At 36.7% G+C, this 288358-nt stretch overlaps 5 protein-coding genes and 1 non-coding gene across 17 annotated transcripts; 2 read left to right on the top strand and 4 right to left on the bottom strand.

Annotated features, from left to right (window-relative positions):
• Positions 1–17341: 17341 nt before the first annotated feature.
• LOC127795959 (peroxisomal membrane protein PEX14) lies at positions 17342–42446 on the top strand. 4 transcript variants are annotated; one of them, XM_052327951.1, is made up of 13 exons: positions 17342–17578; positions 18032–18276; positions 18396–18444; positions 18554–18741; positions 27246–27435; positions 27597–27686; positions 38356–38426; positions 38548–38584; positions 38683–38750; positions 40098–40142; positions 40227–40295; positions 40874–41446; positions 42283–42443. In XM_052327951.1, exons 1-12 carry the CDS (start codon positions 17521–17523, stop codon positions 41414–41416), a joined length of 1653 nt encoding a protein of 550 aa, XP_052183911.1. In that variant the 5' UTR covers positions 17342–17520; the 3' UTR covers positions 41417–41446; positions 42283–42443. The 4 variants fall into 4 exon arrangements, with proteins under 4 accessions (XP_052183911.1, XP_052183912.1, XP_052183910.1 ...); XM_052327950.1 differs by having other exon boundaries at positions 17343–17578; positions 42280–42446; XM_052327952.1 differs by lacking the exon at positions 42283–42443 and having other exon boundaries at positions 18038–18276; positions 40874–41630.
• A 1696-nt stretch (positions 42447–44142) lies between these two features.
• Positions 44143–52235, top strand: LOC127795957 (1-deoxy-D-xylulose 5-phosphate reductoisomerase, chloroplastic). Its single transcript, XM_052327947.1, has 12 exons — positions 44143–44460; positions 45180–45358; positions 47113–47199; positions 47858–47983; positions 48068–48130; positions 49210–49359; positions 49581–49648; positions 50340–50451; positions 50702–50806; positions 50934–51055; positions 51639–51785; positions 51890–52235. Exons 1-12 carry the CDS (start codon positions 44370–44372, stop codon positions 52071–52073), a joined length of 1434 nt encoding a protein of 477 aa, XP_052183907.1. The 5' UTR covers positions 44143–44369; the 3' UTR covers positions 52074–52235.
• A 509-nt stretch (positions 52236–52744) lies between these two features.
• Positions 52745–56109, bottom strand: LOC127795958 (uncharacterized). Its single transcript, XM_052327948.1, has one exon. The coding sequence runs from the start codon at positions 55735–55737 to the stop codon at positions 54799–54801; it is 939 nt and encodes a 312-aa protein (XP_052183908.1). The 5' UTR covers positions 55738–56109; the 3' UTR covers positions 52745–54798.
• A 19522-nt stretch (positions 56110–75631) lies between these two features.
• On the bottom strand, positions 75632–78011 carry LOC127793993 (probable inactive poly [ADP-ribose] polymerase SRO5). Of its 4 annotated transcripts, none has more exons than XM_052324847.1 (6): positions 77726–78011; positions 76784–77415; positions 76431–76675; positions 76200–76339; positions 75992–76091; positions 75632–75857 (listed from the first exon to the last, which is right to left on the bottom strand). In XM_052324847.1, exons 2-5 carry the CDS (start codon positions 77377–77379, stop codon positions 75993–75995), a joined length of 1080 nt encoding a protein of 359 aa, XP_052180807.1. In that variant the 5' UTR covers positions 77380–77415; positions 77726–78011; the 3' UTR covers positions 75632–75857; position 75992. The 4 variants fall into 4 exon arrangements, with proteins under 4 accessions (XP_052180807.1, XP_052180805.1, XP_052180806.1 ...); XM_052324845.1 differs by having other exon boundaries at positions 76784–77412; positions 77726–78010; XM_052324846.1 differs by having other exon boundaries at positions 75632–75854; positions 76784–78011.
• Positions 78012–86486: 8475 nt separating this feature from the next.
• Positions 86487–242756, bottom strand: LOC127794269 (serine/threonine-protein kinase ATM). 6 transcript variants are annotated; one of them, XM_052325239.1, is made up of 79 exons: positions 242466–242756; positions 241571–241679; positions 241312–241455; positions 232807–232965; positions 232411–232606; positions 232115–232271; positions 231903–232042; positions 231732–231819; positions 231250–231353; positions 225387–225485; positions 223517–223573; positions 223178–223262; positions 220628–220702; positions 217587–217628; positions 217373–217443; positions 213087–213135; positions 201188–201259; positions 200310–200468; positions 200131–200223; positions 199861–200048; positions 198756–199359; positions 198560–198631; positions 198197–198361; positions 194530–194655; positions 194144–194271; positions 193349–193505; positions 187422–187468; positions 187278–187341; positions 186989–187063; positions 186765–186884; positions 185105–185290; positions 180947–181068; positions 180755–180824; positions 180476–180603; positions 179334–179475; positions 179104–179241; positions 178806–178904; positions 178647–178693; positions 178014–178206; positions 177713–177934; positions 176140–176211; positions 175522–175591; positions 165611–165728; positions 165360–165483; positions 164996–165136; positions 145502–145615; positions 133866–133913; positions 133670–133774; positions 133294–133380; positions 116972–117289; positions 116678–116793; positions 116019–116085; positions 115859–115933; positions 115219–115341; positions 108945–109109; positions 108766–108864; positions 107542–107693; positions 107235–107436; positions 107077–107124; positions 106870–106953; positions 106526–106609; positions 106174–106254; positions 105961–106047; positions 105823–105885; positions 105428–105568; positions 105244–105300; positions 105020–105079; positions 102946–103040; positions 102742–102850; positions 102154–102243; positions 97862–97941; positions 97710–97788; positions 94838–94884; positions 94658–94757; positions 94309–94524; positions 94082–94216; positions 93928–93993; positions 87713–87853; positions 86487–87380 (listed from the first exon to the last, which is right to left on the bottom strand). In XM_052325239.1, the coding sequence occupies exons 1-79, from the start codon at positions 242532–242534 to the stop codon at positions 87303–87305; spliced, it is 9198 nt and encodes a 3065-aa protein (XP_052181199.1). In that variant the 5' UTR covers positions 242535–242756; the 3' UTR covers positions 86487–87302. The 6 variants fall into 6 exon arrangements, with proteins under 6 accessions (XP_052181199.1, XP_052181200.1, XP_052181201.1 ...); XM_052325240.1 differs by having other exon boundaries at positions 86488–87380; positions 200134–200223; XM_052325241.1 differs by having other exon boundaries at positions 86698–87380; positions 94309–94440.
• On the bottom strand, positions 155139–155243 carry LOC127796122 (small nucleolar RNA R71). Its single transcript, XR_008021951.1, has one exon. It is a non-coding gene; the product is annotated as a small nucleolar RNA R71 (small nucleolar RNA).
• Positions 242757–288358: the final 45602 nt, after the last annotated feature.

Raw genomic sequence — 288358 nt, 5'->3', positions numbered from 1 at the left:
GATTTAACTTATACAAAATATCTAGATTCTTAATTAACAAACAAGAAAGATATTTGTTATTATTCTCCATCAAATTCCCTTCGCTTGGCAGAACTTGTCTTTGACGAGTGAAAAGTTTGGTATGTGTTGTAGAGCTCTAGACTATGCTGTTGAAAATCAAATGCAGTATCCACCAAGTACTTTCTAAAACTTCCATTTGAAAAGAAATTTCTTATGTCCCATGCCTTAAAAGACAAATTGCTCATCAAGGATATGGTTAAGAACTCCACTTGGTTTTGACACCTTAGGAAGTCTAGGAGCACCTTGCTCTTCATTTAGTATCTTTATTGGCTCCATAGTATTAGCTAAGATCCTTCACATTAAATATAGGACTTATGCTAAGCTGTTTTGGTAGTTCCAACAAATAGGCATTGCTTCCAAGTGGTCTCAACACCTTGTATGACCTTGCTTTTCTAGCTTTTAAAATGCACCTTTTGGAAAACATTTGAACCTTGGCCTTATCATAATTTGGTCTCCTTCCAAAAATTCAATTCTTCTTCCATGCAAATAGGCATTGGATTTGTATTGTTTGTTGCTCACAACAATCTTCTTTCTAAAATTTTTCTTGAAGATTATGAATGCCTCTAGCAAACTCCTTAGCTTCTTAGATAGATTTGGTATCAACAAGTAGTAAGATACAAATGGGGAGTAACATATGCTTTTGTTAAGGGAATTAGTGTGGGTATGGTCAGGTCCCATGACTAGATATTGTCTTTGATTAAGTAGCTTAACAGGTCGCCCAAACTCTAATTAATAATCTATGTTTGTCTATCAGTCTGTGGATGATATGCACTAAAAAACTTCAGTGTGGTTCTCATGAGTCTCAATAGAATATCCCAAAAGTAAGATATAAATTTTACATCATGATAATAAACTATCGGTCATTAGGAGACCATGCAACCTCACTATTTCAGGAAAAAAGAGTTGAGTAGTTAAGTAGTCTTAGAGGCATTTGATGTCTCCTTACATAAAATGAAATGGACCATTTTGGAAAATATGTTTACAACAACAAAGATTGAGTCCAACTTTTGTGTTGTCTTTGGGAGTCCTAAAACAAAATCCATGGATAAGTCCTCCTAAGGTGCCTTAGAGACTAGGAGTGGCATATACAATCCAAAATTTTGTTTCTTTCCTTTAGAAATCTGACAAATGCGACATTATTGTATAATTTTTTCAACATTATGCCATAATCGAGGCCAATAAAAGTAGTCTTCCACCAAATTAGAGTCTTGTCTCTTCCAAAATGTGCAACAAGCCTTCCCAATTGGTTTGCTTGTAAATCTATGTAGATTGACCCAAAATATTCATCTTTTTATTCTTCAAAATGTGCATTATCTACTCAAGTACAAACTATATTTAGTTGAGTATAATTTATGCTTACTCGAATATACTATAATATTTTGTAAACATCTTTAGCTTACTCGATTGCAAATAAGATTCACTCGATTAAAATGATATACCTTATTTGATTTGACTTTAAGGCTTATTTAAAGAAATCATTACTCGAGTATATAATATTTTTATTCAAATAAAAGATTTAATTCTGAAAGATACTCGATTATATAGAACTTTATACTCAATTACAAGAACAAACTTTCTGACTTAATATGATTAACCGCTACATTACTCGAGTAATATAGATTTGTACTCGATTAAGAAACCTTATTTATTCAATTGATTATAGGCATTACTCAATTATTTTTACTAACATATGCTATCACTAGCACACTATTTTGATCATCATCATTAACTAATATTATCCTATTTCCTCATCAATTCAAAACTTAACAAATTACTTAAACATGTTTCAAAGTAAATTCTAGGAGAACTCACTCATGGGGTAAGAACTCGATCATCTTTTAGAAATCAATGTGATTTTATTGTTTTTTTTTTTTCATATTTTGAATTCGAAAACCTAGAAGAAGCCTTAAGCGATCCAAATTGGGTATTAGCTATGCAAGAGGAGCTAAGCCAACTTGGGCACAATAAGGAGTGGGCTCTAGTAGCTAGACCTAAAGATAAACTAGCAATTGACAACTAAATATCTTTTTAGAAATAAGATGAATCAAGATGGAATTGTCATTAATAATAAAACTAGACTTGTAAGAGGGGATAAACAATGATGGAACATATGACCTTGTAGCTAGATTAAGGCTATAAGGTTATTCTTAGCTTTTGCATGTCATAAAAATTTTAAAGTTGTTTAAATGAATGTAAAAAGTGTAAAATTTAAATGGTTTTTTAAATGAAGAGATTTATGTAGAACAACCACTTAATTTTTTAGATACTATACGTCTTGACCGTGTTTATAAACTCTCAAAAGTTTTATATGGTCTTAAATAAACCTCAACAAATTGGTATGATAGGTTAAACAATTTTTTTTTAAAGAATGGGTTCAAAAGGGTAAAAGTAGATACCACATTGTTCATTAAGAATGATTGCAATGATATATTAATTGTTCAAATATATGTTGATATTATTTTTGGATCTATTAACTATGCTAGGATTTTTCTAAATCTATGCAAGAAGAATTTGAAATGAGCATGGTTGATGAGATTATTTCTTTCTAAGATTACAAGTCAAACAACTCAAGGAAGGAATTTTCATTAACCAATCCAAATATGTGAAAGGCTTACTGAAATACAAAATGGATGATGCAAAAGCAACTGACACTGCAATGAGCACATCTTTAAAGTTAGACCAAGATGGAGGTTCAATAGGCTAAAAGCTATATAGAGATATGATCAAATCTCTACTCTATTTGATTACCTCTAGGGTAGACATTATTTTTAGTGTAAGACTATGTGCTCAGTTCCAAAGTGATCTAAGAGAATCACATTTAACAACAGTAAAATGAATATTAAGATATTTAAAAAGCACTCTAACTTTAGGATTATGGTACTCTAGAAACTCACCTTTGGTGCTTCATGCATATTCAAATGTTGATTTTACTGGTTGTAAAGTTGATAGAAAAAGTAATAGTGGTACTTGTCAATTTTTAGGAATGTAAAATTTTGTTAACTCAAGAGGAGGTGAATTATGCTTTCACCCTTAAAAAAAAATAAGTAACTTAAAGTTGAAAATAAAAACAAACTAAAAGATAGCAACATACCAGGATATATAGTGGTTCGATTATGCCTTGACTCCTCACCAAAAATTTAGTCAAACAAACTTACTTGGAAAGCTTTTGAAACAGACTCAACTACTAATCTTTACAACCAATGGCTTTTAAATAAGATCAACCACAATCAATGCCTTTTACTATGGTTAAGCTTGACTTTTACAATATCACAAAAGAAATGTGAATAAAGAATACAAGAGAAGGTATAAGATGATACAAGATTACAGACTCTTTTCTTGGGTTTACAAAGAAATAGAAAAGTGGAAAGATATAAGCTCAATCTCTCTTCTCTTTTGATGGATGTAAATAGTAAATACTCTAGAAAGCTTTTGAAATATTGAGAGGTTCTTTTTCTTTTCAAGTTCATAGCATTGTATTCTTCTTCAAAAATCTAGCTCCTTACATAGTATTTTGTTCTTTAATGCTTCTATTGAACTATCTTAAAAGAGAGAATGTTCTTTGTATCTTAACTGTCATTTTTTTTGTCTCTACATCTCAAAAATCAATTAGAACATCAAATTTCATGTATAATTTGTCTAAAAAGATTTTATTAGCATTTAATGTTTTGAAAAGTGTTGGAATACATGTATGGCAGTGTAGGTAAATTTAAATTTTTTTTGCATATCAGGCATGCATAACGGAAGTCATAAATACACACACCATACACAACTTGGGTATTTAAAATGACATGATATTTCATCACATAAAATGCAAAAAAAACATACATGTAGCTTAATGTCAGGTGGGTGTAGAAAATGTTTCTACATTGAGACTGAATCCTTCTTACCGTGTGGATGGCTTAGTTCATCCACACCTAGTGTAATACCCCAAAATTTAATGTAGAGCTTGGATGTTGTAATAAAGTGAAAGGTATTTTGATTCAAAGGAAGGAGATAAATCTTTAATTCTATTAAATTGCAAATATGAAAAGGAGGTCAGAAGTACCTAGGAAAAGAATTAACAAGATAAGATCTTATGATTAAAGTGTTTCAAATAGAAGTTTAGAGCTAAAGTGAAAACAAGAATGGTTTTAGGGCATTAAACCGGACCTAAGTGCAAATATCACAACTTGTAAAAGGGTTAGCTTGTTTCCAACTAAAGGGAATAATTACAATGATGATTCCTTATCTTATAAGACATGAGTTGGAGAGATAGGATTTGATTTTGAAATTTTACCCTAAAGTCTCAAGGAATAATGGTTGTAATGATTAATTTCACCCTAAAAAGTCTAAGATGACATAACTTGGAAGACTAGGATTGGCTTGCAAAATAAGAAGATAATAGTGCTTATCCTAAAAGCCACATGGGGGTGTATTTGGAGGCTTGGGATTGGAATGAATGGAGACTTGCTTTGAAAGATAAAATCAAGGGAGGAAAATTTCAAAGATTGTAATAATGACTAGGGTAGAAAAAAAGGTTAACTTAAGGGCTAAGAGAAATCTTGAAGATTTGGGATTTGAGAGGCTATATAAAGGGGAGGAGGAAAGGCCACGTGAAGCTAAAGTATGAGAAAGAAAACAAGTGCAAGAAATCCAAAGAAAAAGCAAAGAGAAGGAAAGATAGAGACACCTCGTCGGAAAGCCACAAAAACATAAAGGAATTCAAAAAGGTAAGTCGATTTTCTTTCCGTAGGGTCATAGAGCAAGAAAATGGGAGTCTGTAGGATCAAACGAAAGATGAATCGGGATTAAAATGAGCAAGATATAGCAGTTTTAATTTCTAGGTGCAGAATCTGTAACAAGGAGGAGGACAGCGCGTGACCACCTGTAATACCCGAGAAATTCTAAAATGACTCAAGGGTAAATTATCTTGGGGCAAAAATAGAATTTAAGGATAAATTGAGGGTATAAGGGTAATTTATTACTATATGAATGACCGAATCGACTGTAGGGAGTGCCTTGGAGCCGAGATGCCAAAGGAAAATGATATGGCCGTGATGAGTATTTTGAGGCATAATTTATGGCATCGAAAGAAATGAGATTGGGAACGATTTTCGGTACAGCTAAAATGCAGCTGCCAATTAGGCTGCAATATCGAATTATGATAGACGACTTTCGGGAAGTCAACGGAAGTTTGAGGGGGCTTTGATTTTTCATAAGAAACAACCCTTCGGTGGTTTCAGGAAAAAAATGAAGAGGTTTAGGGCCAAAACGAAGATTCGGGCCTAAGTACAATTTCTTAAATTTACCGGAGGGAGCTCGAAATGATATTTTTTTCGGAATCTTCAGGGTTGCAATGAAAATTATAGAACTTATAGGTCGCAATGGCAGTATTGAGAAGCTCAGGGGCTTCAAGGAAAGGACCAAAAGTTCAAAATGAGAAAAGATAGGGGTCAAAGTGCAATTTTCAAAAGTTGAAGATGGAGCAAATCTGCCATGGCTGACCAAGATTTCTCTACCACCTCCCATCACCGAATTCGGTGGTGAGAGATTCGAGGAAAGTGGCCTAGGATGCTCTTGGGTCGAGCTTAGGCCGACATTAGCCAAGATGATGACCAATTTTGCATGATTTTCGGTCGTTTTGTGGCCGAAATTCCAATACGTTGAATCCGTGTTTGGTGGCATTTTTGGACTAATCTGGGGCAGGTAGAAGCCTTAGGGAGGTTGGATCGACCAACCATGGGCATTTAGAGGCTCGGGGTTGCCTATAAATAAAGATTTTTGAATTAACTGAATGAAGTGAAAAATTAAACTCTCAGATTCGAGAGTTTGGGAAAACATTGAGAGCAACGGATAAGGGGCTTTTGTTCCCCATGTCCAGAGGATCATTCCTGTGAATTTTGAGCAATTTTCGTTGAGAGATGAAGGAGATATGGAGCTTCGTCGGAAAAATGAGCTTTTCCAGAAAATAGCTTCGAGCAGTCTGAAAATGGCTTTGTTTGTGGGATTTTTTGGTATCATCTTGTAAAAGATGAAAAGAAGAAGCCATAGTTTCAAACAGGGGGTCAATCGGAGGTCAGATGAAGGAGATATGGCCATTAAACCGAAGGCAGCGCACCAATCCGGTGAGCTGAAGGTTGAAGAAGACCGGCATGTGGGGCACACGCGCCAGCTGGCCCCACGAGTGGGGGCGCGTGAGGGTGTGTCCGAGCTCCAAAAATTATGAAAAAAATGATAAATTCCTCTAAAATCGAGATCTAGGTCCTATAAAAAATGATTTTGATTTGGAGTTCTCGATGTCTCGATTCTAGCACTAAAGAGCCTCGTTTTGTGTGAAAACACACCATCCGGGTAAGTCCAGTATTTTTTCTTTGAAATTCATAGTATATTATGAATTGTTGTGGAGTTGGATTTGAGAAAATAGTCTCAATGGTATTTATTGGGATTTTTAGAAGGAAAAATGGAAGAAAATGAAGGAAAAATGAAATAAATGGAGTTTTCAGATATTTAGTGATAAAATGTCACTTTTATGATTGAGATGATCAAGATGATATGATTGGTGCAACTTTTGAGAGTGGGCACGAGAATCGAGGTTGGGCACGCATATCGAGGCGATGCACGCTTTTCAAGAAATGCAAGTTTATCTCAAAAAGGTGAGTTTTTCCTATCCTACATGATATGATTGTTTATTATGCATGATATTTATGAAAGATATGATTGCTTATATATGCATAATATTTCCGAAAGATATGTTTTGTTTTGCTATATTACATGGAAAGTCGTGATAATTGCATGGCACGATATTATTATCACATTGATATTTGTGCATGGGAACAGGATGTTGCCCCAGAGTGTAGCCGTAATTCTCCTAGGGCAATGATGGAATAACGTTAAGCTTGTCCTGTAGAGGTTCGGGATTTGCCTAGGATTCCATGCCGGGCTAGGCCTGGGAAGTTACACTAGGGCAAATGTTTGTTCATGTATTTGCATCCTGCATTCACGTATCATGTTTTTAAACCCTCACTAGAAGTTTCATCTTCTAATGGGTTATGCCCCTAGAACATTCCACGTTCCAATTAAGACTTGCAGATATGGCAGGGAGATGATTGAGACGTACCGGCACGTGATGACGTGGTTGATGAGTTTGGCGAGTTGTCCTTGTATTTACTTCTTCATGAGGAGTCAGGATATATTATTATATTGATGATCATGTATAATTGTTATGGTTTAATGTATTTTTGAGGTATCTTTAGATTGTATCAATTGAGGTACTTAGTTGTTATCTCTTGATGATGAGTCTCCATGTAATTAAGTATTTAAAGATGTAATGGTACGAATTTTTATTTTATGATTAAAGTGGATTACGATTCTGTACCATATCAGGTTTTGATTTTAAACTTCCGCATTTATGATGATTACCTGTCTTAACATATTGATTCTTATTTAGTGTGTTGAGAAGGTAAAACGGGATTGTCGGGAGATGGTTTAAAAAAAAAATATTCTCGAAATTCCTAAGTTATTTAACGCTCAGAAAAATGGGACATTGCACCACCCTTCTAGGGGCACGTGCGGGCATGTGAAGGCCTTTTTCCCTGAAATTTTTATGCAATACTCCTCTTTTAATTCCCTAGAACCCTGTATAAAAATATTTTGATTTTGTGATATGAAACTTCTGTAACTACAGCAAAACCAAGGCCAATACCCTGTAAACAGTAACTCCGAAAGGTAAACTAACAAGGTGAGTGGTTCTTGCATCTAATAAACTTCATATTGATCATATGTTGGTTCATTTGTGTGATGAGTGTGATGATTGTGGCTTACACTTCATGCTTCTCTTTGTTAAAGCATATTTCTTCATTCCTACATGCATCTTCGGTGTTATGGATGGTTAATGAGACGGGTGTGGTGATTTGGGGAAGGAATCCAGTGCCCTCGGTGGGGCTGAGGAGTCCGGTTCCCTCGGAGGGGCTAAGGACATCTAACTCCAATCACGTGCCTCAGTGGACTAAGGTGTTTGAGGAGACTTCATTCTCACGTTGCATTTTACATCTGCACGCATTATTACTTTTTGAACCATCTCACTTAGATGTCAATATCTAACTTGGGTGTTTGATACCCCTAGAATATTTCACGTTCCAAGTATGGTACATGTGCCAGGTACTGGGGAGTCAAGCAGAAGAACCGGAAAGAAGGTGGTCGAGGCTTAATTTCCATCGTATCTAACTTAAAGTACTGTAAACATATGTCTCAAGTGATGTACTATTAAACCCTATAAGAGTGTGGGAGTTATATGTTGCACTTATTTCTTTGAGCTTGAGTAGGTTATGCTGTGGTTGGGGAATAACTGTTGTTTGGATGGGTATGTCTTAAAATTGAAGGGTTGTGTTTGGTGATACTTCTACTTATGTGTGGGTATACATGTGTTCGTGATATCGCAATTATGTCGTAGTCATCTATTGTGAACAGTTAAGATACTTGGAAGTCACCTAAGCATATGTATGCATCCTTAATAACTCATGGAAATCCTAACTATTTAAGCTCTCAGGTTCAGTCCTTGCTTCCGTTAATAAAGGATTTCCAATAACGCCCAGGTGTTATAAACATTAAACATAGCCACCTTATGGATTAAAAATATGGGGTGTTACACCTAGCAAGCTCGGTACCACGTTGCAGTTCTAATCTCATGCTAGCCTAAGGATGTTGATTCACCAGCACCCATGTGTCTCACTGGACTCTCTAGAATTTTTCACACGTAACAATAACACAACTATAATTTTATCAAAAACAGAAGCAGAAAGAGACAACAGAGCAAAAGCCAAGTTGTAAACCCTCTCTTTCAATCCCTCTCACCCATTTACTCTACCTCCCAAATCGCCCCCATCCCCTCCAATTTTGTGCCACATGTTAGGCACTAATCTTGGCTAAGGCGGCACTGGGAATCAACTACCAATCTTAGAGAGTCGATTGTTGAGTCAACTAGTAGCCTCAGGGAGTCAACTACCATGTTAGTCAACTATCAGATTGAAACAGTCAACTCTGTAGTGCACTGTTTCATTAACTTTTAACAAACCATTGTCATTAACACTTAATGACATATATAAAATGTAAGCACCCCCGCCCGAATATCCCAACCGCTCGGTCTATCCGAACGAGAGCGCGTACATAAGAGCAAAGAAACAAACACAAGACAAAAATACCCTAGCATGCATACATACGAAAAATACAACAGCGGAAGCAAAACAATATACATGCACGCCTACAAGTACCCTGCTGGAACAGCAGTCAAGGAGTATATAAAAATATACAGACACCTGTGCCAATGATAAAAGATATAAGGAACAACCGGGCACAGTCAAAAATGAGAGTCAGAACTCTTAACAAAACATCAGAGAAAACGGGAGCAGCTAACTGTACACCCTACCGACACGGCTGGCTGCTAGGTAGCACGGTCCTCGCCCTCGACTTTTGCTTTACCCTTACCTGGAATGATGGAAAGCAAGGTGAGTCGCAAGACTCAGCAAGTTTATATGAAAAGGAAGGCTGTAAACGAAATAGAAGAGGAGATCATCCCAAATATAAACCCACATGTACACACAAGCCATGTGACGCAACAACGTAACAGTGCCGCATAATAAAACATATACCGGTCCTTGGGGCCCACATGAAACACCTGGCACCCAAGTCCCATACCAACCTGCCGCTGCCCTGAAAGGCAACATGAATCACCATAAACCTGTGCGCACTGTCCCGGGTCGATACTCCCGTCACCCGTATCCCTGCCGGTACTCCCGACAGCCGAGCCAAAGGCTCCCTTGGAACGGTACTCCCGTCCGAGAACTAATAACTACCAGTAACCATGCAATGCATATAAAATGCAAGGCGTAATGAGCACCAACGTGATACAAGGCGCCCATACATCCAGGCATCAGGCTATGCTCCGCCCACGTAGTAAATCACACGCGATGCATATGCCCGTGCTGGATGCAACCTGACCAATCTAAAATATCCGTGATCAAGCATAACCAAATCATGATGATCCCATCATGCAGCCCGAACCCATGTGCATATCAAACCATGCAACAAAAATAAAATAATCAGGCATGCTATAATCACATAACGGTAGAGTAGGTCAGCAGTGCCTGACACCGGTTAGTGGTCAATGACCAGGAGAGACCATCTAACAGCCTAAAATAGACCGTATAACAGTCACACCGTCACCGTACAGCTAACCCTTGCCCCCACTGCCTAACCACTCTAGCCAACAAATAACCAAAAATCTAATAATAATACCCGACAGCTAAGAACCTAGCCCCGGGTAAGTACGACATCATTCCCATAGGCTTGGGGGTGATACAAACCCCCATAGGCAATCAACGAATAATACCCTCGAAACCAGGTTAATAAATTAAATTATTAATCACACCGTTTAAATTCCATAATTTATTAACAGCCAAATCCAATGAAGGGAGGTCAAATAAATTGACATCGAAAGAATCGACAATGAGGGTATAAAGAACTTGCCTTTCCGGAGATAGCCTTAAGTTCAATTTGACCAATCGCGGTCAAAATTATACAAACTGCAATATTCCAATTATTGACAAAATTAATAAAATTGGGCTCCAAATAAAATTTCAACCGCAGAGATTATTAATTACTAAATTAATTACATACCTGGATAATTAAATCAGGGATTAAACGGAGTTTAATCCGATTTTTGAAGCCTCAAAATTCTCAGATTTCTCCCGCGAACGCACTGCTATTTTTGTAAAAAAATTTACTGCTCACAGCACCAAAATTCGGCCACCGACGTCGTTTCAGGGTGAAGGCGGTGGCCGCCCCAGCGCTGCCACTTGGCCGCGCGCTGGCCACTCATTTTGGCCAATTTAAGGCCTATTTACGGGCGTTACATAAAAATCACAATTAACAATTAATGAAGTTCGAAACACAATAGGTGCACAGTATCAATACCAAATGCCACGCTATATGATGTGTGACTTTCTAGGTTTACTACTTGTTAGTAAATAGATAATGCCAAAACCCTTTTTGACGCTAGGCGAAACACCTTGATCTGTCACGAGAATCTCTCTATATTCTAGTGACGATTTGAAAGGTCTTAAGAAGCTCCTAACAACGGTCCAGCACAATATAGAAGGCAATGAGGTCAAATTTCAAGTTAGCCTATTACAGTTGTCGATTACTGTGTAATATAATCCTTCCGTCATCTAACATTCTAATCGAGCGAGAGTCATGGAATGACAAACTCACAATTGTTATATGTGTTCGATCTTATCAGCGTGACTAGATGACACCTCAAGAAATACTTTTCAAATTAATCATATTGTCTTGGTCAAGGACTTTCCTATCACACTAACAGTAGACCACATATGAGGTTCACCTCATCAGTGATGACGAGGGTGACAGATCCTATCCTTGAACACCTGTCTCTATGCACCAACAATATGGAATCACATAGATAAACGTCCCCACCTCGCAATTGGATGATTCGAAACATTAGCAAATCCTACACATCAATACACAAGACAACTGCGTTAGTTCAAGTTTAAGGATCAATTACACAATTGCAACTCAATGACCAGATCATTATCCATAATGCTATGTGATCAGTTATCAGTGTCACATTCGGTGCATTGTTCTCTAACAACCACCCACGAGTTTACTAAAGACATCTCCAAATCATATGGCATGTGACTCACCACCCCTAACCATTAGTATCTCATACTAATCAATGTAGTAAACTCTATGTTAGTCCATTATTGACTAATCAGAGTCCCCATCCGACTAATCTAAAGACCAAGAATATCTAAGAAATTCCATAATCAAAGAATCTCGTCACATATTCTTAACATCTTAAGAATAAGACTCTTAAACAAGAAATCTAGGGACTCATTCATATAACAAACTAAAAACTTTAGTGAATGATGATAAACTTGCCTTTTATTAATAGACATACAAAGATAAATTAAATGTATTTATTAATATACATGCCATATGTCATTTAAATCTAGCATTAGAGCACATCACTAAAAATCTCTCACTTGCACTAATGCTAATTTATATCAAATGTACAACTAGTGCTTGAGTATATAAACATCAAAGTAGTATCCAATGGGTAAAACCTAAAAGATAATCAAGATATTCCATTATATTTTATCTCAATGGTTAAATATTTAATTTATGCTCAAATGATGTTTTGAAAGTCTTTTGCAACAGTTAGAATCAAAACTGTGCATTTTTTGGAAGTCTGTAACGGTTATAATTTTAAGTTTCAACACATTGTTACTCGAGTACAAAGAGGTTTGCAATTGAATATTTTTTATCTTTACTCAAGTAAACAAAGTTTGTAATTGACTAAGTTTTGCCTATACTCGAATACAAACAGTTTATAATCAACTAATTTTGAAGTTTACTCAATTACAAAATTTTTGTAATCAATTACAAATCTGGTTCAGAGACATAAATAAATTACTTGATTACAAATTAAATTTAATTGATTATATATCTATTTTTACTCGATTATAAAAGAAAAATACTCAATTATTTTTAGTGCTTACTCAAGTGGATTAAAATTGAAATCAATTAAACTTAAATTTTTACTCAATTACAAAACATTTGTAATCGATTACACCTCTTTAGCAAAAACTTGAAATAAATACTCAATTACAACTAAGATTTTAATCGATTAAACTCGTTTACAAATTCATATAATGGATTACAAACAAATCTAGAGACATGACAAAATACTAGACAGTGTTTACTCGATTACTTTTGCTCTACTAGAGACTTGCATAATCTACTCGAGTACAAAAATATATTTAGTTGAGTACAAACTCTTACATACTCGAATACAAATTACTTCCAATCGATTATATACTATGCAAACAAAAACTTACTTGAGTACATTAAGATTTTTACTTGATTAAGATGATGAAAGCAAGGACTCACTTACTTAGAACAATGCTTTACTTGAGTAACATAGAATATTTACTCGATTAATACTTTGATATACTCACTTGGATCACACTTATCAGCTTTCATTTTTAATATATTATTTTGAATATCATCAAAACAATTTTCTTATTAATAATAACATCTAAATAAATAACATAAGCATTAAGCCCAATTATTTAAGATACTTAAAACGCAAGTATTGTTTGTGAAAGTTGGTTAAAAGTAATTTTTCAATTACACTCACTTGATTACAAAAAAAAAGCTTTAATGGACCAAGATAATGAGATATTCTCATATCATGGAATTTCACTAGATTTTCAAAGAATAATAAGTTGAGTACATTGAATGAAATATCCCAAGAGACAAAAAATTGTAGTATATATCGAGGATAAGTAAGGAAGGAAACAACACCAGCTGGATACCTTTTGGGCTGAATGTAGGCAAAAAACTCCCGGATTAAGCGTGCTTGAGTTGGAGAAGCTCAGGGATGGGTGACCCCCTAGGAAGTTTGCGCAGGCCCATCAGGGTAAGTTGTTTTGGTCCTTCCTATCGCTCGATACAGGATGTTACAGGATGTAATACCCCAAGAGTCCAGAGAAGGGTAGTATATATCGAGGATAAGTAAGGAAGGAAACAACACCAGTTGGATACCTTTTGGGTTGAATGTAGGCAAAGAACTCCCAGGTTAAGCGTGCTTTAGCTGGGGAAGTTCAAGAATTGGTGACCCCTTAGGAAGTTCGCATAGGCCCATCAGGGTAAATTGTTTTGGTCCTTCTTATTACTTGATGTAGGATGTTATAGGTGGTATCAGAACCGATCCTTAGTGAAGACGGTCCGACAAGGGCAGGGAATGGCGTTGGGGCTCGAGGACCTGTACAATGAGCGGCTTCTGGCAAATTTCTAGGATGACAGCCCTCAAAGGGGAGAAGATCTGGGACCAGTTGTAAGGTAGCATGACGAAGACGTCATGTACTCAAAAGGGGAGAATGTAATACCCCAAGAGCTCAGAGAAGGGTAGTATATATTGAGAATAAGTAAGGAATGAAATAACACCAGTTGGATACCTTTCGGGCTGAATGTAAGTAAAGAACTCTTGGGTTAAACGTGCTTGAGGTGGGGAAGTTTAAGGACGGGTGACTCCCTGGGAAGTTCGCGTAGACCCATCAGGATAAGTTGTTCCGGTCCTTCCTATCGCTCGATGCTAGAGATTACATTGAATGTTACTCAATTAAAAATATTCTTTTCTACATCAAGTAAATATTATTCTACTAAACACGCAACATGACACATTCTATAAAAATACAACCACCCAAATAACTATTCATTCACATATACTTTATCAAATACACACAAGTGAAACACACATAAGTTAAATAGCTTACTTACTACTTAATTAAAACAGAACATATAGAAAATTACAAATATGTTGAGCACAATATATTTTACTCAACAACAAAACACAACACAAAGATGCATTAGTTTGAGCATCATGATTTCTCATTTATATTTTACAAGAACACATGTAAATTGAACAAAGCATAAATGATTTATATTCTATAAGTTCTAAAGCATCCTATTTTGCAATATTGTATACTTAGAGAAATACTTGTATGATTTTGCTTTCTAAGCAACCAACATTCAAACAATGAGTTCTTCAAGTGTTCTTTCCTAAAAATTTTAGAACATTGAGAACTTTAGGAATTTAACACTTACATATCAAATAGACATTTTAACCTCTATGAACTAGAACTTATGATCACTGCTGAGTATATAAACATTTACTCAAGAACTTTGATGCTGACACTTTAACCATCAAATAAAGCACATTGCTCTTAAATTTGAGTAACACATATTTTGAACAATTAATATATTTTTCAACCTTAAGCTTACTCTAAGCATCATGAGTTCCACATGATACTCATGCATTATGGATATTTAGAATATCTCTTGAAATACTAGAACAACACATTAACATAGATAAGACATAAAAACAATCTTATTATCAAATAGATAAAATATAATAACATATTAAGGTTATTAACATAACCTTAACATCTCCTTAACAAATATGAAAATTTAACATATCGTAAAAGAGGATAAAATAATTTTCACATATATAAAACATATTAACAGATAACCATATCAAGATTTCTTGAGCTTATTCTCAAAACATTCTTAACATAGAACATGCATTACATTAAAATATTGTATAAACTAATCATTATCAAAAACTTCAAGAGCAAACTCAAAAGAACTCTTCAAATATTGTATAAACTAATCATTATCAAAAACTTCAAGAGCAAACTCAAAAGAACTCTTCAGAGATATATCACTTTTGGAGTTTTTTTCTTTAACAATTTGAAATTTAATAAGACATTGAATTTTTCAAACAACTGCTTGATCAATTTCGCAGAGAAAATCAACAATAAAGTTCTCTAGATACAAGACAATGCACTCATTAAACAGAAATCACCAAGAAATGTATTATGTAAAAGTGGTTCTCAAAATAAAATAAATTTGAGCCCTTATTTTTGAGCAAATTAAGTTGTAAAATCAAATAAAATATGATATGTGATCTCATATTTCGGTTCTCTATCTAAAACCACCAAGAAAAGTTGTGGCTTAAAGATATGAAAATAATATTATCAAATAAATAGAGAAGCAATGGGTACAAAAATAATTAAAGTAATCAAATAAATGAGACTTTTTTAGATATTTGAATTTCACATCTTAAATTTTCAGAGTTACCTTTTTAAATAATACCTTGTTATATGCCTAATCAAAAAGAGAAAGATACCTTTGACTTTTCTTGATCAAGAATAGGTATATATTATAAAGATATAACTCAATATGATATGTTGCATAAGTCTTATCTAGAAAATTTGATTATTTGATACAAGATAAAATTTCAATTCGAATGAGAGAACACACTTCAGTTGACTTAACATGTAGCTTTGGTTAATTGAAGTTGACGGTCCAATTGATTTAAAAACTTTTATAAAAGACTTCAGTTACCAAAAGACTTAAGTTGCTTAAAGACTCAACTTTAATTAATTGAAATGGTCCAATGAATATACCTAACTTTATATCTCACTTATGTTAACTGAAGTGGAGTTAATGAAAGTTGGTGAGATAGTAACTCGAGCAATCTATAAAATTTAGATCAATTGAAATGGAAACTTAGGTTGACCAAAGTATCTCAAAGTGATTTGAGATATTTTTAAATTATGGAAAAAAAATATTAGAACAAAAACGTTTAGAATTTTTATGTAAAGATAAATTACAATATTTGTTATTATCAAAATATATCTTATACGACTGATATTCAAAAACTATAACTGATGGCAATGAAAATAAACTAAATTTAGATTATATTCATTGGGTCCATGTTCAATCCTCATAAAATCTAAGTTATCTTGACTTATAAAAAAAAAAAAAAATAGATCTATGTTATTTTTAGTGTGTTCGTATTCATCTTCATTAAATTTGATTCCTTTGACCCCACCCCAACCCCCAATCACCACACACACACACATATTTTAGTTTATATAAATAAATTATGTCATAAATATAAGTTGATTGGTACAAACTATTAAGCAAATAGTCAGACTAGCATTTTATGGTTTTCACTAGTAGAAAATGAATGTTGGTGCAAAATTAAAAGAAAATTAAATTTAAATATTAAAAAGACTAAAAATTTAATCAAATTAAAATTAAATACTATATTAAAAATAAAAATTAAATCCAAAATTATTGTTATTTCTTTTTACAATTTGCATTTTGAAGTATTGGGGACGGAGGCCGTGAATTAAAAGATTTAGAAATTAAATAGAAAATTTGAAAAATCCCCCCTCTTGTTGTGTGTATATATATTTACATATATATATATATTTAGGAAAATGTTATTATTTAGGCTATACAATACATGTAAAATGATAAAAATACTCTTCATCTAAAATAGTAAGATACACGATTAAACTATCCATCACCTGAGATGGTGAGCGAGATGATGAAACACAAAGGGTATTTTTATTAGGGTCATACTATTTATACATTATTCATATATATTTTGGGCTACAAAATACACACAGATAATATAAATACCCCTCGCGCGTCATCACCTCACCTTGCCTTCTTGGATTTGGGATATTTTAGTTATGCACTTCACCGCTTCACCTCACCGCATTAGGTGAGGGGTATTTTAAATATTGATACATCATTATGTAGTTTAAAGTGTACATAATAATAATAATGTATTAATAATATTTTCTTTTTTATTATTTATGCACGTGTGTAATTCAAGCCGCGGCCCATTATGTAGCATGGACCATATGTTTATCTCCAGAAATTCTACGGATTATTGCATTGAGTCCCGCTGCCACCGCTTAGCGATGAGCAAAAACCTTCTCTGACCTCACCCTATTCGCTACGCCCTATCAATCTTCCTCATTTTTTCATTCAGATTCTTTCTATGTAAACTTCCCGGTATCTGTAGAGGTAGATCAACTCCCCATGGCGTCCCAGTCCGCTTCTCCTCCCAATCCGACTGATGATAAGCCCCAAAATTCAGGTGGATTTTCGCCTTACTTTATTTGATCAGTTTGATATTTAAGTCCGTGTTCTTTTGTTTGGTTTTTGAGAAAATATTAGGAGTAGAAGGAGGGACTTAATTGAGTGCTGTCCGGGAAAAAAAGGGATCTCGTCTCGTGTGTCAAATGGGGCAGACATATCTTCATAGGGCTAGCTCCAATAGGTTTTGTTCTGCCACTGTGCAGACGTCGAAATTGGATTTTGATTTCTTTAATTTCTCTACTTTTCATGCTTTTTTCTCAGCAGTGCAACTGAACTAAGCAATTAAATAAACTGGATTCCCTGAGAGCAATATGATGAGTTATTACAAGTTCATTATTTTGCCCTGGATTGTGTACTTGACATGGATAGTTAGACAATTTTGTATTCAGCATTCTACTTGATTCTTTAAATGCTTCAACCTTGAATAACTAGCTCTTTATCTCTGCTATAGCTACAGAGATTGTCCAGCCAGCTGTTGAGGACAAGCAAAATACCAAGGCAGAGACTAGTGGAGGAATCTCTTCCCCATCCGTGTTCGTGAATTCAGAACCAATGCGGGAAGAACAAGTGCAAAATGCTGTAAAGTTCCTTTCACACCCAAAAGTGAAAGGATCACCGGTCATCTATAGGCGATCTTTTCTTGAGAGAAAGGGCCTCACAAAGGAGGAGATAGATGAAGCTTTCCGTCGTGTGCCTGTGAGCAAATTGTTCTTTTATGGTTCACTATTTTCTGACTTAAAAGAAAAGTGTTATTTTCCAATGTTGTAAGCCTACGTTGTTGGGATTGGGTCATTGACAATTGCTGTCAATTACAGGATCCACCCCAGACTATTTCAAGTGCACAACCAGCTGGTGCTAATCAAGGTAAGAAAATGTTTGTTTCTATGTGTGATTTTCTGCTGGTGGTAATGAATCAATGTCTTTTTAGATCTGACAAATGTTTTCTGTAGTAATTTTTCTATATTGGTTACAGATGGCCAGATTAAATCATTGCCAAATGCACAACCACAAGTTTCAACTCAAGCTCTGCAGCCTTCGGGAGCTGTTCCTGCTGGTGTTGTTTCTAAGACTGTTTCATATTACCAATTTCGCTGGTCCCATGCTCTTTTTGCTGTAGGAGGACTTGCTCTTTCAGGTGCCGGAACAGCTGTTCTGTTCAAGGTATAAGAAAACCTTCCATACCATCATAACATGTAATGCAATAAGCCTGGCCACAAGTCACTTGCGACAATATTATAATTCTATGGCATCTGCATAGTTGTTCTGTACAAATGACTAAATGCTCTAATTTCTGTATGGGTAGATGTCAACAATCGTTGCCTCACTAGGCAGAGTAAGTTTTCCTAAAAGATCTAGGGGTGTGCATGGTCCAATTTGAAAGGCTATAGAAACTAAACCATAAATTACGGTTTGAATTATTCTAAGCCAAACCACAAATTATGATTTGAATATATTCTAACCAAACCAAGCCAAACCATAAGATTATGATTTAGATTATGATTTGGTTATATTCAAGATGTGGTTTGGATAATATAAGAATTGTATACATATGAAGAAATCCGATAGATGAATTAAAGCTATCGTTCTTAACTTTTCCGATAGTAGTTTTGGAAATAAATATACAAGACTCCTAGTTTGATACAACTTATCAAACTTATCTCCTAAACCTTAGCTACTAGATAAACTTCTAAACTTTAGCACAAGATAAAATAATTCTAACTAATCTACAAGTATATATAAGCATGAGAATAACTCAGAAGAGTTATCCTCTTCTTATTCTTCTTATCTCTTCCACGGATCATCTTCTCAATCCTTTAGGATTGGTTGTTGTATCCTTATCTTTCAACAGCCTCCCTCAAGCTGAGGAATATATATCAAATATTCCCAGCTTGCTTCTGATATACTCAAAGCCTTGTTTTCCCATTGCTTTGGTCAGAATGTCTGCATGTTGTTCTTTTGTTGGTACGTAAGTCAGCTTGATATTGCCCTCCTCAAGTTCCTGTTTGACAAAATGGCGATCTATTCGGACGTGCTTCATCCGGTCATGCTACACCGGATTGTTGACAATGTTGATAGCTGATTTGCTATCACTATAAAGAAACTTAGGAGATAATATTGGAATAGACAAATCATTCAATTCTTTCCACCCATATCATTTCACAAATAGCTTGAGCAATTGAGCGATACTCTGCTTCAGCGCTGCTGCGAGCTACCACTTGTTGTTTCTTGCTCCGCCAAGTTACTAAGTTACCCCATAATTTTGTACAATAGCCTGATGTAGATTTGCTATCTTCCACAACTCCTGCCCAATTAGAATCTGCATAGCCTATTATACCTTTGTCTTGGCTTTTTGTGAATAATAGACCCTTGCCTGGTGTTCCTTTAAGATATTTGAGAATGTGATAGGCTGCTTCCAAGTGTCTCCTAGTAGGTGAATGCATGAATTGGCTAACAATACCCACATCATAAGTAATATCCGGTCTGGTGTGAGATAAATAAATGAGTTTGCCTACCAATCGTTGGTACATTCCTTTGTCCACTAGATGCTCTTCTTTTTCTTCTTTGTTCTTCCAGTTAGGTTCTAGCGGTGTGCTTGCTGGTTTACACCCTAATTTGCCAGTCTCTTTTAGCAAATCAATAGTGTATTTTCTTTGGGATACAAAAATACCATTCTTGCTTCTTGCAACTTCCAAACCAAGGAAATATCGCAGTTCCCCCAACTCTTTTACTTCAAAGTCCTGCCTTAGCTGCTCTTTTAGCTTCTCAATTTCTTGGTTATCATCCCCCGTGATAATGATATCATCCACATAGACTATTAGAATTGTTCTCCTACCATCCTCCTTGATCTTTGTAAAGAGAGTATGATCCGCTTGTCCCTGTTTATATCCCAACTTGTATAGAGTATCACTAAATCTTTTAAACCATGCTCTCGGTGATTGCTTTAAGCCATATAGAGATTTTTTCAATTTGCATACCTTATCTCTTGTATTGTCTTTCTCAAACCCCGGTGGTATCCTCATGTAAATCTCCTCCTCTAAATCTCCATTGAGGAAGACGTTTTTGATGTCCAATTGGTGTAGTTTCCAGTCCAGGTTTACGGCTAAGGATAATAGAATCCGAATTGAATTGAGTTTGGCTACGGGAGCAAACGTTTCTTCATAATCCAAGCCTTGAGTTTGAGTAAATCCCTGAGCTACCAGCCTTGCTTTATACCTTTCCAAACTTCCATCTGATTTATACTTTAGAGTGAATACCCACTTGCTGCCAACTGCCTTCTTTCCTTCTGGAAGATCCATAATTTCCCATGTACCATTTTTCTCCAAGGCTGTCATTTCTTCCATAATAGCTGTCTTCCAGTTTTCATCCTGCAATGCTTGATAAGCATTCTTAGGGACAGCTACACTGTCTAAACTGATAGTAAACGCTTTAAATGAGGGAGACAGCTTTGAGTACCCGATGAAATCATTAATAGGATACTTGGTGCACATCCTTCTTCCTTTTCTTAATGCAATCGGGACATTTAAGTCATCAGCAAGTTGTTGTTGTATATTGATATCAGTGTCAACTGTTTTGTTTGGACTTGGACTTACCTCCAGATCGGACAGATTGGTTGGCTGAAGAGTAGTAGCTTTAGGTCTTCTGGAGTAGACCTTTAGAGGTTTGGTCAAGTCTTGATCATCCTGTTGGATTTCAATCTCCTCTTTCTCCTCCCGTTGATGTGTTTTAGTAGAAGAACGACTAGGAAAGGGATTGAGGGGTACAGAAATGACTGTACTCCAATTTTGGACTGGATTTTCATTTTGAGTTGTGCTGTGGAAGAAAGGTTGTTTTTCAAGGAAGGTGACATCACAAGAAATAATGAACTTGCGGGTTGTTGGGTTATAGCACTTATAGCCTTGTTGGGTAGGAGAATATCCAACAAACACACATTTAAGTGCTTTCGGGTCAAGCTTGGATGGATTTAACTGGTTTTGATGTACGAAGGAAATACATCCAAAGACCTTAGGAACAAGAGTGTTTAGGGCCCTAGAATAATGAGGGAAAGGTTCAAGGAAGACATTTAAGGGAGTCTTATAGTTCAAGGTCTTTGAAGGAAGACGATTTATAAGGTAGGATGCTGTAAGAACTGCCTCTCCCAATAAGAATGTGGAACTGATTGAGTGAACATAAGAGCCCTAGCCGTCTCAAGTAAGTGCCGGTTCTTCCTCTCGGCTACCCCATTTTGTTGAGGGTTGTATGGGCAAGAGCTTTGGTGAACAATACCATGCTCATTTAGGTAATGGTTAAAGTCATTTGAGAAGTATTCTCTACCATTGTCACTTCTTAAAATATGAATGGAAGTTTGAAAAATATTCTTAACCATGAGATGAAACCGTTTGAAAACCATATAGGTTTCTGATTTATCTTTCATGAGGAAGACCCAACAAACTCGTGTGTGATCATCAATGAAGGTGATGAACCATCGAGTGTTTGTTAGGTTTGAAAGCCTAGCTGGTCCCCAAATGTTACTATGTATTAAATGAAATGGCTAAGACGGTTTGTAGGAATGCTTTGGATGAGTGCTCTTAGTTTGTTTTGTAAGAATGCAATGTTCACAATAGAGATTCTGGATTTTATTGATAGAAATTGAAGGGTACAAGACTCTAAGATACTCGAAGCTAGGGTGTCCTAATCTTTGATGCCATAACATTAAATCAGAATCTGAAACTGCAGCTAAAGAGGATTGAACAAATGACCTACACTCCTTTTGATAATCAAGACTGACTAGTTGATATAAACCTCCCTTCTCTTCAGCTTTGCCAATCATCCTCCCCGGAGATTTGTCCTGAAATACACAATGAGAAGAAGAGAATATCACTGAACAGTCTTTATCTTGAGTAATCTTGCTTACTGACAGCAAATTACATCTCAAATTTGGCACATAAAGAACTGACTCTAATCTTAGCCCTGCTGCATAAGTTGTTCCCCTTCCTTGGACTAAAGTATTAGTTCCATTAGCCATAAATACAGTAATATTCTGATCACATGATTTAAAATTGGATAGAATTTCAAGATCACCTGTCATGTGATCTGATGCACCGGTGTCTATAATCCAAATACCTGTGGTCAGCCTTTTTGAGAACAAAGAATGACTGATCTTACTTTGTTTAGCTAAGGATACAACCTAGTTGCTGTTGTTGTCCATACTTTCGGTTGTTTTCTGCATCTTGGTTTGATTAAGCAATTGCTGATTCAACAATTGTTGAAGGGCTTCTAGTTGATCTGGTGTGAAAGAGATCGGTGCTGGTGCTGAATTCCCTTTTTCAGATTCCACCACATAGGCAGACTGCACACCTTTTCGCTGACTTCTTGGTTTCCAATTAGCTAGTTTCCCATGTAGTTTCCAGCATGTGTCCCTAGTATGATAGGGCTTGTTACAATGATCACACAATTGCTTATCTCGCTGTATCTCTCCCTTAGTTGTAATAGATGGCCGACCACGGGATATATTTAAAGCTGAGTTCTGTAACATTCCTTCATTTGTTGAACCACTGGGCAGCATTACTTTCTTCATACTTTCCTCCCTTCTTACTTCGGCAAATACTTCTCTCATAGAGGGAAAGGGCTTAGTCCCAAGCAATCTGCCTCCTACCTCATCTAAATCTGAATTTAGACCATGTAAGAAGTCAAATATCCTCTCTTTCTCCACCATCTTGTTATACTTCCTTCCATCTGCCGAGCATTCCCATGTGATCTCGTGAAAGAGATCAACCTCTTGCCATAACTCAGTCAAGGTATTGTAATATTCAGTTACCGTATTGTTACCTTGCTTTGTTGATCGAATGGTGGATCGAACTTGGAAGCTTTGGGCAGTATTTTCAAGATCTAAATAGATCTCTCGAACTGCATTCCAGATTTCGCTTGCAGTCTTGTAAAAAAGGTAAGTTCTTCCTACCTTTGGCTCCATTGAGTTTACTAGCCATGCCATGACAATGGCATTCTCAGCTTCCCATACTCCATAGGCTGTTGAATCTTGGCTAGGCTTCATGATTTCTCCGGTTAGATAGCCTACCTTCCCTTTTCCTTTAATCACAAGCATAACTGATTGGGATCACTCTCGGAAGTTGGTTCCATTCAGCTTGTGTAAAGTAATTTGGAGGGAAGATCCATCGAAGGCTGCGGAAGAATATGATGCAGTTGCAAGGACTGGACTGCTCGTTGTAAGAGGGGGAATAGACATTCCCGTACTGGCTGTTTGATCATTAGCCATGGCGCAAGTTGAGAGAGTTCTTTTACAATTAGAACTCTAAATAATTGGTGATCACAGAGACTCGAAATTGGTCTCTGATACCATGAAGAAATCCGATAGATGAATTAAAGCTATCGTTCTTAACTTTTCCGATAGTAGTTTTGGAAATAAATATACAAGACTCCTAGTTTGATACAACTTCTCAAACTTATCTCCTAAACCTTAGCTACTAGATAGACTTCTAAACTTTAGCACAAGATAAAATAATTCTAACTAATCTACAAGTATATATAAGCATGAGAATAACTCGGAAGAGTTATCCTCTTCTTATCTCTTCCACGGATCATCTTCTCAATCCTTTAGGATTGGTTGTTGTATCCTTATCTTTCAACAACATATATATATATATTGATAAACAATGTATTATGTTAATAATAATAATAAGAATCTTTTGAGCAAGGCAGTCAAGAAGGATTACATATTGTGTAAAACAATGAAAGCGTAAGGTTTTCTGGGTTTGTTCGTTATTCATTCCTGCTTTGTGCCATGAAAGGCAAAAACAGTAAAATGAAAATGCAAGTTTAAAAAGGAAAAGGGTGGGTTTGTTTCTAAGTTGGCTTTCTACTCTTTTAGATTAGGTTTGAGTTGCCTAATTTAGGTTTCAATCAATTAAATGCATTAGTTTTTTATATATATATTTTTTATGAAAAGTTAAGATAAAAATTATTTGTATAATTTATTTATATAAAATATGTATTTTTCAGTAAGATATAAAATTTATAAACAAATTTTTAAACCAAAAAAAAGGCTAAGAATTTTATCATTAATATATTTTTGGTTCATGATATATGTTTAAGTAAATATTATGTCTTAGATAAATATTAATATATAAAATGGTTTAAATTAGTCTACAATTTGTTTTTGGTTTCTTTGTGGTACAAGCCAAACCCTAATCGTAAACCATTTTTCTCAAAATTTTCAAACCGAATCATTTTTTGAGAAAACTTGAACCTAACCAAATCAAACCATACTAACTGGCATGTTTTGGTTTAATGGTTTGGACCAAATTATGCACACCCCTAAAAATTGAAGTGTTCAAATTCCTGAAGTGTGGAGGGGTAAATCCAACTGAAGGAGCTAAAAACTGATAGAAGGGTGGTCTGATTTTGTTGCTGTTTCAGTTTCCTATTTCATTAATAACATTTTGGAAACAAAAAAAGAAAATGCTATTTGGTTCTTGTTTTGTTTTAAAAAAAAAGGACATTTGTTCACAGTTTTTGTTCCAAAAACACACACATTGGGATTGATGTGTTCATATATATATATTTTTTCATGTTTCATTTGGTTTCTTCATTTTCTTTTCTCTGCTTGGCATCCAAAACCTCTCAATGAACTTCCTTTTCATGATTCATTGAATTCAGCGTTCTTGCTATGACACATCAAAACCTAATTGTAAACCCTCTTCTCCTCAAAATTTTCAAACCAAATCAATTTTTGAAAAGACTTAAACCGAACCAATTCTAACCAAACTAACCAGCTTGGTTTGGTGTAACATTTTGGACCAATTTATGTACACCCCTAATAAAACATTCAAATCCCTAAGTGTTGAAGGGTCAATCCAATTGAAAGACCTAAAACTAATAGAGGGGTTGTTTGATTTTGTTGCCGTTTCAGTTTCCTATTTCATTTATAAAATTTTGGAAAACAAAAATAGAAAATGCTATTTGGCTCTTGGTTTCAAACCAAGAGCCATTTCATTTTCCCAAAGCAAACACGTTAAATCGGTGTGTTCTTTTTTTTTCTTGATACATTTGGTCTCTTTGTTTTCTTTTCTCTGCTTGGCATCCAAAACCTCTCAATGGAACTTCTTCTTCTTCTTGGTAATTTTGTTGTTGGTGGTGGCTGAGACCGAAATGTTGGTTCTTTGCTAGAGCTTGGGTCTATGCCCGTCTTTTTCTTCGTCTTCTCTGGATCTGTTTTCTTCTTTCTTGCCTTGCTTGGGTTGAGGGCCTTCTCTCACCAGCAGTGAAGAGTGTTGAACCCAGATTTACGTTTGGCAAACCCATATTTGAGTTCACCCCCTTCCAATACCAGTGAGGTGTCTCTTCGATAATGGAGAAAAAAAAAGTGGTTGACGAGCAGGTTTACTGGTTAGAAAAGAAGAAAAAGGTGATCAATGTAGTTAGGAAAAATGCACTTCTGAATTTCTTGTATCTAAAATTTTAAATTATCCTATTTCTAAGATTAGTATTTTGAATTTTGTTTGAATTTAATTGATCTTGTGATTTTATCATTTTGAAAGATTCATACTTGGTTTAAGTTTTTAGTCTATAAATAGAGATTATTAATGAAAACAAAGCATGCTTGAATATTGAGATAATATTGATAAGCTCAGTTTCTCATTAATTTGGTTCTTTCATCTTCTATTTGGTTCCCCTCTCCCCTGCCTCATTTTTTCTTGACTCCTTTTCCTTTCTCCTTCCCTTGATTTCTTCTCCTTGTTCTCTCTCTGGTCTTCTTCTTTGTACAGCATCAAGAATGAAGTCAAAGTTTTTTATAGTACGGTATTTTGACAATATTAAATGAATTAGTACATGTATTTAATAAATAAATGATCTTTTTGTATCAAAAGACATGTTCAATTTTTGTTTTATATTTTTAAAAACACACAGCAGTAACAAATTATAGGTCCACTTTTCCTCGTGCTTCATTTTTTCTTTAAGAAAACATAGGCCATAATTCTTAGCTTGCAGCCCATGAAGTTCTCCAGTCATTGCTATAGCAACTTTTTACTTGCTATTCCAGCTCTCTTTAAATCTTCTGTAGTGTACCTCTATTTTTTTTTCTTGTCTGTAGTGTACCTCTTGTTTGCTTAATCAATTGGCCTCTATGCAATATTTCTTTTTTTTTTTTTTTCTGTAAATACTCTTTGCAATACTTCATGCACATGAAACTGTGTAACTTGAACCTGTTTGCAAGCTTATGAAGCCGTGTAAAAATATATCATCCTTGGACAAGTCTATTCAATATGTTGCTAGATGGTTTTGGCTTCTAATATATAACACAAGTTATTCCTCATTGATGCTTACTACCTTGGTGTCTTATTGAGCTTTCGATGCTAGTCATGAAAAGAAGTAAAGAGGAGGGTCAAGAATGGTGTTAAGTTGGGCCAAAGCATGAAATAGTCAATCTAAAATGACGAATCAATCATGTGTATGCAGAAGTTTAATTACTCTTAACAAATAATCTAAGAGAAAAGAACAGTAAGCTAGCTCCTTCGCATTGTAGAATTATGGTGTGAATTGATGTGTTTGGAAAGTTTGGTGGGTGGAATGTTACATTGTTCGTAGGTGAATTACATCTTTGCCCCATTTTCTCTTATTAGTACAGTGTAGAATTATGCTTACTCTATTTGACATCATATTCCTCTCTTCAGAATGTTATTGTCCCAAGGTTGAAGTCTTGGGTTCGCAAGGTTGTATTTGAGGAAGATGAAGAAACTTGCAAGAAAATCAATTCGAAGGCAAACCTGGAGCAAGAAGCAGCAGCTGCTGCAAAAGCTGCTGCAGCTGCAGCTGCTGATGTGGCACGAGTCAGCCAGGAAATGTTGGTATCAAAAAGTGAAGGTGAGTTCATAACTAATATAGCCTGATTTTTGTAATACAATCTTTGTGCCAAGAACTTGGTTCTTGCTGTTTCCCATGTTTAGTATTTGGTATGCTGTGTTGGATTCTTTAGCAATTACTAATAATCCTTATGATATGTGATTTTATTTTGTCAATTTCAGAGAGGAAATACTTTGAGGAACTTATGAATCTGATAGGGGTGCAAGTTCAGGAAATGAAGTCATTGAGTAATGCTGTAATGAAGTTAGAAGGTAGGAGAACTTAGCTTCCTTGTTGATTATAAGTTCTATATGAAAGATGGTTTCCCTCATTATCATCTGTGAAGTGACTGATTATTTTAGGGACAGTGCCATTGCCTATCTCTGTGCTGCAACTTAAAATGTCTGCATGTTGTTTGCACATTCAGATACTTCCCAGATTTTAGTTTATGCAGGAAATACAGTTCATTATGAACAGATACCAAGATGATTGCTGCGAATAAATTTTATGAATGTTTGTTGGATAGTTAGGAGGAATTATTGGTTGTTTTGCAAGGATCATTATCTTCTAAATTTTCTGATTGAGAATTTCAAAATTTTCCTTCTTCCCTGTTGAAAGAAAAAAGCCTATTTACCAAAAAATGAAAGCAGTGCTAAGATAGTCATCTTGATTTGGTTAAGCAAAGTTGATTATCTGAGTCTAAATTGAATTTGGTAACTGGCCCTCTGACACAACTCAAGCATTTCCACTCTGAAGATTTTTTATTTGTTAACTAGTTTTATGGCTAGTCATTCTAAATTCATGCTAGTCATTTCTAAATATTTCCATTTAGTTCTTTCCCTTTCCCTTGTCCTTTTCTTAGGAGTGGGAACAGGTTTTTTTTGCAGGAGGCTGTTGTTTTGTCAAATTAACATCGAGAGAGGAATGTTTTTGACTTGTATTAAGCTAGGTTGTTGCAGCAAAATGCCAAAGCAGTAACGTCAACAACAAGAACTTACCAAGTCTTAGTCCCACTCGATGTGATTGGCTATATGGATTCTATCTTGTCAATCATTCTTATATATGTGCTTTAAAGCCATTGTAACAGATATCAAGTTTACGAATTTCTCACCAAGTTTTTATTGGTTTTGCCTCCACATCTTTTGCTAAAAACTTCTTTTACTAAAGCATCTGTCGATAATGGATAACCTTGTCATTTCTTGTAGGGCCCCACATCTACCACAACATCCTTTTCTCCAATACGCTCATACTTTGCATATGTGGGTGTTTTATACTCCAATATTTGTGCCATACAATAGAGCTGATCTTATAGCCATTCAATAATTTTGTTCTTTTAGCTTTTATGGGGCTGGGGATCATAGGTTTGTGTACAAAAATGACCCTCCCCTGACTCGCAAACTGGGGGTCCCTTGTGCATTGGGACACCCTTTAGCTTTGGAATTTTATTATTGCATAAATCCCCAAATGCACTTCTTCATTTTAACCATCCTACCTTAATTCTGTGAGTAATATCCTCAATAATCAAAGTAGGAACATCAAGTTAGGGGAAAAAGGACAGAAAAATAAGATAGAGGAAGGGCCATGTTTCAAGTATATGCATATCTGTGTATAATCTTACCATGTTGGTAATGTTCATAATATAAAGCAAGTGTAGTTCACTTGTTCTTGGTTGAAATACTTTAGCTTCAGTTTGCAATTTCAGTTGCAATTTACCAACCAATTACATTTCCACTTTCAAATAGTTGCAAGTTCATTACTTAATATCAATATCTATTGAATGCTTGGAAGAAATCGTCCAGATGAGTTTAGGAAAGTCAAAATTAAGCCAAAATTTGCAATTTGACCAGCTTGAAACCAGAAAACTGAGGAATTCCTCTACAAGGCATAAAACTGCTGATTTAGATGGTGGTCTATGTTCTAATCTTGTGTATTAGTTCACCTTGGATTAATCCATTGTGTAACGTCCCCATTTTATAATTAATATTTATATATTTTTCCCAGGGATGCGACGTCGGCACGGTTACCAAAAACTCATGGCGACCTCTTCCTTGGAAATCCCGGCCGAGGAATTCAAGGGGAAGCGTCAGAATAATTGCCACTTGCCAAAATCTTAATTAAAATACAATAGCTAGCATACTTACTCTTGAAAACAAAGCTTTGCTATTGTCTCAACAATCGTTTAACACATTCTTAAGCATTCGTTAGGGTCAATGACATTAAGCAACACTAAAGCTAACACGTTATCCTATTACAACATCTGCAACAAGAAGACACCACTAGGACCTTAGGGTTAGGACTGCTCTATACACGTCTAAATTCCCGTCTCAAGCACCACCTAGCTTGCCAATATCTGGAGCCTAGCCCTGACACAAGCAAAACGTGAGCCGCAAGGCTCGCAAGCATAACAGTATGAATGTAACAGGTTAAGAATAGAAATTTCCCCATACCACATGCGTTTCATGTCAATGCAGTAACACATCATGTCATATCCAACACGTGCATTAGCCATAAATGCATAAACATAAAGTAAACTGCACATAGAGGGTCCTTGGGGCCCACATAAGGTGCACATATTGGCGCCCAAGTTCCACATACAAACCTGCTAGCAGCCTAATATAGGCTACCATATCATCGTTCCTGACCTGCATTTTCCTAACCTTGGTCGGCTTTTCCTATTATATATAACATATCATCATAACATGTCGCTGCCATGGATCCGTTCCGCGGTCTTACACAGTGGGCCTCACCCACCTCTCATAACCACTCTACCTCACCATGCAATGCAACACATAAGAAATGCAATGGCATCTGCAGCATAAACATGATGTCAAGGGCCTCATAAACCAAGTATCAGGCCATACTACACCCACGTAAGAACACACACATGTGAGATGCCGTAAATGCATATGCTCACCTAAGGTACCCAAGTTGACTCTTAGACCAACCGAGTCATGCCAATGCGCACACATTCCCACACACTCAAAGCATGTTTCCCCCAATGAATGCAATTCAATCCCCATTTATCACACAATATCATGATATGCACAATACAAAGGTGGGTGACTAGAAGTACCAGCTTTCCTAGCTTGTCACAACAGCCGATGGTTGGAGCCCAAACATCCAACGATCGACTGCCACGACTCAACAGTCGATAACCAGTAGCTTTGCACCCCACACTCTTAAACACCCATAACCCACACATAACATTCCCTTCGCAAGTAGACACAATTCCTTGCGTAATCTAAACTTAACATAAAGTGTCATTCTTGAAGAATTTGAGGGCGAATCAAAACCCTTGTTTAGAGTATAGACATGACTCAACCGGAATTTATGTTACAGGCTAAATAAATAAATCGAACTAAACCGTTCATACCGAAGAGAATAATACGAAGAAGACTCGCAATGAGAACTTATATGTAACCGAAAGAGAGAATAACTTAGGACAAGGTTAAGAGCTTGCATAAGGATCAAGAAGCATGAGAGGAGCATTAGGAACTTGCATAAAAGAAGTAAAGGAGTGGGAGCTTGCATAAAGGAAATAAAGGAGTAGAAGCTTGCCTGTTTAATGGCGGATCTAACGGTTTTTCTGCAGAAAATACCAGTTCTTGTGAACCAAACATCAAATATTTTTATATAGGATTGTTCTACATGATCTAATGTACTTGTGTGTAAAATTTCAGGGGAAAAATAGCTGGGGCGCGCCCTCAAGCCCCTCGGGAAGAGGCCACGTGCGGCCAGCAGCGACGCGTGTACTGCACGCGTCAGTGTATTCTCCGACAACAGCGCCCGAGCCCTTTGATTTTTTGGCCATATCTCCTTTATTTTATCTCTGATTCGACTCCCGTTTGAACTTACGAGTCACTCTCTTCCCCCTTTACAGGAATATAACAAAAAAAACAAACTTAACTCACTGTTTTCTGACTGGTTTGGCCCAAATTCCGGCAAAGCTTCGATTTTTCCGACGAAGCCCGTTCTCCCTCATTTCTTCTCTGATTCCGATCATTCTTTTTGCAATATTTCCCTCTTCCTCTCAAGAACACACCCCTAACTCTCAATCCCTCAAAATGGAACTCAAATTGGTCCAAAATTCTTTTGGAATGGCTTAGGTTGAGTTCCATGGCCTATTTATAGAAATCCCGGGCCAATCGCGCGTCACCACTTGTCTTGTCATTATGAGGCTCTCATCTTTATCCCCAAACGACCAATGGATTCTTGCCACTTGTCCCAAAGTTGGATTTAAATAGGATTTGGAATCCAAAGTTATATTGGAATGTTATTCGAAATCCAAAGTCATATTTAATAAGTTTTGAAATCCATTTCATTTAGGTCTCCGAGCTATTCTTGAATTTCACCAATTCCCAGATCTTTTAGTAAATTACACTTGTTCCCGGGTTCTTTTTTTTTAAAAAAAAAATTGCACTTTTACCTGAACTTCAAAATTACGATTTTGCCCTTGACTTCCTATGATTATATTTCCTTGAATATGAAAAATCTCGGGTGTTACACATTGGGCATGTACATACAAAGTTTTTCTTTTCTTTACTTTTTTATTTATAGTGATTAACAATTATTATTATTACAGGTATATAATTTTGCAGTGCGTAGTGCATATATATTTGAATTCCTCTTGTACTTTTCAAGGTCTAATCTATGACCTTATTGACCTTAAAAATAGGATACAATAACATATTTTGCAGTGAATTTGGTTGTTGATTTATGGCTAAAGTTTTTTCAATTTTCATGTGAAGGTGTTTTATGTTCTTAAGTTCCATCACTTGGATAAAGTGTGGTTTTCTTTTGATTGGATGCTCTTTTGTTGACCATTGATGTGTTACCCTTTTGGAGTTCTTAGGGATAGACTACTAATGAAGACGTTTCTGTTTTCTACCCAAAATTTGTTCTTGTCATCGTATATAAGTGGTCTTCTAGCCAGGGAATCATACCTTTATTATACTTCATCTATTCTTTTATATAAGCAAACCCTCCATTTGGTGTTACCAAGTTTGAAGCCCTATCAAACTTGTTTATTCATATTTAAACATTTTTTTATCACTTCATGCATGTTTTGCTAATGTTTTGATCACTTCATATTTCCTATACTCATCATTTTCTCCCTTATACTTGGCTTCCACCACTTGTTGTCTGCCATTAATAAGTAGTTTAGATACAATGGTGAGTTTTCACTTGGTTGTAACTCTTATTATAGAAAATATTTGAAAGAAAAGAAGAACTTAACTTCATTCACTCGGCAAAAGGGTGTATAAATACATGAATACAAAATACCTACTCTCTATAGAAGTTTACTCTATTTACAAGATACTTAAACTATTTAAAATACAAACTAACTATCTCTAATTTTTAGGAATACAATTTTAAACTTAATCATATTCAAATTGACTTATCTTCTTCTCCTTTTATCTCTTTATCCTTCCTAGAATTTCGCCTTCCTTATCTTCAGCAAATCAGCAGCTCCTATATTTCCACACTCCCCCTCAAGCTAGGCTGAATATGTTATCCAGGCCAAGCTTGCAGCTTAATTTATCAAATAGTCTTCTTGGTAGGGCTTTAGTGAGAATGTCAGCTACTTGATTATTTGTAGGAGTGTAGAATAGCTTGAATACTCCTTCTATCTTCTCTTTGATAAAGTGCTTATCAATCTCCACATGTTTTATCCTGTCATGATGGACCGAGGTTTTTGCAATACTGATGGCCGATTGGTTATTACACAATACTTGAACTGGCTCTGTCACATTTACTTGTAATTCATGAAGTAGTCTTCTTAGCCATATTCCTTCACAAAATCCTTGAGCCATGGCTCTAAACTCAGCCTCTACACTGCTTCTAGAGACAACAGATTGTTTCTTGCTGCACCAAGTGACTAAATTTCCCAACACAAAATAACAATATCCAGAGATTGATCTTCTATCTAGGATTGATCTAGCCCAATTAGCATCATTATAGACTTTGATCCCTCGATTTGTTGTTTTCTTGAACATTAATCCCTTGCCTGGAGTTAATTTTAAGTACTTGAGGATGCGATAAACTGCTTCTAGGTGCTCTTCTTTGTGATCATTCATAAATTGACTTACAATACTCATAGAAAAGCCTATATCTGACCTAGAATGTGATAGGTATATAAGTTTTTTCACCAACCTTTGATATCTCCCTTTGTTAACTAATGTGTTTTCTTTGCCAATATCTAATTTTGTCGTAGATTCTATAGGAGTATCTGGTGGTTTGCAACCAAGCATCCCTGTTTCATTTAGGAGATCAAGAACATACTTTCTGTGGAAGACTGAAATCCCTTCTTTTGACCTTGCAACTTCCATATCTAAGAAGTATTGCAGACTTCCTAGATCCTTAATTTCAAATTCCCTTGCAAGGACTTCCTTAAGGATTTTGATTTCAATAATATCATTTCCTGTAACAATGATATCGTCCACATAGACAATAAGAATGGAAATTTTACCTTCCTTGGAGTGCTTGATAAATAAGGTGTGGTCTGCTTGGCATTGATTATATCCATACTTCTTGGCTGCCCTTGGAAATCTCTCAAACCAGGCTCTCGGGGATTGTTTTAAGTCCATAAAGTGATCTCCTTAGCTTGCATATTTTGTTTCTTGTAAGCTTTGTTTCAAATCTATGTGGAATTCCCATGTAGACTTCCTTTTCTAGATCACCATTTAAAAACGCATTTTTTACATCTAACTGATGTAAGGGCCAATCCAAGTTTGTTACTAGGGACAAAAAAACCCTAATGGTATTTAGTTTTGCCACTTGGGCAAATGTTTCTTGGTAGTCAATACCATAGAATTGGATGAATCCCTTTGCTACTAGTCAGGCCTTGTACTTGTCAATCCTTCCATCCTTGTATTTTACTATAAAAACCCATTTGCAGCCTACAAGGTTCTTTCTGGGAGGTAAATCAGTGATATCCCATGTCTTATTCTTCTCCAATGCCTTGATTTCCTCAAGAACAACATTCCTTCACTTAGGGTGTTAAAAGGCCTCTTGAACAGTGTGTGGAACCTGCACTTTATCCATATTTGAAACAAATGCACTGAATTTGGGTGAGAGACCCTTGTATGAAATATAGTTTTGTATAGGATATTGTGTGCATGATCTTACTCCCTTTCTCAAAGCAATAGGCCAATGTAAATCCTCATCATCAAAAGAGGTAGTGTTCGAATTCTCACCAGTTGCAGGATCTGAATTTAGGTCAGCCTTTTGATCAGGCCTAGGGCCTATTTGGTCCTTACTCTCCTCTTGGTTAGACTGTGTTCGAGACTAAACTTGAAATTCCTTGGTGGGAGAGTGGTTGATTGAGGAATTAGAGGCTGGTTGGGCTGGTTCTTGGGGCTGTTAGTTACTGGTAGGTTGCTGATTTTCAGTAGGTGAGGATGGGATATTCCAAAACTGATATTATGAGTTATTTTGAGTGTTCTCCCCCTGAATATCAGGTCTGAGATAATAGGACTGATTTTCAGCAAATGTTACATCCATAGAAGTGAAGAATTTCTGAAGTTCGGGAGAGTAGCATTTGAAATGCACAACAACCAAAGATTTTTAGTGGAAGTTCTGAAAGAACATGAGTGTGAGGAAAGGCAGTTAGGAAAGTTGGCTAGGAGTTTGATGCTTTAGGATGCGTGAGGGCATTCTATTAATAAGATAGGTGGCTGTAAGAATGGCTTCACCCCAAAATTGTTTAGGAACTTTGGTAGAGAACAATAAGGATCTTGCCACTTCTAAAAGGTGTCTGTTCTTCTGTTCAACAATCCCATTTTGTTGGGGGGTATCGGCACATGATCTTTGATGTATGATGCCTTGTTGGGAGAGATAATGACCAAGAATAGAGTTGAAATATTCTTTGCCATTATCAGTCCTTAGGATCTGAATTTTGGCATTAAATTGTCTTTGCACCATTGAATGAAACATTTGGAAGATAGAACCAACTTCAGATTTATCTTTCATGATAAATACTCAAGTAAGACGGGTATGATCATCAACAAAGAAGATGAACCATTGAGCCCCAGTAATATTTTTAACCCTAGAAGATCCCCACACATCACCATGAATTAAGGAAAAAGGGTAAGATGGAGTATAGGATTGTCTAGGATAAGTATTTCGAATATGTTTAGAGAATTGACTAACTTCACATTGCAACATACATGGATTTTGATTCTCAAATAATAAGGGAAATAACATTCGAAAGTAAACAAAATTTGGATGTCCAAGTCTATAGTGTCATAACATAATTGCACTATTATTCCTAGAATGAAAATTAGAGAGATAACCAAAGGGTCTAGAGGAGGAACACTTGCTAATCAGAGCAAGTTTATTGCTAGAAGTAGTCTCTTGAAGGATATATAGTCCTGAACATGCCTTAGCACTGCCAATCGTTTTCCCCGAAATCTGATCCTGAAATTCACACTAATTTTATGAGAATTTAACCGCACAATTATGATTAGCTAACAGTTTACTAACTGATAATGGGTTATAATCTAAATTTGACACCAAAAGTACTAAATGTAAGGTTGGATTTGTAGAAATAGCCACTGAACCTACTCCAGCAAGCTATGATAGTGATCCATCAGCAATTTTTACCACCCAATCTTGTTGGCATGGTTGAAATCCAGTTAGAAGATTGGTATTTTCAGTCATATGATTCGAAACCCCTGAATTAACAACCCAAACAGCAGAAAAATCACCCTTGGCAGTCAAGGCATGGAGGGAGTTACCTTTATGAGCTATAGAACCGGATGCCAAAATAGGAGACTGAGTAATATGAGATCTGTCAAACATATTTTGAAGCCACTGCATTTGTTCTTTGCTGAAAACATTGGTTGATGAAGGTACTGTGGTTTCTTCGATAGAGGCTAAGGTTCCTTTACTCCTTCTTTCATGTGTCGGCTTCCAATCAGGTGGCTTCCCATGAATTTCCCAGCAAGTATCTTTGGTGTGTCCTGTTTTGTGACAATGATCACACCAAGGACGCCCCTTTTTTTGTTTAAATGAAGTTTGATGGCTCCCTTGGGTGATTAAGGCCGATTGCTCCAAGACTGGGTTGGTAGTTTTCAACATGATCTTCATCCGACTTTCCTCCCTTCATACTTCTACAAACACCTCTCTAAGACTAGGCAAGGGCTTTGTGCTAAGAATTCTTTGTCTTACTCCATCTAGGTTTTTATTCAAATCTATAAGAAACTTATATAGTCTCTTCTCTTCAACAATCTGCTTGTATCTTGCTGAATCATCTGAACACTTCCATTGGATAGTATTACACTTATCCAATTGAAGCCAAAACTTGTTTAAAGAGTTAAAGTACTGTGTAACATGAGAATCTTCTTGTTTAATATCATCAAGCATACTCTCTATCTCAATAATTCAAAAGTATTCTCAATATGAGAGTATGCTTCCTTAGCAGCCTCCCAAATTTTTTGTGCAGAGTCATAAAGGAGGAAATTCTCACCTATTTCGGTTGTCATAGAGTTGATGAGCCAAGACATCACCATGTTATTTTCGAACTTCCAAGCCTTGAACCCTGGTTCTGTTTCTCTCGGTTTTGTTGTGCCTCCAGTCAAGTAGTCATCCTTTCCCTTGCCGCATATGAGCATCAACACTAATTGTGACCATTGGAGATAGTTTTGACCATTAAGTTTGTGTCATGTAATGGCGAACATGTTGTTGTTGTCCATGGTTATAGGATTGCTATTTGGTAGGGGTATAATCTCCGGAGGATTGGTTACTGCTTCTGTCGACCATTGTGAGTACCGGCGAGTTTGCAGTTCTGAGTAGAGGGTGGTTGGGTCACGGCTGTTACTCCTTTAGGGTTTGGTAATCAAAAGGAAAAATAATCTTACTTTGATATCATGTAGAAAATATTTGAGAGAAAAGAAAAGACTTAACTTCATTCACTTAGTAAAAGGGTGTATAAACACATGAATATAAGATACCTACTGTCTATAGAAATTTACTCTATTTACAAGATACTTAAACTATTTAAAATACAAACTAACTATCTATAATTTTTAGGAATACAATTTTAAACTTAATCATATTCAAATTGACTTATCTTCTTCTCCTTTTATCTCTTTATCCTTCCTTATCTTCAGCAAATCAGCAGCTCCTATATTTCCACACTTACTATTGTGAATTACTATGTTGTGTTATGATGTGGGACTTTGTGTAGTGTATTGTAAAATCTCTCATATTTGTTGATCAAATACTTTTGCAGTCTTTACAACTTCTCAAAAACTTTACTTGGGACATCTACTTCTTATGTATAGAGGCTTCTTGCTGTGGGAAACCCAGGGAAATCGAGTAAATTGTGTCTACTTATCAGCTCATAGGGGTTTGTAAAGGAGACCTAGCACTTTTAGGCTCAATTATGTTTGGAATTCTAAGGAATGATATTTGCAGGATGTGGCAAATTGGAAAATTTTGGGGGAATTCTGGTTTGAAATCCATTCTTTAGATCACAAAATCCATGGTGGGGCTTCTCCATAAGCTAGTCTTGAGCAGTAAACAGAATTTTTGAATTCATAATGTGGACAGCAATACTATCCTTTGGTTATTTTATTTTATTTTATTTATTTATTTATTTTTTTTTTTTTTGGGGGGGGGGGGGGGGGGGTTAGTTCTTGTTCAACATGCATCTTTGAGGTGATTTTAATGAGAAACAGTGATATTTCCAGAATCTAATTTTTTTTATTATTGGGCACTGCCGCACTGGCCTTAGTCAGAGTCCTTGGCCACAACATTATTGGAATGGTGAAGGAAGCCCACTAAAAACCTTGTATTTGTGATCTTTCAGAAACTTGATGAGATTTTCAGATCTTGTAGTTCTTCCATAATGTCCGCCTTTGAGTATAAGTGCGTTTATAGAATTTTGCAGTGGCTGTCTTGCCTGCACTAGTAATATTTTTCTTGTCCAATTATCAGGGCAAAGTAAGACCTCTGAGAAAATCCCTCCTGCTGAGCAAGATCATCATTTCTCATTCACAAATTTGAGGGTGAGCTGAATATAGGAATAATCTCTTTTCTAGTCTTCCTAGATATTTTGGGGCCAATATTTTCTGGTCTTTTGTTGCTTGACATTTTCAATTTTAAACTTCAAATCTGTTGATTTTGCAGCAATCAAATGCGAACGGGAAGGTGGACTTTTACTCAGGTTTTTCTTCAGCAATAATTGCTGATTCATTATTTTTTTAATTTTTCTGGAGCCTTGAGTATGGATTTTTATAGTTGGACCCTTGAATTTCTTTACAGCAACATCTGCATCACCTCCTGCAACCGCAGAACAGTCTGTTGCCCCTCACCCAAAATCTTATATGGATGTGAGTTTTATTATTTATTTATTTTCTCTTTCTGCTACAGTGTATTTGCATTCTTCAACTGCCCTCAAATGAGCAGTACAAAATAACAAGGAAATTTGGTTCCAGTAACGTGCCATTTGAGCATTATGAATTGAGAAAAATGCAGCTTTCTCATCTAAATGTAGAGTTAGACACATAGTCAGATGACTCAGATGCAGTTATTAAGAAGCTGCATGATTTTCTTTTGAGAGTAGGTGAATCCTTTAAAGCTAATCCGTTATAGGCAAAACCATTGCTGTGCAGACAAGTCTCCTTTTGTACACTTGATACAGTATGGCACAACTGTCAACAGCCAGCTAGGACGACATCTGCTTGTATTTATGCTAAATACATAAGACACGTACATTTTACAATATTACCTTTTATCACCTAACTGCATAAACATCTGTTAGCATTCCCCTCATTCTGAGCATATATGCCATATGTTTCAGGCTTGTTACACATAAACCTCACTGTAACTTGTCCCAAAACTCTAGTAAACAGATTACCAGATTATATGAGTAGTCTTCTTCTTCTTCTTCTTCTTCTTCTTCTTCACTGCTAGATTTGACTACCATCGTTTGCTTCCAACTCTTCTAAGAAACCTGCTAATGTACATCAAAATATCACTGAATTAGTGTATAACCATGATTCTGATATAATAGCCACATCCAAGTGCTATCTTAAGATTATCTCAAAATTTAAACTGCTGCATCCTAACTGGTCTTCGAAAACAACTTTGATTGCCTGATAGCTTATTTTTATACTAAAAGTTTGGTATTTAGATCCACAGGGTTATCAATAAATTTCACTCTCTTCAATTTTGACTTAGATAATAAATTACTTATGTTGAGAAGAGCTATATTGAGACAATATCTAGCAATCCCAATACCATGAAATACTTCTTTTGTCAATTATTATAGATTTTTAGCATGGAACAGCGTAGAAATTTTTTTAACTCAGTTGTCTGTGGAATCATCACTTCTAATCACAGTATCATCACAGCACATTTGTAACTAGTTTTTACCTTCTAAAACATGGGATATAGGACAAAGAAAAGTGAGTAACCTGACAAGGATAAAAAGTCATAGGAAGCGAAGTTAGAGATTAGACTGGAAGTATACGAACATTACATTTTTTGAAGTGTAATAGAAAGGTGTAACATTGGGTAGACATCAATGTCACTGTTTTCTTTCTTTTATCTTGTTGATTGGTCATCATTTGGGGGAATATTATGCAAATATAAATGCAAAATTATGTCTTTCTTATACTATTTTAAGATGTACCCTCGAAAGGATTGACTTTTTGATATTGAGAATTGCCTCACAGATCATGGCTATGGTTCAAAGAGGAGAGAAACCTCCAAACGTGAGGGTAAATTCACTATTCCTGTTGTCTGTGTTGAGTTTGACTTATTGTGTTTTGGTTGTTGATCCCATTGTTTTCTGGTTCTTACAGGAGATAAATGATCAACCACCCAATCCTAATCAACCATTACCAAATCCTCATTCAGCACCGAGAGCTAAGGTTTGTTTTTGAGCATTATAATAGATCAATTTTATGTTTTTGGCTTTGTTTTTGTATTGTTTTCTGTTTTTTTCCGTACCAGTTATCCATAGAGTTAAGCAGGCCATTCAAATTGGGAGGATTCCCCCCCCCCCCCCCCCCCTTTTTTTTTTAAGTATTAGAACTTGAGAATTGAAGTATATTCTGTTGTAATTCTTATCTTCTGAACAAATGTCCTTCACTAAGCCCTGTTATGATAATTCATTGCCCTCAACTCCTCCTGCTATTTCAGGCAATTGCACCTTATAAAAGCTCAAGTAATGAATTATTGCCAAAATCATAGCTGATCTAGACGTTGGTAATAGTTGCTATGTTATATGGTCCAGTAGTTGTGCGGGACAGAAGAAAAATGCAAAATGTCCAGAAGTATTAATTAGTTATGGGAGCACCGGTGATCTTTGTATCACTAAACCTCCCAAAAATGAGTATTGCATCTTTGAATGGCATTTGTTTTACTATAGCTGTATTTGTGTTCATGCAACAACACCAGATGGAGCTGATTACCATGGTTATTTTTGTTCTTTGTTTGCTGTAATTAGCCTTGGGAGTTTGGGCAGAACCAGAACAGCTTTAGGCAGGTTTCTCAGATTCACGAGAGCAGTGATGGGTCAAATTCCAGCTCAATAGATTATGGGGTTGCATATCAGTTGAATGAAGATAGTTCAGTGCCTTGGTGGCAAAGAAAAAATGTCAGGATCGCTGAGATCGAAAATGAAAATGATCCAAAGAGTGGGTCCCTTGACGTGGTAACCAATGAAAGACCAGTTCAGCGTTCGTGGGTTCCTCCGCAGCCACCTCCTGTAGCTTTGCCTGAAGCTGCTGCAGCCATCCGACAACCAAAGAAGCCACAATCTCAGAAACAACCAGGCGACGATCGGGTAGCGGCTAATCCTTCAGATGTAGCTGACGAGTTGCAGAGAATCACAAAAATATCAGAATCCGGTGGTGTGGTGGACGCGAATGGCGAGAACTCAGGCCCGAACGGACAATTACCTGAATTAGGAGTCGTGGTGGATGCAAACGGTGGCAGCTCAGGGCTGAACACAAGTGAGATACAAGAAGAACGAGTGGAGTCTTACTGAAGGGAAATTTAATCCTCTGCTTAATATAAGGTATATTCCATATATAGTTACTAATGTTGAAGATAATAGCTCAAGTACATGTCGCTCATTCTCGTTTCTGGTTTTGTACAACTAGTGAAGGCTCTCGCAATATAGTATATGTGGACCAATGGCATGAATATGATGGTTAAATAAATGAAATAAGGAAACCTAGTTATTGGTGACTTTTTCCCTCCCTCCCTCCCTCCCTCCCTTTCCATGCTCTGATAATTGGCTTTCTGCATGCATATACAGTAATTAGTCCGACCATTGATTAGATATTAACAGCTTTTCTAAAGAGTGTAGTCAGATGGAGAAGGAGGGTACTTGCTGTATCATATACTTAACCTTATTGGTGGAGCTGTGAGTGGAATAGGGTTAGGGTCGACCCGACCTGGGTGTTCCCTGGGAAAAAAGAACGAAAGAAGTGAGTTGCATGTGGGTTGAATGAACACTGAACAGTAAGTAGTTCCGTAGTGCAGTTTGGTTCTTGATTGACGATGACAGGGTGATTTGTTGGTGGTGGTCGTGGTGTAGTAATGTTGGGTGGGTTGACCTAATTGATTAGCGCGGAATGTGGATTACACGTGACATGATTTACACGAGGACGGTGGGCTAATCTTCCATTTCCCAAAACACACGCGTGCGTACGTTAGCATGCATTAATCTGTTTCTTTCTTTCTTTGTCGAGGACGCATTAATTATATTATTATATGAGTCATGTTAGTTGTAGCGAACATATATTACAAAAATATTTATAGAAGAATCAAAATATCTATTTTGTCCCTATAATTAATGACCCAAATGCCCAAAACATCTCTCTCTCCTTCTCACACCATTGGCAGCAGCAGTAGCGACAAGTGGCAAGGCGAGGCGAGGCGGCAAGGCGACCGAGGCGACGCGATGAGGCAGCAGAGGCGACAAGGCGAGGCGGCGAAGGTTGTAGCGGCGAGGCGGTGGCGAGGCGACGGCGAGTGAGGTTGCAGCGGCGAGGTAAGGGGGGAGAGGGAGAAGAGGATGAACAGGGATCAAAATATTGCGATATTTTGATAACAAAATATCGCGATATATCATCTCTATAAGTTTTCTGTATAAAAGTTTATGTACAAATAGCATTTTCCTTATTATATTATTCAATACTTGTCTTTTTCGCTTCCTTGCACACTAACGTAGATCAAACAAACATGATATATATATATATAATAAATATATGGGGGTGCTACAGCAGAAGAGATGAGTGGGCACTTCTTCAGACCGACCCAGTTCTTACATCGAATGATATTGGCACACCTGGCTGGCTGGGCAAATGAATGAATGAACGATGTCTGCTGTGCTATATGTTGTGTATAATTTTGAAAGGACTTGGTGCGGTGCTGTGGTGTGCGAGTGGGAGTGTGAGTGGGTGTGATATGAATGATGAAATGCGCAGCAGAGCAGCAGCAACCAATGAATGAACCAAATGTGTATCACACACACTGACACTGGGCCAGCCAGCCAGCCTAATCCACCCGCCTGAAGGTTGTTAAGCCTTCAACTCCAATTCAAAATGCTTGCTAGCTTTCATGAATAGTGACAGCGGGGGGGTGCCGGCGAGGAAAATGTGATCTTTGTAGGTAACGATTAATGTGCAAGGACTTGTTGGAGAGTAAAACAGACCAGTTGGCGGCTAATCAGCTTTAATCTAATCTAATATATAAATCTAATGCAGTGCAGTGCATTGGTAGTGCAGGCAGCATATTCCTGTCCCCAATTGCAAAGAACCAAAGCCAGGATCTTCACCCGTCTCCATCAATGGGATGCCCCTCTTTTAATTCGATCCTAAAACATTAATCTAATTAAGGGGTGATCAATGTAATATAGCATTTTTAATCAAACTTAAATATTACCAACAATTTAATAATCTATTTGGAAGTAAATTTTGTCAACAGATGAGAATTGTGATTTCCTCTTTTTGATCCTTTTTCTTGATTTTGTTGTCTTTCTTGAGATTCTTTTGGATGGAAACAAGTTTCAAATTGTGCTACCCAAGATATGATTTTTAATTAATTCACCCACCACTAACAACAAAACCCTAAACCACACAATTGCCCATAAAATAAAATTAAAAAAAAAAAAAGGAATAAAGGGCCCTATCATCTTGCCATTTGTTTTGCACGTCACTTGGTATTATAAGATGATGATATGATAGTATCAATATTAAAGCACTGCTGATATGATAATTTTATAGTGTTGATTTGATTTGATAAATTTTACTATCATAATTAATTATCTAACCTAACTCTCTTTTTTTAAAAAAATTCAAATTTGAGACTTATAATAAATTAAGAATCCATATGCAAATCACTGATGATTTTGATATATGAAAGAATAAAAACTTTGAAACCATCATTATTTTTGGGAAAAGCAGCAATTTTGGGGGCACTTTTATTTTATTTAGACCACCGGGGGGGAAGGTACCTCCACACAAACACAAGCAGCTGGTGGAGGGGTGGGCATTATAGACTATAGCTGTATAAAATAAAATAAAATCAAATCAAATGATTTGGGAAAGCTCAAGTGAAGAGGGTATCGAATGGTACAGAGGTGGAGCAGTAAACGACAGCACACATGGGAAATGCCAGCCCTGGATGCAGGTATGTATGTATGTCTGCATGTATGCATGATGGAGTCCACGCCACCCCCCACCTTAACCATAAGAAGCCCTCTTATCCGTGTAATTTTCTCTCGCTTTCTCTCTCTCCATAAGACACCTCTTCCCTTACTCAAACCACCACAAAATAATGTCGCTATAATTTGATTTCCCCAAACTCACTCTCTCCTTCCCTCTGCCACTTCCTTCTTCCTACACACATGCATTCACAATAACAAGACCCATTTGCCGTTTCAATTTTTGAAGTTGAGAATCACTAAAAATTCAGGAGGGGCCTGTGGTAATATGGCTCTGAATTTGCTCTCCCCAACTGAGATCAAGTCCATTTCTTTCTTGGACTCCTCTAAATCCAACCATCATCTTCTCAAGCTTCAAGGTCTCTCTCTCTCTCTCTCTGATGTCTTCTTCTTCTTGTTTTGGGATACGGTGTTCTTTCATGGTTTTGAGTGCCTCTGCTTGTGTAGTAGCTTCAATTTGTCAACTGGGTTTTCATTTTTGTGTTAATTGTGGTTTGGTTTGGAGTTGCCCGTCAATAGGGATGCTTTTATGTTGGATTAGCATTTGTTGCTTTCTGGGTTAGTTCAGGTTGGTTCACTTCAAGCTATAATTTTACATGGCTCCTTGGTTATTCCTAGACTATATGTGCTCGTAAAAAGAAGGGTTTCATGTAATTCAAAGCATAACCCGAAGAAAGAAAGAAAGAAAGAAAGAAACTCAAAATAACTCTTTTCCTTCTTTGATGTTATTCACTTGTGTGTTGAACTCGGGGCTCAAGGATTTACTAAATTCATTCAATGTTAATTCGACATGGCTTCCAATTTATACATAATGATTATATTTGATTCTGCACTTTTCCCTTTGCACAAGATTGAACTGTGAGAGCAATGAAGTGTAACTGGAGTTCTTTCCCGTTTGGGTTTTGTAATTTAAGGTCCAATGAATGTTTGTAAGGGAGAAATCTGCTAATAGTTAATTCTTCTCTAGTGCATATTTTGTAAAGCAAATATGCAGGTAGCCCTTTTTTGTGGATTTTTCTTTTTTACTTCTTTGACCAAGGAAGATTGAGTTCAAGTGCACTGGCTTTGATCATTCTAGGTAGTTTTTCTTTGAAGAAGAAGGATTGTGGAGCAACATTTGGAAAAAGAATTCATTGTTCAGCTCAGCAACCTCCTCCAGCCTGGCCGGGACGGGCTGTTGTGGAGCCAGATCGTAAGACTTGGGATGGCCCAAAGCCTATCTCAATCGTTGGATCCACTGGTTCCATTGGAACTCAGGTGAAACATTTCTCCTCTTAGATATGAGAAAATTGCCATGTGGCTTCTAGACCATGGTGTTAGCTTGATGAGATTATGTGTTGTGGCAAAATCCAAAATACTCTTTCTCTCATTTTGTATTTCTTCAATGTCATCCTAACCTACATGCACATCTCTACACTTATTCACTTTTCTACTTGCATGACCATTTAAGTCACCTCCTATAATGATTGTTTTTCCTCTAAATATTTCTTTTAACAATCCCTTCTTTATCCTCCCACCTTTTTGCTTTTTATTTTTCTCCCAATCCAATGTGTGGTGCATATGTACTAACAATATTTAAAATATCTTTTCCTAGAACAATTTTAACTATGATGATTCTATCTGCCTACCTCTTTATATTTAATATGTCACCCTATAAAGTCTTATCCATAATAATCCTTACTCCGTTGATCTTATAGTTCTTCCCCAAGTATCAAAGTTTATATTCTAAGTCACTCTAACACTTTTAGCCGTTTCAGCAATCTATTGTTTCTTGAAGGGTAATAATATTGATTCTTGTCTTGATTATCACATCAACCACTTATATAGATTTTTCAAATCAAAGTTTCAACATCCCATTTTCCAAGCCATTTAAGCAATCTATTGTTTCTTGAAGGGTAATAATATTGATTCTTCTCTTGATTATCACATCGACCACTTATATAGATTTTTCAAATCAAAGTTTCAACATCCCATTTTCCAATTCTCAACCTATTGTCTTGGACTAACTTATTTACTTGTATTTGTTCATAAAAATACAAGAATCCTTAAAATTTAACCCTATATCTGAGCATCGATACAACAACCTGTTGGAATACCAACAAATTCACTGAACTTCTATTGAATCTACTCAATTCTGATCGGGATTTACACAGCTCAAGAAGGAAAAGAAACAACCAGGGCGCTCGAGAGGCCCCAACTCTCCAGAATTCTCTTACAAAATTCAGCACACCTCTCTCTCTCTCTCTCTCTCTCTCTCTCTTTCTCTTATTTATACCCTGTCCTACTCAGTATAACTGCCTCTGGCAGCACATGCTGGTTTGTTACACACAAACCAGCGATTTCCCCTACTGCCCTTTGCACCTGCTTGGTGTTACACGAGCCCCACGCATTTTACCCCCCTACTCCTTGCCCCTTGGGCCACCTCTAGTAGGTCCAATGGACCGGGGGCCTATCACAACCGTATCTCATTTTTCATTACACTTGGGTGATACCATGAACTGCTAGGAGAGTTATGTCCCAACAAAATAATATTTATGTGGATTTCATGATGAAGGATCTGACGTTTTCTATGTTGGCTGTTAGCTACCTAATATAATCTCGTCCTTTATCCAACTTGGGAACAATTGTGATGAGGAATACCTTGGACACTAGTACTTTTGAGGGGATTACTCAATTTATAGGCAAAGGATCTCTTACGTAATAAATAATGTCTCATTTTTTTTTTTTCCTGTGCTTACTTTTGTACAAGCAATGTGCTGAGTGAACTTGCTTGTAGGAAACTATCTGAACTACTTTGTATGATTCTTCTCCACGTATAATGTTTTACCATAGCACTCATATTCTCTAATAAGTTGATTATCACCTCTGAAAACATATCCTTCTGATTGGGAAAGGCCATATTTCTGTCATGTTTTATATAAAAAGCAATTCTTAAGTTTTCTGGTCAAACAAGTTTTACTGTTGGTGCTTTACAGACTTTAATTGCTGAGTCATAAGTTGGTGCTTTACAGACTTTGGACATAGTTGCAGAGAATCTGGACAAGTTTAGAGTTGTGGCACTGGCTGCGGGTTCAAATGTGACTCTTCTTGCTGATCAGGTGATCATTCTGTTACTTTATGGGATTGGAAGAGTTCTTGCACTTTGAAATTGTAACTCTCTTTTCCTAGAGCTGCTAATATGTTTTTTCTTGTTTGGTTGTTGGAATCAATTGCCAAAAAAGTACTGTCATATAAAATCAAGGCTGCCAAAACTTGACAAAGCTAGTTAACTGGATACATGCCCAACCATTTCCTAAGGCTAGTGCCTTATAATTTGTCAGTAAGGTGCTTCTGGAAATTTGAACTACCTGGGAAAAAACTGACCATAGCCAATACATAGAATTGCATACATGTCTTTGTTATGAATTTTCTGTAATTCATGTGTATAACAAAAGGAAAATGAAAGTGAATCAAATCCAATCTGAGTAGATTATAAAGTTGTAAGAAATTGGCTACAGTCTATTAATAGCCAGTTGTCTGTAGGTAAGGTTTGTGCCCTTCTTTTCTTAGTCTTGAAAAAGTGTTGTTTCATTAATCAGAAAGATTAACTTTCTGATTATCTCAAACTGACAGTGGTCTGTACATGTGCTAATCCCTTTCCTAATGATTTGTGTACCAGGTTCTGTTCTCATATTGTCTGATCAATGCACGCTGTACAATATACGGCTTTTATTTAGTTTGGAAGTTTTGTTGATGGTAACAATTTCTGTCACACAGGTTAAAACATTCAGACCTCAATTAGTTGCTGTTAGGAATGAGTCATTGGTTGATGAACTGAAAGAGGCCTTGTTTGATGTTGAGCACAAACCTGAAATTATTCCTGGAGAGCAGGGTGTCATTGAGGTATGTCGCCTTCACTCCTTGCTTCTTATATCCGGATACTATCTGGCGTAATGTGAAAAAGGATGTTAATGATCTTTTTTCCAGGTTGCTCGCCACCCAGATGCTCTCACTGTAGTTACAGGCATAGTAGGATGTGCAGGTTTGAAGGTAAACTCTTAAATCTCTGCTTCAATGTTGAACCATTTCATCTAGATCATCTTGAGCCTATCCATTATAATCAGAACTTGAGATATTTCAGTTTTATGATTGTTTACATGAAATACATCATCTAGAGTAGGATTACTGTATGGGGAATGGCCTTTATATACAAATGCGTATATTTGGCTATTCTTTCCTGTTACACTTATAAGCGATAAGCGCATGTGTGTGAATGTCTTATGTTCCTTAGAAGTTGACATTTTCTCTTGTTCTTATTATTGAGAGATCCATTAAAATTCTGCAATCCCCTGTTCCAATTACTTGGGGTTGTCTACATGAATGTTTGTCCTCTAGTTTCCAATTAACACTTGTTATTTATGTATGAATCAACAGGAAAAAATACCAAGTTATAGAACATGGGATTTCAAATTCAAATTATTGCTTTGATGTGGAGAGACAAGGAGTAAAGTTACTCAGCTGGATTTTGTTTTTGGTGATTGATATTAATAATTTTCTTTTGATGTGTAGAGACAAGGAGTAAAGTTATGGGGGAAATCTCCTTCCTAGTGGAAACATGATACAACCAATACTTTTTTCGTGTTTGTCTGTTCAAATGAGTATGCCACATCTTATTTTGTCAGGAATCACTTTTTTGGTAATACCGAGAAATTTGTCATTTCCTCATCAGATCTTTCCAAAACAAAGTCATTTATTTCAGTCTATTTTTGAAAAGAAAAACCTATTTAAGTAGGTAAAGGAAAATAGGAAAAGAGAAAATGTAATCACCTTGACTAGAACTAGAAGGCTCTCAAACTTCCTGCCATATATTAGAAATAGTATGTGCCATGATACCAAGGACTGTATTACAGAAGGAGATACAGCTTTAGATGAAGAGGAAAACATGCTAGACTAACATGTGATAGAACTCCAAATACTAAAAAACAGTTGGCTTCTACTTGCTATTCCCAGCCTATTTTGTTTGCCTTAACTTAAAAATCTTCAATGGATATTGCTTTTTTCTTTCTTTGAACAGACTAGTTTCCTCTTCATAATTAAATTCAAACTTTATTCCTGTACTACTTTGATAGCCTACAGTTGCTGCCATTGAAGCGGGCAAAGACATAGCCTTAGCCAATAAAGAGACGCTGATTGCTGGAGGTCCTTTTGTCCTTCCTCTTGCACATAAACATAAAGTAAAGATTCTTCCAGCTGATTCAGAGCATTCTGCTATTTTCCAGGTATGAACAAATACCTTGGTTAATAACTAAGGATGTCACAGACATTTGCATAAAACCAAAGGATTCTTTTTCTTTCTTTAGTTTATTTGACATAATCATGTGAATTGTTATTTGTACCAAGTAAAATTGTGGCCTTTCACAACTATTGTAATTTGTAAAATTATATGCCTCCAAATCCTTCCGTGGCATTACAAGTCTTAAAAGAGATGTTCTTGTTTCAGTGCATTCAAGGCTTGCCAGAGGGTGCTCTTAGGCGCATTATTCTGACAGCATCAGGAGGAGCTTTCAGGTGTGTCAGCTTAATTTCAGACAGGTGTTTGGATTGTATAAGTATATAGTATGAACCCTGTCTTTACAACATACCTAGCATTTATCCCACTATGTGGGGTTGCCAGCATGAATTCTAGCTTTTTGAATCATCTTTACAACAGTCAAAAAAAGGATGCAATAGGAAGAATATTAGAATGTTTTATACTAGTGAAGTTTTATGTATTCAAGCCGTCTTAATTCATTGAGTTCGATTAGTGTAATTTCTTCTTTCCCAAATTGTGCGCCTAATATGTTTCTCCTCCTTGGGCTGCATGAGTGGTTAAGCTTTACAGAGTTTAATTTGTATCATACCATAGTGTTAAATGCTATAGATCTCTAGTTGATTAGTTGATTGGTGATAAAACATAGGCGACCCTCAATAGTGCTGAAATGCATTTTTTGTTTCTTTCACTTTGGCTATGTTTTGACCCCTTTCATAAATTTATTCCAATCAAATTCCTTTTCTCTTCCCCCTGAAAATGGAAATAGAACGTACAAAGAAATGAAGAAGCCGTCATTGACCTGTTCTGAGGAATGGAATTGGATACACCCCTCCCCCTTTTTATGTTTATGCATTAGCGTGGCAAATTTTAAAGAAATGCTGTATGTTTGCTTATAGGTCCATTATTGTGGAATTCAGGTCTAACCATGTATTTTTGTTCAACTGTCAGGGATTGGCCTGTTGAAAGATTGAAAGAAGTTAAAGTGGCTGATGCTTTGAAGCATCCAAACTGGAATATGGGAAAAAAGATTACTGTTGACTCTGCCACCCTCTTCAATAAGGTGATTAACCTTGCAGTCTTTTTTGGATTATAATGTTTTATAATCTTCGATCTCACATCTGAAACTGTGGTCTCAATTATGGACAGCAATTTTTATTTTTAGTTTTTGAGTTCACAATGTGATACTCCATCATCTTTTTACATTATTATTTTTTAATTTGTTTGATCAAATGTCTCAAACTGTGGTCATAGTTATAGATGGCAAAATTTTTTTTTTTTTTTTTGACTGTGATAATGCTTCATCTTGGCAGGGTCTGGAAGTTATTGAAGCTCACTATCTATTTGGAGCTGAATACGATCATATTGAGATTGTTATTCATCCCCAATCTATCATACATTCAATGGTTGAGACACAGGTTTCGCCCATTTCTCATCTTGGTTCTTATGTTCTGGATTGGTGCTTGAGATATTAATTATTTTTTGTCTACTTCATAAATATGTTAAGCTACCAAGTATCCTGCAATGACAGCATATGTTTCTCAGGATTCCTCTGTTCTGGCACAACTGGGGTGGCCTGATATGCGTTTGCCAATTCTGTACACATTATCTTGGCCCGACAGGATTTACTGTTCCGAGATTACTTGGCCCCGTCTTGATCTTTGCAAGTAAGTGTTCTTGGCCAAGAAATATTCATAATCTAGAATTTTCTTTTTTTTTTCTGAAGTTTCCATTGTTTTTTATGCGGCTTCATGAAGATAAAGTTAAACTCAATGAGTCTCAATGTGACCAAACATTTTAAGTAGTTGGGCGTATCACACTCTACGTGGTATTGATTCATGTTGCATAACTACTATGAATAAGTAGTAGTTGGTGTCGGTACATGCAATTATATTTAAATGATAATGGCATTGGCAGGTTTGAATATTTCATTTTCCTGCTAAGGGTTTGGTCTTTCTTTTAATCAGAAGCTAAGGAATTGCAGTCACTCTGTGCTCAGTTACACATCAAATAAACTATACAACTTATACGTATTGCAGTTGAGGAACAGGTTAAATCTGTTCTCATCATGCTTGGAAAGCATCAATATTCATCTCACGTTCAGTGTTGACTTAATTTTCTTTGTGACCATGTAAAAATTATCGGTTTTCTTTTACCATACTGCACTGAATGTAGGGTTAAATTTATGGGGGAAAAAAATTATGGGCGATTTCTTAGTTCAGTTGAAATGATGGAAATGTTTCGACACAGGCTTGGGTCGCTTACATTTAAAGCCCCGGACAATGTGAAATACCCATCCATGCATTTGGCCTACGCGGCTGGACGGGCTGGAGGCACCATGACAGGAGTGCTTAGTGCAGCAAATGAGAAAGCTGTGGAGATGTTCATCGATGAAAAGTATGTAGTTGAAATTAACTTTTCCTTGACGGTAGAAAGTGGATGCGATGCTTAGTTGTGTAAAGCTGAGTTCTTCTTCTCTTTGTTTGGGGGGTTTATTCCAGGATCGGCTACCTCGACATCTTCAAGGTTGTGGAGCAAACATGCGAGGAGCATCAAGCAGAGCTGGTTGCATCGCCGTCGCTGGAGGAGATCATACATTATGACTTGTGGGCAAGAGAATATGCAGGCAGGATACCAACTGCTTCTGGTATGAGTAGTAGTAGTAGTAGTCCTGTTGCTGTATGAGAGTTTAAAGCCTTTTTTGTTTTTTCCTGCATTTGGGCAAATGGGCTTTCGGGGAAATGAAGCTGCAGCCTGCATGTTGTTGGATCATTGTTTTCCTGATGGAAAATGTGAGCAATCCGTAATGTGTTTCTTCATATGTAGACTGGTTTTTGTTTTGTGTTTTGCTTGGTGTTGGATGGTGAGTCAGTCATTTGTTGAATTTCCAAGCTGAAACATGATGGCATGTCTGCAGACAGCAATAGAGGGATCAAGATGAGAGAGAGAGAGAGAGAGAGGCCCTTCTAACCCTAGTAGTACAAATTTATTGGGACATTGGTGGTGAGTGAGGGCCTCTCCTCCTCTTTTATTCATAATCAAAGTTCAGCTCAGAAATTGCCTGAATGCATTTATAAGATGATTTTATTGAATGATAAATTAGTCCTTGAAATTAAAAATAGAAATTGCCTATAGAGTCCAAATAATTTTTCACAATACATAGCCATTGGTTACAAAAAATAGGAAACCCTTGTAAAATCCAAATAATTTATACAAAATTGTAAGATAGAATAACTGTATTAATTGGTTAGTGAACATCCATCCAAATTCTCTATCAACAATAGGCTCCTTTGTTTGTAACGGAGGTGGGGCTATTGTTGAAATTGTGAAGCACGTGTTAGAGCGATAGTGTTAGCTTCTTTTTTTTTTTTTTGGGGGGGGGGGGGGGGGGGGGGTGTCAATGCCTTTAATTTAAATTTTATCAACTTTAGTTAATATTTTACTAAATTGTGAGTGGAATAAAAGTTATCTAAAAAAGAATTAATTGTGAAAATATTCATTCTTAGTGGGGTCCAATCCTTTTGGGAAAGGATTGTTGTCACTTATCTTACAACGTTGCATAGAATTGAGTATATAGAGAGACAGAAATCTTAAGTGTTCATCAATTGGAAGAAAGGTGAAAGTATTAATGGGATGGGAAAGAAAAGGAAGAAGCCAGGTGAGGTGTGGCGCTTGTCCCAGCTTTTTCCTTGCAATTGCAAGCCTCTGAAATGTGGGTTGCTGCCATGTATCTGAATCCCACCAATCTAAATGGTTTGGTACCCATGGAGGCTATATATATATTGGGGTATGTGCGTTGGTAAATGGTGAGTAAAAAGAAATAAGAGATGTAATTTATGCATAGTAATAAGCCAAGCTAAAGATAAAAGAAAAATGAGAGCAGATGAGGTAACATTATTCACAATGTTACAGATAGAAATAAGAAGAATTCATTCATCCAGGAGAATCAATCACTGCAGCGGCAAGCAAACGTAAAGTGTAGTAACGTAAGGCCCACTATATGGGCATGCCATGCTGTGCAAGAAAGAAAGAAAGAAAGAACGGAGGTGGTGGTTGATATGATGATCTATCTGGATCTATCTATAGTAGTAACAGTACAGACTTGTGGCCCAGTTAAGTTTTGCAGTTAGTGATTATCAGATGCACAAGTTAAGTTTGATGGGAAAGTTCTTCCATCCCATCAAACTATTAATCAAATAAAAAACTGAGGACAGCAGACTGCAAACAAACCAACACCCCCCCCCCCCAACAACCCATTTGGGAAACTTGGGAGATGGGAATCACAAGTAATCTTTGCTAGATCAATAATAACAAATCTCAATAATTGCATTGCAGTCACTGAAAATAGTTAGTTTGTTTATTGGTATTAAAAGTTAGGGGGCGGGGGTTAAAGTTTAAAAATAATTTAGGGTTACATCAATAAGTATCATTGGGATTGTGAGTTGTACTTGTAACGTGTGTTTAAGAAAGAAAAATGTGATAATGTAAAGCGCAAGCAACCCTGTTGTACTAAATAATGTCAGGCTATGTGTGTGTGTGTGTGTTGTTATTCAGTGTCAAAGAGTAGTCTAAATAATGAGACTACTTGTTCCCCCCTCCCAAGTACAAAATGCTATTTAACTACACACACACAGAGCTCGGCTTGGCCATAATGGAAGGTGGCTAATCAATTACCGTCAATAAAGACAATTACCCAATAATTATTTATTTTCACAAGTATTTTAGATATTAAACAAACAATCAACAAAAGAAAATAAAAAGCCTAAAAATTGGGTGTGTACTTAGACCAGCACAGCACGTAACAGCTAAACTATTGCTGCTGGGTCCTGGCGTAAGGGGTAATAATATATATATATAATTTTAAAACTATTTTTAGTAGTACTTACTTATCTGATGGCGTCTTCCAAATCCACTTTACTGGAATGTTGTACCAACCAACCAACCAAAGAAGTCCTAAAGCAGGCAGCAGAGAGGGGAGCCAAGGGGCTTTTGCTTTACACATTTTCCCATGTTTATTACCAATTATTTAATTTCCAGCTAAACTAAAGAAGAACTATGGATCACAGTTAGCCACCACCCAATACCCACCATGTTTAAGATAATAATTCATCTCATTGCATGTTAATTTCAAAATTCAAAATTATCCAAAGATATATATATATATATATAAGCATTTGCACTGCACATAATAATAATAATAATAAAACAATAATTAATTAATAATGATTAAAGCAAATCCCACACAAATACATTTCTATGTCTACCTCTACACCTCTGCGGCTCTACCTCTTAATTAAATCCACCAATCTCCGATTTTTATTTTATTTGAAAATTAGAGACACGCTAATAGTAATAGGCTTAATAATAATAATCTGGAAAATTTTAATTAATAATAAGCTCACCGTCACCGTCACTGAAATGGGTGGAGATTTCTGCTCATCCCGTTCACGTTAGCAAACATCCCAACCAAGTCTTGCCTGTACGGCAGGGACGTCTGCCGACTATTTCTGCCCTTCCCCCCCGCCCCCGCCTTTTCATGATGACTTTCGCCGGTTAACAACTGTGGCTTCGCTTCTCCGGCGCTCTTCCCTGCCGCCGCGGTTTCTGCTTCCTCCCGGGCCTTGTAGTCGTCCTTCTTCGTGTTGGCGTTGGAAGGGGCGAGAAAGACGAACGGGTCCTTGCCTTCACTGTTGCTGCGGTGCAGAAGGTCGCGAAATTTCCACCGCTTGGACGTTCCCGTGGACCGGCTCTTCTTAGGTCTCCCAGGCGACGACTCAGCCGCGCCGCTCTTCGGCGACCAGACGCAGTACGTTTTGGCCGGCAGTCCGTCGAGCTCGTCTGCCTCGGAAGACGAACAGGACGGAGGATCGCGGTCCTCGCTCATCAGCTTCCTCAGCGAAAGCCTAACCGACGACGACGGCGTCGGCGGATTATTCGGAGACTTAGACGGACTATTCCGTTGAACAGTACCGACGTTGTCATACTGATGAACACCGGTAGAAAACAACAATTCCCTGTCGAAAAGGGGGAAAACAGGCCTGATCTGACCGTTGCAGAAGATCTCGTCTGCCGGTATCGTCCCCGTGGACTCCCTACTCACCGAAGGAAACTCAAAACCGTCATCGTCGTCGTCGTCGTCGCTCTGCCGTGACTGCTGCGTAGGAGGTCTCTGTTCGGACGCGAATTCCAATTCGGCTTGAAGATGGTGGAATCCGAAGAGATCGTCATATTCGGAATCGGATTGTTGACGGAACTCGTCGACAACTCTAGCAGCGATCTCAGCAAGTTTAGCGGAAGAATGGGTAGTGAAGCTTGGAGAAAGAGAGATCACAGGACTGGGCGGCTGCATTTGATAGGCAGGTAAAAGCTTCCTCCGCAAGTCAAAATCAAAATGGGTATGTTTGTTTGTTATCTGATGGATCTTCCGAGAGAGAGAGAGTTGCGGAAGGGTGTTAATTTGTTTGGGATTAGTTGGTGAAGAAGGGGGTCGCGAAGAAAGTGTGTGTCTGTGGAGGGGTCAGTTTGAATTGAGGGTAACACAGATGATCGATGGGGATGGATGGGTTATGGGGATGGCGATGGCGAGTGTTTTAATGTGAAAATCTGGGGGACGCTTCTTCTTCTTTCGTATTGCAAAGGCAAACCACCCATTGAATAGAAGAAATGGGCAAAATGAATGCTTTTTTGCGGCCTTCCTTTCTCTTTTCTTAATTATTATTCATTTTCAATATATATATATATATAGAGAGAGAGAGAGAGAGAGAGAGAGGAAGAGGGGACTCGGGGAGGGGAGTTGTGACTTGGTTTTCTTTCTTGATTCATACGTAACACGTGTTTGAGTTCCCACGTGTAGCGCTGGTACAGTACACACGTATGCAAGGTGAGAAGCGACGACGTCCGCCCCCATTTAATGGGGGTGGGGGAGGGGGGAGTTGGCTAGCACTTGGCACTTGGCACTTGGCACTTGGCACTAGGCTGTCAGTTGTCTGGGCGTAAATAACAGTATCAATCTTTTCCAAATTATGCTAAATACACCTCATATTTGTACATTATAGGCTATATACAGACTAAAATATCTCCAATCTTCATGCATCTCATGGTCTCTATACGTCTCATGAGAGATATTTTTGTCATTGATACACCTTTATATAGCCCAAAATATACATAAAGATGTACTAATAACATTATTAATCTTTTCCTTCACCATAATGCACACTCAATCAATCAATCTCTCCAGTCTGCACTGCACTTGCTTTTCCATGGTATACTTCACCACCACCCTTCCACGCTTCTAATAATAAAAATACGTTTTTCTATGTTTTTATAAATATGTTCAAATTGGGAAATGGCTAAACATTTATTAGAGGCCAATGTCCACTCAACAATCAATTCGGGTCAGAGTTTTTCTTGTGTTTGTGTTCAAATTCACTTTTTTTTTTATATATAAAAATTATTATATTATCCTAATCGAATAATATAAAATTTGTTTAAGGTTAGTAAAATTGAAGAAGGGGTCGTGCACTTCCCTCCCTCTACACCCACCCCTTTATATGTTTGCGGCGTTGTTTGATACGTGCAACAGATCACTCTCTTATATATAGTAATTATTTAATAACATACTTAATTCTTTGTTAGATAAGTAGACACATAGTTTTGATCTCTCGAGTAATGTTATTTAATTTATATTAATTAATGAAATAAATTATTATATGTAAGTTAAATTGCACTCAAATTTCTTTATGATTTGAGTTATTTGCAAAGAGAGAGATATAATGTGAATCAAACTTACTTTTCAAACTTTAATACAAATCAAAGAGACAGTTATTCTTGGGCACCATCATTCATCAAACAATATTCGTTGGAACTAGAAAACATTGTGATCCTCCTACCTACCAAGGAGGCTCACCTTACAAATTATTTAATTGACAAACATTGATAAATTGATCATAATCTCTCTGTAAGCTTTGGAGGTGAAACAATTCAATCAATGCAAGCAAACGAAAGAGGGTTGGATTGGGTTGGGTTGGTTAGAAGAGGGCAAGGAAAGGCAAGACAGGGCAGAGAGGATAAATAAATAAAGATGGAACCAAAATGGAAGAAATTGGTATATATATATATATATATATAAAGGTGGGGGGGGGGGGGGGGGGGGGGATCATCAGGTCACGGCCATGCGTTTGAATGGTTTCATGGGTGGATGAGATGTGGTCCTCCTCCCATTCCCATTCCCATTCCCATATATGTATGTTAATGTTAGTGAATTTTGAACCTCTAAAGAGTCGTAGCATGTCATGTGTCATGTGTGAATGGAAGGGTGGGGGGGCATGGTATTGGCAATGGTAAGGGAGGGAAGATGGATGGCCGGAATGATGCGAAGCATGCGCATCCACTGATGGATTAGCATCCATATACTTCACAAGACAATGAAGACCTCGCAATCCCAGCTGCCCTTTTTGTTTTATAAGGGCAAATTTGTCATTTTAGTCCACCAACCACTCATTTGGCCGTGTTTGTTAATTAATATATGAGTTGAAAAAGTGATATATAAAAAAAAATTCATATAAAAGTATTTTTTATTATATTTGTTAAATTTATCTTATAACTCTTAAAAAAAAAAATTACGTGACTTCTATCTGAAATTATTAAGATACATTTATTATCTCCCTTTAAATAAATTTATCTTAAACTTCACGTATAAAAAAAATAATTCATATGTTTTTCAATACATTCTAAAGAATTTTAAAAAAAATTAATAAAAATTTTAAAATATTTCTTATTTTCATTTTAATCATTCTATATTTTAATTTAAAAAATATTTAAATTTTTATTTTAATAAAAAAATATTTTACTTATTTTAATAAACATTACCTTAATAAATTAAAGAGACACGGCGCGGGCAAAAATGGTCCTATTTGGTAAGTTGACAAGATCTTCTTAAGCAAAGGTTAATGCAAACCAGCTGCAATATACATCTAATTAATAAATTAAATAGGATACTAATAATACCCCTATAAGAAGGCAGTATCATTGATGAGGTCAAATAACGTGTATTAAATAGATATCATTTAAAATTTTGGATAATACTATTTTGTATAGATAGGATTTGACTGGTGGGTTTACAAGTGGCTTAAATAATCATTTTGTCCCATTCTCTCCTCTCTCTCAATAATCACTTTGCCTATTCCCCCTCTAGCAACCTCTCATCTCTCTCTCTTCTTCTTCTTGTTGTCGTTGCCGCCGCAATCGACCATCCGCCGTCAACCCTCTCGCTGCATTTCTTTACATCTATCTCCTTGTCTCTTCTCGTCGCCTTGCCACCTCGCCTTCTCACCGTTACATTCTCTAATAATCAGCTCGTCTCTCGACGACAAGGCGATGGGGTTGCAACGATGAGAGGAGATGAGGCGACGAAGACAGTAGAGGTGAGGTGGTCAGGTTGTAACAACCAGAGAAAGTGAGGCAACGACGAGAATATGTGAGACGACTAAGGCAAAAAATGACTACGGGTGGTCGGTTGCAACGATGAGAAAAAAAGAGAAAGATGGGGAAAAGAGAGAAGGAGGCGAACAAAATTCATCATATATTATAATATATCACCCTGTAAAAAGTTCTGTAAATTTCTTCCTATACAAATAGCATAATTCTAAAATTTTAGGATCGAAAGGCACCATTCTCATGCTATACTCTTCCAAATCATACTCATAAGCTACACTCTTGTCATAAGCTATACTAAGGAAAATTTTCACCGTTAACAAGTTTTCACGAATATTTTTAGCCAAATGATACAATGAAAAACGATCTCACAAGTATCTATGACAACACTAAACCGACTTTACCTTTATCGTACATATGTTATTTGGTCATGATTAAGTCATCCTTATCATATAAAATAACCCGCAAGTAACTTGATACTTATCCGATCATGCCCACTTTAAACAATAAAAGCAACAATATGACCAACGAAAGTAATATCCTATTTCTAAAGACTAATTATTTAGTATTATTATATTATATTATATTATGATTGTTGTGAAATGAGTGTTAATAAAAGCAAACTTGGAGGAGATTTAATTATATTATATGTATTAACCTCTGGTTGTTGTCTCTTACTATAAATTTCGAACATATATAAATTATATTTTAGTGAAAAATAAAAATAAAACAAATTAATTTTTTTAGAATATTTAATTTTTGGGGGGTTGTTTTACTTATTTCTTTTTGGGTCTGTTTGATGGGAAGATTTGTACTTTCTTTTTAAATAAAAAAGAAAGTTTCCAGTTAAAGGCAAATATATATGTTAATAGATACAACGTATAAGGATTCTTGCTATTGTGCTTGATGGTGACGGTGACGGTGTCGGTGTCGGTGGGGCTATTTGCAATATATACTATATAAAAATAAATAATCCTCTAAATAGGACTTTTAGTATTATAATAATAATAATTAATTTTATTGTAAAATGAAATTATTATTATCCATTAAAGTGATTGATAATTCAGAAATATTACCGCCTTATATATAGGTTTGGTTGATTGGGAACAAACGGGCTTAAAAGGTCAACTCCATTTGTCAACGCAATGCAGCAGCCAAATATTAAAAGGATAATAATAAATGCATATTATTTTTTAATAATATATATGTTCTTTATTGACCAAATAGAGTGGTCATAGATGGGATCTCAGCGATAGGGAGTAGGCTCCGACAATGGATCTGTTTACGAGACAGTTAGTACCTGTAAGCACTCCAGCGCTTGAGTGAGTAAAAGAGTAAAGAAATAACTGTGTATTAGTAGGTCAAAAGGTAGAACATATATTAACTCTGAAAAGAGTTGGTTGAAATAGGAGAAGGAGACGTCCTCCTGTATACATGCATCATGCATTTACAAGTAATGGGATTGAGTATCTGGTGACGGTGGAGATTCACAAGCGATAATATGGTGTCGACGGGACCTTTATTAATGTGGATGAGATCCGTCATTAATGAATATGAGATCTGTGGCGGGGCGAATACCCAGTAGAGACTGCAATGATGTTTGTTGCAAACTGACGCCAAGATGAGAGCGAGATTGGGCCATTAGGGATGAGCCAGATTGGCCTGAGACTGAGCTACGAGGGATGGGCCAGACTGGGCTGAGAAGGAGAGGCTAGATTAGGCTTGGACGGTCCAATATGTTTATTGTTTCTCATTTTTAATATTACAATAATTTTATTAAGTGAGGATAAATATATGTGTCGTGAACTATTTAATTAATTAATAAAAAAAATTTAAATATTGAAAATAAAATTTTAAGTTGCAATTATTACTACTTAACTATTGTTTTTACATTATTATTCATATTAAAAATAAACATTAATTGATAAATTTATTGTGTTCACAAATTTAGTTAGTTAAAAATGCTATATTCGCATGTAGCATTTGTTAAAATAAATAAGATAAAATTAGAATATTTTTAGGATTAAGATATGAAATGATCAAGATAAAAATAAAAATATTCTAAAATTTTTATTAGACTATTTGTTAAATTTTTTAGAATATATTGGGGGTATATGAGTCATTTTTTTTATATGTAAGGTTCAAAATAAATTTATTGAAAGATGAAAGATAAATTTAAGTAAAAAAATTCAAATAAGAAGTTACTCGACTTATTTTTCAAAAATTACCAAATAAATTTAACCAACACGATGGAAAACACTTTTGTTTGGAATATTTTTCATATCTTACTTTTTTTTAACTTATATCTTGATTAAAAAATTAACACTACCGCAAACGTATTTGACAAATAATTTTCACAAACTGATAAAATAGGTAAAAATAAATTTAACTATTATAAACTATTATTAATTTAAAATAAAATTATTATAAATTTTATCCGTCACAACAATTATCGTAAGAGTTGTGTGTAAAATTTATTTATAAATATAATATGTAAGTGAGAGATACATGTGAATTTTTTTTATTAGTTTAATAAATAAAAAATATTTAAAAGGGATGACGTAATCATGATGTTGAAGTATTTAGGTGGGAAATATGATTATATTTAGTAGAAGTATTTAGGTGGGTGGGGTGGGAAATTGAAAACATCTTGGCGTTCAAGTAACCAACCAACGCCGCCTCCAATTGGTACCGCTGTCTTGTGAATTGTGAGCGTGCAAATGCATACGCAATTCTACAATTAATGCGTGTCTAGCAAGAAATAAACCTCCTCCTTTCAGCCATTCGGTGCTATACGAAAATATCTCATAGGAATCGTTTCCTTATTTTCAAAACATTTAGAAAACGTTTTTTATTTCCGTTTCGAACCCTATTTATGCTTATTTTTTTTAAAAAATGTCCATTTCTATGTTTTTATTTTCTATCGAAAACGTTTCCCGTTTTCATTTTCGTAGCTATCATTTGACTTCCGCCCTCCTCTATCCTCTCCTCCTCATTTACAATTCGACTCTACTGCTTTACAAATTCTACTTCATACTCAACTATTATATTATATTAGATTATATTATAGTATGTTTATTGTCATATTTTTATATTAATATGTTATATTATATGTTGAATAATATTATTTACACATTTAAGTTGACACTCTCGTTAATTAATTATCAATACACCCATCGTTAAATTATTTAAATAAGATTTATATCAATAGGTCATAGGTTTGATTTTTTGACTTGCGTAATAAAACAAACCCTTCACTTGCGATTTACCTCTTATTCTGAAATTAAGCGCACGAGCGACGAGAGATAACACAAGACCCTTAATTAAATTATTTAAGTGTGGAGTGTATTGATAATTGATTAATAGAGTATTAACGTGATGTGTCAACTCATGTTGACACCTATATACATCCATGTTGATACTTATTAATCAATTATTAATATAATTATCGTTAAATAATTCAAATGTTAGCTATACTGGTAATTTATTCAAGTATATATATTTATTACTGGAATGAATTACTAATATTCCAGTGATTAAATCATTCAAGTGAATGATGTATTGATAATTGATTAATGAAATGTCAATATAAGTGTCAATCTAGACGTAGAAGTGACATTTCTCTTATATATTTGATTAATATAAGTGTAAGATATACTAATATAAAAATAATTTATATCACATGTTACTGTTAAATGCCTAAATAAATTTTAAAATTAGATTACGTGACTGTGACTGTGATTGTGATAGATAGGTATACTAAATTAAATTAAATTAATACACTTAAATTTGTGCTGACTTAATATAATGTATACTTAACTAGCAAGTATTCTTTTTTTTTTTTTAGTTGATGATTCAGGTATTTGGGTTTCGCCCATCTAATTTTAGAGGAGATTGGCTTTCTCTTCTAATCCGACTTTCAGATAAATCAGATGTAGTCGTAAGCTTATACATTTTTAAGTGAACACACGATTAATTCTCATCAAATGAAATATTTTTATCTCTATCAAAAGTTGATCCCGTACCACCCCTAAAGAAATTTGGAAGCTTTACTACTCATGCCATCTCCTGGAGGCTAATGAGTAAGGTTTAGGATTTAAAGTTTGTATTATAATGTAAATGGATTGAATTTAATATAATGTATACTTGAAATTTAATAAAATATATAAAAAAAATATTGCACTTAATGTGAATCTTTTTTGAAGGAAAAAGAAATTATATATTAATTTTTTATTTAGGAAATAATCATGATTCTTTTATGCTTGATGTTCAATATATTTTTAATAAAAAGACAAAAACGTTGTTAAAATATTAGTATAATATAATATTTATATGTTAAAGATTTTACTACAATTACATAAATTAATCTAAAGACATACATATTTAAATGCTATTTTATAATTATATCAAAATTTAATAAGAAAAACTCCACACGGTACCCCACCCTAAGATCTAGAGTAACTACAAAGAGTATCCTTGACTTTTGAAAAAATCCAAAGTAGCCCTTGACATTTAATATCATGTTACAATTTCTTTCTTACCATTAATTAATCACCGTTAGGCTTTATAAAATAAGTAAAATACAATTATATATAAACTAATTTTTCTTTTTTTCTCTTCTCAAATCCTTCTTTTGTTTATCTTTCACACGGCTACCAATGAATGGTGAACAACAATGATTGTGATTGTTCATTTTCTCTCTCTCTCTCTTAATTTATAGTAGTGAAAGTTAGTCATGATGATGACGGCGACACTAAAGATATCTGGTCACAATGATAACACCGAAGATTGTTCATTTTCTCTCCCTTTCTCTTTTGATTTGTAGTGGTGAAGGCTAGTTATGATGATGACGACGACACTAAAGACATCTGGTTACAATGATAACAATAGGGATTGTTCACGATATCAACAACAATAATGCTAGGCATTTGCTTTCTCTCGCTCTCTTTCATTGATTTTTTTTATTATCTTTTTTTCTTTGAACCTACATCTATGTTCATTATTCTTCTTATACCCAAATTTGAGTTTAAAATAAATAGTTTCACTTCCATTATCTTTTTGATTATTTTTTTTTTCTTATTTGTCTTTGAACCCAAATCTAGATTTGTTGTTTATTTCAAATCCAAATTTGAATTAGAGACGAAATGTTTTGCTTTTCTATTTTAGAACTCAAATATGAGTTTGAGATGAAATGTTTCATTTACTCTATCCCTTTATCTTTCTTCGTCTTGATTTCTTTTTTATATTATTTTCCTATCTCTCCCTCGTTCAAATCTATAAGATCGTGATAAACCTAGATTTGGATTCATTGCATTTTGGATCTAGATTGTTTCATCACCAACGAATGGCTTTATTGCTAGTGTTGGCGCAGATCTATGTTTTGATATGTGTTCTCTTTTTATATTTGAATATGAGGAGAGAGGAGAAATAATGAAAGGTAAGTTGGCCATTTTTTTTCTTAATTTAACAATAGAGGTGATTATTGTTATTTTTTAAATGTCATAAAATTTCTGACAATTTGCCAAATGTAAAAATATGGCTATTTCTTATAAGCACCATGGCATGGTTGCTTTACCCCACGAACATGACGTAATGGTAAAGCACTTGAAGTTTCACATGAAATATTAGGGTTTGAATCAGTACAATAAGTTAAAAAATAGAATTATTGTTAAAATACAATATTTAGCTAAAAAAGTAGTATAAGATTGAAAAATAAGTTCCATATAAATTGAGTCGAATATTCAATTCTGAATGTATATAAACAGTGACAGCATCCAGAGTAACTCGGGAGGTTCATATGAGAACAGGTTACTCAAATTTAAAAATTAATCACGTAAAATTTGGATAGTTAAAGATGAATAAAAACAAAATAATAATAATAATTTATACCTTTAAAGTGGCGAATCAAGCTTGTTGGCGTGGACAAATCATTGGATAAATCATTCTCTATAAGAAAAAAAAAGTGACTAATTCTTTTAATTATCCTACGCATCGCTGTCAATCATATTCATCACAAAATGGTTGGTGGCTTAAATCTTCAGGAAGCCTCTCACGTAGAAGAGATTGAAGTTTGAAGGGGACTCTCACCATTTTGGCAGTGCATCCTCCACCACCACTACCACCCTTTTCCTTTTCTATCTTTCATCAAAATCAAAATTAAAATCAAAATCCCCCTTCCAATTAATTCTTAATGGCTGTCGTCACCCTATTCGTTAAGGTGTATTTAATATATATATATATATATTTTAATTTTAAACAATTATATTAACTGATAATAAATATATCATATTTTAAATATTTTACTAATTAATAAATAAAAATATATGAATACTAGAAATCAAACATATTAAATGCACTTAGGGAGCGTATACGATATATATATATATATATAGCTTCATATTATTATTATTTTATTTTATTATAGGTTAGGGGCAACATTTAGTGCCTACATTACTAATGCCTTGTTGGTTAGTGCCTACATTACTAATGCCTTGTTGGTTGGGAATGAGAGGCATTTAGGTTTGATTATTAATGAGCAACACAATATTGACAAGTAACAATTAATTAACCTAACCTAATCCCCTTTACTTAATTCTCTATAATTATCTTAATGCTAATCCTAATTCAATCTAAGTATTATTTGTTAAAATAAATAAGATAAGCTTACATCAAAATAACTTATTTATAAAGTCTAAGATAATTTATCCGAAGAGAGGGAAAGATAAATTTATCTGAAAAATTTAAAATAAGAAATTACATATCTTTTTTTTTAAATAAAATTAACAAATATAATGAAAAACACTTTTATTCGAGATATTTTTCATCTTCTAATTTTTTCGGTCTATATTTTAGTTAATAAATACTATCTTAATATATAGTGGGAGATATTAATTTAATTATTTTTATTATCAAAATAGTAATCTAATATAATAGTAGATGATGATAATAATAATAATCATGAATTTGAGATGGATATTCATTTTAAATTAATGTTATGAACCTTAATTGCTTTTCCCAGTAATTCTGAATAATATAATAATTAAGTTAAAGCTCAGTTATTAAGTAATAGCCAATCTCGTGCCTTCAAAATTATTACTCTTTAGCTGAACTTGAAGCACCGCAATTATGGGCATGATCGATGTAAGCGTGTTTGCTTGCAATGCAAGTAGTCTTACCCATTATTCTTTTCTTCTAATAATAATTAACATCCTTAGTGCATGCACCTCCCTCGTGGTGTAGACCCATCAATTACCTATAGTTTAACCCAATATATATTGATCAATTCACTATTCTATGTATATTATTACTAAAATAATTAATCTCATCCTCTCTTATCACCAATAACCTTCAACTTGGACTATTCGATTCTCTCTAAAATTCACGATCTCTCTTAACCCTACTTCCAATATACAAACAAGTTTGATCGTGAGTCGAAGCTTGAATCCTAACCTTTCGAATATATATAGGCAATTACATGGTGTTACACGAAGATAAAATTAAACTCACGATCTTGTAATATTCTAAATTTCTGAATGCGTGCGACGAATCTTCTATGCTATATCAAAGGGATAGATTAAAAACATTTTTAAGTTTTACTACCCTGTATGTATTTCTCTTTTGTAAAGAATATAATCAAGAATATGGGAATGATGGAACATGGAAAGTTTCATTTAATTAATGAGACAGTCTTAACAAGAATTAAGTTTTGTCCAATGGCGGACATGATTAAAACAGTAATGTTCAATTTGGATTAAAATATATATTGGGGCTAATTAATGTTGAATGAAGCTGGATGTAGCTAATTAGATTGGGTTATCTCAACTGGGTCGCCCTCTTTTGAACGTTTCAAGGGGTGAATATGGCGAAGGAGCTGCCAATTTAATTTGTTCAAGGAGAAGCGAGAGGAAGCCAAACAAGACTTTTCCAAGGACCCATCTCACAAATTGCAGTCACTGTACCTTTTGGGCCGAATTAGTCCATTGGGGCTGGGCTATCTTTGGGCCTAACAAGCTTCTGCCCAAGAGGTGAACCCAATGGACAAAAACCACATTATTATCTTATAAGAGTACAATAAAAAGACTCAGATTTACCTTTCTCGTCGAAATTGTAAGATTGAGCGGTGGGCCCCCCGCAAGGGAGGGCATCCCAAGAATAAATAAATAAAGAAAGAAAGAAATAAGAAGATTTAAGGAAACTCAAATAGGACATATATCCTACTTAAAATCAATAGACCCAAATAAAGCAAATTAATTTGCTTGAATTAGAGATTAGTGTAAGAGGATAATAAGCAAGTACATATCATAACATACATAAGACTTCTAACAATATTTGCATATGACACAATGAACATTTGCTTTTGTTCTTGTGGGTTATTGGCTCAAAGCCTCACCATTTGACACAAGAATATCCACACGCTTGCAACTATTCACACGAAAGATATAATTCTCTTGTGATAGAGTCAAAAGTTTCTTTGAATGATCTCTTTTAATTTTAACTCTCAATATGTAGTCAACTTCACCTATGTCTTTCAAGTCAAAATTTTTGAAAAATCATCTGTTGTTGCTAAAAATACAACAATTAAAATTTGTGATATGGGGTCCACTCGAGCTAGATGTCCAATGAAGTTAGGTTGTTATAAGAGAAGTTGCCTCAAGGGAGTTTGCCGCAAGGATTTCCCTAATAACTCTTTCGCCACAAGGTTTTGTCATAAGGTCTCGCCACTAGCTCTCGTCACAAGATTTTGCTAGCTTCGCCACCAGCTCTTGCCGCAAGGTTTTACTACAAAGTTTCGCCACTAGCTCTTGCAATAAGGTTTTGCCTTCATAGCTAGGTCTCGCCGCATGGCTTTCCCTTCGCCACAAGGTTTTGCCTTCACTGCTAGGGTTGTCTCAAGATTTCGCCACTAGCTCTTGCCGCAAAATTTTACCTTTGTCGCTAGGTTTACCGCAAGGATTTGGCCCTGTTGATGTTCAGAAAATGGGTTAGGAGGCTCGCGGGAATCTTCCCCCGCAAAGACCCTCCGATGTCAAAGTTAATCTCAAATCCCAATAACTATTATGGGCGCCGGACCCGATCCAAATACCAAGAGTTATTAGGGCTCTTGGAGTAAAAGACAGAATGCTTAGCTTAGAAGTTAGGTGACTTGTTGGCAAAAACATCTGTCTCAATATGATGTATACCATTATTTATTACCTGGAAAGGAACCTGCTCGTGAATAGCTTAAATAGATCCCTTCTACATAGTAGTCGGTGCCTCAAAATTCATTTTTGTTAGAGCTTTTCCATCCAGAGTTGCAACCCCACCATCACAACGTGTTGGTACCATGTGCTATTACAGGCTTGTGAAGAAAGCCCAATGGTATGACATTTGTACACCTTACAAGGATCTAACGTCCCCACCATGGACTTAATTAACTAGTAAACTATTAAACAAAGAATTGAAGATCTATATAAGCCACCATTTGTCATGATAGAGATATGTAGGATAATTAAGAATTAATGATTTATTTAATTAAACAATGGCGGTCTTAACTCGTGAAACCCTTTTTCTCAGTAAGTTTTAGCGGTCAGTATCCTCTTCATACGTTGACCTCTACCTCAGCTTACTCTCTATTCAAATTAAAGTACCTTTGTGACATTCATTTTGGTCTAATGGGTTTTCTTTCTGTTTGAATTTTTGGGCTAGTTATATATATATGCGACTCTATTTTCTTGGCATATATATATATATCTTTGTGTATCATCATACCTTATTGACTCTTAAGGGATTTGATGACTGCTGTTAATAACTTGTCTCTTGCCATCTCCCCTTCTCATATCTATTCTTCGTTGTGAGATTTTCCTTCCTCGAAAAGCATATCAAATTCACAAAGTATAATAAAATGAGGTCATGGAGATAGAAAAATAACAGTTACTATGTGAGTACCACCTTGTATTAGTATAATCTTCTTTGTATCCATGACTTGACTTAATTTCCTTGGCCACCATTTGTCATGATAGGGGTACTGTTGTGTTCTCTCTATTGTTGCCCTAGAGGTGTTGTGTTCTCTATTGTTGCCCTAGACATTCGAAAAGAAGGAAAATTAGTTAGAACAAAAAGAATGTTGCCAAGATATTAATTAAGAATGAAACTGATCGATTGAATTAGATATTATATTAGTATATAAAATGAAAAATAAGGAAAGCTAAAGGTGGTTATGTTTAAGCAGGGACATTTGGATGGTTGGCTAAATTAGTTGGAGTGTTTGGGTATAGTTTGTTTATTGGGTAACAAATTCTTTTAAGAAGTTAGATCTTTTCAGGGACGTTTGGTATAAGAGAAATCTTAAGATTCCTATAAATATTAAGTTGAGAATCTATATTTCCATGTTTGGTACATTTTTTTTATAAAAAGAATCATGGGAAATAAAATTCTTAGGAATGATTTTTAAACAACTTTTCCACAAAAAAATTTTCATGGGGGGTTGAAAATCCAAATTTTTCATCGACTTAGAAATGTTTTTAACAAAGAAAAAGAGTCAAATGCCCTTTACCCTTTTACAATCCCATACAAACATATTATATATATACATATATGTATATATATTTATTATAAAATATTATATATATATTAAAGTAGATATTCATATAAATATATATATATTATATATATACACACACATATATACACATAATGTACAAAAAAAAAAAGACATTTTTTTGACTTTCTAAAATGTTATGGTCCCAATATTTTATATAGTAGAAGGAATTTATTATTTTTAAACAAAAAATCAAATAAGGGTAATTTTGAGAAAAAAATATGAATTTTTAAGAATGTTACATTTAAATCAAATATAAAAATATAAGATTTTTTTTTTAAAAAAAAATCAACATTCCTGTTTAAATCTAACAAAACATAAAATTGTATAAATTCTAAAAATCAAAGATTTTCAAGAGTATTTCCAGAAATTATGAATCCTAAGAATTTAAAACTTCTCCAGTACAAAAAACGCCCCCTTAAGGTGAGTAAAATGATTTACTACTTTTTTTTTCAATGTTATTAGTTTTTATTAGTAAAATTTCCTAATTATTAGTTTTTCAATGTTAATTTCTCTCCCCCCTCCCCCCCCCCCCCCCCCAATCTTTATTTTCTTTAATACTCAATAAAATTCAGAGAGATTAATTGTTGTGTCAATGGTGTTACCATACAAAGAGTATTGCAAATAAGTGGAGGTAATAATTAATAGCTTATAATACCTAGCAACAATCATTCTAGTGAGGACAAAAACAATCTAAGAATCAACAAGGAGATGGTGATCAAATGAAGCAGGTCAGAGAACACATGAAAGGGACTTCATGTTTAGGTATCTTACTTTGTGATTTGTTTTTATTTTTCCTCCAATTAAATTAGTTATTTGGTTCCCATGATAACAAAACATTATAATTAGATTACAACTTTTTAGTTTCCAAATCAATGAAAGTTTTAACTTAGATGTGATTAGAAATAGGGGCGAATCCAGGGAGGGCTGGACTTGGCTTCAACCCTTGCCAGTGTCAGCCGCCTAGACATCAATATATATAAGAAAAATGGTGACTGTGCAAAACCTCAATCATTTGCCCATCCCATGCAGCCCACTGTCCACCTATTCTTTGGATCCGTCCCTTGGATCCGTCCCTAATTAAAAATTGGACTCAACACAACCCTTATAAGGGCAATTTTACTAAGCTCAATAACACTAGCCAAATTCATGAAAACTTATACACCATGCATTCTCATAGTGGGAAAAAAGTTATTAGGGTTCTTACTTGGAGTGAAAGACAGGATACATGGCTGGAAAGTTAGGTGACCTATATATTTGCAAATGTTATATACCATCATTTCTTGTATTGGAAGAAACCTGGTCGTGGGTAGAATAAATAGATCCTTTTTATATAACAGTTTCCTAAAAACTCACTTGCATTGAAGTTTTTCAATCCGGAGTTGCAACCCCACCCACCTTCACAACTTGCATTAACACCACATGCTTTTACATGTTTGTGAAGAATACCCAAACGTATGACATTTTTACGGCTTATAAACATCTAATGTCCCCTCTACACAATCAGTTAGCTAGTAAGCTATTAAACAATGATACTCTTAACTCATATAACAAACCTTCCTAATAAGCTCCATGGAACATAACAAGCTTCAATTATCACCATTCTCTTCTTACGTTAACCTCTATCTTAGTTGTTGCCATAGGGAACAACAACTCATTCACTTCTAGGGAATGCCTGATCAGAAATTGAAAAATATATAGGGGTAATCAAGTTAAGTTAGTAATGATTTGGTTCTCCTGCCCACCAGGCTAAGAAAATAATTTAACGAAAAGGTAAAAGTCCTTCCTAGTGAGTACTCCCTTAATTTGCAGATATCATTTAGGCAAAGATGAGCTTTTCATGTTCTGCAATTGCAATTAAGTTGAGATTTTACCCCATGTATGCACATCACAACATTTGAATCGGCTAACTGACCACATCAATTATATTATAGACAAACATAAATAAAACATATTGCTAGCAACTTAAGCTTAGTTTACAAAAATGACCACTAGCCTTCGGATAGAGTTTCACAACCCAAATTTATTAACAAAACCTAGCGTTCATCATGTGAGTAGGTCTTATCTTGCGATTTGCCAAAGCTCAAAAACACCCACAAACTAACCTAGTGGGTTAATCAGCAACCACCTCTTTTCCCTTTGATGTCCCTTCGTTCACTATTAAAGAGAAAGAGCAGACAATAGATTATAAACAAATATGAGTACATTAACTCAATAAGGAATACCACAGGTGGACAGGTACAGAAGACGTTCAACATGAATGCATCAGTGATATTGAAAACATTTTTCGTTCAACCATGGGATCGGCCTAATTTGGAAAGTGCCTTATTTGGAATCGACTATCAAACTTTCCAACCTTTTTCCTCAAACAAGAATCCCAACTAGTTCTTACCGTTCAATACTAGGACTTTTCATGGAAGGATAGTCTCTTAGAGTTCCCAAAATCAAGGTAAGCATAGAGGCGCCTCTAAATCGTCATCTCAAATGTCCATGGACCCATTCTAAATCATAGTTTATATATGCAAATACAACACATGTACATGTCAAAACAGTTCAATAATGCACATGTAATGCACCATATCAATAGCACCTGTCGTAGATAGTCCTTATGTAACGACTCGGTATTTAAAAAAAAAAGAATTAATTTTTGTAATTTTTGAAATTTATTGTAGATCTGTAGTTTTAAGAAATTTAATGAAGAACATTAAATTTATTGTATTTTTGATTGAGGTAGTGATTGGAAATTTGTGAAAGTTTCAAAGTCTAGATTACCATAAAGTGTTAAGCATGGTCAAATATTATTATATTATGTGTGATTGACAAGCAAAGAGAATAAAATAAAATAAACAAAGCAAATGGGGAGAATCTCGAAGTGACCGAATATAGGCATGACTTGAAATTAAAATATATATATGCGTAGCTGGTGGGGATTGGAAATTTGATGAGGCTGCATGCATTGCCTTGTTTGAATATATATATATATATATATAATATTAGAATAATGGAAGGCAATTGAAAAATTAGAAGCAGGGCAGCTAGCCAGCGTACATAGATGTACATATATATGAAAAGTTGGTATTAAGTTAGTATATATTATATTAATAATATATATACCCTATATATGGTGTTAATATATATTAATTAATATATGCAGGAAATGGAAGATCAGAGAAATTGGCAGAATTCTTTAGAGCCATGGGCGCAAGGAGGGCCCCTTCCTCTATTCCTCTTCTATATATCGTCTCCCAAGCATGTGCTGCTCATGAAGAATATAATATATGTGTTATATAAAAAAATAAAATATGTAAAAGAAATACCATAGAATGTGATAAAGCAAGGGAATATAATATTCATGTTATAAGGTGATACGAAAAGAGAAAATGGAAAGCAATTGAGAAACATTAATTTGAGGGGTAGCCGTGCATAAGTATATGAATATATATATATATATAATATGTATTGGGTTTACATAAATTATATTAATAGTATATTATATTAATGGTATATTATATAATATGCTATCAAGGAAAATAAATAAGGCAAAGGGAAATGGAAGATGATAATGTGCAATGGGAAATCGGATGAGCTGCTGTGATATGTTAGGAAATACTATATTAATAATATATGCTATAGGATGTTGGCATATTTATATCATATATTATAATAATAGATGTGTAGCAAGTAATATATATATAATAAAGTAAGAAAAATGAAGGCAATTGGGAATTTAGAGGATGTTGTGTTATACGCATATATATATATATATATTATACAATAAGTAAAGATGGGTGTTCTATTATATTAGATTAAATATTAAGAAGATGTCTAATATTGTATTAGATTATATGTTAAGAAAGAAATTGGAAGCTGTGAGCGTGGGACGAAAGGGTTGGAAATTTAAAGCTACATTCTATTTTAGTTTTCGATGGAATTTCATAACCATCGTTTAATCTCCTTCCTTCTCTCTCTCTCATTCTTTTGTAGGAGCATTTATGTGAATTATGATTTTGTGAAATCCAATCATTTGATCTTGAATCCAACTATATTCTCACTGCAAAAACAGCCCTAATTTACAAGAAGATGACTTTGACGTGACCCAACCAAAAGGCATTTGAAGGGATCTCGAATCTTTCATTACATTATGAATGGGTAAATTATATTATGATAGTAATTATTGCATTTCTTATCTCCATAGTTTGGCATATGCAAGACTCGAGAAGATCTAAGCCAAGTTCTATTATCTCTTTTACTTCATTCAGAAAGCTTGTTCCTTGTAACTTGATGTGTTTCCTTAAAATCATGTTAAATTTTGTTCAAAATCTTAAATAGGGTTTGGTTCTTCCTATGCCTTAAAGGAATGATGCCCAACCCATTCTAAGATAAGTTCATGTAAATATTTGTGGCATTTTATCTATGTTGTGGGTTTGTCATGTATGCCATCTAAGTCGCCAGTTGCAAGAAGAGTTGGGTGCCTCACCCTAGCTATCAACTGTTTGTAATGTCTATGCGAGGTGGAGGTTGTTTGGCCCATTGTGAGTTGTCAATTGCCAGCGTGCAAACACGAGACTATTGATTGTTATGTGGGCGTCAACCGCCAGTGTCCAAGCAAAGGAACTGTCGATTGATGCTTGGATACGGTCAATCAATACTGTCGGTCTATTATCTCAAAATCTATGTTGGATGTTATGTGTGTTTTGGATCTCTTGTGCTTGCCCTTTAGGTTTTTGGGTTCTGAAGGTTGACAGGTCGTGCCATAGTTGCCGACCGTTAGATGTATGGGCGCTAGCAATCGTCCGTTGTGGCAAAACTATTGACTGTTTTGGAAATCAGGTACTTGCAATCGTCCGTTTGATCGAGTCTGTTGACCTGTATTGCATAGTCGAATGTTATTGAACTGTACAAATTGGAAAGGGACATCCATGAGCATATTGTTAAGTATCATGTGGTCATGCATAAATTTATAAATGTATGGTTTTAAATGCTTTACATATACATGATAAATATGTTAGCGCACTTATTATTTTGTGTGACAATTATGTACGCAAGATAGGAAAAAAGGATATCCAAAATTTGTGGATGAGCACTCGACGTAGGTGAGCTACGGCTGAGATCCTTGTAAGTGGGACTTGATCCACAGTGAGAGATGATGAGATGATTTATTTGTAGATATATATGTTGTATGTATTTTTTTTATTATGTTACCTCTATATTTTATTACGTCTATTATTTATTGTCATTATACTTATTGAGTATTATGACTCACATTGTTTTAATATCATTTCAGATAAAGAATAAGCGAAGTTCAAGAATAAGTCCAATGATGATTATTTCTTTTGAGGTAGTTATGCGAGGCAATCCTGATCGAAAGATTTGTAAGAACATGTCTTCCTAGTGCAAAAAAAATATGTCTATTTTGTCTGTATTAAAATAATTCAAAATGTATTTTATTTTCATTGTATATGTATATATATTAAAAAAATTAATTAAAAAAAATTTGAGAATACTTTTATTTAGGTGAAATTCTCTTCAGTTTTAGATTTTGAGTTTTAAATTTATTTTTAATTTTATATTTTAAACGTATGTTTGAAATTTTTAAAAATATGTTTTTTTATATTTTTTAAAATAAAAAATTGAAAAACGTGCTTACTTTCAAATTTAATTTAAAATAAAATATTAAATCAAATTTATTTTATTAATAGCTTGTGCCTTCAAAATTATTAATGCTCACCCTAAATTGAAACATGCACCAATTGTGGCAATGATGTGTTTGGTTGTAAAATATCAGTTTTAAGTTTTGTCAGTTGTTTTTTCAACCTTTCATAGGGAATAATAATAATAATAATAATAATAATAATAATAATTAAGAAGAGATCGAGATGTGGATTATTACTTTTTATTGTTGCGAAATTTGGATTAATATGAATGCATGTTGGGCTAATTAATTAATTAAGTTTGAATTTATCTATCTATCTAAATTTCAAAGCGGCGCACCCCAAATAAGACTCTGACTTCTCATCCAAGGGGACGGGACGACGACCTATTCTCTCACAAGTTGGTTGCTGCTATCAATCAACGAATCTTTTGGGCCAAGAAAACCCAAAGTGGACATGATCATGAATGACGACTCCACACTGGGCCTCTGCCCAAAAAGCCGAAGTAGAAGAAGAACCCAATGGAATCGACAAACGTAAAAATTCACTGATTGATCGATCATAAGAAGAAAGAAGTCAAAAAATTGCTGGCCGAACCGAAATCCTCTTTCTTTACTATAAACCATCTCTGTTAAGTAAAACAGACTTCTTCCTCCATGTCCATGTTAGGTTTGAATACACAAAACACTAAGAAAGCCAAAAAAGAAAAGGTGTGCGTTTCTTCTGCTACCAAGTCCTCCTTTTTGTGCTTTGGAATTAATCTCTCTCTCTCTCACACAGATGATTCCCCCTTCTGATTTTATGATGCTGCTGCAACATCAGACGCATATTCAAACTAATGATCAGGCAATTAAGACTTTATCATATGAAAGATTTGATATAGCATTCTACTATCAATCAAGCAAATGGTATAGCATTCTACTATCAATCAATCAATTTTGTACCTTATTTATCTCTGAAAGATTTGATGACAACAGTTAACAATTTGTCGCCTGCCATCTCCCTTACCCGTCGTATCAATTCATGCCTTGAGATTTTCCTCTCCTGGAAAATACCCAGAGAAAAATTAAATTAAATTAGGCCCATGGAAGGGAAAACATCATCATATACTAATCAATCATACATACAAAAGAGAGGACATTTTCGGCTTACTCTGTGATCTTTGTGACACTTGGAGATCAGCCTCATGGTTTGAGGCGGCAAAAACTTTTCAAGTGCAGAGATCAGAGTAGAAAATGGCATCCATGGTGAACTTGGTTTCCTCGCTGCACCTTCAATCTTATGCTGCTCATCTAATCAAAATCCAAAGCCCAAATATGATTTAAGCACCTCTAGAACAAATGAGCTCTAGTTTTGGCGAGCTAATTATTGCTTGATGATTACCTTGTGGTGACCAGGAAGGAGCTCTGAAACTGACTATGTACTCCGGCGAGATGTGGGTGTTCATGTGGGTACTCCACACTATATACTTCTTAGGAGCCACGAGATCGTCGACGCCGGAATCGAACTGAACGGAGCTCGGACAGAACTGATCCGAACCAGGCCTGACAAGCTCCATCTTCCCAAGAATCACCCGGCAAAGCAACACATGCCTCAACCCATCCTCATCAGCAACCGAGCATTTCACACTGCTTTCATTTACACAAACAAAATACTAATTCTTATTCACGTTAGGCCAACAATAATTGTTATGGAAATTGATGGAAAGAAACCAACTAAAATCGGTTGGTAATTACCTTTCAAGTGAGGAATCGTCAGGGGAAAGATAGATGCCGCGGCCATACAATCCATCCTTCTGGCAGTGACCAAATCCGTGTGAAACGATGTTCTGAATCTCATCCCAGGAAGCGCCAAACCAGGCGTACTTCAAATTGGGACTCCCCGCGAGCTTCTTCTCCGTCGCTCCGGCGAAAATGTGGAAGGATTGGAGGCGGGCTTGTGCGGTGAAGCTGGAACAAGAGTTTCTGTGGATGGCAACTATAGATGCTCGCGACCCCAGAGAGCCCAAACCAGAGACGAACCGGCGTTTGATGATGTCGTGGAGTCTGTCTTCCTCGTCCAGCTTGACCAGGCCATTGTCAAACAGTTGGGGGGTTTCCGTGTTCGTTCCGCAAACCCCGCTTTCGCAATCGGAGATTGAATCTTGATCTTGGTCATGATCGGTGCCGGAGACTGAATCTTCCAGGGAGGAAGGATTAAACTGGGTGCCTGGTCTACGGTTTGTAATGTTATTGTTGTCGTTAAAGGCTAAACCTGGAATGCCATTAATGGCGGTGGGAATTACAGAGAATAACCGACATTGATGGGCAGCGTTGCGAGCAGCAGCTTCCATGACAAATTTCCAAGTGAACAAAGAATCTTCAATCTGCTATATAATATGTTGAAAGGAACGAAAACTTAGCTTTAGTTAAACTGTAGGGAACCGACACTGGAGATAATCTCACAACTGGAGATAATCCCACGATTCTTGCATGAAGAGGACGCGAACCAACCAACCCCAGGGCCCAACAATGAACGAATTCTAAATCCTTGAATTATAATCAAGGGAAAAGGAAAGAAAAGAAGAGAAAAGAAAAGAAGAGAAAAGGATGGGCGCAGGGACGAGAAGAATACGAATATCTTTACAGAATAAAGAAAGAAAGAAAGAAAGAAAGAAAGAAAAAGGATACGAAGCTTACCCGGAAAGCAAGATGAAGATGACAGAGGAGGAGGAGGAGGAGGAGGAAAGCACATTAAGTAACAAGGAAAACCCAGAAAGAAGGAAAAATTAAGGAGCTATGGTCCATGGAGGGAGAGAAGAAGAAGAAGAAGAAGAAGAGAGCCGACTGCTGTAAAACTGGGAACGTGGAGGCGGCGGGTTTAGGTTGATAAATATATAGATTTGGGGTGGGGGGGTGTTGGTTTGGTATTCGGTTGCTTGGCTATTGGTTTTGGTTACTTGGAGAAAGGGATAAACAAAGACGAATTGTATGCTAGTCCTCATAATTAATATATATATAGTAACAGTAGAATAATAGCCGAACGAAGGAAAAGCCAACGGAAACAGAAACACCGCCTCTCGTTTTAATTTAATAACACAACAAGATGGGCGGTTGACGTACTAATCTGAAATTCCAGTGCTGCCCTTTTGGATTGGATGGATTTCCATCTCAACTCCTCCCAATGAAACAGCAAACGCCACGTCTCTCTCTCTCTCTCTCTCGCTCTCTGAGTATGTAGAAAAGGCTGGACAGGCCTCGAAGGTCCCACCCCAGCCATCATTGGTCGTCCAGCCCCCTGAAATCACAAACAGATACCGTCCCTCCAACACCCATTCCGTGTGCCAGCCAACCATGGCCACGCGAGCGGTTTAAAAGCACCAGCTTATCCCCAAATGCCACCAAATTAAACATATTACCGCCCGCCTGATGGCTGGCTGGCTCCCTTTCCCATGCCTGCTGCTGTGCTTCCTACACATACACACAACACACACGTATACTACGTGCGAAGGCCACCCACGGTTTCTACTTCCTAGCCTACTCCTCCTACTACTACTACTATTACTGCCTACCCTTACATGTCAAAACATCATTCATTCATTCATTCATGCACGCCGAATGTCTCTTTTTTTTTTTAACCCACAAATGGATGGGATGGGGCTGTAGCTGTACGTCGGCAGTGACAAAAGGAGTATCAGCAGGGGACCCACCCACCCTCCCTCCCTCCCTCACACCGCCATTCGCCCATTGTTAATTAATTCCCCCTTCTTGCTGCATGCTTGAGATGAGACACCCATTCCAGTTTTGGCAACATCCCATGGACATTTCATATTTGGGCTTCCACCATATTCTTCTCTTCTCTTCTCTTCTCGTCTCTTCGCTTTGCTTTGCCATCGTTATCTCCATCTTCGATTGCGATAGAGAAGTAAAGAAAGAAAGAAAGTTGGGTCAGTGTAACCAATCGTTTGCTATTTTTAAAATTTCAAGGGCATTGTCTTTAAATTTGAGCAAAATTTCAGGGGTATTAAGCTATTTCTCTCTATCTTTTTTCGTTACACTTTTATTAACTTAATTTAATTAACATCATTTGTATTGGAGAGTCATTGTTAGAGCATAAAAGATAAAATCTATTGACCTCCAGAGATATTTTTAAGGGGAAAAATACAAAATAAACTTTAGTCTCAAAGGTTAAATTCATCATTCTATTTTAATAACAACCAAATAAATCACTTCATTTTCATATTTTAGGTCAATCTGAATATTGTATTTTAAAAAGTTTCAAATAAATTGTTATCTAGAAAAATACTAAAAAGGAGATGAATTGGATTTTTCAAAAATTTATGATTTTAATTCTTGTTGAAAACTCTCAAATTGTTACATAGATAAATGGTAATTGCAGCAAGAATAAGAACAATAAAATCAAGTAACTACAAAGAATATGAGAATTTTTATAAAGGTTCGACTCTTTAGAATCCAGTCCTCCATTTTAAGATTGTGCTCGAGATTTCACTAAGAAAGTATAACATTAGTTTTTCATTGAAATTAGAACCAACATACAATTACTTGTCTAAGCAAGAACTAATAATACATTAGTAGAAAATACAAATATCTCACACAGCAAGTGAGTAAAACCATAAACTTACAAATGGAGACAAATTCAAACAAGTCACAAATGTTAAAAATTCTACCATGCAAAACACTTATAACACTTTGAACTTTCTCACTCTTGTTAGAATGCCTTTCCAATCAATTTGTTCTATATTTTTGAGCATCTAAACTTACCTTATAAATATACATCTTCCAATAAAACTAGCTATTACATAGAGGGGCAAAATGAAAATTTGAAATTCAATTAGGCTTTTCAAACTCCAACCAGTATCTATAGGTATCCTTGCTTACAATCACATAAAAAAAAATAATTTGTACAAAAATTTAATCAAAGAAAGCTGAGGAGACAACTTGATATCAAAATTAGCCATAAGCTTTTTGAGACAAAAAGATCATAAGGTTAGAGACAAGAAAATTAGAATCTATAAAAGTGATATCCAACCACATTTTCTTCAAAAAGGGATTTTACTTTTTACATGAGGAAAAGATATAATTGTCAAGATATGATTTTAAAGTATAAGAAGAAAAACATCTATATAAATTTATCTTTGGACGATCAACAAAAATGATGTAGAAAAAAAAAGAGGAACAAAGATGACCATTGGACTTTGGTCGACCGAACCGAAAGCAACACTTTGGTCAACCGAAATGGTCCAGCAACCATTTGCAAAACTTTGGTTGAAATCCCGGTTGACTTAAGATCATAGGCTAACATGGTGCCTTCGGTTGATCGAAGTTGTCCAACAATCATTTAATAGAATTGAACTGTTATGGCACACACCCAATAGGGGAGTGAATTGAGTTATTTTAAAATGAGATTTTAGTGATTTAAAATATAAAACATATAAAATAACAATTTCAAAGCTTAAAGAATATGAAATAAGAAAAATTAAAAACACAAAGTATTTATAGTGGTTCAGCTTACACCAAGCCTGATCCACTATCTTAGCTCCCACTAAGAATTTTAAATCAATTCATTAAAATCTCCTACTTGAATCCAAATAAATCCTTTAGTCCAAGACTAGGTAATTATAAACCTCCTACTTATATCCAAATAGACCCTCTAGCTTTCAAGATAGAAAAAAATACAATATAAATTGAAAGAGAGGATACAACAAAAGCCTTACTAATGAAAATGAGAGAATACAAATTTAAGCACAATAAAAGCTCTTAATCACTTGGTAGTTGAATAATAAATTATTCTAAGAGCTTTAAATGAGTTACTAGTCCTTTATTTATAGTTAATGGAGAGTAGAGACAAAAATCAAACCGTTGGTGGTGGATGGAAGTGCATTTAATGCTCTAGAAACTAACCGTTAAGGTTTTTGCCATATAAAACGGTCAATAGATGCAAAGTATCAGTCAACAGGTTAGTAAATATTTAAAAATCAGTCAACAATTAATTTAAAACTATTAACAGGTTGTTGAGTATGCATTATGTTGGTCGATAAATGCGAGAGCATTGATCAACAAATGAAGTGCAAAAGTTAGAATAAAAAAGGATGGACATAGTGTCGATTGACAGTTCATTGGGGAACGGTCGATAGACGAGCCAACAAATAAAAGATCGCTCGACAGATGAAATCCATTCTCAAGGGCAGGCATTTTGCAGGTCGACACCCTTAGAGCAACCGATCGACAGTTAGAAGCTTAGCAGCAGGACAGTCAACAGGTTATTACGAACGATCAACATGTTATTTTAACCGGTCGACAAATGGCCTTACTTATTTTAAAAAAATGTTTGCCTCATTTGAATCCATTTGACTAATGATTTAAGCAATCTCTTGCATTTAATTTTACAAGACTATATGTATAGAGATTAAATTTACCATGATGGCTAGTTGAACAAAAACATTGTTTATTTAATGAAAAAATATTTTTGATAAAGAATTCAAAGTACCAATTTGTGATTCTCATTATCAAAACTAATGACTCGATTTGAACATCATAATCAATGACTTGATTCAAACATCACTCGATTTGAACATCAAAACTAATTACTTGATTTGAACATCACCATTTGCACAACTTTAAGTAGAAATCCCAGTCAACCTAAAATTAGAGGCCAACATTCTGGTTAATTTTGATCGAGTTAAGTTAAACTTAGGTTAACCTAATTAACTTACACGCAATCAAATATCAACATAGTGTCTTATTTTAGTCAACTTAAGTTAAACCATCAATTGACTTAAGATACAAAACCATGAAAAATATTTTTACTTCACAAAAAAAAAAAAAAAAATGATTTAAATATATAAAAATATTTTTATTATCATTAAAATCTTATTATCCTACCCTTGAACTTAACATAAACTACTTCACTTTTAGATTCAAAGTTATATTAGATTCAAAGTTATATTAAGCATTATGATAGGTGTATTTTTAACGTTATCTAACAACATTTTAATTTTATTAATAATGCCAACTAAATTTCCAATCAAAATAACTTTACACAAACATGTTTCACATAATTACAGTTGGTATATTCTCAAAATACAATAGTCAAATTAATCTAAAGGATTACTTGAGGGGGGTGAATTGGGTGTTTTGACTATTTTTAGAAAAATGAAAATGTCTTGAGAAATATGATACAATAAAGTTATTTGAAGAAAATAATTTTCTTAAATTACAAATAGATATAACAGTAGATGGAATAATCGAATATGCAACATACAAGATCTTTAATGAACATGATTTGAGAAAACTTTTTATAAATGTTATGAAAGCTAAAACAAAGTTGTATTAGAAGACATTCCTTATACGAGCTCAATGTAGGATAAAAGATATGCTTTGTAAAAAGATGAATGTAGTTTAGAGAAGAGTTTATGCAAATGAAAGGAAGCTCTTTATGCATAGATGAAATTTAAGATTGAAACGGTTTTAGGATGATTCCAACCAACAAAAAAAAAAAAAAAAATGTTAATGATAGATATAAAAAAAATGCATTATGCTATATTTAAGAATGAAAAACATATGAATAGCAGATAAAGAGTAATGCTGTTAAAACTAGAGCAATAAGAAGAAAGCAACATGAAAACGACATTTTAGAGTGGTTTGACCAAGATACTTAATCTATTACTTTATCTCTTTACTAAGGATTTAGAAAATATCCACTAAAGATATTAGCTTTTAGGGTTTAGTTATAACCCATACATAGATTTTACAGGTTCAACTAAAATTTGCACTTTTACAATACATAGTTTTATAAGCTCAACTAAAACCTCCACTTTTACAGGCTAAGTAGGAACCCCAACTTTTATAGGTTAAGCAGTAACCTTCACTTTTAATCAGGCTAAGTAGGAACCCCCGTTTTTACATGCTAACCAGTAATATCCATTTTTCATGCGTTAAGTAAGAACGTACATTTATTTTCGAAGAAGTAAGCATAACCTTATATAAGTTTACACAAAACATGTGTAAGGATTTCTTAAGAGAAAAATATAAGATATTACAATAATATCAACTATTCTCTTAAATAAAAGAAAATTCAAAAGATATGAATGAATAAACTACTCAACTCTCTTATAACCTATTAAGTCTAGAAGGATATACAAGTAATCTTACCAAGTATTAGCTTGGAAGTGAAAAAGAATAAGTATGAAGAATGTAACATCTCGCATCGAGCGATAGAAAGGACTGGAACAACTTACCCTGATGGGTCTACGTGAACTTCAAAGGGGGTCACCCATCATTGAGCTTCCCCAACTCAAGCACGCTTAACCCGGGAGTTCCTTGCCTATATTCAGCACAAAAGGTATCCAGCTGGTGTTGTTTCCTTTCTTACACTATCCTCGATATATACTAACTTCTATGGGCTCTCGGGGTATTACATTCTCCCCTCATTGAGCATATGACATCCTCGTCATGCGACCTTGCAACTGGTCCCAGATCTCCCCCATTTGCATGGCCGATGTGGGATTCGCCTAAGGTGCTTACACGCACCTTTCTTAGGGACTTAGCATCCTCATTGAGGTTTGCCCCACCACGTTGCTTAGAGGCTTGGGGGTCGGCTCTGATACCACCTGTAACGTCCCGCATCGAGCGATAGGAAAGACCAGAATAACTTACACTGATGAGCTTACCCGAACTTCCCAGGGGGTCGCCCATTCTTGAGCTTTCCCAACTCAAGCACACTTAACCCGGGAGTTCTTTGCCTACATTTAGCCCAAAAGATATCCAACTGGTGTTGTTTCATTTTTTACACTATTCTCAATATATACTAACTTCTATGGGCTCTCGGGGTATTATAAAGAATGCTTACTTCAAGCATTTGCAATAAGCCCGAAAAGAATATAGCTAGCTGAGTTTGGGACACCAGCAGCTTGCATTAATCTTTGAACAATTGTGGGATATTTTGCAACTTTTGACCTTTTATAGAATCTTGAGATTTGATAAATGGCACAGAAACCTACATATACTCACAGCTTTTTTGATTTAAACATTAATAGCGAAATTAGTTACAAAGCATATGCAAATTATGTATATAAGCATTGAACACATTTGTATAAATATATTCTAATATTCTTTTATAAGAAAATACAGTTAAACACGAAGGAATAAGCAAATAAAAATCTAATTGTCAAAACTGTTATCTTTTAGTTTTCTGAGTAACGACTATAAAATTTGAAATTAGATGTTGACTAAGTTCTAGAGATACTTGACTAATAAGGAGCACACTCAATTGGACAATTCATGTAATCGATTATATAGAAGCATCTCTTAAGTATGAAAAAGTATTACTCGACTCACTCATAAGTCACAAAGACTTTTCATTAAGCACTCAACACCAGGCTAAGTTTACGCGACTAGCAGAAGCATATACTCGAGTACAACTAATTGATACTTGATTAAAATTAAGCACAAAAACTTAGCTAGATTTCATCAAATCTTTACTTGATTAAAACATATAGATAATCGATTATAAAAATACATTAATCGATTGAGAGAAAGATATACTTGATTAAGGAGATACGTGGAGTTTACATAACAAAGAAATACTCGATTGGAAAACATCCTTACTCAATTGATTTTTGAAATACAAAAAAATTGAAAAAATTACTCTAGTAGGAAACTTTAATATATAGTCGATCGAAAAAAAGTTTTACTAAAATACATAATTGACTGATTTGAAACACACACAAAGAAATACTTAACTAAAAATATGCTCAGATTTCACTAGCTACAAAAATACTCAATTATAGATTTGAAGATATAGATTTTGCTTTCAAAAGTTTTAAAAATACATATACTTAGTTTTCAAAAAACTTTTATACTTAAGTCGAATTTTTAAAATATTTTCTCAAACATTTAATATCAAACTCGATTAACATAAAATTGTATTTTACTATATAGAAATATATGAGTATGAAGTTCTTCAATATAAAAAAAAAAATATTATAAGTTTCATACTCCTTTATCAATCAAAATCGGTACTTAAAAGAAATTATGAGGTTTTCAATATACATATATAAAAAGGATTAAAATGTTTTAGAGATCATCAACAAATCAAATATATTTTTTAAGATTATTTTCTTCATAAATCAAAATACAAATTTCTCAACATAAACTCTTATTTGGCTATTTTAAAATACAATAATTAATTTTTAGTTTCTTGTGACTTATTTCGCACTATGTTTTATTTTAAATCATAAAAGGCCAGCAGACAATTTTTTTTAACCTAGTTTGTATGAAATTGACCAAAATTATAAGTTATGTATTTCATTAATTAAAAAAAAAAAATTATGTAAGAAAAAAATGTATGCGAATTCATATATACAAGGCCTACATTTGTAATCTATATGGTTCAATCACAATGTGTAATCAACATTCATCGAGAGAGACTTACATTTTCTCTATAAAGAAACTGAAGCAATAATACAATCGTTGGATCTCTCAACCTAAAAATTCTAAATACACCCAAATTACCCACTCCCTGTCTTGGAAAAAACTATCTAAAGAGGCATTATATACATACCTCTCTCAAAAATTGCATTTAATGCTTTGGAAGGAACTCCTACACGAAATCTAAACACATAGACAAACTAGCCATTACAACAAAGTAGTCGATTATACATGGACAAACTAGCCATTACAGCAAAGTAGTTGACTATTTTAGTTTCCATTCTTTTGAACAATTTGAATTAATAAAGTTGTTCCCCAACTTTATAACAGAAGCAAAGTTGTTTTACCTATTTCATTTGAAGGTAGCTGACTATTGGTTTCCCCTAAAATAGTCAACTATTCCAAAAGTGAAAATAGTCAACTCTTAATCTATATAGAGTTCAGATTTGCATGGTAGATTATTGTTTGGCTACAAGTTTCACATTTTTTGCCTTTATGGGGAGGAGGAGGTCCAGCGAGGGTGAGGTCGTGTTTGGCTTCCTTCGGCTTCATGAGACTAATCCAATATGCGGCTACATTATTTTAGTATCCTTACAAAACCCTTTGGCCACACACACAAACAAAACTTAACTTGTCTTTCAATTACAATTGTACATTTATGGTTATTGTTGACCACTTTTGGATATATTAACAATTATGTCTTGTGGTTATATATATATATATATATTCTGTTTTATCTCTTTTTTTTTGGTGTGGAAAATACACAATTGCTTTTATAGCATCTTTTAGGTTTTTTATTTTTAATTTTTTTTTTTTTGTTAAGTGTGGGTAAAGACTTGTGTCCCCATTGGATTTTCAATTAACCTCGACAATCTATTTACATCCTTAAGTTACTATTTTAAAAAATATTGTAAATATTGCAAAAGAGGGCATTTCTAGTTTCATAATTACGTACAGATCAATTAGAGAATTTATTTACATCCTAATTTTTAAATTATTGCCAATTTAATAAGGTATATTGAAACCAATTGGAACTGACCCAGAACAACGTTAGGGTGTTAATTAGGCTGAAATAGAAGTTGGAACCATAATTACAAATATGCTACTTTTGTAAAAATATCATCCATAAAAAAGGATAAATTTCCCTATGACCATGATTAAGCTAATTTTACACTCACATGGTTTAATTTTTACTAAAAAACTAACTAAATTAGCTTAAATATAAATTTAACTAAAAATAAGAACATTATTGCTAATGACAATAGTACTAGTTGGCCCACTGGCGAATGGGTTCATTGGAACCCATTGTTGGTTGTCCAAAACGAGAAAGGAGGGGGGTTTTGTTGAATGGAAGTGAGTGGGCTGACGCCATAAATGGCCAAGAGGGGTTAGGTTTCTTCTTTTTAAAAATGTTTTAAACCACTTTAAGTGTGTATATAATTTATCCTTATTTGTATTATTTCAAGCCCTATCATTTATTTATTCATTTTTGAACCCATCCATTTTGTTTTGTTAGATAAAACATGTGTTTATCTTGCTAGAGAGTAGAGACAAAATATTAAAAATAAATAAGAAACTAATTAATGGTTACAAGATTAATCAGTCTAACGTTTCTGTCCAGAGGGTAGGTTTGGGATGGGATTGGTATTATATATACAGTGCTACAAAGTAATTTCTTGGCAACCAAGGATTTGGTTTTTTACCTAAACCATGACGCTTTTAGCTCAGTAGAGAAGATCAGATCAGATCAGGAAGAACCCCCCCCCCCCCCCCCAAAAAAAAAAAAAAAAAAGAAACTCAGAATAAGCTTCTGCAGTGAATTTGCACTTCACAACCAAGCTGCCCATCCAGGAAACATTTGACATAAGCGATCAGAATCAATAGCATCTTGTATCAGTTGCTGAACCTACAACAACAAAAAAAAATTCATAAAACCTCTCAAACCATCAAAAGGAATATCACTTAAGGCATGTGACAATATACTTCTGAGTGTTGACATTGTTGTTTGTGCATCTCTTTAATGCATTTGTTATTAATATTCTTCCTTAACTTTTCTGTACAATTAGGATGTGCTTGATCCAATCCAGTGATTCAATTGGAAGAATCCCTTGAATACTAGATAGGATCCCCATTCTGACCATGGTGAATATAGAACACAAAACCATTCAAGGAAAGAAGAGGGCAATGCCAAGACTTAGGTGAATTTGTCATTCAGGTTACTGCAAACTCAAACATTACCTGCCCATGCACACTTCTCATTTCACCTTCTTCATACCCATCAAGCTTTTGCTTAACTCGCATCAGGGCGCGTGCAGCATCCTTGTTCCCTTCATATTCTTCTGAATCATCTAAGCTTGTCTCCAGATCATCATCAGTTTCCTGTTGAGAAGAACAGTTTTAGGGGGGAAGTGATATATGCGCATAAACATCCATTGCACGTTTAATACAGACGAGATGCAAGCTGTGAGGCACAATTATGATCTGAAGTAACTTGGAGGCAAAGCCTACAACACTGATCTAATATCAGGCATACCTGAACACCCATAAACTTGGCCTAACAAATAACTGTAACCAACCATAAACTTGGCCAATTAATTGCTTCACTTTCAAATACTGATTTATTTTCACAATATTCCACATAAAATGATATGGTGATTTGGATTATTTCTGCTTTGCAAGCAATTTATGAGTTGCACGATGAGGTTCCTATGGCACCTATCAAATAGAAACATAACATTCAGATAACTGCCAAGTAATTCCATGAATATGGGCAATTATTTACTTTGTTGAATGCACACTACACACACACACACACACACATATGTATATATATATATTGGAAGGGTGGAAATTGAGATAGCTAGGTTTCTAATGATACAAGTAGAGCTGGATGACAAGGCATGGAAAGGCTATAGGCCGAGGTAAAATTCAAGGGGAAAATTTAAGCTGAGCATGGCAGATAACGATCTCATTGGAGATCAATTGGCAGCAAAGAGAGGTTGGGGGGGACATTGGCTTAAAGAGGTGGAAACTGGAAAGGGACACTGTATTATATGGCAACTGGTAATACCGAAATAGGAGAGCTAATCTTATAGGCAGCCAAACATAGATGGGGAGAAGTTTGTCATAGAGGCGATCATTGATGCAGACATTGTTGGGCTTTATGAAAGGTTGGATATGGAGGCTGCAGGCACACTAGTTTCACTGTGGATGTTAGTGTTATATGTGAGCACGAGGATGAAAGCACAAATGATTTACTCTCTGTGCCACTCAGGCTCACACACTTTGTAATCTCTATTTTCAAGTCACCCAAATGATGCCAGCTGTGATTGGAAACCTTTTGACTGGGCCAGGATATGTTCTAGACAAGGGGGCAGGCAATTGTGCAATGGTTCCTTGGGGATCAAAAATGATTCACCGGCATGAAAAGATCATGCAATCTTCTGATGGAGCAAAGAGTTCTATCCTTAACTGTTGAGTAGAAAGTGTCAGCAGAACAGCGACATTGAAGGAAAGAAGAGTCTCTATTTGTTAGCATGTCATGACTTTATGAGCAATAAAAGGGTATTATTGTAATAGGGTATAATAGTTTGTTAGGGATATTTTAGCAAATGGTTAGAAGCACATGGGAGCATGTGCTAGACTATTAGAAGGCAAATATGCTTATATAAGGTTGCTGTAATGGGTTTGTTTCTTTATCCAAGACTTAATGAATTGAAATCTGATTTCTCCTTCTTCGAATTCTCTCCCTTTCTTGATCTTTGATGCGAATCAGGTTGCTAAAGTCTCACAAAATCCGTTAAGCATCCATGGAGGTCCAATGACAAGGTTAAGAACCAAGAAATTGAAGGAAGCATTAAATGGGCTAATTGAACACACCTCAAATTTAACCTTTGTTCAAGACTATAATTTGCCCAAATTGAGTATTCAAGCGGGTCCATGCTTTGTCAATGTTATCCAAACTTCTTAATGTAATTTGGAGAGATTTTATGAAGAAACAAACAAGGCATTATCAATTTGCCACAATTGATGGCTAATTGAGTGATTGCCCAAATTGGTGGCTAATTAATTGATTGCCACAATTGGTGGCTAATTGATTGATTGCCTAAATTGGTGGTTGATTGATTGATTGCCTAAATTGGTGGATGATTGATTGATTACCACAATTGGTGGTTAATTAATAGATTGCCCAAATTGGTGGATGATTGATTGATTGGGAGAATGTTTGACCACTTCCTTTATCTTGTGTTTTTTTCTACTTTGTTTGTGGCTATATAAGCCAATGTAACCCTATGGGGAATGCACTTTTGATCAATACTAATAGTGAGAGTTTTCTCTTTGGTTCTTCAACGAACTATTCCGAACTTATCAAGATTTCATCTTGTGGCGTTCATTTTTGACTTATCACTCACAATCCTTCTTTTCTATTTTGAGTGTGGCGTCTACCTAACCGTTTTATACCTTTGGTTCTTATCTCTTTATAGATAACGGGTCAAGGTCCTTTTGTTTTGCTTATTACAATCTATTTTAGAACAATCCTTGGCAAATGAACCATTTTGAGTGTCGAGTCTCACCTTCCTTTGTGGGGTTTGCATCAATCTTTATCTCCTTCTTTTCTGTTCTTCTAATCCCCCTAACACTTCTTCTAATTTCCCCCTCATTCTTTCAAATCTCCCCCTAATTTCCTCCTGTTCTTAACCTTAGCTGATCGGATTCTTTCAATTTCCAAACTAATCTTAGGTTAAGCCCTAGGTTCATGACAAATTGGTATAAGAGCCAACATTCCTTGGCTGTAATTCCTGCAATTGGTAGCAGTTGATTTGGATGACTCTCAGCATAATCGATAGAGCAAAGACTTTGGGTGATTATAGCGAATACAAGGACTTTGACGAGTTCCATTGGTTACGGTGTGATAAGCGAGTGCAAGCATTTGAAGGAATCAAGATCGATTCAAGAATTTAGATAACGAGAAGGAAGGGGTGATCGAAGTAGAGCCTCAAGTGATTTTCGACGAGCTAGATTAGCATCGATCAAACGAGGAGATCATTTCAATCATTCTAATCCGACTTGTCTGTACGTTGAAGCAAAGCTAGGTGAATTTAGCTTGCCGTGAGATTGACGGAGGAGAGGCTCTCGGCTTTGAGAATTTCAAAAGTGTGTTCGAGTCTTAAAGATAAAGCCGTTCATTGACGTTTGGCCACAAATTTTAGTGAGTCTTGCTCGAAGTGGAAGGGGACGCAACTTTAGTGGATTTGGAAGCCAAGTCGTAAGCTACTGCAACCATCGAATTCTCAATTCCGCAGAATTTTGTTGGTTGCATCACAATCGCTCAAGGAAGATGAGCAACCCAGACGATTCCAAAGGCAACTCCTAGAGATTTGGCGCAATTCCATCTATTTTGGTGCATTTGGCATTCGAGACAAAGAAGCAACCAAAAGATTTTTGGTTGAATCTCGGAATCGATTCCAATGACTGTGGGATCGATCAAGCAAAGATTCAAGGTGATTTCTGAGAATTCAAAGAACTCACCGGAAGCCACAACAAATCCAATAGATTCTCGGATCCAAATTGATTCTCGGGCCCATTAAAGTGTGAAGTAGGTGTTGGACGGTGATTGGGCAGTAGTTGTTCTTTGGCTGCAGTTTTGATTTGAGTTGAAGGCAGGGAAATCAGTTTCCGTAATTAAGGTCCAGGTTGAGAAGGCTTGAAGGCGACTTGGCTTGGCGGGTTCGATGGTGTTTTCAACAACTTTGGTGAATTGATTGAGCAGTGAATTCCAAAGTTCGGTGAACTCAACGGAACAAGAAGTTCTGACAAAAGTGACCCACAACGATCGACTAGAAACTGTGGATTGACGATTAACAGTAGGTGACAATGCGGAACGGTGATTGCGCGAAAAGGAAGCGCTGGTTGGGGTGATCGTGAATCACTTTGGCTGTGATTTCGACTTTGGCAGATATATACTTCTGTTGATAGTGGAAGCAGAGCAGTGGTTGCAATTTGCCACTTATTGGATCAATTTTAGAAGTGAATGGGTGAGGCAGTTACAGAAGGGAAGTGTGGGGAATTAGGATAGAAAGAGTTGTGGTTTCTTGGCCTATTGCTTTTCCAGCCAGTGAGATTTCAACCAAGAGTAGTACACAAAGGAGACCAATGGAGCCTTAATGGCAGCCAAAGAAGGTTGCATTTTTAGTTGGTAACAACAGGGATAAAGAGCAATGTAGCCAGAAGAATCAAACATGGGGAAGGAAGTTTGAGAATGAGTAGCCGAAGGGACAAAGGAACAAGCAATGGGATTCATGAAGAGTGTGAGGAATTTGGCCGTATGATACACGAGCAATTGCAGGAGTTTGCGATGATACTAATTAAGAAGTATCATTACATTTTTCCCGCAAAATTCTTTGATGATTATAGCAGAAGTTCTAACCAAGAGGAGTCCCTTAAAATGGGGTAGCCTAAGGAGAGGTTTGGAGATTGGGGCTTGTCTAATGTGGAAATCAGGCAAGTAGGGTCAGTGATGGAGTACCAATTGAGGTTTGAAGAGCTGATAGCCTTGATGCTCAATCATAACCCCTATTTGACAGAGTCCTATTTCGTTTCAAGCTTCTTACTTGGCTTGAATGAAGAGTTGAGGCCAATGGTGACGATGCTTCAGCCCAAGACTCTCAAGCATGCTACTGATAGTGCCAAGCTCCAAGAATTAACATTGGAAGCACTGAAGAAGAAACAGAGAGATAGGGATGCTGATGGAACAACATGGGGGCTTGTCTAATGTGGAAATCAGGCAAGTAGGGTCAGTGATGGAGTACCAATTGAGGTTTGAAGAGCTAATAGCCTTGATGCTCAATCATAACCCCTATTTGACAGAGTCCTATTTCGTTTCAAGCTTCTTACTTGGCTTGAATGAAGAGTTGAGGCCAATGGTGACGATACTTCAACCTAAGACTCAAGCATACTGTTGATAGTGCCAGGCTCCAAGAAATAACATTGGAAGCACTGAAGAAGAAACAGAGAGATAGAGATGCTGATGGAACAACATGGGATCGGACAAATTTGATAAGGACCTGAACAATCTTAGATTGGCTCTACGGAAATTGACCCTATGGTTGATGAACTTGGACTAGCAGTAAGGAAGAAGTTGGAGGTTAAGAAAAGACATTCTTTCGATGGGATTTTGGTTCCGAAGCAAGTTGAATTGTCCTTAACTTGGGATATAATAGGCAATGAGAAGATGAAGACAGCACTAACTGGAGGAAAGCTAAGGGATATAGCAGAAGATGCCAAAGGTTTGCCGAAGGGAACAAAACTTCCGATGCTGCGTTGTTTTTTACTTCCATTGGAAAATTCAAGTGGCTGTCTACTACAGGGTGGAATGAACCAATGGAAAGTGGAGGCCAATCTTGGTTGGACAACTATTGTAGAAGGTGAGTGTATTGAATTTAAACTCTATCAGGTTGCTCCTATTGAAGATCTAGGCCAAATTATTATTGAGATTGATCTTGGACACTTAAGAACGAGGAAGAAGAAGAGGTCTAGAAGTAGAAAGAAAGAAAGTAAGGTAAATCAGATAGAGATGGCAGGAATTGGATGAAGCAATGGCTACTTGTTGCAAGTTCTTGGGGACAAGAACTCTCTTAAGGAGGGAGGAATTATCATGACCCTATGAGCAATAAAGGAGAGAGAGAGAATTCTGAGACTTCAATTAAAAATGATTTCAATCTCTAACACAAACAAAAATAAGGCTAGATTATATACTAGCCCTAACCGCTCCTCACACAGTTAATACATCAGCATTTAAGATACAATCATCTACAGCTACAAGCATAACATAGAAATACAACCGACTAATAATCAACATAAGAGATTACACAAAGTGTAAAACAATAACAACTATACTAAGTCAACATTCTCTTTTATAGATAGTGAGTCATGTCAACTTGGGGAACATAGTTTCAATCATTCTTGTCTCTTGCTGCTATGTTCCACTGCCTCTCCATCAGCTGGATATCAAGAATGTTTTCTACATAACAACTAACATAAGGATGTTTATATGGGGCAACCTCTTGGTTTCATTGCTCAGGGATGGTGTGTTGTCTTAGGAAATCACTATATGGCCTAAAACAGTCTCTTTAGGTTTGGTTTGCTAGATCTAGTTCAACTGTCTTGGAGTTTAGATTAACTTGGAGCCGGGGTGATCGTTCTATCTTTTATTGCTCTAAATTTAGTCATCACATTATTTTGGTAGTGTATGTTGATGATATAATTGACATAGGGGACAATGATGTTGGCATCATTGAGTTGAAGGCACGTTTTCATCCACCATTTTAGACTAAGGATTTGGGCCCACAAAAATATTTCCCGATATTGAGGTTGCATGATCGAAGCAAGTTATTTACATCTCAAAGAGGAAGTTTGCTTTGGATATGCTAGAGGAGACGGATACTTTGACATACCTTTTGACGTTGCAAAGCCTTCAAAGGAGACAAAGCCCACTTATATAAAGGATCATGGATAAAAACCTGAAATGAGTTTTGAACATTTTATCATGAAATAGGAAGAATATAACTGTGCCATTCTTCAAAAAACACATTCCCAATTAATCATTACCTCAACAATTGTTAGAAGTGCTTCTTTGTTAGTCCGCATAACAGAGATTGTTTCCTCACAACATCTTCTGAAAACCCCTTCCACACCAGTAACACCCATACCATCTACAATGTCTCTTGTGAGTCTGAAGGGAACCTATAAAAAAATGTACAAAACATTGAGGGTCATATTAGAAAAACTGTCTGCAGGAAAATAAGGGTAACAAGTCAAGGATGAAGTAGGCAAACCCGCTCAGGTGTTTTGAGCATCAATCCTTGTTCAAAAGCAACACCAAGATCTATATGAACAACTTCAGCTGTCGCTTGATCAATTAGAATGTTCATGGAGTGTCGGTCTCCAAGTCCAACAATGTAACCTACCTGAACTTCAAAGTAAACCTTCAGTACTGAAAATCCCATTGACAAGTTGTTAATGCTTGGTGAGTCCTTATGAGGGATTGGGTACTGGTCACAAAAATAAATGTAATTACCAAGAACCAAAGAGGGAAAAAGCTAATTTAGAAACAGGAAATCACATGATATTGCCTTGAAGAAGATGAAGGTCAGCTGGTATATTGAAAGAATAAAACACACCTACCATTGAACTAGCTGCCACACTCCGAGTATAAGCAAGTCTCTTCTCAAACCAGTCAGCAGGATGTAAAAATCTCTCCAAGAAAAAGTAGTGCATGACAGGCCTTCAAAAAATGTCAATTAAATAATTCAAACAAAAACCCAAAATGTTTGGGAATGGGCTACAATTAACAGAAGTACAAACCTAAAATTCTGACAGACTTCCTGGAAAGTCTTTCTCTTGTTGTGTTCCTACAAAAGAGATATATCATTGACGATGAATTAGTCTGTTAGTTCAGGTAACAGGTACTAACTTTTTGTCTAGCTTTACTTGCATACCATGCAATCTAAAGCCTTGATGTTGACTTATGTTACTGTTAATACTGAATAAATAAGAAAATAGATAGAAGTGCTCAAATGTCCTTCATATGCACTAACATGTTCATCCTAAGAAGTACAAGTTTTACCAAACAACAATAAGCTAAATTAAGGTGAAGATATTAATGTGTACATGCTACTATATTTAGTGCTAAGCAGATCAAATTTATGGCACGATCTTCTATGGAACAAAGTTTGACCAAACCAAAAATTAGGCTGTATGCAAATTTTAGGATAAATCAGGAACATACATGGATATTATCTCAAGTAGTAGTAGAGAAGGAATAGGATTAATTAAAGAATTTGAAACAACCCAATTTTGTAACACCCTTGTCACAGTGTATTTTTGAGGATATATTTTGTAACACCCCTCTTAATTGTGTCTTCCTAAAAATTTGGGTGTTATACATGCAGTGTTTCATAAATTGAATCTTTTATTGATAAATATAATTTCATTGGTAATATATGAAAATATTTGAGAATCTTTGAAATTGAAATCTGTTTTATTGTATATATATGAAATCTTTTATTTTTGTTGGGAATCAAGGCAAGAGATAGGATGTAATTAGTCAATATTCCTACAACCTAGTTCACAAATAGAAGGGGGAAAGGTCACTACTGACAATCGATTTTCACAGATTTACTCAAGTAGGACAAAGAGGCTGGACCAATCATTAGACCCAACTCTTGGAAATGAGGTAATATCTCTTAGCTCTCCTTCTAACATTGTATGCTGTTTGAAACTACGTCCATTGTCAAGGACGAGAGCTGGCAACAACTTGCCAATGTCGGTCTATAAAACCACCTTTTAAGTAACAACGCTCTGATATATGACGTTAATTCACATATCGTAGAAGTTGGTTGATATCCAATATGCTCAAAGCTCTAATTTATTTATTTTTTGCTAGGTCTACTTTATTTCTATATTATTGTTATGTTTTTCTTGATTTATTGTCCAGTCATTTTTTTCATTATTTTGGAGATAATCAAATAATGCCAGGACACTTTTAAGACGTACAAAACTATTAATTGAAGCCAAAACTTTCTGCATAGGCCAATGAAAAAATAAAAATAAAGACAGACTCCATGTTGGAACCCTCTTCATTACCTTCTTCCTACAGTATATGTAATTAATAGTGCCAGGACATTCCCAAGAAGTGTAAACTAGATATTTGAAGCCAGGAATAATGTAATATTTTAGGCGAGATTGATGCAGGACAGCAATGAGATTGCAGAAAGTTGAGAAGAAAGAGAAGAGACTAAGAAAAATGAAGGACAAGAGAAAAGCTGAGAGAGAGAAGAATAGAAAAGAGAAAGCTCAAGGAGACTAAATCAATATTATTTAGTCATCAATATTATGTTGCCTATTTATAGGTAATGAAAAGATAACCTATCTAAAAAATAAAAATTTAATTAAAATATGATTTGAATTGCTAAATCAAATATAATTCTTTATCATATCCCTAGATCAAATATAATTCTATCATCTAAATAAATCAAAACTAAACAAGATAAGTAAATCTGAAAACAAGATAAATAAATCCATATCATTATTCGTAACACAGATATTTCCTTATTAGGAAATGAAACTGTTTAAATGGGCATGCAGTCTGTATAATGGTGATAAGATCAGGTAGAGAAGAAAATTGCTGGTAGAAATGTAAGGATAGACTCACAATTATGACTTAATAAGGATATATGGAAAGTAAAAATAATAGGCCACCCTCTGTTGGCAAGTGCTTTTTCTTCATGTAATTGAGTGGGGGCTATCCTCTAGCAACAGAAGATAGATAAAATAGTGCCATGACAACCCATAATAAATAGAAATAAAAATACACAAATGTAGTGAGTTGTCTCTTCCATATTCAAAAGTATCTGCATGACTTCAAACTGTCTAACTGCAAGTAATGGTCGTTTTCAGTTTGACACTGCTTCATAAAGATGTATTAACCTCACTTCTAGACAGAAAAATTTAATAAAGTCTTCAATAATTTGACAGTATTCAGTACCATCTTGGCAGACTACTAAATAGTTTGGACATAGTTAATTAGTTAGTCAAGGAAAGAAAATGCTTTCAGGAATGTAAGCTGGATACCGGTACAGAGGATTTGTTACATATCAATTACGCTTTCCAAGAGGATGCCTACTTCCACCAATTACACAAATTTTATAGTTTCTCATCATTACAGAAATGCTGATGATTGCAGTGAAATGACTTCTGAAGATTAGATAAACTAAGGGGAATCAAGTGCATCGACCTTTGATGTGAGAATGGGATCATTTATCCACAATCAACTTCAGATTTACCACCAAACAAATCCATTTCACAGTATCAATGAGTAATTGAGTTTTCCAAAATTCAACAAAATCCATGGATAGGTTTTCCTGTCAAATTGTGTCCACTACAGTTGAGTTTGCCCTAGAAGAGGAGAATTACACATTCTTGTAGTAGAACACTTAAAATATGCAATTCATAAGTGGATTTCTTTAGCAGTAGTAACCTTCAATGACAAACTTTGCTTGGAGACACAGGAGTAGCACAAGATCTATTAGGAGTAAGTTGATGAAAACAGTCTTCAAGTTAGTGCTGGTTCCACAAGGGTTCCAATTGATGGAATTGGCAAAGCATGTCAAAGACTCAGAAAGATTGATTAACATGTGAATGCAAATTGACAATGCTGCCAGCATATGGTACTCACTTTCATCATGTGCTCCCGGCATTTAAGAAATGTCCAGTCTCCTACTCCATAGCGCCCATGGGCACCTCCATTCCTTGTGCTGCAATATGTTAATATCTCAACCACATTGAAAATGCTGCCACAACAATGCATAAAAATATGACTTCTCTTACCTTCCTATAAGGTATTCACCAAGAGGAAAAGTTCCATTCACCCATTCAAGAACACCAGCACTTGGAGTAAAAGGAACAACCTGTATCATCAACAACAATACATTCTACCAAATTTAGCAAAAAATATTTTTGTTTCAGCTGACTGGGAGGAAATACAATTTAGCATTTCACAAATGTAATAAAGAAAAGCTAGCGCCTATCTCAATAGATGCCATGAGGAATATCAAACTTTAAACCAGATTCACTAGCTGTAAAGACAAAATAGCTAAAGAATTGATCATTCAAGCACTGACACAGACCAGTGAAAATAATTAGCTCAAATAACTGAGTAAATTGTACACTAATACTTGAAACAATAGTACATGGAGTACACATCATTTTGACAACAAAAACAACCCGAGAGTGATATGATTAAGAAATAGGCACCATGTGTTATTTCTCAATCCCTACAACAAAAGAGAGGACTTTAGTTGGAAGCTTATATTTCAGGCCTGATGCTGGGTGGGTTCCCACCAGGTTACTTACCAATTTTAACTACTTGTATACATTGGTTGACAAAAGCCTGTTTTCCAGCCACACGGTCTGAATCTCCTCATAAGCCTTTGTGCGTACCACTGAGCATATTGCCTGAAATATGCGGGTGCTCCCATAGAATTAAGGGGCCTTTTCCTTGCTTACACATGGAATTGTGCAAGGTTGATTTTTCATGTTAATAGGAAACTAAAATAGTTTCTCTTTCTTTCATACATCTACCAGTTTACTTTCCTCACTGTTGAGAATTCATGTTAGACTGAATGTATTAGGTGCTGCATATATTAGTTGTACTATGAGATTTAGCTTATGTCATGACCCATTTAGTATTTGTATATATAGGTGTACAATCTATATGTTTGATGGGGAATGAAATTTCCTCCAACTAGGGTTTTTATTCTCTCAAGTTCTCTAATTCAACATGGTATCAGAGCCACCATCTAAACCCTAGTTGCAGCTGTGGCCTCCCTGCTGCCTCCGCCACGCTGCTGGCAGTCTCCTCCACCAACTTTGACGTGCGTTCCCTGCACCTCTGGCCTTCTCTCCAGCAGCGTCCGCTTCCTCCCCAGCTTGTGACCGCCGTCTGCCTTGCGTGCAATCACCGTTGCTGCCACTATCATTAGCCACTTTGTCCATCGAATCTGTTGCTCTCGCCGGAAGAGATCTCATCGGATATGCACTTGCTGTCGATCATCACCTTGCCATCACATCAGTCGCCTAGATCCAGCTGCTGCCGCCTCCAAATCCACAACCTCCAGTCAGTCTTCTGCGATTCAGATTTGCCGCTGGCCGTCAAATCTGCACCACCCGTTGGCCGACGACCTTCAGATCTGCTGCCATTAGATCTCTTGCTGACTGCTGAACTTCGTGATTGGCTTCTCCAGCCACTGCAGTTCAGATTTGGCTGTCAATCCCCCAGATCCGATCAAATCTGGTAGTCGAACCTCAGATCGGGCCATCGATCTTCAGATCCGGCCATCATTTCTCAAATCTGACCATTAATCTGTCCGTCAATCCCTCAAAACTGGCCATCTTCTTCTTGGCCAACCTAGATCTCGCTCCAACGTTGGTATCTCAAATCTAGTTTCAGATCTAGTCATCTTCTCGCGACCCCTCGCCGTTGATCTGTCCCTCTAATGCTGTTGTCACTCTATTCTTTTTGTTGCTGGGCCGCCTCTTCTCTGTCAGCGTCATCTCCTTGGTGATCGATAGCCTCTCTTCAGCGTCAGAGCATCACCATCGTCAGCGCGACCTTAGATCTCGCGCCTGTTTCTCCTTTCAACGTGACTCAAATCGGTGCGCCCTTCGATCTCTCACCTGTTTCTCCTTCTAGCACGTCTCTCAGATCTCGCGGCCTCTTCTCTAGATCTTGTGCATCGCATAGATCTCGCATCGCCGATATGTCATCGTCACCGTTGCCTCCTTCCTTGCTGTTGTCTTCTACAACAACGCCCCCACATGCCCTCGGATAAACTATATTTGTAACAAGCTTGGTACATACGATACATATGTTCCAACTTGAGGGGGAGTGTGAGATTTAGATTATGTCATGACCCATTTAGTATTTGTATATGTCAAGGAAAAAATGTTGTATATTGTTCATTTATCATGCCAATATATATACATGGATCAGGATGCATTACTTGACTACCACAAAGTATAACAACTAAATGTACCAATATACCTAGTAAACAAAAAACAGAATAAAATCTAATGGCGGGCCTAAATGCAATTTCTGGAACGCTGAATGGAAAGGCCAAAAACGATCGATAGACCTTGGAGATTGTCGACTGATTCAAGGTCCAAAGCCGATTGACAGGTTTAGAACCTATCGATCGTTTGTGCCAATCGGTCGACAGTTTCTTAGAACTGTCGATCGTTTTTGTTGCAAAGGTTTGCGAATCGCACGTCTGATTTGTCGTTTTTGCAACGACTTTTGGATGCGTGGCCTCCGAGGACAAGGGAGGACGATTTGGGGAGGACGGTGTGCGTCCTTTGTGTCTCTCCCTTGTCCCCTTTCTCTCTCCTAGTTGTTTGTCTCGATTTGGGATGCCTAGGGTTTTCTTGGGTGTGCATATTTAAAGGGGAAGAAAACGAGACAGAGCTTTTTGGCTGCCTTGTGTGTGCGATTCTCTCCCGGCCTTGGCTTGTTTTCTCTCTTAATTCCAAAGCCCAAAACCCTCCATTCCTTCTTCCAATTGCTCCTTGTTTCTTCATTGCTAGAGTAGCAATATTCTTTCAATAGTGAGACTACTGTGTGATAGAGAAACCATTTTGTTTGAACCCCATTTCATCCCAATCTCCCTCACTCAATCTAGCTAGCACATAGAGTGAGTTGAGGGATTCAACCACCCTCTGGAGCGTGGACTAACTAGGCCCTTGGCGCATTTGGGGGTCGGTTTGGTCTAACCGAAGTGCTGTTCGGGAGGAGTTCGGAGGAGCAAAGGTTGCTGCCTGGGAGGAGTTCAGTCTCTACAGTGGCCTTCAAACCATCCAAGAGGTACATTTTGTAACCCCCTATGGAATGGTTTGTTTTGTATTGCATTGGTCATGGAAAACTGAGTCTTGCAAGGTGATTCTATGTTTATTTCCGCTGCCTATGTATGTGTTTTCAGAAAATGTTTTTGAAAACAGTAAAAAGCCTTGCATGATACACCAAATGTTGGCGTTCCTCTTCAGGTGTTTGCAAGGCTGCTGTGTAGTACTCGAACATTTTCTGGTCCTGATTCAGCAGCTGAGGGGTCTATTATTGTTTCGCAAGCTGTATCCCCTGCAATCAGTCCAAAAGTAAGCAGCCACAGCATGGTATAGGTATATTATTTGAGGATAAAGGTCAAACACAGGTGACTGGTTATGCAGATACTGATTGGGCAGGCTATCTAGTGCTGCTTCATGTGAAGAGTAAAAAGCAACATGTTGTTGCTAGATCTAGTGCTGAAGCTGAGCATAGAGCCATGACATTAGCTGCATGTGAGCTGATTTGGCTGAAACAACTTCTTAAGGAGCTGAAATTTGGTGATTCAGCTCATATTTTTCACTAAGGACCAAGCATATTGAAATAGAATGCCACTCTGTGCAAGACAAATTGGTTTCTGGTGAGATTTCTATAGCATTTGTTGCCAATATGGATCAGGTGGGTGAGTTTACTAAAGCTCCTTGAGGTCTGAGGATTGAGTACATTTGTTCCATCTTCAAACCTTAGTGCCTGTTTCATAAGTAAATATTTGCCCATGTTTGGCCCTCCCTCTACATTAAAGGCAGATTTAGAAAATAAATTACAAAAATACCAGCTCCGAACAGGTTACGCTTTTAGATGAGTTGATGCTAACAGGAAGCCTGCCATATAAAAGAAAATGTGGTATTTCCTTGATATCTACGCATTAAACAGAATCAAGCACCAGAATAGAAACCCAATATATTCATAGATAAGGTAAGCACAGTATTTATTTTTTTAAAAAAGTGGGTCAATATATTGCAATAATATTCAAAGCAACAAGAACATAAGACACATAAGAACGGAATATGCATGAGCACTTCACATTTACAAGGTTCGAGTACTTTGAATGATCTTGCCAGAGGTTTTGGATGCATACGGTAATTCTTAATGTTAGAAAGAAGCTTATATGAATTTGGATTCTAAAAAGATGCAATAATTTAGAGCAAGCTGTCTATCATTTCCAGGAAAACCATAAAATGATGAAATCAATTCAATTCACCTCCATCTAAAGCTGACATAAAGTTTGTTAAGAGGGAAGGGATACCTTGTAGGTACGTATTCCTAATCTCCTTTTCCAAGCATCTCGATGATTGCGTAAAAAAGTGTTAACTAAACCAAAAAATTGTTCCATTACCTGCATATAATTAGTAATATCTTAAGCATGAAAGAAATACAAAATGGATTTCTAATAGTCTTTGAAAAATATGCTCACAAACACATATCAGAGTTAAAAGAATTTTCCAAGCAAACCAGAACAATCACAAATTTAAGGATCAATCACAAAAACAGAACAAATTTAAGGTTTAATCCCACTGGGTGAGTGAGAAACTCTGATATGTGTTTTTGTAATGAGTCAGCAAAAACATAATTTTTAAGGATCCTTAAATATGTTTTTGTGATGAGTGAGTAAAAACATAATTGATATGTGCTCACTCATTTAAGGATCACAAAAACATATTTAAGGTTTAATCCCACTGGGTGAGTGAGCAACTCTGATATTTAAGGATCGGAGTTGCTACACAATCACAAAAACAATGATGACAATGACAGAAAGGCTTAATCCCACTGGGTGAGTGATACAATCACAAACCAGAACAAATTTAAGGATCACAGAAATAGTTTGAATTCGTACAGCGTCTTGTCTCAGGTCATCATTTCCTGATTTTGCTAATTGCCGATATCTATTACCGTCAGAACCTAGGCATTCAACCACTTTTGGAGCATTTATACCATTCATCACCCTGCATTTTATCAATATGAATAAGAACTTAGAACCTAACATTATTACAAATCATATACTAGGCTTCTAATAAATATGTGCGAGAGAGAGACGCACATTACTGATTCTGCTAAACCTTTGAAGTGTGGAAAGGAGCCTTCAGGATATTGACAACTACGGTCGACTGGAAAAGTAGATGTGACCACAGGTACCTGAAGAACACATGAAAATAAAGGTATGATTTAGTTCCTCAACAGAAAAAACAGCCAGGCTCCAACACCTGGAAAAGAAAAAAGAATGAAAAAAGAAATCAACAAGGGAAAAGGAAAGTAAAAAAAAAAAAAAAAAGACAGGCCCAGCAAGATAAAAAGGACAGTATACAACACCACTAGGACAAGGTATTATAGCTGCAAATATAGCATAGACCAAAAAGTAAGGCACAGTGACCTTATATGCCAAAATTAACCACAGGCGGTCTCGATCAAAATGGTCCAAACAACTTGGGGTCTAAGTGGAATTTATACTATTTTTTATTTATTTTATGGAAGCTCATTTAGAAAATTATATTTCATATAAGTTCCTTAGTTTCAAGTACATTTGCAAATGATAACATCATATATTTAGAGGATTATAAAATACATTAGGTATTTGCTCAGAATACTCACACACCTATCCCAACTTTTTAATTCAGATAACATAAGTTTAAAAGTTAAAAAATCCCATTCATTAGGTACACACCCATCCCTTGACATGAAGCCAAGTTCATGTACGCAAGTAACATAGCTTGTGAAAGACTATTATAACTTAAGGACTGCTGGGGCAAATAGTTGTTTTACTAGCACTGAGAAATGATCACCTCCTAATGAGGGGGTGATCCAGAAAATTAAACATGCATCTCTTTTTATTTCAAACAAAAGAAATTCTGAAGGCTAGTGGGCTTATTTCTCACTGATGTTAATCTTCCATTGCAGTGAATATGACAATCACTTGCCAAACATTTTTCTGTAAAATTTATCTCCAAATAAATCAAGTTATAGTTTACTTGGTGAACAGAAAGACATGATGGAACATGATATTGATTCTTCCATAAAATGAGAAAATGGAGGTGAAAAAAAAATGTGGGAAGTTGTAAATGGAATAATATGGACAAAAACAGGTCCTATAATATCTTGCATGGAAAATTTTACAGTGCACACATTATTCTTGATGTTAATATGTAGGATATCATGGCCAGTAATATATTGCCAGCCAGGTTTTACAAATGTACACAGAGGTCATCCCTGGTATTCACAAATGTACACAGAGGTCATCCCTGGTACACAGAGGTCTCCATATCCACTGGTGGATCTAAGTTTAATACAGTTGCTTGGTGTTCTAAAATTTAGTTGTGTACAGATAATTAAAGTTGTTCTCAGTAAATAAGCTCCTTTCTACCATATTCCCTTGAAGTCTTGTAATCTGCAAAATTGTGGAATCCTATCTTCAGCAACTGGACCCAAAGATATATTTTTAGGAGTGTAAAAGTTGGATACCATGATCAAAGAGTGGTAAAAAAGGCCAGATGCCGGTGAATAAAAAAATTGATAGTATTATGTGAAAGTCTGCAATTTATTCAAGAGGGCCAAGCAGATAAGAGCAACCTCTGTAACCTCATCAGGAGTTCATTCAGTGTCATTTCACAAGTCTAGAAGAAAATGAATGGCAATATTTTCATAGTCCTATATATATTGAGATTTTTGAGGTGTTACATTGAGGATTTTAAATCAGTATTCTCTAAATGTTTGGGTTTGTGATAATAAATAAGTTTGATAAGACATGCAATCATATTTTGTATCAACGAGTACTTGACATGGTTTTCTAGAATATCCTAACAGGGTGATTGTTAAAGAATTAAATGGAGCTTGGTATGATTTTGGCCATATGGCATCATCAAAATAACTGTGCCAACAAATATAAAAGCACAATGAGAATGATCTTAAATGCTACATTGGAACTACAATTTGTGTGAGTAAATTGATTATTCTCATGTACATAACAAATCGTATGTGTGCATAGATATGTTATTTACTTTATTTTCCCTTTCCATAAAAAATTCTTCTTCAGAACATATCGAGAATAAAGAATACAGGTCATTGGATCATAGGAACAAATATGATTAAATCCATTTCTAATACCAAATGGTAATACTTACAAGTTCAAGTTGACGAACACTGCGGATTTCTCTTGGCAGATTAACCTTTTTATTCATATCCTGTTGACTTCATCTTATTAGTAAGAGTATAATAACTCCCGTGGGTTGGTTACTGTAGTGGAAATCAATTACATTGAAACAGATGAGATTCAAATGACAAGAAGAAAACAAGAAAGCAATGAAATGTTAAAATGTGACAAAAGAACTTAAAAATATGACTTGACCTCTTTTCTTGTTTCTAGTTCAGCAAGTTTGATGTAGATCTCCACCATTTGTTTCATCTACACAATCATTCAAAAAAAAACTCAACTTGCTCAAAGAATAGTTGATAAATTTCAAAAGAATAAAACTTTCAGGTGTATCATAAGTCAAATAATGATAATGAAGTCAAATGGTGATCAAATACACCTGTCTTATAATGGCTCCATGATATGAAGACAGTTCTTCTAAAAGGTGTTCTGCTGCAAGCTTTTTATCCATATCCACCACAAATGAGTTTCTACTACGCTGCTTATCCTTGATCCGATCACCATGTGCTAGAGCTAGGAGCTATACATACATGTCAAGAACGGGGGGTGGGGGGAACTTTGTTAAACCTATAAAATGAATCTGGACTGTGAGCCCAAAGTATTTTCATAAGAGAGGAATGCAGAAAATCTAAGCTATTCCTGTCTAGGCATATCAGCGAAGTAGCCTTTATTGATCCGTTCAGTCAAATTGTATAGAATCAACAAGGCATTTCAACCAAGAACTGGTATTCTTCATCAATTCATTAGGTTTGTTTGAATGTTTGACTTAAATACCTGAAGGATTGTATGGTATGGATGGTCAATTGCCATTTTCTTCACAAGAGAAACCAAAGCCAACTGCAGAAAATGAATGTTTGCTATTAAGAAAAAAAAAAGCATGAAATCCAATGAAGTATCAAATAAGTTTTACACCTGGAAGCTATGAGGCCCCTGACAATCTTTAGAGCCCATTCTTGAAGCAATTTGGTAGACTAGTGGTATAAATTTATAAGATTGAACCTGGAAAATTGGATAATGGAAATACCATATTTCAGTCATACATCTTCACTATAACCAAAATCCTATGCTGCAGTGGCATTCTAACATCGGAGTTATTAACCATGGAGCACTGTAACTCTAGTGTACCTCTTCTATTGTGTTAAGCATGCCATTTACAACTATTTGCCTAGACGAGAGACTGAACCACAGGGAAACAAGTCGAAATACCTGAAAGAAAAAAATCAAGGAGATGGATTCATGATAATCAGGCCTTAAATACTGTAGTCAAATATCCTTTTTCCTGATGATTTCCACTTGCTTCACAGGTAACATTATATTTGATAACTTTTTCAATGTAAGGAAAGTTAAATCACATATAACACTTAAAGCATACTGAAACTTAAGTTCTCAAGTTCATTCAGGCCTTTCCAAGCATTCTATCATGCAATAATCTAATTTACAGTGACCTTAGGAAAATGACTAGGTAATAAACATGTACCACTTGAACATCATATGTGTCACCAATGACCAGACAACGTTTATACCCCTCAAGTGCAACACTGAGGAAATTATCCCTGTCACCCTGAAATATTGAAGAAAACGAATCAATTGATTTAAGCCTGAAATTAAAATTAAGACAAGACTACTGACTAAGGTATATGTATGCTATCTGGAATAAATTCCTGTCATACTGAAACCACACATTTTAATGAGAGTCTTGGAAATTTCCTATTTATTCCTGAGCAAAGTTCAAGGCATGGCAAGTAAAAGTAAGTAGTGCCATGAAACTCTTGGTCTGATGCACTTAAAGAGTACAAGTGAATTCTTGTTTTAGCATTGCACCTGCAATTTTTCAGCCTCTTCTTTGTCCATTGCAAGCTGCTTTTGCAACTCTTGTATTTTTATGGAATAGTCAGTCTTCTCCCCCTAAGAACAGAGAAAAAAAAATGTCCTGACAAGGTTAATATACCTGCAGAGGCATTCCTTTTCCTTTTGCAAACCTGGATACATTAATGTTCAAAGCAGAATAGACAAGTTCATGAAACTTACCTTCGACGAACTTTTTAATCGCTTAATTAGTGCTTCCAATTCCTTTGTCTGCAATTTCCATGAAAATATAAAATTATAGTTTAATAATTGTCATTTTTTACATCTTTTTTTTTTCAGATTTTCCCTTTTATTTAAAACATTCTTATAAAAGGAAGCACCTTGTGTTTTCTTAATCTCATTGCCGCTTGCCATTCATTAGAGTTAAGTCTCTCTTCATAACTTCTAAACAGAGCATCAGCATAATGTGCAAGATGGAAATGAGTTTGGCTTTGTCTTTTAATAGATTTTTTGCTTGTATCCTTGCGATCCTCGGCCAGTATAACTGCCTGCTTCAGATACTTCTCCAAAATAGTTCTAGAGCTTCATGATGATAACAAATAAAAAGTGAGGAAAACAGAACAATTTTGTTCACAAAGACAGCAAAGAAATGAGTACTATTGACTCAATTTATGATGAACAACAAACCTGCTAGATCGAGTTTCTGCCAGCCACTTCCCAACTAAGCGATATACATCTGATATGACTTCATTAGATTGGTAATTTTGTGAAATGTACTTTGCAAGGTTGACAGCCATCTCATGCTGACCTTGTGCTCGCAAAAGCTTAGCTTCTTCAAGCTGTAATATGCACTCACAAATGTGCACATGCACACACACAAACGTTGATGGTAGTCTAGGTAAGCCGAACAAAGCTGATGTTAAACATACGAGAAAATATGCAAATGAAACAAATACTTATATGAAAAAGACCAGTGAAGGTTTCAAAAGAAAATGCTACACTAGGAACCATATTTAAATGTGTAGAAACATAAGTCTGAATTTTGAAACGGATTAAAAATCTGCCCATATATGTTTATGACAAAGAGAAATAAGAAATATTCATCTACGTCCTATGCTCTTGCAGAAATGAAGTGATATACTTGCAAAACTTTTATGGCATAATCCAGAGTAGAAGTATTGGATAGAAAAAAAAAAAAAAATGTTCAGTGACGGAAATGATATCTATGAGGAAATTGAAATTTTTCTTGTTCATTCAAGTGCCTGGCAAGCATAATAATGGCTGGGCATCAGGTCCCATTGAAATTCAACACTACTAGTTAAGATGCAGGTAAATAATGCATTTACACTGGGTGATATCAGCCCCAAGAAAGCAAGGGACAATCAACTCTATGACACTTTTATAGTTCAAGAGGAATCAACTTCTCCAATCATAACAAAAGGTTAATGTATGGTCAGCTCTATGACACTTTTAGACTTAAAAGTAAAGAGGAATTTAAGTTCTCCAATCATAACAAAAAGGTTCATGTACGATCAAATCTATGACACTTTTAGACTTCAAGTAATGAGGAGCAACTTCTCCAATCATGAGTGTTGAATTGTTAATTGCCATACCATCTAAAAGCTTAAGTTGTTAGATAGAGATTAACTTTATCTTTTATATTATTAATTTTACTATCAACCCACTCCCTCACATGTGGCCAGACTACACTGCATAACTGGTCCAAGCACATGGAATGATTTAACTATTGGGCAAGAGGTAAGGTTTGAACTTAAGACCTTTGTCTGTTTTGATACCGTGTTGAATTATTAACTGCCATCCCATCTAACAGGTTAAACTCTTAGATAAAGGGTTAAACTTTATTTTTTTTATTATTATTATTCAATGATAACAAAAGTTAAAAGGTCATACCCTTCCAACCCAATATAACTCTGTATTTCTTTCTGCTGCTCCAGCACAAAGGAACTTGAACTCATGCAATGCAGCAGCAGCCTGAGAAAATCTAGAGCCCTATAAATGTAAAAGAACATATCAGACCACATGATGTGTTTATTTTTCTCACACTGAATGTTGAATTCCTGAGATCATACCTTGCGAAGAGTAGAAGCAGAATCTAAAAGATGCTGCACTGTGGAGTCTCTACAACTTAAAATTTGAAGCAGGACTCTTCTGAATGCTATGAATGGTTCTAAGAAATTCATGTGTAGTTGTGCCCGTTTCAATATGCAGCTCCAATCTCTATTTAGCCATGACAACTAGATTGACAGATTTAAAAGCATTTCTCAGAGAAGCAGTAAGAAAGGGAAAGAAAACAAGAAAGAAAGTTAGAAACTGCACATTTCATATTACTTCATTCTTTTCTTCTTTTGTTCCATCTAATTTCTTCATGTTTTTCTTCTTTTCAATAAAAATAAAATGCAAGTACAGTACAGATAAAGACTATGCTCTCCACTAACTCATATGACTTAATAAAGCTAGAAATGTTTAACAGAAGTCCTTCTGCGGCATATAGAAGGCCCCACAAATACCACAATAACCTTGGGCTAGATATTCTAATGAAAATTAAAACTATAATGGAAACAAAAATCAGAGTAGCAGTTAGGCATATGATCTTAGACGACTACGTTAATAATCAACATATCCAAATTAAATTACCATTCTGTTTCTCTCCTGATGAATGTTAATTGACCAAATTAAATTACCATTTGTACATTAAATAAAATTAATTTATTCAAAATTGCACAAGAGATTATCCTTTTGCAATCCTACCGTCCATACCAATCCCATCTTCCCATGATCTAAACACATTTTTATACGAAAAATTTATAAAAGGCAACTTTGACAAATTTGCATGAGAATTTTTATAGATTTTTTATAAGAAAACTTTGATCAGTTTGTACAATGCTGTTGCCAACAAATGGATATTACTGTTGACAAGGTTGCTCTAACCTTTGGGGTTCATACTTGTGGTTCATTATGAAAAGGTTCTACAAAGTGTACTCCCATGTAAATTAATTATTACATTTCATTCTATCAAAAAGGTCTTTCTCATACCAGAAATTTGTTGGAGATATTGCTATATCCTGCTGTTTAAGTGTTTGGTTCTGCTGTTTTAGTAATTATATTGTTGCTGTTTGTAAGCGGTTAGTTTGTTATGTTTGGTTGTTGCGTTTGGCGCGTCTTGTGAGCTGACAGTATATAAGTCAGCTTTCTTCTTATGTCATAATAATATAATTTCAGTTTTCTGTTTTTGATTGAAAGCACCAGAGATATTTTTCCTATCTTTGTTTTCCATTCTTTCCATTGTGAAGCTTTTGCTTCATGGTATCAGAGCCAAAAACTTACGTCAATGGCTTCACACAATTCAGCCTCGTCCAATCCTCCTCAATCTGCTTCAACATTGTCTGTTGCTACTCAGTCGGATTTTACGACAATAACAAAGGCGTTCAGTTTCGTTCCAACGAAACTTGATTCCAGTAATTATCTTTACTGGAAGGCACAGATCATGGCGACTATTCGTGCATTTGATCTAATGCAGTTTGTTGACAAAACTGCTCCACCGTCTAAGTATCAGTACTCCGATCAAGGAGAGCAGGAGGCTGTTAATCTCGATTATCTTAGCTGGATTAGATCTAATCAGCTACTATTAGGTTGGCTATTTTCAACAATTGACAAAGAAGTTCTAGGTCAGGTAATACATTGTGAAAGCTAGTCCGAGGTCTGGTCTTTTCTGGAGAATCTATATTCTCAACAAACTGTTGCTCGCTCCTTTCAGCTAAAGCAGCAACTTAGATCAGTAAAGAAGAATGATCTGTCGGTGAATGATTATCTCTTGAAAATAAAGAGTATAGGCCATTCCTTAGCTGCTATTGGTGATCCGATTAGTGACAAGGACTTGTTAATGGCGATATTGAATGGATTAGGTGATGACTATGACAATGTTATAGGTCTGATCACATATCAGATGAGATCAACATAGATAAGGTGCAGTATCTTTTGTTGATGCATGAGCAGAGATTGTCAACTAAGAATGTTTCTCAAGTATCTAGAGGAAATACTTTTGAGAATACTACAATGTCAGTGAATTTTGCATCGTCTCAAACAACCAGAGGAGGTAGAAATTCCACTGGTTTTCGAGGAGGAGGTAATTACAGAGGAGGAAATAATCGAGGTAGAGGCAGATCATCAGGCAAACGGTTTTATTGCCAATTGTGTGGCAAACCAGGTCATTTTGCTGATTGATGTTATCATAGGTTTGACAGAAATTTTCAGCGCACTTTTAATTCGTTTGGTAAAGAAGGTGGCAGCATGTCTCACTTCGACTCTCAGGCTTTCATAGCTTCTTCTCAAGAGTCTAATCGAGGTTACTTGACTGATTTAGAGTTTCCATCCGGAACTTCATATGGACATGTGTCACAACCTCCTTTTAACGCCAGATCTTCTTTTGACTCTAATTCTCAGTATTCTCAGCATTATCCGCATTCTAATCAATTTGGTGATCAATCTTGGTGTGTAGACTCAGGTGCTACAAACCACATCACTTCCAACTTAAACAATCTGTCTCTACATTCTCCTTACAATGGGACAGATAAGGTAGCTGTTGGTAATGGTAAGACTCTTCCAATATCGAATGTCGGTCTTACTCAAATGCTTACACATTCAACTCCTATTTCTATCCTTTCATTACCAAATGTCTTACATGTGCCAACAATGACTAAAAATCTCATTAGTGTGTCTCAACTTACTAATGAAAATAACGTCATTACTGAGTTTCATTCTACCTTTTGTTTGATCAAGGACAAGGAAACGAGCCAGGTGCTATTCCGAGGAGTGCTTAAAGATGGTCTCTATCAACTTGCTCCAGCACTTACTCGTGCTCAGCCTCGTCGAATTTCTTCTTCTGCAACTCCAGCATTTACTCATGCTCAGCCTCACAGTGTCTCTTCTTCTGCAATCAGCACTTTCTCTACTGTTACCTCTCAAAATTCATCCAATTTTGTTAATTTTTGTAATAGACAAAACTTGTCTTTGTCTCATTCACAGTCTTCTTGTAATAACAATAGAGTTTGTCAGCAGTGGCATGCTAGGCTAGGTCATCCTTCTTTCAATGTATTGAAACAAGTTCTCAATAAAATACATGTTTCATGTCATTCTAACAATCTGTCATTTTGTGATTCTTGCAAATTGGGTAAGCTACATCAATTTCCTTTTGCTTCTTATCAAATTTCCGCAAAGCATCCTCTTGACATTGCATATTCAGATCTGTGGGGCCCATCCCCAGTCTTGTCCACTGAGGGATATCGGTATTATATAGTGTTTGTGGATGGTTTTACTCGTTACACTTGGTTGTATCCTATTAGACAAAAGTCTGACACGTTAAGTGTTTTCTAGACTTTCCATAAATTTGCTGAGTTGCAGTATAGATCTAAAATTCGTGCTCTTCATACAGATAATGGGGGAGAATTTAAAGCCTTACTTCCATATCTTGCCTCTTATGGTATTCAGCCTAGATTTTCTTATCCCTATACACACCAACAAAATGGTGTTGCTGAAAGGAAACATAGGCACATTGCTGAAATGGGTCTCACTCTTTTATCTCATGCTCAAATGCCTCTCAAATTCTAGGTTGAAGCTTTTCAAACAGCTGTCTTTACTATTAATCTATTACCTGCTGCCCCATTACAGTTTCAAAGTCCTTTTGAGAAACTTTATCACAAACTCCCTAACTATCTCTAGCTGCAACCCTTTGGTTGTGCTTGCTTTCCATATCTTCGACCTTATAATAAGCACAAATTTGATTTTTATTCTACCAAATGTGTGCTTCTAGGATACAGTCAGGTGCATGCTGGGTACAGATGCATGGATTCTTTAGGTTGAGTGTATATAACACGTCATGTTGTTTTCAATCCTGATGAGTTTCCATATCCTCAATTGTTTTCCAAATAAGTTTCATCACATTCTTCATCTAAGCAATCTTCCTCTTCAGGTGTGTCCACCGATGTTCTTAATTTCTTCAAAAGTTCTTCTGTTTCTTCTTCGTCAGCTCCTCGAGTAGCATCTCTTCTTTTGTCTAATGCTAGTTCTCATTCATCTCCTGCTTCTAAACAACCGTCTATATTTCAACCTTCTTCAAACTCCTCCAGTTCTGCTTCACCTCCTCTTCAGTCTACAACTGCTCCAGCATTGCCTGTTCATCCCATGATCACTCGTTCTAAAGCCAGACAGTTAAATCTTTCGTATCCACATGTCCTACTGAGTTCTCTAGAACCTAATACTGTTCAAGAAACTCTTTTAGACTCCAATTGGGTTCAAGTTATGAAAGAGGAATATTCTGCCCTTCAACGCAATAATACATGGGACCTTGTTCCTTCTTCCTCTGATATGAATTTGATTACTTGTAAGCAGATTTTCCGGGTTAAGTACAAGCTTGATGGGTCTATTCTTAAGTATAAAGCGAGGCTTGTTGCCAAAGGGTTTCTCCAAACTCCTAGCATCGATTATGCCGAGACATTTAGCCCGATCGTTAAAGCTCCTATCATTAAAGTTTTATTTTCTCTGGCTGTTCAATTTGGTAGGGATGTGCAGTAGGTTGATATTAACAATGCATTTCTCAATGGAGATCTGCAAGAAGCTGTTTATATGGTGCAGCCTGAGGGGTTTATTAGTTCAGAGTTTCCTTCGCATGTGTGCAGATTGAAGAAGTCTCTTTATGGTCTTAAACAAGCTCCACGAGCTTGGTACAACAAGTTACGAACTGCTCTGCAGGATTGGGGTTTTGTGTGTGCTGTTTCGGATGCTTCATTGTTTATAAAAAGGGAGTCTGGGTATGTGCTGTTTGTTCTTGTGTATGTTGATGATATCCTCATCACAGGCTCCGATACAACTGCATTACATGCTTGTATCAAAGATCTAGACACCTATTTTGCACTTAAGACTCTTGGGTCTGTTAACTACTTTCTTGGCTTTGAGGCTTATAGAGATGCTATTGGTCTGTATTTGACTCAGTCCAAATATACATTGGACTTACTTCGGAAGGCTATCATGTCTGGGTGTAAGCCTTGTTCAACTCCTATGAGTTCAGGCTGTTCTTTAACTACAGAGGGTGATGATTTTTCTAACCCAACTCTTTACCGCACTATTATTGGATCTCTTCAGTATCTTCGTTATCTAAAGGGAACAATTGGGTTTGGTTTGAAGTTCACTCCATCTTCTTCTAGTTTAGCTCTCTCTATGTATACTGATGCTGACCATGTTGGTTGTAAAGTCACTAGACGGTCCACCAGTGGTGTTTGTGCTTTTTTGGAGATAATCTCTTGGTTTGGAGTTCAAAGAAGCAAACTGTGGTTGCTCGTTCTGTTGGTGAAGCAGAATATCGCGCTATGGCACAAGGTGTTGCTGAACTATTGTGGTTAAAGTCTTTACTAACTGAATTGGGTTATCCTCTTCCTGCTAAACCTATTCTCTGGTGTGACAACCTAGCTGCTAAGTCTATTGCTAAAAATCCGGTGTTTCACTCTAGAACTAAGCATATCGAGGTTGATGTGCATTTTGTTCGCGAGAAGGTTGAATCAGGAGATGTTGAAATTCGGTACGTTCCTTCTCAGCATCAAGTTGCTGACATTTTTACCAAGAGCTTGCCTACGGATCGCTTCTTGTTTCTATGTGACAAACTTCGACTCCACGTGACACCTGCTGGTCATTCTTCAATTGTTTCTGCTCACAGTTGATTATGGAGTCTCGTTTGAGGGGGCATGTTGGAGATATTGCTATATCCTGCTGTTTAAGTGTTTGGTTCTGCTGTTTTAGTAATTATATTGTTGCTGTTTGTAAGCGGTTAGTTTGTTATGTTTGGTTGTTGCGTTTGGCACGTCTTGTGAGCTGATAGTATATAAGTCAGCTTTCTTCTTATGTCATAATAATATAATTTCAGTTTTCTGTTTTTGATTGAAAGCGCCAGAGATATTTTTCCTATCTTTGTTTTCCATTCTTTCCATTGTGAAGCTTTTGCTTCAAAATTTATATTTGGATAAAATGATTAATTATGAATACTTCTCAAGAAAAAACTTCCCTTGCATAAAAACTCAAGCACTTGCTTGTTTTGATTCCATGAACATGTTTTATCTGGGTCAACAAAATTCCCAGTAGAAAGGAGTGCCCAATACAAATTTCAAAAAGTAAAGCTAGCTTAGTGTAATTCTTGAAATGCGAGTGGTACTAATATTTTACTCAAATGTTTTTATATGAAAAATATTTTTTTATCTTTTATGAAATGTTCTCATGCCCAAACTAGCAGAAACAATAGACAGAAAATTTTGTTCCTAAGGATCCTCGCCAGTTGCAAAAATAATACAGAACTGCAATTACCTGATCAACAGTAGGGATAACAGGTTCAGATAAAAATTTATGCATCTCATTGTAAGATTTCATATTTTCAGAAAAAGAAGTTTTCCAGCGCAAATCCCATGACATGCCAAGGTGATAAAGAATCTGCAACAGAACAGAAAGTTAGAAGAAACTCTACCAACAAGAATTAGGAGACCTGTACATTGATAAATGATAATTAGAACCATATTCATTTACTACTCATGGTAGCTTTTAACTCTTGAATGTTAGCAAAACACCCTGGAGCTCTATTATTTACTACTGAAGGAATTCTATGATATATCAGTGACTGTCAATTGTGTTAAATAATTACCAGTACTAGCAAAAATTAGCTGAGCATCTGAAAACAGCTTTAGTTACCAATTTCTGATCACTTACATTCCATCATTTATTTTCCCTCAGGTCTCCTATTTTTCTATTTTTTGCTCCATGAATACTTTCTTTGCTCGGTAACACAACCAATCTCTAATTTTAACAAGAATAGCAGTTGAGTCCTAAGTCCATGCAGAGTTGGTCTAGAAACCCATTTGCTTCACTAGCAGGAAGAATTCATGCATTAGAAATTAGGACAGCAGGTGACATTTGGAAACTGTGAATTAAGGTAAGCAGGAAACGAGAAAACCTGAAGCTTAATTATAGCTGAGTAAATGTATTCAGTGCTCTCCTTGCTTGCATAATGGATGGACAACACGAGTTCCTGAAGAAAGGACACACCTATCAACAGTCAAGGTATATGCGTGTCACTTCTCATAAACAACAAATAAGCATATATGATATATCACCTGCTTTGAATCCCTCAATCTTGAATAAAATTCAATGAGATCCCCCTCTTGCAATGCTTTCAAACAGCTGAGATTCCAGCATGGAGATTTAGCACTAATGAAGTGATAATAGAGAACAATAGTGAATAAATTCAGAGTTTTTCTTTATTTGTTTCCAGAGCAATGTGCATTACTGTTCTAGCTCAAGCCTGGCAAAAGCCCATGGCTCATCTGAGATTCCAACAAGAAGATTTAGTACTAATCTGAATATAAGCGCATACCTTAACCCATTAAATCATCAAAAGATGAATAAAAGGTTACATTATGTTGCCTATTTATAGGCAATTAAAAGATAACCTATCTAAAGATAATAACTAATCAAAATATGATTATAATCTCTAAAATCAAATACAACTCTATCTAATCTCTAAATCAAATAAAATTCAATTATCTAAACAACTATGATAAATCAAAACAGAACAAGATAAAACCCGATCTAAATTTTATTTATAAAATCAAAATAGAAAAATATCCCAATCACCAATGCTACCATTTTAGTTCACCCTTTTCCTTTCCCCACTGAATTATCTATGACAGATATAGAGGCTCCAATGAGCTCAATCTGAGGTGGCATTTGAATGCCAAACCAAAAATTATTAACTCTGTCTACATGAAACTACCTGTATAAATGTTCATTGAAATGATCACTTCTTGCGTCTTGAGTTAAACAGGGAGAATCATTGCTCATGCATAGCAAAGAAAAATCCCAGTTTCCAGCATGCCAAGCAGCTTCATACTGTGAGAAGGTTAACAATACAGGCAATGTTAATATCAGATACAACATTAAGAAAGGATTAGAATATCAAATAAGGAATAAATAAGTAACCAAGCATGTAGACTGCATAACAGGAAAAATAAACATATTAAAACATTGTACCATGCATGGTATGTATTACATACAGTTTGAGCCTAACCTGGAGTTCAGAGAATTCTAAATCATGTTCAAACTGGCCTTTCCGAGAAGTTAAACCTTGGCAATACAGATCCAACACATGAGTGCAGCCCATTTGCTGCAAGGATCTAATCAGCCCTTTATATGGTTTCCTTTTTTGTCTTATCTCATCTTCCAAGTTGGAAGAGGACAGATTAACTGTTGGTTGTGAACAGCCAGGGAACATTTTTTGCAAGCCATCCATTGGTATCTCTGCTTCAGACCTAACTTGTAAGTCATAATACTCCAAAGCTTTACTCCAATTTCCCTCATGTTCAAGAGTTACAATTTGAGATGTTAACTGTAAATGTCATGCCAAATAAATAAATTAGTTAAAGTAATCAAATTTAGTTTGGACATTTTATATTCATGCATGGTGTGGTATGTATGTGTCTTTAATGTTGTCATACAAATTGAAGAAATGCAGAATAATACAGTGATGTACTATAATGAGTATCATCCTCAATGCAAGATGATGAAACAGGTGACATTATGAACCAGCCAATCATCTTAGATAGTTGGAGGAGAATTCAAGTTTCACAGAAAAACAGCAAAATAGCAATGAATGCTCAGGCCGAAAATATTACAAATTCTTCTTCTTTCCAAGGCAATGGGAAAATATCTACCTGATTAAGGATACATTTTAGCTCTTCTGGAAGGCCATGATTCAACCTTGTGGATTAGGCAAGATATTGGTCACATCCACTCATTTTTTGAAATAGATCTTTAGTTTCCTTGCTAGAGGAGGCTGATACTAGGTTGGCACATGGATTATAAACAGACAGTTGAGATTTTAGCCACAAGGGGTATTTTTCATCACATTAACCAACAACAAGAACAATCACATGCCTTAAACACACTAGTTGGGGTTGCCTACATGGATTCTAGACCTCCACTCATATCTATCCATCATATCAACTAGTTAAACTAAAATAGAGTAACATGATTAGGAAACCAAATAGATCTGTCACGAATTGGGAAGAAAAGTGAATGTTTATTTTATTCATTCTGTCCAGATCTATATATATACAGAAAACTAGCAAATCTACAATAGGGAACTCTTAATTAGAAATTTCCTCTAATGGAGATAATCTCTAAGTGATTTACAGAACCTACCAAATCTGTACACCTAATCTTATATTTATACATTAGGAAATAATTCAAAAACAGCTTGATTGGCATCCCTTAACCTTTCCAAGATAAGTCCCATAAATCTGCTTCAATCAATCTTCTATCAATCTGCTATATGATTTCCGATACTCCCTCTTAAGCTGGTGAATAGATATTATCCATTCTCAGCTTGAAAATTAATGTCTAAAATTGAGGATTGCTGATTCCTTTTGTAAACACATCTGCTAGTTGAGACCCTGAAGGAACATATGGAGTACAAATGAGACTGCTGTCCAGTTTTTCCTTGATAACGTGTCTGTCAACTTCTATGTGTTTTTGTAGAAATGTAGGAAATGGGGGCAATGGATTCATACTTTATGGGATCCCACAAATTAAGGAAACATGTAACCATGTTTTATGGGTTTTCTATCTTTTGATGTGTATATAAGATGTTATATGTAGATTAGATGGAGTGTGTGAAGATATCATTGTATTCCATATTGTTTTGTTTGGTTATATGGTATTAGAGCCACCTGAAGCCACCGTCGATTTGCCCTTATTCTAGCAAACGAACCCGTTGCTGCTGTCAAGCACCAAGCTCTAAGAAGACAGAGTGTCTCTTATCTGTCATTCCAACATCCGTCGTTCCCAGAGGTTGTGTGCATCTCTAGCTTCCATCATCTATAGCCCATTGACCATCATCGGAGTCTCAGATCTAGCCCGCACCTGTTTCAATTGTCAGTTAGTATTCCGCGGTCACTCTATCCCTCACCAAAATCCCGTCCATCTCTGTCGCTACAACCACCAGCCACCACCATCAAATCCGCATCGCCATCACCGATGAACAAGGGGCGGCGTGGAAGTTGCGAATCTGGCCATGGGTGTTGCCGATGGCCGTTGCTAGAGAGAAGGTTGGATCGTTGTTGGATCTTGTCTTCCTCGGCGTCGGTGGTCTTCTCATCGGATCCGTTCATCTCAGTGGCATTTAATCGAGCAAGTAGCAAGAAGACTGCCCAACTCCAAAGCACCGAAGCCTTCTCCGTCGCCTTGCTCGCACCACCACCACTGCCTTCACCATCGCTGGCCTCAGATTGGCCACCTTCTCCGTCGCCTTGCTCGTGCCACCACTGTCTTCACCATCGCTGACCTCAAATCGACCACCTTCTCCGTCGCCTTGCTCGTGCCACCACAACCTTCACCATTGTCAGTCTCAGATCGACCACCCCTCCAGGGCCCAACCACTGTTGCTGGTATCATGCACTACCATGCGCTGCCCATCAAATCTGGGCGTTGATACTGTTTGTGTTCCGATCTCTCTCTTTGGTGCTCCATTCGCAATACCATTACCACCGTTGGACTTGTCTCACTCAGCCCATTCAGATCCCGGTGGTTTTGTCTCTATCCGTCGTCGGCTACTGCTCATCGTTGTCCAACTTGGTTGGTTCTCCAGTGATTGCTGGTGGGATTTCTCCATTGTTACTGGCCACGCTTTAAGTAAATCCATATCATTGCCAGATCTGGGCCAAATTCGACCCACCTAGTTACAACCCGCTTTAGATTTGGTCAACCAGAGTTGACTCATTAGGCTAGATTCAGCAAACCCAGCCAACTCAGATTAAAAGGTGAAGGATAACTGGATCTGCAATGTGCAGTCACTTACTAGTCAACAGATCATCGGTCTCTACCGCTACCATGTCGGACGTTCCCTTCACATCTAGTTCCTTTAACAAAGAGCAGTTCAATCAACTCTTGACATTGTCACTATCCAATTCGTTACTTGGTATACCTAATGGTTCTTTAGTACATTTAAGAAGAACTCCTTTAGCCCTGTTAAGTTCCTTTAAATCTGCTCCATGGATCATTGATTCAAGGGCATCTGATCACATGACCAGGTTGCCCAATCTTTTCAATTCATATACTCCTTGTTTAGGTAGTGAGGAAGTAAGGATAGCAGACAATAGTTTTTCTTCTATTGTTGACAAAGGCCTCATTAAAATCTCTGAAAGTATTGATCTTTAATCAGTACTTCATGTTTCTAAACTTACTTATAATCTTTTGTCTGTTAGTAAATTCTCAAAAGATTCTAACTGCCGCATTACCTTATTTGATTCTTATAGCCTATTTCAAGACCAGAACTCAAGGAAGACAATTGACAGTGCTAGAGAGATAAACGGACTTTACTACTTCAATGAGGATTTCTTTCATAATAAAAAAGCTCACGAATTAAGAGGTAATAATTCAACCTCTGTTTCTGATCCAATAATGCAATGACACCTCAGACTAGGCCATCCTAGTTTTCTTTATTTAAGACACTTAGTTCTCCTAAATTGTTTAAAGGAGTGGATTGTTCTAAGAAATATGAAAGCTATCATTTGTCTAAAGATCATCGGATTAAATTTGTTTCCAAACCTTACCGTTCTTCAAAACCATTCTATTTGATTCATAGTGATGTTTGGGGAGCCTCAAAGATAACCACTTTATCTGGAAACAGATGGTTTGTAACTTTTATCGATGATCATACTAGACTATGTTGCATTTACTTACTTACCAAGAAATTCGAAGTGACATGAGTTTTTAAAGATTTCTTTTGCATGATCAAAGCTCAATTTCAAACAAAATTTTGTATTCTTCGGTCTAATAATAGAATAGAGTACTTCAATGAATGTTTAGGGGATTTTTTGAAAGAAAAAAAGTATTTTCCATCAATCAACATTTCATGAAACTTAGCAAAATGGAATAGCTGAATGAAAAAATAGACATTTACTTGAGGTAACTAGGGTTATTATGTTTTCTATGAATGTCCCAAAATATCTCTGGGGAGATGTTATTTTAATTGTTTGCTATCTAATCAATAGAATGCCTACTCGAGTCTTAAACTTTGAGACACCTTTAAATACCCTAAAAAAGACTTTTCCTATGTGTTAGTTGTACACTGAGCTACCTTTAAATTTTTTTTTGATGTACTTGCTTTGTTTACATTCCACAAAATTTTCAATCCAAATTGGATCAAACAGTTGAAAAATGTGTTTTTGTTGGTTATGCTCCTAGGGAAAAAAGGGTACAAATGCTTTAATCCTTTGACAAAAAAAAACTCACATAAGCATGCATGTGTCTTTCATGGAGAATCAACCCTATTTTACCAAAATTCATATTTAGGGGGAGAATATTGTAGAAGAAGATAATTTTTTTAAAATTTCTAAACCAATAGAAGAAGATAATCTTTTGAAAATTTTTGAACCTCTTCCAAATATGTTTGATATGATTGACACTCCACTCCACTCTGATAAATGATCCAAGGAAACTGGTGCTCAAAATAATAAAGAATATGATGCGTCTAGTTCATAGGTGCCAAGAATAATGGAGTCGGAACCAGGGGGAGAATTACCACAAATGGATCAAAGCAATTTGAAATCTAAGCTTCAGTTTTATATCAGAAGAAAATCTTAGAGAAATGCTATTGATCCGAATATCCTTGCAGTAACTGAGCAGTTGGCATTTTCAAATGATAGTCATTTTTCCACTCAAGATAATTCTAAACTTACTCCTTCAAATTTTTCCTTAGTTGATTTGTTTGATCTTGATGTCTCCATTGCCACTAGAAAAGGAGTAAGATCTTGTACTAAACATCCTATTGCCAAATACTTGTCCTATCAAAAACTGTCCAATAGCCACAAGGCATTTCTTTCAAATATTTCTAACTTGCATGTACCAAGAACAATTCAGGATGCTCTAGGTGATCCGAATTGGAAGCTAGCCATAAAGGAGGAGATAAATGCTCTTTAAAAAGAACTGGACTTGGGAGATTGTGGAGCTACAAAGAGGCAACACAACTGTAGGCTATAAATGGGATCCAATTTAGATCTAATTTGGATCCAAAAATTTGTGGAATGTAAACAAAGCAAGTGCATCCAAAAATTTTTAATGGTAGTTCAGAGTACAACAAGCACATAGAAAAAGTCTTTTTTATGGAATTTAAAGGTGTCTCAAAGTTTAAGATTCGAGTGGGCATTCTATTGATTAGATAGCAAGCAGTTAAAACAACATCTCCCCAGAGGTATTTTGGGACATTCATAGAAAATATAATAGCCCTAGTTACTTCAAAAAAATGTCTATTTTTTCGTTTAACTATGCCATTCTGCTGGGAAGTTTCACGACATGTTGATTGATGTAAAATACCTCTTGTTGGAAAGAGGATAAGAAGCTATGGCCAAGGTCAAGATAGAGATAGGTTGTTTTTATTCTTTTATCTTTTGTATCTATTTTGTGTTTTATCTTCTTATTGTATATTTAAATTGATGTAATCTAGTCCTAGATATAAGGTAAGTAATCTAGTCCTAGAATATAGGAGAATTCTTAGGAACTTCTTGTATAAATTTTATTATTGACATCAATAAAACTATTAAGGAATACCACTTCCTTTTTTCACATGGTATCAGAGCTATAGGCCGAGTATGATACATCATAACCCTAGTGCCTTCATTGCACAGCCTTTGATTTGATCCTCCATTGATCCTACCTTCATTACATTATTCTAGGCCACCCTTATTTACCCCTGACGTGCCTTTATTGCACCTACAAGCCTGCTGTTTCAAGAAATTGATGGTAGCCGAAAGCAGTTCCAGATTATAGCCACTCTCAGATTGCAATGGCGGAACTATCAGATGTCGCAAGTCCAAACCATGCAACCGGTGATACAAATCCAGTAGAAGGATACCATCCAGATCACTCTCGAATGGCTGGTGAAGTCCCTTTGGCCTCAGAACTACCTATAATCCATCCATCTTATAGGTTGGACAAGAAGAATTATCTCCAATGGGCCCAATTAGTGAAGGCTCTTCTGAAAGGCCGTGGGAAGGGTAACCATCTGACTGGAAACCCTCCCATAGAAATAGATTCAACGACATAACTTGGGACATAGATGATTCTCGCATCATGTCTTGGCTATGGGAAACTATGCAACCAGAGATTAGTAGGAACTTTATGTTCCTAAGTACAACCAAAGCCATATGGGAGACAGCGCAACAAACCCACTCCAAACTCCAGGATGCTTCCGTGATTTTTGAAGTCAAGACAAAGATCACAGCCACCAAACAAAGCCAACTCACAGTCACGGATTACTACAACGTGATGAGAGGATTGTGGCTGGACCTTGACCAATAACAGCCCATCAAAATGGTATGCCGATAGGATGCTGCAACACTCAATCGGATAATTGAATGAGACCGGATTGTTGAGTTCCTAGCTAGACTCAATCTTGACTTCGACCAAGTAAGGGTGCAAATTCTCGGTAAGGAGAAACTCTCAAATCTTAATGAGGTTTTTGCAATTGTAAGAAGTGAGGAAAATCGAAGATATGCTATGCTAACTGAACACCACCGAGGGATCTGCCCTTGTGATCAGCAAGCAAGAAGGTAGAGGAAATAAAGCTGGAAAATTAGGGTTCCAGAACCCTGGCAAACCAGGATCAAGTTTCCAGAATCATAGCCCTAATAATAATCGAGACTCACAATGGTGTAGCTTTTGCAAAAAGTCCTGCCACACTAGGGAAACATGCTTTAAACTGCATGGAAATGAGGCAATCTTGAGCAAGATCAGAGGCTTCAAGAACATGAAATCCCAAAGTTTTCATGTAAATAAAGAACAAGAAGAGGAAGCTGAAAAAGGGGAAGCAGAAGCTGATTTTACTCAACTGAATGCCAAGGAGCTAGGTAAGTTAAAAGCTTTTCTCCGGACGTTTCAAGATGGAGGAAACCTGCTCCTTAGCCCATCAAGGTAATTCTCAAGGTAACTTCCCTTCCTATACGGTTTTTTCAGCTTCTAAAATTGATAAGAATAGCAGTTGGGTCCTTGATTCAGGGGCTATCAACCACATGACCCCTAATATTCATTGTTTTGTGACTTATGAAACCCTTAAATCTACCAAACATATCTTGATTGCCAATGGAACCACTATTCCTATCCTAGGTAAAGGCAAAGTATCATTAAACTCTCAGCTTTCCCTTGAACAAGTTCTGTATGTTCCAGCCTTAACTACCAGCTTGATCTCTATACAGAAACTAACCCAAAATCTTGATTGTTTGGCTGTTTTCTCTCCTTCAATGTGTAAGTTTTAGGACAAGAAAACGTGACAGATGATTGGTGTGGCTAAAGTTTGAAATGGGCTCTATATCTTGGATGGGGAGAATGATTGTTCTACAAGGAGACAACAACAACATGTGGCTTATTCTTCATTCTCCCAGTCAGCCTCTAAATTATCTTCTATTTGGTTACATCATTTTAGACTAGATGATCCTCCATTTAGATTGTTAAAACAATTATTTCCAGATTTGTTTAAGTCATTAGACCCTAGGAGTCTTAGGTGTGATGAATGCATTATTGCTAAACATCATCGAGTCTCATTTCCAATCAGTAATATTTTATCTTCAAAACCATTCTACTTGATCCATTCTGATGTTTGGGAGTTGTCTAGAATACCCAATTGTTTTGGGGCAAAGTGGTTTATTACATTTATTGACGATTGCACATGAATATGTTGGGTATTTCTTTTAAAAGATAAGACTACTATTGGGTCCACATTGATCACATTCTGCAAAATGATTCAAACCCAATTTGGGACTACTATAAAAAGGCTTAGAACAGACAATGCAAAGGATTACTTTAACACTCACTTGCAAAATTATTTCCAACAAGAGGGAATCATACATGAGTCATCTTGCATTGATACACCCCCAACAAAATGGGGTGGCAGAGAGAAAGATGCGTCATCTTCTCAATGTCAGTCGAACCTTACTTCATCATCATTATGTGCCAAAAGATTTTTGGGGGGAAGCTGTGTTAACTGCTACTTATGTCATTAATAGGGTACCATCTAGGGTTCTCAATGGTCAAAGTCCTTTTCAATCTTTAAATTCATTTTTTCCAGACTTTAATCTTCATACTTAGCTACCCTTAAGAGTGTTTGGATGTGTATGTTTTGTTTACATACTCAATCCATAGAGACAAGTTGGACCCTAAGGCCCTTAAGTGCATTTTCCTTGGATAATCTCCAACACAAAAAGGGTATAAGTGCTACCACCCAAACACTCGAAAGTTCTATGTTTCAAAAGATGTTACATTTAATGAATCTCAGCCCTATTTTTGTCCCATTCCAGCAAGGCCAGCAGATACAAATTCTATAGATTTGGATTGGGAATTTCTAAATGCAAGTCTCGAGACAAGAGCAGCCGGTCAGGATCCTTCCAAAAATTCCAGCCCTATTATGACACCTCAACCCTTACCAACTAATCATCCTCACTCTAGGTTCGATTCTCCCTATGTGTACAAGAGAAGACAGCCCATTGAAGAACTGCAGCCAGTCCCATCATCAACTCTGAATACTAGCCTGGAAATTATATCAAGTAAAGATCCAGCCACCATCCCCAGTACATCTCAACCCCAATCAGAACCCCTAGACTTGGACCTTCCCATTGCCATTTGAAAAGGTGCTAGAACTTGCACCAAACATCCATTAGCTTCTTATCTATCATACCACCGTACATCCGCTCAATATCAAAGCTTCCTAACATCATTGGATGCAATTGCTATTCCCAAATCAGTAGAAGAAGCTGTAAAAGACCATAATTGGAAGAAGGCAATGTTAGAAGAAATGGATGCCCTAAAGAAAAATCAAACCTGGGAGTTAGTTCCTAGAAAAAAGGATACCAAACTAGTGGGTTGCAAGTGGATTTTTAATGTTAAATACAAAGCCAATGGAACTCTTGACAGGTATAAGGCCCGCTTAGTGGTCAAAGGTTATACTCAATCTTATGGTATTGATTATCTTGAAACCTTTGCACCTGTGGCAAGAATGACTATAGTAAGAATTCTAATAGCATTGGCAGCTAAATTTGGATGAAAATTGCAACAATTCGATGTAAAAAATGCCTTCTTACACAGAGATTTAGAGGAAGAAGTTTTTATGGAAATCCCCCCTGGCTTTACACATGAAGAAGATGGGAAGACTCAGGTTTGTAAACTCAAGAAAGCCCTATATGGACTCAAACAGTCCCCTCGTGCATGGTTTGGAAGATTTTCAAAGGCCATGCTTTCTATGGGATACCACCAAAGCCGAGGTGACCACACTCTATTTATCAAACATACAGGAGAAAAGGTAACAGTTTTGCTCGTCTATGTGGATGATATAGTGGTGACAAGGAATGACACAACTGAACAAGGCTGTCTCAAACAAAACTTAGCTCGTGAATTTGAAATCAAAGATCTCAGTCAATTGCGCTACTTCTTAGGCATAGAAGTGGCACACTCAAAGGAAGGTATTTTCTTATCTCAACGAAAATATATCTTGGATTTGCTTGATGAAATAGGGTTATTAGGGGGAAAAGGAGGAAAGATATCGGTTGATCCCAATACAAAATTGCAAGCCAATAAAGGTCGTCAAGGGGTGGACAAAGGGAGATCTCAATGCTTGGTAGGGCGATTAATATATCTGTTACATACTTAGACCTGACATATCATTTGCTGTCAGCCTAGCCAGCCAATTCATGCATGATCCTAATGAAGAACATATGGCAGCAGTAAGGAAGATTCTATGTTATCTTAAAGCTACACCTGGAAAAGGGGTCTTATTCACTCCAGGGACAGACTTAAAGCTTCGAGGATATACATATGCGAATTATGGTGGCTCACTGGTTGACCGAAGATCTACAACTGGGTACTGTGTATTTCTAGGAGGAAATCTGATCTCCTGGAGGAGTAAAAAGCAAGGGGTGGTGGCTAGATCCAGTGCTGAGGCAGAATTTAGAGTTATAGCTTTAGGTGTATGCGAGCTCTTATGGGTAAAGATTATCCTAGAAGATTTGAAAATTCTGATACAAAGGCCTATTGAACTCTTGGGAGATAATCAATCAGCTATAAGTATAGCCTACAATCCGGTGCAACATGAAAAAACCAAACATATCGAAATTGATAGACATTTCTTAAAGGAAAAATTAGACAGCGGTCTATTGAAGATTTCATATATTCCTTCTAACCATCAAGTGGCTGATGTTCTTACAAAAGGTTTGCCAAATGCCCAATTTGAAGTCTTGATCAACAAGTTGGGCATGATTGATATTTACTCCCCAGCTTGAGGGGGAGTGTTGGAATGAGGATAGGAAGCTATGGCCAAGGTTAAGATAGGGATAGGTTGTTTTTATTCTTTTATCTTTTGTATCTATTTTGTGTTTTATCTTCTTATTGTATATTTAAATTGATGTAATCTAGTCCTAGATATAAGGTAAGTAATCTAGTCCTAAAATATAGGAATGTAATCTAGTCCTAGAATATAGGAGAATTCTTAGGAACTTCTTGTATAAATTCTATTATTGACATCAATAAAACTATTAAGGAATATCGTTTCCTTTTTCCATACCTTTCTCTTTCAAAAAATCACTTAAACATTCACTGAAGTATTCTATTCCATTATTAGACCGAAGAATACAAATATTTGTTTGAAATTAGGCTTCAATCATGTAAAAGAAATCTTTGAAAACACTTGCTACATCGGATTTCTTGTTATGCAAGTAAACCCAACATAGTGTAGTATGATCATCGAAAAAAGTTATAAACCATCTTTTACTAGATAAAGTGGTAACTTTTGAGGGTCCCCAAACATCGCTATGAATCAAATAAAATGGTTTTGAAGGACGGTAAGGTTTGGGAACTAATTTAACATGATTATCTTTAGACAAATGACAACTTTCACATTGAAACATAAAGCAATCGACTCCTTTAAACAATTTTGGAAACAAGTGTCTTAAATAAGGAAAGCTAGAATGGCCTAGCCTAAGATGCCATTGCATTATTGGATCAGAAACATAAATTGAACTCTTACCACTCAATTCGTGAGCTTTTTTATTACCGAAGAAATCCTCATTGAAGTAATAAAGTCTGTTTATCTCTCTAGCATTGCCAATTGTCTTTCCCGAATTCTGGTCCTAAAATAGGCAATAAGATTCGAAGAAGATAATACGAAAATTTGAATCTTTTAAGAGTTTACTAACCGACAAAAGATTATAAGTAAGTTTATGAACATGAAGTATTGATTGAAGATCAATACTTTTAGAGATTTTAATGAGTCCTTTGCCAGCAATACAAGAAAAATTGTTGTCTGCTATTCTTACTTTTTCATTACCTGAATAAGGAGTATATGAATCGAATAGATTAGACAAGCTAGTCATGTGATCAGATGCTCCTGAATCAATGATCCACAGAGAAAATTTTAAGGAACTTGACAAGGCTAAAGGAGTTCTACCTGAATGGGCCAAAGAACAATTAAGTGTACCTAGTAACGGATTAGATTGTAGCAGTTTCAGAATTTGAATGAGCTGTTCTTCTCTGAAGGGTCTTGCTTGTAGCTGATTGATTGAAGAGTCCAACAAAGGAATATTGTACTTCAATGTAGCCATTAAATAACCCTAAACAATATCAAATCATTTAAATGAAAAAACCAATTGAAAAAAGACCGAAACTACCAAATCTGGGCAAACAAATAGATCTGAAATAGGCTGGCAGTCTATAACGGGTCTAGAGCAGCCTAACGGGTTAAACCAAATCTGGATCAAATCTGAGTTGAGATCTAGGTTGGCTTTTCAGCCAACAATGGCAGACTTAAGATCTGGGTTGGTTGAATAGCCAATGATGCAACTCTTGAAGATGTGGCTGGCTAAACAAAACCAAAGGGCCGCGACTACCGTAGAACGAGGCAGCGATGGTGATGATTTGAGGAGGCAACGATGGGCCAGATCTAGACATCAGTGGCCAAAAGGAAGGTGGTGGTAGCCAATGATGGACGACGGCTACGGTGGCTGACGGATTTAGCGAAAACGCGGCCAGCAGTGGCCGACGATGGAGGTTAGTGATGGATGGCAACGGCAACGAAACCTTAGGGATCTGGAAGAACTTAGGAAGACGAGTTCAATGGTGGTGACGACGTCGTAATTGGAGCACCAAAGAGAGAGATCGAGGCAAAAGAAGTTTTTGGGTACTATTCTGATTGGCAGCATGTGGCGGCTGGACTTGGTGGGTTGACCGATTTGAGGTTGGTGAGGATGACTACAGTGGTTACACGAACATATAATGACTGGTGGTGCTACTGAGGCGTGGCACGACAGCATGGCCATTGAAGGCTGCGACGCTTGGTGGTGCTGTTGTTAGTGGACGCGACAGCATGGCTGTTGAAGGCGATGACACTTGGTGGTGCTATTGTCGGTTGTTTTCTGGTGGAGGCCCTTTCCCTTCTTTGCTCCCGGCGTTCGAAGATAGTGGCTGACTCGATTACTAATGCCAGTGACAGATCGGAGGCAACAATTGCAACTCTAGTCTGGTATGGCTGGAAGCACTGGTCACGTGGTTGTGGATGGCTCTAATACCATCTCAACTAAGGGAGATGAGAAAAATATTTCTCTATATTCAATAGTCTCAAAGATACATGGATTCCTCTCTTGTATTTATAAAGGAAGACTACAATATGAAAGGAAATAATAATAGTAAAAAGAAAGAAGAATATGCTTAGCATATTCTCTACCAATAAAATATTTCTGCAAGATTTTTTGTCTGTTACTGAAATTGCATAGTTAGCATCGATATAAGCTTCGAGTGCAATCTTGGTATGCTTCTTGAACAATATTCCTTTCCATGGAGTCCCTTTTAAATAGTGCAATATTATGTAGACCGCCAGCAAATGTATTTCCTTCAAGTTATGACCATGAATGTGAACATAGGAGACACCCAAATATTCCAGGAGCAAGATGGTTAGTGATGTTAAGATGTGAGAAAAAGAGTGACAGTACTCCCATAGGGCTTTGGAGATTCAATACTCGAGTAGGAAGTTGATTGATAATGTGAGTGGCTGTGAGAACTACTTCCCCCCAATAATGTTTTGACACGTTTCTTTGGAATAGTAACGCTCAGGTTGTAGAGAGGAGGTGCCCATTTTTTCTTTCAACTACCCCATTTTGTTGAGGAGCATGGATACAGGAAGATTCATGAATGATCCCTTCCCCCAGAAATAAGTCGAAAGAGTTTGATTAAAGTAATCTCTGGCTTTGTCTGAATGAAATCACTTAACTTGGATGCCAAATTAGTTTTTTTTACCATGAAAAGAAAATTTGGCAGTATATTACTAACTTCACTTTTGGATTTGAGCCAAAAAATCCAAGTAACTCAAGTACAATCATCAATGAATGTCACAAACCAACGAGTACCAAAAATACTAGGAATTGGAGATGGACCCCATATGTTACTATGAATCAACTCAAGGGGAAATAAACTCCTTTTATTGATAATAGGGAAGACTGAACGTTTGTGTTTGGCTAACTCACATACCTCACAAACAAAAGGTTTATTTTCTAATCCTTTGAACAAGAAAGGAAAGATAACTGCAAGACTTTTAAAGGAGGGATGACCCAATCTATAATGGTGGAGCTAGATCAGGCCTTCAGTAGTGGATTGATGGTGTTCGGATTGGAGAGTTAGGGAATGATTTTGCTTGCCGATGCCTGGTGTCTCAAGCACATTAAGATAGTACAATCCATCCCTTTCCTTAGCACGTCCAATCATCATTTCCAAACCTTGGTCCTAAAATAAACAATGAGTTGGGAAAAACATAACTTTGCAATTTATGTCTCGAGAAATCTTGGTGATAGATACTAAGTTTGTGGACAGTTTAGGAACATGAACATTTTTAAGCGTGAATTTTGGAGTGATTCTTATATCTCCTATTCCGACTACTATGGTTGGTGAACCATCTGTAATGGCTATTTTTCTATTACTAGGGCAAGGAGTACAAGTGCTAAAATTATAAGGCATGGCTCATATGATCTGTGGCTCCTAAATCAATAATCCATGAATTTCTAAATGACTTTTTTGAGGCAGTTAAACCATGAGGGATTGAAAACTTACCTGAATGTACCAATGAACAGATACCTGGTGGTTTCTCAAGAGCTGCCAAAAAATTCCTCAACTTCTCAACCTCCTCTTTATTGAGATCCGTTGATTTTGGGCCTTTCTCCTCTCCTTGCTATGCAATCACTTGGTATGCCTGCCCTTTGTGCTGCTTATTCTATCCTCCTTTAGTTCCCCATTCTTTGCTGGGTGGTTTCCCATTCAGTTTCCAGTACTTCTCCCGAGTGTGTCTCAATTTGTTACAATAGGTGTACCTGTACCATAGAGAGCCCTTATCTTCGCCACTTGCTATCCTAGATTCAACCTTCCAATTTTTTTCCAGACCACGGTTTGTAGTTTTTGTCAACATGGCCAAGGCTTCTAGTGATTTCGTCTCCAACATCACTCCTCTTCTACTTTTTTCTGCCAAAATAATTGAAACTACTTCATTAAAAGTGGGTAAATCATCCTTACCTAAGATTTGGATTCTCACAGGATCAAAGTCCTGCAAGAAAATTGTATGCCCAATCCTTCTCAATGAATGCCTTCAGCAATGTAGCATCTTTATTGTCCTCCATCTTTATTACCTAATATTGATCTATTTCCTGCCATAGCCCCTTCAGCAAGTTTACATAATCTGTGACAGTTTTATCTCTTTGTTTTGTCAACATAGTTTTGATTCGCAACTCATAGATCTAGGCTGCATCCTTGACTTTGGAATAAGTTTGTGGAATTGACTCTCAGACGTCTCTTGCAGTTGGTATGGGCATGCAGTGTCACTGATCTCTGGTGATATAGAACTCCAAAGCCAAGCTATAATCATTGAATCCTGCTCATCCCGTGAGATGAAACTGGGATCTCCTTAGGTCCAGTTCCAATGATGTGGTTGAGCTTGCCTTTTCCCTTTAAAATGGTCTTAATCAACAGTGACCATTTTAGATGGTTCTTCCCATTGAGCCAGTATGCAACACTGATTTGCTGCAGTTTGCCGGATACTGGATCTGCTGGTACTTCTCCAGCGCTTTGGGAGATGACTTCAGCAAAGGCAGAGATGGTTAACATCCTTTTGGGTTGCTAAAATACTTAGGAAAACTAATGGCTTTGATGACAATGAAGGTCGGTTGAACAACAAAGACAATGAAGCCAGAAAGCTAATAACAATGAAGGCTGGAGGCTAGGAGGATAATGGCAATGAAGGCTAGGAAAAAAGGTCGTACGAAAAGTTTCCTAAGGCTTTGATAGCATGTAATGAATTGGGTAGAAAACTGAATGTTTATTTTATTCATTCTGTCTCGATCTATATATATATATATATATATATATAGAAAACTAGCTAATCTACAATAGGAAACCCTTAATTAGAAATTTCCTATAATAGAGATAATCTCTAAATGATTTATAGAACCTACCAAATCTGTACACCTAATTTTCTATTTATACATTAGGAAATAATTCAAAAACAGCTTGAGTGATAACCCTTCAACTTTCTAAGATAACTCTCATAATCTTCAATCAATCTGCTATATGATCTCCAACAAGAGCCAATCACCTTAAGAATACAACAATGAAAACAACAATCACAAGCCTTAAATCCCACCAGGGGCAGTCAGCTACATGAATTGTAAACCTTCAACTATCTCAACCAATAGCCATATCCTTTGAAATGACATTATATTTTTTCTCATGATGAACTTTCCCACCTAGTTATATAATATATATATATATATATATATTATATCCAAACCACCTTAATCATGGCTCTTACATCAAATCTTCAATACATGGCACTCCAACCATATTATGTATGATTTGTTTTCTTATTTTGTCTTTTCTTGTATGACAGCCCATATACTATAATATTCTCACCTCAAGTACGCTCATGTTTTGCATATGTTGGCACTTAACTCCCCAATATCTGTTGCTTGTCAAAATTTCATGGCCCAAATATTTGTTGCTAGTCAAGAAGTCAAGAATTAAATCATGAAGTTTCTGAAGATTGAGATACACTACAAATGGATATTAAAAAGTTAACTTCTCCCATCTCCACCATTTATTATGTATATTGACATGCTTCCCAATCACCATTTCGAAGAACCAAACAAGGCAAAGTTATTTATTTATCTAGATGCAGGTAGCTAGGTTTACACACAAACAAGATTTTATCAAACACACTAAATTTGATTATGACTACGTGCACATATGTCAACCTTAGATAACACATAGCTAAACAATAAAGAAGATAAGATCATGAGTATAATATGCAGACTACTAACTAACCTTGTGAGACTGGATAATCCCGTAAAGGCTGTCTAGTTCATTGATTTGAGTGACCGCAGAGACCAATATTTCAATGTGGTGTGGAAGCTTGTAACAAAAAGAAGAAATAGATAAGGGAAAAAATGCTATATGAATCTTGGTATTGGAAGTTGTAAGATGAAAAAACATAAAGAAAACATTTCTTACATGGTTAATTAATGACTGTATAACTATTTTGTTTCCCTTTCCTTTCATTTCTTTACTTTGCGCCACTAATTATCTATTCTCTAGAAACAAGTATATCAGAGACCTGACTTGAAAAAAATGCTACTAAGATTTCCTACTTATCAAATAAATAAGACAGTGTATGATACGACCATATCAGTTGAAGACTTACCATATTGATATGGGAGAAATCCGGGTTACCCAAAGTGAGTCTGTTAAAATGCTCCTCACACCAGTGCTCAACATAAAGAACCGCAGTAAAATAAGCACCACAACTCTATTGATTAAATGCAATACTATTAGTTGTTTGGCATGCTTATAAGATGATGTTTTTATCAATAACCATTTATAATAGAGAGAGTACTCACAATTGCTGACTTGGCAACGAGAAGATAATCAATTGAAAGCCAATATACCTAATGAAATAGCACCAATTAGAAAAGCATTGTTGTAGACGTAAACAATAAGAATTTATAAATATTAGCCACATTTATAAGAGTTTATGCATACAATTTCTGCATATATGAAGGTCATCCCAGGAGTACTTTCTGATATTTGCCACCAAACCAGATAAGAAAGTTATTTACAAATGGAAACAAGAAGCCGGCCAAATTTCACCATCTCACAGGAACTAAAATTTATAATTATGAGGAATTATTACCAACAACATTTGCATTTAATAAACAATTGAACACATGTTTTATATAAACATTTAGAACAGAAATAGTTCTTCTTGTTTAACCATTAAACAGGCTCTCTACATTTTATGTGGAAAAGGAAAAGTGAAGATGGAAGTGCAAACTAGAGATGAAAAAGGGTTTTTTTTTTTTGTGAAACTTGTGAATAAAATAATCTGTATATTCTACTAAACGTATATAATACAAGAGAATATATATACAGTATTTTAAGTTAATTACACTAATACCCGTTATTTATCTTATTTAACACTTTCCCTCAAACTGAAGCATATATATTGAGCATGCCCAGTTTGGTACAAATGTAATTCACACGAGAACCTCTAAGCGACTTAGTGAGTAAATTAGCCAACTAATCGTTGGAATTCACATATGTTGTAACTATATTCCCAGAGAACACATTTTCTCTAACAAAGTGGCAATCAATTTCAATATGCTTGGTTCTCTCATGAAACACGGGATTAGAAGCAATATGCATTACACCCTGATTGTCACAAATCAATTGCATAGACTTGACTTGCGTATTCTACTAAAATAAAACAAAATAATTTGTGTATAAAATAATCTATGTATTCCACTAAAAGTGTATAATACAAGATAATATATATACAAGTATTTTAAGTTAATTATACTAATACCCTTTATCTTATTTAACAAAACTAGATAGCTCCTAAAGCTTGGATATCAGAACAAGGTCCAATAAATATTCATAGAAGTTCTAATTTTTAATTCTACATTCTCTAAAGCCAAAAGTAATGTCACCACCTAATCCTCCATTGGCAAACCATGCTCGCGAAGACTGCTTCCATCCATAGAGTGACTTACGGAGCTTAAAACTAACCTAGACTCCTCTAGAGCAACAAACCTAGGCGGTTGCTTCATGTATACTTCTTCTTGCAAGTCAACATGAAGGAACACATTTTTAATATCAAGCTAGTGGAATTACCAATGATGCATAGCAACCAGAGATAAGAATAAACGAATAGAGGCCATCTTGGCCACTGGAGAGAAGGTATCACTATAATCCAACTTGTAGATCTGAGTGTACCCTTTAGCGACCAAACATGCTTTGAGGCGATCAAGGTTCCATCAGGGCAAATCTTGGGAGTAAGAATCCACCGACACCCAACGGTAGTCTTTCTTGATGGGAAAGGAACTAGGTCCCATGTCGCATTAGAGTGAAAGGCTTCTATCTCATCAAGCATAGCCTAATGTCAACCAGGATGGGATAAAGCTTCACCTGTATCCTTAGGAATAATGATAGAAGAAAGACTTGAAACAAAGACACAATAAGTAGGTGATAGGCAGTCATACTTCAAAAAATTGTAAATAGGGTAAGGATTAAGAGTAGACCGTTTACCTTTGCGTTGGGCAATAGGGAGACTATCTGTGTTTAGATCCATGGGAGGAGGGACGTTTGGCAGAAAGAGTGAGTCCAAATGGCTCAGTGTAGTCGGTGGGCTAGCACCGGTAACAGGATGAGGTCGACAATGGTAAGTGAGAAGAAGAGGATCGGTGGAGGAAGAAACAAGTGAATCCTCTAAAGATAAGGAAGGAGAATAAAAGGGAATGGGCAAAACCCGATCAATGCGTTACAAGTCGGGTTGAGCAACTGGAAAGAATGACTGTTGTTCAAAGAAAGTAACATCAACAAACATGAGGTATTTGTGTAACTCAGGAGAATAGCACTTGTATCTCTTTTGTTATTGAGAATAGCCCAAGAAAATGCATTAAGAACCTTAGTAGCAAGCTTATCCTCTCTAGGAGAGAGACAATGCAAAAAACAAACACAACCAAAGGCATGAAGGGGAAGGAAAGAAAGCAGTTGAATAGGAAACAAAATATGATGAGGGATTTGATCTTGCAAAACAGAAGAGGGCATGTAATTAATAAGATAATAGGTAGTAAGAACTGCGTTAGTCTAGAATTGAGAAGGAAGACTAGCATGCAATAATAGAGTTCAGGCACTCTCAATCAAATGATGATTTTTCCTTTTAGCGACGCCATTCTGTTGTGGAGTATATGGACAAGAAGATTGATGTAAAGTGCCTCGAGTAGCCATCAATGTTGAAAATTGAGAGGAGAAATATTCTGGAGGAATATCACTATGCAAGGTACAAATAGTTATGCCAAACTGAGTCTTTATTTCAGCATAAAACATTTGAAATATAGAAAACAATTCCGAATGACATTTCAATAAGAACAACCAAGTACAACGAGAATAGTTGTCAATGAAGGTAACAAAGTAAGAAAAACCCAAAGTAGACTGAACACGACTACAACCCCATACTTCTGTGTGAATAAGAGAGAAAGGGGACTCAACTCTATTGGAGACGTGATGGAGAAAATGACTACTAGTGTGCTTTCCACGTTTACAGGACTCACAATTGAAAACAACTAAAGAAGATAAACTTTGAATCAATTTCTTGAGTTTAGAGAGACTCCGAGTGACCAAGGTGATGATGGAAGAACTCAAGAGACGTGATACTGGTGCAAGCTACGGGTGAACTAGACATAGCTAGATGGTCGTGACCCCGCGACTCATGCCCGACGCTAATCTTTCGCCCCGTACTCGGTCCTGAACACAAAAAGAGTTAGGAGTGAAGGTGACTAAGCATTTAAGGGTTTTAGTGAGCTGGCTAACTAAAATCAAATTAAGAGGACTACCAGGGATATATAAAACATAATTTAAAGATAAACACAAGGTGGGTGTGGTTTGGTCGATCCCTTTAACTGTAATTTTGGTGCCATAAGCCAGGGTAATAGTAGGTAAGGTATCAGAATAGGTAAGTGAGGAGAAAAGAAGTTCATTACCACACATATGGTCAGTGGCGTCAAAATCTATAATCCAAGGACTAATAAATGAGCTTTTAGCAATACAAGCAACGGGATTACCAGGGTGAGAATGCTGTGTGGCCTGGAACTTCAGGAAAACATCATACTCAGCTGCAGACGTAGGTATCAACTGCGAGCCTGATGGAGAGAGGGAAGGACTAGGATCACTTTGAAACACATTAGCTGCACTATTAGATGATGCAGGCAGAGCAACTTGCCGACCATGTTTCTTCCAACATTTTTCCTCAAGATGACCTATCTTCTTGCAAAAAGTACACTGCAGACATAGGTGACTATTATTACATCCTTTGTTTCCTCCTAAGTTGGAAGATCCTGAGATACAAGAGTCAAAGATTCGGCTGGAGGAACAACAGTAGAGGAAAAGGACACACCATGCGCACCTGTCATGTTTAGCAACCTTTTGAAAGAGTCCTTCATGGTAGGATTAGTGGAGCTCGTCAGGATTTGATGCTTGATGGCGTTAAATTCCAATTTCAATCTAGAGAAAGAATAACCATAAAAAACTTCTCTCTTTTGACAATTTGTTTGGTGTAGGTCATACCTGTTCCTTTTTCACTAGTGGGTACACTTGTTGCTGTAAAGATTGAGCTAGGGCAGAGAGTAGAATGAAAACAAGATGAGAGAAAGAATGCTCTGGAATTCTGATTAGTGAATCGAATGAATACAGAAACAAGACTAAGCTGATTTTATACTCAGCCAAGTCTAGACTACAAGCATAATAAAGAAAGCTAACTAAAGGCGCAAAACAGAAAGCGCAAGTTTAAAATAACAACTGCTACAACTGAAAGAAAAATATATAACATAACTGAATAACAGAAAACTAAAGCAGCTTAGGTTATATTTTCTTTAACATTCTCCCTCAATGAAAACTCCCTTCTGACCAGCTGCTTTCCTGCCTCTTCTTGAGAAATTGAGACTGTTGAAATAGGTGACTCTTTGAGATTGATTTTAGCACACAAATCCTGAAACCGACCTCTTGGCAAACTCTTAGTAAAAATATCAGCTAACTGATGTAAGGTAGGCACATAACGAATTTCAACCTCACCATGTTCAATCTTTTCTCGCACAAAATGAACATCAATCTCAATATGTTTAGTGCGAGAATGGAAAACCGGATTTTCAGTAATACTTTTTGCAGCTAGGTTATCACACCACACTATAGGTTTTGAATGACACTTATAACCTAGCTCTGAAAATAGTGATTGTAACCATAAGATCTCAGTCACACCCTGTGCAACAGCTCTATATTCTGCCTCTCCCACTAATCGAGCAACCACAGATTGCTTTCTTGAACTCCAAACAATCAAATTTTGACCAAGAAATACACAAATTCCACTAGTAGAGCGTCTGCTGACTTTGCAGCCAGCAAAATCAGCATCAGTGTACACAAATAGGGGTAAATCAAGAGGTGCTGGTGAGAAAAAGAGACCTAGACCAAGAGTACCCTTTAGATATCTAAGGAACCGCTTACAAGCTTGCCAATGCTGATGTTTAGGAGAGGACAAGAATTGGCTAAGCTTATTTACAGCAAAGGAGATATCAGGCCTGGTGTAGGTAAGGTATTGCAAAGAGCCAATGATAGTACGATATAGCAATGGATTTTCAAAAGAATCACCTTCATCTGTTAGTGACACAGCAGAATTCATAGGAGTATCACATGATTTACAATCTTGCATATCAGCTTTCTTCAATAAATCCAAAGCATACTTGGATTGTGTAAGATAGATTCCAGAGTGATTTCTATGAGCTTCAAAACCAAGAAAATAGTGTACTGATCCAAGTGTTTTAAAGCAAAATTTGTATCCAAATCATGAATAAACTTTTCAAGAGCTACTGAGTTAGAACCAGTGATTAAAATGTCATCAACATATACCAAAGCAAACAAGACAAACTGAGAAGTTCTTTTAATGAATAATGAGGCATCTGAAACAGCTCGTTTAAATACCCATGATTGTAAAGCTTCTCTCAACTTAGTGTACCATGCCCGAGGTGCCTATTTAAGACCATAGAGAGATTTTCGGAGCTTACAAACATAAGGACATCGGGAATCAATAAATCCTTCAGGTTGAGACATGTAAACATTTTCAGTCAAGTCTCCATTCAAAAATGCATTATTAATGTCTACTTGCTGAATATCCCATCCAAAAGTAACAGCCAAAGTAAACAAAACTCTAATAGTTGGTGCTTTGACAACCGGACTAAAGGTTTCAGCATAATCAACCCCCGGTGTTTGAAGAAAACCCTTGGCAACCAACCTAGCTTTGTATTTAAGAATAGGTCCATCAGGATTATACTTTATTCGATACACCCACTTGCAGCCAATAATGTTCATATCCTTAGAAAATGGAACTAAGTCCCAAGTTTGATTGCGCTGTAAAGCAATAAACTCATCCTTCATAGCTTTAACCCATTGTGAGTCTAAAAAGGCTTCATTGACAGAACTAGGTACTACGGAACTAGTTAGAACATGAGGAGAAGTAAGTTGGAGCTGTTTGGTCTTGGACCGGGTAAGCATAGGATGAACAGAAGGAAGGGGTTCAGTAGGATATTTAGGATTACGTGCTGCAGGTTTGGAAGAAGGCTGAGGAACTAATGGAGTAGGAGGCAAAGTAATAGAATTCTGAGATGGAGAAGAAGTTGCATTGCTTGGCATGGAAGAGGATACCAGAGGTACTACTTCAAATGGAGCAGAGACTGGAAGAGACTCAAAGAAACGAGTAGAAAAACCAGTTGAAGTAGACTGAGATGTAGAAAGGGAAGAAAATAAGCTCTGAAAGGGAAACTCATCTGAATTAAATTGCACATGACGAGATATATAAACTCGACCAGATGGATGTAAGCATTTATAACCAGAATGTATATGACTATACCCGATGAATATGCATTTGGTTGAGTGAAAAGCAAATTTGTGCTTATTATATGAACGTAGAAAAGGAAAACAAGCACATCCAAACGGTTGCAACATCATATAATTTGGTTGCTTGTGGTAAAGAAGTTCAAAAGGAATTTTAAACTGAAGAGATAATGAAGGAAGCAAATTAATAATATGAACAGCTGTTTGGAAGGCATCAACCCAAAATTTTAATGGCATGTTAGCATGAGACAGCAAAGTAAGTCCCATTTCAGTGATATGCCTATGTTTCCTTTCAACAACACCATTTTGCTGATGAGTATAAGGACAAGTGAATCTTGGTTGAATACCACAACTATGAAGATAGGGTAAAAATGCCTTAAACTCTCCTCCATTGTCTGTTTGTAAGGCCTGTAATTTTGTGTGAAACTGAACTTCAGCAAGTTTGTGAAAGGTTACAAAGGTGGACAAGGCATCTGATTTAAGTTTCAAAGGGTATAGCCAAGTATATCTGGTATAGGCATCAACAAAAATGATATAGTATCGATGTCCTTCAATGGACAAAGTAGGAGAGGGACCCCACAAATCTGAGTAAACTAATTCAAGAGGTTTCTTTGCTGTAATAGGACAATCAGCAAAGGGAAGTTGATTAAGTTTGCCAATTTTACATGAATCACAAAAGGAAACATTCGAATGAGAACAAGGCAATCCGATTTTATTAAGAACAAAACGAAGTACATTGAACGATGGATGACCTAGCTTTGCATGCCATTGATTATACATTCGCTTAGTTTGTGCTAGCTGAACATTAGGTGACAGTCCAGAACAGAGTGGAAGCTGCCCCTTACATTTATTTGAGTGAAAAACATTACAATCAGAAGAAGATGTATTGCTAGAAGTAGAGTTAGACTTAATAGTCTGAGCTGAAACACAAGGCTGGGCTGAAGCACAAGGAGCAGCAGAATTAGTTGTTGAACTCAGTTGATATAAGCCATCCTTAAGACATCCTTTGAGTAGCACCTCCCCGGTATTCTTGTCCTTAATCAAACAAGAACTAGAGTTAAATTCTGCTACAAGATCATGATCTCTTGTAAGTTGAGATACACTAATGAGATTCTTTTTCATGGAAGGAACATGTAAAACATTTGACAAAGAAATGTTGGAAATAGGTGCAGTTTGTGTGAACAAATGTCCAAGACCAATGTTAGAAATTGGAAGTTGCTTACCATTACCAACTGAGACTTTGTCATTCCCATTGTAAGGAGCATGGAGTGAGAGATTATTAAGGTTTGAGGTTATGTGATTAGTGGCTCCTGAGTCAACAAACCAAGCTGGATCTTGAAAAGAAGGCTGAGACAAAGGTGTATTATAATGAATAGGTTGAGAAAAATGATTATAATAAGTTCCTTGTGTAAAACCTAGATCACTCATGTAAGCCTCGTTAGAATCACTAAGGGAAGCTACAAAGGCTCTTGAATCTGGTTGTTGGGAAACCATAGGTGGCCGTCCAAAATTTGAATTCTGTCCAAAATTTGAATTCAACATAGGAGAACTTCTTTGAAAATTTCTATCAAACCGATGATAACATTTATCAACAAAGTGCCCTGGCTTGCCACAAAGCTGGTAGTAAATTCTTTTTCCTTGTCTACCTCTGCCTCTACCTCCTCGATTTACAAAATTTCCTCTGTTTTGACCGAAACCTCCTCTATTATTAACAGAATTTCCAGAGTTCTTTTGAGTGTAAGCAGCCATATTTACTTGCATAGCAGATGGCATAACTGACTCAACATTTACAGTTGACGCTTGTGCCAAATTCTTAGAGTTTAATCTTTGTTCATGCATCAATAGCAAATATTGAACTTTCTCAAGATCTATATCATCCATTTGGTAGGTAATAAGACTTACTACTATCTCATAATCATAATCCAGTCCATTGAGAATTGCAAGAAGCAAATCTTTGTCACTTAGAGGTTCTCCAATAGCTGCAAGAGAGTGACCTATAGTTTTGATCTTAAGAATATAGTCATTTATAGACAAAGAATCCTTCTTAATGGATCGAAGTTGCTGTTTCAATTGAAAAGACTTGGCAATTGTTTGGTGGGAGTATAAATTTTCAAGTGCCATCCATACCTCAGCAGATGATTCATAGTGAATCACCTGTGCCAAGACTTCTTTATCAATTGTTGAGAAGAGCCAGCCAAGCAGCAACTGGTCCGATCGTATCCAATTCAAGAATTCAAGATTCAACGTAGGTGCTGCATCTTCATTTGCGTTCGGATCTGTGATATACTTGGATGGAGGAGGAGATTTGTTGAGGAATGATTGCAGATCAAACGCTCGAATTGTAGCAGAAATCTGCGCCTTCCAGAAAATGTAGTTGTTCGGATCGAGTTTGATAGGTATATAGTTAAACGCTTTTGCCATCGCTGAAAAATCAGATTGCGAGGCTGAAGACAAGGCTGAAAGAGATCGAGGAGGAACAAAAGAGGAAGAACTGTGATCCGAATTGAATGCCATTGACCTTAGTCGTCGGCTCTGATACCATGTAAAGATTGAGCTAGGGCAGAGAGTAGAATGAAAACAGGATGAGAGAAAGAATGCTCTGGAATTCTGATTAGTGAATCGAATGAATACAGAAACAAGACTAAGCTGATTTTATACTCAGCCAAGTCTAGACTACAAGCATAATAAAGAAAGCTAACTAAAGGCGCAAAACAGAAAGCGCAAGTTTAAAATAACAGCTGCTACAACTGAAAGCAAAATATATAACATAACTGAATAACAGAAAACTAAAACAGCTTAGGTTATATTTTCTTTAACAGTTGCTGCATGAGCGGATCTATCCTTCTCCTTCTTAGGTCTTAGTTTCCAGTTTGAGGGTTTCCCATGCAACTTCCAGCAAGTACTCTTGGTGTGATAAGGCCGATTGCAATGTTCACACCATTGCTTATCCCTTGGAATGTCTTCCTTTCTTGCAGCAGTGAAGGCGGATCCTGAATTAAGTTCGGTTGTTGGCAACATAACCCTTTTTCTACTTTCCTCCCGTCTGACCTCGACAAACACCTCCCAGAGAGATGGTAAAGGCTAGGTACCCAATAATCTTCCTCTTACCTCATCTAAATCTGTATTGAGCCCTTGGAGAAAATAAAAAATTCTCTCTTTTTCCAGCATCTTGCTATACTTTTGGCTATCATCTACACACTTCCAGCTAGGATCATAAAATAGATCCATCTCCTGCCATAGTTCCACTAGGTTGTTGTAGTACTCAGTCACTCCAAGATTGCCCTGCTTGGTATTCCGAATTGTAGCTCTAATCTCAAAGCATTGAGCTGTATTTTCGAGATCGGAATAGATTTCCTGAATAGCCTCCCATACTTCTTTGGCTGTTTTGTAAAATAGATAGGGTCGGCCTATCTTGGGCTCCATTGAATTAATAATCCAAGCCATCAAAATCGAATTTTCTATCTCCCATCTTTGATATTCTACAAAATTTTCTGGTGGAGTTTGGATTGTACCTGCGAGGTAGCCGTATTTCCTTTTGCCTTTAATCACTAAGGTTACGGATTGAAACCATTCTCTAAAGTTTCTTCCGTTCAACCTATGTTAGGTGATATGCAAAGTCTGGCTATCCAGTGATAGGGTGCTGTTAGGCGCTCCAGCAATTGAAGTTGCCGGTTGTTGAAGATCCGAACTCAGGGAAGACTCCACTGCAGTTGGGGTTGCATTCTCACGATCTTGAGGCTCCATCTGATTCGGATCTTTGGACTAGGAAGAGCCGAGCTTTGATACCATGAACAAACTTGGTTCCTAAGGTATGGAACTTGAAAACGAGAGACCGATTTGGTGGAAATCAACCCATACTTGATTTCTCATGAAAGATGAAATACATACAACTTTCTATGCTATCACTTCCTAACTTCTAGCAGATGATAAGTAACATAAATGAAAATATTTACAGGATAATTTACAAATCTATTCCTATAATTGCTCCTTCTCGGTTAGGAGTCTTATCTTGTTTTTTTCTCTTTTATTTCTTCTCCTTTATCTTGACATGTCAACCCACAACCAAAGCTCATATCTCCTGCAGACTTCTTCTTTGCTTTGGACTCTTTTCTACTTTGAGGTTCCCTCGGATCCTAGGACTCTCCAACACATTGTATTTAGGATTTTGCTACTTGTACATACGCGTTCACACACGATATATCGCGATATTTTGACAATCAAAATATCGCAATATATTGCATTATTGTGAAATTTTGTTCACCTCGTTCTCTCTTTCCTATTCCCTTGCTCCAGTAGCCGACCCTCTCATTGCCATTCTTCGCCTCTCACCGCTGCATCCTCCCTCTCGCCGCCGCTGCACACCCTTGTCTCTGTTGCGGTGACGAGAGGGGGTTGACGACGAGAGGTGATTACTAGAACAAGGAAAGGGGAAAGAGAGATATTTAGCAATTGAGTGAAGGGTATTTTTTTCATTCGAGTTTGTGCAAGGCTGTATGTACAAGTAGCAAAATCCTTGTATTTATAGTGAACCTCAGGGGTCCATAGGGTATATTACCCATAAAATTAAAATGTGAAATTGAATACTAGAATTTATATATATGACTTACATTTTTTTTTTTTTTGGTTATAGTTGGTGATTAGGATAATGTATTTGTAGTAAAATATTTATATAATGGATCTTGTTTAATACTAGATCCAATTGGGTAAACCCAAATCCAACCCAATGATAAATTGATCTATTGGATTAGGATCAAACCTACAAATAAATAGATGGGATTTTACAGGTCAGATCTGAATCGAGTCTGGATCAGATCTGAGCAATTGACAGCCTTATTTCTTATTTTATATGCCATTTGAACTCTTTAAATTGACTCCAAAATTTTCACATAATTTATGCATCATACACACTTTAAATTTTTGCAATGTTCTTTGGGGACAATAAAGAAATTCTTTAGATAAGATAAATTCCCAATCAATGTCTTGGTAAATGGTAAGCAAATAGAAACTGGTCCAACAAAGAGTAAATTGTAGTGGGAGGCATGTCCATAAGAAACAATTTTTTAAAAATAAATCATAAAAGGGAAATATTCCTTATCAAAAACAACAATATAGGTTGCATATGCAGAGGCAAGAAGTGACTAAAATAAATTAGAACATTTAAAGATGAGTAAGTACTTTGACGAAGGAAGATTATATGAATTGTAAAGTATCACAGCATCATAGAAGGAGCATGAATGTTGCACAAAGAGAAATGGATGGAAGGTGGAGGGGCGATGATTGTAATTGTAAAGTATCCAACTTACGAGGTCTCTTACTATATCTTCAGATGTAACCATCATAAGAAAGGGTGAAGACAGAGAGCATTGACCATCAATGTAAAAACCTGACTGTTTTTCCTTATAGTATTTCATTCTCTTTTTCATTCATTATAACAGTCATTTGAAAATACCAGAGAAAAGGGTATCCCAACTTCCAGAACTTCATACATCATTAAATATAGTGAGGAACTACATAGATTGTAAACATTACAGACATCTACAATTGTTTGATTAATTTTCTTTCTACTTACAGTAATGACCTGTAGATGAATAAATTATACCTTGTCCCATAGTGACGTGGATGTAACAATTGCAGCCGGCGTTAAAGCAGCAGTCAATTCTTTTAGCTTGCCAGATGAACGCGATTTTGACCCATAGCTTGATGGCTTACTATGCTGTTGAACAGTAAGAATATAATCAGTAACCATAGTCATCTCAAAATATATCACCATAACTTTGAGATCAGATCTCCTCTAAAGATTAACAAAGTTACGTTTATAGAGAACTCTATTAATTAAACTACTTGAAATCAGTGATCATGGAAATAAACAAGATAAAAAGATTAATCGAAATGGAAAACCTTCTAGAATGCATGAAGGTAGCTGGTACAAAATGATAGTAATGTAGTAGAGATAAATGAAGAAAATAGGGACAGATTTCAGGCTTTGCGAGTAAAAAGGTAAATAAACTGTAGGATGAACAATCCTCACAAATGGAGACCATCGCACTTCATGTTCATGCAATAAAAGATTTTAACTCTGTAAGCAACAAGTAATGTCTAGGGGGCTTAAGCCCCATCATTTACATATACAACAATAATTTTATGCAGATGATACTGTATTGATATATAAGACAAAAGAAAATTTTAATAATAAAAATGAATCGTGCAGTGTTAAGAGAAGTAGTGTTCTTTGGATGACATTATCATCATAAGGGATAACATTCTAGAAATTGAAAATCTAAAAGGGCAACAAAGGACTGCATTTGAAGGGAAAGACATGGGAGAATTGATGTACTTCCTTGGGATGGAAGTAGCTAGAAGCAAGGAAGGGATTTTTAGATCTCAAAGGAAGTACACAATTAATTTGTTGAAGGAAAGAAGTAAACTCAAGTGTAAGCCTACTAGCACTCCACTAGAACCTAATTGGAAAAATAAAGAAGACAGCAGAAGGAAGTAGCAAGTAGACAAAGGAAGATATCAACGATTGGTGGGTAAGTTGATCTATCTCACTCACACGACCTGATATTGCATATGCTTAATTGCATATGTTGTAAGCATAGTTAGTCAGTTCATGTATTCACCTACAAGAAGACATCTTGAGGCAGCATATCACATTCTTAGGTACCTCAAAAGAACCCCCGAGAAAGGACTCTTGTTTAAGAAGAGTCAAGACAGAGGGATCAGTGCATTTGTAGATGAAGGTTGGGCTGGTTCTATTGAAGACAACATATCTACATCTAGATATTGCATAAAATTATGGGGTAATTTGATAACTTGGAGAAGCAAGAAGCAACCAATGGTGGCAAGGAGCAGTGCAGAAGCAGAGTATAGAGCTATTGCTTAAGGGATATGCGAAGTAATTTGCGTGGAGAAAATGATAGAAGACCTACACCTCCTAATATCCTCTCCAAAAATTCACTATAGTGACAGTAAGTCAGCAATTAACATTGTGAATAATCCGGTATAACATGACCGAATGAAACATGTAAGAATTGATCGACACTTTGTCAAGCAATAAATTGATAGAGGAGATATAAGTCTTACTTATATCCCTACAGAGTTTCAAGAGACGGATATTCTCACTAAAGCAATGCAAAAACAAGGATTTGAATCTATTCAAGGCAAGCTGGGAATGATGGATATCTATTTACTAGCTTGAGGGGGAGGGTTAGAGAAGATAAAGGAGAACATTCAAGTTATAAAGGAAAGAATAAGAAGAGAAGAAGATAAAGATTAATATGTGAAAAGATGAAGGAGAGTTCCAAGCAGAGAAGATAAGGAAAAGGAAGGATAAGGATGCTCCAGAAAAATCAGATAAGGAAGTCCTAAATTCAAACACGTTTTAATCTGAAAAATGTTGTTGTAATCTAGTCCTATATTTTAGGAGATTTCTTAAGAATTTGTGTATATGTATTTTGCATCCCTTAGATCAATGAGATTATGGAAGTTTATTGCTCTCATTAAAACTTCCAGCAGTTTATTTTTCAATATATTCTCAACTGCTCTTCTGATTTGGTCATTGAGAAATAACTTTCAGCAAAGTTTCAGTTCTCTCTCTCTCTCTCTCTCTTTCTCTTTTTTTTTTTTTTTTTCTTTCTCCTTCATAAAAGCTCTTGCGTCATGCAGAAATACCTTAGAATAAATTTTAAACTAAGTTGGCTGAAAACAGAGCATATGAAATGTAAGTTCAATAAAATATAAGTGTGGATGATATTATTGTTAAACTTGGAGATGCAAGTTATTCCCAAAAAATAAAAAATGTTAATTTGGTTATCTTGGATCAATTGTTAAAAAAGAAAGGACTGATTGTGGAGGATGTTACTCATAAAATCGAGGTTAACGTGAAGAAGTATATCCAACATTTTTTGTAATCATAAAATTTCTTTAAATGAATAACTGAAGTTTTATTAAACGACTATAAGACCATCTTTGTTGTATGGCTTAGAATGCTTTGGAAATTAAGCACTGATCACAACAAGAACTGCATACAAGCGCTTTTGTTAGTTAAAAAAGTGTTTTTCTCCTTTGCCACCACACATCCAAGTAGGCACTACGTGTTCATCTCTTTTCTAAACCTAACACTCATCTCCTTCGTCACCCTTCATCATTTCTCTCTCCAAATTCATAACCACTATGTACATCTCTATAATCATTACCTTCCACACCCACATGACCATTGAAGTCACCTTTTGTAATGATCTTCTCTCTTGTACATATCATTTGTAATCCAACTTGTGGTGCATATGTTCTAACAATATTCATAGTTGTCACGATCCTTGCGTGGCAATGGTGAGATTTCCAACCCGGGTAGGATTGGAATAGAGGCTGCTCAATCAGAGCAGTCGCAGAAACGGATTTGAGAGGAAGGAAGAGAGAAAATAGAGAGATAGAGAGAAGAACGATAGGAAGAAGCAGAATTTAGTGACTTCTCATTTTATGCTATCCATAGCCAAATAACTAACTATAAATAGGCTGCCCAAGGGCAGATTCCCAGCCCAGTCGTTGCAACAAACAGCCAGCTGGCCACATGCACAAAATATTCCATTTGTCCACTCTGCTAACAAGGAAATACTGAAATAAAAAGTTATAGCGATATAGTTAATGCAAGAAAATTAAATCGGCAGTAATATAGGGTATTAGAGCTGGTGACGCGTGACAATTCCTCCCTCGTTAGCCCTTTCTTGTCCTCAAGGAAGGCTGAGGAGGCTGGCAGACCTGGGAAATTGCTGCAACAGCTGTGGTAGGTATTCCCATGTGCTCTCTTCCTCTTCTGCGCCCTGCCATTTAACCAACACTTGTATGATAGGTGCCCCCCGCCTGTAGATGACTCGACGATCCAATATCACCTCCGGCTCCACTAATCTCCTTACTTCTTTAGATAGTTGTGGCAGCAAAGGACTCACCAACTGTGATCCAGCTGACTTCTTCAATAGCGAAACATGAAAGACAGGGTGGATGCAAGACTCCTTTGGAAGTTTCAGTCAATAAGCCACCCGACCAACCCTGGCAATTATGGGAAATGGCCCAAAATACTTTGGGCTAATCTTCGATACAGGCCCAGACGAAATGGATTTAAGATGAGGATATCGTAGCCTTAGGAAGACTTCCTCACCCACTTCGAACTCTCAGTCACTTCTTCTGCGGTCAGATATCTGTTTCATCCTATTTTGAGCAGATGCCAACTCCCTTTTTATCTGCTGCAATACCCTTTTCCTTTGCTGCAGATAATCTTCCACTTTAGCCACTGTTGAGTAATTCCCCATAGCCAGTAGTAAGGGAGGTAGGTACCCAAAAAGAGCCTCGAATGGGGACATTTTGAGTGATGAGTGATGGTTAGAATTGTACCACCATTGTCCCATTGGCAACCACTTATGCCACTCTTTAGGGTGCAGGAAACTCATGCATCTTAGATAAGATTCCAAGCTTTGATTCACCCTCTCAGTTTGGCCATCTGTTTGAGGGTGATAAGCTGTGGACATGTTCAACCTCGTCCCCAAGGCCTTCATGAGCTCTTGCCATAGAATACTGGTAAACACTTTGTCTTGGTCGGAAATAATAGTCTTTGGGACCCCATGAACCTTAACCACCTGGTCCAGGAAGACACGAGCCACATCTTAGGCTGTGAAAGGATGTGTCAACCCTATGAAGTATGCAAACTTTGTGAGCCTGTCAACCACTACCAAAATGCTGTCCCTTCCCTCGGACTTTGGCAGCCCTTCAATGAAGTCCATAGAGATGCTTTCCCAAGCTTGGTCTGAAATCAGTAAAGGTTGTAGAAGCCCAGGATAAGCTACCGTCTCACTCTTGCATCGCTTGCACACCCCACAGACCATGATAAATTTCTTCACCTCTGCTTTAAGATCTTGCCAATAAAACAATTGTTTTACTCTTAAGTAAATGTTTTGCACTCCCAAATGCCCTCCTAAGGCTGACTCATGAAGGGATCGCAGTATCCTCTCTTTGAGAGCATCATCTCCAACCACTATCCTCCCATGGTATCTCAGCACTCCTCCACCCAAGCTATATCCATCCCCCTCCTGGTTGCCCGTAGCAACTCTTTCCAGTATCTGTTTAATCCTTGCGTTCCCTTCGTAGCAGTTAATAATTTCCTTGCACCACTCAGGAACTACCGTAGTTATAAGGGACACTTCCCCAACCTCATGACACTTGGACAAGGCATCGGCAACCACGTTTTCTTTACCTTTTCGGTACTGGATCACATAGTCCAACCCCATAAGCTTGGACATCCCCTTCTTTTGCAGCTGAGTGTGCAATTTCTGTTGTAATAAAAACTTCAAGCTTTCATGGTCGGTTTTAATTATAAACTTCCCTCCTTCAAAATAATGCCGTCATTTATCAACGGCCATTAACACAGCCAGGAACTCCTCATAAATGCTTAACCCCACATGCCTTGGTCCCAGTGCACGGCGGAGAAAGGTCAACGATCTCCCTTCTTGCATCAACACTGCCCCAATGCCGGTTTCACATGCATCTGTCTCCAATACAAAAGGTTTGCCAAAATCAAATAGCCCCAAAGTAGGTAACCTACTTACCGCCTCCTTTACCCTTTCAAAGGCCATGTTAGCTTCTTCACCTCACTTAAACCCTTCCTTCTTCAAGAGTCTAGTTAATGGCTTGCTAATGACCTCATATCCCTTGACAAATCTACGGTAGTAACCTGTGAGGCCCAAGAATCCCCTTAAAGCTTGAACTGATTTGGGTTTTGGCCAATTCAACATTGCCTCTATCTTGCTTTGATCGGTGCTAACCCCATTTTCCGATATCACATGCCCCAAGTACTCCACTTGGCTTTGATTAAAAGCACATTTAGACCTCTTGATATAGAGCTGATTGGATTTATGGATCTCAAAGGTAGTTTTAGGTGAGTTTCAAAAGAAGGGCTATAGATAAGTATGTCATCGAAGAAAACTAATATAAATTTTCTTAGGTAAGGCTCAAAGATTCGGTTCATTAGTGATTGAAAGGTGGCCGGGGCATTAGTGAGCCCAAATGGCATCACTAAAAACTCGAAATGCCCATGATGGGTTCTAAAGGCTGTTTTAGGGGTGTCTTCGGGTTTCATCCTAATTTGATAATAACCCGAGCAAAGATCAAGTTTAGAAAAGAATTTGGCTTGACTTAGCTCATCCAAGAGATCTTCTACCAAAGGTATAGGGAATTTGTCTTTGATAGTTATGGCGTTAAGTTGGCGGTAATCCACACAAAAGCGCAATGAACCATCTTTTTTCCTCACCAATAAAACCGGAGAAGCAAAGGGGCTATGGCTGGGTTTAATAATGGACTGTTGCAACATTTCCCTAACCATAGTTTCTATAACAGATTTCTGAATGGGTGGGTATCTGTAGGATCTCACATTAATAGGCTCCGAGTTAGGTTTAAGATGGATAACATGGTCAAACTCTCGATTGGGGGGTAGGCCTTTTGGTTCTTGGAATAGATCATTAAACTCAATCAGCAATTTATCAAGTAAGGCAGTGTTTTGTACCTGTTCCACAGGGGTGTCCGGAGCCTTGATGCTGAAATAGGCTTCTCTTGGCCTAGCACTGCCCGACGCCTCTTCTATTGACACAATTGAAAACAATTGCGTTAACCTTCCCCACTTGTTCTTAAATACCTTTTGGAGCCTTTTTCCAGTTATCATATTGCATACCCCTGCTTCCCTTCCTCCTGATAGAGTCAGTCTTCTCCCTTCTTTCTCAAAGGAGACTTCCATCCTATTAAAATCAAAGCTAATAGGACTAACTTCTTTCATCCAATCTACGCCCAAAACGACATCACATCCCCCTAAGCCCAACAGCCTCAAGTCTGCCTCAAATGGGTCCCCCTGCATCTCCCAGCAGAACCCTTGGCATGTTGACTTACTTATTACTCTGCTTTCGTTGGCCACGGTTACACTCAGTGGTAGTGTACTAGCCAATTTGCACTTAAGCTTCCCCACCATTCCTTTATCAAGGAAGCTATGAGTGCTTCCACTATCAATCAGGATCATTAGGCTGCAGTCCTTCACCTTCCCTTCAACCTTAATTATTTTATTGTTAGGGACTCCCTTGAGTGCATTGATAGCATGCATATTTATACCATATTTTGGCATTTCACCTCATTCTTATTAGGCCATTTGAAGCAATTTTTGCTGATATTTGATTGTTTCTATTTTATTATGTTTCAAATTGTCCTTACACTATTTTCTATCTTACCTCTACTCTATGGATCCAGGCTTTAAGGAGCTTGGGCCTACTAAAGGAGCTTGGGCCTACTTTCAAGGAGCTTGGGCCTACAATAAAGGAGCAGACTTGGGCTCACTTGTTTTCTGTTGGGCTAGGCCCAACCCTAGCCTCCCTAGCCTTTCCTTTCTTGGCCATGTATTTAAGGCCTCTTAGCATTAATTTTCATATATCATCATATAGATAGAGAGGAGAAAATAGAGAGGATTCTAGCCGTTTTTGTAGTTGTAGCATTTTTTCTGTTTTCTTCATTTTGTTCCATTTTGTTTTCCTTGCTGTAATGATAGGCTAGAACATTTTGTAAGCGGTTGTGTGTCTTGAATCCATGTGGAATTTGAGTCCCGGATGAGCTACAAGAATCTGGTTTGTTGTTTGTTTCTTATTCATTTCTATTTGGTTTAGTTTGGGCAGATTTATGAATGCATGGAGTTCATGGCAGGTTTGTGTGAATTTGCATGGTTTCATTTTCTGTTAAATGCTTAAGAGTACAGAATGTTATAGCCGGTTGGTATAACATCTCGGAAATGAATATTATGTGATTGAACGGTTGTTCTTGCATAGGTCCGGATAGGTTGAATAGAGAGTGAATGGTTGCATTTTGTTTACAAGAGATTTCTGTATCCATTTTGTTGTTCCAATCATTCTAATCCTTGGACGGTTGTTGGGGATACTTTGAGTTTGTTTTCCGGAGATCAAAGCATCTAGCAAACCAAGATATATAGAGTGGACAAGGAAGATTTCACATAGGAGACAAATACACAGCCGGTTGCACTCCTCTTATTGATTTTTCATCCATCTTCATCTTTCTGTTTTGCCAATTAGTTTTCTGTCAAAACAACCCCCCCCTAAACAAACTGTTATTGGTATTGGTTCTCTTTGTTGGTAGAAGAAGGTGAGGCTCCTTGTGAGAGATGACCTAGGGTGCACTTTGCTGCAAACTAGAGAAGAGATTCATAGATCTCTAATTCTGGAGCGGTTCGACAATCGCTGGCCAGAATTTTGGCGCCGTTGCCGGGGAGCCAAGTTTTTCTTCTAAAAACATAGAGGACCGACCCTATTTTATGTTTGTTTTGTTTTCTTGTTTGAGTGTTTTTGTTTGTTTTGTGTTCTTGGTGAAAAGGCTATCAGTTGTTGAGAAGGTTATCAGTTTTGTGTTCTTGGTGAAAAGCTATTATGTTCTTGAGATAAACTGATAGCAAGCAGCAACAGAGAAGCCTCATTTGCCTTTTCGATCTTCTTTTTGTTTGTGTGTATTTTCCTTTTATGTTTTCTCATTTTTGGAATCATTTTTGAACCAAGAAGTGGCTGTTGGAGAGGGCTGCACAACCTGAACAACTGAAAAAGCAACCCTGCAGCAACTGAAAAAGCAAAACACCTGCAGTCCTTCTCTGATTTTTCAGTATCACGCCTTGTTTGTGTCCTTCTCTGATCTTCATGTGCTCTGATAGGCTCTGAAAAGCAAGCTCACACAGCAAGGAGACAACCCTGCAGCAGATCAGGAGCATAACTATTTTTAGAATGCTCTGAATCCCACTTTTCTGCCTCTGACAGCAGATCACCTGACCAAGAGGATATTCCATTTTTCTTTCTCACATTTTCCTTTTGTTTCCTCTCTTTTAACACTCCATTCAACGTTGTCTTTACCTTCCACACTAATCTCCATTTTCGTTTGGCAGAAGACACCAGCAGCTGCAACCAAAAGAAAGCAACCCACAGCAGCCTTCCATTCAGCAGCTGTTTTGACCATCCCCATAACAGATAGCATTATTTAAGGATTGAGCTCGAGATACTGGTGCTATCCTCTTCCTTTCTCATCCTTACTTGATGTTCTTTCATGTCCATATGCTTTCCTTGATGTTTTCTTGCATATAGAGTGGTTTCTAAGGCAAAATAGGAGTAGGTTTTGAGGAAAAAAAAAATCAGTTTCCCGGTTACTGTTCATAGCTTTTCACTTGCTCCGATTGAGCTGATTTTTGGTGTCCAAAGAAATGGGGGTGTGGGGATCAATAGTCACAGCTTCGCCGTGAGAAGAGCCTTTTTTGGCCAAATTCCAACGTTTAGACCACTTTTTGGGCCATTTTGTGTTTCTCAGTGGCTAATTTGGTGTGGTTTTTAGTGTTTTTAGGTCCCTCAGTGTTTTTGTGTTGAAATTTTGTGAAAAATTGCATAAAAAAATCATCTAAGGGCTTATTGTTTGACCTGTTTTTGTGTTTTTGTGTTTGTGTGTTTTTGTTTGTGTGTTTTTGTTTTTGCTTGTGTGTTTTTGTTTGAGTTTTTGAGTTCTTGGTATGCATAGGCCATTTTGTGTGCTGTTTTTGAGCTGATCTCTAAGTGCATGACCAGATCCTCTAAGGAAAAATTACTTGATTTGGATCTTGAATTAGAGACTACTCTTAGAAGGCAAGCTAGAGAACTTAAGTCTCGGGATAGGATTGACCCTAACAGTACTTCTAATACTTCATCCGAACCTATTCCAGCATTCATCAATATGGCAGATAATGGTAATGAAGATAATGCAAACAATGCAAATAATGGAAATAATGGTAATGGCAATAATGGAAATCATGGAAATAATGCAAATCATGGTCATTTGGATGGTAGAACTATTAGAGAGCTGGCTGCACCTGATGTGCATTACCAGCCCCTATGTATTCAATACCCACAGCTAGATGCCAACTTCGAACTTAAGTCTGGACTGATCCATTTGTTGCCCAAGTTTCATGGCCTTGCAGGAGAGGATCCACACAAGCATCTGAAAGAATTTCATGTGGTTTGCTCAACCATGCGGCCACAAGGAGTAGATGAAGAGCAGATCAAGCTGAGAGCCTTCCCATTCTCACTTGATGGATCAGCCAAAGATTGGCTCTATTACCTGCCACCAGCTGCTATCACCAGCTGGGATGGATTGAAAAGGATCTTACTGGAAAAATTCTTTCCAGCCTCCAGAACAGCATCAATAAGGAAGGAAATTTGTGGTATAAGGCAGATGAGTGGTGAGACTCTACATGAGTATTGGGAGAGGTTCAAGAAGTTGTGTTCCAGCTGCCCTCACCATCAGATAAGTGACCAACTCCTAATTCAATATCTCTATGAAGGTCTAATCCCCATGGACAGGTACTTGGTAGATGCTGCAAGTGGAGGAGCCTTGGCAGAGAAGACCCCAGCAGCTGCACAAGAACTGATATCAAAGATGGCACAAAATGCCCAGCAGTTTGGCACCAGAATTAGCACTCCTACAAAAGCCATCAATGAAGTCAATGTAGCTGCCACTATGGACCAGCAAAGGATGGAAAACAAGCTTGAGGAATTGGCTTCCATGGTCAGGCAGTTGGCATTAGAGAGAAAGCAACCCCAGCAGCAGCTTTGTGGCATTTACTCCTTGCCATCCCATACAACAGATCAATGCCCACAGTTGCAAGAAAATAATGAGACATGTGCAGGCATTTTTCCTGGAAGACCATTCCAGCACCAGCAGCACAGCCAACCACAACCTTCCAATAGGTATGACCCATACTCAGCCACCTACAATCCAGGTTGGAGAGACCATCCGAACCTCAGATATGGCAGCCCTTCCAATCAACATGTGCACCAGCAGCCATACCACCAGAATCAACCATTTCAGCAGAGGTTCCATCCTTCAAGCAACCATGCTCCACCACCAAGGCAGAATCAAGCCATGCAACAAGCACCACCATTACCCAAGTCAGAACCTACCTTAGATGATCTTGTTAAGCAACTAGCAGCCAACACACTCCAATTCCAACAGAAAACAGAAACCACAATTCAAAATTTGGAGACCCAAATAGGCCAGCTAGCCACAAACATCAATGAGTTAAGGAGTCAAGGTTCGGGGCAGCTTCCTTCACAACCAGTTGCCAATCCAAGGGGTAATGTTAGTGCCATCATGCTTCGAAATGGGAAAGAAGTAATCAACCAAACCCCTCCACCATCATCAAACATGGAGCAGCATGTAGAGAAGCAGAATGTAGAGGGTAGCAAAGAGCAGCAACCCTCCTCAGTCCAAGAAGCCAAGCAACCAAACTCCAGCTATCAAGAACAAGGAGAGTTTTCCAACATCCAGCCCCTGCCATTCCCACATCGAGCAACACAAAACAAGAAAAGAGCAGAGGCCGAAGTGGATAAAGAGATTCTGGAAACATTCCAGAAAGTTGAAGTCAACATTCCCCTCCTTGAAGCCATTAGACAGATCCCCAAGTATGCAAAATTTCTCAAGGATTTGTGTACTCACAAGAGGAAGCTTATGGGGAATGAGAAGATCAACCTTGGGAGAAATGTCTCTGTCCTTATCCAACCTGCCATGCCAGCAAAGTGTAAAGATCCAGGGATGTTTTCCATTCCTTGTACTATAGGAGACATGCAATTTAGCAATGCTTTACTAGATTTAGGTGCATCCATTAATGTCATGCCTAACTCTATTTATGCTTCATTGCAGTGTGGTCCTTTGAAGCCAACAGGAGTGGTTGTCCAACTCGCCAATAGAAGTACTGCACACCCCACTGGAGTCCTAGAAGATGTGCTGGTTAAGGTTAAGGATTTAATCTTTCCAGCAGATTTTTATGTTTTGAATATGGAAGATAACAGCACACTTGAGCATGCACCCTTGATCCTAGGGAGACCATTCTTAAAAACTGCTAGAACTATTATCAATGTGCATGAGGGTACACTTTCCATGGAATTTGCTGGTAACACGATTAACTTCAAGATACTTGATGCCATGAAATTCCCTGCCGAGGATCATTCCACTTTTCAAGTAAATAGAGTTGACCTGTTAGTGAATGAAGCATGTTCTGAGTCTTCTGATTTAATTGATGAATTCCCCACTGTGCATGAGTTCCCAGATACGATTAGTTGCACTAATTGTAGTGATGGAGAGAGTCAATGTGCTGCATGCTTAGAGATTGCTGAATTTTTGCATAGACATGAGTTTGATTTTGATGCTAACATTTCCCAAGTGGAAGATAGTGCTGCTAACCTTGTTGAGCAGGTTGATAGTGCCTTGGAGTTAGAGTTCCAGTCAAATAGATCAGCCCCCTCTTTGCAGCAGCCACCCACCATTCAGTGCAAGCCTTTGCCTCAGCACCTCAAGTATGCATTCTTGGAGAAAGATGAGAAGCTGCCAGTCATCATTGCAAACAACTTGCAGCCTGACCAAGAGAGAAAGTTGCTGGATGTGCTGAAAAATAATAAGAAAGCAATTGGGTGGACTTTAGCGGACATAACTGGAATCAGCCCATCTGTTTGCATGCACCGTATCTTATTGGAGGAAGGAGCAAAACCAGCAAGGCAGCCTCAAAGAAGACTTAACCCAACCATCCTTGATGTGGTAAAACAGGAGGTAAGTAAATTACTTGCAGCCGGCATTATTTACCCTATTTCTGACAGCAAGTGGGTGAGTCCCGTGCAGGTTGTTCCAAAAAAGACGGGCATCACGGTGGTCCCAAATGAGCACAATGAGCTCATCCCCATGAGAGTGCAGAACAGCTGGAGAGTCTGCATTGATTATAGAAAGCTGAACCAAGCAACCAGAAATGATCATTTCCCCCTCCCATTCATTGATCAGATGTTGGAGAGGTTGGCCGGTAAGTCGCACTATTGTTTCCTTGACGGTTTTTCTGGATACTTTCAGATTTGCATAACCCCAGAGGATCAAGAGAAGACCACCTTCACCTGCCCCTTTGGCACATTCGCTTATAGAAGAATGCCTTTCGGTCTATGTAATGCTCCAGGTACCTTTCAGCGATGCATGGTAAGTATATTTTCAGATTTTATAGAGCATTGCATGGAAGTGTTCATGGATGATTTTTCAGTTTATGGCACTTCTTTTGATGATTGCTTGGTTAGCTTGGGTAGAGTCCTAGAGAGATGCATTGAAAAGAACCTTGTTTTAAATTTCGAAAAATGTCATTTCATGGTAGAACAAGGAATTGTTTTAGGGCATGTTCTATCTAAGAAGGGTATAGAAGTGGATCGGTCTAAGGTTGATGTTATTGCTTCATTGCCTTACCCCACCTCTGTGAAGGAGGTGCGTTCTTTCCTTGGCCATGCAGGATTTTACAGGAGGTTCATCAAGGATTTCAGCAAGATTGCGCTTCCACTTTCCCACCTTCTCCAGAAAGAAGTGACCTTCCACTTTGATGAGCAGTGCAAGCGAGCATTCGAGGAACTGAAGAGTCGATTGATTTCTCCACCCATCATACAGCCACCCGACTGGGAGTTACCCTTCGAGCTGATGTGCGACGCCTCCAACTTTGCAGTGGGCGCTGTCCTTTCACAACGTGTGGAGAAGAAGTCACATGTCATTGCCTATGCCTCGCGCACCTTGGATGCTGCTCAAGCAAACTACACCACGACTGAGAAGGAGCTTTTAGCTATTGTGTTTGCTTTAGATAAATTTCGCTCCTATCTTCTGGGTTCTAATGTTGTCGTGTTTTCTGACCATGCAGCCCTCAAATACCTATTGAAGAAGCCCGATGCTAAGCCCAGGTTGATACGGTGGATGCTCCTACTTCAAGAGTTCAATGTGGAGATAAAAGATAAGAGTGGGGCCGAGAACCTAGTAGCTGATCATTTGAGCCGGGTCCCTCCTTCTTCAGATTCCACAGTCATGGACTCCCAGCCTATCAGGGATGATTTCCCAGATGAGTTATTATACCACATTCATGGTGTTGAGCCCTGGTATGCTGATTTAGTAAATTATTTAGTTGCTTCTGAATTACCTGCATATTTTAAGAAGGAACAGCTAAATAAATTTAAGAGTCAGGCTCGGTATTATGTGTGGGATGATCCCTATCTGTGGCGCATGTGTAGTGACCAGGTCATTAGGAGATGTGTGCCTAACCATGAGTTTGCATCTGTCTTAAATTTTTGTCACACACTTGCATGTGGTGGTCACTTTGGTCCCCAACGTACAGCTAGGAAAGTCCTAGATTCTGGATTATATTGGCCTTCACTCTTTAAGGATTCATATGAGTTCTGTAAGAATTGCACACGTTGTCAACACACAGGCACTATATCACGTAGGAATGAAATGCCTCAACAACCCTTATTGTTTTGTGAAATCTTTGATGTTTGGGGCATTGACTTCATGGGTCCATTTCCTGTGTCATTTGGTTATTTGTACATTCTGTTAGCTGTGGATTATGTTTCTAAGTGGGTGGAAGCTAAAGCCACCGGGACTGATGATGCTTCTGTGGTTGCAGATTTTGTTCGTTCTCACATCTTTTGCAGGTTTGGCATGCCTAGGGCCATCATCAGCGACCAAGGATCCCACTTTTGCAATAGAAAGATGGACACCCTACTTCGTAAGTATGGGGTAATACACAAAGTGGCGACTCCTTATCATCCACAGACTAATGGGCAAGCTGAAGTCTCAAATAGGGAAATCAAGCAGATTTTGGAGAAGACTGTCCAGCCCAATAGGAAAGACTGGAGCACGAGATTAGAAGATGCACTTTGGGCCTACCGCACGGCCTACAAAACCCCCATCGGCATGTCCCCTTATAGGTTGGTTTTTGGAAAAGCGTGTCACTTGCCGGTGGAGGTGGAGCATAAGGCATATTGGGCGGTGAAGCAATGCAATATGGACATCAGTCAATCGGGGTCCCAAAGAAAGCTCCAACTTCAAGAGCTTGAGGAGATTAGGATGGACGCATATGAGAACTCACGCATCTACAAGGAGAAGACCAAGGCTGTGCATGACAAGCTTATTGTGAGGAAGACATTCGAAGTTGGCCAGAAAGTTCTGCTATACAATTCTCGTCTCAAGTTGATGCCCGGTAAGTTACGTTCTCGTTGGACTGGTCCTTTCATAGTTATTCATGTTTTTCCCTTTGGTGCAGTTGCAATCAAGGACGAGTCCAATGCAAAGCAATTCACAGTGAACGGGCAGCGACTTAAGCCATTCTACGAGAGCTTTCAGGAGCATATTGTGGAGGAGCTGCATCTCCTCAACGCCACCTACATTTGATACATCAGGCTGTTTCTCTCTCCCTAGTATTTTACATTTACTTGTCTTATTCTTGATCGGAATTGCATGTTTACATTGAGGGCAATGTAAAGTCTAAGTGTGGGGGGAGGCAGCATTCTTATTTTGGCAACATTTTCTTTATCTTTTCATATTTCTTTTTCCTTGGGTTTAGTTGAGTTTGTTTTGCGTGGAAATGCAAGTTAAGCAATTAAGTCTAAAAGAACCCATCATGATTAGAACTTCGATCTTATCTTCCTTAATTTCGAGTGACTTGGCAATGAATTTAATTTGATAGATTGATTGGGTAGTCTACAGCCGTGAGGATTTTGAGCCTATTGTCTTTCTTGTGTGTGCATTCACCTATCATGATTTCCACTCTAGAACTTGTTTTGATTCTTGGTTGAGGCTATATTTGTTCATGCATGACTCAAACATGATTAAGGCATTCTTTCTTGTCCCCATTTAGCCATTTTGTTATACAAAAAAAAAAAAAAAAAAAAAAAAAAAACAAACAAACAAACAAAAAAATTCAATCAATCTCTTTCGCTTGCCACTTAGAGCCATCAGTTTTACCCTTCATTCTCATACACCCTTTTTGGACCTTCCAACCTTAGGAAGAGGAATAGTAAGTGCATTCTAGTGAGAGAGATTGAATTCATCGAGCAAGTCATAAGGCCAAAGGCCATTTGCATCCATGAAAAAGAAAAAGAAAAGCAAGAAAAGGATAGAAGGGTGAGAAGGAGCGTAAAACGCACTCACCTCTTTCGAAAAAAAAAAAAAAAATTGATGAGAAAAAGAAGAAAGCAAAGTTGAGACAGAGCGTAAAACGCACTCAACCGAATAAAGATGCAATGTTCTTCATAATGCTTGGAAATTCTATCTCTTGATCTTAGAGTTGCATGAAATGTTTTCTCGACCTAAGGCATGTTTTCCTTCATTGTTGTCTTTCCATTTCTTTCTTCCCCACATTACAACCCTGAATAAGTCCTTTTGATTTGTGGCATGCATTTGACATGGATAGTGGAGATTGAGAAGATAAACAAGCTTATGGTAGTGGAATTGTGATTGGGTGAATTTGAGCGAAACAGTCACCACCACCTCTTGAGAGATTTTTGAGCATACACTTGTCCTGTGAGAGGCTTCTACTTTTGATTTGTCTTATTGGATGAATTGCCATGTCACTTGTTTTCTTGGAAGTAGAGGAAATATGATCTTTGAATGATGAATTCTTGAAGACTTACCTACCTTGCATCTAATTTGTGTTTTTCCACATTTCTATTCTTGAGTCATAGAGTCTAGTGTTTTGCCCAGGAGTGCAAAAGTCTAAGTATGGGGGAATTGATAGCATGCATATTTATACCATATTTTGGCATTTCACCTCATTCTTATTAGGCCATTTGAAGCAATTTTTGCTGATATTTGATTGTTTCTATTTTATTATGTTTCAAATTGTCCTTACACTATTTTCTATCTTACCTCTACTCTATGGATCCAGGCTTTAAGGAGCTTGAGCCTACTAAAGGAGCTTGGGCCTACTTTCAAGGAGCTTGGGCCTACAATAAAGGAGCAGACTTGGGCTCACTTGTTTTCTGTTGGGCTAGGCCCAACCCTAGCCTCCCTAGCCTTTCCTTTCTTGGCCATGTATTTAAGGCCTCTTAGCATTAATTTTCATATATCATCATATAGATAGAGAGGAGAAAATAGAGAGGATTCTAGCCGTTTTTGTAGTTGTAGCATTTTTTCTGTTTTCTTCATTTTGTTCCATTTTGTTTTCCTTGCTGTAATGATAGGCTAGAACATTTTGTAAGCGGTTGTGTGTCTTGAATCCATGTGGAATTTGAGTCCCGGATGAGCTACAAGAATCTGGTTTGTTGTTTGTTTCTTATTCATTTCTATTTGGTTTAGTTTGGGCAGATTTATGAATGCATGGAGTTCATGGCAGGTTTGTGTGAATTTGCATGGTTTCATTTTCTGTTAAATGCTTAAGAGTACAGAATGTTATAGCCGGTTGGTATAACATCTCGGAAATGAATATTATGTGATTGAACGGTTGTTCTTGCATAGGTCCGGATAGGTTGAATAGAGAGTGAATGGTTGCATTTTGTTTACAAGAGATTTCTGTATCCATTTTGTTGTTCCAATCATTCTAATCCTTGGACGGTTGTTGGGGATACTTTGAGTTTGTTTTCCGGAGATCAAAGCATCTAGCAAACCAAGATATATAGAGTGGACAAGGAAGATTTCACATAGGAGACAAATACACAGCCGGTTGCACTCCTCTTATTGATTTTTCATCCATCTTCATCTTTCTGTTTTGCCAATTAGTTTTCTGTCAAAACAACCCCCCCCTAAACAAACTGTTATTGGTATTGGTTCTCTTTGTTGGTAGAAGAAGGTGAGGCTCCTTGTGAGAGATGACCTAGGGTGCACTTTGCTGCAAACTAGAGAAGAGATTCATAGATCTCTAATTCTGGAGCGGTTCGACAATCGCTGGCCATGCATGCATGGAGATCTCTCCATCGTGCTCCCCTTCACACTCTTCTTCAACAGCTTCTTCTTCACCTTCGTGTATCCCTTCCTCATCGCCTTCTAACAGCAAAATTTGTCTCTTACATTGGTGTCCAGGGAAGTACTTGTCCCCACACCTATAGCACAACCCCAACAGTCTCCTTTGATCTCCCAATCAGCCACCATATGATGGGAATCCTCCTCCAGCCACATTCCTTGTCCCAACATTCTCCTTGGCTACTTCCCTAGTGGGGTTCCTATTTCCCAGAGGAAACGTTCCCAATCCCATGCTTTTCTATTGCTCTTTCTGCTTCTTCACTAGAGCTTCAACCACCATCTCCTGTAGTCGCACGCCTTCTGACGCTTGCTCGACCATTCTGGGCTTCAATACTTTCACCATAGGCCTCAGTTCATCATTTAACCCGCTTGAATAACTAGACACGAAATAAGCTTCAGACAAGTGAGGATTATGGTGGATCATAAGAGATTTAAGCTCCTCAAACTGTTTTTGGTAGGATTCGACACTCCCAACCTACTTCAACTTATTAAACTCTTCGACCATGTCCACCATGCTTCTTTCCCCAAAGCGTTCATTCAATTTTTCTGCAAATTCTTCCCAAGTGTGAATCCTTCCCATTCCCACACATCCTTGATACCATGCGTCCACCACCTCGTTAAAGTAGGTTGATGCCAAAGTGATCCTCTGCCTCTCAGGTATATTATACCATTCAAACACTCTCTCACACCTCCTGATCCACCATCTGGGATTGGCTCCCTCGAAGGTTGGTATCTCCATTCGAGGCATAGGAAACCCAGGTGGTTGGTGATTAACTTGGTCATCTCTCCTTCTCCTCGCCGATCCTTCCATTTCCTCTTCTGGTTCCATCTCGTTTTCCCGGTGGTTGCTTCCTTGGTTCATTATATGGTCCCCCAGAATGGGTTCAGTTCTTCCCCTGAGAGGGAAATCAAGCAAGAGCCTTACTGCATGCTGCCCGGTGAACATCAACATAAATCGTTGCATCTGGGCTCCCAACTCATCCTGCACTCTCGCAATGGAACTATCCAGCCTGCATTCCATTCCTTCCATAGAACTCTCAACCTTGTGGTCCAATGCTACGATTGCTTCGTGCTCCCTTCCCAGCTCCAACTAATCGACTCGGTTGTGGAAATCGACCAATGACGAGCTGACCTGCTGCAACTGCGCCTCCAATCCCTTCATCCTGGTTTCGTCTGCCATTGGTTCAATGTTTTCAGCTGAGAATCGGAGCTCTGATACCAAGTTGTCACGATCTTCGCGTGGCAATGGTGAGATTTCCAATCTAGGTAGGATTGGAATAGAGGCTGCTCAATCAGAGCAGTCGTAGAAACGAATTTGAGAGGAAGGAAGAGAGAAAATAGAGAGATAGAGAGAAGAACGATAGGAAGAAGTAGAATTCAATGACTTCTCATTTCATGCTATCCATAGCCAGATAACTAACTATAAATAGGCTGCCCAAGGGCAGATTCCCAGCCCGGCCGTTGCAACAAACAACCAGCTGGCCACATGCACAGAATATTCCATTTGTCCACTCTGCTAACAAGGAAATACTGAAATAAAAAGTTATAGCGATATAGCTAATGCAAGAAAATTAAATCGGCAGTAATATAGGGTATTAGAGCTGGTGACGCGTGACAATAGTTTATTCTCCTAGAAAAACTTTAGTTGCAGTAATCATATATCCTATTCTCTTCACATCCTCAATTCCATCTTGTAAAGTCTTATCCAAATAATTGCCACTCAATTCTTTGTCCAATTCTTTGAGAACAAAAGATTATATCCATATATGACAATACTTTAACCTTCTCTCCAACCATCTTGTCTCCTAGAGGCACATAATATTATTTTTTTGTCCTAATCATCACACCCACCATTCCATAGATTTTCCTATCAAACACCCAATATTCCATGATCCAATCACAGATCAATGATCTTGGATGAGCTTCTTTACTCAAATACCTCCATGAAAGTGCTAAAACCCTTGCAAATTTGACATTACATCTAGGCATTGTTACAGCAACTCTAGCTCATTTTCACTAGATGCAAGCAGTGTAACATGATGCTATGAAGGGTGATGCCCCGACAATTTTTCATTTGTCTAAAATTCATGTTCATTTGACACAAGAAGTTATACATTCATATTGGAGACCTAATGCAAGCATCTTCCATCTAGACTCGGGATTGACAGTAGAAAAAAATCCACATGTGGAGTTCTCAATTTCAAATAACATTGTTTCAAAAAGAAACAAATAAATAAATGACTGCTTGTGACATACTAACCGTTAGAGCATCTCGTCTGCTTGAGACTAAACAAGCACTTCTTTCCATGACATGACACAGTCGGAGTTTGTTAAGTGTGTCCAAAACGACCTGAATTGATTTCCTCAACTTATTGGATTCTGTCAAAATATTCTCCTGCACCTGGAAATGCTAAATTAAAGTTAAAAAAAGATACATAAATAACAAAAATTATAAGTAATTAATTATTAAATCACTCAATAGATATACAGAGTTTATAAATTACAGAAAATGTTGCTAATAATTGTTCACAATTGCTGTTAAGAATGGTTTCACAATTACTTTTGCAGCCAATGGAAATGTACTAAAGTCAATAAATCAACCAAAATGGTTCAAGGACAAAAACCTGCAAAGAGATTATTTTGCAAAAGTTAATGTCCAAATTTTTCCTTCCAGCTAGATTCAGGACAACATCTGGTAAGAGAAGCTCTGCAACTTCAGGTTTCACCAATACAATATCTTGGCATAATCTGAAAGCAACAAAGAAATATAGTGAATTAAATTTGATTAAATCTATGTGAACTACAAGAAAACCTGAAGCATGTATATTGACACAGTGATTGCTGATAAAGGTTATTTGACAGAAGAGAGGAATACCTCAAAATCATATCCTCACAATAACCAATCAGAACATAAACAAGTGGAGAAATCCATGTCTCAAAATTTTTTCCATCAGTCCTCCATGCAGTAGACTTCTCCAGTGAAATAGCTTCCGCTGATAATGACATCAAATCAGTGTTAAACGTGAGAAAAGAAAATAAGAAATATATAAACACAGTCACATACAGATATATCCTTTGATAATGAAGACAGTTATATTGATACTGCCAAAGAGAAGCACATACTCTGTATACATGGTCAAAGACAAAAAGTCAAACTGAAGCTCTCCTAAAAGCAGAAAGAAAACCCCCAATTGCATCTATTTTATGAAGATTCTTTCGTACTACAAATATCCCTACATTCTCATTTAGTTAATCCTTGACAAATCACCTCAAGATACAAGATAAGAGACACAAAACACAATGTCACTCTTGGAAAATGCTATTGGTACCCCTTGGGATACACAATGCATGTAAAATGAAAAAAATACCCCTCATCTAAGGCGGTGCAGTGAGTCGGCGTGAGGTGGCGCGAGGCGCAAGGGGTATTTTTTTCATTTGCATGCACGTGTGTAGCCCAAGATATAGCCCTTGATGTACCAATAGCATGGTCTGTCACTCTTTTTACCATTTTCATATAGAGTAGCAGGAATAAAACAAAATTCAACTTCTATAAATTTGCTTTCAAGTGGTACTTTAACAATTGCGGACATGTACTTTTTTGCCTGTATTAATCCACAGCCAGATTAGCACAACAAACAGTGGCAGAGACAGCATTATATTTGTCATATACATCAATACCAAGCATTCAATCCCACAAGCTGGGATCAGCTATACGAATTCTAACTTGCAAACAATTTGTTATCCATAATAATATATTCTAAAGGCCATTAAAAAAGGTCTGTCATATAGTTATTAGATAAAATATTTAAGGTTAAAGAAAGGTGAAGGCAACAGGAATCATATTGCATAAATTGGGCTTCACTTGAAACAAAAACAATTACACTCTTCATTTTCCCTGAAATTGTAAATCCTTACCATTAGATAACTCCAGTTAACAATTTTTTATTCACATTTATGCAGTTGCTTAGAAAGCTGTCAAATTGACATGCTAATAGCAAAACTGCCAAAATAATTGATGGAACTGACTACAAGCATCAACACGCTGCCTTCATAAGTTACAACAAATTGAGAGGCAAGAAGACCACTTATGTTGTAAATAAAGTTATACTGGGAGAATCCTTGACCACTCCACAGACTTTGGGTCATTGACATCCATATAAAAAAGTGAAGGAGAACAAATTAATGCAAAATGACACCCAAATCAAGAAGTGGAGAAAGTTATTGCGAAATGATGCCCAAGAATTGGATGGTGAAATTAAAAAGGTCAAAAACAGAGTTTTCACGAAAAAAGGGTGTGACAGAAGAGATTGGAAAATAGAAAATGGGGCCAACCAAATGTAAGGGTGATGACCATTGCTATACGAAATACCACAAAAATGGTCTGAGGAGAGTTAAAGAGAAAAGCCCCAGATCAAAAGGAGTCTTGGAGAAATGAAGAGGTACAAGAGAAATTAATAACTAAGAGAGCTTGCTACAATATTTTACATAAATTCTGTAATGAAGAAATGGCAAAGAGGTATAGTTTGGTCAAAAGAGAAGCAAAAAAAGGCAGTTGTCGAAGCAAAATCAAAAGCTTATAAAAATTTATACCAAGGACTTGTCGCAAAAGATGAAGAGAGAGAGAGAGACACACACACACACACATATATATATATAACAAGGGAATAAACAAGGGAATTAAGCCAAGTGAAATGCATAAAAGACATAAAAACCAAACAGTACTAGAAAATGAGAGGGCAATCGTTGAAAGATGACTCCAAATGGAAAAAAATAAAAGCAAGCATTAAAAAAAAATGAATGGTAAAGTAGTTGAAGCAGATAACATACTAACACGAGTATTAAAATGCATGAGAAATGAGGGTATTTTCTGTTAACAAAATTATATAATGTGATCCTTAAGTTAAAAAGGAAGTTAAACGAGTGAAGGAAGACCACTTTACTAGTTATTCAAAAGAATAAAGAAATTGTTACAGTTGTGGAAATTACACAAGAACCAAGCTAATGAGCGACACTGAAACTTTATGAGAAAGTGATTGCACAAAGGTTAAGAAGGCAAGATGTCAGAAAACCAACTTGGTTTCAGGCCTGGTAGATCAACAATGGAAGTTACATATTACTTAGTCACCCTAGAAAAAGCTTACGAAAAAGTTCCTAGACGAGTCTTGAGGGTTTTGGAGAAGAAAATAGGTCAAGTTGCTTATATATAGGTTTTCAAAGACATGTATTATGAAGCAGAAACATGCATTAGAGTACATGGATATTTGGGCTTTTTCAATTACAATGAATTACCTCAAACATCTACATTAAGCCATACCTATTTGTATTGAAGCATTCGAATTAGTTTTGCTGGAAAAATGGAAAAGAGAGAAATATTTGGAGAAACCTGATTTTATCTTTAAAATCAGATTACAAGATTGGATAAGGTGATAAGGTTGTTAAGGAGAGGAGATAAGGTTCCAAGATTAAAGAGATGAGGCAGTTTGCTAAAGATAATTCCAGCAAGTTGAAAGTTCAGTTGATGTAGTTTATCCTCTAAGACTAATTCAAATTTGTTCCTGATTTTTATGGGATATTTTAGATGATTTTTGTGTATAAATACCCCATACTTGAATTCAATAATGAACAAGCTAGCTTACAGAATTATTCAGCTTATTTCATTCTTGTTGATCAGTTTATAATTTGTCAAAGTAATGGATGAGCTCATTTAACATATTCAAGCAGTGGTTGCCTACTTGTGACTGCATCATCTTGGAAGCTTTGTTCATCTATGTAATGAACAGGAAGTTATACAAATAATTCTCCCTTCTTGTTTTCAATGTTGAGAATGTTGGTATTCTTCTACTTGACTCTTCATTGGGCTTGTTTGAGAACCCTATATCCTTTCTTCCTTTGTTTATTTCTACCAATGTGATATTCTATAGAATGGGCTTGACGTTGATATTAAGAATTGATTATGATTCCCTTGGTGTAATCCGGTTTTCCCACTATGTATCATTGAATTCACGTGCATGCTCCTTCCAAAATTCCTCAATTGTTTGATTGTGGCTAGGTTTACTGAGAGTTTTTGACTGATCTTCTTTCCCCTTGATATTCCTTTGAACTGCATCTTAAATTTTTTCCAGTAAGGCAATTGTACCTAGTGTTCTCAATCCCAAGGTTCTGAACTGTCTTAGCTTGTTTCTCCCATTGCTCATTTTCTTGTGTAAGGTTGGAACTCAAGCCAACTCTAGCCTTGACTCGTTTGCTTTGTTTTATCCTATTAAATGACTATACTTTCTGTGAGAAAATAATTAAAAGAGAAAAACCTAAAAGATTAGCTTCTTTTAGCTTGTTATTTATAATAAGCATAACAGGCCTTAAACACCTATGCTAATTACAAAATAAAACACAAACATATAATAATTACAATTATACTAATAATTCTAACACTCCCCCTCAAGCTGGAGCATAAATATCATATACACCAAGCTTGTTACAAATATATTCCACTCGAGGACCCTTTAGAGACTTGGTAAAGACATCTGCAAGTTGATCATTGGAGTTAACAAACTCTGTAACAATAACACCTACAACCAATTTTTCTCTAATAAAGTGACAGTCGATTTCAATATGCTTAGTCTGCTCATGGAATACTAGATTAGAAGCAATGTCTAAGGCAGCCTGGTTATCACAAATAAGTTTCATAGGGGACACTCCACAAAACTTGAGTTCCTGCAGGAGTTGTTTAAGCAAGATGAGCTCACAAGTTGCATTAGCCATAGCCCGATACTCTGTCTCTGCACTAGATTTAGCTACTACATTATGTTTCTTACTTTTCTAAGAAACCAGATTTCCTCCCACAAGAACATACCCAGAGGTTGACCAACAATCAGAAGAAGATCCTGCCTAATCTGCATCTGCATAACAACAAATATCTGTGTGTCCCTTATCCTCATAGAGTAACCCTTTACCTGACGTTTTTTTGATATATCTCAAAATCCGAATAACAACATCCCAGTGAGAATCACATGGAGAACTAAGGAACTGACTAACTACATTCACAACAAAAGCAATGTCGGGATGAGTGACTGTGAGATAGTTCAACTTGCCCACCAATCTCCTATACCTACCAGGGTCTGAATAAAGCTCCCCCTGTCCCGGCACGAGTCGAACATTCGGATCTATTGGGGTGTCAACTGGTTTGCAGTTCACTATACCAGTTTCTTCTAGGATGTCAAGGGCATACTTCCTTTAAGAAATTGAGATACCACCTCTTGACTGAGCAACTTCAAAACACAAGAAATACCAAAGTCGGCCTAGGTCTTTGGTCTGAAAGTGTTGATGTAGATGTTCCTTCAGCTTCTATATTCCAACTTGATCACTCCCTGTGATAACAATATCATCTACATAAACAACAAGGTAGATACATAAGGAAGAAGAATGGCGATAGGAAATTCAATGATTAGCTTCACTTCGAGTGAGACTAAAGGCTTGAACCACAGTGCTGAACCTGCCAAACCACGCCCGTGGAGATTGTTTCAGACCATAGAGAGACTTCTTGAGTTTCCAGACTACATAAGATTGTCCCTGAGCAACAAAACTAGGTGGTTGCTCCATATAGACCTATTCTTGCAAATCACCATGAAAAAAGACATTTTTAATATCGAGCTGATGGAGTGGCCAATGACACGTGGCAACCAGAGAGAGAAAGAGACGAACAGATGCCATTTTCGCAATAGGAGAGAAAGTATCACTATAATCTAGCCCATAGATTTGTGTAAAGCCTTTGGTAACCAAGCGGGCCTTAAGACGTTCCACCTGACCATCAAGACCCACTTTGGGAGTGAATACCCACCGGTAACCAACGAGAGTCTTTCTTAGTGGTAAAGGCACCAAATCCCAAGTACCATTCAAATGTAAGGCGTCAATCTCATCTAACATAGCCTGACACCAACTAGGATGGGACATAGCTTCACCTGTGGTTTTAGGAATAGAAACAAACAAAAGATTCGAAACAAAGGCACTATAACAAGGGGACAAATGGTCATAGCATAAAAAGTTATACAAATGATGGGGATTATGAGTAGACTGTGTACCTTTGCAAAGAGCAATGGGGAGATTGTCGGACTCAGATCCGAAGCAGGAGGGACCACAAATGGAGAGTGAGTCAAGAGAGTCCTGGGCTGGAGGAATGTTGGCGTTGGTAACGGAATGAGGACGACGGTGATATGTAAGAAGTGGAGGAATCGTGGTAGGTGGACCGAAAAATGGCAGGGTAGGCGCCACAGAGGAGACAGACGGACCTGATGAGGACAGCGGAAGAAAAGAAAAAGGAACGGGTGAAACCTGGTGAAGACTCTGTGAATCAGGCTAAGCAACCGAAATGAAAGACCGTTGTTCAAAGAATGTGACATCAGCAAACAAAAGATAGTGGTTCAGCTCAGGAGAGTAACACTTATAGCCTTTCTACAACTAGGAATAGCCGAGGAAGATACACTTGAGAGATTTTGCAGCAAGCTTATCCTGTCTAGGGAAAAAAGAATGCACAAAACAAATACAACAAAAAACACGGAGGAACAGAATAAAACGGTTGTGTAGGGAACAAAAGGGAATGAGGGATTTGGTCCTGTAACACTGAAAATGGCATGCGATTGATTAGATAACATGCAGTTAGAACAGCATTTCCCCAAAATTGGGTGGGAAGATTGGCATGTAAAAAGAGCATCCGACCAGTTTCAATAAGATGGCGATTCTTACGCTCAGCAACACCATTTTGTTGAGGTGTGTAAGGACAAGAGAATTGATTCAGGATGCCATTAGCAGTCATGAAGGTAGAAAATTGAGAAGAAAAATACTCAGGGGCATTATCACTACGTAAAACACGTATAGAAACTCCAAACTGTGTTTTTATTTCAGCAGTAAATGTCTGAAAGATAGAAAACAACTCGGACCGACTCTTCATAAGAAACAACCAAGTGCAACGAGAAAAGTCATCAATGAAAGTAACAAAATATAAAAGACCAAGAGTAGAATTGACACAACTCCCCATACATTAGAGTGCATAAGGGAAAAATGAGCCTCAACCCTATTATGGACTCAACGAGAAAAAAAATTACGAGCGTGTTTACTACGTTGACACGACTCACAATTAAACATGGACAATGACAACAAACTAGGAACTAATTTCTTCAGTTTGGAGAGGCTGGGATGACCGAGACGATAGTGGAGAAGATCTGGGGAAGCAGCACTGGTGCAAGCTACCGGCGAACTAGGCACAACAAGATGATAGTGACCTTGTGACTCACACCCGACACCAATCGTCCGCCTCATACCCTGGTCCTGAACACAAACAGAGGTAAGAGTAAAGATAACAGAACAATTAAAGGTTTTGGTGAGTTGGCTAACTGAAATCAAATTAAAAAGACTATCAGGAACATATAAAACAAAATTTAATGAGAAAGACGAGGTGGGTGTGATTTGGTCGATACCATCAGCCAAGGTAACAGGAGGCAAGATATCAGAATAGGTAAGTGAGGAAAAAAAAAGTTCATTACCACACATATGGTTAGTGGCACCAGAATATATAATCTAAGGACTAACGAATGAGCCTTAAGCAACACAAGCAATGGGATTACCAGGATGAGACTGCTAGGTGGCCTAGAACTTTAGGAAGACATCATACTCAACTGCAGACATAGGTACCAATTGCGAACCTAGTGGAAATTGACAAAGACTAAGATCGCTCTGAAATATATGAGCTGCACTAGTAGATGATGTAGGTGGAGCAACTGGCCGACCATGTTTCTTCCAGCATTTGTCCTCAAAATGACCCAGTTTCTTACAAAAGGTATACTATGGACGTAAGCGATTATTATTATGTTCTCTATTTTCTCCTACGGTGGAAGCTTGAGACACAAGAGCTGAAGATTCGGCTGGAGGAACAACGTGAGAAAAAGAGGACATACCATATGCACCTGTCATATTCAACAACCTTTTGAAAGAGGGCTGCATGGTAGGGCTAGCGGAGATGGTAAAGATTTGATGCCTGATGGCGTCAAACTCTTGTTTCAGACTAGAGAGAGCAATAACCATAAAAAACTTCTCATTGAGCAATCTGTTTGGTGCGAGTCGTAGTGAGAGGAAGAAGAGCATCAAATTCTTACATGAGAACCCAAACTTGCCCTAGATAAGATTCCATAGACGACTCCTGCTTGAGATTCTTGATATTAGAAACCATAGTGTACAAACGTTGGATGTCGTTTGTATAACACTCTTCAACTTCCTTCAACACAAGTTTCAAAGGAGCAAAAGAGCTGCAAAATGGAAGGATCAATACACAGCCATAGGAGGCTACACAACTGGCATCAACTTGTTCTCATCTAGCCCGATTCGCTTCTGGCACACTTTCAACCTTTATGGTAAGATGATCCGCTTGGCCCTGCCCTTTGAACCACATTTTGACAGAGGTTGCCCATGAGAGATAATTGACCGACCTTATCAACTTGACAGTGGTAATATTGGTTGTCTCAAAACTAGAGACAGTAAAGGATTGAGAGGTAGCAAGGGCAACAGGTGCCGGAGCGGGAATAGCACCGACAGAAATGGCGCCACTGAAATCAAACATGGCGTGGGTTTCAACACCGGAAGTGGCTTGAGGGGTCGATGGAGATCAGATCTGAAGAAGCTGGAGAAGATTAGCCGGCGGACTCGTTGTCACGCGCCGGCGTGTGGAAACGGAGGTAGCAAGTGGCAACGACGCATGGAAGTGCATGGGTGGTCCGACGGCGACGAGTCTTCGGCAGTCAGCCGATCTAGTGGCGGCGAACCCTATGATGGTGGTGGTGTTATACAATGGTGGCCGAACAGTGGAGTTTTGGTATTGGACAGTGACGATGACGGTGACGACTAGGGTTTGACAGTCGCTGGAAAAAGATACAAAACGACGGCTAGGGTTTTTCTCACCGGTGGCTCTAATACCACGTGAGAAAATAATTATGAGAGAAAAATCTAAGAGATGACTCTCTTAGCTTGTTATTTATAATAGGCATAATGGGCCTTAAACACAAAATAAAACACAAACATATAATAATTACAATTATACTAATAATTCTAACACTTTCTATCCATTTTCCTAGGCTCCCTTATGCATGAAAACATCCTTCTTCTATGCTAGAGAAGCTTCACAAATGTGTGAGCTTAGAGCTATATATCTCTATTTGTGTAATTCCTCTATGTTGTTTGACTTGGCTACTCTAAACCCCTTGTTCATACACTTGCTTGCCCTTCTATTCTTCTCCTTTCCTTGATCAATGAACCTCTAGTTTGTTGAGAGAAGTAGTTATATTTGTCTTGTACAGAGGAATGTTAGCTACAGTTCTGTTAAGTGTTGTTATAGTTGTTATAGTTGTTTGATTGCCATGACAGTGATACAAGTTCTGCATCCATCTTAAACCCACAGCATTCTATCATTTTCAGGCATCAATTAGCTGTTTGGTGAGATGATCACTGACTTCTTGACCTTTAAACCACAACGTCACTAAAGTTGACCAGGAAAAGTAGTTCTTCCTATTCACCTTCTCAGTGGTGATGACTGGTGAACCAGACAGGCTCAGAACAGCAACCAAAGGACTAGAAAAGGTTACCTCACAGCTGGACATGATTAACCAGGAGAAGAAAGGAGCCAGGTGCAATCAGAGAGATACAACAAGAATAAGAAAAGAGGTCTCATGCACAAACCCTAGCTTCAAATAAACAGAATGCAGGAATCAACAATGATCTCAGATTAGAAGACATCAAATCAGAATGCAGATCATGGAAGGACATCGTGATCAAGGAGAAGAAGTATGATGCGACTAAGAACTGACAAAGAATCTGAATTCCAAGCAATTGATCTGAATTCCTGGCTGACAGCTGCAAGGAATTGATCTGAATTCCTCATAGATCATCTGGATCTACTCCAACTCAATTCTCTATGGCTCCAATACCATGAAATCGAGAGAGAGAGAGAGAGAGAGAGACTTGACTTCTTTTTGAGGGAAAAACTCAGATCTCAATCTATTCAGTTATACATATACCTTTTAGGTACAAGCTTAATTATGTATAACACATAAACTAACTACCTATGTACAACACTTAACTGTAACTTCAGCTAAGAATAATCCAGAAATACTACTGTTTCTCATGAATAGCTTCTACAAGGTAGTTGGATTTAAGACCTATATTTAAGAACAATTGCCTATTCACTTGCAACTTCAGCTAAGCATTTCAGCTAGATATCCTAAATTTAACATTACAAATTTTGGCTCCTCTACAGGAGGACCCAATGAGTAATCCTCATAACAAGTGAAGAGCAATACTTCCACAGAGGGTCACAAAATAACAGCCACCAAAGGGAGGGGGAGGGGAAAACAATGAAAGCACAAGGAAATGGAATCAACAAAATTGAAAACATATGAATGGCCTGCAGAAATAAAACTAAATGAAAAGAATCACAAAGTGAGGAGAGATTTTTCCAGTAACCTATGAAAGTATTCTCTAAATTGTCGGTTAACTAAGATCAAACAAATAATATGCTCTCGTGAAATGCATTACACACATTAAAGCAAAATAAGCTACAAAAAAGATACAGCCCATAGCAAACAATTTGTATTGAACAGAACAAAAGGTTAACTAATGAAAAAGCCAGGAGCTATACTAGCCATGAACAAAATGCAACAAGATTCCAGAAAAACAAAAGTGAAAGAAAAAAGAATAAGTAAAAAATTAAAAAAAAAGAAAAAGAAAAAAAAGACCAAGGTATAGAACTACCATCAAATTTTCTCTCTTGATCAACTAGAAAGTTGTGCACTAGATCCATATTAACACCCTTGCAATGGACCTACAACATAGAAAAGAACATTTCATTAGTCAACAATGCATACAAAAGGGGGTGGGGAGCATAACTAAATGTTAAGAATAATAACATTGAGATGAACGAGCCATAGTCAAACCAGAAAATAATATGTTCAGCTGAGAAGAAGATGAATTTATGAGTCCCACCATTACATTAGTTTACAAAAAAACAGATGTATAACAAATATGCCATGTTCAGCCCCTCCACTTTCCTACATTCAATTAAAATTAGAAGGAAATCTAGACCATTGCATCAGTTTCTCAAGCCATTCTCTTTATCTAGAAAAGTTAGAACCATTCATAATTGAGTTCATTACATGACACAATCTGATCCACGTGAAACAAAAAAACTTGCAACTCTAGGATTCTGAACAAGTGACTCTGAAGTATCCAATCAACAATAACAACAATCCCAAGCCTCAATCCCACTAGGTTGGACTCTAGAGTATCCAATCTGATTAACAAAAAATAATATCCAAAAATTCGTACTTAATAGAATAAGAAAACATAACTTCTGGACAATTAGAAACTTACCTCAATGAGAGACCTCTCACATGAGTCAAACGATAGCAAAGCTCTCTGGCCCTTCTCGGTTGAGAGTATCCCCTGGTTTATATTAAAAAAAAAGTAAAACCTCCATGGTATGGCCTTTTGGTTCTGAATGGCCAGACAACAGTCATGCAGTGATTAAGTTTTAAAATAACAAATTCACCGAAAGCTCCATGATTCCATTCAAGAATAGACAGGAATTGAAAAGCAGACAAGCAAGAGCTAAGAAAGATTTAAGATCTGGTTCTTGAAGACAAATTGATAGATCTCTCTGACACGAGTCCAAGGCCAATGTGTAGTTTACAACCATGAAGAGCATAAAAGTTGTAACTATCATGAGCACAAAAGTGATAGAAATTGTGCATATTCAAGTCCATAACTTTGTCAGAACCTAAATAGATGAAACTAAATGCATCTGAATCATTCTGCTTAGTATCATAAAAGTCAGCTCGCTAAAGAGAAAATCATCTCCAGATACCCGAGTGCAATAAAGTATTATATTCACACAACAGTATGCAAGACACTAGCTAAAATATTAGAATAATGCACCAAGCTTCACTCCCACTAAGTGGGGTCAGCTACATGATCTAATAGTAGTAGTGTGTACACTCGTTATATAAACAGTGTTCTTCCTTCATTTCTTTTTTGATATGATAATACAGATTTCACTTCATCCTATCTCTTTCTCTTGGATTCTTCATGGTATTAGAGCCATGCGGTCTTAGAAAGAGAAATTTCCTGATAGTTATTGCAACCAAATGTGCAATAGGAGTTTGCTGGAGTTCACAATTTGAGTTTGCAATTGAAGTTCACAATTGGAGGCTGCATGCGGAGTTTGCAGAAGTTAAGGTCCATAATTGAAACTTACAACTGGAGTTCACTTGTTGCAACTGGATCTTGAAGATATTATCATGTTTAAGGTATGAATAAATACATTCAGAACATTATAATTTTAATTTTACCAACACAGTACTCATGAGATCACAAATACTATATTATCCACGATAATAATTAATGATATTCATTATATTTTAATTCTTCAATACAATTTTAGAAATTTTATAATACTTTTGTTACTAGTCAATCTGTTTATTAATATTTTTAATATTTACAGTACTAATATTTTAAATAAATGTAAGAAGTATTATTTATTATTAGTCAAATTTAAAATTCATATTATTTATATTAATATTGATATAAGTAGAATTAATATTAATTTTAGTTTGCTAGAATCCTAGTTTTTTTTTTTTTCCCAAACACAGCTAGAATTTTTTCTCCAAAACTCTTTTTCATTTTATTGTTGAATAAACAGTAAAAATAGAGTTTTAGTTTTCTACTTAGAAATTTTTTCTCATTTGTACTTGATTCCCTGATTTTTGTCTTCTGTGGAAACATTTTAAGAAAATAGGGGCTGTTTTCTACAACTTAACAGCCCTATATCTTCGCTCGTGTTGGCTTTGAAGTAAAAAGGAGAAAACACAACAAAATACATGTACATCAAATTCAATGGAATAGCAAGAACCACCACATACAAATAGAAAGACTACGATCGACTTACCCGCATGGTTTGTGATGTCATATCAATTATCTTAACACAATCATCCATAAGATACTTCTTCAGAAGTCGCACAAGAGAAATTAGAAGTGCTTCAGATATGCCCGTCTCCATACGGACAGTGAATTCTGTAGCGTTATCAGGATTGAGAGATCGGCAAACATGTGTTTGACCAGACTCTCCAGGAAGACGGAAAACAACACTATGCGGATCCCCAATACCAACCTGCAGTCACTATTTCAAAATCAAATCAAAGTAACAAGAATTAAATAATAACAAAAAAAGATAGTTAGATGTAAAATACCCTTGATATAAAATCAGACAACAACAAACTAAAACCATTTCCATCGTCCAAACCACACATGGGGACTAGTGCCCAAACTGCCTGGGCAATTTGACTGTCACAAAACCAGTAACTATCTCCATCAATATCTTCTGCATTGCCTTCTCTCTGAAAAATTTCCCCCATGACGAATTTCTCATGCAATGCTTTGAGACTGCAAGAACCATAAAGCAAAGATGTTCACACCAGCAAGACCAGAATGTTACTAGTCGTATAAGTTCATTACTTCTCAGGTATTCAGCTCCATTTGGGCCATTTTAGATCATTAACAACAAAATTCATTCCCACAAGAACCTTAATTTTGGTACAACATAATCAGGAATGTTTTGGTGCAACAAAAATAAAATAAAATAATGTTTTAGAGTCAAGCCCATTATCATCTCAAGTTCAAATAAAATAACATAATTTCACAGAAGTGAAACTTGGTCACATAGTTTACTAGACAACTCCATGCAATTAGACAAATACAGGGAAGTTCTGGTGTTAAAATGCCAATCCTATTCACAACCATGGTTCTGTACTTGTGTAAAAAGGGTGGACAGACTTTGCTCTTTATACTATTTCCTTGCTCATCGAGGAAGAAATGGAAAGTACCTGCATAGCAGTAATCTTGGTGGCAGATAGCAAGATCTCTTCACAAACTGAATATATTGGTCAAATCGGAAGTGAAGAGGAGAGAGAGAATCAGTAAGTACAGCTATAACATCAAATCAACTATAAAAACCATGTACGACAACAATTTCAACTCTTAACCTTCACTAAGTGTTCCTTTGGTGAGAAGTCTCGGCATAGTTGCTGGTGAAATTTCTGTATCCCGTCAAGCACATCTATTTTAGGAAAAGGCTCCAATTCCTGATATAAGAGTACATCTGAATGAGTTAGTCAACTGCCCAGGAATGCACAGAAACAAACACTGACCAAATTACATCAAATATTGGCATAGATACTATAACCCTACATCAAGAAAAATATTCTAATGATTGTCCAGTTCATATTTTTGTGTTACTCATAAGAGATTAATTTATAAATGTGGGGACCAGAATAGACATACTCTTATGTACTCATACAGCAATGGGTCAGAATCAATGGTAAGTTGATTGAGCAATGACAACACATGGGATGATTGAGGGACAGAAAGATCACTATTAGATCCTGAAGGAACACATCCAACCAACTTTGATACCAAAAACTGCAAATGATAAGCAACTCTATGAGAAAGCAGCAATCACAAATATATCAAACTTAATAGAAACATTCCAAATACTAATATAAGATGTAAACCTGAAGTTGTTCACCAAGAACACGAGCTGTCTCCTTAGATGGATTGCTTCTAAATGTTTGGAGCAAAGTGGAAATTATATAACAACATTGTTCTTGTAATGCATGACAACCAACAAATTGCCCCACCAAGTTGAAAAGATAACTGTAAGAAGTTGTACATCAGTTCCGAAGGAATATAACAACAGCCAATTAAAATGGCCAAAATAAGCATATGGGTCTTGAAACCTAGCTGAAGCCATAAAAATGTAAAATGAAATACCATAAAATAAAATAATCATGGCAATCGATTGTCACTAATTTACATGAGAAATTTGAACCATAGCTTCAATATGCAGAATATAATGGATCTTTCACGTTCTCATTCTCTTTCCCAGAAACTTGAAACACAGTCAAAAACCAAGATACAATGCCATATACATGTAGGGAAAGAAAGAAGCATACAACTAAAAGGCCTCTGCTACACAGCAAACAACCACATCAAAGCCTGCATGGAAATAAATTAAGGTGACCCTCTCCACACAAGTATACAACATTTTTGTACTAAAATGACCTATTTCAAACAATTTCCCAAATTACCAGAACAACTCTTCATTTAAGATCAATTGAAACATTGTTAAATTGGTAGCGCCTGAATACTAAATCAAAACCAAGATTCATAACATCATTGTATGAACCTCTAAAACCCCAAAACATTTTCAAATACTCCCTTTCTCTGGTTGGCCTCCTGTGCAGCACAAATATAAGGGAGCCAGGGGTATTAGAACCCTACCTAAACAAGATGAAACCTCTAACAAAAAGCATCTCTAAGAGCAGTAAAACAATTAGCATTGATAAGATAAATAAGAAGGGCAATACCTTCCCATCTACTCGGAGACAATATGCTCACTTTATCTGCCTACTTAACATTGCATTTTAGTTTTCCACAATGACAGCTCATTTAATATCCCTTATCATCTTGCTAGTTATCTTGGCATCTTCTGACACTAGATTAAATCATATAAACATGTAAAATGAAAAAGTTTGCACTGTATACAGCTTTGATTTTCAGATCTAACCATATCCAAGAACTCAAAAGATTTGCATGATCAGTCAATTCCATTCACTTTGATATTATAATTACCTACATCAGTAAGTAGACTCACTTGAAAGTGCTTGAGAGAGCAGCTCTATGCCCAAGAATATTAACGAGCACTTCAATTCCAGCTAAGCGATGGCATTTGTGCCTATGATGAACTGCTTCTGTAACTTTGTAGTGCATTTCCATGATGAACTGCACAATAATGACAGCAGATACACTGAGAACAAACATTAATAAATCTTAGGCACTCTAAGACCACATGGGTATGAAGTGTAAATAAATAGAAAGAAAGTTATGCGAGGAAAAGCCCTCAAATGATGTGATATTGAGACTGAACCATCACCATAAAAACTCTATCAGGGCGGAAGATGTTAATCTTGTCGGCAACACCAAAACTTCTAGAATAATCCTCCCTGCAGAAGTGCATGAGAAGGCACTAAGACTCAAAAACAAAAAAGAAGGAAAAAAAAAAACAGAAAACCTCATCCCAAAGCAACATAATTCAATGATGCTGGAAAAGGAAAAAAAGATTCACATGTCCAAGAATCCATCAACAACGGTTTGAATTGCATGAACTATTGCATCTTTGGAGAAGCAAGGAAGCATGGGGTCTGATCGGTTAGAAGCAAGAGACAAAATGTGGCTGACAATAGATACCTGCAATAAAAGAAAAGAAGTATGAAGTTTAAGGAAATGGGAGGGACAGTTTACTGCACTTAATTTGATCAAGCTAACTAGAAAACAGAAATATATGAGAGGAGAAGGGAAACAGATCAGTCAATACTGAATGATTCAGGTAAAGGCCAAAGGAAAACAGGACCAACCATGGTTCAATTCTCAATTCACCAATCCAGGTTTAAATAACCAAGGTATGAAGCTGAACCATCACCCAACTAAAGGAAACTTCTATTGGATAAAGTTGACCTGGTGGCTCTATTTATAAAAATAAAAATGGCAGGCAATAATTAATGTGTAGCAGTGTAAACATAAAATATTTATAACCAAAGAACTTGACCATCAAAATTTAAAAATTATAAGATTTGTAAGATATTGATATGGGCCATGGCCATTAATAGAGATGGTTAGAGATGTAGAATTAATGTAGCCAATCCCACCTAGTTGGATTAAGGCTTGTGATTGTTGTTATGCTAGTTAACAAACAGTTTAGTTTACCCGTAATCAAGCTCAGATTTTAGTATCCATATACAAACCAAACCAAATGACAACACTACATTGGCTTTGTTCACATAAAAAAAATAAATATTTCTTTTTGCACACCCCATCCCCAACACACCCAAATTAAATGAATTAACAGGTATAATCCCCACATTCCTAATAAGGAATATTTAATCCCTAGGCAGCCAATGATAATATGCTAACATCTAATAGTTCCATCAAAAAACCCACACCCAAGATTTTTTTAACATTCTTTTCCATTTCTTTTTGAACAAAATGCACACCTCCCCTCTCCTCTCTCTCCCCCTCACTCCTGGTGTGTGTGTGTGTGTGTGTGTGTGTGTGAGAGAGAGAGAGAGAGAGAGGCATCATACAGAAATTCTCTTCAGAGCACAACACATGTCCAAACCAGAAAAGAGCAACACCAAAAGGGTAACACTTGTGAATAACCCGAGATGTATACAAATTAGAGTCTAGTCCAAATATAATCTACAAGAATACAGCTCATAGTTCATGCACAGGCAACTTGTTGGCAATAAAAGTGAAAACATAAAAATGGCCATATGTCGACAACTGCTGTTTATGCAGCAGTGAAGCATTTGACCACCTGATTCATAGAAACAGAATAACACTAGGCAAACAACAATGCTGAGAATATAGAATAATTTTATAATAAACATGTTGAGAAAGAAAATATGTAAATATATAATAAATCTTGAAACAACAATAATATAACTCAAGGAAAAACCAAAACTTCAATATGAAGATATGTGTATACATGCATATAATGGAAGTAGAATAACACATTCAACAGAAAGTTGCAACCACTGCACGTAAAAAAAAATGACCAACAAGGTCTCACCCTTGAAGCACCAGCAACAATCCTATGTCAAGCCTAAGAGTTTAACATATGATAAGCCTAAGGGCTCACCAACTATCTTTATCCATGATCATATCTTTTGTAAGGCCAGTTTATCCTATCTCAAGCTTAAAAGTTTGAATAAGGTAAATATTAACAAAGAGAAGGAAGAAATGCCACAGAGCAATGCAGTTTTTTTTTTTTTTTTTCCTTTTGAATAAATTGCAATAACCACCCCTGAGGTTTCCAATAATTGCAAAGACACTCCCAAAGTTTTGAAAATAGCAATGACCTCTGCTGCCATTAAACAAAGGAAGAAAATGACCATTTTACCCTTCGTTCTCCCTCCTCTCTCCCCTGATTTTAGGTGAAGAAAAAACAATAGTGGCTGGCCTCCACCAGCCAATTGCTGAACCCAAGCGATTGTTGGGGTTCCCTCTATTTCCACTGCTAGAAACACGTGTATGTGTAAGCATGCTCAGAGTCACACAAAGAAGAAGAAGAAGAATTACCTCTCAGATCGACCAAAGAAACCTTACTCACATGTCATAGTTAACCCTTCTGAGTCACACACCACTAGACAAGAAGAAATCAAACCCTTCAATGGTTTTATTCTTTGCAAATCAAACCCCATCAGTGAGGCTGGGCTCCATTTCACACTTCTCTACAACAAATAGAACACCAACGTCATCGATGGGGTTCAATTTGCAAACAATCAAATCCCAATGGGGTAGAAACCTTTGCAAATTGAAGGAGGAGCATATTTTTTTCTATTTTGTTATTTAATTATCTGGGCTTCTACTAGTTCAAATTGTTTTTTTTTTTCTTTTATTTGTGATGACATGTGACTAGCATGTGACTTTTCATGAAGTCATCTGACTAGCATGTGTTGCTATTTTATTTTGTTTGGAGAGTCTAAATTAGTTTAATCTGACGGCCAGGATTTCTAGGCTATTGAAACCTTAGTATATAGGAAAATGCTATAGCTATCCCTTGGATTACCCCTTGGGCTACCTAGGGCATGCAAAATGACAAAAATACCCCTCATCTAAGGTGGTGGGGTGCATGACTAAATTACCCCTCACCCGAAGTGGTGAGGCAGCACTAGGCGGTGAGGCGCAATGAGGCAAGGCAGTGAGGCACAAGGGGTATTTTTGTCATTTAACATGCATTGGGTAGCCCAAGGGGTACCAATAGCATGATCCTAGTATATATATTATGTTGAGAGTCTTTTAGGTGGTCGTTTATTTTAAAATCATAAAATTATTAGAGGCTTGTTCGTTCCACTTCAACCCTTCTCTATTGAAGCGTTCTTTGTTATGAGTTTCCTGTGTCAGATTGTTGTTTTCTCTTCACAAATCAGACCACAATGGGGCTGAGTGGGTACAATTGGGCGAGGAAGAAGAGAAAGATATATAGAGATTGAGAAAAAGGAGAGATAGATATAGATATAGATATATATATACACACACACACACACACACACAGAGAAGGAGGAGGAGGTGGAGGAGGAGCCAACTGTGGCAGAGACGGGTTCTGCCATGGCAGCCCCATTGCCGATGGGTTTGTTACTGGAAGAGAGAGAGAGAGAGAGAGAGAGAGAGAGAGAGTTGCCTCCACTGCCAGCCACTCAGTCAAAAACCAGAGGAAAGGGGTTAACTAATGGGAGGAGGAAACTGCATCGTGGAAATTTTTTATTTTTTCCAACATGGAATTCAAATACAAGGGTACTCGCATTTTATCAAATGTCTGGAATACCGCCTGAATATACCCTAAACCGCAATGGTATCAAGCCCTTTGTCACTTTTATTTATTGGAAAGCTTTAATTCGTATAGCCAACCCCAGCTAGCAGAATTAATGCTTGATACTTTGTTCTTGTTATTAACTCAAGCAGGGAAGAAATTCCAGAGAGTAATTCAGTTCTTTTCTTTTTCATTGGCAAGCTAGAATTCATGTAACTAACACCTAGTGGAATTAAGACTTGATATGCGTCATTGTGTTGTGTTTAAGAATCATACATTCTTACAGTGTCTTCAAATGCACAAGTTAAAAGTATATTGACCATATTTACAAGATATGACAGAATAAGAATATATGGCCAACAATGTCCTAGAGACACCATCCAAGACACATGGATAAGAGTGTCTGTCTATGTATAGAGGGGGAAGAGGAGGGGGGGAGGGGGATACTGCTGAAAATTTTTACAAATGAAGCATGCTTGGAAAATTACAGTAGGAATCTTTCTGATAAATTATATGAAGAAAAGATTTAAGATTGGACAAAGAAAGTCTTATTAAAAGGATCAGAACATGCATAATATGTGCATATTCTGCCAAAGCAAGAGAATTTCTGACATTAGATATGTTGTGGAATATAAGTGTGTGTGTGTGTGTGTGTGGACATAGTACGTCATCCAATGCATTCAAGCATAGATCCTCCCAATATGGATGGTCCACTTACAATACTTGAAAGAAAGATACAATTCAGACTAGTTACATAATTTAACATGTTAGGCACTCCAGTATATGCAAGTATGTTAAGACATCAAACAATGATGGTTCTCTTCTTGATTAATAGAAATTTGCCTCACAATTAAAGCAACAAAATCCATCAAAAATCTACATCCTTAATTTAAATCTAGATTGGTGGAAACAAACCATATGTTTCTTTATGAGATTGTCTCTTTCATTCTCAGATATCTCAGCAATGCTCAAAATTGAACTTTGAAGTACAACACCACTCTTTTCCCATCCAGAATTCTTACTGCAATGCAGTGCCATGCAAACTGAAAAGATTGGCACAAAATAATTTTTAACCAGAAGTGCTGTGTGTTGATGGGCCACCTGAAAGCAAAACCATAGAGCTATAAAAACCAAACAAGGTGACAATAATTATAAAATACAAACACAACTAAGTAAAAAAGTGCTTGAAACCTCCACAAGGAACACTACTCCCTAGTTAAATAGAGATAAGGTTAAACAACAAACAGGTCAACCATGAGTAATGATATGTTTATGTTAACAGCATATTTCTATATTTCAGCAATCTAGCCCAAGGTTATATGTGTGAATAGTAAACATCTACCAGTAATATGAGTACAAGGGGAGTGAGCCCAAGAAGGATATATGAGACTCCCCATCTCTACCACGGGGTAAACGATTCGAATGCCTTCACCTGGCATGTGTCAGTGTGGTTGTGACCTGTCATGTCCCACAGACCAACCTCAGTCACAAGACGCAAGCTATTCTTTCTAGCTTTGTGAAAGCTGTGAGGAGTCCTAATCTCGAAGTGAAAGATTTACACTCTCTCATTTGTCAAGAACCTCCACCTTGGAAGTGTATTTCTCATCATTTTTAGTTCCTTAGGGTCATTACCAATCAATTCTTCTTCCTTAGTTTCTCAACTATAAATAGTTGACCCATACTCAACTATCCCATCCTCAGCCCTTCAGGCAACAGTTGACTGTCCTCGTTGTAACCTCTTATATTGAGTCTGAATAGACATATTATAACAATAGACCTTTGCTGGAACCTCTCCAACCACATGTTTTGATGTGCAGTGGATCATGGCAATTTCTGATTCATTTTTGAGTTCATGGAGTAGAGCTTCTCCTGAGTCACAGGAAGAAATGTATTCAGAAAATTATTCCTTTTAGCATCATGATGCATATTTGACTTGAGAGGATTTTGAGAACTTCAAGGATGTAGAATTTCAATTTGTTTCTAAGGGGAATCATTCTTATTTCCTTACAATTGTTCATACTGAAAGATCCCTCCCTCTTTCTTCGTTCTTTTTTGCATTTTCTTGATTAACTGTCCTTGTCGGTATCCTTTTGTACTTTGTTCTGTACAGAGCTCAGCATATGGCAGTTTCTTTCTCCATATGTATTGTTACCTCTACGAGAGAGAGAGAGAGAGAGAGAGATCTTGTGAGTTGCTCTGGTTAAAGCGCATGTTTGACTATCAACATCCACAATGAATAGAATTAATGTGTAATAACCAGGCAACTTAACATCTATTCTGATCCAGCTTTCTATATGCTCCAGACTGACGGAGAATGTTAAACTCTGTGTTTCTACACTTCTGCATCTATCCTTGAGCACAAGGATGAAGTGTAAACATGTAAACTAACATAAATGCAAGGGGAGATAACCTAATATACAGATTAAAGAAACTATAGTTATTTCTAACTAGTCCAAAAAGAAACAGTAACAAAAACAGAAACCCCATTAAACAGAGTACTAGTAGCAGCTTAATTTCAATTTCTACCATACTTACTAGATAAGGAACAAGAAGAAATTATCAAGGCCGGCCTTACCTTAGCAACCCAGTTTAGGTCGGACATGCCCCCATGCAAAACTAGAGCTGGAAGAAGCCAATGGCAATAGTACTGCACAAAATTTGTTGGTTCCATATTTGAAACAAAAACATCTCTCATCTGCAAAGAAAAACAAGATCATGCAAGATGATTGCCTGTCTACAGACTTTACACACTCCTGTATTATTCAGAATATCCCTAGATACATACAAACAGTTTCTTACCTCAATGAGTGAAGCTAGGCTTATGCCACAAGCAATCCAACAGAAAATAATCGGTCCCATGAGTTCCTCTAAGTACTGCAAGAAAACAAAGTCAGTCTAAGCCAAGGCAGTTTTGAGGAAATCAAGGCCAATGAAAATCACTACTTTAACAGGGACTATAATTGGCTGAATGCAAGCCAGGATGAAATGTTCATGGACCTTGCCAATTACAAAGAGATATTTCACATTTTAAATCACAAAGATCAAATCACTAAAATGAGATAAAATGATAAATAAGTGGAAGTGTCACCTTTAACCTAGTTGCGTATTGCAGCTTTACTGATAGATTATCAAGTGCTGCTACAACCAATTCCCTGGAGAAGAAAAAGAGCTATATTCTACAAACATCAAATGGTTACTAAAAAAAACAGCAGAACTTGGTGATATAAAGTACCTCTGACAAGGATCAATTGCAGAAATTGCACACATCATAAAAACAGCCTGGATTGACAACACGTATCAGCATAGGAAGCAAACATATAAACTTTTTGGGCATCCATTAGAAAATAACAAAAGAAATATATAATTGAAAAATCAAATAGGTTACACAACGAAGACCAGCCAAAAACAGCCATATCAACCTAATTAGTAAGTCGTGTCTAGAACAGCAAAATTCTATACAAACAATTGCTATACCATTGTATAATACAATCATCCAAATGTAGAAGAAATAAGAATCCAGTCATCCAAACGTCTTTGGACATGAGAATTAAATTAATCCTCTCCCTGAAAGACACATACCAGCACAAAACTGTAATATCTTGGTATTTTTGGTAAATTATAATAGTAATTCATTTTGTATTCGAAATGATTTATTTACGATTTATTGAATAATTGTGGTTTTGAGGAATTTAATGGAGGATATTAAAATTTATTGTATTTTTGAATGCAGAAGTGATTGGAAGTTTTGGGGTCTAAGTGTGATTTATGCATATATATAAATGAGAAAGCTTATAGATCGGTTGGCACACGCACGCAGGGGAAGGCTTGGGCAGCTGGAGGTGGCAGGTTCGATCCAAGGGGCATGCGTGCGCACAAGCAGGAAAATGTTGGAATTAATTCCAGCACAAGGAGGCCAAAATGACACCGTTTTGGAGCGCCATGACATGTACCACTTAAATAACGAAGTGTAACTCAGGAGATTAGGAGGGAAACAGAATAACTAAATGCGCACATGCCTGTTGCAAATGGAGCTAGCAATTAGGATACAAGTCGTACTTAGGTGGGAGAATTTCAACTGTTAAGGGAAGATCAGTATAAATAGAGACGGATCTCATCCAAGGGAGATATGAATGAATTGAATCTCGAATTTCCCTCTTAATTTCCTTCTCTTTCTCTCTCTTTCCTTCTTCTCTCTCCGATCAAGTCTCCTACATAACTCTCCAGAATTCCTTGCGGAATTTTCGAGATATCCCTGTCAGATCCGTTAGACCTAACAATCTGGTATCAGAGCCAGTCCAAGCAAATTCCGATTACTGTGAATTCAAAAGGATGGCGGAGGGTACGAGGATGAAGAACATGGAGATGCAGCTACAGCAATTTGGCTCCACAGTGTCGAATCTGTAGGCAAGAGTGGATCAGTTGGAGCTCGGATTCAATCGCAACCATGAGGTAATCATATCCATTGATCGCAAATTAGATAGAGCGATCAGTCAAATTCGTGAGGAAATGGGAGTGCAGATCAGGGAGCAATTGCAAGGGTTTATGGTGATGTTTTCTCGTCAACACTCAGTAAATCTATCCTTACCTCACAGAGGCTTATTTCGTCTCGAGCTTTATAAGTGGGTTGAGTGAAGAATTTGTGAAAGGAAGCTATGTTTTGTTTTTATTGTCTTTCACTCTGTTTATATTTTATCTGATTGTTAATCTTGGTAGTTAGCTTGCCTGCTCTTTCTCTCTATTATGTGCGCTTTGTGTTAGCGCACATTATTAAAGATTGTTGTGTATAGCTTCTGTGTATATAAGCAGCATCCATTCTGTTTTTCATTATTCTGTTAAGTTTGAGAATAATACAGCTCAAACAATGCTCATTATTCTACTTTTCCTCAAAATCTTACTTTCGAAATAAACCTTTAAGAATCTCAAACAATGCTCAATTATTTACACCTAGCAGAATCCAATTGCAGGTTCAGTTGTGCACATATCCAACAACTAGCTGCAAACCCTAGAATCCTATGAAAACACAAATTTCTAGGGTGAGAGCTTAAAATCGAAGCTTCTAGAGAAGAACTGCAAAAATGATAAAATAAGCTTCAAACCTAGAAAGAGCTGAAAATCGAAGTTAGGCCTCAGCTGTAGACAGGAGGAAGAAGAGGGAGAACCGGCAGGGAGATAGGCAGCGAGACCATGGCTGAGAAGGACGATTGGCGACGGCAGTGGTGACAACGAGAGAGAGAGAAAGCGACAAGACAATTGGTGGCAGAGTGGCTGAACTGATAGTGAGATAGGCATCAAGAACATGGATGAGAAGGACGATCGGCAACGACGGTGGCAATGAGAGAGAGAAATCGACGAGTCTACTAGAGACGAACTGAAACCACAACGAGAGGATATAAAAGGGAAAGGGGAAATAGAGGAAATCCAAACGCATCTGGGCAACCTAGGCTGCTAGGCGCTGCCTAGGCGACAATTGGGCCCAATTGATAGAGCTTGGCACCTACGGGTGCTGATTTGCACGTAATCACGACGACCAGGGGCCGCCTAATGCCTAAGCCACATTTTAGAACAGTGCTAATTACCCTTATTGTCAGCTAATTACCATATGACTATATACACATTCTATACATGTCTAAATACATGGAAGGAAATAAATCTCACACTATCATTTTATATTTATGCATACAAAAACAAAAGTATACAAGCATGTGGATGTGTATATATAACAATATATACACAAACATATATACATATAGACATACATGAATAGACATATACATATAATATAGATATAAGCTTATATATGTGCAGATATTTATACTTGCAAAGAGAACATACATACATATGCAAATTTATGTTTGCTAGCAAATATATTTCTATATATATATATATATATTTAAAAGAAATATGTGAAATAAACTATATTGAATTTGATGACAATACATTGTATTTATAGATAATTAACAAGATAAGACCTAACAAGAATCTAGATAAATCTAATATAAAATTAAACTTAGACTAATATGATATGATCTAGTTTGGAAATGATCTAATTTGATTCTTATATGAGGATTATTTCAGCATTCCCCCCTCAAACTCAAGAAGCTAAGAAATTAGCTAAATTGAGTTTGAATTCCAATTCGTGAAAGAAACTGCATTGATGAATTAGTAGCTGCACACTGTTTAGACTTCATGACAGATGGTGCCTCTGGCTGGAGAAAGCAGCAACAATACGGCTGATGAGAGGTGCAACTGGAAAGATATGCGGCTGATAAAAGGCACGATCACAAAGACACACAGTTGGAGAGAGGCACAGCTGGAAAGAACTCATTAATCCAGAGATTACCTGTAAAAGTAGACTAAGTTGCAGCTAGAACAAAGGTGTCAAACAAAGGAAAAAAGTGTTGTTCCGGGATTTTTGTATAGCAATAATGTGGCTGAATCAGATGATGCCATTTGCCCTTGACGAAACCCAGTGATTGGATTTTGCATTCACACGAAGGAGGGGACCTGATTCAAGAGATAGCAAAGACCAGGTGTTTCGATGTAGAAGACTAGACCAGATCAAATCGTCGGATGCGCATCTAGAGGTGTCAGAGCAGCCATTAACGATGGATATCTGGTGCCGGCAACAAGGACCCATTGGTTGTGAGGGGGAACTGTCCAGATTGAAGATGACTAGGCTGAGAGACCATGGAGATGAGCAATTGACAAGGCAAGAGCAGCTGAGTGGTGGCAATGCTACCGAAGAAGACAACCAGAGCTCAAGAATGGAGGCAGATCTGGGTGAAGAACCCAGCCTTGCTGAGGTGGGCAGAACCAGTTCTGGGCATCTTCTTCATCATCTTGATATGTGCAGTGGAGATGACATGATCGGCACTAATCAGTGATAGACAGGATGATGTAGCCACTAAAACTCATTGATGAAGGAAACCCAATAGAGAAGGAAAGAGTTGGAAGGACAAACACGGTGATAAGAGAAGAAGATGACTCTGCATGGTGGCAAGGCAACAGTGACAGACAGCTGCTTAGATCAACTGTTCAGTCGTAACCATAGTGGCCAAATCAAGTCAGGGCAGCAAGAGAAGCGATGGGTCAGCAGCAATGTGGCTAGAAAGAGTCTGGACAGCGGTGGGGGCCTTCTTTAATGACAGTGACGGGGTCCACAGCAGAGAGTCCTTCTAGTTTCATCGGCAAGTTCCAGTGACTGGAGAACCAATGTTGAATCGCCATTGGAGTTAGACGATGGAGACTTTTGAGCAGCGACGAACTTGAGAAGTGGGTCGGATAGGAACCCAATTAAAGTAATAGACACTAAATAGAAATTGGAAGCCGAGACGCAAGGGAGGAAATAAAACATGTTGAAACTAAGTTGGAACAAAACAAAGACAAACAGAAGAAACTGGGTTTGATCATAATCAATCTCGTGTTTGAGAAAACATAAGACTCTGAACACAAATCAACAAGGCTCTTATGCCATGTTAAAAGAAATATGGAAAATAAACAGTATTGAATTTGATGACAGTATTGTTGACAATACAAAGTATTTATAGATGATTAACAAGATAAACCCTAACCAGAATAAAGATAAATGTAATCTAAAATTAAACTTAAACTTATATGATATGATCTGATGTTTTTCTTATACAATGATTATCTTTAACATATATGTTTATGTACACGTGTATAAGTAATATATACACACATACATATATTGATTATGTACGCACATACTATATACATATATCTGCATATATATTATCAAAATATACATGTGTGTTACAATATTTAAAGTAAACTATGCCTCTCTCATGGATATACACGTAACTTGACTATACATACAAAATATTGAAGAATAGATAGGATATGGAATTATGTATGCAGATACACACAAAAATAAAATATAATAATATGGTAATCTACTTGTATACACAAACATCTACACGTATACATAAACCTATAGAGATTCACATCATATACATATATGCAAATGCATATGTGGATATATTATAACAACATATCAAGCTATGATCACACTAGTTGGGGTCGGGTACAAAGATTTTAGCCCTCAATCATTTCTATACATAGTCATATTTTCTATTAGGACATTATAACCCAACTCCTATCTAAGAGTGTCCCACCAGGTTTTCTCGATCCTCCTCTATCTCTTTTGCCAAGGACTTGTTTCATTCCATCCACTCTCCTAACAAAACCAAAGTATCTTATTTGCGTGATACACAACTTATTTTCAATAGCAACCACTTCAACCGTATTAAGAATGACCTTATTTCAAATTTTATTTTTTCTTATATGGTTGCAAATCCATCATAACATCTCAATTCCATTACGCTCATATTCTAGCCTTATAGCCATTTTACAAAATTTTCCTTCTAACTTTAATGGAATTTTACTATCACATAAAAAATATTGTACTTATAAAAATATATATACATAATTTCACTAGGAGGTCGAGTAATCCCCTCAACATTTCTTGTGTAGAAGGTATTCCATCTTACCACAGCCAGTTCCAAGTCTATATAAATGAAAAGGGTTGCATTAGGTAGTCAAGAGCCAAGGTAAAAATCAACAAATCTTTCAACGGGAATTTAAAACAAAGATTGGAGAGCAAAAATTCATATAGCCAAACCCATGTAGTGGAATTAAAGCTTGTGATGATGATTATGATGTAATGACGATTATCCTAGATACTTATAAATCTATATACACACATACAATTTATATACAAATATATATACATGTATGCATATATAACACTATATACATCTATAGATTGACATTTATACATATATATTAGGCATACAAAAAACATCACAACAATGCCTTTATCTTACTAGATACAATCAGTTACATGGATTCTATCTCACCAATCATCTCTGTCCAAGACAATATCTTTTATAAGGCCATGAGATCCCATGTCATGGTTAAAAAAGTTTTTTTTATCAAGTTTTATTTAGCCTCCCTTTTGCTATAAACTTCTGTCATTAGGAAGAAACAGTAAAAATTATGGCATCAATCAGTTTTCATCTCACATGTTCATAAGCCCTGCAGCTTTGGTAGATGGTCAACTTCATCAAACAATAAAAACTAAGGCAGAAACACAGAGCTAACTTCAAAGAGTATTTTAAGATAAAGAATCCAGAATACCTCCAGTTCTATTTTCTCACTGAAGAATGCAAGATGCATAAGAGTGACAATAATGGTTTCCATTGCAGGACGAGGCTGGGGACCAGAAGATAAGACCTCTTTGCCAGTTACAACCTTTTCTCTTGAGAAAACCACCAACTTTGCACCAAAATTTGAACTGAAATTGCACAGGCAGGGGAAAAATGCATCAACACTTTAAGCAACAAATTTATGGAATTCAAAAACAGAATGCAATTTATGAGAATATGCAGTACCATGAGCAAATAATAGAGCACACAACACTCAAGAAGGTTTAAACATGAAAAAAAAACCCATATTTCAGCACTTTCACCCTTTACTTATTGCAAACTCCTTGGATAACAGATGATTATAAAATAATACAAGACAAAATTGAAAAGTAGGCCCTTATGTTAACCCAGTTTTCATAATTTTAAAATCAATTATATATTGGAAGGCATACAGAAAAATAAGGTGTCGAATTGTTCACCACGATCTCATCTAAAAGCTTTTTAAAGGATCTAAGAAAACTCAAGCACAAAGGCCTTCTAGAGCTTAAGCGCAAAGTGAAAGCACAAGCACACCACTCAAATCAACACAAAGTGCAAATGTTAGAAGAAAAAAAATAACAAAAACATATAATATCTGCAACCAAATAACCAGATAATACTGTCGAGACAATTCTTCCTAAAAGAGTACAAAAGAGGGTCTTTTAATTCATTTTCAATTAGTAGGCTAAATAATCGTCCAACACAAATGATAATACCAACTGACAAAATACGCATTCCTTTTACCCACCATATATCTTGGAAGAGTTCATAATGGCCATCCCATGTCTGGAAAAGAATGCCAATCCGTCTTGCCAAGCAGAACCTGACTCGGTAATCAGGATCTCGGAGCATCACAAGCAGCTTTTCAATCATGGCCTTTTGGGGTACATTAGACGCACCAAGCAAGACAATGACAGAAAAAATGAGAGCAGTAATCAATTATAACCGGTAAAAATGGAAGGCAAATGCCAACTTCCCCCTTACTTTCTAAATCTGGAAATCATTAACTAAGTCACAAAATGACAAAAGGAGGAGCAGAGTGAATTAAGCATGCAAGAGAAACTAGAAAACACTGATAAATTCCACAATCAAAACATCATGTTTAAGACAAGGAATCAATATTATGATAATCACCTGACCGAGCTGTGGTCTTAGTAAGATGAAATTGCATATGCAATCAATCAGCTTCGAGCGACCAGACCAATCAAAGAGATCAGTTTCTGCAACTTTATTTAATAGATCTCCAAGAAAAATTAGGCTCTGGTAACCAATGTCAACCAAATCAATGCATAAGATGATCATTCTTTATATATCCTCAAAACAAGATAAAGTACTGTGACCACTATTCAACATCACACCATTGTGACTAAACAAATAAAAGTGGTTGTAAAACTATTCTATCACGCAACAAAAAGGTTTGGAGCAGAAACACATCAATGCAGTATGCAAAAGTAGCAAATAATACATAAGCACACACTTAAATAAAGCTTATGCTAATTGGTGGCTAACACGGAGTAGGACCTTTTACTTTTGGGAGACACTGAGTCAAATCTCTCCATTTGTTCTTTTTACCATCACCTCCAAGTAAGTGCTGTTAAATTCTTTCCATATACAAGAAGGGCTGTAAGATATTCCAGGTGTGCACCCAGCTACCATAATGTTAATGCCTAATTTGGAGCATTTAATTATGTATTTTTGTGAATATTTGTGTTGATGGAAAATAAGGGTACAAGAACAGATGGAAAGTTAAAAAAAAGTTGCCCAGAGCATTGATAGTCAACCAAGTAGTTGACTAAGAGACCGATTATAGGCCTAGACAAGGTATAGTTGACTAAAGATCAACTTTGGAAGTTGAACTGACACTGGATTCTCTTTTTCAGAGAAGATTGTTGTTGACCTGAATCTAATATTAACAAGTCTTGGGAAGCTTGATATACATTGTTGAGCCCCTTTCCTAACATTTTAAGCTTTTGAGATAAGTGATAACTGAATATCAGATTAAATTTTGTTATGTGCTTCTTCCCATGTTTTTCTTATTTTAGTTTTTTCTTTTTTTTTTCATCTTTTGGCCCAGAGGGTGATCGTTGTTGTGTTCTTGCCCCTGGTTTTTGGTTGGTCCGGGGTATGCCTTGGCCTTGATTTGTACAGGATTCAGCGTTGGTTTTGTTCTATAAATCTCACTTACAGAAAAAAAAAAAAAAAAAAATTGTTATGTGCATTTCTCACAATTCATGTTTGTGTGCACTCTCATTCTGTCTCTCTTAGTGCACCTGTTTCCACATGTGTCTCTTGGGAAGCTTAATATATATCAGTGGGCCCCCTCCCATTCATTTTAAGTTTTCGGGACAAGGGGTAAATTAACAAGAAGCATTAGTGGTGACCAAGAAAAATTGATTGTGCATATCAGTCACCACAATGGCTATCACGATTAAAGTAAGTTAAACACATGCAAGTTAGCCAAGTGGATAAGTTCTTTCACATGCTCAAAGTCTGCTATAGAAAGAACATGACTAGATATTTGTTCAACTTCATTCTCAGGTGTGGTATTGGATTTTATTCTTATTTTCTTGTGGGAGGATTGGTGGCAGGTGGGTAATGCTCTTCAGGAAGTACAATAGGACCAACTAGTCATCAGACTAGACTACAAAAGATAGGAGAAAGGAAAGGAGGAATTCATGCAATCTAAAGCATGCAAGAGAGTCTTTACCTAGGCTACAGGGAGAGGAGTGTTTTTCGAATAAGGAAGCTCACCAGTTATAGGGCACCAGTCCTTGAACAAGGACAGGCAGTTTCTTCTCCTTTGCAGTAAAAATGTCAAAAGAAAACTTCCCATTATGAGGGAGTGCCAAGGAAGCCATCATCCTCAATGCAGTCACGTGGTGAACACCCGTAGGTGAGGTACAAACCCCTTGAAAGAAAAGTCTTGTCCCTTTTCTTTTATGGTGATTGGTGAGCCTCTCTCTTCTTCTCACTGGTCAAGGCCCTCAAGCAGGAGGTGATAAGTGTGCTGACAACGCCTTCTAGCCCCAGTTGAGAAAGTTCCGAAAGGACCTCATGAATAAGGTTCTTACGCCTCAGAACAGTTTATGTTCCATGAAGGATGTTTGCATAAAGAATTTATCAGGAATTATGTCCAATAGAAGATTTTTTTTCTCTTTTAAGCAATAGCAGGGCCTTAAGCCAAGTTAAAGGGAATGTCTATCTGTTGAAGAATTCAAATTATCTGGAATATCGAGAATAAAAAGATGAGGATTCAAAGTCTAAATGCTAATCATTTATCTTATGTCTGCGACTAGGGGTAAGGTTGGTTGGAGATTAGAATCAAGAGATAAGACCTGTTGTAACTGATATACTTTATCTTCTAATGTTTTTTAAATTCTTTCCTACCTTTAAGGGGATGCTGTAGGATATTTCTTGTATAAATACCCCATTCGTGAGATCAATAAAATTAAGCTTCCCTTCAACAAGTAAGCCTCCCTTAATCGAGTAAACTGCTTCTAAGTTACTTGAATAAAGGGTTCTATTTAGTTTATTTCTCTATTTTTTCACTATCCCCAAGAAAGCCAGCTCAATTGGAAGGAGACTCATTTGGTAGAAGAGACAAACTGAGGTTCACTAAGTCATGCAATAGACCCAGGAATGCTTGAATCATCTATAAACTCCAAGAGAGAGGCATAGTTTGTAAAATACAAGCACTTCCAGAATCTCATGCTGACATTGTAAAACATGTCTCACCTCACAAGGTTCACAAGCCAACCATTAGCAAACCAGTAAGAGATTACCCTCACTTCTTTGCCTCCAAGGGTTTGGTTAATACTTTTTTTTTTTTTCTTACTTCCTAAATTCCTCCAACATATATTTCACACCACTCTTAAGTATTTTTTACACAAAGCATTCTGAGGAGATCTTAAGCAAAAATAGTTCAATACAGATCGAACTTTCAAAACACAACCTTGAAGAAAAGGCAACCACACCCAATCCCTTTTGCAATAAAGTGATTGCAAACCATGATATCATGGTGAACTTGTGGTTCAAACTATGATTTTACTTTTTAAGGTGTAGCAATGACTTTAAGTGATTTTGTACTTACTACAGCAACATATCAAGCCTTAACCCAAGAAAGTGGGATAGGCTACATGCATTCTAAGTATCTAATCATATCATATCTATATGTGGTCATATCATCTATACGACCATTATAATGCATAGCATACCCAAAAGTTTTTTACAACGTTTATTTTGGTCTTCCTCTACCTCCTTTGCTGAAAACTCCATTGATTCCATTTACTCTTTACAAAAGCATTTATCAATCTTCTTCTCACATTGACAAAACAATTTTAACTCTATGTCATGCATCTTATCATCAATAAGAGCCACTCCAACCTCATGATGGATAACCTCATTTTTGTTCTATCCTTTCCTGTATGGCTACACATATACTATAGCATCCTCATCTCTATCAGGTTCATATTTTGCACGTGTCAATGCTTTATTGCCAAACATTCCGTGACATATAACAAAGCGATCTTATAATCTTCCAATAAACTTTTCCTTCCAGCTCTAATGGGAGTTTAGTAAGTTGCGGTGCCTACTCAAGCAACAATTTTTCAAAGTGCATTACCATATTCGATTTTTAACAAGCAAGCCACTCAGTTTCAAACCACAAGTTCATACTGAAATCTTTGTTAAAGCCACAATTCTATCATAGGCTAAGGCACTGGGTTTCATAAGATCAGTCCTGTGCACAATGCTTTTGGTTAAAAACACTCCAGAACAAAAAATTTGAATAAAAAAACGATACCTGCTCAGACATTGTTTCCTTTAAAGATGGAGTAACATTTTTGTCCTTCCCGAAAGTGTCAACGGAATTTAACATCTCTAACAAATTGTGAATAGCAGATAGGATACTAGAACACGGTAGTTTAAGGCTTGCCCTTAAATCAATAATCTTGCTCATCGATGTAACCTGCAAAAAAATTATTTCCACAGCATGAATAATCAATCAAACAAGGTGACAAATATCCTTAAAGGGATCCAAATGTCACCAAGTAACAAATAGCTTGAAGCAATTTTCATGTTTTAGCAGATCATCGGCAGACACAGTTGCATATTCACATCTTAAGTTTCTAAAATCTAAATCCTGTGTCCCAGCTTATCATAGTACCAGGTCAGTAAACTCTCTGGAAGAGGACCAATAAGGATGTTGGCACAGATTTAACAAAATGTTTTCCAAGACCTGAAAGAGAATAAAAGCATCAAAAAATATCTTTATATCAGACAAAAGTATGCATGGCAACCCTAAATAACAATCCTGAAAAATGCAAAAAAAATAAAACAAATTAACCTAGTGCATAACTTACACTTCCATCATTTTCTTTGTCCATAAGGTCAAACAATATCTCCCATGTAACAACTGGTAAAACAGGGAAGAAACGCACAATTAGTGATATCATGTCAAACTTCCAAGTCCCAGCCACCGAAATGCCATCACAAGGTTTACGGCTGACTGTTCTAACATCAGCATCTTTAGAATCCTCATCCAAATCCAACTCCATGTCTGTAATCATACTTAAACTGCCACTCGATGAAGATTTTGAAAAAGTGGTGCTCAGAGCAGAAGAGCCAGGCAGGTTCATGTCCGACTGAAAATTCATTCCACTTCCAGAACATTCTTCGTATAATTTGGCCAAAGTTTTCAAGAGCGTCTCAATAGACTGACTTATTTCTCTATGGAGTATAATGTCGATAACATTTTCATCTCTCCATTTGTTCAACAGAGGAGATGAAAGAAAACATTTGAATGAAGAAATTGTGGCTGTTGTGCAGTCAAAAATAGAATTTGACCTCAAACCGCTATTTCTCACATCATTATAACTTTTCTCAATGCCACAAACAGCACAATCCAGCAGTTTTGATAAGCTCTGCCCTATTTTAGTAAGGAAAGGTGAAACTTCTTCTCTTACCCTGGCAGTGGGCAGAATTTTAGGATATATAGAAACTCAACAAAAAAGTGGCAGGGACAGAAGATCACAAAACATGTGCATGCTGAAATCATGTTAACTTCAAACTAAAGGCTAAAATGATGAGAAAAGGCAATGTCAATCTGCTCAGTCTTGTATAGCCAGTTTACATTGAAGGCAATGACAAGAAATACCACATTGAATGTCTAATAGCATCTCCACCCTAAGTTAAACATTATACACTATTAACATATAAGTAAAATGCAACAAACTACAACAGAGAGTATAGAGTATATATAATATAAAGAATAATAGATTGCCCACTGAAAAACCTACTAATTCCACATACTATCTAATACAGGTTATACAACACAGCAAACCAGACAAGGAATTGCACCATAATATAAATGAAACCCTACCAAGCTATCATAGATGAGTAATGGGAGGCATTTCTAGGATTAACCCGTGAGCATCAATAAATTTAGGGTTTAGGGTTATGACTAACCTTGTTATATAAGAACAAAACATGAAATTAGATAAGAGAGCACAGGTGTAGAAAATTTCAGATAGAAGCATCTTGTCAAATTCTTTATCTCCTAGAGCTTCAACAATACAGGTCTCCATCTCACGAAGCAGTGAATCTCTTAACTGATGGGGAAGACGTACACTCTGACGGTACTGGGACTGGGAAACCTGATAAATTAACAATAAAAATCAAAATTGGGTAAAAGCAAAAGCCAAACAAAATCAGAGAAGAAAATAATTAAAAATGTACCACCTCAGGACCAGATCCATGATCAATTTTTGCCAGGACATCTACAGAGCATTCAAAAAATTTTTGCAGATTTCCATTCTCACAATCCTCCCTCTAACCACAACGGATTCAGTTCATCAGCCAAAACAATCTTTCCAAAGATATTCAATAATAAGCAGAGAAAATTTTTCAAAAGCTACCTTAACCCATTCCTCCATTGATTCAAGGACATCCATAGATGAATTATATTGGGAAAATCCTTTGCCATCGTCAAGTGGTAAAGGAACACACCCATCACAAAGAGCATACACAGCTGCTGGCAGTAACAAAACAATGTGCTCATTCAACATCAAGCGATCCTGCATAAGCAAGAACCACTTAAAAGAAAAACAATTGCAGAACCTCATAGAACAGAATAATATGAAATTCTATGAATATAATATTATTAAACTAGAAAGAAACATCAAAGAAAATGAAATATAATATACCCTTACATTAGGAACAACCTGCATGGTAATGGCTTAAAACTTATCGAATAAAAGTCTATGATCACTGATGAAAATTTGAACCAAATCATGCATGTACAAGGGACAGACTCCAAAGGGAACAAAGGGGCTTTAGTTTAGTTGGCTCACCCTATCTCACGGGTACGTAATAGTCTTTTCCCTTTACAACTACCCCAATGATATGATACTGAAAAGATAGAAAACAGGTAAAATACCATATTCTCAAAGTCTCTCTTCAATCAGTAAATCACACAACACAGCCAGTGAATGTAACCTTATATCTCCTAGGCCTAGTTTTAAGCAAACCACAAACACATGAAAGAATCAATTGCCGGGGTTCTCTTTTTTCTTCATAAGTGAGAGTGTATCCCAATATACAGGGTCCTTATTGCCACGTTGTTTACCGTAGTTTCCTTGCATGGTGTATTTTCACAATCTACTTATCAGGAAAAAAATGTAACTATATAAAAAGGCTAAGAAATATTTAATCAGATAAAGTACAGACATCTGACAAAAAGCTCATGAAAATTCTAGAAAGACAACTGCTTCTGTTGAAAGATAAACAAGCAAACCTGCCAGTTAACTAAAGCCAGAACTGCCCTCAAGAGATTCTGTCTGAGATGTAAACTGTCACGAAGGTCACCCTGCAGACAGAGAAAGATGCACATAATGCACATGAGTTCCATCGTACATATACTTAAAATTTAAAAAGGCCATTTTGAATATATGTTACTTATCTAGTTACAACTCTGTAGGAATGGTCCCAGAAAAGAGATCAGAAAAATCCAGCCACCAAACTTATGACAGGGTAAACAAGACATGATGAGGCAAGTTGAAGGATGATTTAGTAGAATATTCATGCAAACACATAATAATGTAAAATACACTTCATAAGAGATTGATTCTCTATATAATAACAACATCAATGAGAAAACCACCATCTTCACCACTCAGAAGAGTAACATGAATACTCATGCTCTGCACAAAATCCCAAATGGAACTATCATCAGCGCTCACAAAATCTGGCATTGGTAAAACATGTTTCACAGCCCACACAAGCCAACATCAGCACCCCACGTACATCCATAAATGCTGGGTACCAAATTTATAGCTGCTAGGATAGCTAGGATTAGTCTAAGAGGATTTCTTAAGAACCAGTGCATCTTCTCACCCACCCCATCCCTCCTGCCACTGTTTTTCTATCTCCTTTCCTATGTTCAGGTTCATAATCACCAACCCCTGCCTTCATCCCTTCTCTGGCCATGGCCAAATCCAACCCATAAATCCAGTCCATTAAGATACAGGCCTAATCCAGGTCCAACATAGACCACTCTGACAGATCCAATTCATAATTGCGTCATATCTAGATCAACCTGAATAGATTAGATATCAAACTGGATACATAATATAAACAATATACTATAAAAATACCTTTGTAACCAAATGCACCTTGCAAAAAACTAAAACAAGGTCTCATGCTCCTAAATTTCAATATTGAGTTTCAAATATTTTACAAGATTTTATTTTTGTTTATTAGCAGTAATTTAAAATTTTGAATCCATTATCACCCCCAATAGAAAGTTGGAACGCTGTTCTTACATATTTGACACCATTCATTTCTTTTTGACAAAACAGCAGCCCTGCTTTTTTAGCAGTTTTTTCTTTTTGAAGTCAATATTTTATGGATTTTTTAATAAAATTCACAAAAATAATGTGCTATTGACATTATTGCTATATACTGTCAAATGTATATAAATAATAGTTTTACATTTCTGTGTATGATATAGACGTAGAAAAAATATTTTCATATATTACTTTTAAAGATTTTTGTGCTTAAAAAATATTTTACAAAAAGAATCTTCTATGTAAAAAATCATCATATTTAATTAAAAAATATTTTATGCTTAGAAAGCCAAACACTAGATAACTTGACAATGTTTGTGTGTGTAGAATTGTGACTCTTCTCTACCATTATGTTTTAGTTTCAATCCCAAAACTAAAAATTAAATAACAAAGTTTTGTATAATACTTCTCTAGGGAATCTATCATAGGCCTTTTCTAGATCTATAAATACCATATGCAATCCTGTTCATTAGGCGCCTCAGTAGGTATATAGCTTCCATTGTTGACCTAGCAGGCATGAAACCAAACTAATTTTCCAAGACATCAGTTTCTTTTCTAAGCCCCTACTCTATTATTCTCTCCTAGAGTTTCATGGTATGGCTCATTAACTTAATTCCTCTGTAATTTTCACAGTTTTGAACATCTCTTTTGTTCTTGTATATATAGGAACCAAAGTACTCTTCCTCCACTCATCTGGCATTTTTTTTTATTTAATGATCGTGTTAAATAATTTCGTTAGCCAAGAGATGCCCTCTTCTCCCAAGCATTTCCATGCTTCTATTGATATATTATTTGGTCCCACCGCCTTATGATTTTTCATCTTTTTTAATACTTGTCTTATTTTTTTTGAACTTATGCGTCGATAAAATGTATAACTCACGTTTCCTTCGGAGTTACTTAGATGTCACAACCTAACTCTTGTGTTCCCACCATCATTAAATAATGTTGTGAAATACTCCTTCCATCTCTCCTTAATCGCTCCCTCATTCACTAACACATTTTGGTTTTCATCTTTTATACATTTCACTTGGTTTAGATCCCTTGTTTTTCTTTCTCTCGGTTTAGCTAATTTATATATATCTCTTTCTCCATCTTTTGTATCAAGTCGTTTATATAGATTCTCATATGCTTTTGACCTTGCTTCACTAATAGCTCTTTTTGCTGCCTTTTTCGCTTCTTTATAATTTTTTAGGTTTTCTTCATTATTGCACTGATATATAGCCTTATAGCAAGTTTTCTTATTTGTAATTTCCAATTGTACCTCTTCATTCCACCGCCAAGACTCCTTAAGGTTTGGGACTCTACCATTTGTCTCCCCCATTTTCACCTTACAATCCCTACAACATAACTGATCCTCTTGTCTCATGAGGAAGCAATCTATTTGAGTGCTTGATGTGACATTTTTATATGTGATTAAATGTTTGTCCCATTTTTTGAACCTAGTATTGATTATGATGAGCCCATATGCCATAGCAAAATCTAGAATAGACTTACCCTCATTATTAATTTTCCCAAATCCATACCCTCCATTTACCTCTCTATAGTCGTTTATGTCTCTACCCACGTGACCATTTAAGTCACCTCCTATAATCACTTTCTCTACTTTTGGTATCATTTGTATGAGTCCCTCTAGGTCCTCCCAGAATTTTGATTTTATCTCCTCACATAACCTCGCTTGTGGTGCATATGTACTAAAGTTATTCATAGTCATTCTTCCTAGACCAACCTTCACCATAATAATCTTATCCACTATTCTCTTTACATCCACTACCTCATCTACTAAGCTTTTATCCATAATAATCCCCACTCCATTTTTCGCTCGATCATTTCCTGTGTACCATATTTTATATCCAGATTTTGATAAAGTTTTTGCTTTTTTCTCTACCCATCTCATCTTTTGAAGGCACATAATATTAATCTTTTTTTTAATCATCACATCTACCACTTCCATAGCTTTGCATCTTAATCTTGCTATGTTCCATGACCCAATCCTTAAAATATTTTACCAAAAATCATTTTATGTCAAAAGAAATGGAGTGGTGATTTTAGTGAGGCTTTTCATTCTAGATGTATGGATATGAAACCCACACCATTTTAAATGGACTTCAAAAATTTTGTCCATAATGTATTACTCTAATTGCAAAAAAGGGCCGTCAAATCAGGTTAATGGGTCAGGTATATGATAGTTATAGCATGATTTGGATTAAATTGTGAACCTGTGAGATCCACGCAGAATCTGTGACATTCTATTCAAATATAAATGAATCAGAACTAAATCATTACCTTATCATATCTAGATCAGATTGAATCCAAGTTTAAGTCAAATCCACAACACTAAATAGCCTATTAGCATTAAATCAATGTTGGCCAACCATATTCAACATCATCACAAAATTCCATCCCCTTAAGCTAATGATACTTAAGTGAATGGGAGAATAGTACAAGTAAACACTATTCTGGGCGCAAATCTATGTTGCTGGATGGGTGCCAAGTGAAAATAAGTGTTAGTTCAGGAGTGCAAGTGCAACTAACAGATGAGGTGTTGTACATCTGTCAATTTATTTTCTATTTATAGAATAGTCATGTAAAGCTAGGAAATTGTACATTTACTGTTTAGATTAGTTGATTCTTGATTCTAAGGAATCTCAGATTATTAGGAATTGATATAGAAGTGGAATCTCCTTAATTAGGGGGATCTTAGTGTATAAATATTGTCTATGTACAGCACATTCAGAAAATAACAAAGAGTTTATTTTTCTCCACATGGTGACAGAGCATTTTGATCTCTGGGAATCTTTTTTTCCTGATCATCTACAGTCTTCATTGCTGAACCCTAGTAAATCCCTCAGCCTTCATTTTGATTATCGGCCTTCGTAGCCAAACCCTCCTTCCAATTTTCCAATTTTTCTTTTTGCCTGAAAATGTATGTTAGATTTATTATGATTTATTTCCTCCAATGTATTTAGACATGTAGAATGTATAGAATGTGTATATAGTTAACAAGTAATTAGCAGGTAATTAGGTTAATTGGTCTCGATAATTTTATGCCTCAGTCATTGTAATTAGCCTATAAATAATAGATTTGAAAGCTAATCTTTCAAGTTTTCTCTCTCACTCACTCTCACATGACATCAAAACAGTATTGAGAAAACCCTAAAGTCTCCCACTATGTCTCTATCTCCAGCAACACTCAAACCCTATAGTTTCTCCCTCTACCCCGCTCTTTCTCTCTCTACCCACAGCTGACCTAGCCTGTTAGCACTTTTTTCTATGCCTTTTCCAAAAATCAACCACACCATCACCTCCAAACACCTCCAATTAGCCTACCCCAGTGTTGCGCCATCACCAGTGAAAGCACACACACCCATGCGCCACTGCACACAATCTACTTCCGCCTCCACGCGCTAGCATGTGTAGGAGTGTTTGTCATCATCCTGCCTCCAACCACCATAGATCGGACCTCCTGCACCCCCTTAGCCTATTTCCTTTGTCAAATCCCTCACCATCGTCCTCCAATAGCATGTTGCAAAACCTTCTCCTACCCGAAACACTGTTCCCAATATCCTTACTCTAAAATTTCACCATGTCTAACCTCAATGACACCATCTCGGCCCCAGGTGCTCCCGTTTCAGCACCTGAAGCCTCCTCTAACTCTCAAACCTTGATCGTCTCTAACCTTGGGACACCCAACATCACCACTATCAAATTGATATGATTTGCCAACTATCTCTCATGGGCAACCTATATCAAATTGTGGTTCAAAGGACAAGGCCAAGCCGATCATCTTACCATAAAGGCTGAAAACATGCCAGCAGCCAACTGGGCTAAATGAGAACAAGTTGATGCCTAGTTGTGCAATATGCTATGGCAATCCATTGATCCGTCAATCTTGTAGCTCTTTCGCTCCTTTGAAACTTATCCTAAAGTATGGAAACAAGCTGAAGATGCTATATCAATTATATCCAACGCTTGTATCCGTGGTTTCCAATATCAAGAACCTCAAGCAACAGACCTCCATCAAATCGTATCTAGGGCAAGTTCAAGAAGTCATGCAGGAATTTCATGCTCTTCTCCCTCTTACTATGACCCGGGCTGAACAAATTGCACAAAGAGAGAAATTTTTCATAGTTATTGCTCTCCCTGGACTGAAACCTAAATTTGACACAGTCAGACATCAAATCCTGACCAACTCCACTAATCCTACCATGAAGAATTGTTTCAAAAGGTTGTTAAACATAGTAGGTACATACAATGTGTCCTCTCCGTCTACTACCGCCCTCCATTCAAATCTTCAACTCTTGTATCTCATGCTTCCAACTCAGGAGGAAACAGGGGATGTAATAATGGTCGTCGATGTCCACATTGCACCTTTTGCAAGAAAATGGGTCATCTTAAAGAAAAATGTTGGAAGAAACATGATCGCCCAACTGCTCCGCCTACATCACCTACCAATGCAACTAATACGTTTTAGAGTGATCCTAGTTTTGCCCCATCTCCACCAAGTTCACAATTGATACCTATGTTTGCAGCTGATTATAATGCCTTCCTGAAATTCCAAGCCGCACAACAATCTCAAACTAGTAACCCAGTTGCTTACATCGCTAAAGGTTAATCTCTTGGTCTTTGGATTATAGATTCTAGCACCACTAACCATATGTGTAGTAATAAACTTCTTTTCTCCTCACTTACCAATTTTGATACTTTCTCCTCACTTACCACTATATTTAAAGGGATAGGCCAAAACACACCCAACTCATCTTTATCTTTGAATTCTCTTTTATATGTTCCCAGTAGTCCTTCTAATTTAATATCTGTTAGCCAGCTCACTAAAAACCTTAACTGCTCAGTCACCTTCACTCATAACTCTATCTATGTATAGGACCGAGGTACTAGGCGAACGATTGCCATCGAGCATGAGACGCGGGGTCAATACGATCTTCCTGCACCTAGTTCACCGATAGCCTGCACCAGCATCACCTCTCCCAAACTCCTCCATCATTGCCTTAGTCACTCGAGTCTAAACTCAAGAAATTGGTTCCAAGTTTATCCTTTGTATCTATTTTAGATTGTGAATCCCGTTAACAAGGAAAACACACTCATAGTCATTTTCCCCTTAGAGTCCCCAATCGACCCCTAGAGTCCCCAGTCAAACTAAGCCACCTTTTTCTCTTATTCACATAGATGTATGAGGTCCTAGTCATGTTAACTCTACTTTGGGCTTTTCTTATTTGGTTACCTTTACTGACGACTATTCTCGTTGCACTTGGATTTTAATAAAAAATCGTTCAAAGTTGTTTTCCATATTTCAAACATTATGCTGAAATAAAGACTCGGTTAGGCAAAATTATTTGTGCCTTGTGTAGTGACAATTCTCCAGAATATTTCTCATCATAATTTACAACATTTATGGCTACTCAGGGCATTTTACACCAATCATCTTGTCCATACACTCCACAACATAATGGAGTAGCTGAAAGGAAAAATTGTCGTTCGATTAAGATTGCTCGAACTCTATTATTGCATTATAATCTTCCTTCTAAATTCTGGTGTGACGTAGTTCTTACTGCCTATTATCTTATTAATTGCATGCCCTCTTCTATTCTACAAGATTAAATCCCTCATCGTATTTTGTTTCCTACTTAGCCACTCTATTTCCTTTCTCTTCATGCCTTTGGTTGTGTTTGTTTTGTGCATTGTCTAACTCCTGGATAGAACAAGCTCACTGCTAAGGCTCTTAAATGTATCTTCCTGGGCTATTTTCGATTACAGAAGGGCTACAAATATTATTCTCCAAGTTCAACAAATACATCATTTCTGCTAATGTCACTTTCTTTAAACAACAATCTTTCTTTTCAATTGCTCAACCCAACTTCCAAAGCATAGATCAGGTTTTGTCCATTCCCTTTTATTCTCCTTCCTTGCCTTTAGAGGATTTGCCTATCTCTTCTTCCACAAATCCTCCTCCTCACTTACCATCATTATCCTCGCCTTGCTACCGGAGCCAACCAACCGACGCCGACTTGCTACCAGAGCCAACCAACCGACTTAGCCGACCCTTGTTGACTCACTCTTTCCACTAAACATCCTCCCACCACGGATCTAAACCTCGACAATCGAGAGATGGTATTACATTATCACAGAGGAAATGAACATGTAGTAGAGACTTTACCCTTTCTTAACTGGACTTCCACAATAATCCACACCAAGGAGAGTAGAAGAACAATTATGTTCATTTCCCAAATAGTACAAGACTCAGCCATGATCTCTACGCACTTACATGGGGACTAAACAGAAGAATTGCCATACAGTTTGAAAGATGATGGAAGAGAAAGTTGTTGCCGGAATCCTTATTGCTCTAACTCACTGGCATAATTTATGTATGAAGGTCATGGCAATTACTGGAATTTATAAATCAATTGGAGAAGAGAACCTTGACATGGAGATCTTCAAGGTCGACATTTTATATTTGCAATAAAAGCAAAAGAAAAAGAACATAAGAGAAAAGAGGAAAAGGCTTAAAAGGAGAAAGAAAGAAAGGAAAAAGAGGAGGATGAACCAGATGGTGAAGGCAGGAATTGGATGAAGAAAACAATGATTGTTGCCATAATTTCTTACAGACAAGAAATATCTCAAGGAGAGAGGATTGTCACAACCACATGGATATACAAGGATATATTAGTAATTATGTATTAGATGTATTGTAATAGGTCATACCTTGTTGCATTTTAGCAATTGTACCTTTCAATTGCCCTAATAATTGAAAGCCTAGAAAGCCTATAAATAGGCTAAAACCTAGAGGATTAGACATAGTTGAAATGATAATCTGAATTCAGTCTTCTCTCTCTACAATTCTATCAAAGTTGGATCTAACAATGGGGAATTCTCCTTTGTAGCAAGGAGAATTGAGGAAGGAGGGAGAATAACAAAGGAATGAGGGAAGGGGAGAGAGAGAATCAGGCAGGAGAAATGAGATCAATATATTCCAAGATGATCTTTTGGAGCGGGATCAGTTACTATTTATACTAATCCAAGCTCGGAAGAAGGCACCAATTGGCTGCCAAAATTCAAAAAGTACATGTATTTGAAGTAGGCTACAATTGCCCAACTAAATTTCCCGCCAATTACAACTCACAACACTATTTCTGTGACAATTCCCTCCCCCCTTAGGACATTTCTTATCCTCAAGAAATTTAGAGCAGCCCTACCACTTTTGGAAACTGAGAAAAGAGGTCTAGAAGATATTCTCACGTGTTGTTTTCTGGATGTAGGTTGGACCAACGCACCAGAACTTGTGTCAACGGGGCTCCTTGTCAATATTTCCGTCTAGAAGGCTGTTAGTGCTTCCACTATCAATTAGATTCATTAGTCTGCAATCCTAAGCCTTCCCCTCAACTTTAATGATCTTCTTGTTGGTTGGTCCCCTTAAAGCATGTAGTGAAATCTCCACATTCTCGTCCCCTTCAAATTCTGCAGGAATATTAACCCCTTCATCCATGGCCTCACTACCTTTGTTTCTTCTTCTCCTTCCAATAACAAAAGTTGTCTCTAGCATTGATGCCCAAGAGCATACATGTCCCCACATCTGAAACACAAGCCTACCTACCTCCTTTGTTCCATGATTCTCCCATAAATGATTGAGGTAGGTATGATAGCGATCGAGTTGCTTATCCCCTTCATACCCTGAGCATTCCTTCCACCCTCTATGCTAAATCCCCTATTTCTCGATTGACCCCAAAATTAATTCCCTTCATCTACCATCTTTGTTTTTCACCAAAACCTCTACTGACAACTCCAATAGTCTCGCACATTCGGCAACTTGTTTTATAGTCTGAGGTTGTAACATCTTCATGGTGGGTCTAAGCTCTTCACTCAAGCCAATCAAGGCTAGAGAAGAAGTACCCTTCCGTTAAGTGTGGGTTCAAAATCAACAAGAGTGACTTGAGTTCTTTGAACCTCAGTTGATAAGATTGGACTATCCCTTCCTGCCTTAGTTTATTGAACTCCTACACAACATCCATCATATTCCAATCCTCGAACCATTCGCATAAATCCTCCAAAATTCAAACCAACGGCAATTCTCCTTATCTATTGCCCATCCTTAGAACCATGCATCTCTAGCATTGTTGAGATAGGCGACAGCAAGGGTAACCCTTTGTTGTTTAGGTATGTTATACACACTAAACATCCACTCACACCAACATACCCACCACCTTGGGTTTAATCCATCAAATAAGGGAATTTCTAATTTTGGCATTCAGAAGCCAAGCTAATTATGAACAGCCTAAACTCCTTGCCTCCTTTCCATCGCATTCTCTCCTACAATTGCTAGATCAGCCTCGAATTTTGAGGATCCTTCTATCCAGTGGGCAATACCATGCCCTGGTAAGATCGGAGCATTAGGAGCATTATCTCGGATGTAACTTCCTGATAATGCCACTGATTTCATTTTAATTCTCCACGTAAACTAAGTTGGAAAGGCAATAACTTGGTCTGAAGTCCACTACACCACTCCAGGTCTATTCAAGGAAGAGAGTACCTATTTCCAGACCTGTGTAGATCCATGAATCCGAACCAGGTCTGAACCCATCTCTTCACCTTCCTTTGTTGATAATGAACCTATTTCTCATGATTTCCCTAACATGGATTTGTCAATTGCTGTCAGAAAAGTAATCAAGAAACGCACCCAACACCCAATTTTTCACTTTGTATCCTTTCACAGATTATCTCCACAACACAAGAGCTTCCTCACTACCCTAAATTCTATTGGCATTCCCCAAACGCTACAAGAGGCACTTCAAGATAATAATTAGGTACAAGCCATGAGAGAGAAAATGAATGCACTAGACAAAAATAAAACATGGAAGATTGTTAGTTTACCCAGAGTGAAGAAACCAGTAGGGTGTAAATGGGTATTTACCATAAACTATAAGACTGATTTGTCCTTGGAGAGATACAAAGCTAGGCTGGTTGCAAAAGAGTATACATAAACTTTTGGGGTAGATTATCAAGAGACTTTTTCCCTTATAACAAAGATAAATACAGTGCGTGTGTTACTGTCTTTAGTTGCTAATTTTTCTTGGTGTTTACAGAAATTTGATGTTAAGAATGCTTTGCATTGTGACTTAGAAGATGAGGTATTCATGGAACCTCCCCCTCAATTTGAAGAGAATTTTAGTAGTAATAAAGTATGCGGGTTGAAGAAAACGCTATATGGCTTGAAGTAATCCACCAGAGCATGGTTTGGGAGATTCACAAAAGTTATGCTAGCAAAGGGGTATAAACAGTTAGGGGGATTGTACTCTCTGTATAAAACATTCAGCCATTGGGAAGTCACAGCCTTACTTGTACATGTGGATGACATTATTGTAATAGGAAATGACCCAAACAAAAAGGGACTCCCTTCGAAAATTCCTAGCTAAAGAATTTTGAGATTAAGGAACTTGGAAAATTGAAGTACTTCTTGAGTATTGAGTGCAATACTCCAAAGAAGGCATCTTTGTTTCTCAACAGAAATATGTATTGGATCTCCTCGAGGAAAATGGAACACTTGGTTGCAAGGCAGCTAGCACACCAATTGACCCTAATCATAGGTGAGTGAAAAAGAAGATAATAGTGTAGTAGAAGATAACAGAGGTTGGTAGGGAGATTGATTTATTTGTCCCACACCGTTCTGGATATATCTCATATTGTGAGCATAGTAAGCCAATCCATGCATGATCTAAAGGAAAAACACTTAGCTGTCACGGGATTCTACACTACCTTAAGGCCATACCAAGAAGACTGATCTTGTTCAAGAAGAATAAGGAGCTTAATTTAGAAGCTTATATAGATGCAAACGATAACGGGTCTACGGTAGATAGAAGATCCACGCCAGGCTACTGTACCTTCCTTGGAGGCAATCTAGTGACATGGAAGAGTAAGAAACAGATCGTGGTTGCAATATCAAGTGTTAAGGCTGAATTTAGGGCTATGGCACAAGGAGTTTGTGAACTTCTATGGCTGAAGATAATCCTGAATGATCTTAAAGTCAAAAGGGAAGGGCCTATGAAACTCTACTGTGATAATAAATCTGCCATCAATATTGCACATAACTTAGAGCTACATGAAAGCACTAAACATGTCAAAGTGGATAGACACTTCATAAAAGAAAAGCTGGACAGTGGCCTGATCAGCACTCCTTACATGCCATAAAGTGATCAGCTAGGAGATATTCTAACTAAGGAACTACCTACTTCATGATTTCGAGAGATTACAAGAAAGCTAGGAATGGAAAACATCTATTCACCAATTTGAGAGGAAGTGTCGTAGATCTGTAAGCTTATTTTTTATTTATAGAGTAGCTATGTGCAGGTAGAAAATTATATATTTACTATTTAGAGCAGTTGATTCTTAATTCTTAGGAATCCCAGACTTTTAGAAATTGATGGAGAGGTGGAATCTCCTTAATTAGGTAGACCATTGTGTATAAATAGTCTATGTACAACACATTCAGAAAATAAGAAAGACTTTATTTTTCTCCACAAAAGGTAATAAATGAAAGCAACTTTCAAATCGCTAGCTTGTGTTAACCTATTTGAATCAGCTATATATTTCATTATCATAATGTGTACAAGATAAGACAGATGAAACCAATATTTTATTGCCTTAAAGAAACTGTAAAAAGACACTGTGAAAGCTAGGGTGGAAATTATTGGAAATTTTCAAACTAAAATATCAGAGCCAGTGTCACGTTTCTAATCTACTATTTATTAAACATGCTTGAACAGAAAATAGCTATATGATTCTCAAGCAAACTGTAAACATATGATATCATCACAAAACAGAAATGAAACGGCTAGCTTAACTTACTTGAGAACCTCTTCTTGAAAAATAACATGAAATTAAGCACAAGATCGACCTGCACAGGATAAAAACCATTAAATCAGACTGTCCTCTTAAAATACATGGATCAAGAGATTTCACAAGATAAGACAGATGAAACAAAAAAGTTAAACAATTAATAAGAAAAACCACAACATGGATAGTATGAGATATTGAATTCAATGTTCTTGAGTTACAAAGGCGCAGGCCAGTTTAGCTTAGGAATCTGAGTATCCAACTTTCATCTAGGATTATTGACCACCATTCAACCGAAAAAGAAAAGAAAATCCGAAGTTAAATGCAGAACAACACATATTTATCTATATAACCATGCATGTAAAAGATCATCTCTAAATAGTGAGATTGGTAATTTAATATTAACATAGGACATGATATATGGTCACCCCTGCATTCTGTAAAAACTTTTTTGAGAAGTTAATAGATGATATGAAATTAGTAGTCTTGACATATTTCCAAAAAATGTGTTGTTAAACCCAGCAGTATATGGCGAATATTTGTAGGTCACAAGGACTTAACTGCTTAGGTCTGAAGAATTAAGCAGCCAGAGAATCGAATCCGGTAGTTCACTCACAAGGAATACCTTGGGACATGGAGGTCCAAAAATGAAGTTAGGGTGTTAATAAGAATGCTGAGAAAATCCTGAGGACATGATTGGAACAGATCAGGAAACAGAAATGGAAACTGAACACCATAAATTCCAAATTGATAGATAAATTTCCAAAAACAACATCAGAAGAACCCACAAAACCCTAAAGGTGACTAGGTTAGGTATGACAAATAACCTCTTGTTGGTTTTAGGTGACAGAGGACCAGCGTAGGGCCACAATACATACCTAGTCAAGCTAACCTAGCAATTGTCGGGAAAATTATTTAAAGGCCAATTTTAAGTGAAACCGAGGCCTACCAGGGGTGATTAGTGGAAGGATCACTAATTAATTTTCCCAAGTCACCTAGGATGAGTTGTTCAAGGATAATTAAATAAAGCTAGTCAAGAAGCTTTTGGTTGGAAACTACATCAAATTAGTGGAGACCCCACAAGGCTTTACTTAGCCATTAAGAGAAGGACTTAGGGCGTGCTTGGCTCAAAAATGGACTGAGTGGAGAGTCCATTAACTTCTTCCTTAGTCATTAAGCTAGCAAAATTCAGGGCTTGTTTAGTCCAAGAAATGCATTTTTAAAGTCGATCTTCCACTGGCTATCAAGACTTAACAATTAAGTCTAGCTTCCACCATACAAAGGGGGAGAGACACCAATTTGGCCATTTTGCTTCTCACACGGCCAAGAGTTAAAGAAGAGAAATTAAAAGTTTCTCTTGTGAATTTTTGAAAGTTTGTGAAGTGAATCGACAACAAGAAGATCAAGCAAAGAATATCAAAGAAAAGAAGAAAAGATAAAAAAAAAAGGAAGCTTCACACATAGAAGAACCCAAAAGTTATAGGATTAAGGTGAGCCAGTTTCCTTCATTTGATGTTTTTCTTGTTTAAATAACTTGATTAAGCCCTAGAGAAGCCTACCTTGCATCTGCTAGATGGTTGAGTTTTAAAGATCAGGTTACTTTTAAGTACAAGCAAAAGGCTTAGATGCTACCTTGTTTTTAAGTTAACCTACTGCTAAAACATGCTCTAGGGACATGACGAAGCTAGATTGATGTGAGGAGAAGCAAGAAAAAGCACCCAAAAGCAAGGAAACTAAGCCTTACCCTTTGGCCTAGGCATAACAACTCAACCTAAGGGTGTGATTCACTCAAGGTAATTTGTATTCCTTTGTTAATTTTATGGCTTAGATGATACTATTAAGGTACTAGAAGTTTGGATTTGAACTTACAAGTGTATGAAAGTGCCTTAGTGAAAAAGCGGTCGACTTAAAGAGAGGGTTAAGCACATGTAAGGGTTTAATCTTGAAGCTTGTTGCTTGAATGCTGTTTTAGATTGCTTGTCGGATTGAAGCTTGAAACAAACTACAAAGGGGCTATTCAAGCCTCAGTTAAGAAAGGTTAAGACTCGGCTACTTTAAGTACTTTGATGATCTAGTACTTTAAAGGATGGTTTAAGCTTGATTAAGCATGTCAAAGTGATTTGGAAACAAAAATTAAGTCTAAGTACGTGTCATGTACCTAGGGTTTAGCCTAGGGTTTGAATTAGAAATCGGAAGAATCAGAGGGGATTAGGATCAAGAACAGAATGATTGGAGGGGGGAATTGGACAGAAATGGGGGAGATAATAGATAGAAATGAGGGAAAGCTGCAGATCGGACAGAGAAAGGGAGATATTAGAGAGAGAGCAGACGGAAATGGGGGGAGATTGAGAGAGAATTCAAGATAGGGAAATGAGAGAATTCATTCATCCATTCAAACATGCCTTCCCATTCCCATCCTCAGTCGTGACTTATATATAGCCTAACAACCTCCCACATGCAACCATGTGCATAACAACAATAAGCATAATTGCCTATAGCTAAGGACAAGCATCTATAATAGAAAAGGGAAAGAAAATTACAATTATTGTATAATGCATGTAAGCTTACTACTATTATAATCACAATTATAGCCATGGGGATCCTTGTGGTTGTGACAGTACGTGACTTGAAAGTGAAAGTAAGTTACTAGTTAGTGATACTAGTTAAAAAAATATGATGTATATGGTGTTACATACTTCTTAATAGGTGTATTCAAGACTCGAGGAAGCAAGAAAGAGATCACTTGTGACTAGCATAAGGGAGGTGAGAAGTTTGTGCGTATGCATCGTATGGTTCAAACTTGCTTGTTGTTTTGTTGTTCATATTAAGTTTTAACTACAAGAAATTCATGAAACTTGGCTAGAACCTTGTTAGATCACTAGTGTAAGCTTGATACTGGCAAGGTTATCATGTTTAGTCTAAGACATAGCACATAGGGGAATAGCCAAAATGATTTCGTGGCTAACCTAATTATGTCATTGTATCGCATGTTCGTTTTGTATATCATGGACATCTAGACACATGTTTGTGTGTGTATTTTGCATTGCATGAGTTTCTCACTAACAGGTAAGCTTACCGCATATTTGAAAGTATATGAAAGAAAATGAGAGAAACTTCAAATAACTTCTTGATCATTCTCGGCACATAGAGGCATAGCTTTATATAATTGCTATCCCAACAGTTATTTACAGCAATAAATAACTATAAGAAATAACCAACTGTAAAAAAATAAAATTCTACTACTCCACACCTGTAAAAATAACACTCCAGTACACACAGCTGCTCTGCTTTCTCCTAATTCCTCTCTTAATTCTCTGATTCCTGATAGCCACATTCTCCTCTTTGGCTAAGATCATCTCTGTTTGGTTATTCTTGTCACTTGCTACTATGTTCCACCAGCTTCTCTGTCAACTAGATATCAAGAACGCCTTTTTTCATGGTGACTTATCAAAGGAGGTTTATATGGAGCAACCTCCTAATTTCATTGCTCAAGAAGATTCCAGGATGGTGTGTCACCTTCAAAATTCTTTATATAGGCTAAAACAATCTCCCCAAGGTTAGTTTGGTAAATTTAGTTCAATTGTCCTAGAGTTTGGATTAACTTGGAGCGATGTTGATCATTCAGTCTTTTAATGCTCTAAGTTTGGTCACTAATGTAGGACAAAAGAGTAGAGTCTAGGAATCAATATTGTTTATTTTATTTTCTGTATTTAATTTTTTTTTAGTTTGTTTCCTAATTCCTTTTATTTCCTTTAGTTATTAGGATCTATTAGAATCCTAATTAGAGTGAGATTATGGAATCCTATTTAGGGTAGAATTTCATCTATTAGTTGCCTATAAATAGTCCTTTAGGTTGTAATTGAAGGTTGTTTTGGTTCTTGACATTCATCACCGATATTGGTTTAAGTAATCAACTTTCGTCTTCAAGTTTTGTTTCGGGTTTTGCATCGGGCACATTCTTCTGGTAGTGCATGTTCATGATATCATAAGGGATGATGATGTTTGTATTATTGAGTTGAAGGCAAATTTTCGACAACAATTTCAGACCACATATTTGAGTCAACTAAAATATTTTGTTGAAATTGAGGTGATACAATCAAAGCAGGCATCTTCAGCAAAAATTTCAAGATTTGATAATTCTTCTTCATCTTCTTTGCATTTCATTTCATTTTGCATATATGATACATTGGTGAATATATCTATATTGATAATCCACATATGTGAGCATACAAAAACCTAATTACACAAGCAAGCACTCAAATGAACTTACACTGAAAGTAAACAGAAATTCAACTTACACTGATGGCAAACGCTTAAATAATCGAAGGTCCCATATATCTTGAGGTATAGTAAATGCATTCACAGAGTCCTGACAGAAAAGTAATAAATATTTATGGTAATCAGAGTTGCACCAGCGAAAAACTAGTGTGCTAACAAGACAAACTTATAAGAAAGCAATGATAGCTTATACTTAGCATTAGAAAAGACAAAGGGAAAGAATAGCCTGCTCACGCTAGAAATTATATCTCGAAGAAGCAGTAAAGCAGCATCGGCCTGCACATAAACCAAAAAGAATGTTATATTGTAGTGGCAGCTTAAACAATAAGCCACCTACCTTTACTAATTTTACATGTAAAAATGTGATGATGTAACCTGTTTCAACAAGTCAAACCTCTAAATAAAGTTCCAGAACAAATTAAAGGTTCAGTTTGCATCAAAGGAAATAGATACCAAGGTAAGTGTAAACCAACTAATCAAGCCATCCCAAGAAATAGCATTTAACAATATCCAAAAAAGAAACCATGAAAAGTAACATATCAACTTAGTTCCTCAAAAAGTTGTAATCAACAGGGATCTTACATGAAATAATTAAGAACACGCACAATAACTTTCTATCCTTCAATAAAACTATAATGATATTTGTTAGCTCACGAGAATATGGCAGTGTATCACAAGATGGAAGTTCCATCTTCGGAGACTTACCTAAACCCATCTTAGGAAACCTTCCTAAGAGTGTACATATCTTAGATTTCCTAAAGTGTATAGCTTTGTTTCCTTTGTGTATAGATACTCTAGTTTCCTATTTTTTAGTTTCCTATCTTGTTGTACATGCCCCTTCTATAAGAGAGGCCACCCATGTACCATTATGGATTAAATGAAAATAGCATTATTCTTTACATGGTATCAGAGCCTCTTCTTGCATCTAAACCCTAAAGTCGTGCCTTCATTGCACACCTCTAGATTCCTCCTGCCTCCTCTCTAATTCACTTCCCTTTTCCCTATTTCCCTCTTAGGCCTTAATTTCCACCAATCAAGTTCCATTGAGTGAACATGTCAGAGGTTTCAGAGACCATCCCCTGCATGACCACCAGCGAAACAGCTCCTGTGGATCCAATGGCTGGGGTTAGTACCGGTGCTGGTTCCGATATTGGAGCAAGAATAGGCGAGCTACCAAGGATGCAACTTTCCCACCGTTTGGACAGTAGGAACTACCTTCTATGGGCGCAGCTGGTCCATACCTTCCTCAAGGGTCGAGGCAAACTTGGTCACCTTTCCTCTCCTCCACCAAAGGAGACAGATCCAGGGTTCCAGGTATGGGATGTCAAGGATCCCCTTGTTATGTCATGGCTATGGAATGCCATGAAACCCGAGGTAAGTAGGAATTATATGTTTCTAAGTTTTGCTAAGGAGAATTGGGAGGTAGTTAAGCAAACCTACTCTAAAGTGCAAGATGCATCAGTCATCTATGAAGTTAAAACCAAAATAAGTAGTACTAAACAAGGGGGGATGTCAGTAAGGAAGTACTACAATTTTATGAATGGATTATGGCTGGAATTAGACCAATACCAAAATATTAAGATGGTTTGCAGTGCTGATGCTACAACTCTTAATCGAATCACTGAACGGGATAGAATTGTTGAATTTTTTGCTAGCCTTGACTCTGTTTTTAATCAAGTGAGGGTGCAGATGCTTGGCCGAGAGCAACTACCCTCACTTAATGAGGTGTTTGCCATGGTATAGAGTGAGGAAAACAAAAGGGCAGTAATGCGTCATGGTGCCTACACCGATGGATCTGCCATGGTGTCAAATAAAGGGGAAGGGTCATGACCTAGATCAAGAAAGTTAGGTGCTCAAGGAAAGACTAACAACAAAGAGGGACTTTGGTGTTCCTATTACCAAAAGCCTCGTCGTACCGAAGACACTTGCTTCAAGCTCCATGGGAAAGATGTTGTCCTGAACAAAAAAGGAGGATTCCCACGCACAACTCCTAGGCCTCGAACCCATTCCTACTTATCTCACAAGGGACAAGAAGAGGATAGATCAATGGATAAGCTTGAACAAGATTTGAGTTCAGATCACACTCTGCTGAAATCCTTCTTGAAGACTATACAAGATGGAGGTTGTTCCTTGGCACATCAAGAACCCTTAGGTAATTGCTCTCATTCTGTATTTTTTCCAGCCTTAAAAACACTGATAGGAATGATATTTGGATCTTAGATTCCAAAGCTACGGACCATATGACACCTAACTCCCATCTGTTTTCTACCTACCAACCCCTTAAGACAACTAAACAAATCCAAATTGCTAATGGCACACCAGTCCCCATAATCAGACACCAGTTCCCTTCATAAGCTGTCCACATCAGGATATTGTACCCAGCTATGGGGGAACTTGAAATTGGTCACATGGAGAAGCAAGAAGTAGCAGGTGGTTGCTCACAACAGTGCAGAGGCAAAATACAGGGCCATAGCACAGTGTATTTGTGAAGTGATTTGGATAGAAAGGTTAATGAAAGACCTTTCTATGCCTGTGGATTCTCCTAAATTGCTTTATAGTGACAGGAAATCAGCTATAAATATAGCAAACAATCCTGTACACAATGACTGAGTGAAGCAAGTAAGGATTAATAGACATTTTGTCAAGGAAGAGATAGAGAAAAGAGACATAAGGCTTACTTATGTCCCTACTGAAGACCAAGAAACAGATATTTTGACCAAGGATATGCAGAAACAACGATTTGAAGCTCTTAGAGGCAACCTGAGGATGATGAATATCTATTCTCCAGCTTGAGGGGGAATGTTGGAAGAAGAAAGAGACAAGAGAGAAGCCAGATGTTGCTACCAAGCCAGGCAACAAAAATTGACAAGTAAAAACAAATAAAATAAAATTTTCTACTTTCTAAAAAACAAATAATCAATATGACCAGGATTTTGTTATAAAGGCATCAGACTTCTGTTATATTCAATTAAGATCTTATCCATTGTGAACACAACAGATTCTGTAGAAGTTCACAGCAAGTCCACCCCTGTAAGCAAATATTGGCCAACTATCTGGTCAAACAAAATTAATTAATCTTGTGAAGATGTTCAAATTGTAAATAATATGTGAACATGGTGTCTTGACACAAACGGGGCTCCCTCTATAAAATAATTCCAAATTGAATTTAATTGCAGGGAGCCCAATCAAAAGAAAAATCAAGCAATTTACTACATACAGTCAAATTGACAGCATAAAAACTGCTGACTACTCAATTAATCATAAGACAGACTTACAACAGAACTGATATTACTGAATACGGATAACCCACGCCTTAGGCAGCTCCATATTGTGTGCCAACCTCTGTCTAGCTGCAGAAACATTTCAAACAGTCAATGTGGTACTCATTAAGCAGAAGATACTGGACAATGCCCACTCTAAACTTACGCCAAACAGTACAGTGAAGTTATTCTGTCAAACTAACAAATTCCTTTCATAAGTTACCTCAAAGAAAAGCATGAAAGCTAGGTTGGTTGGTTGGTGGTTGTTGAGAATTTATATTAGCTTGTATTAGGTGTCTGTATAGACTAGTTTCCTTGCACCTAGCATAGGTAGCTTGTACATAGCAGTTACAGTCTTATGGTATAAATACTTGTAACCATAGCCTAATAGATGTGATTAGTTCTTTTCCCTTCAATTTCTCTTTTCCTCTCTTCTTTTTCTCTCAATTCTGTATATCATTTTTCATGGTATTAGACAGACATGTTGGATTCTAGGCCCATTGATTGATATGCCTATGGATCCTAATTCTAAGCTTGTTCCTCAACAAGGGGAGCCTATTCATGATTCAGGGTGTTATAAGAGATTGGTTGAGAAGCTGAATTATCTTACAATGACTCGACTAGACATTGCATTTGTTGTTGGTGTGGTTAGCCAATTTTTGAATTCTCCTTTTGATGGTAATTGGCAGGCTTTAGTGCGAATTTTGTGATATATTAAGAGTTTGCCTTGTAAAGGTTTATTATTTGAGGATGAAGGTTATACACAGGTGACTAGTTATGCAAATGCTGATTGGGCAGGTTGTCCATTCGATTGACAATCCACTTCTAGTTATTGTGGTTTGGTTGGAGGCAATTTGGTTACTTTGACGAGTAAAAAGCAGCATGTTGTTGCTAAGTCTAGTGCTAAAGCTGAGTATAATGTGAGCTGATTTGGCTGAAACAACATCTCAAGGAGCTGCAGTCTGGTGATTTGGGTTATATGCAGCTTATGTGTGACAATCAGGCTGCTCTCCACATTGTCTCTAATCCTATTTTTCATGAAATGACCAAACATATTGAAATGGACTATCACTTTGTGCAAGAAAATTTGGTTTCTGGTGAGATTTCTACAGCATTTGTTGGGATTATGGATCAACTGGCTAACCTGTTTACTAAGGCTCTTTGAGGTTTGAGGATTGAGTATATTTGTTCCAACCTAGGCACATATGATATGTATGTACCTGGTTGAGGGGGAATGTTGAGAATTCATATTAGCTTGTATTCGGTGTGCTGTATGGGCTGGTTGTACCTTGCACCTACCCCCTAGCATAGGTAGCTTGTTCATAGCAGTTAGGGTTTTGGTATAAATACTTGTAACCCTAGCTTAATAGATTTGATTAGTTCTTTTCCCTCCAATTTCTATTTTCCTCTCTTCTTTTTCTCTCAATTCTATATAACATTTTTCAGTTGTGGATGAGCCTATACATCCAATATCTAATATTCTGTATCAAAAACCTCCAAACCCTTTGAGCCCAATGTTAAGAATCAGCGGCTCAAAATCTTCCCTCTCAATAACCTCTCTTTATAATTCAGCCATGAAGGCTTATCAAAATTTGCTTAGCATAAAAGCCTTACATGCTTAAATTACCTAACAAATTTATTCCAACTTTAATATGGACATACAAGTCTTAGCAGATTCAACCTTGAGATTTTGCAAGTAGCCTCTAGACAACACACCAAGAGCCATAATTCAGAAGCCACCCACTAACATTAAGAAAGGACTACTTATATTCTTGATTGCTGACATCTTCATACCAATAAAAAAGGCAAGCAGTTTACACCAATAAAATTCTTTTTGGTCGGTTGGTAACAAAAGAACTACCTTTGAAACTCCACGGAACACAGATGATTGTGGGCTTATTTTTCAAATATTCATCCTGCTAAGTTACTCTCACCAGTATTTAAAAGTTCCACTTCCACAAACCAAAAAAGGCAAAAGTCACCATTGAAGATCAAAAAGGCATTCTGAGCATGTGACAGGAAATGCAAATGTGGTTCAAAACATTTTGAGGCAAATTTAAGCAATTCAAAATTAATAAAAAGTAAAAACAGAGCAATAGAAGCTAAACTGATATATTTCTGCACGTTATGAAACAAATAGACATATTCCTACCACATAAGACATCAACATTTCCAAGCTCAGAAAAAGTTGTATATGCCTCCTTTTAGTGAAGGCAAATCTAATTAAGCAAATAAAACTAAACAAGAGAATTGAGCCTAACCAAATGCAACACAAAATATGATGCTATTACTCCAGTAATATAGAGAGATGGCTTGCATATATTAATCCATGGTCAGAAAGTTGTTTAATGATTAGATTACCAGTTTACTAAAGGTTAATGGTTATTCATTATAGCAAAAGATGAAAACTGGTAAGATTCAAAACCATTCAAAAATACACTAGAAAGTTATTTATGAATCAAAGAACAACCTGGTAATGTCCTTCATTGTAGCAAACATCAAACTAGATAATACCTAAAACCCTTCGTGAATACATTTGAATAATTAGGATATGAAGCTAGATACCTCATAAGGACTGAAGGATGAACCCAGTGAGATCTCTATTTTTGAAACTGGAACAAGCAGAACTGAAGACAGTTGATGCAGGCTCCTTAAACACAAACAGATTCATAGGTATAAAGGATGTGAAGCCAATGAAGTGTCAAAATGTCAGATTAAGTACGAATATGACACATCAAAGTGTCAGGTGATAAAACAGTTTATGCTGAAAGAACAGAGTGGAAAAGGAAGATTTATCTAGACATAGAAAAGAACAAGCGCATTATCATCTAATCTCAGTTTGCAAAATTTCTCCTATAAACTAACTAAAAACAATTAGTTGTATACAGATCAAGAGCGGCGTACCGCAAAGCCCACAGCAAACAATCATAAGTGTGGCCAGCATTTGCATCAATAATTATTCTGCAACAGCATCCCAATTCATCAATACCACAATGAAAATTTGAACATTTTATACAACGTTTGGATAAATAAAGGTAGTATAATTTATAATATGTGGTGCCACTGTCCTGTTGCTTTGGCACAAGAGCATCCAACAAAATTCTCCTGAATTGCAAGAATGTCAGACTATAAATGCATGTCACTCTAAATTTGGGTGAACAAAGTAGTTCATGGATGCATTTGTGCACATTGGTAACTATTGAACTGCTAATGAGTACGCTTTCTATGAATAAATTAACCATGATACATAATTTTAAATCACATCAACAGGAAAGAGGGCATAGTTTTGCACAAGGGCAAATTACAGAAAAAAATACTTAACTTTTACTGAGTTTTCAATTTTTCCAATAGCCATATCAAACTTTTTAGATTGCTTCAATTTTACTTTCATCACCTCCCATCTAATTCTGCAGCTAAGAAATGACATGGACTTCAGGTGAGCAAAATATTAAGATGATATGGCTTGCCAACATAGCTCTCCATCATCTTCATTGCTGCCTCACCTTCTTCGTCTTCTAGCTCTTCATCTTCCATTCCCACAATGTGAAGTTCCACATCACCGACACCTCCCTCAGCCAGTCCAATCTCAACATTACCACCAAATCCTCTGCTAGCTACAACCAATAAAATAAAATTCATCAAGAATCCAACTCAGGATTCTTAGATAGATTTCCGACATAATCAACTTTTCTCTTCAAGAAAATCCCAGAGATTACTAACTGAAACGCCAAGGATCACTGAAACTTGCACCATATGGAAAAGCAGTTGGGGGAACGACAGCAGTAACAATGGAAGTCTGATGACACAAACCAGTCAGCAACGTAAAAGACAATGTGTAGAGAGAGAGAGAGAGAGAGAGAGAGAGAGGATGGTGGTGGTGGTGATGACAATGATAGAAACAGGAAGAGAACACAATAAAAGAACAGAAAGATAGGGGAATTATAGAGTCATGCAGTCAGCCTATGGCAGAAGGGAACACATGACTGAAAGAGACGGAAATATAGTGAATGGCGAAGGGGGTTTTTACGGGCCCATAGATTGGGGCACCAAGGCAACAACACTTCCAAAGACCCAGATAAATCTGATGCAGCTGAAGAACAATAAACAGAAGCAGCAGAGGGAAAAGTACTTCAAAGCAATGTCCCAAGATGCACAGTTTCAAGAACCATAGCACACCCAATTCCTTTCCACTATCTCTTCCATTGGATATTCAATTATCTAGGCATATCCAGTTGGGAATGGACATATTGATTGAGAACAAGAGGAAGGAGGGGGTCCTCTGGTTTGTGATACTTTTATAAGAGCAATCCTCCTGCTACTGCTTCATCTATGGGTTTGGATGATGATGCTGATGGTGAAACAGGAAAGTGCCAAGGCTGGTGCAAAGAGAGTGGGCATATGCTTGGATATTGAAAGGAGGGAAATGATATGGAAACATTGACCAGCCATGTCATCTTAATATTTTGCAAATCTAAAAGTCCACATCAAGTCTTAACAACAGAATTAGATGGGAGGTGAAAGAACTCAAAGAAGTATAAAATTGAAACAAGTCATAACATTCAATAGGCCTATTGAAAATACTGAAAACACATTCTAAAATTGAAAACACAATGAAGGCTTAATATTTTTTTGGTAAATTTTGTACAAACACAAGTTCCATACATTTTGAGCATAAGAGAGGCAAATTCAAAAGAAAAAGGTAACTCAATAAACCTAAAAAGAGAAAGAAAGGGGAGTGGTATTGAGCCACTGCAATATTCCAAAGCAGACTCACCTTTCAAAGCTTGCACAAATGCCTTCAAACCAGTAGCTCAAAAGATCCTTACTGATCCGAGTACAGTAGTTATGTGTTAGGCAACAAAAAGCAGCATTCCTGTCATTTATCTCCTTTATTAATAAATTCAGAACATAGGAAATTAACAGACAGTTATATATCAAAAGTAAACCAAAGACCCACATATTTATGCACACTTCGAAGATCATAATAGAATACCTAATTCCTAGAATTATTAAAGTAGCAGTTACAAATATCAATGAACACAAAGGTAAACATAAAGTAATTACAGTACAAGCACAAATGAAAAGAAGAAGCTGAAGCCAAATGTTCGATGAAGATACTACTCCTCTGCATTTGTATCAGATTACTAGGATATCCCATAAGTAAACAGATTTTAAGTTGTCACATATATTGTGTTCGCTTATTTCTTGATTTCAGGTTTTCTAGCATATTTCGAAGCATAGCCATCAATCTCTTATACTTGAAGGCTGTAAAATTCTATCCTCCTTAAAAAAAATTGGTAGGGTTGATATTACAATGTTACACCTTATTCTAATCTTAAAGACTGTATTTACAATTGTACTTCAACTTTTAAAATGAGTACATCATTGAGTTTACAGTTATTGACAGAAAAATAATGGATGACATGGCACAGTCATACTTGCTTTAATGATGATAAGGAACACAACACTAGAATGAGCCCAACCTTGTATGTCTCAGTGAACTTATTGTATTCTCACAAATAAGGTAGTACTTGAATCTTGCCCTAGCCACTCAAAAGCAAAATCATCTTGCAGCTTTTCTAACATAAGCGGGAAAAAAAAAGATAAAACAGAAAATAAGTAGGGTGGTGCAGTCATGACCAGAGTTGGTCTCAGAACCTTAATAAAAATATCACATTCCTCAGCCCACTAGCATCCCCAAAAAATACAGCCATAGAAAATTGTCAATCCACAAAATTCCATCACTAATTTTTGACATAAGCAATATAATACAGATTTTGTTGGAAAGAAGATTAAAAAATACCAGGACGAAAAAAACAAATTTGTCAATAGTGAAAAAAAAATGCATTTTACTTAAAAGCAATGTACAAAAGAATACAAATCAAAAATGGATGTTCCTAAAATCCATGGGGTAGACATCAATTGCTCCAATCTTTTCCTCCCCAACAAAACAAGTGCGGGAAAAGGCAACATGACTGTGAAAAAGACAAAAAAAATACAGGTCTGAATAAGAGAAGCACATGCAATCCCAAATATAATTTCCCCAAGCTGATCATACAAGTATTAGCAGTTTAATGGGGTAAAATTAATCACTCCTAATTGTGCTTCCCAACACCATACTGTACCCTTGTGTCAAAATAGCACGCAACAAGATACCCAAAATCAAGAAGCAAGAGTCCCTTGACAATAAAATTTTCATGGATGTATCAAACGTTTTCAGAGTATCTTATTAACAATATATGGAGCAAAATCAAACCCTGCCCCCCCCCCCCCCCCCCCAAAACAACCCCAGACCAAAAAAATATTAGAATAACCGGCATACATAAATATCAGAAACCTCAGTTGTACCAGACATAATTGGGCAGGAAGCATAAAAGTTAAATCCAAAAATAATGTCATTCAACAATTTGAAGATAGCAAAAAGGAGAGCAACTAGAGAACATATAATGTCATTAAACCACGATATGGGATAAATGTGGCACCCCATTCCCAATTTGAGGATATAGATGAGAAAAGGAAAAAAAGAAGTGGTGTAAGACAACCTACAGTTGACTTTGGCATTGACTGCCTATATGAATAAGTGATAGCCGACCAACAATCAACTATGAGGATTGACGGTGTGAGCAATTAGAAGACCGAAGCCAACAATCAGGCAGCAGTTGACTATTGAGTGGACTACTAAAGCTGGAACTACCCCAGATAAGCAACTAGCTTTAAGGTTAATCTTGAAGGAAAGTGCGTTGTGGATATATTGCTAAGCACAAGGAGAGGATTCCAACAGTATAAAGATTAGTAGTTTTGGTTGAGATTTGTAAAAGTTGGGATTAAGGGTTAATGAAAGTGATTATGGTTAGTTAAGTGGGATTAATATAACCTCCAACCATCTTAAGACTAAGAGAGAACAAGGGGAAAGAGTACAGAGGATTATAGAAAGAGCATGAGCTATCCAAGAGTGAAATACCTTGTATTACATACTCTTCTCAGTTCAAGGACTAAGGGTAAACGTGAATTTGAGGAGCTCAAGACGAGCTCATTGTTAGGATGTGACTCTGAAATCAATGTAGAGTTTAAATAATTGATAAGATTTGTCCAAGTTATGGAAATTCTTAAAATGGGCACGAGTGGACCCCAAAAGTTGGACACAATAATATTTAAGAAATCTTGAGGGCTCAAGAAACTTAAGGATTAAAAATTTAGGCTGAAATGGAAAATTAATAAATATCAAAAGTTCTAAAAACCACAGTTAATAAATTGTGAAAATGAATTGGCATCCAAGTGAAATAAAGAGGAAGAAGAAAGGAAAGAGAGAATGAGGAGTTGTCGACAGTCAAGGGATTCACCAAAGGAAGAAGAAATCGCCAAAGAAGAAGTAGCCAGAGAAGACTACTCAGCTCATTGTTCGGTTTGGCAAGTTTAAACCTATGACTTTCCTCGTTTCTTTCGTTTTTCCACCAACTCGAAGCTATAAGCCTCTTCCCTGTATCCTTCAGATCCCTAGGACAGCTTTGCATGTGTCATAGGAGGAAACCAAAGCTGAAAGAAGACAGACTGTTTGGCCAGCCTACCACAGCCTTTGAGGCTATTTTCAGTAAGCTTCGTCCCTTGGTTTCATTGATTGGAGGTTATAACCCAACTCTACAGAACCTCTACTATGCTGGGGAGGTCTTTCATGTGTTGTTCTGTGCAAAAATGAGCTAGAAATCAAAGTTTAAAGCCAAGAGTATCGCAGCTAAGGGAAAAACTGTAACTTTTGGAAAAGTTGTGGGTTTGGTAGTAATAAACAAGATTCTAGGTTCTAGAAGTGAAACAAAACTTAACCTTAGGGGCCTTAGTGCAATTGGATGTGAAAGTTGTGAATCCTTTAAAGATTTGGGTATTGGTGCAATTTCAAACTAATGGGTCAAAGGGTAAATTGCTAAAAGCTTGGGGATCTTATGATATTTTAAATAGTTTGAGGTGTTTGAGTAATTCTTTGAAATATTGAGGTATTACAGTTTAGAAATATCATGGGGCTTGATGTTGATACTATATAGTTTTGGGACCTTATGATATTTTGGTGAATGCCTAAACACACATAGGTGAGATAGATAACAAAGCTTTTAAAATCCAGTTTGTCAGTTATTGATGCACGTGTTATATTTTATTTCACAGGACCACCACCACAACAAAGGAACACAAGTGCATAAGAGACTGACGAGACAGGTAAGGACTACCAAAGTGGGTGATAAATTGGGTGGTGCATTGCATGTGCATCTGAATTGTTTTAACATGCATCACTTGTGTTGGTTGCATAAAGATTTAGTTAGAAATCAGTCAATGGACATATGGGACAGCAATTCAGCTTTGTTGCCTATATGCTTATCTTAAACTACCATAACTCTAAGACTCTGTTTCCATAAACAGTCCTCAACCAAACACGGATAACTAGCCACGTTTTGACATTGTTCCAAATGCCTAGTTTGCGAAAAGGCAGTTCAACAACTAGTCCGGATAAGGCACCTACAAGATTAGTCAGTTCTCACAGTTGAGAAAGAAAATGTTTTCCATGTCACCAGTGTGTTCATATTGCACATCTTCTACACCCTGCAGTATGTAAGCTAAGCCAAATGTACGTCATGAACCTAGGGTTCATAACAAGGTTGGAATTGGCAATCAGAAGGATCCGATTGAATAGGACTGAAACAAAATGATTTAAGAGGGAAATGGGGCAGAAATGGGGGAGAAATTAGAAAGAATTGAGGGAGAGCAGTAGAGAGAAATAAGAGGGAGATTTGAGAGAATTCTTAGAGAGAGAATAAGAGTTTCATTAATCAATTCATGCATATCCTCTCCTCTTACGATAGGCTTTTTTATAGGCATAGTAGCTAGTTGCTTAACAAATTTCTAACAGCACCCATGTGCTTCTGACAATTTATAAAAATATCCTAACAAACCATTGCAACCTTAATACAATGATGCCCTTCTATTATTCCTTGGGTCATGACAATGTACTCCTACCTACTTTCCATTATTCTTGCCCTTTTTTCCTAAAAAATTGATCCACGAGCCTCAAAAGGCAAGGAGGTGGTCGCCAACTAACCAGGTAGGTTAGATCATAGGCATTGTTGAGTCTTAACAAACAAGACAATAGTGTTATTTACTCAACAAATGATAGGTTATGTAAATATTTTTGGGCTTGTAATATTCTAACCGAAAGGCCAAATAAGGATGTGAACTAAGTTTAAGTTTGTGAATGTTGTATGAAGTGTCTAAGGCCTAGTAAATGTTTTGTTTAAATGCTTGCCTAATGACTTGAATGATTTGTTTAGTCAGGTATAAAATGTTATGATGTGCATGCTTAGGATGAAAATGTTGAAATCATTTATAGGTGCAAAACACGAAAAGCTCGCCTTTGTCTTAAAGACAATGCAAAGGGAGTACTCACTAGAGAAGATTCTTACATTACCATTAAATCTTTCCTTAACCTGGTGGGTGAGAGAACCACATCACTAACCCATAACGCAATTACCCCTATTTTATAGGGGTCAATCAGTCCTTCTCCCCAACTAGATGAGTTTATGCTCCCTGTGACACCTTGGGATGGGGCCGGGTGCTACAAAGAGTGCTTACGCAGGTGGTGAAGTGGCTAAGGGAAGAGGAAAGACCTAGCTAAGGCTATGTAGCAATGGCATGAAATGAAAGCAACACTTATGACCCATTTGATTTTATGTTCATTTCCAAAAATTTTGAGATATATCTGATAAGCATTGTGTATGTTGAGTATTGCCATGCCATAACTGAGATATATTCTCATGCATATTCATTTTATATTTGTCTAGACCATACAAGGGATGGGGATGAAGACCAACTGGGGATAAGGTGATGGAAAAAGGGTTGCATGGCATTTTGCATGTCATTTTGTGGATGATATAGCAACATGTTAATGTTTATCATTGACATATCTAAATCAAGCATCCCAAGTATATATGATGTTATGTTGATGATGGAAGAATTATATCATTTTTGGCTTATGCATGAATCTGGATTATGTGGCAGGTAGGGTAGAACAGTTGACTACGAACTAGAGGAGTCACAACTGTGCACTCGACTGTGGCCTTGGCTAGGCTAGACAGCCCCTTTTCATCAGCTGTGGACATTTGACAGTCAACTGTGAAACTGATTGTCACCTGGAAGATCAACCGTCTAAAGGGACAATTGACTTGGGATTAGCTGTAGCCAACAGAATGGTTGAGAGATCAACTGTGGGAAGAAAGTCTCAAGTCAACTGTGGTCATCCTTTGGAGGCACCTAGGGAGAGAAATCACACTTTGTTGGAGGTCCTGCAAGCATGAAGTATGGGGTAAGTCTTTGAGGAGATGACTCAGACACCCAATACAGACCATGGAAGAGGAGCATCTCAGGCCTCGTGTCTGAAGGCAGTCCAAGGTCATGGCAAATTGATATCAGGCTAACACATGCCTGGAGGCATTGGAATAGCGAACCAAATGGACAGGGGATGGAGCACCACAATAAATCATATCCTTATAAGTTCAATATGCAAATGGTTAAATGCTCCATATTTATAAATGTTCAGGTCAACTGAACTGCAACTGCAAATACACTCGTATGTTAAAGAGAACATGAACAGGAAACTATACCACATCCAACTTCCCTTCAATAATCGCTCTCTTAGGTAGGCAGCAGGATGCTCCCTTCTCGCTCTTTTTTCATCCGATGGTGCTTTTGACATATTCATGCATGCCTGACAAATTCAAAATACGTTAATGAACCTCCACTATCAGTTCTTATCGAAAGGAATTAGTTAACTGCTATTGGAAGTCAAAATGTCAGTTTCCTCAATAGTTAGCCTGGGTAAACACGGATGCAAGTGACATAGCAGACATTGTGAAATTGGTCCCTTATAAGGTAATAGAAAACATTTCAATTCGACATGATAATTAATCAAGAACCATTATAGAAAAAGTTGATTTCTATACAGAATTATAAACTTAAAAATGCATCATGATTTCCTTAGCTTGTATATGTCTTAAGTTATATCCATGCAACAACTGAAAGATGAATAATATAACAAAGCATCAACACAGATGCAGACATGCAGCAGATAAAACAACAGGATTACCCGATAAAAGACAAGGGCTGCAAGTTCCAGCAAACCGCACTGTGAGCTTGTCAATTTTCCACACTTATCATCCTTGGTTGTGTCACTCCTGGATACAGAATATATTAATGGTAATTACTATACAACTGGTTCAAGAAAGTCAAAGTGCATGTTATGATGACAAAAGCACACCTGGTCAGACTGGTACTGCCAATACTACTCTGATCTAGCTCTTTGCCAACAACTTCCAGAAGTTGTTCCACCAAAGCACTCCCATCAGCAGCACCTCTCATCAAATTTAGTTGCAACCTAGCATATAAAACAAGAGCATCCTGCAAAACGAAAACATAAATATACAGAGATATTTGGATATCACTTCAAATTTGTATGGACTGCTAAGAAACCTTTAACCCCCTGTCATGGGTCGATATCCAACATCTGAATGCAAACTGCTTGAGCGCATCATGGATTTCCAAGGACTGGCAGCCCAAATTTGGACCATCCTTCAACAAGTAAGCATTAATGCACTCAATTAGCTTACGTGAAATCTTTCCCTCATCCCTGAATGTGTAGTAAAAAAGTAAGGCATTACACAAGATATCACAGCTGAAAACTTCAGAAGGCAACTTCAGCGCTACATGATAAATAGTGAGTATAAAAGAAGAAACAAAAGAAAAAAGAGGATGCATCCATAAGTTACCTTAGACAAGAGAAAATTCCAACAAAACCTCTGACAATGTCTTCACGTATATTATCTGGAAAATCCCCAGGAGGATTTTCAAGAAGAGAATGGAGTGTCAAGGTGCAACGGAACACATCCTCTTTGGGATTAGAATGAATATTATTTGTCCCACTCAAGCTTGTTTGCACCCTTTCTGTGTATAGAAGCACCAGACCTTGCCAAATACAATTAGGTTACTAATAAAAAAAGCCAAGTAACAATATTCTAAAATATCCTGCGATGTATTTAGTACAATGGATACTCACTGTAATTGACAAGCTTCATCGACAAAGGGAATTAGATTAATAATAAGAAAACAAGCAATTACAATAGTCTAAATCATCCTGCAATGTATGAAATAGAGTGGATACTCACTGTAATAGACACGCTTCCTCATGTGAAACCGATAATCTCTCACTGCCAGAAGATGCCGGAGAATAATCCCATACTCGGACTGAAAGCTGGGAACATCCTTTAAGACATCCAAGATATGATTGAAAAGCAGTTTCACCACAGACAAAAGCAAATTCTTGCCTGGAAGAGAACAATGATGACATAAATAATTCTCATACCACCTTTTTATTGAAGAGATAAGAAATTATGGACACAATTTACTGACATATAAAGCAAAGAAATTTTACTTTCAGGCAGCAGCATAAATGTCAAAGGTGTGCCTATGCACAAGGCACACAAAGGTGCAGCTCTGTGGGCCTCATCACCACTGAGGTGCAGTGCCATGCTTCAGGCGCTGCCTATTCGCATGATGTGCATGCCTCATTCAAAGCACAAGGTGCAAGGCACATGAGGTGCATGCATTGTATATATAACTATAAGTGTACTTAAACCATAGGTCTTGTCCATTTGTCATATTAGATCTTATTTCTTGTTGATTTGATTGCATATTCTTGTATATTGGTGAGAGGCGAACCTGGCAGTGTAAGCCTGAGGTCTACCGGATGTCTCATTTGCTAGAGAACTACTCACATCTGCATTCTGCTTTATTCTTCTAATTTCTTTTGCAATTTAGAAAAAAAGAATCCTTTGCTGTAATTGTTTTTCGCTGTGCGTTATACTCTAATTTTCTTTTTCATTCTTCTAAATTTTGTTGCAATTTAGAATAAACTAATTGCTAAGAAACAATTGTTTTCATTGTATGCTCTACTGGTTTTTTTTCTCTCTTCTAATTTCTTTTGAAATTTAAAAGAAACTAATTGTTTCCCTAGAACTGCTTTTACTGTGTTCTCTACTATAATTTTTTCCCATTCTAATTGCAAAAGAAATTAGAAGAAACTAATAGTTTTCCTGTAATTGTATTTTGCACTGTGTTTTACTATAATTTTTTCTTTCCTCTAATCTCTTTTGCAGTTAGAAGAAACTCATTGCAAAAGAAACTAATAGTATTAGTTGTTATTATAGGGTTGGTTAATTGTCATTTATGATTTTTTAAGTTTGCCTCTACCTCCTTATTTGTACTTACAGAAAAGAATACAGTATAAATATTTTATAAGCATTTTGAATAAACGTGTGACTCGTGTACCTAAGGCTCACGCTTCACCTTGCACCTCACACTCCTAGTCCCCAAGCACTAATTTGCGCCTTGAGCCTTTGACAATGATAGGCAGCAAAACACAAATATATTATTGAATGCTTCTTGTGTCATGTGATTATTATGATATTATATGAATGATAGATTTGATATCTAGACTACAAAAATTAAGGCCACTTATTAATGTTAATAGTATTATATTGCATTTTCATTACAACAACATAGTATTATATTGCATTGACATATTCATTATATTTTTATAAAATACAAATTATGCTTCTTATGTCGTGTATGGAAATTACGGCCTTTTTTTCAATTTTTATGGTAATACATTACATTTTCATTATATTTCTGTAAAATATGGAACATATATGATTGAATATATATTTTAAGCATGTTCCTAGCATGTCATGTTAGGAACAAATCGTTCCTATGGAGGGTCTTAGAGAAGAAAGGAGTTCAAATTGATTATAGACATGTTACTAAAAGCATGTATCATGGAGCAAACACGTGTTAGAACATATGGAGGAGATACTAAGACTTTTCCAATTAAAATTGCATTACATCAATGATCTGCATTAAGTTATAATCTCTTTGCCCTAGTAATGGATGAACCCACTAAACATATTCAATAAGAGTTGCCTTATTGTATACCATTTGCAAATGACATTGTCTTGGAGGATAAGATAAAAGAAAGCAAGGATACTAAATTCGAGATATGGAGGAATGCTACGTAGAAGTTTTAAGGTAAATATTGAAAACAAATTATGTGGAATGTAAGTTTAGTAAAGAGCAAACAGTATTTGCCCCCTATGCCATACACTAATGTCTAGTTTAGTATCCATCCCCTTTTTTGGATCAGTTCAGTACTTCAACTTTCAAAATCTTCCCAACTTGGTACCTATTAGTCATGACCCCAGGGATATAATAGTAATTGTAGTGTAAAGCAATTATTGTATTGTACTCTAGTGGGTTGTTCATCATATTGTACCTTTCAGTTAAAACTAAAACTGAAAGATAGAAAAGCCTATAAATAAGCTAAATCAGTTAGAAGATGAGCATTGTGGAATGATATCAGAATTCAAGCTCTCTCTCTCTCTCTCTACAATTCTCTAGCTAATTTCTCTCTGTTTTCTCCTACATCTTTCTCTCTGGTCTCTGTTCTTTCCATCCTTAACTATGATCTTTTGAAGTCTCTCTCCCTTTCTACTCTATCTCCCTCAATTCTTGTAGTTTCCATTAAAAACCCTAGGTCAAGGCTACATCCCTTACACTATTGTTAGTCAATCCTTCGCCGTTGTTAGTCTAAATTGACTCACAGTGAGTATTAAATCGACCACTGCTTTTTAAAAGTTCAAGTATTAAAGTAATCCCATTTTTTACTTATACGAAAATTTGAATTATTTAGCGCTAATTTTTTACTAGATTTTTTTATTCTACCTCTTTTACATAGTTCAGCAAAAGGAACACACCAAGTTTAAATTACAAAATTATAAAACTAAACTTAAATCTAAGACTATGCAATTCCAAAGACGATTTGCCTAGGCCTGTCAATGGATCGGGTCTAGACTTGAATTCGATCCATTTAATTGAGTCTGATATTAAACATGAATCTAGTTACTTGGATCCAAACTCAAATCCAAATCCAGTGATTTATATCATAAACAGCCTGGATATGGATAATAGATTAAATGTATAATATATTAAATATATTTCATACTTAATATTATATATTATAATAGTAATTTAATATATATTTACTATAACATATTAAATTAAGGGTAAATTACAAAAAAATACTAAACTTTTAGGTCTATTACAATTTCACAATCATAGAAACCCCATTAGAAACTATTAGCTTTCACCGTTAAATAATGACTTAGCGGATGAGTTGGACAGAAGCAAACATAATGTGGACAATTATGTGGCTTTTAATTGCCATTTCCTCAATTTGTGTTCATTACCCAACAATGGTCCATAATATTTCTCAATTTCCCCCAAAGTAATCAATTAACAAACACATCATCATCCACATTATCTTTCTTTCCATTCATCTTCTCCACCAAGTCATTATTTAACAGTAAAGACTAACAGTTTCTAACAGTATTCTATAATTGTAATAAACTAACAGGTTCAATTAGTGAATTGCTAAAATTGAAAACTCATTCTAAAATTGTAACAAACCTAAAAGTCCAGTATTTTTTTATAATTTACCCTTGAATTAAATACAAAATATATAACAATATTTAAAATTATACAATTAAATAGAAATTATATATTTAATTTTGTATAATATTAAATATATTTAATATTATATGTTTATTATATTGATCATATCTAACCTATTTATGATATATGTAATCAGATCCAAGTCTAGGTTTCGATAATAGTTTCCATGCTTAATAACAAACTCTGTTAAATGGATTGGATTAGAGTCCAAACTAGCTCTATTGACAAATCTAAGGTACACAATAGCCTTTGGTATTAGACACCCCCTAGATTTAGATTTAATTTTATACCTTTCTAATTTAAACTTGGCATGTTCCCATTACTTAACTTTAAAAAAAAAAAAAAGAAGAAGAAAAATAAAATAATCTGGTAAAATTTAACACTAAATAATCCAAATTTTCATACTAAGCAAAAAATTGAGTCAGTTTAATACTTGAACTTTTAAAAAAGACCAATTTCAAACCCGTCATAAATCAACTGCTAGTTTGACTAATAGTGACTAACGGTTAATTGAGGGCAAGTAGTCAGTTGGGTGGGACAATTTTGAAAGTTCAAGTACTCAACTAATCCAAAAAATGATAGATACTTATCTGGATATTGGTGTATAATTTAGGGAAAAAATGGCCTTTTGGCCTCTAGGAACAATATAAGTGTGGATTATATTATGGTAAAACATTAAGATTAACGCATCCTTAAAAAATAGCAATTTAAACATCTTAGTTTAATTATCCAAAAAGATGAAAAGATTAATGAAGAAGTTATTGTTGGAAATCCAAGATGATGAGATAACAAGCTATCTTATGATAAAGATAGATTATGGAAGAGACACGGCCACATGGAGCTAGCTGAAGATAAGGATAAGGAAGATTGAAGTCCCAAGAGATTAAGGAAGAGCTCCTAGATAATAGGAGAAATTATAGGAGCTGATATTATAAGAGATAATATGCAACAAATAATAAAGATAATGTACTCTAGTTAGCCTGTCTTTAAGTAGTTGTATATCTATAACATATTTATGTTTAGTTAAGATTCTATCTCTTGTACAATAGGGTTAGCAACATAGAATAAATCTGTATAAATAGGCAGTCTCACATGAATACAATTTAACGAGTTTGGTTGTTTCTTCCAACTCGGTTCTCCTAGAAGCTGTAGTCCAGGGTTGCTTAGGATTTGTTCAATTATCAATATAGAATTAAGACAAGCTGGTTAAAAATGTTAAAGTGCAACCCACAATTTATACGATAATATGTTCCATTAAAGCTAAAGGAAAATTTCACAAAAGGACTATACACCAACTTTATCATATGGCATAAAATATTGGACAGTCAAGCACTAACATGGGCAAAATATTAAGATAATGGAGATAAGGATGCTACAATGGATATGTGGTCATACAAGGTAAGATAAAATTAGAAATGAAGTTATTCATGTTAAAGTCAAAATGATTCCTATTGAAGATCATATGAGTGATAGACGATTAAAATGATTTAGTTATATGAATAGAAAACCAACAAAGGCTTATGAGACTATAGTGGATAAAAATGGAACAAGCCTTTAACAAAAAAGGTAGATGAAGACCAAGTAAAACTATAAGGAGACTTTTAGGTATGATATAAGTTGTAAGGATCATCCAAAAGACAAGGCCATAGATAAAAGTGGTTGGAAAGCTAAAACTGTAGTAGACCATTGTTTCCCTAGCACACTGTGTCAGGCAATTTTTTAAAACTGGACTGTCCACATGTACTTCTCGTACCATATTCATACTAAAATGTTCGTTGCAAATGCTTCATAGCACTCATTAATCCATATATCAGAGGAACAAATTCATTATAGTTTCTTGTTGATTAGCAAGGATGTTAATTGAAATAACAAAATCAACATTTTCAAATATATCTTTCTAAGGTTTTGGTTTCTAATAAGGCAAATAGGTGAGTCCAATATCTACTAAAAATGTAGAGGATATTTTCCTTTCAAGGTCTCAACTATTTACAAACCTACCACTCAAACTAATATCTTCTTTCAACATGCACCCAGCCTAAAATATATGCTTTCACAAGTTGAAACAAAAATGAAGATTTAAATTATTTCACTGTTGATTATTGATTTGATCATTTGACACAATGCAACCTTTGCAACAAATTACTAAAAGTATGTATGTCCATCTACTTAACATTGCCTTGCTTCCCAACTATAAGCCTATGGCTTGATTCTTATCTGACTAGTCTACTATATCCCAAACAGTACTTCTTATTACAAAAAGAGGTTCTAGAGTCTCAGTTGCACTCTATACAGGCTATCGACTTTGATGACAAAACTGAGGCGGAGAAAGAACATTTAACGGCTACAAACACTGCTACCTTCAACTCCTCCATGAGGAAACGCACAGGAGAAAGAAATAAAGAAGAATAAACCAGGCAGTGAAGGCCAAAATTGGTTGATCTGTTGATCTGTATCTAGCTTTTGACATTTCTTGGGGAAAAGAAATGTTTCAAGGGAAGGGGTATTTGTCACGTTCCTAGGGGCAGGGTAGTAATTGTGTTTTTTCTCTTATGCTTGTTAATTGTACTTAGTCGGTATAGTGGTTGTGCTTAACTAGATTGTACATTCCGGATATGTATTGCAAGGCTATAAGTAAGCCATAGCTAGAGGAAGGAAGGCATGTTGAGAAATGAATTGAATCCTTTTATGTTCTCTATCTCTCTCTCTCTCTCTCTCTCGAACTTCCTCCCTCTTTCTTGTTGTTTCCCTCCCTTTCCGTCTAAATTCTCCCTCTAATTCCCAATTCTTCCTAAACAACCCCCTTGTCAAATCCGAAGATCTGACAGTTGGTTGTTCTACAAAATTTGAGGAATAGAATGTAGTAACAGTACCTTGAGTAGGAGCACTACCAATTGTACCTGCTAGGGCATAGCGTGATGATGAAGTGATGCTTGAGTCCATCTTTATCTTAGTCATCAGCTACTATATGAAAACTAATTCTTCCTTTGAGAGACTAGTTTTTTCATGTTCTGATTGTGGCCCCCTTGACTTTGGCCAGTTTCTAACATATGAACTTGATGATGTCCCTCCTGCATTTTCTCCTTTCCCTTAGTAGGTCTGCCATGAAAAGACCAGCAAGTCTCCTTTGTAAGCCTAGGTTTTCCACAATATTCACGCCTCAACAGATTCTTACTAATACTCTCATGGCCGGTAGAGGTTTTGTCTAGTGATGGTTTCACCATCATAGCTGATCTGTTTGTTGCAACAGGCTGGAGCATAACACTCCTCCTGCTCTCTTTTTGGTAGACAAAAGAATAAGCCTGCTTCAAGGTGGGTAAAGGCTCTCTACCTAAGATCTGAACCCTTATTCGGTCAAACTCTTCATTCAACCCAGTCAAATAATCAAGGACTCTTTCCTTATCAATCATTGTTTGGATCTTAGAAGCATCATTAGGACATTCTGCCTGGAAATCTTGATAATAATCCAACTCTTGCCACGAATTGTTTAATTCGACATAATATTCAAAAATTGACCACTCACCTTGTTTAGTTTCATGTACCGTTTTCCGAATCTCATAAATCTGTGCATCATGTCCAACTTGAGAGTAGGTCTGGGATGCAGCACTCCAGATCTTCCCTACTATATCCAGTAGTAGACATCCCTTGGCAATGTTTGGCTGAATTGAGTTAATCAGCTAAGACATCACAAGGGATTTCTTTATCTCCCATTGTCGAGCTTGTACATCTCCAACCCAACGACAGGTCGACTTTTCAGGCTAGTGATGTAGTCTTCCAATCCTCAAGCTTTGATAAACAATTTGCAAGAGTAGGAGCAAGCTAAATTGTTACTTCCATCGAGTTTCACTAGCCTAGTTGTGGCTCTAATTCCATGTAAAAATAGCAGCAACTAGGCTTTGGAATTGTAAGCAAAAGACACCTTGCCTCTTCAAATTACCCTCTATTTATAATCTTGGAATTTATAGTTTAGGAATCAAATAATGAAAAAATACAAAAGGAAAGCATATATAAGAATCATCCTAATTACAGCATATATACACTCACGATTATTTTAGATTGATTGCTTTGTTGTCTTCCTTGATTACTACCATAGAATGAGCCATTTACAACCTTGCACCACTATGATCAACCTTTCCATAATAACCATATATTTATAACTGTTACAGCTAACTTGCTTGCCCTCTTTACTCAAGATTCAAACAAGAGATTTCATCAATGCCTTTATAAGGAGAGTGGATGGAACACCAGGTTCCCTCCTACCCCCTAAAACCGCAATTTGGATCACATGATTTGTATTGTGGTTCTTTTACTTTTCAAGACCACAAGGAACCCAACCTAAATCCCCATGGGGATCCAAGTAGTGTGTGAGTTTACTTAAAACCATTAAAAATTTAGGAAGAAACTTAAAGTTAGAATAATTGTCAAAGAAGATTAGAGTAAAGAAAGCAAGCCTACATCAATTTCTTGAATATTCTATTGCATTTTGAGTTATATTCAATCCTAACTTCATGTGCACACGACGTTTCATTCCATAAGTTGTACAAGAACATAGAAAAGAATTCAAAAGAAAACAAAACAAACCAACTTCTACAATAGCAAAGCATCAATCTAACCAATTTCAGATCGAGTAATCTAACATATCATGACCGAAAATAACAAACCAATTAAGTGTCCTCTTTGTATCATGACATTAGTATACTAACATACCCCATACCTATTTCTGTACCACATTCTTGGTAATTATGGGCTGGAATGGAAAACCCATGAAAGAAAAGAGGTATAGGAATACCAAAGGATACCAAAGAAAAGAGGCATAACATGCAATATCTTGGCCTTACAAAAGACATGATCAAGTATAAAGATGATTAGTTAGCTAAAATCTATATAGTCACACCTAGTGGGATTTGGGATTTGGGATTAGGGTGTGGCACTATTGTTATTGTTGTAGCTTAAAGTTTATTGGAACACATGTAATTAACTAGTTATGTGGTGAAAAGGGATTCTTATGGCTATATTTAAGAGTTTATGACTTCAGGCTATTCTACTGCTTCACACTCATCAAAGAGTAAAATAACATAATTACAATTATGTTCATACAAATAAACAACCTGAAAACTTGGCATCCTCTGAGCGTTGCACAGCAATGCGCAAAGTTTTAGCAAAAATCAACTTTGGCAATCGCCGCTTGCTTGAAGATATCTCAAATGATGCACTTTGAATGAGCAGTTTAATAAGGAAAGGCCATGTTTCAGCTGCATGTTTACAATTGGACTATCAGATTCCCTCTTCCACAAATTACAGATAAACCAACATAAAGATCACAGATTAGAGTTGCATATGTAAATGTGAATCTATTTCAAATCTTACAGTGAGGTATGTCATTAGGCTTAAGCATTGCAGTTTCCTGTCCAATATATCTACAGAAGCCAATTGACCTTTCGCCATCCAACCATGTGTTCAACAGCTTAATCCCTTCCTGAATTCACCATACAAAAACCTTGGTGTCAACAAATGTCTAGTTTAATTAATAAATACACACGCACATAAATCCACCTGAGATGCCAATAAAATGCAGAAAACAAGGTCAAATTAGCATGCTCTCCAGCCATGGCCAATTCAGTTGCAATCTCCCATTGAGATCTTTTTCATTCCAAAATCAGAAACCAAACGAACATCTGTCATGCGCTCCTACAATTTCTTTTGCTTATTTTAACATTTTATCTGGCAACCAAACAAAGTGGAAGTTGAAATGAAGTGAAGATTATCTAATTAGATAATCACCGGAGGCAAAACCCAGCAAGGATTCTTTCTGGTTGTGAAGAAAAAGCGGGAGACACAAACAAATTAATGATCTCCAACCAATACTACTTAATTTACAGTTTTCTGCTTTCACGAAATCAGAAAACCAGAAAAGATTAATTACAAGGTCTTTCACTTTCTTTCGCGTCTCCAACATTTTCTCGGCAATCAGACGGAGCGGAGAGAAGAGGAGGTGAAGGTTAACTAAATATAATCGCATAAACGTGGGGAACCCACGTAAGAGTTCTTTTTGGTTGTCTAAGAAAAAGTAGGAAAAGCAGTCAAATTAGCATGCAGTCCAACCAACCCCAACGCAGTCACGCCTTTCAATCTAGTCCTCTTTCTTGGAAAACCACAAAACACTAGCAATTGAACCTTTCACTTCTGATTGTTTTCATTTTCCTGCATTTTATCGGCAATCAAACTGAACAGAAAGGAAAATGGATGGAAGATGAAGCGTTACTTCTCGAGTTTTAGCTTTATCGGATGATAGCTTCGAGACGATCTCTTGAACGTCCCCTGAAGTGACCATAGCCGTTTCAGCAAATTTTCCAGACTCTCAACAGTAGAAGAGTAGTCTTCCGTGAGAAAGTTACAATCTAGGGAGCGCTAGGGTTTTACTGTGAGTGTGACTTTCGCAGTGAGAAAAGGCGGGAAAATGAAGGCAGGGGTTTGGGGAGAAGGGGACAGAACAGCAGACGTCTGAGACCGAAGGGGTTGGGGTTGGGAAATGAGAGCCGTGAATGAAATGAACTCCAAAATACGAAAAATGCAGGTTTTGTGCAGAACTGCGAACTCGGCCGGACTTTAATTTTCATTCCCTTTTTTTATTATTTCTTTTTCTCCTTGCAGTGAAATGACCATCAGACCTTGTCATACGAAAATGGCTCGAAGGCATTGTTTTTGTATTTTTTAATCATTTTCATTTTGAAAATAAAAAAAAATGACTCAAAATATTTTTTAAATAATTTTTATAATTTACTAAATATTTTGAGATCATTTCTCAAATTACATAAAAAGACTAAAAACGTATTTTTAGTGACGAAGTTCACGAATCTCAATGCTTCCTCTCTTTGTCTTCTTTTTATTCTTATTATTTTTCTTCTTTCAGTGCTTTGTTTTTAAATCCCGTTAGATTTCTCTCTCGGTCCGGGTGCTCCTTTGCCATTATCGTTCACTCACTTTCGGTCGCTGTTACTTCTTGTTGCTTCATTATAGTTCCCTCATCAAATATTGTCGTTCCCTCACCATTGAATCCTGAAAATCAAGCCTCGCTAACAGTTGTTTCCTCTCTCGGTCGTCACAGTTGTTCCTTCTCTTGTTCGTCGCCAATTGTTCGCTCTCAAGTATGTTTATCCATTTCGCACATCTTTCGTCTTTCTCACTTTGAGCCATCTTTCGTCTATCAGTCGTTTGAAGGGGTGTTTGACTTGGGTTTGCATTTACTGTTCAAAGTGCATTAGTTTTGTGTTCAAGGTGCGTTGATTGTTACTTTGTGTTTGTAGAAGCTACACGTTTTTTCTTTTGATAAATGGTATTAGTTAAGTTGCTAAGGATGATCAAATAGAAATTGAATTCATGTTAGTGTGGTGTTGTAATTGAATTCAACTTGTTAGTGTTGTGTTAAATTCAACCTGTTAGGTTCAATTTTTTCAAGAGAAGAAATTGAATTCATTTTGGTTTGCTAAGGATAATCAAATATAAATTGAATTCATGTTAGTGTTGTGTTCATGTGTTTGTATTAGTTGTGTTGCAATTGAATTCAACCTGTTAGGTTCAATTTTTTCAAAAGAAAGAAATTGAATTCATTATGGAACTCATGTTTATTGTTATGTTTGAACTATTTTTTATTAAAAAGTATATTTATAAATTGAATTTATTATGGAACTTATGTTTATTGTTATGTTTGAATTATTTTTTATATTTTTTTATCAAAAAGTATATTTATAAAAAAAATTATATTTTTTTAATTTACACTTTATCCAATATTTTCATTTCCTATTTTTTTTTAAAAATATTGTTTCCCCATTTTCGTTTTATATCTGAAATGCTTCTCATTTTCTTTTCCGTACAACCTAGGTGTCATCAAAACGTGTTCACAAGTTGTAAAAATTATAGAGTACCCCTAATCTTATATGTTTATTATGTTTCGGGTAATCAAATTTCATTTTATCAACTTATAGTTGTCAAATAGTTCATGTCTTGTCAAGCACATCCCACCTTTACGAGGTCAATCGTGGCATATGCTCATTGATTATGTAAAATTTAATCATAATATATTTGGGATGATACAACATATAGCTAGGTTTTAGGGTTTTTTTATAATAGAAATTAAACAAATAAATCTTGCAAGAAAAATATATCATAAAAACAAATAGATCTTAGCGTTATCTCACGGAGTTGATTATGTTATGTGTAGCAACTAAGGTGGAGCCTTCATGGAATCTATTAAATTACTTCTTTACTTCAGTTTGAGAGCACAGGGGTTGGGTCTATAGTATTAATTTTAATGTTGTTTTGATGATAATCATTGATTTCACAAAACTTTAATAAAAGAGTTTTGAAACATTCATTTTGAAGTCAAATGCCAAAATATCCTGTTAAAACTGTCGACCATATGTTTAAAATTGTCGATTGAGTATTATATTTTCACTTTTATATAATTTTTAGAGTAAAACTATTGGTTGTTTCTTAAAAACTGTTGATTAATTCTTAAAAATTATCTATCGTTCATTTTGCATACTCTAAATTGTTTGTTGTCGATAGTTACCGCATAATTTCTAGTTGAAAGTTTTAAAAACTATTGATCTGATTTTATAAATTGTCAATCGGTCCATTTAAATATTTGAAAAGCAGTATTTAAATCAGTCGACCGATTTTGTCGTAGAAATTCCAATGGCTAACTTATACTTAATTTATGCATGTGAGATTTCTCAATCATTTGGCTTCAACAATTATATTTATTAAGAAAGGCCACAAAGACTATAAATAGGAAACCGTTTGAAGTTCAAGAGGGTTGATTAATTAGGTTTTCAAATTATCAAGATTACATACTCTCTAGCTTCTTATGCTTCATTGTTTTTTACTCTTATTTTTCTACCAAGATTGTTTTTATTCATTGTAAAGATTTCTTCAAGTCTCGTTCTAGATGGATTTTAGAAAGAATTGTGTGAAATTTAAATCTCTTGTCAACATCCCATAATATATTGATCACATAATGACAAAATACACTTCCCATAAATTGAAGGTGGGAAAAATTGGAAAAGCGGTGTTGCTGTGTGTATTTAGAAATGTATATATGCTGTATGCATATTATATTGGTAGATATTTGTTTAAGTAGATTAATATATATATATATATATGGGGGAGGTATAAAGAGGAAAAGAAAAGAGGGGAAGGCACAACAGGCTATCGACTATTGACAATGAAGCTATCGATCGATCGTGAATGGTCACCCATTCTTCTTTTGTCTATCGACCATTTTTTGCTGGGCTTGGTATTTGTTATATAAAGCAATGATAAATTATATGTGTTATGTTGAGAAGTAAAAATAAATGAAATTTGATGTATGTTGGAAAGTAAAAATAAATGAAGTATTAGGATGTGAAATAGTCAAATCAAGGAAGTGTGAGAAGAATTGAATAGTCAAAGCCAAAAAAAGATTTTTAATTATTGTGTGAAAAAGTCAAGAAATGGGATTGTGACTAATGGTTGAAAAGTCAAAATAGAAATTAGGAATTGGGGGGTTTGTGGCTCCAAGTATGTAAGGATATATATATATATATGTTATGTGTATATTTTATTATGTAAGGATTTATATGTGTATATATATAAAGGGAAATGAAATAAATGGGAAAGGGTAGCAAAAATTGTGTTTTGCGTGTGTGGGTTCTTCTTCTCCTTCTTTCTTCTTCTTCTTACTGTTCAAAAACCCCAAGGCTTGTGGGTGCAAGTGTCCAGTGGCCCTGATTCAACTTGCTTCAAGCAAGTTCTTCTTTCTCTTTTCCATTAAAGAGACAAGTTCTCTAATCCTTCTCCTTTCAAATTCAAGATTTTATGCTTCTTATTCCTTTCTTATGTAAGATCCGAATCCCTTTTCAATTTAGGTCCCTTTTTTTTTTTTACCTTTAGAGTTGTTATTGTAAAACCCCTATTTTGGTTAAATGGGTTTATTTCTCTTATATTGTTAAATCACGTGGGTTTGCTTTGATATTTGATGAACTTTGTTTAAAATCTAAATAAGGTTTTGTTTCACCCTATAATTATTAAGGAGTGATGCTTTTATTGGTTAGGGATTAGATTCAAATAATAAATTTGATGTATCTTGTGTGTATTTTTATCTTATGTCCAAAACGTGTTTTTTGTCAAAGCTTCGTTCCAACGTGGTCCTACTGTGGCATACAAACCGTGAGCAACAACAAGTGTTTCCATTCGCAGTCCTACTGCAGTATGCATACTGCAACGAGACCGCAAGCTTTAACAAAGATTTCCTACTGCGGTCCTACCGCAGAATGCATGTCGCAACAGGACCATGAGCTCTAGCAACGAGTAAATTGAGCATGTTGTACATTTTGGGGTATAACTTTAGTTATATCCAATTTGAAATCCACTTTTTGATCCATAAACTAGACATCATAGGCTTCATTTTGGCATATGGCCAAAATTATTTGGTTACGATTTGAGCCTGTAACATCCCTATTAATCTCTGCCTAAAATCTGGAATTTTATTATTGTGGATAAACTGACGTTGCTACTATTTTAGAGGAATAACTTATTGTGGTTATTTCTGATTGTGAATCCATTTGTTGTTTAAAAAACTAGAGATTTTTAGCTTCAATTTAGCCATATTTTTCGTGAGATTTGATTACGTTATGAGGTTGAAATAGGCCCTTGAATTTACCGTTAGTAATTTGGAAAATTTCAGGAACTTTGCCTATTTAAATCCTTTTTGAGTTGGCTATTCTTCCTATGGTTGAGATTATGATTCTTCCATAATCTATCTTATTTAATCTCGTTGTACTTCTTGAAATGTTTATTGAGTTTTGTTGAAAGCCTAAATAGGGTTTGATTCACCCTATATTTCCTAAGGAATAGTGCTTTCTTGATTAGTTCCATGCAAGACTTTGGTTATCTTGTATGTATGTCATATTGTGTGTGTATTGCCTGTATTGTAGGATTTTGTTGATTGACCATTTTTCCTTTGTCTGTCGACAAATTGCTTGGGAACTATCGACCGACCCCGGTAATTTGATACCTTAAAAATCATATTGGTGTCAATGTGTTCATTTATTAATTGTATGTTATGGTTAATCATTATTGGGGGTAAAAGTATATTCATAAGCATGATAATGAGTTTATTACATAGTCGTGTAGGCATGGGTGCATTTAATGAGTATGTATTTTAAGGCCTTGGGTTGAACTATAGATGGGCCCAAAGGACCGTATGATGTGTGTGTGCATAGGCCTTGAGTTTAGCTAAATGTTGAATGGGCCCCAAGAGCCGTATGTAATGGCCCACTCCCGGATAGTTCCGCTAGCATAAGATATTCGAAAGGAGGTCATCACAAAGATGATATAAAACAAGATAAAATAACATCAAATATCAAATCTTAACATAACCAGCGGAAGCTATAATAAAGGTTTTACATCACCATCAGTTCACAATATCCTCTTGGCACCATGGCCTACATAAAATGTATATAAGGGCAATAAAAAAATTAACAAAATAAAATCTCCTCACAACATGGCCTCATCACAACCACTAACATGGACCGTCTAGTGTGTGATGTCTTTGTACACCTCTAAACCTAGGCTGTAGCCCCACTAGATTTGCCCTCCACAATTTCTTTTCCATCACATGGAATGACATGAGAGTACAATAAAGTGAGCAACAAGACTAAGCAAGTATATATATAAAGCATGGAGATATAAAATCAAAGACATGGATAACCAAAATAAAGTACACAACGACTCTATGAAAAGATATTAGTAAAACATAACTCATAAGTTTTCCATTTACAACCATTTCCCATGCCGTGATTACTATGCATGCCGTGATTATTATGCATACCATGCATTCATTTCCATGCTCATGCACATGCATCAATAGTAAGGAATTTTTCACATATTCCTCATGGCTCCCATAACCACCATATCCATACATGAATATTTACATCATGAAAATACATCAATAAACCATAACAATTTGAGCCTCATTTACCAGGTTGATGGCCACCTCACTTGCATCAGGCACTCATAGGATATCTTTTTCTCACCCGTGGACATAGCTGCTGCGCAAAATAATAGGCGTGCAAATATCTATCATGTCACACATAGGCAATTCAACATAATTTATAACACCACATATCATCACAAGTCTCGCCTATTTCATACACATGGACATATTGCATTATTTCACCATTATTTTTAACTCAATTAATCAACCAAAGAATGTTGTAATTAACATACAAATTACAGCCCCATTCTCATTATGATTTGCAAATATATCATTTTTCCACAATTCTGGACACTAAAAGTAGACTTCTAAAAGCTGGAGAGTCGACTCTTGAAGGGGCAAAAGTCGACTTTTGAAGACTAGAAGGTTGAATTTTGAAACGGCGAGAGTCGAGTCTTGGGACAGTGAAAGTCAACTCTTGAAACAGTGAAAGTTGACTCTCGGAGACTTGAGAGTCAACTCTTGAAGGACTAGAAGTTGACTTTTTAAAACCTAAAAGTCGACTCTTTAAAATTGGAAAGTCGACTCTTGCAAAGATGAAAGTCAACTCTTAAAGACCTAGAAATAGAAACTCAGACAGAATGCATTGCAACTCAAAAATACTTGCAAATGCTCTAATCTAACCAATAAAATGCCATTTCTCGAAGAAATTTGGTGTAAATCAAGCCCAAAATAGAAATTCAACAAGACTCATTAATTTTCAAGCATTTTACAAAATATTTGCAAATAAAAAAAAGTCCCATTTTTATTTAAAAAGATGATATTATAACCATGGAGGAAAATAAGGTGCTCAAACATAAAGAGAAATAACCAAGGAGTCTTGCACAAAATGGAAAGAAGAAATCTTGCATAACAAGAAGAGATGCAAGGAGAAATTGCCTTTCTTTTGATGGAGATAGCCTCAAGTTTAGAAGTCCACTCTTGAAGCTCCAAGCCAAGAGATCAAGAAAATGGAAATGGAGAAGAAGAAGAAAACCAAGAAGATGAAGAAGAAGAAAAAGAAGAAGACTTCTCAGAAGAGGGGAAAGAGAGAGAGAATAAGAATGATTGAGAGACAAATGAGAGGAAAATGGGGAAAATAGAGGGCCATATGTCTCAACAAATGACCCTTTTGCCCTTCACTTGCACACACAACCACAATTATTCTCATGCCACTCATGGACATTTCACAGTTAATTATATTTTCATTTAAATTTATCTCATCATTTTGCAAATGAGCTCATTAATTCAACTCTTATTAATTAGGCCTAACTCACATAAGGCCAAAGAGCTTATTTTCTAAATTAGCCCAACCCATTACATTTTAATTTAACTAAATCCACAACTCACATGGCTTAGGCCCAATCCATTTAAAATGGGTTTTATTAAATTTTTAGCTATCCCAAGCCTTTGGGCTTTTCACATTAGCTCAACCTTATTTATTAAACTTAACCCATTTTATTAAATTTTCAATCCTTTAAATTTATTTATAATGCCAATATATATATGCACCAAAATAAAATAAAAATATCAATAATGCCATATGTATATATGATATGGGCATATATGCATGTATACATTTTTATATGAATTGGTGAAGCATAGTATGAGTGCATGATGATGAGTTAGCATATAACCATGTTGAGCATTTGCTTGGAAAGTATATATATATATATATATATATAGGTACAAGACCATGTATGAGTATATGCATAATTGTAATCTAAAATGTTTAAGTGTTGCATGGTGACTAGTGCGCACAACAGACCATGTCCATAGAGTATACTCATGATGCTCGCCTGGTAAGAAACCAGTGCATGGAAAGACGTTAGTCCTTAAGTTGATAATGTGGATTTATTATTAATTTCTATATAGTCTGGTTGAACATGATATGGCTTATGATTGCAGTTGTAATTAATTATACATTCATAAGTTGAAGTGTGTATTACATATAATCTTGCATGAATTTGTATATGTGTTAAGGATACCAGGAGTGCATGGCGATGAGTTAAAATTTAATCATGTACGAGCATTTGCATGGGAATATTTGCATGTGCATAATCATGGGGGTATGGGTAACATATGATCATGCCTGAACTTATATACGTTTTCTAACTATGAAGAATGGAAACAGGAAAAAAGGCCCGAAACGTTTTTCGGGCCTTTTGTGTAATTTTTTTAAAAAAATTGGCCGTTTCAGAATTTTAAAAACTTAGCCGAAAACACGTTTCCAGCGATTGCTGCCCAACAGCAAAGGCAAATCCTTAAAAACTTGCTCTGCCTCCTTCCTTCTTTCCTCTTCTTCTTCTTTCAGTTCGATCGCCATCACCGAATCTACTTCTTTCAGTTCGATCGCCCTTGCTAGTCGTCGTCGTCTTTTTCTTCTAGTTCAATCGCCCTCATTAGTCACCGACGTCCGCTTCTTCTAGTTCATCACAGTAGGTTTTGTAGCCCTCGTATTGGGCTACAAGTGAAAGGTTAATACAGTGCCAGAGAGCTCCATATTCTTCTTCCATTTTGGACGCTTTGCTCCACATAGTTGAATATCTTTAATGCCATGTCAGAAGTAACCTTCACAGATGTTAGAGTGAGAGGGCAGACCTTTCAAGCCTTCAAGGCTTTAAAGTGTCAATAGCCACAAAATATATTAACCTATGAGCCATTATTTTAATTACTAAGTAAGTCATGTAAAGATAATATATTTTTTTCAAATATTATTGATGATTGTTTGAATGCATTGTGAATTTTATGTTTATGTTTGTTTGAATACATTATGTAACTTATATTTAATGTTTATGTTTGAATACTTTTTTCATTTTTTTCTATATTAAAAATTATATTTACAAAAAAATTCTTATATTTTTTAAATTTACAGTTTACCCTACGTTTTCGTTTCCTATCGGAAACTTCTCCCATTTTTGTTTCCGTGCAACATAGTTTTCTAATGCTCTACATGTATTTTAAGGCCTTCGATGCTGATGTGTTATGTGTGAGCCCCAAGGATCATATGTGAGTAATGGAGCTTGTGCATGAACTATAAAATGTAAGTGGATAACTCTCTTATTGATTCATCGCTTCTTGATCCCGTTTATTGTATATTATACTTGCTGGTCCTTGTGGCTTATATCTGCTTGCATCATTCCAAGTATGAGGGAAGCTATGGATGAGGGCAAGCCAATGTAGCTTGAGTTTTGTAGGTAGTTGTGTGTACAGAGCAGTCTGGACCAAAAGATCTGTGAGAGTGTTTTTGAGGGTAGAATGAAGTATTTTAATTTTGTAATTAAATTTTAGTGCCCTTTATATTTTGAGATGCATAGGCGGTTAATCCATAAAGTGAGTGTGGTGTAAATGTTGATATTAATAATATGTATATTTTCTTCCGTTGCTTAATGAAAAGACGTGATGGTTTTATTTGAGTGTTATAAAAAATGAGGAAAATTTTGGACTTTGATAGGTTATGCTAGGAGATCTAGCTTGGGAGCTAGTTCATGTTAAAGGTTATGGTTTGCAACCTAAAATTTTATAGTGAATTTGAAAATCTCTAGTGGGGAGGTAGAGTAGTAGAAATAGGCTTGGAATAGACAAACCACTCTAAAATCTTATTGTCTCTAGTGCTTTTATATTTTCTTAAAGCTTTCCATTACACTACACCTTAATTGTCATATTTCCAACATTCTTTTACTTATTGTTTTTAGAAAATCAATCTTCAAAACAATTTTTTCTAAGCACTCAATTCACTCCACCCACTTGGGCGTGTGGTGCAACCAAATGTGACTTAATAGGGTCCACTCACATTGAAAAAGAACAAAGATCCTATAGAATTGAAAAAGAAATTGGTGAAGCTATTTCCTAAAAATCCTACAAGTTTTTATATTTCTGCCAAGAAAATGTCTAATTCATTCATCTTGCATCTATCGATCCTGTAGAAAAAGTCTAGTTTGCTTCAAGCAAGTTAACTATTCTCATGAGGCACAACATCTTACTCAATTACAACACTCAATCCAATTTGAGAAGCTAATGGGAGTTCAAGGAAGTTTCTCAAACAATTAGTTTAGTAGAGCTAAGCTTAAGAGCTTTGTCTCGGTAAGCTTGTTGGGAATAGTCGTGTATCTCATACATGTGTAACACAACAAAAAAAATAAAATTATAAGACAACTATTCCCACTCCCTGGATCTTTGATCATTATGTTCATTATTTAATTTAAAAGCTAATAATTAATGTACTTTATTCATAACTTTCTGTTGAACCTTGATCTTATCAAATTGAGCTACACAAATGCCCAATCTCTAATAGTAATCCACGTGGAAACAATAACAAATCTCTAAGCTTGAACCCTTTAATCTTGAAGTGGATCTTTAATATCAAAGAATGCTAGTTTTTCACTTACGATTCAAGAAGTAGGATTTTTTTTGAATTTTATACTTCTTGATTTGATCCTTCTTCTAGCACTACACCATTTGCTTCTCTTGCATCTCCTAGCTTTAGTCCCTTTACTAATGAAATGTTTATTATTTCTCATCCTTACCAAGTAAGATAACCATCTTTTCTTCTTCAAGGTTACCATAACTTCTCTACTATCCTTTCATTACATAAGTTTCATTCTTATTCGGAGGCTAGCAAGCTATGTATATGAAGAATTGTAAGCTCATGAAAAGGCTTATACTTGGGATTTAGTTAATCTTTATGTTGGTAAATATATCATTAGTTGAAAATGAGCCTACAAAATCAAACTCAATTTGACATGTCTTCGGAAAGCTATAAGTCTTGTTTAGTTGTCTAAGGGATTTAATCAAGAGTATGGTATTCATTACGAGAAACCCTTGCTCCTTATTACCCAACTCACTTATATTAATAGCTTGGTAACATTGTTGTGGCTTGCTAATGGCATTTATTTAAAATGGATGTTAAAAACATCTTCCTTAATGGTGGCCTCCAAGAATAAGCGTATATGCAACCACCTCCTAGCTATTCTCAACCACCTGCTAAAGTCTATTACTTGTGTTGAGCCTTCGATGCCCTTAAACAAGCACTTCATGCATGGTTTTCCAAATTTAGTACCATTCTATGAACTTTTGGATTTAGTTCTAGTCCTTGTGACTGTTCTTTTTATTTGCCAGACTCATGGTTTTCTTCTCCCTCCCCTTCAAGTTGATGCTCATCACTTACAATGATCTTTCAGGCATCTTATATCTCAAGCACTTTCTTAGTTAAAATTTTGAGATAAAAGACCTTAGTCTTCAAAAGGTGGTTTCTGCTTTTTGAGGGCAACATGAAAGGCCGAGTTGAAACGCAACCAAAAACCAACTAGTGATGGATCAACGCAAGGATTAACAGGTTTTAAAGCATTTTTTTAAACCAAGAACCAATACATCACAGCGCACAACGGAAGCAAAAACAATCCTTATAATACTCGATATTCAACACCCATATGCAAAAATAAAAAAAAATCATTCCATAGGGGGTTTGTTGGTATACCTCTACGAATGAAATTCAGTGCCAGTTGTCTAACGTAGTAGCTTCTCTTTGTTGTTCTGTCTGCTCTCAAGAACCTGCAACACCACGTGACTAGCCCACCTCTTCAGTTGACCAGCCTACCTCTAGATGAAGGTGACCTAAAGCTATTCGGTGACCCTTTTCAGTTGCAAGATGGTTGTCCAACAGCCAGATCTAAATGGGAGAAGAAGAAGGGAAGTTGTAACAACCAAGCTCAGAGCAAGAAAAAGCAATGGCCGTAGCTAAGGGAAGAAGAAAAATCAATGAAGGAGCGAGCAAGAGCAAGGAAGAAGAACCAGAGAAAGGAGTAGGTGAAAAGCCTTCTTCAATCCTCTTAACTCTCTCCCCATGCCTTAAATAATCACATGCATAAGAGCATTTAATGTTCTGATGTGACTAAGCAATGGAGCATTTATAAGGCAAAGGTTGACCGCATGAAGCTCTCGGTTAACCACTTAAAGTGGTCCACCTTCTTCACACACCAATTGAAAGCATGGGCCCGATTGACTGCTTGAAATGGTTAATCGCTCCATGTATCAGTTGATAGATTTTTTCCAACAACACTCCAACTTTGTCATATTGCACTTTGGCCCCGCTATTAACTCTTAATAGTCTTTCCACTAACTCTTAATGTAACCAAGGCCTTGTTAACTCTTAACAATGTGCCCCCTATCTCTTAGCGGTCTCCCATATCCATAGATCCATATAGCTAACCCTTAGCCACAACCAACATCACTAACTCTTAGTGATGATGAATACACTAACAATAGTGGATCACTAATCCGATACATTATTCAGTATACGTGACTTTCTAGGTTCGTAGCCATGTAGCAATCAGGACTTGTCAACTTCTTCATGTTAGCTGAACACTTTGACCTATTAAGAATATCTCTCCAAATCCTTAGAGCATGCTGAAAGATCTTGAGTATCCTTTAGTTAGGACTCAGGACAATCCTAATAGTAATGCAATCTTAACTTCAGACGAGCCTATTAAGGCTCTTCTATTATCGTGCACTATAGTCCCTCTACTGACTAACATCTCGATCGAGTGAGAGTCATGGACTAATTAAATTCACTAGAATCTATAACTATGACATATCTAGTACGATGTGATCGAGGTAGCATGTCAAAACTCTTCCAACATTGTAAACTCTTTCCAATCACGCTCACCCTATCCAGGGGATTTCCAATCACCACTAACATAGATCACATAGGATGTTTGCCCCTATTAAATGGAGGTTAATAGATCCCATTAGCAAGTATCTGCCTTCATAAACTACTGCACAGAGACCACTCAGAGAGTATTCCCACCTCTTACACCGGATAATTTCGCACAATGATAAATCTATGACACCAATGCACAAGACAACTCTATCGCCTTTGGTTAAAGGACTGGATACACAATTGAGAGCCAGTAACATATCATTAATCCTCTAAGTCACGTGATCTTTTATAGGTGTTACATTCAATGGATGTTCTACCAACAACCACCCACATGTCTACTATATGCATCTCATGCAACGTGGCTTGTGACTCACCACCCCATCTCATTGGCATGTTATGCCAAACAATGATAGTAGCCCATGTGCCGATCTACTAATCGATAAACCATATTCCTCTTTTGATAAATCTGAGGACTAGGAATACCTTTAAGAAATCCTGAACTAAAGATCTTCATCACATTATTCTTAACTCTTAAGAATAGGATCTCTACTAGGAAATCTAGGGACTCATTCATAACGATGAGATGAGGAGTACGAAAGAAGATATGACCTTTTACTAATATCAATAATGCATCAAAAGTGCCACTCACTTACATCTCAAGAAGTGTAAATCTAGCATTTAGGGCACTAGTACTAACAAACTCCCACTTGCACTAATACTAAGATAGGCTCTCGCACTCCCACTTACCTTTTTGTATATACAAGGCTCATTCGGATTCTTTACGAAACCAAACTCTTTGATCTCAGAATCAAAACGAATATTCCAAGAACGTGAAGCTTGCATGAGACCATAAATGAACCTTCTTACCTGGCAAACTTTGCATGGATTAGCGGGCTCAAATCCCTGCGGCTGTTCCATGAATATATCCTTCTCAAGATAACCATTTAGGAACACTGTCTTAACATCCATATGCCAGTTCTCATAGTCAAAGTGTGTAGTAATGGCTAGCATAATCTTGATGGACTTAAGCATAGCGACTGCCGAGAAGGTATCTTTATAGTTAACTCCTTGATGCTGGTAATAATCTTTTACCACCAGTCCTGCCTTGAAGGTTTGTACCTTCCCATCAACACCTATCTTCCTCTTATAGATCAATTTACAACCTATGAAAACAATTCCCTTAGGCAGATCCACCAGAGTCCAAACTTGGTTGGAATACATAGATTCCATTTTTGCCTGTATAGCCTCCAATCATTTCTTGGAATCGATATCAGATATCGCCTCTTCGTAGGTGATAGGATCAATTACTTGATCACCATCTCCATATAGGAACACTTCCTGCATCACATCCATACTAAATCTATCGTTATAGAGGGCGAGATAGTCTACTTGACCTACGTAATGCCTCAGGGATGACATTTGACGAATCGATTGGCTCATCCTCCTAACTAGGTTGGATTTAGAGTTGGTAAATGGGCTGGGCGGCCCATTGGCTCGCCTTCTAGCCTAACCTAGCCCGATTGGTTACTATAGCAAACGGGTCGAGCCGTCTTGGGCCAGTGCTTTGTGGCCTGCAGCCCGACCTAACCCGGCCCACCAAAAATGGGGATAACCCACCAAAATATGCACCAAAATAATGGTGGCCCACCAAAATGGCTAGGGACGGCTCGCCTCTCTCGTCGGCCAAATTCGACCTTTCCCACAAAATGGGTGGGCCAAGCGGCAGGGGGGCCGGGCTGGCCTGCCCATTTTCCATATGTTGTTGGATATGTGACTAAGAAGACATCTTTTCCAAATCTACTTTCCTCTTGTTGCCACCTTTATGAAGAAAATATTTCTCCAAGAATATAGCATCTCAGATGATTAAGACTCTCCGATCGCTCGAAAAGCAGAATTAGTACCCCAAATAATCTTTAGGATACCCCATAAATCTACCTTTATCAGAGCGGGTCTCCAACTTATCTGTTTTAAGATTTTTTTACAAAAGCCGGACAACCCTAGACTTTAACATGCTTAAGACTAGGAGGTTTCCCGTACTATATCTCATATGGCGTCGTCTCGACAGATTTAGTTGGAGTCTTATTTAGGAGATAAATTGCAGTCATAAGCGCATAACCCTAAAAGAAAATGGGCAAATTTGTATAATCGATCATCGAACGCACCATCTCCAAATGGTTATCGGTGAAGGTTATGATGTAGGAGTAACCACCTTTGGCCATTATAGAGAACGACCCACAAACATCAATGTGGATCAACCCTAGCAATTCATTAGCCCTCCCACTTTGTCCAACAAAGGGTAGCTTAGCCATTTTTTTGAGTAGACAAGACTCGCAAGTTAGCCTGGGTTCCGAACCCATAGGATTAAGAAATCCACGTTTGGCTAACTCACTAATCCTCTCATTAATGTGTCCTAGCCTAAGGTGCCATAAATGCTTAAGATCATCACTAACAGTGTGAGAATGCTTCCTGCTGCTCATGGTTCTAACGCTTACATTTTCGTCTCTTATTCATTCATGTATTTCTAAAACATAAAGACAGGTTGACCAATGTACCCATTCCAACACATTCATTTCCAAAAATGGATATAACACATAATGTTGGAAAAAGAAAATTCATAATTTTCCTTAACAGGCCTAGGAATGGAAATAATATTCTGAATGGCTTCTGGTACATACAAATAGTCTTTTAGTTTCAATACATGCTTGGTAGACAAAAGTATAGAAAATGTCCCTATAGCTAATGGAATAATAGTTTCTCTATTCCCTACTTCTAGGATGACTTCCTGCTTCTAAAGCGGCCTACTTGTTCGCAGATCTTGCATGCAAACACATATGTGAGATGTTGCACCAGAATCCAAAATCCAGGTGACAGGAGAACAACCAATATAATTGAATATCTAAATCAAAATCAAGTTAGAAGTACCTACCCCTTGAGTTTTGCTCTACTTGCCTCTAAAGCCTTGTTGAAAATCCAGGCAGTTCCTCTTTTAATGCCCGTCCTACCCATAATAGAAACATTTTCCTTTTGGGTACCTTGGCTTTGGACTTACCCTTGGAGATCTCCTTCTTGGGCCCCACCAACTTCTTTTTCTTCTTGGAGGAACTCTTCCTCGTGGAACATTTATAAGTCAAGGCAATAGCAAGAACTCATTCTTTGCCCTTCCCTTTAATTTGGGCCTGATCTGTCCTTAACATGTTAAGTAGCTCTGGGAGTGTGCTTTGGATCTTGTTCATATTAAAACTCATGATGAACCCGGAGAATGACTTAGGGATAGACTGCAGTATCAAAGATCTAAAGATCTGCATCAGTGTGTAAATCTAGTCTGTCCAATTGATTGATCAAATATATCATAGTTAGCACATGATCTCTTGCATCAGCTTTCTCTGACATCTTGGACCTGAACAACTGCTTCGATATCTCATACCGGGCGGTCCTACTCTGCTCTCCATACAATTCCTTCATATATAAGACCATATTAGCATCACTCCTCATATGCTTGTGTTGCCTTTAAAGCTCATTGTTCATAAAGGCTAGTATATAGTTCTTATCCCTAAAGGTGTGGTCATGCATCTCATCCCAAATCACGCGCTCTTCCTCATTAGAACCCTGGGGAAGTTTCATAAGAGGTGATAGATCCAAGATATGTGTGATTTTCTTCATATTTAGAACAAATTTTAAATTCATTAGCTAGTCATTGAAATTAGGTCCCGTCAAAACATTTTTTTCCAGAATGCAAGAAAGCGGGTTTGATTGATTTTCCATTTTAAGTGAGAATTTTAGATGAAAAAGAATTTAAAGTTTGTTAGTTTGATTTATCTTGAAAAATCCATTTAATTTCGATCTTAAATGAAATGGTATCTCCCACTAATGTTTTCGAATCCACACTTCCTAGGTGGTAAACGCGAGTCCCATTGGGAGTCTCGTAGTGGGTGATCAAAGAGACATCTCCTTGCCTTCTTTCCACATCTAGTGTGGAGCTTGATCTTTGGCCCCTATGCCATAAAATCCTCACATAATAGTTTCTTGGACCGATGACATAGTTAGATTCTACCTATTGCACCAGCCAGCTAGCCATTTCAACGCCTACCACTCACATAATAGTTTCTTGGGAGTAGTCGTATTGGGTCACCGACAATATCCAATACCTAATAGGTTGACAAATCAACTCTCCTGAAATGCACCCTCCCGTGTATCCATAGCTAGGGTACACCCATTAGAGCAATTGTCTTCCTACGACAACAAATGGCCACAATGAATCCAATTCACCACCTCAATCTAATATTGATTACACAATTGGGAACATTTTATAGTCTTTAATTAAGGTCTCACTTTGCACAGGTTTTAAGTTTTAATCAATGTATCCAATACATAATAAACAAAACGCATACATACATTATTAGATGATCAAGGGCTGTAAGCTATTAATTAAACTCGAGCCTCTGGATTTAATTAAGGAAGCTTGCAAGAGACATTCAACCATACATAATTATCCGCTGCTAATAATTTGGTTAACTTGCTTAGAAAGATTACCCAAGACAGTGGCAGAGCCACGTTTTGGCCAGCTGGGGCCTTGGCCCCAGCTGACTTTTTTTTTTTTTTGATTTTTTATATATATTATTATAGATAATTATAATTTTTATAATTTGGTTCAGACTAAAATTTTTTCTTGCCTCTGCCACTGACCCAAGATAGGAGGTGAATTGGGTGTTTTGAAAATTTTTAAAACTATTTGAAATATGATGCAATAGAGTTATTTGAAAATAACATATTTCTTAAACTAAAAATAATTGTAGCGCCTGATGATATGTACCAGCATATATGCGCCATAAAATATTTTTCATAAAGATTATTTTGAGAAACTTTATTCTTTTGATATATATGAAAAAATTAATGTAAGGATGTATGCATTTAAAGAAGAAATTTAAGAGGCCTTTTCGCATCAAGAAGGGATTAGTTTGAAACACATGAAATTAAATGTATACATTGATAAATAAGTGTGCAATTAGATTGATTTTAAAAGATTTTATTTATGCAATGAAAACTATTATTTGGAAAACTTTTAAGCAAGCAAGGAGAACCGTTTTAGAAATGTTTGATGATGAATGAGATAAAATAAGAATACTTTGAATAGAATAAAAAGAGTGTTATGTGAAAATCAAATTTAAACTTTCAGTCTTAGAAAAAAAATGAAATGATAAAGAATGTGCAAAACAATTATGAAAATGTAAAATGCTCATACTGATATTCCTAAATTATAATTTTCAAATCTCATGAAAGATGTATGTATGTATGCATGGTAGAGAAACGGTTCTTTATGCTGGAAAATAAAGATTAAAGCAAAAAAGATTTTAAGATCATTCTAACCAAGAAAACATTTGAATGATAAATGAAAAGATAATGAAACAAGCTGTAAATATCTATGATAACATTTGCATGGCAAATGAAGAATAATGCTATAAAAAGAATGAAAATCAAGTGCCATGAACACAACAAATTTAGAGTGGTTCGGTTAACATGCTTAGTCCACTGCCTTATCTCCTCACTAAGAATTTGAAAATATCCACTATGGGATTTTAATTTTTAGGTCTCAACTATAACGCATACATAGTTTTTACAGGTTCAACTATAACCTCCACTTTTAATGGGCTAAGTAGGAACCCCAATTTTTATAAAAGCAATTGTAACCTTTACATGAGGCTTTTCCTTCTAGATTGAGCCACAACCACTACCTTTTAAAGGATCATGCGTAATCTTTACAAGAGTTTTCACAAAACTTGTAAAATGATTTCTCAAGAGAAAATATGAGATAATACAATAATTTTAACATTCTCTTGAATGAAAGAGAGTTATAAGAATGAATGAATAAAGCACTCAACTCTCTTAATCTAGTATCTGGTTTAAGAATGTCTACATGAAAACATTACTAGATAATTGGCTTGAAGTGAAGGAAGAATGAGCATGAAGAACTTTCACTCAAGTAGTGAGTTTTGTCCATATAATGATTTCGACTTTGTTATGTCTATGATTGGATTGACTTTACATTCTTTGGACAACAACAGCTTCGATTTTTCCTGAACGACAACTTCATCTCTTGCTGCACTTGGCCTTTTATGGAAGGTTGAGAGTTGGCGTTTGCCTTAATACTTGTACACACACTCATAACTTCTTTTGATTTGATTGAAAATAGTTAAATTTGTTAAAATCATATGCTTAATATATGGATAAATCATTTAGCATACTATGCATAATCATATTTATCATTCTTATATAAGAGAACACAGTTAGACTTCATAGAATAAATAAATATGGCTTTAACGGTCCAATCTGTTCTCTTTTTCGTTTCTGAGTAACAATTATATATTTCAAATTTAGACACCAGTTACTCGACTAATATATGAACATACTCAATTGGATATTTCAAGTAATCGATTATATATATGTAAAGACCGAAAATTTCTCCTTAATTCATTTTATATAATGGAAGCATGACATAACATATAGCCAATTATTTTACATAACATTCGGGCCCATCTGCCCATAAGATACAAAACAATATAATTTAACAAAATATGACAGTGCCCTCCTTGGGCACAAAACACACCAAGCCACCTAGGCATCTTTCAGTCAGGGGATCTCTGCACACCATCTATCCAAGAGATGTGACACCCCTTTCCTCAAGCTACCCTATTCCCAGGGCAACCTAGAAAAGAAAGTGCTACGGATTATGAAATGATCAATAACCAACCACAAGCATACATACATGAGGCATCCACTACCAAAGTCACATCAATATAACAGACCTCAAGGATTACAAGCACAACTCTATTTAGGTTACATAAAATAAAATAGGTTATATACAATCACAACATCATCTCCCATGACATTTGACGAGAGAGTAGACCCACACGCGCATACTACTACCCGTCCCTCCTGCTTGACTCCTCGCCAGCTATACCCTTACTTTCCCTAGAATGGTGGAGAATACAATGTGAGCTACAAAGTCAGCAAGTATAAGAAATAGGAAGGAAAAACATGGCAGATAAAAATCTTATACAGGTATGGTGGGCGGTATCCAATAAGCATATAGATGTGGATGATAGATTATAACTCAGGAATCACACACCCACCTGTAATGATAATGTCATGCATAACACATATAAAAGCTGGTAAACTCATAACTGGCAAGTGGCCTCACATAAAAATATATAATGCATCATAATACATACCGGCCTGTAGCTGATACCTGCACCCAGAGAAATTGTGATAACATGTGGACCATAGGTCCTATCTCAAATACTCAGCTATAGCCATACATATATATAATCTCACCCATGGTCGTTACCACTGGGCACACCCCTCAGTCGTTACTGTAGGAGTGTAACCCCAGTCAGGCTAGTGCCTACTGGTTTTGGGGGATATATCCCAACGATACATAACCGCAGAGCGCATAATCATCTCCAATCTTCCCAATGCATACGCAACACGTAAGGTGGCCACATACTAATGCAAGTGAAATGATAATATCAATGTATGCTCATGCTCATTCATGGGATGTGATGGAAAGAACAAGCCAAGTCATGCCCATGATGTACCGTTATCACAACTCAAGACATGCCATGACAGTGAGCAATATATGCAATTTAAAGTTATTTTCAGTTTATGAACATGATTAGCACGATTAACATGACTAACAAGTAGCACTGACACATGGATTTCTTGCTTAAGCCTCAAGAGCATAGTGAGATATTTTAGGGTATATGAATTATAACAGGGCATGGAGAAGAGACAAGTCTCCCATGCAAAATTCCAATAAAAACCCCATTCCTTAGGAATAGTCGGGAGGAACAAACCCCACATGGCCATTAAAAACATCCCCAAGTTTAAGTAAAAAAGCCACAACCAAGCTCTCAGAAGTCGTATCCCAACTTAACACCGAGATATAAAGTCCAAGGGAAAGGAAGAAAGAAGAGGGAACTTGCATTCTTACACCTTCTATGTTGGTTAATAGTGGCTAGATACTCCTTGGACAGTAAGGTTTAGCTTGGTGTTGAAGAAAAGAAAGAGGGTTTGAAGAAAATACAAAGAGTTATGAGAGAGAAAGAGCTCGAGTTTATCTCCCCTATTTTTTTGATATTTTCCCACAATTTCCCTATTTTATATTTTCCTCATAAGTTATCTTATCCATTCGTTTACTTTCCCAAATCTAGAATTTTCTGTGTTTTCCGAGTCGATGGTGGTTCAGATGATATATATATATATACATGCATTCGTAGTGTGTGAGAGATATTCGAGCGTGAGATTTAAGAAATGTGAGAGCCAAGCGAATATAGCTTAGGCCATTCGGATGAGGGGCTCAAGCATTGTGAGAGCCATTCTCCTGAAACAATGATCCATTCGAATGGCTCACTTGATTTTTCACTTGGATCCTTTAGATGGAAGGGTATTTATTCGGATATGAAGGTTTAATCGATGCATTACTGAAAAATGGAGCAATTTTGGGTAGTTTCAACACTTCTTTGAATTTTGGGAATAACTCTCTCGTCCAAACTCCGATTGAGGTGATTCAAGATGATATGGAACGATAAGAGAAATATATACAACTTTTATGTTTTAAGTTTTGAGAGATTCAGAATGAAATATGGTCGAAATAGGGTTGCAACAAAAAACCCGCACACTGGAACATAGGCCATTCGAATGGATCACCCCTCATTCGAGTGGATCAATCCCCATTCGAATGATACCCACTGTAGCATTCGAATGATACTCACAAAACTCCACTAGAATGGCCTCCAGCCATCCAGATTGCTAGACACAAAGCCCACGGCTCATCCGGATAGCTCATATTCCATCCGGATGCCTCTACCTCAAATCCGAATGCTTCCATGCTACATCCGAGTGCCTCAACCTCCATCAAGATGCATCTTTGCCTATTCGAATATCCTCATGCCTCATTCAGATCTTTTAATATATATACATACACCACGCCTTGACTCTCAAATACTTAGAAAATAATCAGCAAATAATGATATGTTGCACATGAAGGCTATCCCATACCACCTCAAGGCATAATAAAACATTACATCACCAAATTCGAGTCGTTACATGAGAAATTAGAGATAGTGAGACCCACCCTCGACAAACTCTTCGCCCTTACCTGGAATGATGTAAAGTAAGGGTGAGTCACAAGACTCAACAAGCATAAAGAAAGAACGGGAAATGGTTAAGGATTGAACCTTCCCAAAATAGCATTTATACCATCTTATGATCAGAAGCATACACCAATCCCACATATACATAAGTGTAGGAAGGGAATTAACCCAAGCAACCCACACACCTCATGCGGATCAAATACACATCCAATCCATGAATCTCAAGCTATGTAATAACCGCATAAATAAATATGCACATAATGGTATATGGGGCCCATATAAGATACACATATTGTCGCCCAAGACCCTGCATAGAAACTTATTAGCAGCCATAAACCAGCTACCAAATCAACACTGCAACTAGCACCACATCACACCAAACCTTGCCATCATCATTAACATGTGTCAAAACCCTCACAATAATATTACACCGAGCCTCTGCTCGTATATCAAAATCACAAAAGTCGCACTTCCTTTCCCTCAACTTAACCAATCACATCCTTACCATGCAATGCAACACATAAGAAATGCAATGGCTCTTGCAACATAAACATGATGACAAAGCCCCCATAAGCCAAGCATCAGGGCATGCTACGCCCAGATAGTAATTCACACATGCAAATGCTTTACATGCATATGCTTGCCTATCATACACGAGTTAGCACTTAACATGCCAACTGTGTCATCCCAATGCTCACACTACCAACAAATACAAAGCATGACCCCCAATGCATGCAATCCATGGCCTAACATCATAATGCAATGCCATACAACTACAAGTTGAAATACAACAACCCAATAGCAACCATCTGGAACCTATCCCAATAAGGTGCGACATCATTCCACAAAGAAATGTAGGGAAATAGGCCTTACTTGTCTGATGAATACAAAATGCATCAAAAAGCTCATTAGACTCATTTCACTCTCTAAGGAGTTTAATGCCAGAAAAGACAACACATAGCCCATTAGTGGCTCTCAACCATACTCAAACATGCCAATGAATGCCCAATTGATCCCCCAGGAGCATTTAGACTTGTTGTGGAACCAAGAAGAAACCACCTAAGAGTTGCTAAGAACATAACTTAAAAGAACTTGCAGAATCAGTCGATAGTTTGCCCAAAACTGTCGACAGATGCAAGTCCATTCGTCAACAGACATTGCCCTTTGGGGCCATCTGTTGACAGATGGGAAGCCATATGTTGATAGATAGAAGGCTCTGACTCGAAGTAGGGGACCTGAAACATGCAAGCTTCATCAAATTGCTTGCATAATCCACAACCTAACATAAAAAACATCATTCCCAAAGGTTTATAGGGTAGAACAAACCCTATTTTGAAACTCAAAAGGGAGTAACAAGATTAACCCAAAGGTGAGAAAGATTTATAGAGCTTTTGACATAGGTTTCAACAAGGACAAACCTTTGAAAAATATGAGGGTTTTCTTATTTAAATCCTTCATACACCAAGATCAAGGTATTTAAAAAAGGAGGAGAAGAGTAGAACTTGCCCCTTTAGCAAAAAAGGAAGAGGAAGTAGAGCTTGCCTTTGTTTCTTCCTTCGATTTAAGCTTGACCGAACCAAGGAGGAGAAAATAACCTACTAGTCTTGCTTTCCTTCACCTACAGACTCAAAAACCAGATGATACACCAAGAACAAGGAGAGATTAAGGAAAGAGAAGGAAGAATAAAGAAAGAAGAAGAGAAGGAGAAGAAGACTCACCTCCTCTGAATTCTCTCCCTCCACTGACTCCCCAATCTTCTACAACTTTTCCCAAGCTTATCTCCCACTGACTTATATACCAAATGGCTTAGAAAATTGAGCCTAACCACCATTGGTTGACAGTTTTGAAGGCATTTGTCGACTACCAGAAGCCATCCTCCATAATCTGTTAACAGACCTGCTCCAATATGTCGCCATATTCATTCTTTTCCCTACAATCGGTTGACAGATCCCACTCAATCTATCGACAGACAGAACCATATACACCAATCTGTTGACAACCTTCCTCCATCTGTCGACAACCATTAACCTCATCTTCTCACGACACTGCTTTTTACCTCATTACATCGACCCTTGATCTCTTATACGACACTTCCACATACACACTTTTCCACCTTACCCTCAGCTACCACAAATTTAGCTTCGATTATTCAACCTTGCTTAGCTTCTTTATACTTCATTTCACCTTTAGCCTTAAACTTCCAACATCAAGTTTAACTACTTCATTCCACAAACTCCACATGTGATCCCCTTCTTAGCCCACACATAACTAGCGAGCCACAATTAAATCCACATAGAATTAATTAACTTATTCCCTTTTATTTATTCTTTTTCATAAAATACCGAGTCATTACAATATAAGTCTTACTCGAGTATGATCAAGTCGTTACTCGACTAACTCAGAAGCCACAAAGACTTTGCATTAAGCACTCAACTATAGAGCTAAGCTTACTCGACTAACAGAAGCATTTACTCTAGTATAAATATTTGATACTCGATTATATTTAAGACTAGAGACCTAGTCAGATTCAATCCAATATTTACTTGACTAAAACGTAAAGATTCTCTATTAACAAAATACATTGGTCGATTGATGAGAAAGATATACTCGATTAAGAAGATGCTTGAAATTTTGATACCAAATGTAATACCCCGAGAGCCTAATGTTAGGTTTAAGAAGGGACTCTAGAGAAGCTAGTATTTATATCGAGGATAGTAAGGAAGGAAATAACACCAGCTGGATACCTTTTGGGCTAAATGTGGATAAATAACTCTCGGGTTAAGAGTGTTTGAGCTAGGGTCACTCAAGGATGGGTGACCCCTGGGAAGTTCGCTCAGGCCCATTAGGGTAAGTTGATCTAGTCTTTCCTATCACTCAATACGGGATGTTATAGGTGGTATCAGAGCTAACCCTTGGAAAAGGTGATCCGATGAGGGCGGGGAATGGTGCTGGGGCTTTAGGGCTTGAACAAGGAGTGGCTCTTGGCAGGCTTCTAGGATGGCAGCCGCCAAAGGGGAGAATATTTGCGACCAGTTGTAAGGTCAAATGACGAGAACGTTATGTACACAATGGGGGGAAAATGTAATATCCCGATAGCCAAGGTTAAGTTTAAGAAGGGACTTTAGAGAAGCTAGTATATATCGTGGATAGTAAGGAAGAAAATAATACCTGCTGGATATCTTTTGAGCTGAATGTGGATAAAGAACTCCCAGATTAAGCGTGCTTGAGTTAGGGTAACTCAAGGATGGGTAACCCTTGGGAAGTTCATGTAGGCCCATTAAGGTAAGTTGATTCAGTGATTCTTATCGCTCGATGCGAGATGTTACACCAAAAACATACTCGATTAAAAATAGCTCCTTACTCGACTTAATTTTGAAATAATAGATAGCTTATGGAAAATACTCGAGTAGGAGAACATTAATAGTCAATTGGAAATGATTTTGCTAACACACATAATCGACTAGTTTTGAAAAGCTCACTGAGCATTACTTGATTGAAAACATAAGCTTAGATTTCAATACTCGATTTTCTTAAAAGCTTACTCAAGTGGTGAAGAAATAATACTCAATTCAAAGTACCATATTCGATTATAGCTTTAAGTAACATAACTTTTATAGGAACATACTCAAGTAGGATTTTATGATAGCTAATTGAAACATATCAATACTCGATTAATTTAAAAGCTATCTTTTAGATTGAAACACATTAAAACTCAATTGTTTTTGAAGCCACACTGAGTAATACTCAATTGAGTGAAAAGCTATTTTATATTGAAAGTAGATGTAAAAGCTTTAAAAGAATACTTGAATACTTTGCCTTCAAAGACTTCAATAATATGAATATATATTCAAAAAGACTTTTTCATACATAGCCAATTTTCAAAAATATTTTCTCAAAAGCTTTTCATCATGCTCGAACAAAAGAAAGGCATACTTGGATGTTTTGAAAGATATATATGTATGAAAGCATAAAGTTCTCAAATTAAAAATAATTTGTAGAAAAATATTTTTTAAAATAATAAATAAATCAATTTTACAAAAATAGATTTTTCAAAATTAATCTATTTTCTCCATAAATGAAAATACAAATTTCTCAACATGCTTCCTTGAGCCACCAACTCTTGATGTTTGAGTGCTCCATCACATTAACTCTTATTCTCTTTCTTAATTTTACAAGAACTATTGTACATTACAATTGATTCTAAAAATAAAAATGGAAATGGAGACTTATGTTTCTTTACAACCCGAATGAATAAATAATATTACATATTGGGACCAAATACCTATAATCATTAATTCATTCACATCCATTCAATCACCTTGAATTAGCCCATGATCACCTTGATCAATCCAATATCTAGGTCGCATAACCTTTTGAAATCCAATTTCAAATAAATCTGTGTTTATGTGATGTGTTCTATTTTTTGAACTCATGACATTGCAAGTCACATTCTTTCGATCTAAGCCATCCAATGTAATCCAATTACATAAGGCAAAAACCAAAGAAACTAGATAACCGACAATCTAATAGTATGAAACAGTAAACTGTTCTTCCCTTTGTGGCACTAGACTGGTCGATAGTCTCCAAGATAGTCAACTGTGTCTCCCACTAGGAAAAATTGATCAATCAATTTTCATATTGGTTGACTGTTTTAAGCTAGTATGAAGCAAAACGATCAACAACCTCCAAATTGGTCCACCAACTTCTGGGTCTCTCAGAGTGGTTGACCAGTCCTCCAAGGACGATCGACCGACTCACGCACTGGACACCAGACCAATCGATCATTTTGATGAAACAATCTACAGTTTTGTTAACCTGTAACAAAATAGAATGTTATTATTATGCCATAGATTTTTCAAAAAACGTCCACCTAGGGGTATTTTTAGTGAACAAATACAAGTGGGTGTATTTCTAATGAATAAATCCAAATGGGTGTATTTTAAATGAGTAATTCCAAGTTGGAGTATTTTTTTCCAAGAATAAATTATAAATAAATGCAAGAAAATAATTAATAATACTTATAATTTAAATATTCATGATTTTGGGGGTAAAGTTATCCAAGGGAAGAAGTGGCACATTTCCCTATAAATAAACAGTAAAATGAACAATAAAGGACTTTTGGCATGCTTCCGAAGGCTAAGATTTTCTTTCCGCAATGCTGTCTTATTTTCTTTTAGAGAAGCTTGTTTCTTTCGGAGATATCTTTCCGGAGCACTTTGGCATTTCTTTCCAAAAGGCTTTATTTCTTTCCAAAATAATGTTATTTCTTTTCGAAAGGCTAGTATTTCTTTTCGAAACGAGCTTCTTTCTGAAAGTCCTTTTTTTTCACGTGGTGCCACCTGTGTACTCTAAGGGCTGCCATGTGTTGCAACCCATGTTCTTTTCGAAAGGACTTCTTTTCGTAGCAGCCACGTATCCTCTCCCTGTGATGCCATGTGTCGCGACTAAGCCTATCTGTGTGGCACTCTGCCCCAGCAAACCAACGTGTGCCACGTGGACGCAACCTAGCATGCTGCATGGCGTGCCCAGAAACTACCACGTGTCGTGTTAAAAAAATAATCCAGCACATGCTTCCCCTCTATTTTAATCCTTGGACCTGTTGCTTCCCCTGCGTGCGCGCAATCACCTCACTTGCAAGCACCTTCAATAATATTTTTGCATATATTAATTATGTAGTGAATTGGCTGTTATTTTCCAATATTAAACTTGGACCCCATAAATTCCCGAATGTTCACAATCACCCTGAAACTTCCCAAAGGCATTTATTGAATTTCAAAAACATGCAAAGCTATGTGGGCTTTCTTGGTTAGGTCACGTGGCTGCCCTTAAATCCCCCCATTCTCAGTAAACTTATGTGGGGAAAACCTAGACATTATATAATGTCTTATAATCTTCAATGGGAAATAATCCCTCTCGAAAGTAATAGGATAAATCCCGAATAATAAATAATGCTTGGAGACATCCCCTGACCACTTGGAGCTTTGTCCATATAGTCCCCTTAGAGGCCAAGAACCTGCTTTGGCAGCTCGTCGTAAGGCACACCTTGTCTTAAATGATTCTCTAAGCTGTTCAATACTCCGGAAGGGATTTGTCTTAAGCCGAACTGAGTACTCATGAAATGCATGCTCGTCCCCGATGTAATACCCATTATTTTAGAAATTGAGGAGTCAAAAATGAAGTTTATCATAGTTTCGAGCCTATGTGTAATATTCAAAACAGGAACGAAAGAGGCAAGTATCCACGTCAAAGCGAAACAAGGAAGATAAAAATGCCCAAGGAAGTAGGATTTGTCAAAACCAAGAGATTCACGTGTTAGAGTTATGCCCCACAAGCCTGTTAGAATGGGTAGGTGCTATGGCACACACCAAGATGGGGGGTGAATTGGTTATTTTAAAAACTTAATTGATAGAACTTAAAAAGGAAAACTTTTTGATACAGATTGAGGTTTTAGAGTTTTAAAGTGTAAACCATAAAAATGACAAATGAACAAAGATATATATGAGAACCGAGTGAGGAATAATAAAATGTTTGGAAAGATAAATGTATCATATAACACAAGCATAAGAAAACACAAGGATTTATAGTGGTTTGGCTTAACCAAGCCTAATCCACTACCTTAGCTCTTCACTAAGGATTTTTCAAACCATCCACTAAAACCCCCTACTTAAACCAAGTAGGTTTTCTAGTCCAAAACTAGGAATTACAACCTTTTGCTTATACAAGCAAGCCCTCTAGCACCTAGCTAGGAATTACAGCCACTTGCTTTAACGAGCAAGTCTTCTAGCACAAAGCTAGGAAAATAAGAGTGATACAAATGTAAACGAGATGCTAAGAGTTGGCACTCTTAGTTACAAGTTCTCTCACAATAAAAACAAGGCTTGAATGAATTAATACAAGTTAAAATCAAAGCCTTGAAGAGCGAAAAAATTGAAGCACAATCACTGTAATTATAAACGAGAGTAACAGTAAGCTCAAATTAATTCATTCCTGTTTATTAGCCTTCTCTTAATCATCCATGACTTATATTTATAAGCTTCCCACAAGATTGAAGAGAAATGAAGCCGTTTGTGACCGTTGGAGAATGAGAAACTGGCCGTTGGAGATTGAAAAACTAGCCGTTGTAAGTTTCTGTGAAACACATAGTCGACAGATCAAATGGGTTAGTCGACTATTTCTTCAAATAAAACTAGGCATAGTCGACAAATAAGAAATCATAGTTGACTATTTTTTAACCAAAACTTCTCATAGTCGACAGATCCTTTTACATAGTCGACAGATCAAAAATTACAAAGAGAATTTTGAATATCATGAACAAACATAGTCGACAGATGAAATAGCATAGTCGACTATCCTTACACAATAGTCAACAGAATGAAATATAGTCGACAGAGGCCATATATAGTCGACAGATTAAACAAGCATAGTCGACTATCCTTATGCATAGTCGACAGCACTAAACAACATAGTCGACTATCTTCTTGGAAAATCTGGAAACTTAACAGATAACATGTAGAAGCACACTTGATTAATACAAAACGTCACCACATATTTACATTTCTTTAGTTTAAGTAAATGTCCTCATTTTGTTTAATTTATATTTACCTTCCATTTACTTTAATACATAAATGTAAATAAAAAGTACCCCCCATTTGGATTCAATAAAAATATCTAAAAAATCAAAATCCATAAGAATAAAAAAGTAGAATTTGGGTTTTAGTAGGAACTTAGGATTTTGCGATTTTACCACCTCTAAGATATACACTTTCTATTCTTTGAAAAAATCGTTTAAAATTATTTTATCACTAATGAATGTTCACTATTGAATTACCGGGAGTTAGTTTTCTAAAACTAAAACATTTTCATATATGTCTCCTTATAAGGTGCTCTAACCTTCCAGAATTAGAAAAATATGACTTTGAATTCTCCATACTTGAAATTCATTTGGTTTTCATTCTCACAAAATAATGCTTGATATTGAAATTGATTTATGTTGAAAACCACAACTTTGATTCTAACTTAGGGATTAAATAAAATATTGTTTTTCATCATCAAAACTAAGTATATAAAAGTAAAACAACAAAGCCAATTATATTTACATGTAATTGATCATATTTTTTTTTTCATTGTGACTCTTTATCTTCAATCAATTATTATTGTAAGGCATTATGTTTTATTTGTCATTGATGGTTGTCTTTATTATTTCCATTCTTGACAAAGTCCATAGATCAAATAGGCTCATGGAATATGATCGTGCATGGAGATGACGATCATGAAACATATTCCTTATAAGCCTTGATCTTAAATGTTCTTAGTCATAGAGTTATTAGGATTGGACACTAATAACTCGGATAGACTAGCATATATGATGCATGCTCAATTAGGAGAATGTCTTGTTTCATAGACATTGGTGTGTGGACACTAGTGCATATATGTGGGTGCTTATTACAAGAATAAGTACACTGAACTGACCCACTACAGAATTCCTAATGGTAATTGTTTATTGTCGAATTGGAATTTCTGTGTTGCAATAGTGCAGATTGGTCCTTAGACTTGAGACATCATGGTAGTCTTATATTTGACTGGTTACGTTTTGGTTCTTTTTGGATTCCAATGAAGTCATTAACAAATTATGACTGGGCGTAACCTTATCACATATGAAGGCTTGTGGATGTCGAAATAGAATTCATCACTTATCGATAAGATGAGACGATGTCCTGTGTATTCCGATGATTTCATGACTGAGGAAATCTTTGGCCAAGGTGAGGTGAAAATCAAAAGGTGTTTTGATTTCACCTATCAAGTCATAAATCTGGAATGGATACATAATTATTGAATGATTAGAGTTTCGTCATAAAACCATACCCTAAATTCAATCGGGACATAGATTGATGAAAGGATTTTACTGCACGGTATTTGCAATTGAAAAGGTCCGTATTTTTTCATCGTTGGCTAGGTATTCATGGCATGTTGCTAGACGTTAACCATGATATGTAGGGTTTTAGAATTAATTTGATTAATTCTAAAACTATTAATTAAAGAGTTTAATTAAGAAGCCCATAAGATGTGCTAATTAAGAAGCCCATAAGTTTAATTAAAGAGTTTAATTAATCTAATGAGTTGAGCCTTCATATAGCCCAATAGAGTTGGCCTACATCTAGCCCAATGGTGGACCTAAGGGGTTATACACTTAGGTCGAGCCCGTTCCCTAATTTAAAAGAGAGATTCGGCCCAATATGATTATGGGCCAAACCTAAATTGTTTAGGGTTTTTCAAAGGCATAATTAGAGTTTTTACTCTATAAAAAGGCCACTTAAGAAGCTGAAAAAAGAGAAGAGAAAATAATTCGGATCTTTCTTGGAGGCGCCTAGGGTTTGCTAGTACTACTCGAGGCATCGTGGAAAAGGGTCGATCGTGTGGACCGACTTGGAGGAGTCTGCGCTTGCAACTCTACGGATCAAAGAAGGCAAAATCGAAGCTACACGGTTGGCCGGTTCCTAACATCATGAAGATTTGGAGAGCAAAAATACGCGATTAGGGGCATCCGGGCCAAAGTGTAAAATGTATAAACTGCTCTAGGGAGGTCGAAATGACGAATTTTCTAGAAACTCTAGGGGAAATGAAGAGTTTGAAACTTGTAGGCCAAAGTGGAATTGATGAAAAGTTTAGGGGCATCAAGGATAGGGTCAAAATGTAGGTTTGAAACTGACTAGCCGCCCTATGACTGCTGGCCAACCACCTTTGGCTGTTGGGAAACTCGCCTGGAGGCTCTAGAATAGCCTCCAGGTCATAATGGATCAATGGGTGATGGCCATTGGCCGAGCACGGCGGCGATGTGATCGGATTTTATGACGGAAGTGACAAAAAATATGACCAAGCTTTTCTAGGGATTTTTCTCATGATTTAGGGCTATTCGAGTTAGTTAAAGGCTAGATCTTGTTCTTAAGGGATGAGAATGACCAATATTTGGTGATTTTTGGCCAAGAAAATAGGTATAAAAGGGGGTTGAAGGCTGAGGGTTTCAAAATAAAATCTAGTGAAATTACTTGCGTTTTAGCTTGAATCGAACCGAAAGGATATAAGGCTTTTGTTCTTTGAGTTGTGGGAAGAATTTATGGAGAGTTTGGAGGAGTTTGGTATAAGTTTAGAGGGTTTTCAGCAAGATGGTCGGAAAATCGGGCTCGCCAAAAATGAACCCTGTAAACAGCCATTAAAGGCCCTTTTGGTTGTGTTTTCTAACGTTTAAGGGCCCCCCTAGAATCACCTTGAGAAATACTACAAAGCGGTATAATTAGTTTGGCCATCGGAGATTGTCGCAGTACGCCGTCATTAAAGAAGATGACCGGAGAATACCGCCCACGCGTGTTGCACGTCGAGACACCACCCTTGGCCACGTGTTTAGCGTGTGAGGTACGTTCTTGGTCTGATATTAATTTTATAATTTTTCTAAAATTATTTTAGGAATATCTATGTAAAACTATTTGGTGAAATTAGGTGTTAGATGTTTATTATGGATTTTCTAAGGTAAGAAAGGTTATGGAAAATAGAGAAAAATATGAAAAATTGAGGAAATTATGGGAAAAATAGGAATATTGATTTCTATATGGTAAACAGGAGACGAATTGACCATTAGAAGAAAGGATTACATGACCTTTGAGGTCTTACACGCATAACGAGGCATAAATTGACTTTTCAAATAAGGTGAGTGGTTTGATCTAGTCTTGTCGTTTATCTTGTAAGTGTTTTAGTGTGACTATAGTGGGTTCAGGCGAGCGGTTCTTCCCTCTCGAACTTAGGTTACACGTGTTTAGACCAGTTGATTGATGCTCAAAAATGTCAAAATTTTATTATAGTTATACCCCTGGTTTAATCTTAAAATTGGTTTTAATTGAATATTTATATGAAATTTGTGGTTATATGCAGGTTTAAAAAAATTAGTATAAAAAAAAATATATAAAATATATATAATAATAATAAAATAGTAAATAAATATAATATATAACATATATAAATATAATACATATATATTCTATATTCATGCGTGACATACATATATATAATATATAATATATCAATAACATATATTTTTTGTATGTAACGTGAACCAGTGGACTCGAAGTAAGGCTAATTGCAATTTGACTCGGAGACCAAATCAAGAAGTCCAAACTGGGGCCCAAGCATGTGCATATTGAAAGCGAAATTGAAGTCTAGAAGCGTGAAGCCCACTATTATCAAACTGAAGCCCACAATTGAATGTTAAATTAAAGCTTAGCTCAACCCATGGAGAAAAAATACACGGAGACAACATCTAGGGTGTAATGTTTTACATGAGAACTTATTCCAAGTAGATCACGCGTTCGCGTGCCTCAAAAATCCATTTCAAGACAGCATGCTGAATTTGGCAGAGAACGGACAAAAGCAATATGCAGAATGTTTCAGAAGATTGTCGGGAGATTTGAAAAGTTTTTGTTGCCAGTGGTTTATAAATAGACTTGTAACACCCACTTTCCTAGATCTGCCCGAGAAGAGGTGCTACGGGAAAAAGAAAATAAACTGACTGATAAACTGAATTCTGATACCAATACTGTATATGTCGATTAACTGTAATAAAACTCTGAGTCAACAAAAACTGAAATCATAAACTGCATCTAAGGGAAATCCCTAAACTGGAATATAAAATAAACCTAAACTGATCAAACGCTAACTAATAAACCAACAACCCCCAGACATCTTTGGTCTTGAGTGGCTCCATGTACACACATTATTGAACATTACTGCTAGGCCCCATATCTGGTACTCCCCTACTAGGACCTGGAATGGTGAAGAGTACAAGGTGAGCTACAAAGCTCAGCAAGTAATAAACTAGAAAGGAAAAACTGAAGCTGAATCGAGAAATATCGATACTGATTAAAATTTACTGAACTTGTACTGAGAGATATAATAATCACTGGATGGCATTATAAGATGTAATGCACATAAACTGTAAACTAAATGCATGTATGCAGCTTTGGCACGTAGGCCCACATAACTGTAATACATACCTGGCTGGTCTGAATCCTGCATACACAAAAACTGTAAGCACATACTGTGGGCAATATGCCCCTGGCTCCCTGGTCGACAACAGGCGAGCAAAACAAAACTGAAAACTAAACTGGTGGGATCCCCGCGAACAAGCCGCCTGGCGCGCTTAATGTAATGTTGTGCACATATATATGCTGGCACACAATATGTAGTGCTCCATATAAAATCGTGCCAAATGTTCATACCAAAAATGTATGCACATAATCTCACAAATAATGCTGACCATGTCATAATAATATACTAAACATGTAATCTAATCTTCAATTTATTAGAATACAAAGATTCCATGAACTATGTATTATGGCATGGGCATGATTAGCTCAATATAATTTGGCATTTAAATTCAATAGGTGTATTGACTATTTTATCGAAGTTAAACTTGAATTGGACTTTCTGGAAGCCTACATGAAATTCTGAGGAGACCCATCCGGATACTAGAAAAAAGGCATACGGATACTCTGAAGGGTATTTGGATAATCTGGGATAAAGGCTTTCGAATACTAAAAGAGATAACTTTAAGAAAACACGGAATTCGGGACAGATTGTTACCCTTTCGTATTTTATCCATAACTCTCTGATCTGAACTCTGATTGAGCTGATTCAAATTGATATGGAAAGAAAAGAGGAATAAATACAACTTTCATGTTTTTAATCTTGCGAGATTCAGGCTCCATAAAGGGCAAAATTGGCCCACAAGAGAACAAAAGCTTTCTGTAATGCTGAGTGGACAGATTGATATCCTTTTGTATTTTTGCCATAGCTCTCTATTCTGAACTCCGATTGATCTGATTCAAATTGATATTGAAATAAGAGAGGAAGACCTAAAACTTTCATGTTTTGATTTTTTCTAGATTCGGGCTCCATCAAGGTCAAAATTGGCCCGCAAAAGAACAAAACTCAAAGAGACAACTTTAAGAAAACACGGAATTCAGAACAGATTGATACCCTTTCGTATTTTTGACATAACTCTCTCTTATAAAATCTGATTTAACTGATTAAAATTTATATGGAAAGAAAATAGGAAGACCTACAACTTTTATGTTTTGAAGTTTTCGAGATTCGGGCTCCATCAAGGTCAAAATTGGCCCGTAAGAGAACAAAAACTTTCTGGAATGCTGGGTGGACAGATTGATACCCTTTTATATTTTGGCCAAAAATGTCTCTTATGAACTCCGATTTAGCTGATTCAAATTTCTATGGAAAGAAAATAGGAATACCTACAACTTTTATGTTTCGAATTTTCTGAGATTCGGGCTCCATCAAGGTCAAAATTGGCCCGTAAGAGAACAAAACATTCTGGAATGCTGGGTATCCGAATACTGAATTCTTGTATCTGGATACCTTCATCTTCCAAACCCAAAAACAAGACACGGACAGAGACGCCATGGATTCAATTTAAAGTTAAATAATAGCACCATTCCGAAAAAATTCTTGGGAAAACAAGTCCCAATTGGTAAGAAACAATCATATGAACGAACAACGGATTAAAACTTGAAGAATCAAAGATAAAGATCCAATGAATAATCTGATCATGCACACTGTTACGCTGATATATATGTACGTAAAAACTGATCTGCAATTCAATATAGATCATACAAAAGTTGAGTTTGATTGCTACACATGCTCCCGTAAGAATGATTTACAAGGAGAAGAACTTGCCTTTTGATTTGATCAATCAACCGATGAAGACCAACGGATGGAACTTGGATGAACTCTAAGCTTCTTCAATTTGTTTTCTTTGTTCTTCACGGCGTGACTCTATGCTAGAGTTTAAAGGCTTATATATATGTATATATAAGTAGGAAATACAACCCTAAATCCCATAACTCACACTCCTTTAGTAATTAGGAGACTATAATTTAATCCCTCTTCTCGCAAGGATTCTTCCAACATAATAACTCTTAATTAAATAATTTAATTCTAATTAACAAACCTCTAAAAGACTGCCATGTCCTTATATTCAATCCTCACAATTTAATAAGAATCTAATGCTATTTAAATATTATTTTCTCAAATAAAATCTCAATTACCACATTAAGTAATTAACTCGTAATATCTTAAACTGAAAATTAATGAAATAAATTAATCAATGCTAAATAAATACTAAACCCTCTGATGGGTCGTTACAAGACTAGAGTATCAAGAAGAATAAAGACCCCCATTCGCCATTTAACCAGAATAAGGGGAAGAGAGCATTGTTTATGTTCTGTTTTTCTTTTTTCTTTCATTCCAATAGTGTTGTTCATTTACTTTGTTTCATCAATACAATGTTCTTCATTTTTTGTTAGTTATATTCTGCAATTTCTTTTCATGCTTGTTTACATTCTGTAATGTTGTTTAACTGTTCATTTACGTTTCTCTAATTTCAATTTCAGTATTTAAATTCTAGAACTTTAATTCCTGTCTCTTTAATTTTTTTTTTCTTTGGAGATGTGTGGCTAAACTTAAACTTGGGTCAAGGCGAGGACAGTGTCCAATGCCATAGATTTCTCAAGATAGCCGAACTTCAAATGCATTACCAGAAACCTAATTTAATTTGAGTATTGCGCGTTCATTGAATCTTTGAATTTGGAGTGGAGCATAAGCTTAAATTAGAGTCTCCATGCCATGTATGGAGGTTACTTAAACTGGAGATGCTATCATACTCAAATCCAATTGGCTTATCTGATTACTTAGATTATTTGAATTCATGTTGTTATGTTCATGGGGATGGGATGGGGTCTTCTCGAGAATGGGGTAAGGTTAATTCCGGTCATTGGGTGACGTGGGTGGACACTTGGGGTTTAAGTATGTCGCAGCAAGGTCAATCCCAACGGGGTGATGTTGTAATATCCCAAATTTTCTGAAGGGTTCAAGAGTAATTTTAACTTGGGCTATAGGTGAAATTATCAAAAGATTAGGGGCTTAAATATAATTTCTTATAGTTATAAGTACCGAATCGATGACAGGGAATGTCTCGGAGTGTAAATGTCTAAGAAAAATGATATGGTCTAAATGAGTGTTCCGAGATAGGATTTATCGTATTAAAAGAAATTGGAATCGAGACAATTTCGGTATAGCTTCGATTTAGACTGAAAAATTGAATTATCGTAGGGTCTTTCGGGAAGTCCACGGAACCCTGAGAGGGCTCCGATTTTATGGAAGGATCAACCCTAAAATGGTTTCGAGATGAAACGAAGGTCCTGTGAGGGCGTAGGGACGAAATCGGTCTTTGTCGTGTAAATGTCGATTATTAATTTTGATAAATTGAGATATTGTGTGGCTTAAGGGTAATTATTTAAAAGGCTTGGAGGGTCCAACAGCTATTATCCAAATTTCTAGTGCAATTATCAAAACCCCGAAGTGCAATTAAGGAGAATTGGTGGAGTAAATGTGTGATTTGTGTGAATATATATACCTATATGCGCATCAGGCCACCTAGGATTCTTTTCTTCAGAATTTAGATCTAAAAATGGAGGCTTAGAGAGAGTTGAGGTCGAGAGCATGGTTGAGAGATTGGGAAGCAGAGAGATAGTGAGAGAGATGAGGGATCGAGAGAAAGGGCTGATTGGCGATGGAAGCAGTTGCCATGGCCGACGATGAAGTGCAGCAACAACGACGTAGCGGTAGCAGCAGAGCTGGAAGTGTCGGTGTTGTGGGCTGCAGTGGCCAACATTGTAGTTGGTAAAGGCAGTCGGTGGTTTGAGTGGATTAGTCCATGACAGCAACGGAGCTGCCATTGCAGTAGCTGGGCGGCGTGACGGCAACACGCAAGAGCCGCGAGTAGCGAGTAAGGGCAATCGGAAGTGCACGGGGGTGGTTGGCGATGGCGCACGCTAGCGTTGGCGGGTCGTAGAGGTCGACAAGAAGGCCAGGCAGGCCGTGGTCAGGCTAGTACAGGGGTGGCTGCGGGTAAAGAAGAAGAAGAAGAAGGAGGGAGGAAGAAAAAAAGAAAAAGAAGAAAGAAAAGAAAAGAAAAGAAAAGAAAAGAAAAAGAAAATAAAAGAAAATAGGAAAAATAAGAGAAAATAGGAGGAAGCTTCCGAAAATTCTTGGGAATTAATTTGGCCCTTGAGGAGTATGTCCGAAGCCAGAAAATTGATCGGACATGTGTTTTGAGATTAGGACACGCATATCGAGATAGTCAGAGAAGCTAAGTTAAAATGAGTAAAATTTCCTTTAAAATTTATGAAAATCATGAATGTTATTTTTGGAAATGTTATAAAGAAATATTTGAGAAATATTTAGTTTGGATTTATCGAGTACAAAAATGGAGAAAATTAGGAAAAATGGAATATTGATATTCTTGAATAAATATGATGACCAAGGTATGTCGAGGTTTTGAATTGAGTACGTTAGATGCCTAGCACGAAAATCAAGATATGAGATACGTTCGAGGTAAGTGGTCCGATCCAAAATTCGATTTTATGTAAATTGTTTTATCATGTTGTTATGATTTGATATGAATATTTTATGTAGATTGCATTTAAATATGATATGAAAATTTATTCACACATTTGTTAGTCACAAAGTAGTGTTTTTAGTATTTTATGTATATTTTACTTAGAATTGTCTAATATTTTAAATTTCCTTTACATATATTTAACTTCTATAATTCTTGTTACTTTGCAGGAATACTTATTGGTGTTTAGGTTAAATAGAAATAAAAATACAAAAAAATATTATAAAGTTAATTTTAAATTAGTACTATAATCTAATATTATAATATAAATAAAAAATAAACATTAAAAATAAACAATATTATAATATAATTAATAGTATATTAAATATTATATTATATATTATATTACGTATATAGATTATATATTATTTTATTAAATTAAGTGATATGGGCGTGACTGTGCTAGGGCTTTGCGTGGAGACTTGGAATCCAGTCATATATATATTATTATAATACATAATGGTGGAGGAGGGATTTGGAGAGCAGAGGACTAGAGGCAACAGCATAAACTTAAGGATTTGGCAGAGGACTTGCGCACGAAAGCAGCGCACAGAAAAAAAAGAAATTGGACGGCCGCGCACAGCAAAGCAAGAACACGCTACTCCTTCAAAGTAGCAAAGGGACGCAAGTGCCAGATCTGTTGGATCTGTTCCGAATCAGATTTGGTTTCAGATCTGGACAGAGGAATTCCTTCCTTTTTCTTTTAAGTTTTCGTTTTCTATTTTCCTTTAATTGTTTAGGATTTCAATTATGAAGCAACTCTTGATTGATTTTGAGAATATTTTATTTCTTATGAATGGCTAAATAATTGTCTAGGGTTTCTAAAGGATCCTATGTATTGAAACTTTATTGGTTACTCAATTTTTGGTTGTAATTATTACATCAACTATGTTTATTTTGTGCTAAACTTAATGCGCACAGCAAAGCAAGAATATGTTTATTTTGATCACCAATTACATGATTTGAGATTTCTTATGATGCTAGACATAGATAAATAAGAAATAAACTTTGGACAAAATAACATGTGTTGATTGGGGAAGACATTCACTTGATTACATGTGCAATTTGTGATTATATTTGTAATGAATATTTTCATATAATGAGTACGTATACTTAATGTGTTCTCTAATTTTAATTCACATAGACATATAGTGAGTTAGGTTAGTTGAATAAACTTGTTAGACCTACATAGGCTAACAAATAAATTAGAGTACTCCATTGACATAGTTCGTAATCTAATCAACCAAAAATTGAGATAATTTGATAAAGTGGATTTGCTAGGTGAATTTAGAAAACCCTAGGTCTTAACCAATTGATTTTTAATTCTTAGTTAATTGTTAGTTATATATTAATTAATTTTCTTAATTAATCAATTGTCCAAATATAGTTAATTTTGAATAGTTTTAGTGTTTAAAAGGTTAGTAACCAATCTCCGTGGGAACAATATCTTATTAATCACTTTTCTTGTCTTGACCGCGTATACTTGCGTGTTATTCGTGGGTTATATAAAATCACAAACAAGTTTTTAGCGTCGTTGCCGGAGATTGTGTTTACTATTCCTTTTAATATTAATACCAATTACAATTAATTATAATTTGGACCTTTTATTTATTTATTTATTTTACTCATGTAGGGAAATGGGCTAGTACATGAACACAAGATCCAAGGGCATTGAATCTATTCCACTTGACTTGGAAATTGAGCAAACTATTTCTTGTTTAAGAAAAGCAAGGAGAGGTGAATCTAGCCATTTAGATCAAGCCAAATTATCAAGTGAAGCCGAAAAGGAACCAATGGCTCAACAAGAAGAACATAAAAAGTTGAAAGAGTATGCTATGCCTAAGGTGGATGGGATTAATTTGATGTGAATATGTCATGTAGATTGCATTTACATACTATGAGGAAATGTGCATACGTACACGATGATATTATTGGTCATGCATTGTAGAGGATTTGAGATTATGGACTGGCACTGTTGCTCTACCAAGGGCACCCATACACCTCAGCCTGAAAATGATGCTATAAAAATGGGGAGCAATAGTTGGGTGCAGTCGACTCAAACTAGAATTGAATGGTGACATTTTGCATTTTGCATCCATGCACGAAAGATGATTTTATTCTCTTACTTAGATGATTCATTATCTAACCTGAGCTTTGCCCCTGGAATATTCAAACATTCTAGATGGAGATTGTAGCAGAAACGAGGATGAATGAGACATGAAATGACACTTAACAAACTGCATGATGAATTGAATGTATGTTATGTAACCCATGTATTTAAGTTCTGCTACTTTGAATTCTTAACGTTTTGAGGAATGATGATGTATAACCTCATTTATGGTTAATGATGATGTATAACCTTATTTGTGATTAATGTTAAGATGTTAGGTTCAATTCTAGTTTCCGCAAGTGATGTTTATGATGATTCTTTTTTCTAGATAAATGTATGGAAAGTTTGGGATGGATATGAGAAATGATATGGTTTAGTATTAGTTTTGAAAGAAAAATTTATTATCCCAAAATTGTCCTAAGATATAACACGCTCGAGAAAGTGGGGTGTTACAAATATGGAACAATTTCTACGAAAGATTGAGTATGCCAGGGAGATTTCTCAAATTAGATATATTACGTGTTGTCTGTATATGCCATACTCATAATCATTCATGCATTCAGTAAACTGTATTATGCCATAACTTAGATGTTTCATCATCTAATTTGGGTTATGCCCCTGGAACATTCAATGTTCCAGCCAGGGACTGATGCGAAGGCGAGGACGTGGCCAGTTGAGGGCTAATGAAGTTTTGCGTGATAGTTGTTGTTATCCTTTTTAATGTTGTAATACTTATTTTGATGTGGAAACACTATGTATGAACCTCGTGGTAGTCCATGGTATTTTGATGTTATTATATGCACTGTATAATATTATGTCTCATTTAGTTTAAGATTATTTATCTTATTAGTTAAACGGGTAAGACTAGGGTTTCGGGATCTTGTGAGCATGTGAAGATTGTTTTTTGAATCATCGCATGTGTTGGGCATGTGAAGATTGTTCTTGAAGCATCGCATGTGATGAACTTGAAAAAAAAAAAGATTCTCGAAAATTCCCTTATAGTGACACGCCTAGCGAGGTGGGGTGTTACACCCGACGTCTAGTAAAATACTACGGCTAGTCCATTCCTTATCAGGAAAGGTATATTTATTTTATATTCATTGGTGGCATCATTTATTTGTTGCATTATTTTCCTTCGCATACTGACTTAAGCATCAGATGGCATACGTGGGTGAGGAATCCTTGCATGCCTTCTAAGTTGTTCCTATAAGTGCAGTTATGTCTCGAATACACTAAAGGCTACTCCTAGATGGATCAACCGGCTACCAAAAATACCCTCGAGAGCTTATTCAAGACCCCGGTCGGATAACCAGAGACCGAAGCTACCCAACGTACATTTCCACAAGCAGACCTACGAACTGTCTTCGTCGCTCTACCGCTACTCTAGCATTCCTGCATCACAAATCTCAATTGTTGTATTTTTTACAGCAATAGTTATACACGTCCAAAACACACACACAATACACAAAATATACAAAAAGGATGATAATACCGAGCTGAGGCTCTGATACCACTCAAAGGAGGTAAGAGAATATAGCTAAATACCAACCATTGATGGATCAATGCAAGGATTAATAGGTTTTAAAACATTTTTCAAAATCGAAAACCAATACATCATAGCGCACAACAAAAGCAAAAATAATCCTTGTAAGACCCAGTATTCATCACCCATATGTAAAAACGAAAAGACCATTCCATAGAGGGTTTGTAGATATACCTCTACGGATGAAAGTCAATGCTGGTTATCCAACATGGTAGCTCCTACTTGTTGTTTAGTCTTCTTCCAAGAACCTACAATGTCGGGCGACTAGCCTGCCTCCTCAAGTGTGGAGAACCTAGTTGGTCCACGCTTGAGACGCCTCAGAACCCTCAACCAGAGCTGTGCTGGGACCCTTTCATTGAAGGTGACCCCAAGCTCTTCGTTGTCCCTTTTTCGGTTGTAGGATGGTTGTCCAACAACCAGATCTAAATGGAAGAAGATGAAGGGAAGCTACAACAACCAAGTTCGCGGCAAGAAGAAGCAATGAAGCAGCGAGCAAGAGCAAGGAAGAAGAACCAGAGAAGGGAATAGCAGAAAAGCCTTCTCCAACCCTCTCAAACTCCTTCTCGTCCAATCTACTTCTCATGCATGTTTTGTCTCTCCCCATGCCTTAAATCATCACATGCATCAGAGCATTTAATGCTTTGATACGACCAAGCAGCGGAGCATTTTTTAGGTAAAGATCGACTGCATGAAGCTCCCTATCTACCGCCTGAAGCAGTTAACCTTCGTCATGCACCAGTTGACAACGTGGGCTCGGTTGATCGTATGAGAGCCCTGGTCGACCGGTCAAAGTGGTCAATCGCTCTATGCACCATTCGACCGGTTTATGCCAACAACACTCCAGCTTGTCATGTTGCATTTTGGCCTCGCTATTAACTCTTAATAACCTTTCCACTAACTCTTAATGGAACCAAGGGTCCATTAACTCTTAATTGTGTGCCCCGTTAACTCTTAGCAGTCTCTCATATCCATAGATCCATATAGCTAACCCTTAGCCACAACCAACATCACTAACTCTTTGTGACGATGAACACACTAACAATAGTCGGTCACTACTATGATATATTACTCAATATGTGTGTGACTTCTAGGTTCATAGCCGTGTAGCAATCAGGACTCGTTAACTCATTCATGCCAGCTGGACACTTCAACCTACTAAGAGTATACTTTCAAATCCCCAGAACACTATGAAAGATCCTAAGTATCCTCTAGCCAGGACTCAAGACGATCATAATGGCAATAAAGTCTCAACCTCAGATGAACCTATTAAGGTTCTTCAATTATCATGCACTATAGTCCCACCACTGAATAACATCTCAACTAAGTGATAGTCATGGATTGATTTAACTCATTGGACTCAGTAACTATGACAGATCTTGTAACGCCCCGCTTCCAGGGCATTTAAATAACTTAGGATTTTGAGGATATATATATATATATATTTTTTCCATAACATAAATCATTCATTGACAATCCCGTTGTACCTTCTTAGCATATCAAACTTAAAATCAGTAAGCTAAGATAGGTAACATCATCATAAATGCGGAAGCTAGATCGAAATCTCAAACAATACATAATCGAAACCACTTTATTCAAAAGATCGCACCATCATTTAACATGACATCATCTAAATAAAATACATCATAATAAAAAATTCTTGCCATGAACCACCTACAAATCGTTGTCACTCCTCGGCAATTTCTTTCCCTTCGGCACCACTACTTTCACCTGAAACGTTGAATATTCTAGGGACAAAGTCCAAAATAAGATGCTGACTCATATAAGTGAGAGTTCAAAACAATATCATGAATGTATGCAAGACATGAAACAAAAATGACATATCCCTGATATGTCCCTCACCCAAGAGAATCCCACACAACACTTAACCTTAATCGAGAAAAATGCAATCTCTCTAAAAGAAACACAACCACATCGACACAATGGCATAACACAGTCCTAGCTTAAGAGCAACAACCTCGACGCATGAACCTGAGTATCACCCCACTCTCATGTCAGGCATTACATTCCCACTCAACAGCATATCGGATCACGTTAACACAAACCCTGGTTATAAGACACTATCTTCAGGAATCCACGTCCACCTCAGAAACAATGCTATCGCTCAAAGGCACCTGGGGTGATGTCCACTTACAGCCCCGCCGCTTAAGCTTATTTGGGGTGGTGTTCTCTCTCAGCCCCACCACTTGTTGACCGTCGGGGTGGTGTCCACTCTCAGCCCTTGTCACAATTTGTAATACCCGGTATTACATGGTATTGAAAATAAATAATTTTTGATTATTTTGAAAGGATCTTGGGTGGTTCGGGAAGTCCGAAAGTCGATTTTGAGAAATTAATTAACAAAATTGTCAAATTCGCGGCAGAGAGTGTCTCGGGACTTGGATGTCCAAGGAAGAGGGCAAGAAATTGATGAGTGTCTCGAGGCGAGGTTTATGACTCTAGAAGCAGTCCGATCAGAAATAATTTTTGGAATAAATTCTGTATAAGCTCTAATGGGTGCCAATATTGAACGGTCGTAAGGGACCTCTGGGAAGCTGAGAGGACCCTAGGGGTGGTCCAATTTTGCGAGTAAGGCAACCCTGAAGTGTTCTTGGGTGGAATAAAGGTCTCATGCTGGCGCAGGGACGAAATCAATATTATCGAGTAAGCATCGGTAATTAATTTTGGAGAAATCAAGATTTAGTGGGGCTTGATATCTATTAATTAAGGCATGGAGGGTCAAAGTGCAATTATTTAAATTTCTAATTGCAATTAGTAAATCCCTCAAGTGTAATTAAAGTGAATGGGCAGGGTTTAATATGTAATTACATATATATATATGTACTCGCGTGTGTGTGGGAGAGGAAGCTTCTTAGTGTGTCTGCCATTTTGAAATGGCCGAGAGGAAGAAAGCCAGAGAGTGAAGATGAGGGAGCTCGCGAGAGACAGAGAGAGAGGGAGAGCATTGCCGAGAGAGGGAGATGGCCAAACTCGTCCATGGAAGTAGCAGCCTCGAGCTGCTGTTGAAATGGCCGAGACAAAGGCAGCCATGGAAGCCGACCTTAAGCAGCGAGGGCTGGCTACGGTGGTTGGTCGGGGTCGCATCGGCATGGAGCGGCCAATGGCGGTGCTCACGGTGACTAGGCGGCGGCGACGACGACGACGGCTGGTTGCAGCGGCTATGGCGGAAGCTGAGGTTGCAGCGTACAAGTAGTGTGCGCTTGTGGGGGGAAACCAGCCGCGGTGGCGATGTTCGGCCAGTGGTCGCGGGCAGCTGGTGGCGGCCGCCGAGGGCGGTGCTGCGAGCGGCGGTGGGCGGCTGGAGGCGCTGGTGCAGGGCGCGCGTAGGGGAGAGGCGCAGACAGAGGCTGATGTAGGGGGGCTGGCACGGGTTGAAGCCCGTGCTAGCCCCAGGTAAACAGTATATATATTTATTATATATAGATATATGTATATATGTGAAAGCCCATAGCCCCAACTAAATATTAATATAGCCCAGCCTGAGGAGTCCTCCTACATCCGCCCCTGGACGCGGAGAAGAAGATGAACAGGAGCCACGTGCATGGGAGAAAGAAAATAAAGAGAAAAAGAAACGAAAAATAGAAAAGAAAAGAAAAAGAAAATGAGAAAAATAAGGGGAAAATAGCTAGAAAATCCCAAAAATTTGGAGAAAATTATGAAAATTATTTTAGGGCTTGAGTAGTGTGCTAGAGGCCCGAGAGTGAGATTTGGGCGCAAGATTTGCGGCCAAGGAGGTAACGCCGGGTGAGCATTTTCCTGATGTCTTCTCCAGAGTTAATCGAGGTAAATTGAGTTAATTCTTTCCTAGTTATTTTGGTTATGATAGATAATGAATTGTGAAGTGCTGGTTGGATTTAACCCTGGGTTGGGGTTATTTGGAAATTTATTGATGGATGGTTTTGGTGGTGTGTGGCAAAGTTGAGGGCATTGGTTTAAGTCGGATGTTAATGGAGTTGGGTTTGTGTGTGTTTTCGTCTAGGTTGACCGGGAAGGCTGTGAGCCTAGACTAGTTCAAAGTTTAGGCTGGAGTGCGTGCCGAGGCAGGGGAGGCTTCGAGCTAGGTAAGGGATGGCCCCATGTGAAGGTGGCCTTGCAAGTTGGTAAATATGTTTGATAATGTTTTTATGTTGCATTTGCATGTAGTG

This window comes from Diospyros lotus, chromosome 2 (genome assembly GCF_014633365.1).
Source record: "Diospyros lotus cultivar Yz01 chromosome 2, ASM1463336v1, whole genome shotgun sequence".
NCBI lineage: Eukaryota > Viridiplantae > Streptophyta > Magnoliopsida > Ericales > Ebenaceae > Diospyros > Diospyros lotus.
Note: the sequence above shows the minus strand (reverse complement) of the source record. Positions and strands in the feature narration are given on the sequence as shown.

What these genes read in the sequence shown, in the direction of transcription:
- LOC127795959 (XM_052327950.1), top strand. Translation starts at nt 17,521, where the DNA reads ATGGCGTCCCAGTCCGCTTCTCCTCCCAATCCGACTGATGATAAGCCC. An exon ending in GAACAGCTGTTCTGTTCAAG is followed by an intron (nt 18,742 to 27,245) that starts GTATAAGAAAAC and finishes TCCTCTCTTCAG; the next exon opens with AATGTTATTGTCCCAAGGTT. An exon ending in ATTCAGCACCGAGAGCTAAG is followed by an intron (nt 40,296 to 40,873) that starts GTTTGTTTTTGA and finishes TGCTGTAATTAG; the next exon opens with CCTTGGGAGTTTGGGCAGAA.
- LOC127795958 (XM_052327948.1), bottom strand. Translation starts at nt 55,737, where the DNA reads ATGCAGCCGCCCAGTCCTGTGATCTCTCTTTCTCCAAGCTTCACTACC.
- LOC127793993 (XM_052324846.1), bottom strand. Translation starts at nt 77,379, where the DNA reads ATGGAAGCTGCTGCTCGCAACGCTGCCCATCAATGTCGGTTATTCTCT. An exon ending in GACGATTCCTCACTTGAAAG is followed by an intron (nt 76,676 to 76,783) that starts GTAATTACCAAC and finishes AAATGAAAGCAG; the next exon opens with TGTGAAATGCTCGGTTGCTG. An exon ending in AGTGTCACAAAGATCACAGA is followed by an intron (nt 76,092 to 76,199) that starts GTAAGCCGAAAA and finishes GGTATTTTCCAG; the next exon opens with GAGAGGAAAATCTCAAGGCA.
- LOC127794269 (XM_052325239.1), bottom strand. Translation starts at nt 242,534, where the DNA reads ATGGTCACTTCAGGGGACGTTCAAGAGATCGTCTCGAAGCTATCATCC. An exon ending in TCAGTAATATCAGTTCTGTT is followed by an intron (nt 217,629 to 220,627) that starts GTAAGTCTGTCT and finishes GTTTATGTGCAG; the next exon opens with GCCGATGCTGCTTTACTGCT. An exon ending in ATGACCTGAGACAAGACGCT is followed by an intron (nt 102,244 to 102,741) that starts GTACGAATTCAA and finishes AATTATATGCAG; the next exon opens with GTAATGGAACAATTTTTTGG.
- LOC127795957 (XM_052327947.1), top strand. Translation starts at nt 44,370, where the DNA reads ATGGCTCTGAATTTGCTCTCCCCAACTGAGATCAAGTCCATTTCTTTC. An exon ending in TGACTCTTCTTGCTGATCAG is followed by an intron (nt 47,200 to 47,857) that starts GTGATCATTCTG and finishes TCTGTCACACAG; the next exon opens with GTTAAAACATTCAGACCTCA. An exon ending in CTGCCACCCTCTTCAATAAG is followed by an intron (nt 50,452 to 50,701) that starts GTGATTAACCTT and finishes TCATCTTGGCAG; the next exon opens with GGTCTGGAAGTTATTGAAGC.